The sequence below is a fragment of the Arvicanthis niloticus genome, chromosome 4, assembly GCF_011762505.2.
Source record: "Arvicanthis niloticus isolate mArvNil1 chromosome 4, mArvNil1.pat.X, whole genome shotgun sequence".
NCBI classification, from domain to species: Eukaryota; Metazoa; Chordata; class Mammalia; order Rodentia; family Muridae; genus Arvicanthis; species Arvicanthis niloticus.
In genome coordinates, this window is record NC_047661.1 from 43,429,805 (window position 1) to 43,718,162 (window position 288,358).

General features: G+C 37.9%; 1 protein-coding gene and 1 long non-coding RNA gene across 2 annotated transcripts; one reads left to right on the forward strand and one right to left on the reverse strand.

Moving 5' to 3' along the window:
- Window positions 1–273: 273 nt before the first annotated feature.
- On the reverse strand, window positions 274–169,817 carry LOC143441998 (uncharacterized). Its single transcript, XR_013109848.1, has 4 exons — window positions 169,476–169,817; window positions 59,079–59,159; window positions 1,001–1,069; window positions 274–518 (listed from the first exon to the last, which is right to left on the reverse strand). It is a non-coding gene; the product is annotated as an uncharacterized LOC143441998 (long non-coding RNA).
- Window positions 169,818–169,960: 143 nt separating this feature from the next.
- P2ry1 (purinergic receptor P2Y1) lies at window positions 169,961–175,996 on the forward strand. Its single transcript, XM_034500517.2, has 2 exons — window positions 169,961–172,868; window positions 173,931–175,996. The coding sequence occupies exon 1, from the start codon at window positions 170,601–170,603 to the stop codon at window positions 171,720–171,722; it is 1,122 nt and encodes a 373-aa protein (XP_034356408.1). The 5' UTR covers window positions 169,961–170,600; the 3' UTR covers window positions 171,723–172,868; window positions 173,931–175,996.
- Window positions 175,997–288,358: the final 112,362 nt, after the last annotated feature.

Sequence of the window (288,358 nt, forward strand, 5' to 3'; positions counted from 1 at the left end):
AAGTTTGTTTGGCACAAAAAGAGGAAGGTCTCTGTGTCCATGATTCAGATGGTAAAGCAGTTGGTCAGTCATAATACAACCCAAGCCGGGGTTGGCAGCTGCTAAGCTTGCTTCCTAACAGGGACCAGGTTCATGTCAACTTGACACAGGCTAGTCATTTGAGAGATAGGAACTTCAATTGTGAATGCTTCTGACAGTTTGTAAGTGCCCATGATTTGCTAAAGAATGATACCCCAGACTCAGAAAGTTTGTAAACATAAAGAGTGTTTTATTCTGCAGAAGTCCCGCGTGCTGGGGACGCCCATTGCCAAGACAGAGAGACAACAAAGTGACCTTGTAGACCTGATTTAAAGCATAGTAGGGAATTCCAGGATAGGTGACCTGTATAATAATTTGTTGGTTTCATTACCAGAGTGTAGGGGCTGGAAACTTGCTGCAGAGGTAGCTAAGGATGTCTGGAAACTGCTGCTGACGGCCTCAGGTCGGGTGGTGGGGCAGCTTCTGTGGCCTGGGTTGTCCTGGAAACAGAGATTTAGGACTAGTCTCATTAACTGCCAATTTGAAGCTTGTCATGGAATCAGCCTAGCCTTTTCAGATTATCTTTCCACCAGTGAAGTGAGTCAATTCAAACCAGATTAGAATATATTAAAGGCAGGTTTATTGAGAAGCTGCTCTCGAGTGGGCAAGTTCACTGACCCCAAAGGAGGTCGAGGAAGTAGCCGTGGGATGGGGAATAAAAAGAGAGAAAGGACTCATACAGAGAGAAGGAGGAGGTGAGATACCAAATGTCTGTATTATATAGGGCAAAGCCTCTGGGGGAAAGGGCAGCCCAGCCCCTGGGCCGGAAGTTCCAGAGTGGGGGCGGGGCATGCCAAGTAGGGACTGAGGGATGCTGGGGAACCTGGAGGCCAGGTCTGCTTTGATAGTAAAATATGTGTCTCAGTCCAGGCGAGAAACCATAAGACCAAGCTGTAGACAAACATAAAGGCAATTTTCTTACCTAGTGATCAGCAAGGGAGGACCCAGACAATTGTGGGTGGCACCATTCTTGGGCTGGTTGTCCTAAATTCTATTAAAAAAAAAAATCAGTCAGAGCAAGCCCTGATGAGCAGCAAGGCAGTAAGCAGTATCACTTCATGCCCTCTGCTTCATCTCCTGCCTGCAAATTTCCACCCAGTTTGAGTTTCTAACTAGACTTCCTTTAGAAGACCATGATTTATGATCTGTAAGCCAAACAAACCCTTTCCTCTCCAAGTTGCTTTTGATTGTGGTATTTATTTTTCACAGAAATGATAGATAACAGCTTGTTAATCCAGAAAGTTCTGGTGTTTTCTTCAGCAGTATGCTTCAAGTAACAGCAGTGGAATACAGAAACTTCAAACACAGGGCAGGAAGTTACAGGAGTCTAGACCACTGTGTATGCGGTCCATCCAATTCACCTTTTAGGGCTGCTCCTAAGTTAATGAGACAATGAGAAGAAGGATGTGCAGTGTTTATCCATCCCCCTCAGGAGCTCCTGGTGTGCGGCACCTGCTTCTATAACACAGCAGCCCCTCTCCCGCACCATCTGGTCAGTGGAATAGTGGAATTCCTATTTGGTATAAATTTTCACAATTGCTATAGTAGTGCTCTTTATGATTTAAAATGCATTAAAAAAAACCTGTATAATTTCTGCATATGTATATTTATATGGGAATGAGTATGGGCATTGGAAAGGGGCCCATGAGAGGGGAAAAAAGGTTTTAAGTGGACACAGAAGATAATTGGACAGATGTGAGAAGGAATGGGAAACATTGGGAGTAGAAAGTGTCTTAGAGTTTTACTGCTGTGAAGAGACACTGTGACCAAGGCAACTCTTATAAGGACAACACTTAATTGGGGCTGGCTTACAGGTTCAGAGGTTCTGTCTATTATCATCAAGGCAGGAGCATGGCAACATCCAATCAGATATGGTACAGGGGAGCTGAGAGGTCTCCATCTTCATCTGAAGGTTGCTAGCAGAATACTGGCTCCCAGGCAGCTAGGACAAGGGTATTAAAGCCCACAACCACAAGGCCACACCTACTCGAACAAGACCAGTCCTCCCATCAGTGCCACTCCCTGGGCCAAGCAAATACAAACCATCACAGAAGGGTACAAATAATGTAGTAGGACAGAGAGCTAGGGAGACAGGGCTAGGAGATAGCTAAAGCAATCTGTGGAAAATGCCACGAGGAAACCTATATGCTATTTTTAAATATATAGATCTCTTTGAATAGGATTTGTTGTTGTTATGCAGTTCATAAGGCAGCCTAGACTTTGTGAGGTTAATACTAATTACATTTTTTTTCACATGTTTTCTACAACTTGAAGTGTTCAAGATACCAGAAATACAAGATTTCTGGGAGTTATGCCAGTTCTTATATTTCTAAATGCGCATTTTTTGCCAAGTAAAAATATTTCTTTATGCCATATATTTGTAAACGAACTTACACTGCTTCATCATAGGGTTTTTAAAGATCAAAAGTAGATTCATTAACCAGTTATCAGCTGTTATGGTTTGAAACTCAAGTATTGCCCACAGGCTTTTCATTTGAATGCTTGGGTCTTAGTTTGAGGAATGGGAGCCTAAAGGAGCAAAAGAGTCTTTAGGGTGTGGTGTCTAGTTGAAGTAATTCACCAATGGTGGACCTTTCATGATGATACTAAATTCCTGTGTGGACCTCCTCTGCCAGATGGTGGCATGTGCAGAGTCTCACTATTGACCTCTGGCATAAAAACAAAGTTGCTTCCTCTGCCATCCTTTCCCCCTAAGATGGACTGACTGAATCCTTTGAAACCACAGCACAGAGAAGCATATTTCCCATCTGTGTCTTCTGTGAATTATTGGTCACATGGACAAAAAAAAGAACCTAATATACCAGAAAATTGCAGCTTTTAATTTGAATGCTGTGGTTGAATCATCTTTAGAAACAATTTTTAAGAACCAGAGACATTACATTTAGCTGGAGGGCAGAACCAAGGCATCTAAGCATACAAAATCACTTCTGCACTGTGCATTTCAAATCCCAATTGTATCAAAAGTTACCTTCAAACTTGCTCAGGTTATTCAACTATTCGGTGGCTTAGTTTTCTTATTCACAAAGCAAACGGATCTGTTATAAATTTATAGACATGCAGGCTGCAAGCTGCAGGCTGCAGCTTGGACATGGCTGGATTATGTGCAGCATTCTTGAAAAATACAGGGCTATTAAGGGTTTTCTCCACTTCTTTAAGCTACAGAAACGAGGAGGCTAATCTTCCTTGTAGAGCTTGATATCCACATATAGAAACATCAGTTTATGCCTCAAAATTCAATAAGCAATCTTTTATTTCTTGGTTCTTACATTGTCCATTTTCACTTACTAGAGAGTATAGTTCTACATTCTTACAAAAGCAGGTTATTATTAATATTCAATCAAATGACATTGAGAAGAAACATATATAGAGAAACTGATTCTACACACTAAAGAGGACATCTAAAGTTGTCTCTGTATCAGGAAAACATTCATTCCCACTGGTCATGATCTACAACCTTGCTCTGGTTCATAATAAATGAGAATTTTTTATTTTTTTGTGAAAAACTATTTTTTAAAATTTTTCCCAATCTACTTTTATACCATTTTAATTACATACAAGTATTAAGGTAGTTGCCAGGTTGAGGAACTAACAATATAATAGATGCTAATAATCAAGAAACAAGCAAGAAAGTAAGCACAAATAGTCAAAGAACAAGCATGGCAATAAACAAAATCCCGTGGTCACTCCCACGATCACTGTTTCTAAGGGCTTATCAAGATGACCAAAATATCTGAGCCTACTTCCCTGTCCTAGCCCAAAGTCATTTTCATGCCTGAAGCCTACTTCTTTTGTTCTAGCCTAAGATTTATATTCCTGTCTGAAATTACTTCTTTGTTCTACCCTAAGATTTTGGTTCCTGCCTGAAATTATTTCTTTGTTCTAGTCCAATGTCAAATTCCTACCTGAAGCCCATTTCCTTGTCCTTGGCTAAAGTAAGATTTTTGCTAAGCAGCCCCAAAAGCTCTCTAGATCTTCCCCCTTTTATTTCATAAACAAGACTGAGCCTATCTTAGGTCATTCTGACAAGAATGCCTTCCTTACCTGTCATGGAATATGCATTATCAAAAGCAATGCACTTATATCTTAGGTTGGTAAGGCTTTTTGCAGAATGTTACCCTTCCTTGGCTTGCCAGCCTGTTAAATTAGTATCTCTGTCTGGAGATCCATTTTCAGTTTCAAGCTGTGTACTTTGGCCACTGTGTACTTTGGCAGGAATAAAAGTATTCCCAGGACAAAAAGGGCTAGCATGATCAAGCTATATATGCCATTCTTGAAGCTTGACCAAAGTAGAAATACTGACCTCAGGCAATGGATAATTTTATTAGCAGTATCTTCAGCATGAAAGCTCAGCAGAGCAACTTTCTTTAAATTCATAAGCTCACTATGTAAAGTTAAAACATCCAGAGATGTGTGAGAATTATGCCAAATACACGGCAAGTGTCTTTAAACTTTTCCTAATTATAATGACTATCATTGTAAATTTTAGAAGTCACACAACTCCATTGGTATTTGGCATGACACTTGAGATGGCTCCTTACTCTTAAACTCTCAACCTCCTTCCAATAATTTGAATAAGATAAAGAACATCAATTCTTTGTTTTAAATGCCTATCTAAATTCTCTTGAATACTCAACACATTAGTAACATTTTTTTTTTTTTTTTTGCTAAATGGTTAAGAAAAGTAGCTGTCTTAACTTCTTGTGTCAAAGCAATTGAAGAAACAGTGGTGCTAAGTATTAATGCAATTAAAGATGTTATACCAGCAATAATCAAGCCTACTACCCTCTTGCTTCTGCTTAATGCTTTTTTTCACTTTTTCCAGAACTTGCATTTTTTTTTTCAGAATATCTAGGTCCTGTAATACTAAGGAAAAAAAACAAACTGGTTGTTTTCCTACAGCTGGTTGATAGACCACTGTAACAGACATGCCAGCTTTCAACACACTAACACAATTAGAAAGTGTACAATCAATACAACTTACATTAAATACTGTAGAAGAAACAAAAGTAATTTTAACATGACAATTAAAAGAGCCTTAACACATGTACTAACACTTGCTTGAAATCCAGATCCTGTTCCAGCTTTATCTCTTGATAACATAACATCATAGAGAACTGCAGCTAACTTTCAAATACATTTCTGAAAATGTCCAGAACCAGCCTTCCCAATGAAAACTGTTATTTCCAATATTGGATTGATTTCTAGAGCAGTCCATGATTGAGTCTGAATAACTGGTCACATTTAAGGAAAATACAAGAGTCATTATAACTTCTCTTTTTGATTCTCTGTTCCACAAGGTCTAAAAGCTTGAGGCAAGGCAGCTTGTCCCATCTGGGATATAGGCAGGCAAAGGTGGTTGAGGAACATATGTCCAATATAGCTTTCCTCTCACCATTGTCAGGGCATCAAGCAAGCTCACAGGTCAGCATCATTCTTTGTCCCAGCATGAGCAAGTCTCACCAATCATTCTGGCAGCCACCATGCTTCTGCCTCCCTGTCCTCACATTCCCCCACACTGGGGCATTCAGCCTTCACAAGACCAAGGGCCTCCTCTTCTATGTTTGAATAGGCCATTCTTCCCTACATATATGGCTGGAGCCATGGATCTCTCCATGTGTGTTCATAGGCTGGCTGTTTAGACCCTGGGAGGTCTGGTTGGTTGGTATTGTTGCTCTCCCCATGGGGACACAAACCCCTTCAGTTCCTTCAGTCTTCTCTCTAACTCATCCATTGGGAACCCTATGATCAGTTCAACGGTTAGCTGCAAGCATTTGCCTCTGTATTTGTCAGACTCTAGCAGAGCCTCACCAGAGACAGCTATATCAGGCTCCTGTCAGCATGCACTTCCTGGCATTACCAACAGTGTCTTCATTTGAGGACTGTACATGGGCTGGACCCCCATATGCAGTAGGACAGTCCTTCCTTCATTCTCTGTTTCACACTGTCTCCATATTTCCTCCCATGAGTATTTTATTACGCCTTCTAAGAAGTACCAAAGCACCCAAACTTTGGTTTACCTTGTTATTGAGCTTCATGTGATCTGAGAGTTGTATCTTGGGTATTTCAAGCTTTGGAACTAATACCAATTATCAGTGAGTACATATCATGTGTTTTCTTTTGTGATTGGGTTATCTCACTCAGGATGATATTTTCTAGTTCCATCCATTTGCCTAAGAACTTCATGAATTTATTGTTTTTAATAGCTGAGTTCTACGCCATTGTGTAAATGTACCATATTTTCTCTATCCATTCCTCTGTTAAAGGAGATCTGGGTCCTTTCCAGCTTCTGAGTATTGTCAATAAGGCTGCTATTAACACAGTGGAGCATGTATCCTTGTTATATGTTGGAGCATCCTTTGGGTATATGCCCAGGAGTGTTATAGCTGGGTCCTCTGGTAATATTATGTCTAATTTTCTGAGGAACTGCCAGACTGCTTTCCAGAGTGGTTGTACTAGATTTCAATTCCACCAACAATGGAAGAGTGTTCCTCTTTCCCCAAATCTTTGACAGCATCTGCTATCACCTGAGTTTTTGATCTTAGCCATTCTGACTGGTGTGAGGTGGAATATTAGGGTTATTTTAATTTGCATTTTCCTGATGACTAAAAATGCTGAACATTTCTTTAGGTGCTTTTCAACCATTCGAGTTTCCTCAGTTGAAAATTCTTTATTTAGCTCTGTACCCCACTTTTTAATATTCTTATTTGATTGTCTGGAGTCTAATTTCTTAAATTCTTTCTATATATTGGATATTAACCCTCTGTCAGATGTAGGATTTGTAAAGATCTTGTCCCAATCAATTGGTTGCCATTTTGTCCTATTGACAATGTACTTTGCCTTACAGAAGCTTTCCAATTTTATGAGGTCCCATTTGTCAATTCTTGATCTTAGAGCATAAGCCATTTGTGTTCTGTTCAGGAACATTTCTCCAGTGCCTATGTGTTTGAGGTATTACATAATTTCTCTTCGGTTAGTTTCAGTGTATCTGGTTTTATGTGGAGGTCCTTGATCCACTTGGCCTTGAGCTTTGTACAAAGAGGTAAGAATGGATGATTTGCATTCTTCTACATTCTGACCTCCAGTTTAACCAGCACCATTTTTTGAAAATGCTGTCTTTTTGCCACTGAATGGTTTTGGCAGTTTTGTCAAAGACCAAGTGACCATAGGTGTGTGGATTTATTTCTGGGTCTTCAATTCTATTCCATTGATCTTCCTGCCTGTCTCTGTACCAATACCATGCAGTTTTTTGTTTGTTTGTTTGTTTGTTTGTTTGTTTTTGTTTCTACAGTACAGCTTGAGGAAAGAGATAATGATTCCCCTAGAAGTTCTTTTATTGCTGAAAATAGTTTTCACTATCTGGGGTTTTTGTTATTTCAAATGAATTTATAAATTCCTCTTTCTAACTCTATGAAGAATTGAGTTGGAATATTCATGAGGTTGCATTTCATTTGTAGATTGCTTTTGGCAAGATGACCATTTTTACTATATTAATCCTGCCAATATTTGAGCATGGAAGATCTTTCCATCTTCTGAGATCTTCTTTGATTTCTTTATTCAGAGACTTGAATTTCTTGTCATACAGATCTTTCACTTCCTTGCTTAGATTTACACCAAGGTATTTTTATCTTATTTGTGGCTATTGTGAAGGCTATCTTTCCCCTAATTTATTTTTCTGGTGGAAGGTTTTTTTTTGTTTGTTTGTTTGGTTTTTTTTTTTGGTTTTTTTTTTTTTTTTGATTTTTCAAGACAGGGGGGTTTCTCTGTGTAGCCCTGGCTGTCCTGGAACTCACTCTGTAGACTCAGAAATTGGCCTGCCTCTGCCTCCCAAGTGCTGGGATTAAAGGAGTGCACCACCACTGCCTGGCTCTGGTGGAAGTTTTGGGGTCACTTAAGTATACTATCATATCATCAGCAAATAGTGACTTTTGACTTTTTTCTTTCCAATTTGTATGTCCCTGACTTCCTTTTGTTGTCTAGTTGCCTGGGCTAGGATTTCACTTACTATACGTAATAGGTAGGGAGAGAGTGGGCAGCCTTGTCTAGTTCCTGATTTTAGTGGGATTGCTTCAAGTTTCTCTCCATTTAGTTTGATATTGGCTACTGATTTGCTATATATTGCTTTTACTAGGTTTTGGTATAAGCCTTGAGTTCCTGATCTTTTCAAGACTTTTACCTTGAAGGGGTGTTAAGTTTTGTCAATTGCTTTCTCAGCATCTAGTGAGATGATCATGTGTTTTTTACTTTGAGTTTGTTTTTATAGTGAATTACATTGATGGATTTCTGTATATTGAACCATCACTGCATTTCTTGGATGAAGCCTACTTGATCACGGTGGATGATTGTTTGATGTGTTCTTGGATTTGGTTTGTGAGAATTTTATTGAGTATTTTTGCATCGATATTCATAAGGGAGATTAGTCTGAAGTTCTCTTTCTTTGTTGGGTCTTTGTGAGGGTTAGGTATGAGCATAATTGTGGCTTCATATAATGAGTGGGTAGTGTTCCTTCTGTTTCTATTTTGTGGAATAGTTTATAGAGAGTTGGTATTAGGTCTTCTTGAAAGGTCTGACAGAACTCAGCACTAAAACCATCTGGTCCTGGGCTTTTTTTGGTAGAAAGACTTTTAATGCCTGTTGCTATTTCTTTAGGAGCTGTGGGATTATTTAGATGGCTTATCTGATGCTGACTTAATTTTGGTACTTGGTATCTGTCTAGAAAATTGTCCATTTCCTCCAGATTTTCCAGTTTTGTTGAGTATAGGCCTTTGTAGTAGGATCTGATGATTTTTTTTTTTTTTAATTTCCTTGGGTTCTGTTGTTTTGTTTCCCTTTTCAGTTCTGATTTTATTAATTTGAATACTGTCTCTGTGCCCTCTGGTTAGTCTGGCTAAGGGTTTATCTATCTTGATGATTTTCTCAAAGAACTAGCTCCTGATTTTGTTGATATTTTGTATAGTTCTTTTGTTTCTACTTGGTTGATTTCAGCCCCGAGTTTGATTATTTTCTGCTATCTACTACTCTTGGGTGTATTTGCTTGTTTTTGTTTTAGAGTTTTCAGGTGTGTTGTCAAGCTGCTAGTGTATGCTTTCTCCTCCTTTCATTGTGTTTTGGTATGATGTGCCTTCATTTTCACAAAATTCCAAAAATTCTTTAATTTCTTTCTCTTAATCTTTCTTGATCAAGTTATTATTGAGTAGAGCATTGTTCAATTTCCTCATGAATGTGGGCTTTCTATTTGTTGTTGTTGTTGTTATTGTGATTGAAGACTAGCTTTAGCCTGTGGTGATCTGATAGGATACATGGGATTATTTCAATCTTCTTGCATCATTTGAGGCCTGTTGTGTGATCAATTATACGGTCAGTTTTGGAGGAGGTACCATGAGTTGCTGAGAAAAAGGTTTTAGGATGAAATGTTTTTTAGATATCTGTTAAATCCATTTGGTTCATAACTTTTGTTAGTTTCACTGTGTCTCTGTTTAGTTTCTGTTTCCATGATCAATCTATTGCTCAGAATGGGAAGTTGAAGTCTCCTACTCTTATTATTGTGTGAGATGCAATGTGTGCTTGGAGCTTTAATAAAGTTTCTTTTATGAATGCAGGTGCCCTTGCATTTGGAGCATAGATTTTCAGAATTGAGAATTTATCTTGGTAGATTTTTCCTTTGAAGAGTTTGAAGTGTTCTTCCCTATCTTTTTTGATAAGTTTTGGTTGAAAGTCGATATTCTTAGATGTTAGAATGGCTACTCCAGCTTGTTTCTTGGGACCGTTTGCTTGGAAAATTATTCGCCAGCCTTTTACTCTGAGGTAGCATTTGTCTTTGTCACTGTTGTGCATTTTCTGTATGCAGCAAAATTCTGGATCCTGTTTATGTAGCCAGTCCTTTACTCTATGTCTTTTTATTGGGGACATGAGTCCATTCATGTTAAGAGATATTAATGAAAGGTGATTGTTGCTTCTTGTTATGTTTGTTAGTAGAGGTGGAATTATGTTTGTGTGGCTATCTTCTTTTGGGTTTGTTGGAAGATGATTACTTTCTTGCTTTTTCTAGGGTGTAATTTTCCTTCTTGTGATGGAGTTTTCTATCTATTATCCTTTGTAGGGCTGGATTTGTGGAAAGATATTGTGTAAACTTGCTTTTGTCACAGAATATCTTGATTTCTCCATCTATGGTAATTGAGAGTTTTGCTGGGTGTAGTAGTCTAGGCTGGCATTTGTGTTCTCTTAGGGTCTGTATGACATCTGACCAGGATCTTTTCGCTTTTATAGTATCTGGTGAGAAGTTTGGTGTAATTCTGGTAGGTCTGCCTTTATATGTTATTTGATCTTTCCTCCTTAAATTTAATTAAATATTAAAGAACATTTAATATTCTTTGTTTTTTTGCATTTACTGTTTTGATTATTATGTGATGGGAGAAATTTCTTTTCTGGTCTAATCAATTTGGTGCCCCGTAGGTTTGTTGTGTATTTGTAGGCATCTCTTTCTTTAGATTACGGAAGTTTTCTTCTATTATTTTGTTGAAGATATTTATTGGCCCTTTAAGTTGGGAATCCTCACTCTCTCTCATCTATACCTATTATCCTTATGTTTGGTCTTCTCTTTGTGTCCTGGATTTTCTGGATGTTTTGGGTTAAGGTCTTTTTGCATTTTCTTTGACAGTTGTGTCAATGTTTTCTATGCTATCTTCTGCACCTGAGATTCTCTCTTCTATCTCTTGTATTCTGTTGGTGATGCTTGCATCCATGCTCCTGATCTCTTTCCTAGGTTTTCTATCTCCAGGGAAGTCTCCCTTTGTAATTTCTTTATTGTTTCTACTTCCATTTTTATATCCTGGATGGTTTTGTTCAATTTCTTTACCTGTTTGGTTGTGTTTTCTTGTAATTCTTTAAGGGATTTTTGTGTTTCCTCTTTAAGGACTTCTACCTATTTACCTGTGTTCGCCTGTATTTCTTTAAGGGTGTTTTTTATGTCCTTCTTAAAGTCGTCTATCATCATCAGGAGAAGTGATTTTAAATCTGAATCTTGCTTTTCCAGTGTGATAGGGTATCCAGGACATGCTATGGTGGGAGAACTGGGTTCTGATACCAAGTAACCTTGGTTTCTGTTGCTTATGATCTTGCTTGCCTTTTGCCATCTGGTTATCTTTAGTGCTACCTGCACTCACTGTCTCTGACTGGAGCCTGTCTCTCCTGTTATCTTGATTGTGTCAGAACCACCCCCCCCCACCCAGAGTCCAGCTATATCTGTGATCCTGTGATCCTGTGATCCTGTGATCCTGTGATCCTGTGATCCTGTGATCCTGTGATCCTGTGATCCTGTGATCCTGTGATCCTGTGATCCTGGGCATAAGTGCTCCTGGGAGTCAGGCTGTTTCTGGGATTCTGAAATCCTGGTGTGACCAAACTCCTGAGATCCTGTGATCCTAAGATTCTATGATCCTAAGAGCCTATGTTTCTGGGTGTGTTTGAGCTCTTTGGAGTCCAGCTTCCACTGGGTGTTGTGGGATTGTGTGCAGAGCTGGGGCCCAAGGTCTGCTCAGGGAATTGATGCTGATGGGAAGGAACCTGTGCCACTGGCTGTGCTGGGGTTCCTGCATCCTTGGGTCCCTGGTGGTCCTAATTATTCCCTGTTTGGGGTGGGTGTTGTGGCTTCCTCACCTATGATCCTGGATGTGTTAGAGCTCTTGGGAGTTCAGCCTCTTCTGGGTGTGTGTGATTGGGTGCATAGCTGTCACTCAAGGTCTGCTCAGGGCACTGGCACAGACTGGAAGAAACCAGTGCAATTGGCCAGGCAGGGGTTCTTGCATCCCTTGTTCCCCTGGGGTTCCAATTATTCCCTATTGTCTTTTGAGTACAGTGTCCTTTACAAGTTCAACATTTACTTCCTCTTACTTCTCTACTTACCCTCTAGTATATAAGTCTGAGTAATGAGTGCATACATATGTCTTGGGTTTTTTAAATTTTTATTTTTTACATAATATTCCTCATTGATTAATTTTTATTAACACTCTTCAGTTCAGTCCGCCTGAACACTGAACCTGTGCCTATATATAATTTTTAAGCAGATATCTTGTAACCCATATTTTTAAAGTTTTATTTCTAAAAAATAGATGGTATGGGGATTACTGTATAATATTGAGTGTCTGTGTCTATATTCTTCCTAGAATTTATATACATTTACCACTATTCCATACAAAATTTTAACCATCTTTGTTTCTAAATTACTTATTAATAATTAAAACCTATGAAGTGAAAGGCAGATAAGAGTGAATTTTGATGATTTGGGGTCAAGTTACGATTTAGTAGATAGACCACCAAATGAATACACACAAAAAGATGGAAATCGAAAATTGTACATAAACAAAAACTAAAACTTTGGTCAATGCCTCTGGTTGCCTCCTACAACTGGGATATAAGACAAGTTGCTGAAGACCCCACACGCTTCAGACATAGGACTTGTTAGTACAGAGTTAGAGCTGGAACTGACTGGAAACCCTCTTTTCTAAGGACTAGCTCTTGTAGTATTGGGGGGTGCTATGCAAACTGCCAAGGTAGAAAAGTAATCAATATTCATTACCCTGCTTTAATGTCTACGAACAGTAATGGCATGTTTGGCAAGATATCCCCAATGGTGCAATAGTGGTTCTTATGTCTTATAGATAGCCAATAGCTCTATAATTGGAGTTAAGGCCTACCCAATAAGTGAGAACCCATGCTTTATACTGTAAGTCTAGCCAATTGCCCATAACCAAAGAGGTCATAGACCCTAGAAGAGAACTCACTACTACTATTTACCTAAATCAGTATAGCTTTTAATTATGTTCTAAATACTTATACCCATAGTTAAGTGTAGCTCTCATGCTTCATCAACATGCTTCTTTTTGCAAGATCCATCACTGGTCAATTGAATAGAGTAAGTGACAATGTGGTACAAAGTATGAACTGGTGACCCACAACTAAGGCTTGATGAATAACACAGAAGAAGGGGCAGAAAGATGTTTAGAATGAGAGAAGCAGTTTATCTGCTGCTTGGTAGTATCCTCAAGACCCAACAGCTTCACTCATGAAATCCCAACACAATAATTTCATGAATAAGACATATATAATGATCACATCAGTTAACATGCCAACTTGGATGGGGAATGTTCACAATGTCCCATCCCTACATGAAGAGTTACAAGCAGTCAATGGCTACTGAGGGAGAAGAATCATTTTTCTTCAGGGATGCAGCACCTGAGACAATATGAATTCCAAGGTGTATAACCAAAATACAGGTATAGTGGAAATTATGTAAATACAGTGTGTTCATTTGTGAAAACCAAAACTATTTAAAATGTATAATAAAAACAAAAACAAAAAAATTTAGTGCTTTAGTGATCATGGTCAAAAATGTGAGCAGCAATCAGCAGACAAAGATAAAGTATTATTAAAAATCATATAACCCACAAAATTATTTCTAACAATGTATTAAAATTACATACATAATGAAATATGAAATGAGTAAAAGATCAGAATAGATGTTTTCCAAAGAAGGTATCCAAATTAAAACAGGAACCTTATCTCAAGTACCTGTAGTAATTAGGAAATTATATTTTCTGGGGTGACAAAGAGCTTATTTGCCTCATATTTTCAAGTTACAGTCCATCATTGAGGGAAATCAGGAACTCAAAGCAAGATTCATAGAGGAATACTGTTGCTTGCTGTCTTGCTTTCTGGGTTGCATGACATGGAAATGAGAACCATAATGAGATACCATCTCACATCCACTAGACAACGTATAATTAAAGGATGCAAAACAGTACATATTGGCAAGGATATTGAGAGACTCAAGTGTTTAGGTTGCTTGTGTATTGTGTAGTCATTTCTAAAAATAATCTGCCTGTAATTTAGGATATTATCTCTTTTTGCTCCATATATGAAGATTAACATGAAATTATCTATTATTTTAATCCTGGTACCCTTGTTAGCTCCAACCTCAAGGAATATTTCATCAACTCTCTATATCAGCACACACACACACACACACACAGAGAGAGAGAGAGAGAGAGAGAGAGAGAGAGAGAGAGAGAGAGAGACTCTCTCATATACATACATGTATGTAAATGCCAACAATATATATTTTTTACATAACTTTGTTACAGAATGTGTGAGTGCCCTGGTTCAACAAGAGCCTCATAGATGTCACCTCACTCCCTTCAGGCCCTTGTTGAGCTTTCTGGTATAATCTAAAACTGTACAAGAGATGCCAATGGCTGGTTAGAGAGGATTCTGAGTGGATGTGATTATTGAGTTTACTTTTATAGGTTTACGATCTGGAAAGATTTACCAAAATGCTAGGCATAACGACTCATTATGGTGTCCTGCCTATTAATAAATTTAAATGTGCATCAGATCAGAGTATTATTCTCTGCCAAGCTAGAGTGGCAGAAATGGGCTGTGGCCCTCTGAATTACTCTTATCACCAACCCCCTGTAGTTCTCTGTTTTATCTAGATGCCAATCATGTTCTTCTATACACTGAAAGTCAATCTGTCGTTTTTGATAGCTGAGTAGTGTTCTGTTATGCTTATAATGCATTTTCACTATCAATTCATTCAGATGACAAACAGGATAATTTCAGATATTTGCTTTTGTGTAATGCTACACTAAACCCATTCACGTAGATGTTTTTTTGGTTTGCTGATATAACTTCCTTTTGATAGACACCCAATATACGGTGGTTGGGGCATATGGTATTCTTTATATAACTTCTCATACTTTCCATGATGACTTTACTAATATGCATTCCTACCAACAACACGCAAAGGTCCACTCTTCTTGGCATCACTTTTGGCATTCATTATCTTTTGTAATTTGGTAGCATCTACTCTAATTAGGGTGAGATAGCATCTTATGGTGGCATTAGTTGACATTTTCCTGAGAACTTGTATGACAGAACTTTTTTGCACATATCTGTTAGCTATTTACATGTCTCCTTATTGAGAAATATCTGTTTGGATCATTTACGCATTTTTTTAAATTTAGATTGGTTTTGCCATAGGGCTATGTGAGCTCCTTGTATATAATTGGCTTTACCACATTTGAACACCTCCACTTTCTGCCTGTTAATCTCTCATAAGATGACACCCTTGCAGTTATTTGCTTGTGTCCTAGATACATTCTTTTCATTTTTCTTTTGGTTTCAGATGTGCATCCTTATTTTAGTTTGATTAATTCTGTTTATTCATTTCTGACTTTTGTTGCTGATACTTTTGAGGATTTATTTATAAAACCCTTAACCATACCTGTGCCATTAAGCACTTCCACTTTCACTTCTAGAAGTTTTACAGCTCAGTGTTTCATGGTTGAGTCTTTAACCCATATCAGGTTGATGTTTGTAACTGCTGAGGAAAAGAAATCCAGTTTCATTTGTTAGCACATCAACAGCAAGTTTGTCTACCATCTGTTACCATGGCTACCCCTTCCCAATGTGTAGACTGTCTATTTTTAAAAGATCAATTGATTGCATGTTTTCTCTGTTCTGTATCAATGGTTCTATGCCTCTGGCAATTACAGCTTTGTTGTAAAATTTGTAAAGGGTATGTTCTTTTTACATATGATTACTTCAACTATTTATGGTCTTTGGTGGTTTCATATAAATTTTAGGGTTGATTTTCTATTTCTATGAAGAATCACATTGGTATTTTGAAAGGCATTGCTTCCAGTATGAATCCATGCAGTCCTTCATGGAAGTTGGGCATTCTAGGAATACTAATTCTTCAAACCCAGGAATGCAGATTACATTTCTATGGATTTATAAATTCTTCATTGATTTTAATGACAACATAGATGAGACTGCAGAAACTTATGGTAAATAAAATCAGCCAGTTCCAGTAAGACAAATACCACATGTATCTTCAATGTGCAGAATCTAAAAACTATTGGACTTGCTGAAGTAAACACTTATGAGAGCAATAGCTAAAGCCTCTAATGTAGTGTGGGAAGGTGAGGGAAAGACAGGTCAATAGGCATCAAGTTATAGCTGCATAAGATGACACTCTGGAGTGCTAAGGTAGAGAAAAGAAAACACAGTTTCTGTCCTTCAAAATAGAAGAGCAAAATTTGAGCAAAATTTATAAGCATTTGAAGTGATGAATATGCAAACCACATTATGATACATATATGAATCACTTTATACTTCATAAATATGTCTAATTTTTACTTGTAAATTTAAAATAAAACAACACACTTAAGTTCAATAAACACTTTAAGAGAATAACAACACTTTTAAGAAGAAAAGTGTTTTATTTACTGCTTAGGATAACTTACAAGAAGCTGGCTCTAGCTTTCTCCCCAAAGCTTGTGACAGCTGCTAGCACCTGTGTCCTCTTTCTTATTTTTTTAATTCAGTTTTTCCATTTATTTTTGACCAAATTTTGGGTTTAACGAGCTTCTCCTCAGCCCACATCTTCCTGATTAGATGTTTTTTTTCCAACATTTTATAGTGTACACATACAGTGACAAGTAGTAGTATCATTAAAATAAATTTATGATAAAATTAATTTTAAACTATTGTGTTAAAAAGTGAACTTACAGCTTATTGTAAGATTTATTCAGAATTTTGGGTTATTTTTTCTGTTACATTTCAAAAACTGTTAGCAGGATGGGAGATATATGGAACAAATGATATTGATTTGTTGTAAAAGGGAAGAATTCATGTCGTCTGAACAGTTTTCTCATCCATAAGATAATGCTTTACTTTAGACCCTCCATTCAGAAGCTGTCTTCAACACCCTAATCCTTTAAAGTTCACGTCCACCTGGAACATTCTCAGGCTTGTCAATGGCTTTGCTCAGCAGTTATCTACTTGCTGCAGTACCAATGATCACATTTTATATGCATCCAGTGCCTCCAGTTCCTGAAGTTTCTTTCAGTGCATATCACTCACCTCTTAACAACTCTGTGCATCACATTCCACATTCAAATTTCATATCATTCACGAAACACTTTCCTCATTAGCCATCTCTAGACTCCTTCTACTTAGCAGTTACAGCTCCCAAGCTGTTAGAGATTGTTCATACATGTCGCTACTCTACAGAGAAAGATTCAAGGAACTTTCTGATGGTGTCCCTTACCTGGAAGGAAGTCTCAGTTTAACTGTACTGGCAAGAGCTCACAACCTCAGCTGGGCAGAGTGAATTAGAAACTTCATCCTTGAAGAAATGAGTTCTGTCACTTGAGAACAAAGCTCTCTTTACTAAACATGAAAAGAATGGAGGTTTTTTTTTTTTTTTTTAAATTTTCTGGCTCTATGATGCTCAAGGACATTTAATAAACTCAAAAGAATTATATTAACATAAGAAAAGATAAGCTTAGGAAGATTCTTTTGTGAGAACTCACCTGAATATGCATAGTAGCTGTTGTTATGGCTAATTTTATTATTTTTAATTGAGTAGATCTGGATACTGTATTAATGTTATTATTTTTTCTTCATTTTTATGCTTGAAGTGTAGTTGTGCATTTACCATGTGAACATTTTAAGATCCTTGCTAATAAATGGGCTGTATAAAATATAGTAATTTTCAAATTTGGACAGTATGCAAAAAAGTAATTGTAGGTCATTTGTGATTGTGTAGTATATTTTTTTTATTTATTTTTCTTTGGCATGAAATGCACCCTCTTTAAACTCTTCCCTTTGCGGTTGCATTGGCAGCAATGCCATTTCATGAATAAAAATTTTTTCATAGCCCTCTATGTTTATGCTTGTGGAAGAGAGACCACTGCCTTGGTCCATTCATATAGAAATTAAAAGCTCCTGAAACAGTGATGAGAAGCAAAGGTTCTGTTCAGCTATGACTATGGGCTTAGCATTCTTAAAACAGATTTAATTCAGACAAGCTAAGTACCACACACTCATTTTGTCTGAACTCTAACCTGAATGTCCCCCTTTATGGTGATATGGTGATATATAATCTTCTCTCTGGCTCCCCACAAAGTAGACCCTATCTGCTTAAGTTTTCTTTTACTTGTTCAACATATGTTTATCTGTTTCTGAGAACTGGGTAAGAGCTGGCACACTGAGTAAACAAAATATACATTTCTCTGCCTTGTGAAGCTTAAGTATGAAAAGAAGGATGTCTCCACAGAATGCAGACTGCTTTTAAACATTAAGAAGAGGAGAATGATTGTAAGATCCAGAGGCCTGGGATATCTTCTCTAGATAATGTCTTCTAAATATAGTAGGAACGTAGCCTAAACAAGACCTGGACCTTGGCAATACCAGTTGACATGTCATCATCGGTGAGGAAAATTTCACAAATCTCTCAACTAGATAAAGATTTATGGGGATTTATTGTCTGCTGAGAGAGGGATCCCAATGGGTCAGACAGACAAACAGACACACACACACACAAATACGCACACAACTTTAAAGAGACTCAGTTGGCTATATTTATACATTTATATGTATGTATGTACATATGCATATGTATGTGTGTGCATATGTGTAACAATAATAATTAAGGAATAAAAGGACATTATTTTGAGGAGAGGGAAGGACACAAGAAGATTTAGAGAGAAGACGTGGAAATGACACAAACACAGGGCCCGTACACAAAATTCAAAAATAACAAAAAGAAAGAAAGAATAGAAAATAAAATATAATAAAAATTAAGACAGTCTCCATATGAAAAGTGACTGTTTGAAATTACGAGTCAGGAGTGAGTGAGAACATGTTTTTGATTTTTTTTTCTTTGCTCAAGGAACATAGACCATGGGAACATAATTCTTATAACAAACACATGACACCGGAAAACATTTGGTCCTTGTAACAGAGGCTGGCTGAAGGGTGTGGAATATCACTTCCACTGTCCTCTTGTTCAGTGTGACCTTTCATAACCTCAAAGTGTGGGATAAAGTTGAGCCCTAAAAAGTACCACAAATAAGCATTTTGAAAACAAACTTTAAGAGGAATATTGCTTAAATTACAAAATGAAACTGAGGTTATGAATATATAGGAAAATAATTGGTAAGAAATATCAACTTATGATCAAGAGATAAATAATATTAACAATTTCATATATTAAAATGTACACAGAAATTTACATGATTTAAAACTCAGGCTCAAAATTCATATACTAGTTTACAGCCTATGCTCTAAAATTATGCTGTGGAACTTTTTGCTGTCATTAAGTATTATCCCAGAATATGACCTGAATGGTTCAAGTGACCCTGGAAAGCACCTAACATAGGTGCTGCTGCTGGCTGTGTGTGGTCTTCATTTGTTTTTCTTTGTGCTGTCTCTGATCATGGCCTCAAGATCAATCCAAAGATGTAAATGAATAAACTTTTTTAACTTGAGCCCATATTATACTAATCGACAATACATAACAATGTATATAAACAGCACAGAGGTTACATTTAGAAATAGTTAAACCAAAGGTTAAGTAAATATAAGATGTGTTGGTAGGCAGTGGCTTTGCAAAGTCCCTCAGGCATGTATAGTGGAATTGCTGTCTCAAGGAGAGATGCCTCTTTTCAAGTTTCCATTGACCACTGCATGTTCTTGAAGCAACATTTACATGGTTGTATAACGGTTGTGGTATTGCAAAAACAAGATGTGGACATGCCTTCAGCTCTGTTATTCAGTAAGACTCAGTTCTTTGTAGCACAAAGATGTCAAAATTGGAAACTCTCCTTTGGAAATTTTATAGATCTTGGAAACCTACCTTTTTTTTTTCTGTAGCTTTTCTTTTCTAGGTCATGACAAGATGATGGTTTCCTTTTCTCTAATGGAGGCTCTAGAATCTTTTCCATCTCCCTCAAAAGAAAGGCCACTTCCCTACAACTCTCATCACTTCCTTTATTCTGCAATTTAAAGTACAAGGTATCATGATGGAAACCACTTATGCTGGCTTCTCTGACCTCATCCCCAATGCTCAGTATCCTTGAGTCTCATAGAACTGTTTCCTGTTTCTTGAACTTTTTACCTTCATTTTAATCCTGGAGACTTTTCAGAGCAAAAACTTCCAATTAGAGGTCCCGAGGCAGGGTGGTATTATCACAGAATAATAACACATGTACAAAACATAAAGTACTATTTGTGATCTATCACAGTGATAAGGATGATAGCATCAGAATTTAGGAATCTGGCACCTCTGAGCCTGCAGCTCTCAGTGGCAGCATCTGAGAAGTGATGAATCATGCTAGACCTGCCATCGCGAGTATATATTCTGCAGTTTCCATGCTACCTACCATTTGGGGTGTGTACTCTGCAGTTTCCACACTACTTTTTATTTTGTTTTGCTCATCTATGACATATCTGTGGTCCTCAATGTATTATTTCCTCAATGACACAATCTCTGTAGGGCCTTGTGCTTCTGACACAAATGGGAACCTCTAATATCTGCCCCAGGCTCTGCTTCTACTCCCACTCCCTACCCCACGGTACAAAGTAAAGACTAAACTATTTAATACCTTCTAGACTTGGGCCATCAACATAGGTAAAAATAGTGGTTTATCATTATCCTCAAACAAGAGAAGTATAAAAATGAGAAGGGAGATGGAGAAAGCAGACGTCTAACAAACAATAAACCCAAACACTAAGAAAAAATGATAAACACGTGAGCCAGATATTTGGTTCTTTTCTCATTTCTCTAAAACTTGACTTGGTGTACAATTAACTTGTGATGTAAGATTCATTCAGAAGTTTCAAAATGTTAGATTTTCACACAATTTTGGCACTATAAGGACTTGCAGAATGTGTAATAAATGGCTTTACTATTTATAAAAAGAAAACAGAGGCTGCAATTATACTGATACATTTTAGAGAAAAATCATTTTGTATGTGTTCTGAGGAACAAAACGTGGAGACATTTAGGAAGGATGGCTATCAATCAGAATGAGGAGAGCAATGACCTTAGAGACGGTTGGGATCAGGCAGGATTCTGAGGAGTGTGCAGGCAGCCTCGATCATCCACAGCAGGACTGCAAAAATGATGAGGGGGGCTGTAGCTGAGAGGAAATGAATGTCTGATCACAGACGCCAACATCATCAGCTATGACTGACTGACGGTGAGTGAGGCCATCTAACATGCTCCCCATGGAACAACTGGTGACCTTCTTCTTTGTCTAACCCCACAAAACAACGATATAATTTGCCCTAATTCTTAAAAGAACAGGAAAACACTAAACACTGATGTAATCTGTTTGTTTAATTCTAGAAAACCTCTCCCTGAAGCCTGATTTTTTTTTTTTCCCTTTCCACCATCAAACTAGGAAGCGATGTCTGGGAAAGTAATGAAAGGCTTTAAATGGGAAAGAGGCTCTTACTACAGTGTAGGGACCTCTCAATGAGACTAATGGGAAACAGGGGAAATTTAGACAGCCAAGCAAAAGATCAAGGAAGTCTGTGGATACTGTACAAGATATTTAAAGTTGGTGCCAACTCGAGCCAATCAGCTACAGTTCACCCCTGCAGTCTATCCTTAGCAAATTAGTGTTTGCAAGTACTCTGCCAGATGCAGAAGAATGTCTGGGAAAGAGAACAGACTGAGGGGCTGAGTTGCTTCCTGTTGACTATAAATTAGAACAGACACTGCGGTAATGACCTGGCCTAGGAACAAAGTTTGAGAATAATAGGTTAACACTGCTCTTATGACCTAGATAGAGGTGTGTTTTAAAGCTAGTATGTGATAATATTCACTTGAAAATCACACATATGAAAACCTCACAAGCAATACTAACTGGACATAATCATAACTGAAGTCAGCATTTGTTCTCCAACTTCGCGGGATGATTTGGTTTTCCATTTCTTTATCATTCTTTTGTGGTGTGTGCATGTGTGCATGCGTGTGTGTGTGTGTGTGTGTGTGTGTGTGTGTGTGTGTGCATGTGTGCATGTGCATGTACGTCCATATGGAGATTAGAGGTCATTGGTGGATACCTTTTTTTCTCAATTTCTTCCTACCCTATTTTTTGAGATAAGGTCTCTAATTAACCCTGGAGCTCACATTCTGTAACTCAGACTTCTTAGGCAGAGCTTTGGATCTGAACTTATTTGTAGGCTCTAAGTTCTTTACCAACTCAGCCATCCTCCTTAACTTTAAATAGTCATTCTTTACTCCTTAGAAACATGTGCCTGAATTCATAATTCTAAAGAATATGTTGTTATTTTTTCATTTGTGGGTTTGGGCTTAAACCCAGATCTCCATACAAGGAAGGCAAATCCTGTATCCCTAAGCTATGACCCTGGCACAGGTAAATGCTCTTAAGAGCAAATAAATTCTAATTTAAAGATACATATCTGCAACCCTTGGAGCTTCAAATATATATATTCATTCATTGGCCATTTGACCTTTCTTTATGTAGTCATGTTTATGCTTTATAGATCTTCAGAGAACCCCAGTGTGATTTTCGAAAAGGATTAGGTACATAGTAAAGAGCTAGTAATTCAATTAAGGAACTATTATCTTCCTTTCTCCATACCTACATTCCATTCTGTGTGTTTTGATTTTACTTAATTATACCGATGGATGTGACAACCTCTGATTCAGGCAGTAAATAACAATGGCCGTTTTGGCTCTTTCTAAAATTTATTTTCTGCATCTAAACAGCCATTAAACACTTTAAATTCTATGAAAGGAAAATTTTCCACAACACAATTCTTCCTTTTAAAAACTATTACTGGATAAGCTTGCTTTTCCTAATGAAAGTGTTATACTGTGTGAACTATGTTGTCCATAAAATGTCATATTTAAAACCCTAATCTTGTGGCTGGAGAGATGGCTCAGTGGTTAAGGGCTCTCACTGTTTTTCAGAAGGTCCTGAGTTCAGTTCCCTGCACCCACATGGCAGTACACAGCTATCTGATGCCTTCTTCTGATGTACAGGGAACATGCAGACAAGAGTACCCATATACATAAAAAAGTACATCTTTAAAAAAAAATAAAATAAAAACTCTAATCTCAGGTACCTTAGGATGTGACTGTGTTTGCAAATAGTTCCTTTAAAACAGAATGAGGACAGCCCAATTTGGCTGCTATTGTTAGAGGCAAAGTTAAAGACATAGAAAGGCACTATAGATGTGTTCTCAGGATGAAAATCATGTGGGGAGGTAACATGCAGGTGTCACCTGAACATCTAGAAAAGGGGCCTCATGAGAAATAAGACTTGTAACTCTTAAACATTCCAGAAATGTAGGAAAATTATTTTATTTAAGCCGCACAGTCTGTGGTATTTTGTCATGATTGTTCTGGAAAATTAATATGTCTTTGCTGAGATTACCCAATGTGCAGCAGGCCATCTGTCTATCTATCTATCTGTCTGTCTGTCTGTCTGTCTATCTATCTATCTATCTATCTATCTATCTATCATCTATCTACCTACCTACCTACCTATCCATATTCCATTCATATATCTATGATTGTCTGTCATATTTCTTTTTTCCATTCATTAAGATAGATTACAAAGAAAGAACAACACACATACACACATATTATATATATTAGATATTTAAGGTATAAACCAGTAAACCAGTCTCATTTATCATTCTTTTCAGTCTTACATGATTTTTCTTAACAGCATAAAATCTTCAAATGAGCATGGTACTTTGGTATTTGAAAATTGTTTTGCTCTTTCTATTCTAACAGTAAATTCAAACACCTTAGACTTCCAGACAAGGCATTTTGCACTTTGTTTCTCCTCTACTTCCATTTGCTTTCCCTGATTCATCTGATTTATGAGAAAAAGAGGCAAAGAATTAGATACTGAGAGAGAAGTAAAACTAAGAGATGAAAACAAATGATTGGGGCCATATTGGCTCCCCAGTCCTAGCTCTGATATTAGGACACACTTAATGTGTACCAGGCCCTTTTGTGAGCATTTTACACATGACTGTCCAGTTAAAACACAGGTGTATGTAAGTTCTCAATATTCCTTCAGTGGTTATTAGGACTACACGGGCTGAAAGTCAACCAGACAAGCAGTTACAGAGTTCTGTCCCCTACATCCCACTGCCCTTCATGACCCTCTCATTGTTATTGTTGTTTTTGATTTGCTTAATGAACCTTACTTTAAAAATTATAACTCCAATTGGTTTCTAACATTGACGGTAAAGTTCAATAAAAGTCCAGAGTAGCCTAACTTAAGTGGCTTACATTCTGCAACGGGGTGGGGATGAGCTAGACTTATACATAACTTCTTATGTCTGACTATCTTCATAACAGACCATTCTGGTTTAGACACAGTATATCTTCTAGTGCTTCCTGTGTTGGATTGTGGAAACTCACAGAGGTAGGCCTGGCAGCCTGTGTACACCTTTAAGCCCTAGTACAAAGCCAGTGCTTTCAATACGGTGTGATGTTGTCCTCATGGTTAGTTCTTACAAGAATGTATTGTTACAAAAAGAAAAAGACTGCATTTGCCTTCACTTTGGCTACCTGTCTTGTTATGTGATAAAACTACCTTTACAGCAACTCCAAGCTACCGTTAGTGCTATCACTATGGTGCATCACAGCCAACTGGGCCCTCATCAAGCTAGCAACACTTGTTTGGATTCAATGCAATTGAATGTAGGATTCAGAATTCAGCCCACATAACTGTACCCAACTAGTTATTGACAAAAGTGTTAGTTACATTTATGCAAAACTGTATTATACACTAAGAACCAAAATAATAAGAATTGTTTTTGATCTATCTATCTATCTATCTATCTATCTATCTATCTATCTATCTATCTATCTATCTTCTTATATCAGCAAGAAAGTCCTAGAGTATCTTGCTTTTAATGTACATTAATACATGGTATAGGGCTTATGTATGGGAGGGTCCCAAAAGTACACTGAGGAATGATGGGCCATGTTATATAATCAGAACATGTTTATGATTCTCTATCACCAATTTAAATGAAGAGTAACAAAAATTATAAAAGGAAATCATGGAGCCAAGTCCCAAGATACCTAGACTAGGAGAGGAAAGTTAGTCTGCCTAGAACAACAATGTCATAGCATCCTAGAGAGTCCACTGCATCTTAGAAGGTGGAGCATTGTGTCTCTGCTTTTCTTTTGATTCATTCTTCTTTTTTTCTGATTATACTTGTAGTATCCTCAGAGACAACTGGGGTGTTCTTTTCAAGGTTGACTAGAAATATAGACTCTTGGACTTGCAAATCAAATATAGAATTGTTAACATCCAGACATTCTGATTATCTTAATTTTGTCATCAGAATATAGGCTTACAAATATTGCCTGGCATTGAAAATTGAAACTCATTGTTTTCCATGTTAGAAAAAGTTACGGTAAGGTTTCTTTTCCAGCCTCCTTCCTTAATGGAGCAAACAAAAAATAAAAATAACTCTGAGTTTATTTAATTAAAAACAATTAACTTAGTGATATTTTGTATGCTGCTGCATATTAAGTCTGGGCATTATACGTGTAAGACAAGAACTCTACTTATGACCTGTGCCCTGGTCTCCCAGTTTTGGACTCACATAAATTTTGTAGTAACTGATAGAAGTTCTGAATAGAAATAATACAATTTTATGAACTTTATATAATTTACCCCCTATTTATCTCAGAAGATTCACAGTGTCTGTCCAATGTCCCCCAAAGAGAAATATTAGATAAAGCAGGCATGAATCATAAACATGTTTTGGAATAGAGAATCATGTTAAGAATGTCTGATATTCTTATTATTGCTTGATAAATATGTATTCTTGCCTATTATCATCAACTAGCAAGAGATAGCAATAACATGAGGTTTTTTTTAAGTAGCAAATTTCATATACCAATTAGAAAATACTTTCAGATTTCTAGTCACATGAATGATACTCCCAAGAAAACCATCGAGTATATCAATTTTCTAAATGTTAAAAATACTTATAAATATTTCTGTTATAAATAAATTTATAAATACTTATAAATTTTCTGTTAGGAAAGTACTCAGTATTCAGCAGAATGTTAAGCAAATAGGAAGAAATACACCCCTGCAACTATGCTTTGGTGCCCAGAACCCAAATGTGGGACAATATCTTACTGAATCCAGCTATACTTCCAGAAACCAGGACAGTAGAAGCAATTCTATTTGGGCTCAAAGTCTAAGAGGTTTGACCTGACAAACTATAGGATTATCAGGTCTGTAACTCTATGTGGGCAGTACTTTCTACAATTACAACCGACTGTAGTAATTACCAGCTCTGAGTAATAGTGATCAGCCAAAGATTTAAACAATGCCATGGTGTTACAATCATCATAGGTGTGTTACCCATAAGAGATGGTTATAAGCATCTCTTCTGAAGAAAACATCCTTGAATAAAGAACATAGGAGTAGACTGGAGTAGGAACAAATGTGATATGTTGGTGTCTTTACTGTGGAATTAGGTACACTGACATATAATAATGTACATGTCAGAATCTTTTGATGGGGCACAAACAGATGTGTTTCACCATTCCTAAATCAAAGTACACCTCATTACCAGTCACTGAAACAAAAGGCAGTTCTGGGCAGGTGAGTGGTTTTGGAAATAGAGTCCAGATGAAACTGGAAGAGTTCAAGAATGCTCTAGAAAAAAAAAAAAGAAAAAGAATGCTCTAGAAAGGTTCCTTTTTGAACCCTACATCTCTCTCACTCTTGCTCTTCCAGGCCTAGTGGTAGGCTTTGTCCAGTCCGCAGACTGACCTTGTCATCTAAGCCTGGCCTCTCATTGTCTCTCCACACTCTGCTCATCCTTACCTTCAATTTACAGTTTGTGGTCTGCTCCAGTTTTCCGTTTCACTGTCAGCATATTCATACAGAATGTGTTAAGACAAGTAATATGAATGAGAAAGCGGGCTCTGTAAAGTTAAGTCACTTTAACTCCCACAAGGATAGTAGGTGACAGAGCTGGAACCAAGGCCATAGCTACATTCCTTTCAAATCCAGGTTCTCACTGGGCTGCAATGCTTCACTGGCTCCTCTGTGTACAAGCAATATATGTGTGTATGTGCGTATGTGTATATGTGCATATGTGTATATTAACATAGCACAAATACATACACACACACACACACACACACATTAGAAAGAAAAGGAATGAGAGAAGGAAACCGAGGAAGAGGGTGAAGAGAGTAACGGAGATTGACTGGGGCATTTATAACAAGGTACATAAAAATCCATTAGTACTGGAAGAAATTAACCTCATTGCTTCCTCACTTGCTTTCCTGTTGTTCCTTATTTAAAAGCATTTTCTAAGAACATAAGAATGTCACAGTAGGGTACCTGTTCTAGGCAACAAGGTTAGTAAAAGCAGACTGGTGGATGGCTGAATGATTGAAATTGATTCACTGAGCAGGTGACTGAGGAAAGGACATAGACTGAGTACATAGTTTGCATCTGTGCACTCTGCACTCTTCACAGAACCCACTTTCTCATTCGTATATGCAGTTAGAATCCTCTTTTCTGTTGGATTATCTGAAATTATATTCTTGAATATTCTTAGTTTCTTTATATATCCCTTTCCTGATCCCAAGACAAAACTCATACTTGGAAAAATAACGGTGCAGTTAGAATCAGCAGGGAGTCAGAGACCTGTGGTCAATCCTCAGGCAGGTAGTTATAGGCCAGGATAAGACAGGCCAGGAAGAGAGAGACACCCCATCTGGTATGCTAAGGGGAATCATGGGTATGAAGCATGTGAGAGAAATGAAGAGGACAGCTTCCCATAGCATCACAGAACCACCCTGAGACAATTCAGACCTAATTTTTCTATGATGCTTAAAGAAGACAGGAGTTAAGGCCTGCAACCCTCTGTGCAGGGAATATAGTCTAGGGCGAAATAAGGACATGGATGTTGGCTATATAAAAATATGTCAAGACCAAGTAAGTGTAGGGACCACTTTAAGGAAGACCATAGGGAATGTACGGAACTGTTCAAATTACTTAGACTATGGATGGGTCACTACCACAACTCTCCACAAGCATGTGCTCTGAGGACCATAGCATGACCCACAGGCAGGGTAGCAGCAGGGCAGATTTTGATTGTCACTAACTCTTCTGTTTATCCAGCCTCACAAAATGCAGTGTTTCTTTTAACTCCGGAGTAACAAAAGACTTTTGTAAATGCTTAGAAAAATACAGAGAAAGTCAGGCCACATTATGTGAGTCTACAGTTTTAAAGTGCTGATCTTTGTGGTTTGTTTTAGATTTATTTTCTGTGTGCAGATATGCACAGCATGAATGCCTAGCCATTATGGTTAGTTGTGAGCCACCATGTGGGTTCTGGGAGCCAAACCCAGGTCCTCTGCAAGAGTAACAGGTGTTCTGAAGCACTGAGGCATCTGTCCAGTCCTACCCACCCCAATTTGATTTTTTTTTTAATTCCAAATTCTGTTTTCCAGGAGAGGATACACACCCGCCTGTACTTTCACAGATGACATTATAGTGTAGATGTCCTTTTAACTTCCTGCTTCTTACTCCAGCATGCTATAAGCATTCTAGCCATAATAATTCTTCATAAATTTTAAATTACTGTGTATCACAGAAAGTATGTATCCAATATTAATGAAAATGGTATTTGATGTGCTGCAGAGCTGAAGATTCCTGAGCAGGAGCTCGGAGTGGTGGTTGCTTCCAGAAGGAGAGCCGTGTTCCTTGATGGAAATGACCCAGGCTTTCTGCAGCAGCAGGGAAAGCTGGGAGAGATCGCCCGTCAGACTGATAAGATAAAGCGTGCACCTGCGGGCCTAGAGCTTAAAAGAAAATGAATAACTTATGAGAAAAAAGACTGACAGGGAAAGCCAGAAAATCAATACGGAATGTCCTATCAGCCAGTCGAAAGTATTTTTGGCTGTGAGAGTTTTGTCCATTATTAAGGAGCCGAAGTAATGATGAGTGTGCGCTGGCACCTCTCTGACTGCACATTTGAGCAGACTGGAGGAGACAGATTTCCTCATGATTCCGAAGTTCTGTAAGATGGACCATCTTTGTTGTGAGGATAGCTGAAGGTCACCCAGGGCTCTGGAGCACACAAGCAATTCTGTTTTCTCTGCAGTCAATGGCCCAGTGAATCCTCCAACACTCCCAGTAAATAACTTCCATTGTTATTCCAATAGTCCCATTGACACACAGGATGGAGGAAGCATAGAGCCTTAGTACTCATTGTCTCAAGACAAAAACCCAGCTTAACTTAATAGCCAGTAGAGTCTGCAGAGTGGCTTAGCAGGAGAAAGCACTGGTTCCCCTAGCCTGACAGTCCCATGTCCCAGCCTTAGAGCCCATGGTGGACTGAGAGAACTGAGAGAACTGACTCTGACCTCTGAACACAGTGACACAGTTGCGCACTTGCTCGCTCTCTCTCTCTCTCTCTCTCTCTCTCTCTCTCTCTCTCTCTCTCTCTCTCTCTCACACACACACACACACATACACACGTGTGTGTGTGTGTGTGTGTGTGTGTGTGCATGCATGCACATGTGCACACATGCAAGCAAACACGATAACAGTATATTTTTGGAAGATTAAAGACTAGCATCTGTTTCCAGAGCAGTATCTGTATTATATGTGTGTATTCACAAATACAGTCTGAATATACTTACATGCAGAAGGGTGACTATATCTAGGTAAATATAACTCATTCTGTATAGTATCATTTGTGTAGTTTCCCTTTTAAAATATTGTCATTGTGTGTGAATGTGGTGTGTGTGTGTGTGTGTGTGTGTTGGGAGCGCGGGTTACTATTGTGCACATATGGAGACCGGAGGTTATCTCTGTGAGATTTTTTTTTTTCTGACTCTTATGTGGGTTCTGGGAATCAAATTCAGGTTTCCAGGCTAGCATGACAAGCAGTGCTACCCACTGAGCAATCTTGCCTACTCCTACTTCTTCCATCACACATAGAACCTATTAATGTCTTGTTTGCATCTGTCTCAAACTGTGGTCTAATGTGTTCCCCCATATTCACAGAAGTTTACAAACTGCACTAATGGAAACTCAGTTTCCCATCTCACGAGGTTCTCCAGCTAACCTGCAGCTTTTCTTCATCTCTTCTGTAGATGTAGTTTCTCTGAGATCACAACTGTTGCTGTGATTTGCAGACTCTTCCAGATGGACCTTTTGGTAGGTTCTCTTTAAGTTAACAAGTCCTTCTAGGACATTCATCATCATTTAGGTTCCATGACAAAGGGCATCCTGGATTCCTTTATCTTTATGGCTCTCAGATTTGAGCCCTTTAACAATTGCTGTTCTCCAGATTTTCTTTTCTCTACTGCCGTTTTCTCCGTCTGCATATTTTGCCACTCAAACATTTTTAAAGGTCCCCTATCGTGTTCATGTGACTTTTCTGCAGCATGGTTATTTTCTGGAAGTAGATAGGAGTATGCTGAGGTGCAAGTAATCATCTGGGAGCTGACCTCCCTCTGAAGAGCAGACAGGCATTCTATGTTTGCTATGGGCAAGGCTCAACACTAATCTTCCCCCAAGACTCAATTACTTCTCATATAATTCATCTCTACTAACCAGACTGGCTTAGTTTGATTTATATCACTGTGATAAACACTGTGACCAAAGGCAAGTTGAGGAGGCCAGGTTTATTTCAAATTACAACTCTTAGGCCATCATTTATCACTGAGGGAAGTCAGGTCAGTAGTTAAGGCAGGAACCAGGAGGTAGGCACTGAATCAGAGACCATGGTGGGAGGTGATGCTTACTCCATGGCTCACTCAACTTACTTTAATGTACAACCTAGGACCACCTGCCCATTGGTGGTGGCAGAAGCAGTGGGCTGAACATTCCCATATCAACCACTAATCACATTCCACAGACTTCCATTGTGAACTAATGGACCTGTTTTCTCAATTGAGGTTTCCTACCAGATGATCTGAACTTGTGTCAAGTTGATAAAAATCTAACCAGGACAAAGTATCATGCTTTACTCATTATGAACTAGAATACTGATGGTTTTCTTTGAGCCTTTCCTCACCTCATCTCTTTGTGGTGTAGGATTTCAAGATAGTATTTGATTTTATAAATACCATGGAGTTTTGTATAATGATAGTACTTTGAAGTCCAATTTACTGAAAAGAAATTCAATTGTCCCATAGGCATAAGGGAAACTATATAGACTTCTGCCACATTGATTCGTGAAAATGGGATTGAGGAATTAGGGACCCAGTGCCATAGGTTGTCTCTGAATCTCTTGATCTCTGTACCATCCACACTGACTTCTTCCTTGTGTGTGTTAGCTGTTCTTGGCTTTGGATTTTATACTCACAGCTCTGTGGATTGAAGAGACTCTATCCTTTCCTCATCCCAGTCGCAAATTTTATATACATACATACATACATACATACACACGCATACATATATACATACACACATACATACACACCCATACACTATATATATATATATATATATATATATATATATATATATATATATATTTTTTTTTTTTTTTTCTTTTTCCTTTCCTTCATGGGCATTATATCTCTAACACTTGGTCCAGTGATTGTGGTTGAGGAGGAGGATATGAACTTAAAAGGAGATGATAGACTTGGTCTATCTGCATGTACAGCATCACACTGCTGTCACGGAGTGGTTGCGGATCTATTCACAAAGCAGAGATGGCTTTATCAGGTGAATCAGGGAAGAAATGCTATACAAAAATGATATCTACTATGATCTATGCCGCCTTCCCACCCTTCCTTCTACTTCTGCTGCTTTTCTTTTCTAAATCTCCTGAGTCTACTAACCTTTCTCTTCTGCCTCTAAGTCTCTTCTTTTCTGATTACGTTGTTCACCCAGAGAATTGATTTCACCCGAGGACCATGAAGAAACGTACTCAAGACTCATTTTTTTAGCTCCCTTTCTTGTTGTCATGAGAAAACACTTGGTGGACAGAAGAACCTAAAAAGTTAATCATTAACTCAAGCTTTCATTGGCCTCCATCCATATTCCTTGGATTTGTCAACTCTGAGCCCATAGTGAGGAAGAACCTTCCACGGCAAAGACTTCTTTTCTCAAAAGGGACAAGAAGCAAAAGATGGAGGAAAGACCCTTCAGTGAGCACAACCATCAAGGTACTTGAAATAACTGCTTCCTCCGTTTGGGACCTGGCTCTTCAGGGTTTTAGACTCTCCTAAAAGAATATCACCAGCGGACTATAGGCAGACAGCCTGTGGGCTGATGAGGCCATTTCACATTCAAGTCATAAAGCCATCTTCATAAAACTCCTCCTAAGTTCTCTTCATCTCCAAGTTAAAGTCTAGATTTCTCACCTTGGCTTTCTTGATGCTGAGGCCTATGTTTAAGAATCTGAAGCATTTTTATTTCCTGAATACTATCCTTTAAAACAGTAACAGATTTTTAAAACTAGAAATACAAATTAACTTTTACCATATGCTCCAGACCAATGTGTTTTCATGCAAATTCGTTAGTTAATTTCTGTCAACAGTATCAGCAGAAAGGCAGGCAGTTCCCATTGCCTAGGAGAGACACTGAAGTTCAGAAAAGGCAGTGGGCAGCGTTCTACACAGGGTCACAAGAGCCCAGAGGCTAGAGTTTCTCTGTCATATAGTGACAACAGTAGCAAGTGCAGAGGGTGCTGGACAGCTGTGCCAATCACCTCAGAGTGTTGATTTGTGCTTTATTGATTAAAGGGGTTGGTATAGATAATCTGTGATTAAAATAAGGATCCAAGTTTGCAGGGCAGACTACTGTCAGTGTTTTATTTTTTGTCTTAATGTTGTTTGCAGTTTTATTTTGTTGTCTTAGGGTTTTATTGCTGTGAAGAGATATCCTGGCCCTAACAACTCTTATAAAGAAAACATTTAATTGGGGCTCACTTACAGTTCAGAGGATTTGTCCCTTGTCATCATGGCAGAAAGCATGGCAGTGTGTCACAGAAAGAGCTGAGAGTTCCATATCTGGATTGGCAGGCAGCAGGAGGAATGAATGGGCCACTGAGTCTGGCTTGAGCTTCTGAAACCTCAAAGCACAATCCCAATGACACACTTCCTCCAACAAGACCATACCTCCTCATGGTGCCACTCCCTAAGGATCTATGGCGGCCAAACTCATTCACAATAGGACATTAGTGGACGTTTTTATTGGTAGAAGTGAATGAAGGTAAATGTTCTTAAGAGAGTGAAGGAAGCATGTTCTTAGGAGAGAACATGCTACAGAAGAAAGCATTTGCTAGTATGCTGGAAGATTAGTATTCTCCTTATTCAAACACTTTCCTGAAACCCCAGTTTACATATTGTTTTTATATCTGTAAACCATAGTTTTCATATATGTGAAGTGTGTTGAAAGCAGTCGTCCAACCTGCTGTTAAGTTAATGACAAGGTCTATTAGGTACTGTGAAACTACTCTGAAGAGTCCTAAGGGATGAAAAGCTATGGAGCTCGTGGTCCATTTGAAGCAGTCCTGCCTGAACAAGCAGAAGGACTTCTCACAGCCTAGCACAGAAGGGGAGTTCTCATAATATGGCCACTGGTGTTATCATCAGTGTAATGCTTCTGTCTAGGAATTTTAACTCAAGAGGAGTCTAAGATGTCAGAAAAAGTGGCTTCTGTCACATGCCCTTATGCAATCACACCATGTCAACTTGATCACATACTTTCCTTTGGTTTCTCCTCTAATTGGCTTTGTGACTGGTGATTTTATCTTACATCCGTTCAGACAGAGGAATTTCAAGCCAATCATTATGATATTGAGGCTGCATATTTCCAGCATACCTAAAGGCCCAACTCTTGCTGCAGAAAGACACGATTGGGTCTTAGTTTCTTGAGGAAATCTTCCTTCTTGATATGGTCCTTCTTTTTAAAGAAGCAGGGAACAGCCAGATAAGGTTCCAAAGGAAGTAAGATTAGTGTGTAATAAGCACTGTATTCTATGTTTCTTGTGAGGCCTACCTTCCTTGAAAGTGAACTATATACCCTTAACCACGGGTATTTCTCAATGTGAAAATGTCTCACAAAGTATCTTAGGCAGAAATGGCTGGGGTCCTCCTGCAACCTCTACTTTGCATTTCTTCTAGGCTCTGTTGGCCTTGGCTGCCTTCAGCAAATCATGGTATTTCTGGAATATAGTGGGTTGGCTGTGAAAAACCTGAAGCAACACATATGAGAGAATCTTCATATTCTCTCAAAGATTAGCCATCATTCAAGTATCAGTAACATCCCACAGTCAGGCACATAACTTGGCAGAAACAGCCACTCCTGATGATAGGTCCAGGTTCAACCAAAGGCTCAATTCTTGGTAGAAGATGGCATAGGACTGGGCTGTGTTGTCAGTTGTCTGATTCTCTGCAGGACATATTTGCAATACGTTCTTTTGCTAATTGCTCCTCTTCACATCTTCCAACATCAGTGTTGGCACTACTGAACACTGGGTCTTCAACCACACTGTTTTCTTTGCTGGGGTGGCTTGCACAAGCTGAATCCTTCTTGGATATGACTCTTGGTTTTTCTACTTAGTCACAGTTACTTTCCTATCAAGGTCCTTGTCAATTAGGTGTTCCCTAGATTAGGGATATTGCTTTTCCACCCCACCTGGTTAGCCCTGAAAGTCCAGAATGCTGCTCAGGCAGGACCCCCTAGATCATCCTTCCCTGTGGCTGCTGCTATCTCCCATCCCCTTCCGCTGAGTAAACTGGAAGTTGTACATCTATAATGGGGTTTTCTGTCCGACCCAGTACTCTGCTCCCTAGTTACTCTGTCTAACTCCTACTTGGCTCTTGTATGTTCTTTTCTTACACACATCTCGCAGGAACTCTCTCTAACAAGTATTTTACTTCTTCAGTAATTTTTATATTTTGTTTTTTTTGAGACATGGTTTCTCTGTGTAGCCCTTGCTGTCTTGGAACTCTCTCTGTAGACCAAGCTGGCCTTGAGTCTGACATCTCCCTGCCATTGCGTCCCAAGTGCTGGGATTAAAGGCGTGCACCACCACCTATATGAATCGGAAAATGATCATTTTATCACTGTACTTCCCCAACAAAATTGAAGTTCTGTGTGATGAGAGCTTCTGGGTTAAATAACCAGAGTGTCCAGGATACTAAATTGTTCTTTATTCAGTGTTAATCATTATAGAAATACTAAGAAAGTAAATCAAGAATGAAAATATCAGATCCAGTCAATCCTAGCTGTCATTATTTCTTAGATACATGTCAAGTTTTGACTCTAATGCATTTATAAGATACACATTTGACCTGCTGTAAACTAAATTACATTCATTATGTTGAAGTGCAATCAAAATCTCCTTTATTAAGTTACATGCTCTGAGTATTAGGCCAACAGCTATTTTTAAATTTTTAATAAATCTAAGATTGCTAGCATCAAGTGTGCCCACATTTTTCAATGACATTTTTGAGCTGAATGGGATGTTTCTTTGATTCTGTACTTTATAGTATGCTAGCAATATTATAATTAATATTGTCACTTTTATGATACAATATTTGAGAAAGCATTTGGGTATTTTTTTCTTTTTCCTATCTAAGACTTCTGTCACATTTGCTATTTTGCATGTCAGTATGAATATGTCAGAGAACAACCTGAAGGAACAATTTTCTCCTCTTATCTTGTGGGTAGTAAAGCTTGGCTTGGCAGAATGAATCTCTGCCCACAAGTTATTTCATTGACCCTCTATTTTATTGAGGAAGGGTATCATGTAGCCTTGGTTAGTCTGGAAGCTACTATATACTTTCCATTATTCTTCTTCTGGATCTCTCTGTGAATCAATTATAAAATTATCTTTCTCCTTTGCAAAGCAAGCTCAAAGCCTTTACACACATTTTAAACTACATCACTATTCCCATTACACAGAAATAAAGTATCTCACCCTAGAGAATGTGGGAATATAAACATACATAAAATAACCTTTAAAGGGTTCATCTCTCTTTCTCTCTCTCTTATGCTATTACTCTTCTCCAAAGTATCAAATGCTGTCTCTTGTATATTTTTCTAATGTGTGAGTTTGTGTGTTTGTAAGTATGTGTGTATATGCCTGTGCATGTGCCTGTGTGTGTACATGTATGTGTAATATGACTCGTTTAGTGGTAGGACTTCACGTCCACTTCTTCTTTCAGCTGGAATTTTGTCTGGCTTGAACTTGTGCAGGTCTTGTGTGTGCTGTTACAATCTCTGTGAGTTCATATGTGCATCAACCTTGTTGTATCTGGAAAATGTCGCTCCCTTGGATTCACCCATAAATTCTGACTCAGTCTTTCTGTCTACTCTTTCTCATAGATCCCCGAGCCTTGAGGGGAGGATGGTTTTAATAGACAATCTTTTAGGGATGAGTGGTCCAAAATCTCTTGCTCTGCAAATGTGTCCAAGTGTGCGTCTCTATGTTAATTACCATCCAGTGTAGGAAGAAGCCTCTCAAATGAGGGTTGAGTGTTGCACTGATCTTTAATTCTGAAATGTTTATGGTTTTATATTCTAATTGTATTTTCTATATTTTTGTCAAGGAAAACTATTCACAATTATATAATTTATTTACTGGTAAACATTTTCTCTTAAGATCTGTTACCTGAGACATTAGAGATCCAATTCTAGTTATACATGTATGTACAGTTACACAATGTTGACATTAAGGAAGAATTTGCTACCTGTGTCAAAGCATTATCTTCTGTAGGCAACTTTATAGACTGCTCTCTAATCAAAGCAAAAACAAGCTGTCTCACAGACTGGAGAGGATAGACTGCTTCTGCTGAGAAAATATTCTCAGGATGGGGGAAATCCTAGGATCCTTTAAGCCCATTATTTCTCAAAGAATGTCTAGGTTTTCCATTGGAGATTTAGTGACTCTGAATTTATGCTAGGTTATCTCATTGGATGATTTAATCATTTATTCTTTCCTTTGTACTTTCTGGGATAGTTATAGTCTCTAATGGTAGCTGGCTTTTAGAAGATATCCCCTAGGTTAATCTAATCCTAATATTCTCGTGTTATATGATGATCTTTACCTATACTTCCTAATAGCATTTTCTAAGTTAGCTAAACGCCTTCATCATATGTAACAAAGCTGCTCTTGAGTGTTAATCTAAATGTGGTTTTCCTCTTCTACTACTCTTCATATTAAGCCCACTCTTTCAAGTAGAGAATATGAAAATTTATATAAAATGTTGTCATTCAGTTTATCAATTTCTCTAATTCTTTTTCTCTAGCTATGCTTCCAAGTATGGCATTTTAACATCTGCACACAATAATTTCCTCATTCCATCTCGTGTTTATATCTCACTTCTTTCTAATGTGTATTTGTCTTTGCCAATAACTCCAGAACAATGTACATAATGGATGTACATAATGGAGGTATTTAATGGCTGTTATCATCTTGTTTGTGCTACTAATGGCAGTGTCTCTGTCAGTAGCTTACTATTAAGTTTATTGATGCTAAGTCGATTGAAAGAGTATATATATATATATATATATATATATATATATATATATATATAATTCTTTTAAAAGCATCCATTTTTATTCTTCCAAAGATGTTTCTGAAGTCCTGGTTTTGAATTGCGTCTGTTTAGTTTGTGGCACTCTGGTCTTCTGAGTGTCTCGGGTCATCTTTGGATTGCTAGGCCCTGCTCATGCCATCTAGCACTGGGCAGGTATCTGCTAATTGGGATAACAGTACAATGGGATGTGACAGTTCAGATAAAACACTTTCTTCTGGGAAAGGTTAGAATGAATACCATGTGGCTGAGTTTCAAAAGAACGAACCCATACACACACACACACACACACACACACACACACACACACACACACACACACCATATATATAAAACAAAAGGACATTCACACTAGAAACAATCAGTGAACATTTTAAAGCAATTCTTTAAATTCTTTAAACAAAATTTTAATCAATTCTTATTAAATTTCACAAAATTCTTTCAACCCAAATCAATACTTTCAATTTTTCCCAATTTTAAATTTTTGTTGCAGTCAAATTTAAAGTGTCATATAACAATCATTTGTCTACAGAATGTTATATCACCCAGCTAATTGGAAGCATAATGTCACCTGAAAATTTTAAGTCATCTTCAAGAAAATCGTAATATAAAATCCTAGTTAGATTGTAGCTTTATGAGATTTTGGAAATCAGTTTCTTTCTACTGTACAACAATATTGAGTACAATAAAGATTACAAAAAATCTGTTTCAGAGTGTATTATTCAGATAAATGGGTATATTTTTGAAAATTGGAAGATGAGGGACTTGAAAGACTTTTCTTCAGTATTATTTTTCAAGAAGAGTATGTGACACATGCCAATCACCAGCCTTGTGAGTTTACAGTCTTTCTAAAATGTGTGTTTCTAAGTCTTTTGAAGACTAAGTAGTGACTAATAGATGTTGGGAATAAATGGTAGTCTAGTCATGGAGAATGTATGGGCAGTTTTAAAAGTGGTTTTCAGGGACATATTTAAAAGTTTGAATACTGTCTAACTTATGGGCTCCAAGTAACAGTAGGAAACATTTTATTGTTTTAACTTTAAAATTTTTACCTGAAATGACTCTGTCATATCTCAGAAAAATCAAATATATTTTTAAGGTAGATTTTTTTTCATCTTCTTCTTTAAAAATACGTTTTTTTCACATTAGATTCCAGTCACAGCCCTCTTCCTCTTCCAGTCTCACCCTTACAAATCCCTTCTGCCATTATACCTTCTTCTTCTCATCAGAGAAGGGGAAGCCCCCTTGGAGCCCACCCTACCTTAGAACATCTAGTCTCAGGACTAAACACCTCCATTCCCACTGATGCCAAACTTGGCAGTTCAGGTATAGGAAAAGGAGCCAAAGGAAGGCAACAGAGTCAGAGACAGCCCCATTCCAATTGTTCAGGGACCCACATGAAGACCAAGCTGCACATCTACTACAGATGTTTAGGGGCCATAGGTATAGCCCCTGCATGTTATTTGGTTCCTGACTCAGTCTCTGTGATCCCTGTGGACCCAAGTTAGTTGACTTTGTAAATCTTCTTGTGGTGTCCTTGATCACTCCAGCTTGCTCTATCCCCACTCTTCCACAAGACTGCCAAGAATATTTGACACCTTGGAGGCCATGCATAAAAATGTTTTATGCATGTTTGAAGGTTACTTAAAATAGTGTGGCAATATTATTGGAATCAAATTTCCTTCATGATTATGGTGCACAGAAAAACACTTTACTGGATGGTCTGGTTAAAATATTAGTTATTTCTTATGTAGTATTTACATTGCATTGAATATTCCAACTCTATCCCTTTCAACTTTTAAGACTGCCTGTTTGGTACCTAACACTACCTCTCAAAAAAATCTACATATTTATTTGGTTACATATTAATCATCTAGATGAGTTAAAGCACATGGGAAGATATGTATAGGTTATGCTCAAGTATTTTGAATTTCAAAGGACTTGAGGATTTTAGTTTTTAGAAGAAGGTCCTGGAACTTAGCTCTTGAGAGGTTTGAGGAGTGACCATATTTTTAAGATAAAAGATACATTTGACAGTAGCTCTGCCAGTTAATATGGTCTTAATACAGGTCAAGTTTTACATTTTACTTATATTAGATTTCATGCTTTAGTTCTCAATCACTCCTGTTGAAGCACAGAAGTAGAGTTTGAAGCATTAAAAATCTTTGATGTTGAGAAAGTAATGCTGTAAGAGCAGAATAAAATCCAAGGTAGGGAGAAAGCTGGAATTCAGTCTCAGACAGGAATTATGTCTTCTTATTCACAACCTGGATATTGCTGATCAAGTCACCATTTTGCTCCTTAGTGAGAGAAAGTTGCCATGCTTAGAGTTAAGTGAGACTGTTTCTGTAAGAGAATTATATGACTCTAAATAATGATTGTTATATTTTCTGTTCTCTCAAGGACAAAGAAGCAGAACATTTTAGGAACTGAGAATCCCTGAAGGCTGTAAGAACCAAGAACTGAGAACCATGGCTCCTGTTAGGCAGTCTAAATGAGCATGTTTGCTTAGATTTATTTTCTCTGTTCATGTCAATCCTCCTTGTTCTTTATTAGCAGAGTGTCCTCTAGCTCTACGAACAGTTATGATTTAAATTTAAACTTGATAGAATAAACTCTCCTAAGTCTTTCATTCATATATATATATATATATATATATATATATATATATATATATATACACATATATATATGTATGTATGTATATATACATACATACATATACATACATATATATACATATATATGTGTATATATACATATATATAAAAATTTTGTTCTGTTTTCATATATATGTTTATATATATGAAAACAGAACAAAATTTCACAGTGATGCTAATACAAAATTTATGAGATAAATGAAATAAAGTTAGCTTTATTGGAGGTAGCTTTTAGAATTTAATACTAAAGAAAAATATTCTAGTAAGATTAGAAAAATATCTACACATGCAATTTAAATGAAAATTTAATCAGCAAACATATGAAGTTTTGTTAATGTTACTTATTAAATTTTTAAGCATTCTGTATTTTCTATTGTTAATGATGTCATAAAAATCTTAAGAAACACCTGTGTTTTGAAGGAAAGAATAAATATTCTTATAAATATAAGTGAGTGTAAAATTTGGAATTGATAAAAAGTTGCTAACATGTACAAAACATGAAAATGTACAAAGAATCAACAGGTCTTGCAAACACAGAGCAGTTGTTGTTGTTGTTGGTTTTTTTTGAATTGATAAAGGTGTATATACTTGGTAAATGTGGTGGTTTGAATATGCTTGGCCCAGGGAGTGGCACTTGTAGGAGGTGTGGCCTTGTTGGAGGAAGTGTGTCACTGTTGGGTTGGGCTTTGAGATACCCTTTCATAGATGCTTGGAAGCAAGTCTCCTCCTGTTTGTCTTCATTATAAGATAGAGAACTCTCAATTCCTCCAGCGCCATGCCTGCCTGTATGTTACCATGCTTTCAGTCATGATGATAATGAACTGAACCTCAGAACCAGTAAGCCAGGCCCAGTTAAATGCTGTCCTTTACAAAAGTTGCTTTGGTCATGGGGTCTCTTTATAGCAATTGAAACCCTAACTGAGATAGTAATCCATCACAAGATTTTCTAAAATCAAAAACTGTTGACACAGCTGAAAATTAATAACAAGAAACAACACAATTAATTGTAAGGTACTTGGCATGGGAGATTTCTTATAAATATTGTAAACATGAACATGCTAATATGCACAGCACATGGTCACTAAGTAAATATTTGGAAAAATAGGTTTTAAAAAAGAGGAATGTGGGAATGTGGCTCAGTGATATAGTGTTTGCTTTGCATGTATGTGGCCACTGGTTTTTTAAAAAGCAGCTAAACTGGACAAGGTGGAGATGTCCCCCACCTCACACCCTGACACTTATGACAGGTGGAAGAGTTGCCCCATAGGTCATGAGAGTGAGAGAGCTGGCCCTGCACCTCACTAACTATAAAACTCAGGAGAGTGGCCCTGAACTTTACCTACACAGCATAAGAGAGTTGGCCCATCCCTAGCATCTACCTCATCTATGATCTGCTGGAGTACACAAAGGGGCTAAAGGGCCATCCCTACATATTAAAATCTGCAGGATCTCCATGATACAAGGCAACAACGGGATATCTGAGAGGAGTCCCAGGGAGGATACATTATTGATAGAGCCAGAGGCCTTGAACCAGACCAATGACTCACTGCAGTGAACATTTGCAAGTAAAGAAGTGTCGACAAAAGTGTATACTCTGGGAACACTGATACACTGTAAGTTCTACAGTGAGATTTTGTTGTTGTTGTTGTTGTTTTTCTTCTTTTTCTTTTTAGGAGAGAGGTATCAAGGGCAGAAGACAGGTAAAAAGTGACTGGGAGATGAGTGGGGTTGGGGAATATGGTGTAAAAATCACAAAGAATGAATAAAAACGTTAAATAAAAAAAATAGCTAAACTTTCCCAATTACCTGCAATGAGTGTGTTCTATGTTATAATTATGAACAAACCCTATGAACATACCTTACTTGTTTAAGAATTTTAGAGCAGAGATGTTCAGAATAGAATTTATTCATTGGGGGTGATTAAAAAGTTTGAATTAAACACAATTTAATTCCTTGTGGTATTTTGTATCTTTGGGCTATGGTTTATTGATTAATTGATTTTTAATTTGTATTATTAAATGGTATCTTACTCAAAAGATATGAGAATTTCTTTCTTCCCAAGGGGACTCTCATACTCATTCTCAGTCCAGATTTTTCTGAGTGCAAATGGAAGATGATATAGCTAGTTTAAAAAGGTCTGCCTCTAGTTGGCCTGTGGACATACTGTCTTATTTCATTGGGCTCTGGGTGCTGTCATTTTTTTAAATTTAATTTTGATATTATAGTGTAATCACATGTCTCCCTAGCTCTTTGTGTATGGCTGAGACCTAATGGACTTAACTTTCTAATTTTGCATGCTCATTGATTGGTGTTGAATTTTTCAGCTTATTTTGAGCATGTTTTAAAATGTGGGCTTTATTGTTAATTAGATATAATAGATATAGTTTTAAGTGGACTACCTAGCTGTCATTGAATAAAAAACTTGTTACTTACAGTTCTTTAAAAGACAAAAATAATCTCTACTCCACAAAGCCACACAGAGAATTGCAAGGCTAGGGAGCAAAACGAAATGGCAAGAGCCCATATTTTGCTGCCTGAGAGGAACAGGATAGGCAATGTGAGGAAGCTCCTGACTGTTTTTTTAAATAAGCAAAAACCATAGGTATAGGCCTCACTCTATGTGTGTGACATTTGCTCAACAAATTCAAGCTATATATATTCAAGCACAAACAATTAGTCCCTTGAATATATAGCTCAGAAGAGTTTGGAGTTGCTTTGGAGTAGGCTGTGGATTGCTTGGTGTGGGATGGTGAGCTATGAGAGACAGCCGGACACCTGGTTGAATGAGCTTGGAACACCAGAGACCCTCAAGGGACTGAAGATGTTCAGCCTTTTGTTCCTGGGCCCCTGGCTGTCTCAGCTTCAGCCCTCCACAGCCCCTCCCACAGAGAGGTTTATGGCCATTGGTCAAGGTCACCTAAGAATAGTGCCCCAGGCTCTCCCACATGTACATGAGGCATCCCCTAGCTCTCAGACCAAGCCAATAAGGGTTCCCTGCTGCCAAACCTTAACCCACCCCAAACTGTATATATTAGCCCAACTCAGAAGTAAAGTGCGTACAAGAATCATCCAATTGTCTCAGAACTTCTGTTGTGGACTCTTCCCCTCTTTGCCAGCTGGCTGGAGCAGGGCACCTCACTGGCACACCTCACCAGCTCAGCAAGAGCTGTAACACTGGGAAAGAGATCTGCTCTTTTCCCTGCTAGCTAGCCGGCATCTCTGGCTCAGCAAAGAGCTGTAACACTAAAGCTTAACACTTCGGAAGATGTCAGCTCTCTCCAAATCCCTTCAGGATTCTCCCCTCTCTGTCGAAGCAGCAGCAGGGGACTCTTGCTGCTAGCACTTCATCCCAGACCACCCACGGACAGAGGTAGTGGCAGAGGCAGCAGCTGTTTGCACCCTGTCCTCAGCCAAGCCAGAGATCCTCATGGGACCCCCTCCAGAGCTGAGTCTCACATCTTGGTCTGTACACTGTTGGCAAGTGCCGTTCTTTGCTATTGACACATTTGCTGGCAAGTGGAGCCCTTTGTTTTCTCTAAAACATTGACTGGCCTTAGGAAAGTGTGATGTTTTAAGGACTCATATACTAAAACATCTATGAAAACTGTTAGTAAATTCAGCCTTGCTTCTTACACAAATTCCTAACATAACTAGGAGCTAGATATTAGCTGCACTCCTAGCAGCTAAAATCTCTAATGCCTATGATCTTCTGCTTTTACTTCAAACCCTAAAGCTCAACTTCTGCCAGTATCTTGTCTGGATATGCCTCCTTTGGTCCTAAGGCTATTTGTCATTTTCAATTCACCTTGCATGGAACTGTGGCAGCCATGGTGCCTCTGCAAACTCCAACATGCCTAGAATCAGAGTTAGACTCAAGTCATATCTCTGAACACTTACAACTTTTCTTATTTGCTATGATTCACCACACCTTGGAAGCCATACTCTCTTAAAGTACCAATGTCAAAACGATACAACCACCCCTGCTTGCAAATCCTGATCAGCTGCATTTCTATGGGGCTGACATTTGAGCCCCATTTCCTGGCTTTCTGTCTGTTCCTTTATTTCAGCCTGTCTAATTTGTCTCCTGCAAAAATCAGAACATCTCTCTTCCTTTCTGTCTTGGAAAAAGAGAACTTATATGAGACTCCTACCTCTTCCTTCTCTACAGCTCAGAAAACAACTATGAGATGGGAGTCAAGTAAGCCCAGCTTTAGTGATAGGCTCCCTAAGGAACCAGAGTTAGGTTTCACTGGTGCTGGACTTATGTTGGCTCAGTGACTGTTAGTGGCTAAGTATTTCACATTCCCCAAATTTATACCTTATAGCCTTAACCTTCAATGTGGTGGTGGTAGTTGGAGTTGCCTTTGCAACATGGTTAGATTTAGATGAGGTCTTGTGAGTGGTGCAAAGAAGCAGAATAGGTGACTGAGTCAGAAGAGACACCAGAGAACTGACTTACTCTTCCAAGGAGCATTATTTCAGGAGAGGCCATGTGAACACACAAGAAGAAACTAAGCCCTCTGTAATCCTGGAAGAGTAGTCTCTTCATGACCTTACTACGAAGGCATCCTGATGCCAGGCTTCTAACCCCAGAACTCAGAGAGAACAGATATCTGCTGTTCGAGTCCCTTTCATGATATGTTGTGATAGCAGCTCAACCTAAGTGAGTGTATCAACACTGTGCTTGCCACAATCTCATTATAGTAAACTTTTAGTTCCAACAGAAAACATTTAGCTCTTCTATATATCTCATTTTCTCCAAGAGGCACCTTTTCAAATTGTGGTTTTCCACACTTTAAGATTGCTTTGGCAAAACTGACTGTCCTGCGATACTCTTACCATACTCCAATAGAGATTAAAAACAATTCCCTGGAATTTAGAGCTTCCTTCCATTCTCAGAGTTATCCTTATTTCTATAGACCCCTGCATCGACTACTGGGTAGTCTGGCTAGAAGTGCAAGCACGGGTTCACTGTAAATGGTGTGCAACATGGGTCAGTCTTGCCACACTGGAAATGGGGAAACACACAGTTGCTGGTCAAAAGCCAGCTGGACCATACATCCCAAATCACTTTCCACACTCAATCATTGTGTAATCTCTAGTCTCTCATCCATGAAAAACCAAAGGTGATAGAGTGGCAAGTGCTCCGAGGGACCATTTAATCTGTACTGTGATTTTCACAGCAGGCTGTAGTTTCTATATCATTTGCTGCCTTTGCTCTTTCTGGCTCATCTACTTTATGCTTCTTCAAAATTGTCTCCAAATGTGCCAATGCCTTGAACTTGTGCTACTGAAATTGGATTCTTCTTGAAGTTATTTAAAAGTCCAAAGACCACATGAGAGGATGAGCAGCTTCCTTCACTCCTTCATGATCACACTGTATCCATCTCTGCATGGTTGCTTTCACAATATTTGGGCAGAAATACAAAATGACATGCTTCTAAATTTGGATCTGTTTTAGGTCAAAATAATCTATCTGACTTCTACATGTTTTAATACTTGAACATTAATATTCAGTGTTAAACAATAAAATAATAGCATTATTTCATTTTCTGTAGTTGAAGTTGTAATTATGGATATATCACAAATATAAACAAATAGACATATTATAACAAGACTATACAATATCAAGGTAATAAAAATAAAAGCAAATGACTAAACATATCTAAAGTAACAGTTAATATAAGTCTTGGAATCTCTTCCAAGAGGAAAGTACAGAAAGAAAGGCTGTATGCATTGACCATGGATAATATTTCAGATAATAACTAATGAATGTCTAAAGAAAAAAAAAGTCATGACTGAATATTTACAATGGATGATAAAACAAGAAAATAATTAAATCTTTTTGGCAGTAACAAGAATAAGCATCTTATAGTACACTTAAAAAATATATAACTGAATTAACCAAATCAATCATTTAGGAACTGTAAGCTATTCCTATGGACATATTTGGTCATTTGATCTTCAACTTTTAATTTGCCCCAGGACTCTTAGTTGTATTGAAGCATACATTTTAGAATTTAGAATTAAATCTAAAATAGAAATTTTAGAATTGTAAATCTGTCAATCATAGCTTTCATAAATCTATACATATACATTTAAATTTGTATTATATTTAGAAAGTTTCACTCATTTTTCAAATTCAGAAAATCTTTCTGTTAAGATATGGTCATCCTATCTTAGCACCTACACAGTCCAAAGTTGGTCCGGATTTCATAATCCTCCTTTGCCTTAATTTCCTGTCTTGGGACTGAAGCCATGCCCATAAAATTTCTTTATAATTTTGAACAAAAACCAAATTGCTTTTTATTTAGGAAACTATGTATAATACTCCCAGAAACCATGCCCATAAAACTTCTTTGTAATTTTTAGTAATAAACAAATTGCTTTTTATTTAGGAAACTATATACAACACTCCTATGTAGCTGCCCGCGGCCACAAGTAAACTGGGTACACCTGAAAGGGGGGCTGGGAATTGAAGGGGGAAGGAGGGCGAGAAGAGATGAGGCCAAGACAAAGTTCTCTGATCAAGGCCCCAAGCTTTAATGTTCAGCTCTCAATTTAAAGGGGAAGACCCAACCCACAACCCCTCCTGGTTTCAGATGGGTGGGATAATCCATAGTCCGTTCAGGTCAGAGATGTCTCAAGGCAAGCCCAGGGGCAGTTCTGCTTCTGGGCAGCCAAGGTGGGTAACTCCACCTAGATCCTATCACTTGACCTTGTTGTGGTAAACAAGGTCTCTCAGGCCTGCTCATGGTGGAGGGGAGAGTACACTCCTATACATATGTAGTCTTGTATTTAAGCAGGGAAATTTAGAACAAGAGACAGGATAACATATAAAACCACAGCTTTAAGAAATGTTAGACTATAAAGATATGTCATCCCTTGGAATATGAAAAACCTCCCTCTCCAGCGTTGACAGCAAGCAAGGATGCAATTACTTCTTGGGGTTTTACACCAAGGTGCTGAGCCTTAAGGGAGAGCAATGCATCAGTAGTCTAGCATGGAATCTTTAATTAGAGACTAGGAACATCAAACGTGACAAGACATCATACCTATCTCCTTTTCCTCAGATACTTTAGATTGCATTTTGAAATGCTGAAGAAGAATTTAAACACTTAATCAAATTACTGGTTTAGAAAAAATTCCGATTTGATGATGGTTTATTGAAGCAGGTTAATTTTATTAAAGGCTCATATAGCTGTCTGTTCCCCCCCCTTCAGAAAGTTCAAAGCAAAACCAAAAGACAAGAGAAGTATCTTCCTTTCTCATCATCAGGCATTTAATAGACTTTTTTCTAAATGTCATTTATGAGCTACTTTCTCACATAGGAAGCAACAAAAATAATTTAATTATCAGAGTTTGAGAAAAAAAAGTTTCTCTGAAATTTGGACCCTGTAAAAGAGAAAGAACAGAGACTGTGGGCTGTATGGCTCTGGATGAGGGCTGGTACACACACAGACACACACAGAGACACCAACATAGACACAGACACACTCACACACACAGACACAGACACACTGACATACACACACACACACACACACACACACACACGAGAGGAGTAGTTATGTTAAATTTCAAATAAACAATAGATAATTTTCAATGAGTAAGCCATGAAGATTAACATTTAGATTTAAATGTTTGCCCTTCTATGTAATTTTCTGGAATGATTACTTCCTCAGACCTCAATGTCCACTGAAGACAGTAGGTTGTTTTCAGGCTATTGGAAGTCTTTGAATAAATAGTGTATGCTGAAGACCTTGAATAGCATCTAAAATGTGTCAGCTACAGGAATTGTTAAATTCTGTCACCCCATCAAAAGCTCAGTATAGCTACATGGAAAAATCTGAACTTTACATTCAAATTACTTTATGTCAAGGTAAATCAGTAACAAATGTTTGCTAGGCCAATCTTTAATTAACTAGCATGTGCCTCCATTGTCTCACAAGCACTAACAATCTTCTGTTTCTGAAGCCTGGGTGGGAAGATAGGAGTTACTCCAGTATCCAAAGGACAAACATCGATTGTCTGCTCCCACCTAATTCTTTCTTATATTCTGTAATTATAGTAAGAGCTGTCATAATTTTACCCAGTGCGTTGAAACCTAAAGAAGGTTTGTATAAAGCCAATCTAAATGAAATAGACTATTCTATAAAAGCACAGATCTATTTATAATATCTTGAAAATAATTATTGATAAACAAATAAACCCCAAATCCTAGAAAGGCTAGCTAACATCAGCATCTTAACCTCTATCTTTCCTCCAGTGAAAATATATAGACTTCCTTGAAGAAATAGTAGTTTTGGCCAGGGAGGGCAACATACTATATGATCCTGAACGATTCTGTAGTATCAGAAAGTAAGAATCATTAGAAAAATCACCAATAACTACAAATAGATAGTTCTTCTAGCTTGTTTCCTATCCCATTATAAACACCATGACCAAAAGAAAACCTTACAAAATACAGTCTTCCATAAATGGAAGTCAAAGCGGAAACAGCAGGGACCTGAAGGTCAGCACTGAAGCAGAGGTGATGGATGACTGCTGCTTATTGGCTTCTTCCCTGTGGCTTTCTCATTCTACTTCTTATACATCTCAAAACTACCTGCCCCAGGGTGGCATCAGCCCAGTGGACAGTGCCCTCCCACATAAATCATTAAGCAATAAGATGCCCTACATAGTGGCCACCTCACAAATCTGATAAAGGCATTTTCTCAGTTATGGTTTCCTCTCCCTAGATGGCTCTAGCTAGTATCAAGACTGAAAAAAAAAAAAAAAAAAAGAAAAGAAAAGAAAAGAAAAAGAAAAAAAGAAAGAAAAAACTGGCACAACAGAGTTTGTTAACAGGACAAAGGATTCAAGGAAAACAGCTTGTAATGGTAGCATCTTGCACAACTGATCAAAAAATATATATATACCTGTGCATTCACACACAGACACACAGACACAGACACAGACACACACACAGACACACACACACACACACACACACACACAGAGAGAGAGAGAGAGAGAGAGAGAGAGAGAGAGAGAGACAGAGAGACAGAGAGACAGAGAGTCACAGAGAGAGAGATTCAAATAGTACAAAGCCCTGTTATTACTTGCTTTCTTGTTTTCTAAATGTTCTACTGAAAAGAGAAAAAATATTAGTTTGATGAAGTTCAACAATGTAATTTTCTATATAGCTGATGTCATTCTGTCTTAACAAGTCTTCTTACTTTAAGGTCACAAACATCACTGGTATTGTCTCTAGAAAATAGTTTTTGCTTTTACTTTGAATCTATTGAATAGATCTATTTTTACTTTAACTTGTGTATGATCAAAGGTGATGAATAAAATTATTTTTAATGGTGTCTAAATATTTCTGCACTGTACTTTTAAAGAATTCATTGTTACCTAACCTTGGCAATTAAAAAACATCAATTAGCTGGTCTCATCTGCAGTTTCCTGTTTATAGACTCAGGTATCTATGATTCTTACCACTATTCTACAGTGTCTCAGACTGTCTTTTGTTTATTATAATTGTGTAATAAACCTTGAAATGACACAATCCCAGTAATCCCAACTGTGTTCTTGATTTTAATTCTTAACATACTATATTTAAATAGGAATATTTTAGATTCATAGAATAACTGAGAAGGTAATTCAGAGATTCAGTATTTTCTAGTATTAATATCTGACATTGGTTCAGCATGGTTACTACAATTTGTAGGCTCATGCTGAAATACTCTTAACAAAGATATCTTCAGCTTTTACAGATTTTAGCTTTTTATCTGTTACCCCTCCTGTTTATCCCTCCTCCAGTTAAAACATATAGACTCTGCATGGCATTTATCTGTCATATATCTTTATACTTGAAAAGAGCACAGGTAAAATGCATAATTATTAATCCATAAAATACACTGAAATAAATAATTATATATAACTATACATATGCAGTCATTTCTAAGCTCATCTATGAATACACTGAAAGAAACACATCTTATTTCAGTGCAGTAATCCAAGATACATTTTAGCTTTATCATTGTCAGAATTTGTGACTTCATTTTTTAAGGCTGAGAAGTCAGGTTTTATTTGTCCTTTCTTATATGACACCTGAGTGTGACTTGTCCCATTCCTCTGTCTCTCCCCGCTGTAGGATCTCTCCTGAGTGGGTTTCAGTCACCCTCACTGCGAGGAAGACTTGCAACCTTGCCTCTCTGCATGGCATCTAACAGTTTTAGGATCAAAATGTCCTGAAGGAAAGAGAAGGTAAGATGTAGAGGGAGAGGAATTTTGTTACATCGTCTCTGTGGGAATCAATACAATGTAATTACCTTGTTGATTTCATACCTTTTTTGTTGTCTCAACTAGGACATGAACTATGTAAAGGTAAACACTTAAAATATTTAAAATGTTTGTAGTTGAGAAGTTGTTAGTGGATATATTTTCCTTTAATGATGCTTATCAGGAATGAAACTGTATGCCTGCAATCCCAGCACTAAAAACCCGAGGCAAACAGATCTGACACTCAAGGCTAGCTTGGGTTACAGAGAGAATTACATCTATCTCAAATATTAATGAAACAAGTGAAGCCTTAAAAATTGAAAGTATATATTATTATTGAAATTTGTAAGATTTGTCTCTGTAACACACAATAGTCCTGATACAATGTTTCCACTCTTATATACTGCTTTTTATCTGCAATACTATTATCCTAAATTATCACACTATCATGTAACTGTTTGTGTACTGAATCCAGGATAAAAAATACTGCCTCTTGTTTAATACTAATGATGTGTTATTTAAAAATTTAAGGCTAATTTGTGATTTATTTCAAATGATCTGGTCACCTCAGTTTTCAAACCAGACAATATATAATGATACATTTTTATTTACTTTATACACTTAGGATACATAGTTTACTTTTTTCCATTTGTGTAATATACATATTGCCATTTTGACAGAATAGCGGCAAAGAAACACCAAAGTAAATAAAAATTTTCTACCTACCATGGAGACAAGTAACATAATCCATTATGCAAAAGATGGTATTTACTTTCCTGTTTTGTGGTATGATTTCTTCCAAAGGGAAAAGCTTTTGACTTTGAGACATTATGCATGCAACAGCATGTCCCATGTGATAGACTAGTTGCTAAGGTAACTGAAATTTCCTGAAAATATCAAGCTAAACAGGAGGCTGAATCATCAGTGTGCAATTTGCTGCTATTACATTCATTGAAATCTTCGTGAGCATTCAAATAAACACGTAATGTTCTGACAACCTGGACCCTTTCTCTAATCCATCCCACTCTGCAAGGGCATAGTTTTTAAAATTCAGAAGCAATAAACAAGGCACAGTTGATTACATGAAGAAGCCAAACTATTTTTTTTACCAAATCTAGCATCAAAAATCTCTGGGCCCATTAATTAAAAGTGTTTGTTAATTTAATCTGTATTAAACCACTTCTGTATAATCATTTGCCAAGCAAAGAAATAGAAGTTGCTCGGCAGGGCACCAAAGGAATTAAACTGCTGTTTGGAATCTTAGAATATTCTGTAAGCAGCAGTAATATTTCTAGTAACCATTTCATCTATTTTTTTTAATCAGGGCTTTATAACATAAAATCTTTATTCCATAATATCTGATAAAGTACTGCTCTGATTTTGTTGTTTGCTCTTTCATTCACACAGGTCCTAACTTAGATTTCTAATTCTGTCAACTGGTAAGGGTTTGACATAGTTAATAATGAAAAACTAGTAGTCTATTACATATGACTATATTGGTTTGGTGACCTGTGACTCTCATAAAGCAGCACACTGTTGCATGATTTCTAGTAGCTAAAAGTGCACTCTGCATTTTTGGATCAATTTTTCTGTTCTAGGTTTATAAAATTTCCTATGTATTATTTGTCAAGGAATTCAACTTAACTTTGAAAATTCAGAATTATACTTTCTTAATCAACTTAATTAAAAAAGAAATACATGCATGTTTCTGAAAAACGAATGTATCTCAATGACTTCAAGGTTAGCCTGGTATGAGAAGTCTGTTTCAGACCAGTTCCAACCACATGAAACCCTGTGTCAGCAAAACTGGAGAGAGCAACACAGAGGGAAAGGAGGTGAGATAAACACTAAGGGTGTTTAAAAATGCTATAGGGAATCACTTTATGTTCACATATGTGTATACACAGTTTAAATGATTACTATGCCACTTGGGCTGATAATACCCTAAAGAGTCATACACTGTCTAACAAAACCCACCACAATACCAGTTATCAGAAGCCCTCTTTTCACCTTCCAGTCAAAGGAGTCCCAACCATGGCTAAATAAATGTAGGCTACTTCCACTGTTTTTTGGTCACCTCCCAGAAAGTAAAATCCCTATTGTTGAAGACCACGCATATTTATGATGGAGAACTTGGAGAAACTGAGCTGGAAATGCCTTAAAAAAGCTCCTCCCTGAGGACCAGCCCACATTGTACCCGAGTGAGCTATGTGAGCTGCCACTGGAGAATGCAATCAATAGCTCGAATATCTGTGAGCAACAATGACCAGAATGGCAAGATCTCCTAAAGAGGTCCAACAGTGACACTTATTTCCTTAGGAAACCAACAGTCAAGTAACTGGACTTAACGACTGCTCAACAGAAGGCATTTTATGTTTGGTACCATAAATCAAACCCTTTACTGACAGATCCTAGAAAAGAACTTGCTACTGTGACTTCAGTAACCCAGTATAATTTCTAAGTGCATTCTAAATACTTATCTTTCTACCCAAGCCCTGCACATAAGGCTCAGGGAACATCAGTTAAAATGGAGCAGAAAGATGGTAAGAACCAGACGACCAGGATAGAGTATCCACTGTTAGATAGAGTCTTCTATATAAGACTGGAAAGTTATACCCAGGAAATCACAAAAATATGATCATCTAACCAAGACATAAAATATGACAATGTAAATTGACATGTCGTGTGGATGAGGGAATTCTTATATGGCACCACCCCATAAAGGGTAAAGGAGGTTAATAGTTTCTAAGAGAGGCAGAATCAGTATTTTTTCAGTAGTAAGATTCTGATAAGTTATGCAATCCCAAAGTCCTAAGCATATGTGCATAACTCTAAGTGATTTCATGAGGTAGTATTTACACATTTTTTTATAATTCTTTACATGTATGTAACAATCATAATTAAAGAATAAGTGGCAATAAATTTGAGGAGTGAGAGGAATGCAGGCAGAACTGTAGGGAGGAGAGGAAAGGGGAATGATGTCAATACAATATACATGAAGTCCTTAAGAATCAAATAAAAATAGTAGTTTTATAAACATACTTATATTTTATACAACAACAAAGGAAACTACCTAAAGCAAACATTTACAGTCTCGCCAGAACCAGACATCCAGGACTCAACTTCAGCTTTGCCTGTTGTTTGCAGAGGGGTTCAACCAGCTGTTGAAAGCAACTGTGTTCCCTTCAGTCTTTTGAGGACTGAAACAGTGTCCATGTAGGGCTGCCAAGCGAGCCTGTTAGTTTCTACAAGGAAACTAACATTGTGCTCAACACATGAAATGTTACCTGCTATTACTTCAATTATCATTGTTATGTACACTGGAATACTAAACTCATGTTAAAATTTTCTTGTTAATTTCAGACCACTTGATGAATATTGTCTGGACTTGGGGACCGTGGAACTCATCCAAAGTTCTAGCTTCCCAGGCCTATAAAGTTTATCACTGAGCACCTGGTCAAGTGTCCATAGATTGAAGTACAATAGATGCATTATAAGGAAAGAAAAGTTTCTGGCAAGCTTAGTTTTGAGAGCAGAGCTTGATCCCTCATCACATGACACAGTTTTACTTTATGTTCCTTTATTGCATGGACTCCGGGCTATTTGAACATAGGTTGATATTTACTTTCCCCCCTTTTATTGAACATGAATTTTTTTTTCTCAGATAGTATATCCGGAATACAGTTTCTCCTTCCTCCACTCCTCCCAGTTTCTCCCCATCTTCACTCCCATACAGATCCACTCCCTTTCAGGGTTGATATTTTTTTGATGACTCAAGCTACATTTTGTAAGCTGTGGTGCTGTAGACTTTGTCCCTGGGGAATTTCTGAGATGAAATGGTACTATCCTTTGCCAGTGTGTCTCTTTGTCTCTGTCAGAAGTCACTTCTATAGTTTTGGCAGTTCTGGGTCTAATCTGGAAAGAAATCAGGTTATTAATTGAAACAATTGGTCACCTGGGAAGGGTGAGTGAGAAACCGTGGACCTTTAGAGCATTGGACAACCACTCTATGCTCCTGGGAATGTTGAATTTTGAGATGCAAAGCAGCTGTAGCTCAGTCAAGAAATTAAATGAGAGATGGTTTACAATGAAATCATCCTGAGTGAGCTGCATGATGCTGTTATATGGAAGAACTCTTCATGTCATGGGCACACTGAATGCCTGTCTACTCTGCTCTCCACAGCACAGGATGGCAGTGAGTCATGCAGATTGCATAATAAGTTTATCAGGACTTCTTCTGAAGCAGCCTTTCACTTGCTTGCCTTCAGACAGTAATTTAATTGACATTTTCATTGCATGAAAAATTTTTGTATTTTGTATTATACTATGTTGACTTAGGCAGGCAGTAAATAATGTGAAGTTCCTCTAAATGTCTCTCCTGATAAGAGAACTACAGTGATTTTACTGATTGGATGGGCTATTACACAAGAATATCACATATTGAAGTCTGCCATCTTTCAGTCCTGGAGTACTTTCCTCTTTATAGACATTCAATTTTATGCAAAGTTGGTCTTATATTCACTTCATTCTGCCAATTAAAATGTTAACTATAAACTATTATCAATTCAAATTTATTATTTTATGATGTCATGTACTAACATTATATCTATTTTACATGCTTTCATTTGGTTGGTTTAATATTTTATTTTATTTTTTCAGTGTCCTTGAAGACCAATTTCTTAATTGAACAAACATTTATCATGGCATTTTGTTAATTTTTGTGTTATTACTATGGTTAATGGAATGCCACACATTGGGGGTTCATTCTTCACCTGTTCTCCACTTCCAGTACTAGTAGGAATGAATATTGTTATATTGATATCAGGCCAGTGTTACTCTGAAACCTAATATTCTTTATTGATTGTATTTTGATTATCCATAAGTTTATTCACTTGTGCTTTATAATGGGTTCAAAGTTTATCAAGATGTGACTCTGTCAGTCCTGACAGTGCAGGGGTGAGCTAAGCCCTCTAGCACACCATTTCATGCCCAACAGTTCTCTAGGTACCACACTCAGATACATGGGCTGTGTATCTTAACTCAAGAGATAAAGGAGGATAAGTGAAGAAGTTGAATTCTGATTTATTTTCTTACCAAATGAGTGATGATTACTACACCTCACTAAGTATTAATGACTTTATCACAAGCTCATCATCTCTCTCTCTCTGAAGATTTCTGTTTGGGAGGGCAAACACAAACTACAGTTGCCTTCAGTATTGGGCATATCTAGGAAGTGCTCACAGCTTTGGACCCCCTAGTGATCTATTCCTTCCAACAAGACCCTGTAGTGAGAACTCTGAAACTTTGGTTTATTGAATAAAACACGGAAATGTTATAAGAATATATTTTCATTTTAATCCCAGGTGTGAGATATGGGGCTGCTTCAGATTGTCCACAGCAGCTAACTATGATTTGCTTTGTACTCTTGCAGTGGCATGATTTGGCCAGCTACAGTTAGTTTTTGTGATGTTGTGACATTTGCAATTCTGGGGACTTTTGAAAAGGTATAGAGATGCTAGAGCTCTGAGAGGCAGGGTTGGTTGCTGGTGGGTGATTGGTTACTTGTTGATTGCTGTTGGCTGCAGTTTGTTAAGTAGTTATATGAAAAGAAGAAACAAAAAGAAATTAGAGATCATGACAATGAAGATCAAACTTGTCCCAAGGAACTCAATACTTCTAATCAGCAGAAAGTGGTTTAAAGATAATGTCACCCCCTTCCCGACTCCTGTCTTTATTCAGGGATTTATTTCCTTTTCTTCTTTATCCCTTTTCCTCTCTTATCTATTGTTAGGGGGTTGAAAGGGTAAAATAAAAAAGAACCCACAAAGTAGCCAAAGTCCAGCTACAATATCCCGTCTAACAGCCTTTCAATATGAATCCAAGTGATATTAACTCAGTAATGAGGCTAGAACCCTCATGTTCTATTTGTTCATCAACACTATGATCAGCCATAAATCATGTGTTCTGCACATCACCCTTTGGGTGTGAGGAGGAGGTAAATGCCATATTCAAACCCTAACACACACACACACACACACACACACACACACACACACACACACAAACACACACACACACACACACACACACACACACACACACACACACACACACACACACACACGGTGGGGGAGAGCACAAGGTATGAACAGTACAGATAGATCTGAAGATGCTGGCCTTAAAAAGTAGAGCCATAAGGTAGAGACTATGAGAAGCCACCAAATACTAGAAGAGGAAAGATTCTTTTGTAAGTAGTCTGGAAGTATCAGAACTCTGCCATTAGCTAGATATTAGAATAGTGCTCCTGACCTGAGATGCTAGCCTCTTTAGAACTGAGAATATAATTATTTTCACTACCAAGCTTTGGTAGTACACTATATAAACTTCAGGAAATTAACGCAGTTATAAAGTTATGTCACAAAAATAGTGGAGTTATATATGACCACCTGTATGATTCTAAAATACAAGAATGAAATGTGTCCTTATTAATGACCTACTATAAATCAGCCATGTGGACACACTCCACAATCTCAATTTTCATAGCTCTGCTGCTTCAGCCTCCTGAGCAGACACGTTTCTGTGGGGAACATTGGCACCAATGTAGACTTTCACTGATGGTCATTGTTACTTGGATGCATTTCTGTGGTGCTGGGTATTGAGCCTACAGCCTCACACATACTGGGCAAGTGCTTTACCATTGAGCTACATCTACAGCCCCTTTTCTCACTGTTTTGTTTTGAGACAGGGTCTCACTAAGGTTCCAAGCTTTGCCTTGAACTCATTGTATAGCACAGACAGTCCTAAATTTGTGAGTTCTCAGTCTCCTAAGTAGTTGGGAGTAGAGGCATGGCTACTTAGACTTTTTGATATAGTTGGTTGAATTTGAATGAGAAGCTGTAGATTTGTAGTATCTAAAAGTAGTATATAATTAGCTAACAATAAAAGCATTTGTCTTGGTTGGCATATGCTTTCCTGGTTTTTGTTTTATTCAATGCAGAGAGACTTGTTTGTTGTTATTTTAAACTGTGAGTTTTGGCCAGCGTCTACTCTCTCTAAGATATTATGGGAAATCAGAAAGCAAGACCCAAGTCTGTGCTAGTCAATGAGCTGAAGGAGAAAATGAAGATATTTTCTAAGTTGAAATGATCTAGCTAATAGAATCCGTCATCAGACATTCTAGTTCTACATCATCTGTCCAGTTGATGCTTTCTCCCTCATGAATGGTCATGAAAGAGCATAATTGATAGTTGACAAGCTACTCCGGAGAGCTGTACACTTATATGGATTAGAGTAGGCATAGAAATAAGAAGAGTTCCATGACCAGAGAACTTTGCCTGCTTGTACCAAATACTCATTTCTGAGATGGATTTTTGAGGACACCAGATTCAGGGAAAGTTGTTGAGAGAATTAGTAATGTCTATCCCAGAGGGCAACCTCAATTTAACTTTACTATATTTCTCTGATGCTACCAGTTGTCTTCTACTTCATTTAAAGCCCTTTTGTGTACCTGTTGTACAACATAAGTTTATTCTAATTGTTTTAATTCAAAATGAGATTTTTTTTTCCCATTTGTCTCTTATCTCCTTAGAGTCTGTATTTCCTTTACATACTGACACCCACAGGAGAAGGGCCAATGATCATCTCCCTGGAGCTGAGATTGGATGTGCATTGTGGGAGGGCAGCTCTCCCATACTTTTTTAACTTCATAAACTCAGGCCAAAAATTGATTCACTGATACTAGGTCAGATACCTTAGGGATCTGTAGGCCATAGAAGTTACCAAATTACCTTTTTGGGTTCTCTGGATAGGCTAAGATTCCTCCTATTTTCTCTCTACTGTGTTTAGAATTCTATAGTGTAATATAGTGTATAGTAGTGGATAGTGAACTCTTGGAGTTTTACGTATGAAATGCTATATTGTTCATGTATATACAAAACAAGTAATAGAAACCTCCATAAGTAAGAAATAGTATTTGCCAGATGGAAATTTCTGGGAAGAATGGACACCTGATCCAAGTGAGGCCAATCAGACTCTCTCAAGAACCTGAACCATGGATGGATATAACAGTTGAAAAAAAACATGAAACTGTGTATCAGTACACAATTAATTACTCAAATTGATCCTAATGTTGGCATTGAGTTCCTTGCTGCCTGCCCCAATCTTCTGGGCTCCTGAATAAAAGACACATGCACACAACCTTTATATTCTGATAAGTCTAAAACAGCTCAAGGGCTGGGCCACTTCCTAACCTCCACATGGTTAATCCATCTCTCTCCAATATTCCTGAGTTATTACTAAATTCTATATCTCATCTTTGTTATCCTGCACCCAGTGGGGGGCCCTCCTGGGCTGTGATCCCTTGGCTCCTATATGGTGGCTATGCTCTCTGTCCCGCACCTTTTCAAGTATGGCATCTCCTAGTCCAGGCATGGTGGATCTCCTCTTTCTCTTTCCTTGGTCTATTGGCCAGGAATCCCAAAAGTCTCACCTCTTTCTGTTCTGCCCACCCATTGACTGACAATAACTTTATTTACCAATCAGAACCAACTGGTGAGCTGGCCCCCAATGTCTTACATGTGGACGTGTAGATTCTTGCACAATCTGGGGGGACCCAAATTAATATAATAAAAGCAGCATTAGGCCAAACCTACCACGGAATTGGTTGTTTTCCATGATGATGCTTTAAATTACCATACTTCCAGGTTGTTAGCCTCCCATTGCTGTGGCAGAATCTATAATAAAACAACATAGAACAAGAAAAGAATTATTTTGATGGTTGGTTCCAGAAGTTTTTGTTTATTGTCAGTGGACTCTTGTTTATGGGCTACAGTGAGACAGAACATTATGGGAAGAACATATGGTGACAAAAAGCTCCACACCTTCTTGTACACATAAGGTACAGAGACTAAGGAGAAGGAGTTGTGGACAAGATGGACCTTTCCAGGGCACAACCCTAATGACCTACTACATTCTTTGTTCCTGTATCCTATTTCTTTCTTTCTAACACCTCCCAATAATGACATCACATTTTAAATCCACTAGTGGATTAATCCACTGATAAGGTCACACAGCCTTTGAAAAACAATTGCTCCCTCAAACCTGTGAGCTGCAGTGTAGTTTTTGTGACCCATTTCACTTCCAAGCCACACCATTTCCACTCTGAAGTTTTAGCATATTCTTTATTGTGATGGTTGGTCAAGGTTCATCTGCCTTGGATTTATTCATTTAACTTATAAATGATTTAGAAAAACTAAATAGGATGATTTCAAGCATTAGTCATAGCATCTGTCACAAGGATAAAATGAAAAAGCTGTATCCTTAAGGAGAGTAGTAGACATAAAATTAGAATGTGTACAAGTTTTTGAGTGAATGACAAAGCACCAGTTACAGCAGATAATTCATGCTTACAATTCTAAGAATGCAATTCATGTTCAGATATTAAGGCACTGGTACTTGAATTCATGTTAAAGAGGTCAGTTTTCTGGTGTGCGCTGCACTGTGTCAGAACATATTGTACCTGTTCTCTTTAGATAAACAGTTGTGATGCATTCAAATTACCACTCCCCCAGAATTAATTACACTAACTTCTGGAAAAAACATATGTAGGGCCCATTTCCAAGGACTCCATATCAACATTAAGCATTTCCTTAAGAAATTAATAACATCAGGTGATGGTCTGTCTCCTCTGACCATCTGGGTTTCAGTCCTAATGGCAGCTGATGAGTTCTTTCTGTTGAATTTTTAAGTTCAGGTGGAAACAGCATTTTGGTTTTTATTATTATTCATGCTTCAGTTCACACTTACTCTCTAAGGAAAATTAAAGTAAATAGATTAGGAAAAATTAGCCAGGGGATAATTCCAGGCTGAGTCCTGATGCTTTAATTAGAAAATGTGTTTAGGCTTCAAAGTTAAATATTTTTAGAGAAGCTTAATTAAAAATAGATAAAACCATTAAAAGGCAGAAATAGAATTACAAGATTTAGCCTCATGAAAAAAATCAGCAGGTGGTTAATAAGAGACCAAAATCATTTCTTTGTCCAGATATAGCAGCTATGCACTATACAGTTAACCAATTACCAAACATTTGTGAAATATTTTGCATACGCAGTCACCCACCGATAGAGCAGGTAGAAGTCACTGTACCTAATGCACAAAAAAGAAACAAAAATCTTCAAAGTCATAGATTTCTTTGAAGAACCAACTTTATGATCTGTTCAATGTTTTATTTATTGTTCTTCAACTGAAAATTTTACCATTAGATCAATTTTGAAGGGATTCTTGAATGAAATAGTGCCTATCCTTGGTAAATATAGAGAAAGCATTCATCATAATTGTCTTGAGATGTGAAACTCCATAATGTTATTATCTTTATGCTCCTGTGAAAAATTTTAAGAGTATATTTGATCCAAAGTTTCAGAGGATTTGCTCCTGGTGCTCTACCACATTAGCGTGACCTGAGCAAGACTAATATGTCAGTGGGGAGCAAACTTGCTCCCTTCATGGTAAGAAAAGCATCTAGAGAGGAAGAAGGAAGCCAGGATTCTAATATCTCTTTCAATGGCATGATTCCAATGACCTAATCTCCTTCAAACAGACCCCACCCTTTAAGGATCCTTTAAAGGATTCACCCTGCCTAGTAACTCTATATTCTGAGGGCAAATCCCTAATGATACCAGTCTTCAGGGAACATTTATACTATACATTGATTCTATAACAATGAGTTTAGTAGTAACTATGAAGATGTCATCAAATAAAAGCAACACTCTATCATCAAGTACAACATTGGAAAAATGTAATTTTTTGAGTTTTTTCACAACTTAGAACAGGTACTGATTCCATTCATGAAACTATGCCTTTGTGATCCCACCACCACTTAGAGACCTCTAGAGACCTCACTTCTTACTTCAATCTCTTTAGGGGTTAGGTTGATGACACAGTGAGACAGCATGCAAATTCATTCTAAGGAACTAAGTAGAAAATAACAATAAAGAGGAAGATTACAAGTTAGGATGCATGACAAAAGAGAACTTCTGTTAATTAATCAATAATAATTAAAACAACACATTTTAACCTTCTTTGTGAACATTTTTATTGTGTTTATTTTTCCATGTAAATGTCATAAATGCCACACTTATAAGTGCCTAGTTCTTGGGGTTGTACAATGAATGGAGAAATCAGGCAGCAGAGAAACAAGTACCACAATAAAAACTGGATATGAAGTTCAAAGAAGAAATAGACATGTGTAGCTAAAAAATAGTTTGCTGGTCAAGATGTAGATGAAATCTCTGCAGTATGTATACTCACCTGTTTATTTAGAGATATTCTTAATAGTGCTTTCAGCATATTCATGTTTTTGTAAAAGCCTATTGCAAGAAGTTAATATTTGACACAGTTATGTACGTTTCTCTGTAGGGTTGAATATAATGAAACTATGTTCTCCTGAACTCCATAATATGGAATGGTAACAACATTCCTGCTTTAACAGGAGCATCAGTAAACTGGTTCAAGCTTTATCATCCTCACCCAGTATGAGAGAGAAGAGCTGACAGAGTAGGATTAAACAAGTCAGCAGCAGCAGCAGCAGCAGTAGTAGTAATTAATCATAATCATAACAACAACAGCAACATTATCATCATCATCCTTGACTCTCTGGTAAACTTCACTGGGTAGAAACTCAATAACCCATATACCATCAGGACCTTCCTGCAATACAGTAACATCAATAAAAACTGTTATAACATGAATAGTTCTCTTTTCCTAAAGACAGGAATGTAAATTTTTTATAACTGGATATAAATATCACAGTTTATAATATCTAGACTCTGAGCTTTAAAGCAAAACTATCTCATCACTGTAAATATTTATTCAGTAATTATTAAATAGATCAGTGCAGCATGCTTGCACCAGCTGGAAGTGAGCAGACATCTTGCTACTCCTCACGTTATTGTATAAATCATTCTGCAAATAAGGCTAAGAATGGTGGTTCTGACTGGTGTGTTCCAGTGGTTGACTATATTCTCACAGTGCACTCACCAGATGAAATCCTCAAAATGCAAAAGCTAAAAGGAAAGTTGCACTTTGAGGTTATGTCTCTCTTCTAAGTTTTCATAAACTGGACTCAAAGGAATGTTCTTCTTGCAAAACAACATAAAATAAGATAAAACAAAATGATATAAATAAAATGCAGTAAAAAACAGTGATAAAGGCTGGAGAGTTAGTTCACCATTTTGAATTCTTGTTGCTCATGAAAAGACTCCAGGTTCAGCTCACATCACCTACTTATGTAAGCTAACAACCACCTGCAACTCCAATGCCAGTATATATGATGCCCTTTTCTGATATCCATGGGTACCCACCCACATGCAAATCTATCTATCTATCTATCTATCTATCTATCTATCTATCCATCCAACTATCCATCTATTTCCCTTGATAAAGGTGTTCTGTAGTTTCTGTAGTGACAGTTTTGATTCTTTAAAAAAATATTAGAAAAGTATATTTTGTTTTAATCCCAGGAGTGAGATATGGTGGTACTTGAGATAGTCCACAAAGCTGACTATGATCTGCCTTGTGTTCTAGCAGGAGTGTTATGTTGCCAGCTCCAGATAGTTTCTGTGATTGAGGGACATTTGGGATTTTAGGGACCCTTCAGAGGGTATAGAAATGCTAGGGCCCCAAGATGCAAATTGAGTTGTTAGCTGTTTGTTGTGGTTTGTTAAGTAGATGTGCAAAGAAGAAACACCAAAAAGAAGAAATTAGATATTCTGCCAATGAAGATCAAAGTTGCCCCAAGGAACCTGACACCCATAATTAGCAGGAAGTAGACTAAGGATAAACATCACCCCCCCCCCCCCCGTTTCCTCTATCCTTTTTTTCTTCTGTCTAGTGTTAAAGAGTTTGAAGGGTGGGGGGAAGGTGGAAGAAAGATAACTCCATAAGTAGCTAACTTCAGTTACATATTCCTGCCTTTATGCGAAATTCTCTTCATCTGCTTGGAATCTGCTCCATGTACAAAACAGTTATCTCTTCCTTGCCTTTATTCTCAAACAGTCTACACTTCAGCTTTCAAATCTGATATTTAGTTTCAATGATGATTCCCCTAAATACTTTCATCCCTACTGTGTCCATAAACCATAGAAGCATAAACTTATAGCCTCGAGTTATAAAGGCTTGGAAATCCATAATTGTGGTCTGGCAGCATATAGTTTTGGATGCAGTTACCATTTTGGGTTTCATATGATAGTCTCCTTTATGATTTGCATATGACTGCTTCCTCACATAATCAACAGAAAAGAAGTCTTGCAATGTATTATTAAATATACAACTCTATGTACAAGTTTCACTGAAACAAATATACTCAAAATAATATTATGTTTAAGATATTCCAAACAGGGCAAGCTCAGTAGTTAAAGGTGATTGCTCTCAAGCCTAATAGCCTGAGATCAATCCCCAGAGCCAATACAGTGAATGGAGAGAATGAACATTTATAAACTTTGCTCTAACACACACACACACACACACACACACACAGACACACACACACACACACACACACACACAATCACGAGCACCAGCAGCAGCAGGAACAACAACAGCAACACACTAATAAATTAAATAATTAAATCTAAATAGTTAAATTAGCTTTTAATGGTCCACAAAAAATGAAATCGCAAACAAATTATGCCTGTTGCTTCCACACTTACAGAATTCACAATTCTAAAGTAGGTATATGTGAGGGTCTTTCAAAAGTTTTATACTTTTTCTTTGTTAAGTAACAATTAACAATTAAAGAAATGTATCAGTTAAAGCATGTGTTACTTTTGTCCTTTGGGTGTTGATGTTTAATAATTATGTCTCCATTAATAATTATGCCTCCTTCATGATTCTTAACTATCAAAGCTTAGGAAATGAAATTTTAATTTGAACCATGCCACTCAAGAAGAAACTGCTTGTTCCACTCACATGGCATATGGCTACTCTAAAACATGTGAGTCAGATCTTCCAAACACTTGGTAATATTGTGGACACATTTTTAATTTACTGTTATTTAACTTGGTTAATTTTTTTTTTAAAAAATACTTGGTTAATTTAAAAATAAATGAAAACATATATTGTTGCCATTAAAAAATTGAAATCAGCATTTTGAAAAACAAGAACTTGAGTTCAATTTCCAGTTCCAGGTCAGTTGTTCTGAGATAGATGAACTTCATGTGTTAAGCAGAACACATTATTGCTTGCATCCAAGTGATTTCAAGTTACAGGAGTGAAAGAAAGTAATGGTCTTAGGGGCTAGAAAGATGGCTTTGCAGTTAACAGCATTTGGTACTCTTGCAGGAAGCTTGGGTTCAGTTCCCAGTACCCACATAGGGTGACTTTGACCTCCTCATAATGCTAGCTCCAAAGGAACAGCTCTTCTGGTACCCATAGACATCTGCACACAAATGGTACACATATAACACACACACACATAAACACAGCTGTACACTCATACCCACGAATAAAAATAAAATAAATGTTAAAATATAAAGGTTGCAGTGGATCTCAGTGTTTGAAACATTTAGACATTCATTACAATTTTATCCTAAAATGCACAGCCAACTTGGTCTATGGTTGATATTGTGTGAAGTGAGCGCTTGTCTGTAATGGTATCTCAGCAGAGAGGACAGTATGAAGAAATGAGGCATGGTCATAGCTCTTAAAGACTGATTATTCCATAAAATATCCGTAGTCTTATACCCAGTGACTGAAGAGGCTGGGAAATAATGAGGACTGTGTAGTGCACTCAACTTGGGGACTCTTCCCCTATTACAGATCAGTGCAAGTAAGCCTTGGGCTTCTCTCATGTACACAGCTTTTAGTGTTTGTTAAGAACTTCTTTGCACCCCTTCTCATAGATCCATGTTATTCAGTGTGTTCAACATTTCCTGTTGTCAAATGGAATGGAGCTCATTTTTCTGGGTAGAGCTTTCAGCCTTACTAGTAATGTTTAATTGTCTTGATGCCTGATCATAATGAGTATTTTTCTTTTAGAGAGGAGGGTACAACGTCTTATTGTTTAGCATAGGGCAATTCTACGCATCATTCATTTGGAATCATTCATTAGTCAATGAGATTTAAGGAATACCCAAAATAATATTAAAATAATTATGATATTACAAATAGACCATGAATAATACAAATGATATACAAGTTATTATTGATTGTGAGAGAACTCCCTCTTTCATTAAAGTAGTACTTGTCTTGCATTGCTTGCATAAAAAAGCTAATTTAAATATCCAAAATGTATTCAAGAAGAAAAAGAAAACTGTTGTTTCTTTTCCTATGTTAGGAAAAAGGTGGCTTCAGAAATGACATGGATACTAGATTCAGCAGGTAGATGCTTAGAACCCAACCCTGCTCTGGTTACACCATCTGTGACACTGAGTATGACCTATGCTCCTCGGTTGACAATGTTAAAAAGGGAGTTTTGACTGCGTGCCTCTAAGGGACATCTGTGGATGTTTAGTGGAACCTCACTCTTTCTGATTGTATTTGTTTGTGCCTATAGCATTCTTTTTGAGTAGTATCACTATATTCTTTTGATTTGTACAAAAGTACAATGTCTAGGAAAAATGTCTGTCATCAAGGGGTCATAACCCTTAAACATTGAGGATATTGCCAAGAAAACAATGTTCTAGCAATTAGCAGACTTATTATTAGCTACTTAGGAGTTTTCTTTGGAGAAATATTCAGTGATTTGGATTATTTTTAATTGGGTAGTTTTATTGTTTAGTTTTGAGTGTTCTTTATATATTTTGGAGATCAGAGCATGCTTGCATGTGTGACTCAGAACTATTTTCTGCCATTCTGAAGGTGGCGTTTTTTTACTGTCTCAAAACGATCATTTGAAGAAAAAATTATTTTGCCATTATTTGCCATTTTGTTGATTATATTTTAAGCTTAATATTATTTAAGTTTAGTCACATATTTTCTTCTGGAGATAAGATTTAGATTTTTAATATAACATACATTCTTTTCTGTATACGGTATTAATTCAGGCTCCATTGCTTTCACATGAAGATCTGATCATTCCATGATTATTTATTGAAATTAAATGTTTGTCCCATTGAACTCCTTTAACACCTCTATTAAAAAGACAATAGTAATTCTTAAGGGAGGAAAGATGGTAGAGGATATGCAGGCATGGTCTGCTAGCATGTCTTGGGAATAAGTATCTAAAGAGGTGGACGATGCTCAAGTATCTCTCTTTTACTAGCAAAGTAAACTATGGAAATTGTCAAACAGGAGACCAAGTCAGAAGTTTTTCCCTGAGAGACAGACTAATTGTCTTAAGAAGACCACCAAGAGCCACACCTTACAACAGAGAATGTCAGAAAGTCTATTCTGCACTTTGACAACCACTTCTTTAAGGTTTAAAGAATAAGAGACTACAGAATACTCACATCTAAATGGGATCTTTACTACTCTTTCTTCCAAGGCTCATGGAACATCACAGAAGAAATGGAATGCTTATAAGTCACAGAGGCAGTGGATGACTACACCAAGATGCTGTTTACTGTGCATAACAGGGTAGTTATATTACGTGAATTCATAGAAGTTGTACTACCATGCACAAGGTAGATGTAAGCACAAACAAGACAAAATCTAATTTGGAGGGGGAAAAGTACACATGATGTCCAAATTTTAGATGAGAAGCTGTTGGCATTTGATAGCTAGGAAAGCAACAGTCTTCTTTAAAGATGTGAACCCTAGAAAGTTGACTTTAATATAGTGGATGACCACACAATGAAGAACATGGGAGCAGCACAAATTTGACTTGGTGTATTTAAGAAAAAATGTGACACCAAACAATGGGAGGTAGGATTTGAGGAGTTGGGTGCTGAATGTGATCAAAACACATCAAATGAAATACTTAAAACTTAATTTACAACATTATTTAAATTATAAAAAGGAGGGAGTTATACCAGAAAGCATGTGACAGCACTGATACAGGGGATATATGCTAAAGAAAATCCTTTCTCTGGGCAATTATTAGCAATCTATTAGAAGAGCCACAGGGTACCTTTTTAAAAAACCATTCTTGCAGTGGCCTGAGACTTGTGAACAACTGTACAAAGAAGTTCAGAGTAGGTGCCAAGGGAATAATGCTGGAACCAAGCTAACATAATATTTCTAGAATGAGAGGAAGAAATTTGAATGGGAATGGCATATTTGGTACAAATGTGGCTGGACCAGATTCTGTATGAGATTCATACAACAATATCAAAAAGTTCCTTAAATATTAGGAGTGATTTGAGAACAGTGGAGCTTGAGTTCTATCTAAACTAATAAAGAATTGGCTGAAGGTAAAATTACCTTAGAAAACCAGGTCTGTGAAGCAAGATTTAGAAACTGGATGCATATGCAGCCATATTTATCAAAGGAAAGCCCAACAGTGAGCTGCACTTGCAACAAAATCCCCAAAGGACAGGAGTGGCAGACATCTGGATCTGACCTTAGATAGGGTCATCCATTGTTGTGATCAAGAAGGAATGCCAAGGAACTCTAGGTCAGACTAAATTGATATACTCCCTGGGAGCTGTCTCCCATTCAGTTATTACTCCTTTATTATTAATATCCAATAACCATGTGACAGAACATCTTGCCCAGTCCTGTTCTTGGCCCCTTCTATGTTTTTTTTTTTCTTCTTTCCTTGATTCTTTCCCATTTAGAGTTTCTTTCCTATAGAACATGAGCTGCTGGGCCTGTGTGGTTTGTCAGTCTCAACCTGTTGAGAGTTGGAACACTATATGAATTGATTGGAAATCTTAACTTCTCTCTTTTTACTCTTTTTCTAGACAAAATTGCTTAATCCACATCTCCTTGTCTCTATCCTCCCTCTCCTGCTTGTATTTTCCTTCTCTACTATTTCTCCATCAACCAATACTAATCACTAGCCTTATTCTGATTTTTTACTTTCCATGATTACAGTAAATAATTTATGAATATATACATCCAACCCCTCTATTTCTTGATATAATTGGCACTACTTTTTAAAATCATACTATTACTCTATTTTCAGTACCCTTCCCTTTGTTGGTGATTTAACTTGCAAATTGTTTTCTAGTCTCATAGAAGTGCTGTCTGTGTACCTAGACAGAGTCTAATGCTCTGAATATTAGTATAGCACATGAAAATGACACTTATTGAAGTCCTATTAAATCCTACTAAAATTCTTATGTAACATTGTGAATATGACCACAGAAAAACTAAGATGATAAAAATAAATCTTCATGTCAAGTTTGAATGTAAAAGTCAAGATCTATACACACACAAAAAGCAAAATGACTCTTCTAAAAATTACTAATTTCATAGTAGTGGCCTTTAATAAGATTGAATTAGATGAAACCTCATGAAAAAAGTTAAATGAATGGCTATAGATATGATTGATAATAAAGACAAGCAAATAAATGACACCTAAATGAATTTTAGGAGAACACAAATAATCAGTTGTAGATTTAATTTAATTTAGGTTTCTACACCATCTTAGACCATTTAGTTCCCAGATAAAACACACACACAATTTATATTTACAATAAGCCTTAAATAGCACAAGAGCTGGGCAGATATTTACACTCTATGCTATTAGAATCTACTTTCCTGCCAGGCGGTGGTGGCGCACACCTTTAATCCCAGCACTTGGGAGGCAGAGACAGGCGGATTTCTGAGTGCGAGGCCAGCCTGGTCTACAAAGTGAGTTCCAGGACAACCAGGACTACACAGAGAAACCCTGTCTCGATAAACAAACAAACAAAAAAAAAAATAGAATCTACTTTTCTGAGTGTTTTTCCTTATTATATTTTATCTGGGCTGCTCTTTTCTTCAACTGACCATTTCTCAGGGCTATGTTCTCTTGAACTCACCTAACCCATGATGGCTTTTCTCTCTTCAATTCCTTCTTCTTTCATCCTCTTGGTTCCTCTCCAACCCCAAGCCTAAGAAATCTAAACCTCACCTATGTCTCTTCTGACCAGCTATTCACTGTTGGCACCTTTATTTACCAATCTGAAATAGTGGAGGGGGGAGGTAGTGTCACATAAGCCACTTAGGCCTATGTGTAGACACCAGGGGGTCTGCACTTAGAATTACAATAAACAGCAAGACCAAACCTCAACAAGTTAAGAGAAATAAGAAAGTCTAGATAGCATACAAAATAGAAATAAAAAGGCATAAATATTAAAGAAAAACTAACTGAAATATTGAAAATAACAATTTTAGTAAGGTAAATGAAAGCTCTATAAATCAGCCTCAAAAAACTAGAGTGGATAATGACGACATAGAGGTGAGGCATTAAGGAGATAGTAGAGAAACGGGAATATCATTCAGTGTAAATGATAAATCAATAAAAATGTACACACCAAATATTCAGGATCTATGAGATACCATGAAAATATTAAATCTACAGATTGCAGATAAAGAGAATTTTATGCAAAAAGCATAGGAAACATTTTCAATTAAATAATAATGGAAAATTTCTCAAGGCCGGAAATGGGTAGAATTTAGATAAAAATATATAAGACCAGAAACAAGATTCCCATCAATATGTTATAGTTTAAACTTTAAATATACAGGGAAAAAAGTAATTATATTGCAAGATACAAGAGAGCAACACCAAGTCACAAACAGAGGCATGTCCTTAAGAGTAAGATCATATTTCTGAATAGATATTTTAAAATCTGTGCAGATTTGGGTTGTCCTTTAATTTCAAAATGACAACTGTAAATCCAGGCTACAATAACTATCAACTTTATCTGTCAAACCTAAAGGAGAAAGAAAAACATCTCCAATGAAAACAGGTTACATAAATCTGTAACTTCTATTCTTGTTCTATAGAAAACACTAAAGAAATCTTTAGATTGAAGAGAGAATATATCCACATTCATACACTTATAAGTATAACTAAAACATACAAGAATATCAGTTAATCAAATAAGAAGTTGAAAAATACCAAATACAATAAAATCAGCAAAATGACAGGAATCAACATATGTCCTACAATGATAATTCTAAATATTAATTGCCTCAATTCTCCAACCAAAAAGGTTTGAAAATTACACTTAAAATAAAACTGTAGCTCTACAGATGTTTCAGCAGTTAAGAGTATGCACTGCTAGTCCCATGTCAGGCAGGTGACAACCATCTGTTGATTACAGCTCCAGATGATCCAACACCTTTTTCTGAATTCTGCAGGCACCTTCACTCAATGATGTATGTGTATACACACACACACACACACACACACACACACACACACACTTAAAAATAAAATAAAAACACAGGATTAATCTATATAAATAAACCAATATGCAAATATCTAAATAAATATATAAATGGAACCAGAAAACAGAGTGACTTATATAGTACTAATTATAAAGCAGACTACCAGACAAAACTAATTAGAAGAGGTAAAGAAGTTCATGTCACACTGACTACAGGAAGGAACAATCACCCAAGATGACATGATTCTAACCATATACATAAACATGACAACAAGGATGTACCTTGCTTTATAAGATAAATAATACTGGATGTAAAGTTGCAGATTTATCCCAATGCAATAATAATGTAACTTCTGTAACATACATTCAACAGTTGACAACACACTGAGACAAAAGTGAATAAATACATAAACCAAGAAACATCTGAGCTAAATGTCACCATAGATAAAATAAACAATAACAACAACAACAAAAATAAAACAAAAACAAACCCCTCCCCCCAGACAGTGTTATTAAATTAACAGGCTGGCAAGCCAATGATGGGTAAGATTCTGCAGAGCCTTACCAACCTAAAACATAAGTTCATTGCATTTGATAATGCATATTCCATGATGGGTAAGGAAGGCATTCTTGTCAGAATGACCTAAGACAGGGTCAGTCTTGTTTATGAAATAAAAATGAGGGAGAGCCTTTGGGGCTGCTTGACAAGAATCTGACATTGGCCAAGGACAAAGAAGTGGGCTTCAGGCAAGAATCTGACATTATACTAGAACAAAGAAATAATTTCATACAGGAATCTAAATCTTAGGCTAGAACAAGGAAGTAGGATTTAGACACAAAATGACTTTGGGCTAGGAGAAGGAAGTTGGCTCAGATATTTTGGTCATCCTGATAAGCCCTTAGAAACAATGATCACAGGAGTGTTCACAGAATTTTGTTTATTTCCTTGCTTGTTCTTTGACTATTTGTGTTTATTGTCGTGCTTATTCCTTGACTATTTGCATCTATTGTATTGCTAGTTCCTCAAGCTATAACTGACCTGAATACATGCATATAATTAAAATGGTATAAAAGCAAAAAAGGAGGTGGGGGATGGGATAGGGGGTTTCTAAGGAAGGGAAAGAGGATGACATCTGAAATGTAAATAAATAAAATATCCAATAAAAAGTAAAAAAAAAAAAAAAAAAAAAAAAAAAAAAAAAAAAAAAAAAAAAAAAAAACAACAACAACAACAAAAAAAAACCAAAACAAAACCTTACAGAATATTCCACTCTAATACCACAGAATGGGCATTTTTCTCACCAATCCTGGGATTTTCTCTAAAATACATCATATAGCAGGACACAGACCAAGGGTTAAGAAATACAAGTTGAAATAACAACTTGTGTTGTATCTGAACAGAAGAGAAACAGCAGTACATATAGGCTCACTGGGATTGAACAATGTGCTATTGAGTGATAAATAGGTCATTGAAGAAGTCAGAAGAGAATTCAAAAATATTCCCAGAGTGAAATGAAAAGGAAAATATGAGAAACAAAAACTTATCAAATGTGACTAAAGCAGTTTGAGAAGTACAGTCATATGTACCCAATATAAAAGTCAAAGATCTCAAACAGTAACTTTTGTACCTTACAGCCTTGAAAAGCAAAACCACGCCAAATTCAAAATCAGTCAAGATAAAGAAAATAATTAAGATTGGGGTAAAAGTTCATATATTCAGAGCAGAGCCCGTCAGTCCAATTCCCACTAGAAAATGAATTTTATGACCAAAAGACAGTCCCTTCTTTTATTCTCATCATCTGGAATGCTACTTCCTTCTCATTGCAAGTCATTAAGCACTGTTAATAATTCATGATTTCATCTAATTTCTAGTCAATGAACCAATGAGAGGTTATAAAGAAGACAGGTGTTGCTTTTTTCTTTATTCTTGACATAGTCTTATATAGGAAAATGATGTCTGCTGAGGCTTGCACAAGCTAGCCTTTATTTCATGACTTATGCTATAGAGAAATATTTTGTCTATGTAAGCACTTCTGGGGTATAAATATGGGGCAGTGAAAAATAAACTTGTTTCAGTGCTTGCTGGAGTCTTGCTATAATGTAGTCTGTCTTTCTTTTTCTTTTTTATTTATTAGATATTTTATTTATTTATGTTTCAAATGTTATCTTCTTTCCTGCTTTCCCTTCCAGAATCTGCCTATTCCATCTTCCCTCACCCAGCTTCTATGAGGGTGCTCCCTCACCCACTGACATACTCCTCCTTCCCCACCCTGGCATTCCCCTACACTGGAGCATCAAGTCTTCCTCCATTGATGTCCAACAAAGCCATCCTCTTCTACATATGCAGCTGGAGCCACTATATGTCTTTCTTTTTCAATCCTCATTCCCTCCCGCTGAGAACCTGTTGACTGACCAAGCTGGCTTGGTCTAATTACCCAACCTCTTCATGGAAGAGGTAAGTACTGAAGCAACCAGTTACTTTTAAATTTGAAAGGAAGCAAGGAGGATTATATGGGAGAGTTTGGAGAGAGAAATGGGGATGGAGAAGTGTTGTAATTATATTATAACCTCACACATATAAAAAGAAAGTAAAGTAAACGAAATTTATTCTTAAAAGATGAACAAAAATTGATGGTCTTACCAAGAACTTGGAGTTTAAAGGGGACATCAACTGGAAATTACTAATAAGGAATTATAATCAGGAAAAAAGAATTTATGCTCTGATAAACTTTGAGAATTTAATTTAAAGCAGACACAATAGTAAGTTATGATCTCCATGAGAAAAAAATGAAACAAAACATAGAGTTAGAAAGAAGGGCCTGGCCTGGCAGTGGTGGCACAGGCCTTTAATCCCAGCACTTGGGAGGCAGAGGCAGGCGGATTTCTGAGTGTGAGGCCAGCCTGGTCTACAGAGTGAGTTCCAGGACTGCCAGGACTACACAGAGAAACCCTGTCTTGAAAAAACAAACAAACAAACAAACAAACAAACAAAAAAGAAAGAAAGAAAAGAAAAGAAAGAAGGGCCTGAAGCTTCTGGTGCCTGAGTGCATGATATCATTGACTATGGAATGTCAATTCATTTACTACTAACTGTCTATGGGAATCTGTGAATGCTAAGATAAGGTGTATTATAAGTACTAATCAAAGCAGCATAAAAAACAAAGGACAGCAGTGGTTAGAATAGGAACAACCTAGGAGGAGACAGTTCTCTTTATATAAAACACTTAGTAAAATAATTTAGAAATACATTGAACTACAGGCAACTGGGGAATGATGAGAGTGGAAGAATTCCAGGGAAAATACATCAATTTGTTATCAATATTAAATGGTCACCACTGCAAAGATTCATACAAGTAATTTTGTACAGACTAAGCAGGTTATATTTAGAAATATATACATGTATTTACATATCTTTGTGCATGTAATAACAATTAATTTAAAAAGAGGCCATGCATTTAAAAGACAGTAAGAAATGGTCTAAAGCAGGTTTTGAAGGGAGGAAGAGGAAGGGCAAAATTCTGCAATTAAAAGAATAAAAAAGGAGATTTAATTTTTTAAATTCATAATAAAAATATCAAGCTTCTGGTTTCAGGCTCTCCAGGCAGTGTCAAACATGGGCTTCCATTACTTGCAAGCTATTTTTAGAACACCAAGGTTCTGTCATACCCCTGAAGGGACCAGCTGCCTTGCCTCAAGTTTTTAGACCTTGTAGAACAGAGAATCAAAAAGAGAAGTTATGACACTTTTATTGTTCTTAAATGTGACCAATTATTCGAACTCACTCATTTACTGGTCTAGAAATCAATCCAATATTGGAAACAACAGTCTTCATTTGGAAGTCTGGTTCTGGACATTTTCAGAGACCTATGGAAGTTAGCTGCAGTTCTCTATGATGTTATGTTAGTAAGAGATAAAGTCGGGGCAGAATCTGGATTTCAAACATGTGTTAGCACATGTGCTAAGGCTCTTTTAATTGTTAAGTTAAAATTACTTTTGTTTCTTCTTCAGTATTTAATGTAAATTGCATTGATTCTATACCTTTTAATTGTGTTTGTGTTTTGAAATCCAGCATGTCAGTTATGGAGGTCTATCAACTAACTTTTGTTTTCATGCCCTGAGTATCATAGAACCGTGGCATTCTAAAAATAGCTTGCAAGTACTGGAAGAAATGGGTCAGGCAAAAGGGTAGTGGGCTTGATTATCGCTGGTATAACAGCTTTAATTACATTAATTGCTAGCACCACTGCTCTTGCAATTGCTTTGACATAAAAAGTTAAGACAGCTACTTTTGTTAATCATTTAGCAGAAAATGTTACTAATGTGTTGAATATACAAGAGTATTTTTATAGGCATTTGGAAGAACCAATTGATGCTCTTTATCCTATTCAAATTATTGGAAGGAGGTTCAGAATTTAAGGGAAAAGAGCCATCTTGAGTGTTATGCCAAATACTATTGGATTCATGTTAGGTCTAAAATTGACAGTGGTAGTCATTATAATTAGGAAAAAGTTAAAGACACTTGCAGTTTATTTGGCATAATTCTAACATCCCTCTGTCCTGTTCAGCAGGGCAGTGAACATGGTCTGGGGAACCACCTGAAAGAGAGAATGGGGAAAACAGGTGGATGCAAAGAACCACAGCTTTTCTATAGTCTGATTAAACCATAATTTTTACTTTTTCACACAGGGGTTATATACACAAAGAGGCAAGAAGTGGAGAAGGGGATGACGCAGGAGCGTAGGTGTTCTCAGGGGGAGTACAGATATCTTCTAGAATAGAGTTTTGGCTGGGTGAAGAAGTAGGAAACAGGTCACCAGGACTCTGTCTACGATTCACTTGTTTCTTATCTAAGCTTGTACTATCCACCAAGGCTACCTATCCACAAGGTTTATGACTATCCAGACTGATAGTTTTCCATTAAGGCTGCCTGTTTACAAGATCTTATAGCTATCTGTTAGGAGCCGCGTGAGCGTGACAACATTCGCCATTACAAGATGGTGCGGGCATCCTGTGCTCCCACAAGTAAACAACTAACTGTGCAGGTGCAAAAGGCAAGAGCGCGCCAAAGTCACTGCCCATCTCGGGGAGTATTATGGGTAATGAGTGAACAGCCAATCAGGAGTGAACACGCCACTCTAGGATACATATAGCAGTGCCTTTTCCAGGCTTGGGGTCTTTCCGCTTCTGCTGATACAAGAATAAAGCCTCGCTGTGGTAACCACCTGAACACTCCCTCATGTGTCTCTTTCGCGGGCGAAGGGGACACGGAGGGGCTCGGAACATCTGGCGTCGAAACCTGGGATCTTCAAGACGCCGCAGAAGACCCCCTGAGACTCGGGGCTGGTTAAAAGACTACAGGATCGAGGTACATCTCTGAGAGATATGTTTGGGGTGGAAGCTTTCGTTGCCGGCGGATTCTCACCCATTGCCACCGGAGCAATAGTTGGCCTCTTGCTTGCGTTGCTTTCGTTTTTAGCTTATTTGTGTTGTAAAGATCCAGCTCACAACACAACTATTAGTGCAAGTCAAGAGTTGCTATTAGTCAAGTCAAGGAGAATGTTGTCATGCTCACGCGGCTCCTAACAGATAGCTATAAGATCTTGTAAACAGGCAGCCTTAAACCTCTCCTGAGTGCAAGTCAAGAGGTTTCAGGAGAGGTCCACTCCAGAGTATCAGAAACAGGGCAGGTTAGCCGGCATCAGGCCAAAGAGCCTGGAAAGGAGAAGCAGGCAAAAAAGCCTGGGCAACAGAAGCAGGCCAAGGAGCCTGGTCATAGGAAAGAGTACTCAAAAGGAACAGGGGCCACTGCAGGGCCTGTTAAGGTTAAGGACCCTTCACCGGCTGGTGAAGAGAGAGTGGAGTTCGGGGGGACCCCCCTGTACCCCATTAAGGAGCCTGCTTCCATAGACCTTAGCAGCTCCGAGGAAGACCTAACGCAAGGAGAGGAAGAGAGCCTAGAGCAGGAAGCAGCCGCCTATGCAAAAAATAGCCGTTTTGGGATAAGACTAAGAAAGACCTTGAATCCCTCGGCCCCGCCCTTGCCTCCGGCCTATGCCTCGGGCAGCGCCTCTAATTCATTTTTCAACCCAGGAGATCGGAGACAACTACAGCTTGCATTTCCGGTCTTTGAAGCGGCAGAAGGCACTCGTGTCCATGCCCCAGTAGAATATAAACAGGTCAAAGAATTAGCTGAGGCAGTACGTGCATATGGAATTGGGGCTAATTTTACTATATCCCAAGTGGAGAGATTAAGTACAGCTGCTATGATGTCAGGAGACTGGCAGGACACAGTGAAGGCGGTACTTAACAATATGGGCCAATACCTAGAGTGGAAGGCCTTGTGGCACGAGGCACTACAAGCACAAGCCAGGATTAATGCAAACACTGAGGGACAACAATTATGGACTTTTGACATGCTGGCTGGAGTTGGCGTACACGCAAACGACCAGACCACTCATCCCTGCCAGGTCTACGTACAGATAGCATCAGCTGCAATAAAGGCATGGAAGTCCCTCCCTAGTAAGGAAGGCAGTAACCTTCATTTGTCCAAGATAATTCAGACATCTAATGAGTCTTTCTCTGACTTTGTGGCCTGCATGACTGAGGCATCTGGCAGAATCTTTGGGGAACCAGAGCAGGCAATGCCATTGATAGAACAGATGATCTTTGAAAATGCCACAGCTGAATGCTGTGCAGCCATTGCTCCTCGGAGAGCCAAGGGGCTACAAGACTGGTTATGAGTCTGTCGAGGCTTGGGAGGTCCCCTTACTAATTCCGGACTTGCAGCAGCAAACTTAGAAATGGCTGCAGTCCTCCTTAAAGGTCAGAATCATGGAAAGTTCCCTTCAAAACATATGGCCTGATGCTTTGCCTGTGGGAAGGTGGGACATATGAAGAAAGAGTGCCCAAATAATCAAATACCATCAAAACTGTGCACCAGGTGTGGAAAGGGTTATCATCTGGCTCAAGATTGCCGCTCTGTTAGAGATATAAGAGGTCAGATCCTCCCTCCAAATCCCTCAGCCATTAAGGAAGAAAATTTTTCAAAAAACGGATATACGGGCCCAAGATCCCAGGGCCCCAAAAGATATGGGACACTGCTGAACACTCAGGGGACTCTTTTTGCTGCAGAGCCACAAGGGGTTCCGCAGGAGTGGACCTCCGTTCCACCTCCCGAGTCCTACTAATGCTACACATGGGGGTGCAGCCAATCCCGGTTGATTATAGAGGCCCCCTGCCAGGGGGAAGTGTCGGTCTTATTTTAGGCCGCTCCTCTCTTACCTTAAAAGGGCTCGTGGTACACCCGGTGTAATAGATCAGGATTATACCGGAGAACTTCAAGTTCTCTGTTCTAGCCCACAAGGTGTATTCTCCATCTCCCCTGGGGACAGGATTGCTCAATTGGTTGTCCTTCCAAGCTTGCATGATTGTTTTCCATCCACCGAGAAGCTTAGAGGTGCTCACGGGCTTGGTTCCTCAGGAACTGACTTCGCTTATCTGGTGGCTGACCTTAAAACTAGACCCACCTTACAGTTAGCAATAGAGGGGAAGAACTTTTCTGGAATTCTGGATTCGGGAGTGGATAAAAGTATTATTTCTTCTAATTGGTGGCCTAAGGCATGGACTGTAAAGAGATCGTCCCACTCCCTACAAGGATTGGGATACAAGGCCAGTCCCGCAGTCAGTTCTCGCTCGTTGACTTGGCAGGCACCAGAGGGTCAAACAGGAAGTTTTATACTTTATGTGCTTCCTCTCCCTGTCAATCTCTGGGGAAGAGACATTTTACAAGACCTAGGGCTAGTTCTGACTAGTGAATACTCCCCACAAGCTATAAACATTATGAAGAGCATGGGATTTAAAGAAGGGAAGGGTCTTGGCAGGAACAAACAAGGAAGGTTAGATCCTGTCTCACAAGAATCAAACACAGGAAGACAAGGCCTCGGTTTTCCCTAGTTGCCATTGAGGGTTCTATGCCCATACCCTGGCTCACAGAGGAGGCCGTATGGGTTCCTCAGTGGTCCATATCCTCTGAAAAATTGGAAGCTGCTACAAAACTAACTAAAGAACAAGTGCAGCTCAGTCATCTAGAACCTTCTACCTCTCCCTGGAATACACCCATATTTGTCATTAAAAAGAAATCCGGAAAGTAGAGACTTTTACATGATTTAAGAGCCGTCAATGCACAGATGCGACTATTTGGCTCTGTGCAACGAGGCTTACCTTTACTCTCTGCCTTGCCTAAGCAGTGGAAAATCATAATTATAGATATTAAAGATTGTTTTTTCTCTATTCCTTTGTGTCCACAAGATAGACCAAGATTTGCATTTACACTACCTACTATTAATCATTTTGAACCTGATAAAAGATATCAGTGGAAAGTTCTGCCTCAGGGCATGGCCAACAGCCCCACTATATGTCAGCTGTATGTACAAATGGCCCTAGAGCCAATTAAGAAACAATTCCCCTCTCTGCTGCTGGCCCATTACACAGATGACATTATTATGTGTCATAAGGATTTAATTACTTTACAGACCTCATACCCCTTATTATTAAATACCTTGGAACAGTGGGGTCTACATGTTGCTACTGAGAAAGTTCAATTTTCAGAAATTGGATCCTTTTTAGGGACGGTTATCTATCCAGAAAAGATAATTCCTCAGAAATTAGAGATTCGTAGAGACCATTTACATACTTTGAATGATTTTCAGAAATTATTAGGTGATATAAATTGGTTAAAGACCATTTTTAAAAATTCCCTCGTCCGAGCTGAAACCTTTATTTGATATTTTGGAAGGAGATGCTCATATTTCCTCACCAAGGGCCTTAACACTGGCTGCGAGCCGTGCTCTGCAAGTAGTAGAAAATGCTTTACAAGATGCCCAGTTGAAACGCATAGATGAAACCAAAACCTTTGATTTATGTGTTTTTAAAACTAGACACTTAACAACTGCTGTATTATGGCAGGAGGGGCCTTTGTTATGAATTCATCCCAATGTTTCTCCCGCAAAGATTATTGAAAGGTATCCAGATTCAGTCGTTCAGCTTGCCCTTCGTGGACTAAAAGCAGCCACTACTCATTTTGGAAGGGAGCCTAAAGTTTTGATAGTGCCTTATACTGCCCATCAAGTCCAAATATTAACGGCGACCTCTGATGTTTGGGCAGTGCTGGTTACTTCCTTCAATGGTCAAATTGATAATCATTATCCTAAGCATCCCATCTTACAATTTGCCTTAACTCAAGCTATATTTCCACATATTGTGTCTCAGGAGCCACTCCCAGATGGAATGGTAGTTTATACAGATGGGTCAAAAACAGGAGTAGGTGCCTATGTGGTTAATGATAAGGTTACATCCAAACAATACCATGAACCTCACCTCAAATTGTGGAATGCTTAGTAGTGTCAGAGGTTCTGGAAATCTTTCCAAGTCCCTTAAATATTGTTTCAGATTCCTTCTGTGTGGTTAATACAGTGAAAGCATTAAAAGTTGCTGGGTTAATTAAGACATCTAGCAGACTTGTAGAAGTTTTTCAAAAGATTCAGCTTACCCTGGCTAAGGGAGGATTCCCTGTCTTTATAACTCATATTAGGGCTCACTCAGGCTTACCGGGACCTATGTCCCGTGGAAATGACCTGGCAGATCGAGCCACAAAGTTGATTGCAATTGCCCTTTCGCCAAAATTAGATTTGGCTAAAGCCTTTCATAAAAGGTTTCATGTGACAGCTGAGACACTACGATGTCGGTTTAACATCTCTAGAAAGGAGGCCAGAGATATCGTGACTCAATGCCAAAACTGCTGTCAATTCCTACCTGTTCCCCATACAGGAATTAACCCTCGGGGAATTAGGCCATTACAGATCTGGCAAATGGATGTTACTCACATCCCATCCTTTGGCAAATTACAATATTTGCATGTCTCCATTGATACCTGTTCTGGAGTTATGTTCACCTCTCCATTGACAGGAGAAAAGGCGTCCCATGTTATTCAACATTGTCTCGAGGCTTGGAGTGCCTGGGGAAAGCCTAAAATTCTTAAAACTGACAATGGACCAGCCTACACTTCTCAAAAATTTCAACAATTTTGTCACCATATGGAGGTGACACACCTGACGGGTCTTCCTTACAACCCTCAGGGACAGGGCATCATTGAGCGTGCTCATCATACCCTTAAAACTTATTTGATAAAACAAAAAGGAAAAGTTGAGGAAGCTCTGCCCATGGTGCCACAAGCTGCTGTTTCTCTGGCACTTTTTACCCTCAACTTTTTGGATAGTCAGGGCAACACTGTGGCTGATCGCCATTGCCTAGAACCAACTAGGCCAAAAGAAATGATAAAATGGAAAAATGTTTTGACTGGTCAATGGAAAGGCCCAGATCCTATTTTAATAAGATCCCAGGGAGCGGTTTGTGTTTTTCCACAGGAAGAAGACAACCCATTTTGGCTGCCAGAGCAACTGACGTGGTGACTCGCTGTTCCTGAAAATGACCTTCCGAAGGATTCATCTGCAGATGCTCTCAGTTCTCATTTGGACTCTCCTAAATCAGGTTCCTAGTATATATAGTGAATTTAGATGGCTATCCTATCTGCTTTTCCAAAACCTATGCCCTTGCCTTCTTAAAAGGCTCTGCTTCTGCTAACTTGTACCAATGTAACTTGCTTTATGTCCCAGTGCTGGTCTGCTCTTGCCTATAAGCAGGCCCTAATAGCCAGTATACCACTATGGATCCCTATCCCCGTTCAGACGTCTGCGACCTTGACTTTATTTCGACAGAAGAGAGATTTTGATATAACTGCAGCCATTATCACTGCTATTACCATCTCTGCAGCTGCAGCTGTGACAGCCAGCACAGCCTTGGCTAATCAAGTTACAGCAGCTACTGTTGTTAATCAAATTTCAGAAAGGACTTCTGAGGCTTTGACCACTCCACAGAAAGTGGATGCACACCTGGCATCAGACATTCTGTTGGTCAATCAGAGAGTTGATTTGCTCCAAGCCCATGTAGAACAACATACAGATGTGGTTCAAATGAGCTGCATGTCAGCAACCCCACATCTATGTATTACACCTCTGAGATTTATGAATGATACATTTATTCAAAGCCATAATCTTTCTGCTTATTTACAAGGGAAGTGGACTAGGGAGCTGGACCAGATACAGCAGCAATTGCAGATCCGGATTTCAAGCCTTACTGGAACATGAGTGGACCCCATTACCCCTGGTGATTTTACTTCTTGGCTTACCTCTGCCTTTTCTTTCTTTCTTAAAGGGTGGGGATAGGCCTGTTTGGTGCAGCCCTATGTTGTGGATTAGTGTTCATGTTATGATTGGTCTGCAAGCTCAGAGCCCAACAAAAACGTGACAAGGTCGCTATTGCCCAAGCACTCGTAGCCTTGAGCAAGCATCTTCCCCTGAAATTTGGCTATTTAGGCTAAGAAAGTAGCTGATGACTGAGACCCTCAGTCGATGCACCCCAAGGGTTCAGCCCATTGCACTGGGTCAATGAGAGGTCTAAGTCTAGCCAGCCCTTGCCTGAATAACTGTGTTACCTGAATATTTAGAGGTGTTGAGAGTGGGTACTCGACAGGGAATGTTCCACGAGTGTGGATAGATTTCCCAAAAGTATGCCTGATTGCACGAAGGTTTGATGCCAAGAAACCTCCTCCCTTGGTGGCGCCCCAGGGCGGAGGCTCCCTTTCCCTGTCAAAAGGCATCGAGATGGGTATGGGAAGTATTACTCATTGCATGACGACAAGAGAAGAAACCCATTACAATATCTCATTTTGTACAGGGGATCAGGCCTCTGCTTTCCCTCACTGAGTTGGTGCCGCGCTTGATAGGCAAAAGGCTGTTCCATCTTAATAAAATTGATAGGGGGAGATGTTAGGAGCTGCGTGAGCATGACAGCATTCACCATTACAAGATGGCACAGGCATCCTGTGCTCCCACAAGTAAACAACTAACTGCGCAGGTTCAAAAGGCAAAAGCTCGCCAAAGTCACTGCCCATCCCGGGGCGTATTATGGGTAATGAGTGAACAGCCAATCAGAAGTGAACACTCCACTCTAGGGTACATATAGCAGTGCCTTTTCCGGGCTTGGGGTCTTTTCCGCTTCTGCTGATACAAGAATAAATCCTCGCTGTGGTAACCACCTGAACACTGCCTCATGTGTCTCTTTCACGGGCGAAGGGGACACGGAGGGGCTCGGAACAGCTATCCATTCTAGGGTCAGGGTTTTTTCACAGAGACCAAGACTTTGTGTTAGCAGGCATGTATGATTGACTCAGGCTTATTGCTGATTTTAAGCCTTCAGTCTAAGCAAGGCTTCTCCCAACACCCCTCTGGATGATTTAACTTTACATAGTGAGCTTATGAATTTCCAGAATGCTTCTCTACTGAGTGTTGATGCAGCAGATACTGCTAATAAAATTACCCATGGCCTGAGGTCAGTATTTCTATTTTGGTCAAATTTCAAGAATGGCATATATAGCTTAATCATGCTAGCCCTTTTTGTCCTGGGAATAATTTTATTCTTGCTCATCATGTTAAAGCTTGTCTTTAACAATATCAATATGTTGGCAACCAAAGTACATGGCTTGAATCTGAAAATGGACCCCCAGAAAGAGTTATTAAATTAACAGGCTGGCAAGCCAAGGACGGGTGAAATTCTGTACAAAGCCTTACCAACCTAAGTCAGAAGTGCATTGCTTTTGATAATGCATATTTCATGAGAGGTAAGGAAGGCATTCTTGTCAGAACGACCTAAGACGGTCTCTGTCTTGTTAATGAAATAAAAAAAGAGGGAGAGGAGGAGAGCTTTTGGGGCTGCTTGGCAGGAATATGACAATGGCCAAGGACAAGGAAGTAGGCTTCAGGCAGAAATCTGACATTAAGCTAGAACAAGGAAGTAATTTTGGGCAGGAATCTAAATATTAGGCTAGAACAGAGCAGTAATTTCAGACAGGAAATCTAAATTTTAGGCTAGGAATCTTAGGCTGAAGGAAGTAGGCTTCAGACATGAAAATGACTTCGGGTTAGGACAGGGAAGCTGGTTCAGATATTTTGTTCATCCTGTTAAGCCCTTAGAAATAGTGATCTCTGAAGTGTTCACATAATTGGGTTTAATGTCTTGCTTGTTCTTTGACTATTTGTGTTCATTGTCATGTTTGTTCCTTGACTATTTGCATCTATTGTATTGCTAGGTCTTCAAGCTAGAACTGACCTGAATACATGCATATAATTAAAATGGTATAAAAGCAAAAAGGAGGTGGGGGTGGGATAGGGCATTCTAGGGAGGGGAAATGAGGATGATATCTGAAATGTAAATAAATAAAATATCCAATAAATAGAGAATTATGCAAAAACAAACAAAAAAGAGCTATTTGAAAATGAGGCTCACAAGATGGGTCATCAAGTAAAGGTACTTATAAATAGACATAACAACAAATAAAATATTTAAAATTAATAGTTAAAATTAAATAAAAATAAATAAATGGATGAAAGCAAAAAATGAAAGAAAGAAGACAGAAAAAAGAAAGAAAGAAAGAAAGAAAGAGAGAGAACAAAAGAAAGAGAGAAAGAAAGAAAGAGAGAAAGAAAAAAGGGAATTTTTCTTTTCTTGGAATATACAAATATTTAAGACTAAGTCCGCAATCTTTTTAGTTTGTTTTGTTATTTGTGGCCACATTACTATATTTAAATAATAATTAAGTCTTTTAAACATACATTTTAATATTAAAATATTAGAATGTATGGCAGTTTTCTAAAAATTTTGTATTTATACTATTGTTTCAAAAAGCATTCTGGCAGTTTAAAGATAGAGTTAGTATGCACATAGGGATTCTTTCTTATTCTTTCTATGAAACAACTTCTGACACAACAGTACTCTAGTCCCATGAGGAATATCTGATTGGATCTCAGGTACACTAAGTACTACAGTCCCTTGAGAAAAGACCTTTGAGGGAATCTCAGATACAGTATTACAGGCCCCTGAGGAACACCCTCTGACAGGATTACAGGCATGGCAGATGTTAATCTGATGTTTTAAATCTGTCTTTTTCACTAAAAGAAGACTCACTTCAAATTTATTTTCTTTTAGTATTGCTTAAGTAATAATTCCATGGGTATTTATGAAGGAGAACCTGTCTCAGAAATGCTTGCTCTTCTTCAAGAGGCTTTAAATAGACTGATAATGACCACATTTGGAGGTAACTTAAATAAATAAAAACATCCTCTCCTGCTGTTGGAGTTATTTCACCCCACTTCTTCTTTCATAGCTGAGCTTCTGCTAAACTATGTATGCAGTCCCTTCTTTCGCCACTTCTAGAGGGCATGGACGCTTCTTGACGGGTATGCTGTGCACCAATCTTTCCTTTTCTTGTTTCCAGTTACCTCTTAGATAACTCTGAAGCATTTTCTGCCTTTTTTCTATGGTCTAAGCCTCATACAGCAAAAATAACTCTTCAAAATCGTCTGCCAAATCATGTCCACCCTCTGCCCCAAGCCTCCTATACTTTTCCATTTCTTATCCCGTCTTCTACCACATTCTCCTTCATATGTTGATGATATCAAATGGCCACAGGCATTGGTCTCCATTTTGTCTTACTGTACCGTTTACCTGAAGTCACTGATGTGAAGCTTGCAGCTCATAAGTCTATTCTGATTATGTACATCCATGTAAGTGAGCACTTAGTTAGAGGAGCATCAGAGCATGGCAGCGTTGCATCATAGAAAAGCTCACCAGTGTGTCTGACAATTCTGGAAAGCTACATCCATGGAGCTCTCTAAGACATGCCACACAGGTGACTCGGCAGGTCTGCCTCCCTTCCCAGAAGTTGTTATGTTTCTATGACTTTAGGCAAGGGTGCTGTGAATCTTCTAATTTTCAGGAACTTCCTGACAGTACTGAATTCTTGAACCCAGCAAGTCTGTTGATTCTGAGTTTTAACAAGCCTTCCCAAAAGTTGGCACATGTCAAGATGAAGTAGTTAAATAATAAATACAATAAAATATGAAGATGACATTCAAAGCATCTCATTAGTTGGATGAAAAAGTATATTAGGACAAGTAAAAAGTACCAGTGGTTTAATATTGTACATTTTGATTCATAACTAAGTGACTAGCTCTCAGTTATTATCCTTATTATTCTCTTTTGGATACACAAGGTTTGATGCACAGGCTGAAATTCTAGAAGGCAAGTACAAGGCTAAAATACATAGAAGTTTAATAATATTTATAGCAAGCAGGTAAAATGATTCGTTACCTTCATGGTTTTTCTTTAAACAGTAGTACCAGGAGTTAAAGGTGAACCTGGGCACTTTGTAGCAAGGAAAGCCAAGCTGGGAAGGGAGTGGGGGACGGATAGGAAGCAGAGCCTTGTTTATTTTCCTATGCCAATTCTACCCAGATTCCCAATGTATTCCTCCTATAACCCCATAGTGAGAAAAATAAAAGCTCTTTGTTTACTTTTTTGCCAAGCTTCTCAGCAGCACACTTCAGCTTGAAGCCATGCTATCTGAAGTAGCTTAACAAAGTGATCTCTTCAGCCTCATATTATATTCCCACACAGAGGAGTTCTATAAATACACTGTTCTACAGCAGGGTGCAGCCATTATTCTGTGCCCTCAGAGAGTGGTACCTGAGCAAGGGCCCTGCAGGCTAACACCTTAATCCTGTTCTGGTAGAGCTCTCCTTTGTGTGTTCTTTAGCAATATGGAGTGCTGTTGTTCTTCACCAAAATATTCTTTAGCTGAAATCAATTGAATCCAATCTTTCAACTTCATTTAATTAAATAAGCCCTTCACAATAACAGCCAGTTTTCTTATTATCAAAGACAGAATTCAAACTTCAACAACAAAAACACAGAGGCCATGTTTTTAGAATAAGAATTAACATCTAAATGGAAGAAAATAGTTCAACTGAAATTGTTAAAATAATAAATGAATTATCCAGATTCTGTTGTTTAGCTTGCTTGCTTTGTTTTGCTTTTTTTTTTTTCTTTCTTGGGCAGTTCAGCAGAAGAGTTTTCTTCAGGCATGTGGGATTTGTAAGGGGCATCTTCAGTTCTGTCCTGCAGAGAGTGTAGGGAGGGGAGGACAAAGGTGAAGGCAAAAATGACAGCTCTTGGAGAGTTGGTGCTCTGTTATATACAGATAGAAAAAGCAAGGGCAGAGTGCAGGCAAGGTCAAAGCCATGCAAAACCTCCTGGATCTGTGACTCCCCCCTTTTTCTAGTTTGGGATCCATTTGCAACAAGTATGTTTCAAAGAAATAGATTTATTACTAGTCTTGCCTTTTATGCACGGAGCAGAAACTATATTAGTTAAAATAAACTGTAGTGTTTTAATTGTTAAGTGAAGGTGTAGAATAAGACAGAAATGAAAGGGAGTTACTTCTATGTCTGAATTGTTAGGACAATGTCCTAGTGTCCTGGTATTGGTAGACTTCAGAGGAAGTCCTCTGGATGTTTCATATAATTCAAAGTCTGCCTTTTCTAAGAATGTCTCAGTACAGAAACAGTGCAATTTTTCTAGCTAGACTTAGTTCATTATTAGACTAAGTCTAGTATTACTAGTCTATTACTATTGCTAGACTATTAGCTAGACTAAGAGCTTTTACTAGTAACCCCCTAAAGTTAGCTATGAGAATACTGAGATTTCCAAGCCTCCAGAGCTACTATATTTTAACAAAAAAATCTTTCAGACCTTTTAATCAGGTCCTGGAGAGATGGTTCATCAGTTAAGAGAGTTTATAGAGGGTCAGGATTGGTTTCCGGTACCCACGTAACATCTTATAACTCTCTGTAACTCCAGCTTCAGAGAATCTGATATGCCATCTGATCTTTGCAAGCCCCTGAATACATATGGTGCATATATCTATACTGAGAAACAGGAACATCCATGTACAATAAATAAATAAATAGGAGAGATTTTGTGCCTATATGTTCCTTCTCATTTTATGACTGAAAACCCAGCATACTCCTAGATATTTGGAGATATTAGATATACTCCTAAGTATTTTGGGAGAACTCGTCAACAGTTCTAGGTGTTTGCTTCTATGGAATCGTATGCTTTCATGTTACACTTGACCAGGGCTCCTGTTGACTCTTTGGAATCGCCCTGCAAAAAGTCTTGACTAAATGCCTCAGAACAGCACAAAGACAACTCAGTAAGAATAATTCTTCCTGCCATTTAGGGCAGCTGCCGTGGTTCATTTTCTTCCTTAAAAGTTGTATTTTCATGCTTCTCTGAATGCCTTACAGTTCTGTTGAGAGATATGGTAAATCACATAATTTGTATCAAGCTAGCTTTATATTCCTATAAATTTCCTTGACCTTTCGTTCTGCATATCGTTGTTTGGAAACAATGTGATCCACTGGGAATTTGTTCTTATCTTGTTAGATAGAACAAGATCTAAAGTTAATATTCCTCAATAGCGAGCCAGGATATTTTAGAAACTGAGTCACAGTCTCATTGTGTTAGGTTATCTGCTTGTCTGTTTCCTAAGACTGTCTTGTCTTTGGACCTCTTTCTCTACAGTCTGTGCAGTTCTTTCCTGAACTCACATTGATGTGCAGTTAATTGCTAGGCTTTTGAAAAGGATCCTTTGTATAGTTTTGGAATTTTTTTCAAAAACTGTCATTTTTCTTGAGGATAGCCTGACAAACTCTGTCTGGATACACTATAGCATGTCTATTCCAATGAGAAAATATGTTTGTAGTGGAAATTAAATACTTATAGATTGCTCATTGGAATGTACAGAAGCAGAGTTCCTTTGTAAAATAGTTTGGCACTTTCTATGAAAACTAAAACTGGATTTAGAACATGAACCAGCAAGTGTTCCCTTGGGTATATATCACTGAGAACTTAAATCTTATTTTCACACAATAAGTATATATACAACTATGTAAGAAATTATATAATTCAGAAAGTAAAACTGCCAAATAAAGTATTCTATAGATAGATGCATGCTTGAACTGACCATGCTATAACTATCCCATGGAATACTATTCATCAATTAAAAAAAATGAACTATTGATGCATATAATAAGTTGCAGGAAGGTCAAGGAATTTATATTGAGTGAAAAATCAGCCAACCTCAAAAGAATAAATATCATGACTCTTGATAACATTCAGGAAATCATCCAATGGTAAAGATGTTCATAAATCCCTGTCAAAGTCAGGGAAGGAGTGGAGAAGGCTTGTGTTTGTCTAGGCTGAGTAACAAAAGAATGTCTTGTGAAGGTATAGTTATAATGTTGATACAGAAGTATAGAGGCACACATTAATAAGAATACACATAACTCATAAAACCTAATAAGAACTATAGACTGTGAAGGTGTCAGTAAAACTGCTGGTTTTGCTATTACATTGAAACATGGAAGAAGATTAGGAATTAGTGTAGGAGAGTTTCTTTGCACATTTCTCTATAACTTCCTGTTGATTTAGTCTTGTTTTGTAAAAGAAAGCATTGGCATATAAGAATGAAGCAGAACTAACACAGATGACAGTTACAAGACTTGGGTAAATTGAAAAAGAAACAATTTTAAAATATGACTTAGTAATCATAGGGAAGCTAAACCCTAAAGTCATGGGTTGTCAACCCAACTTTTACTCAAACCTCCTCTTCCTGTCTCAGAAAGTGATCAGATCAAATAACTTCAAAACATACTACAAAGCTATAGATTAATCAAATACCATTAGTATATAAAGATTTTTTTTGACCAAGAAAAAAAAGAGAAAGCACATAGAAACTCTTATAATTGCACATCATGTTCAATTGATCTGGGATGGCAAGATGACTTGATAAGCTCTGGGCCTCAACCTGAGTTCACTCCTTAGATCCCATGTAAAGTGAGAGGAGAAAATGTACTTCAGGAAGTTGTCCCCTGACCTCTGCCTGGTGCCATGACCTGTGACTGCCCCATACCTCTCTCATTCTCTCTTTCCTTCTCATGCACACATACTATTATTAAATATGAAAATAAATAAATAAATAAACTAAAACTGGATAAAAATGTAATAACAAGACCTTCAACTGTAAAATTTCTTTTAAAAAGTGTACAGGTAATTCCTGAGAAACTATCCTTTTAATAGGGTCTTTGAGGCATATGAAAAAAACAAAATAAAAAGCCATCCATAGTAATGAAGAATATCTATCATTGTAGTGTTAGAAATACTATCATTGTAGTGTTGGGGGGGTAGAAATTAACTAGCTCTGATCTCTCTATGTCTCTGTAGCCCAGATTGGCCTTGAAATGCACAAATCTACCCCCTAACACTACAACAAACTCAGAGCTCGTAAAAGTAGTGCAGTATGGTGTGATCAGGGTTGGCAAGGTAATGTTTTAAGGAGAAAATACAAGTTAAGGGGACTTATTGAAAAGTTCTGTTACAGAGAGTCAACAGCAATGTACAGTTTCCTTGGAAAACGAAATATTAAGGCTTTCTCCATAGAAAATAAGTGAATTAATGCATATATCACCTATATCTATTAATCTATTTTATAGTATATATTTATTTTGAAACATGCTGTACACAATGAACATGTACAATATTATCTGTCTACTTAAAATAATGGATTAATAAAAACTAGATAGATCTCTCCAAATCCTGTATCTCTGGTGTCATAGTGAAAATTCCCAACCTAATTCTGCATACTTTTATGGCTTCTAAACCAAGTAAACAAAGTCATATATAAAGAGGCATTATGGTAACAGGAAGTATTTTCAGATATTGAAGGTAGGTGACATTTTGGTTTTGTTAATTAACCACTCAGAAAGAATACAGATGTAAATGTAAAACTTAAGACTCCTGGGAGAAAGTATAAAGTCAAGTTCTGAAAGATGATATTTTTGTAGAATCTCAAATGCACATGAAACAAGCAAAAATAGCCCATCCACATGACCTAGCACAGCATGGTGAAAGGCTAAGGGGTCGATAGTTTGCAAGTTATTATATACATGTGTTCTCTGAAACAATAGTGTACATCTATTAGATTTCCATTATTTTATGACTTTTCAAAGTAAAGCTAATAATTACATTATCTTAGGCCTTCTGACCTGTTTATCTCTTTTATACATATGCTCTCACAGATTTGTCAAACACCAGACAATGGTATTCCAAAAGTTCAAAACTTCAAATTATCAGCCAGTACTATCATAGTTCATTAGTCATAAGACAAGTGTGTGTGTGTGTTGCTACATGCATGTAGGGTGTGCTGGCCATATCAGGTCAGTAGGCTCTTTTCTATACTTCAGTCATATGGGTTCTGATCACTGAACTCACATCATTAGGCTTAGTGGAAAGGGCCTTTATCTATTGAACCTTCTCACGGAGCCGAGTTTGCTTGTTTAATTTAAGATTTGATGTTTCTTTGCTACAAAAATATGAATAGGTTTATAAAATTAGATTGCTTTAATTATGCTGATTTTCTCTCTTCTAAAGAAGACAGGTTTTTTTTATGCCACCTTCCTTGTCTTTCTTGCATCATTTTATTTATTTATTTATTTATTTATTTTTATAAATAATATGTCACAGCAGTTTCTAAGAAAGGGCAAATGAGAGGTCCAGTCTTTTATTTAATTATCTCACAATTAAACTATTATTTTTAATCAATTCTTAAAGTTGAATGATGCCTTCTCTGTGTATCAGTTTAGATAGTGAAAGTGATTTTTTTATTCGAAATTTTAGTAATATTGTTCCAACTCTTGGGTTCTAATCTTCCTAATCATATTGACAATAATTTTTGGAAAATAGCTGCCCTTTAATATTTACCAGTAGAAGTTGTTTAATAATATGCCTTCAAGTGGCCATTTGATTTTTATTAATTTTCTGAGTATTCAGTGAGTTCTTTGTACTTAAAAAAGGTGAGCCATTCTGTTCAAAGTCATTTGTTCAACTTTGGTAATTTATTCATGTCTTTTCTTTTTTTCTGTAAATTTTCTTCTAAGCAAATGTCAGACCAAACAAAGACATAGGATTCACAGCGCTTCCAGCATTGCTTCTCTCAGTGATGCTCTGGTTACTTTATAGGATTATAGGCTTTTTATTTTCTTTTAAAAAAGATAGTTTCTTGTTATTATTGTGTTGTAAGAAGGCGGCAGAGGAGTCGCCTGGGTGACAAGGGAAACTATTTAGTTCACTGCACTTAGAGAAAACATGCACATGTGTAAGACTTGCATCTTGTATATAGAGACTCTCAACTTCTTTTCACAGATTATTCTTTAATTTTTTAATGAAATGAGATAAACATGGCGATTCCTGCTCTGAAAGCAGGGCAGAGCAATGTTAGGGGATGCATATTAACAATTTTCTCACCCAGTTTCACCCTGACTCTGGTGGTTGATGTTTATCATGAACCAACTTCTACAGAGACTAAGCATTTCTTCTCCTATATGTACAGAGTGAGAAAGGGAGTTTCAGTCAACTGCACAATCTTCCATGTTCCCTCCTTCTAGCTGGAAGCTCTTGGGGACTTAGCAGGTGAATGAGATCATGACCCTGCAGAATGCAGTTCTATTATAGTAGATAGCTGATGGCCAAGTTCTCATGCTGAGAAGTTAAAAACTATCCAACCATGAGGGGTTCTGAGCAGGTCATAATTAGTGAAAAGGGTACCCAGAAGTCTTTGCTGTGGTACAGAGCATAAAAGGGCCTCATGTCTCATTACTGTTCTATTGCTAGGCCACTTACCTGATATCTACATCATGCTATAGGAACAATCTGGCCCTTCTACTGCTAATTTTGTAATTGCCCTCAACTACTGAGAAAGATGTCATTTTATTGTTCATAGTTCAGGAAACCCTGTTTTCAGAGCAAACAGTAGCAAGTGAAACTGCACGAACTTAAAGTCAGTTCTTTGTAACAGAAAATCAATCACTGTTTCTCCCACTTAGGGCAAAAAGAGCAAATATCAAGATAAATTGCCTGTAGCATAAGTAAAGAAAACATTTTAAGCAGGCAGGAATTTATTTAGATTCCTTTATTTAATGTAGCATGAAAAGGGAAAGCCAATGAGAACTGGGAAATCATCATCAAGGAATCTGCCAGCATTGTGTCTTTTCCCTTACCTGAATAATAAACACAGGCACTGGGCAGTTTGCTTAGAAAGCAAGTAAGTTACAGATGCCCAATATTCAATGTTCTACCTGGTGCATTGTCACTTGCCCTAAGACAAGAAATAATGTAAGCAACTCATTATTCACCTGCTGACGAATGAGGCAGCAAGAATTACATTTGTGATCCAGCAGAAAAGCCTGTTGAATCTATAGTGTAAAACTTCTTAGAAACAGTTTTTGTTCTGTTGCATTTTATTAAGTGACATTGCATGCAAGCTTGCAAAACAATGAAAGAATTAAGTTAATACATATTTCACCCACAAAACTTAAAAAAAAAAAAGATTGTAGGAAAAAGTAAGAAGACCCAAGGCTTCCTATAAAGGATTCCATCCATATTTTAAATACACAAATAAGGACATTGATGGAAATCACACCAGTGTAAGCTAGTGTTCCTACCAGGGACACATGCCCACAAGACAATCCTATGCCTTGCAGAGGAAACCTGAAGATCTCTATGTAATAAAACCTGTTCTGACAGACATCATGTCTACAGCTGTGATATGAAAACCAAATCTCAGATTGCTTGCTTATATAGCTATGTTACCCAGGTTGAAGAGGGAGTCCTCTGGAAAGCTTCTGGGAATGAGTCCTCCCTGCTGAGAAAGAAGTACCCTTGGGAAAAGGGTATTTGCTAGACCACTGAACACCTAGTTTTCTTTGTGAATAGGGATAGAAAACCTAATTGTGCTGTTGCTGTCCCGTTTATCACATGAGGGAAAGACCTAAGCATTCACTGTTATCTTTAACTAATCAAGCTATTATCTCAAAGCTTCTTTTTAGAAAACTGCATTACTGATTATTTTTGTTTCTGTTTGTGTTCTTGCTATTATCAAACCTACTGTATTTACCTGCCTCCTGTTATCTTTCTTTAATAGTCTTGACTCCATGCTGTATTCTAACTATATAAGTAAACTTGAAGTTCCCAAAATATACCCTCTTTGGTTATGCCTGTCTACATAGATCCATTAACAATTTTGGTCTGAATATCTTTTTCCTTCTATTTGCCTTTGAAATTTCATTTATTTTTCATTTAATGAAAATTTAACAATCTGTTTAATGAGGTTTTAGTAATATTTTTACTTGCAAGCCTAATCTTTAATGGCTGAGCCATTTCTCTAGCTCAATAAGATTTTACGTATTGAAACATCTTCAATAAAATGGTTCCTATCACAATATTCTCTTTATCGCCAATTCAATGAAAACATGAACACACATTTTTCTTGACTAATGCCATGCTTACCTTTTTATAATGAGTTAGAGGACATATGGAGAGCACTGCTATTTTAGATGTGAGCTTCGGCTCTTCCTAGATCAGAAATGTCATGTCTAAAAATCTAAATCTCTAAAAGAAAGTTCAGATGTAGAGAGGGCAAGATTGGGTTTCTAATCTATAGAAATGAATCTTTAATTTATCTGGAATAACGTTAAATAGAACAGTCACAAAATGCTTGAAAAAATGAGTTCCATCAATGAGACGTTCTTTAACATCAGAAGTTTCATAGTATTTAATCGTATAGATTATTAATAGATTTAAGTATACTCCATCTTTTAGGCTGAAACCAATAGAATCTTCTACAACTGGTAGACAAATGATAGCCAAATGATTGTCCCTGCCAGCATATTTACCAACCTTCCATCCTCATTTCCAGAAAGATCTTGTTTGTGGTTATAGGGTTGGTAATATTTGTGAGTTCAGTTCTTTGTAATGTATATTGCGGTCTCTGTAAATCTTGAGCTTAACTTTAAACAACCTTAACAATATGCATTAAATGTAAGCAATCTTAGGAAGACATATTCCCAGAATACATAAAGGGGAAACCTGAGAAGTCAGCCCATCGATTGCTCAGCATTTTAATGGGGGCTCTGTGAAAACATTGATCTTGAAATTGTTTTATTCCATAATAGAGATAGATGAGTACATCATTAAGAATTTATAGCCAGTTTTCAATCAGGTAGATGCTAGAGCAAAATCTAAAAAATAAGAATTTAAAATTTTGTTTCAAATCTCACTATGCAAATTTATTAAAATAAATAATGTTCAGAACAATTGTAAGTTAAACAGCAAAGATGAAAATTCTATTCAGATTAAGTATGAGTAGCAAAAAGGAAAAAAAAAAAAACCCTTCTAAACATTATCAGAAACTGAAAACCTACCAATTGAGAGGGTTCTTTAGTTTTTCTCTGTGAGCACCTGCCTTTAACTAGAGTGAAACTCCAGCCTGCCCATTAGCTGGTGTTTGCCTGTTGTCAATACAAACAAATATGCAGGAGTAGCATTCACATAAACAATATCTCTTCATCTTTCCTCTTTAAAGACTTACTGAAAGGATAGTATTGCAATTGTTAAAGCAATCAGCTTCATGACAGAAACTCAAATCAAACGCAATCCCTATTAGTTGCAAAGAAAAAGATTGACCCTGGTCAAGTATTTAAGTGGAATTTACAATATTTACAAAATAATTTTTACAATAGATACTTCAGAAGATCAAGCAATTGAACACTGCTTCTAAGCAGAGTGGTCTCATGCACTCAGGTAGAGGTAAGATGGATTTTCACATATCAAAAGGATAGAGAAACTAGAAAACAGAGAAAAACAAAACAAAAGTAAAAGAACAACAACAACAAAAAAAAAAAAACCAAAAAAACCCAAAACAAAACAACAAAAAATAAAACACTCCAAGGTGAGCACTGTGTGCCATATGAGGGACAGGATGAACAAAAATCTCCACATGACTGCATGAGGCACACTGTGCACCAAAGACATCAATGTAGCTGACAAGGGCACAGTTTTCATCACCAGTGTTAAGATGTAAAAATGTTGTTCTGGTTCAATGTCATCTTTGCTGACAGTGGTGAATCAGGTCATTAGAGGAGTGTGTTCATTGCCTGTCTGTTGAAGCTATTGGGGTCGGGCTAGTGAGATGAGAATTTTTTGACATGAAACATTCACACATATGAAGAATCTTTAGACTTGTTTTGAGGAGAAAATGCTTGGGTTCCATCTGATAATTATCCTTGGTGGTCATGCAAAAGGATAGTGTGCTGACCCACTTAAGCCTTACCTTTCCCAGTACACATTCTCTGTCAACGGAAAAGATGAAGCATCTCATCCTAAACATGCAGTGGTTCCTCTGGAGCAAAGATGGGCAAGAAGTCAACATATATTTCTTTAGAGCATATCAACTAAGTTAAAATGTTAGAGTGTAGTTAGTCTGCACTGTATTTAGTCCATAAATTCCTTTAGCTGTCATTGAGTGTTATACTGTATGGAAATGTGGGTGGGAGGACCTAAAATACAATCTGAGAAAAAATATTAAAAACAAACTGGAAACATATGTAACCATCTGCAGAGGGTTATCACTAGCCATGAAAATTTGGATGCATTTATTGGCAGAGCTGCATTGTGTTAATTCACGGTCTAAATATCAGAGCTTAGACAACACAGCATGGGACACCAGAAACTTGAAATTATAAAACAAGAGATGTAGGAATCACATTTCTATTCGTGCTCTAGATTAATTTGTTTCTCTTATATATACACTTGAATTACTATCGCATACTTGCTGTATTAGATGCTGGGCAAACTATCTTCCACATATTTATAAATAGGTGATTAACAATCCATGGAGTTTATTCTTTAAAATAGCTTGTTTTCTTAAGATGTTTTGTTAACTGAGCATCTTTATATTTTTACTTATGAGGTAAGATAAGTATGAATTGCTAAAAATATTTTTATACCCAAACTTGGGCAGATTGATTTATATGATTTATGTGACTTATGTCTTTGACTTCCTTTGATCCACTTCCCCATCTTTTTCTCACTCCTGTTATTAAGATAAAGAAGCGTGAGTCAAAACAAAGCAATTAAACAAAAGCATATTGAGACTGGCAAGCATAGGCAAAAATCTGGATGAGTAGTGGGGGTGACATGGTTCCCTGTACCAAGCTTATATTTCATGTCCTGCAAATATAAGAAGGTAAGAAAAATAACCTTCAAATGGTGAACTGCAGTATCAACCCAACTTTCCATAGCTTTCTCCTCACTTTTCCCAAAGACAGCTTACAAGTAATAGTCTAAGTCCTGTGTAAAAGAATAAAACTAACTCCAAATCAAATACTACTAGAAAACCAGAGTGTTTTAGAGAAATAGAACCAACTGTCTCTAGTTTGCTAATTCTTTTGCCTCTGTCCTGTTCTTCGGTGCCTCAGTTAAATCCTGGAAAGACAACTTATAGTTTCCAGAAGAGCAGTGATGTCTATCAGATGTATCTTCCTCTGCTTTAGTTTTCCAACCACCCCCACGTCCCAGAACCTATTTATAGAACATGTCTTAATGGTTATGTCAGGACTCCAGAAATAAATAAGTTACTACTTATTAGCCTCTTACTATGCGGAATCTTTGTGGAACTGTGTTAAACAAAACATTGGCTAAGTGGTTGTGTTACAGAGGTATTGAAGAATGAAGTTGACCAAATGTAAAGAAAAGTTTGGCTTAGGGAGCTTCTTAGATGCCAGAGGACTAAAGCCCCCTCTTCCCCCCCTCTTCCCCCAGCTCTCTTCACACAGGATTAGCAAGCACTGAGGCAGCAGGAGCTTTTGTCCTCTATAGCAGGGGACAGCATGCTACTCTTCATGAGCTAGCCCGCCAGCTGCTTAGTTTCCTAGATGACATTTTGCAGAAACACACTCAAGTGAAGTCCTGGGTACAATGACTGTTTTTCTACTGCCATAGCAGAGCCGAGCAACTGCAGTAGACAACATGTGGTTCTTGGAGCCAGTAATATTTATTGGCTAGCACTTTCTGGAAACATTTGTTAACTTCTGCTTCATAGTAATAAGGACACTAAAAATTGTGGCGACTCTTTCATTGTTTCTGTTCCTTTTCTCTCCCCTTCCTTCCTCATCTTCTTTAAACTTCAGTTGCGCAACCTATTCAAACTTTCTTTTTGGCTACTTAAAAAAATCTCACTTCAAATACTAAAAGCAATACATCACGGTCATCTCCAGAGAGCTTTCATTTCTGCTGCCTTTACACTACAGATAAAATTGAATGAAATTGAAAGTGATTATCTTGCTTTGGTTATATAATTCTAAATCAATTCCTATTCAATTCCCGTGTGTTTACCTCTAATGTCTGCTGACTTATGATGCTGGGAACTGAAGTCCAATGCAGGCCTGTTATGTACACATTCTGTTTAAACTTACAACCCCAATACATCATACGTACAAGACAAGAGCATGAAATGTTAGAGATTTCAAATATTTTCATGATGGCATAGAACATAACATTGGGGAAGCACTATGTATATTGAACATTAAAATTACTAAGAGCCACTCTTTCCAGAGTATAATTTTCCTTGTGTGTTGGTAGGCTGTCTCTGTTCTTTATAACATAAAGCATGTGTCATAGAAGCTGTTTTTTGTAAGTGAACTAAAAGAAAAGAATAGGGAAGTGAGATGAAGGCAAAGTCCCTTCCATTGGATTTATCAGAGCATTTAACACAAAAAGTTTCAATGATAATCACAAGGGAAAAATGTTATAAATATACACATATACTTGTAAATATAACCTGCTCAGTCTATGTACTGTTACTCGTATTTGTGTTTTTATTGCTGCCCTCAACCCCCACTCTGTCCCCTCTGTACCTTGCTCTGTCTGATCTGGGCCTTTGGAGTTCCTTGCAAAGTCTCTTTCTGCTGAGAGCACTTTTATCTAGTCATAGTCCTGGTAACCACGCTTTCAGATGTTCATTTAAACATTTTCTGATGGAAACATTGACTGACATCCCCTTTGAAATAATCCCAAGGGTTGAGAATTGGGATTGAAAGGAATTAAGAAGTTTTTGCATAGAAAAAGAAATAATTTAAATAAACAGATTACAGAATAGAATCTTTGTCAACTATACTACAGGAAAGTGATTAGCATCAGGAAAACAGATGGTAATGACTACTGACAAGCATTTGGGGAGAACTGTTATGCAGTGCTGGTTGGGGTTATAAGTTTGTGGAGCCACTGTGGAAATCACTGTGTAGGTTTCTCAAAAACTATCACATACTCCAGCTATAACATTCATGGGCATAAGTCCAAAGGACTCTAAGTCATATATTATAGAGATACTTACACATTGATGATTCATTCTCATACTACTTACAATAATCCAAACTGTCCAAATGTCCACTGATCGATCAAGAGGAAAAGAACACGTAGCACTTATACACAATGAAATTTATTCAACTATAAAGAAAACTGAAGTTATGACATTTTAAAGAACACAGATGTAACTGGAACTCATTATGTCAAGCATGATAAAACTGACTCAAAAGGGAAACACTTCATGTTTTCTCTTAGACACAGAACTTGGATTTAAAATTATATATGTGGGTGGATGTATGTGTGTGTCATGAAACTATTAGAGGGTCATGAGGAGAAGAAAATGTATGAGAGGGGAGAAAGAGAATGTAATGAAATATATGGGACATGAAAACTCAAGTGGAGACATCAGCAGAATGGGAAACAGTCAGAGGAAGCAGGACACAGAAGACAGAGGGAGAGTTTACATATGTAAATTTACATATGTATGAAATGTTAAAATAAAATGTTAAGTGCTAAGTTGATAAAAGAGAAAAGCAAGAAAGAAATGAGCCTTGCTATCCTGCATGCTTCCCATGTTCTTCCTTCCTTGTCTTCATAACTCCTTACAGCTGTCTAATTTTGTAGGTTATCCCCACTTCCTCTGTTTTAAGGTTGATGTGAACGTTTCTGCTTATTGTACAGTGTTTGATGCTGTACACCCAGAAACCAGAGACGTACTTGAATACTCAGCACTAAATGGCCATGAATTAGAAGTTCTGCCTTTTACCATTTGAATTTGACTTTGAGATTTTTAGTAGCCATAAGATGACTTTAGAAATACCATTTATGTCACTCAGGACATACATAATCTGAACCAGTTTCTTACCATGTAAGGAGATTACTGAATTATTCTAAAAAATACATTTCTGACATTAAGGTTCAGTAGACACAGGTACTTGTTACAGACCTATGAAGGTATGATGAACTAGGTGGAGCCTACACAAAGGAGGAAGTGAACAACAAATTTCATAAAGTTGTCATCGAACATCAATGTACAAGCAGTGGTACAGGTACCCACACATAAAATCTCCCCCTCTCTCTCTTTTTCTCTCTCAGTAGAGAACTTAAAAAATTAGTGTACTTGAAGTATGACAGCTTTAAATAACAATAATAATTTGTAAATTCTATGCTTATGAAATATAGCTTATATTATAGCTTGTTTTAAAGTTTTCTGACATAGGCTGTAAGAAATTATGTAAGATTTTCTGACAGGCATTAGGAAACTACATAGCTAGCTCCAAAACCAGACATATCTGACAACAAAAACATTTTCATACATATATAAACTTTACTGTGATTCATCCACCTCTCCCTCTGTCCTCTGTGTCTCCTGCTTCCTCTGACTGGTTCCCATTCTACTGATGTCACCACTTGAGTTTTCATGTCATGTGTATTTCATTACACTCTCCTTCTCCCCTCTCATACATTTTTTCTTGTCATTCTCCCTTCTATGAGAAAAAAGTCAATGTGAAGATTACTTACAGTAAGTCTATCACTTTGCTAGGTGCAGTATACACAAATGCTAATTATTTGAATGCCATAATATCTTACAAAATGGATTCCTCTGCATCACAGTGGTCACCAGTTTGGACACAAATACACCTAGTAAAACTAAGTCTCAGGACTTCCTGATCAAAAGCCCTGATGCTGGACAAGTAGTCAGCATCTCATGGCCTCACATATTTTTAGAAATACTCTGGATTTGGGAGAAATAAATCTGTTTTCAGTCTTTTAAAGTTATAGTAAAAATATGATCTTGCTACAATTTGAGTATAGCTACATGTAGTCTTATTTCACTTCTCTTATTTATTTTGTGATATGATGGAGAATTCATATCTTGGTAAGAAATGTTTGCTGGTGAAGAAAATACGATGGAAAGAAGAAGAGAAGTTAAGAATGGAGAGAAAATTGAAATCTCTGTTTGTCCAGATGCTCACAGACCTTATAATGTACAATGGAGTCATTACTTAAACTTTTCACATACTTCCTTTTTTTCAATTGCCCTACATTTCAACTTTTATTTGCTTTTAAGTGGAAAAGCCTGTATAGGGGTACATTTTCTTCCCTGTTCTCAGTCTTCACTCTCAGACGAAAACCATGACCTATGTCTCCACACATACTATGCCAAGAGATCTCTGTTGTCGTGTCCAGTGTCTTACTGAGATCATTGAAGAAAATGCCAGAAATTGGGTCAGTAGTATCTTTAAAACAAAAGGAAACTAAAGATTTATTTATATTTACTTCAACTTAAGACTGTCAACATTTTAATATGGAAAAGTACTAAAACCCTCAAGAGGCCTTTCTCTTTTTGTTGGGTTAGAGATTGAACCCAGGGCACTGTACATGCTACCCAGTTGCTTTGACACTGCATACCCTCAGCCACAAGGTTTTTCTGTTTAAATGTAACAAATGGGCATGCAAGACATGCTGAGGGAAGACAGACATGACATCATAAGAGTTTGGAACTGTTCTTTTTTGCTTATACTAATGAATTATAGGTATTGTGCTATATTTGATAATATGAGTTTTCAATTTGCACCATATGGGCTGCTTAAGCTAAGCTAATGTCTACCAAACTACACTTGCCAGGAGCTTCTTGCAACGGCACTGCAGGAGGAAGATAACTTGATAAATAAAAGTGAAAGAAAATAGCAGGACATGGTAGGCTGAATAATTCTTCTATCTTAGCCATTGTTAAAGAACCTTCTTAGCCATATTCTAAAACTAACTGTGATAACCCAGTGATGTGTGTCAAAGTGTCAGCAAAACATTTAAATTTGTTAAGAAGCCTACCAGAATGAACTTTTAATTCTCCATTATTAACAAAAGTGTCTCTCATCCTAAGTGCATACACACACACACACACACACACACACACACACACACACACTATCTTGTGCATCACTTACAGAAACCCAACAAACAGCTCAGTGATTGCCAAATATTTTAAAACTGAGCACACAGAAGCTGTTTTTCATGACAAGTGAAAGCTCGGAGAATAGGGCTTTCTTTCTGGCTGAATTAAAGCTCAAATAAACACTCTTTTGTCATAGACCCAACTCACTTGGGTCCATCATAAAAAAAATTCTATGTTGTGTATATTTTAAAATGTATAGTATATATTTTACAAAGTCAGAAAGATTTATAATTTACATGGCAGAGGTCTGTATCAAGAGTAAAAGCTTGTTAACAAAGTGTTAAGAGTGGCATGAGCAGTTGGCAGCCTGGCAGACATTTTTTTGATACTCGTGGACTTCAGGTAGGTAATACATACCATATATATATATATATATATATATATATATATATATATATATGTAATCATTTTACTCACCCTAGCCTCAGCTGAGAATCTGATGCTGTGATTGATGGGGCTATTTCTGAGTTTATCCTGATGCCTTGTGTTACTTATTTTAATAAGCTCAGAAAACCATAGTCAGAAGACTAGAAAATTTTCAACCATTTAATGTATTTTTTAAAAAAAAATATTTTTATTGATTCTTTGAGAATTTCACATCATGCATTCCAACCCAACTCACCTTCCTTTCCATCCATATCTGCCCTCTGCCCTTTCGATGTCCCCTCCAAAAGAACAAGAACACACAAGCAACAACAACAAACAAGGCAGACTCTCACCATAAAAGCTACAGTGTGTCATGTGTGTCACATGGTATACCTTTTTGCCCAAATAGCATTTTTTTTTTAGGCAAAGGTTTATGGCAGTGAGTCATTTGTCTTGTCCAAGGCTTCCAGCTTCTAGTACACACTCAACATGAGATCCTCACCAGGACTTCTTGGATATCCTGTTGTTCCCCTGAGTCATGGACCAGTGCAGCAGCTGTGGTTCTGGAGGACTGGTCCTTTCATACATTCCAGCAGTTCACAGATGGAGTAGATACTGGGGTGGATCATCTCAAAGCCATGGACCTGGACCTGGGTGGCAAGTGAGTTGGTCAGCCTGACAGCTTTCCCATGCTCATGAGCCATTCTGGCAAGCTCTCTTACAATGTCCAGGTGAGGGGTGGAGCCAGCTCTACACAGTCTTCAGAGATCATGAGGGCCCCAAGAGGCAACCCAGGGCATCAATGCAGACCCTACAGGCTACAGGGCCACAGACTTATACATGGCCCTGAGTGGTTACTCACATCTCTCTAATCTCCAGTTCTGCCTCTCTTCATTGTGACCACATCTGTTTGGTTCTCCTTCTGTTCCATCTCTCCACCACTTCCTTGCTCATCTAAGTAATGGCCAGGGCCTCTAAATGTCTTCAGAGTGGCACCTAGTAGGGGTCATCTCAGGGGTGCCCATTTAATGCTTTTCAAAGAACAGGACAACCTCACAATTTTTTATAATGTATTTTTCTTCTGAAAAGAATGATGTAGTTCAGTAAAGGTATTCAGGTTTTTATCCAGCTGAATTTTCCACTAATTTCTTTCAAATTCTTTCATTCCTACAGAAAACCCCAAGTATCATTATGCTGAGAATGATTTCCCACTAACCAGCAGTCTCAATGACAACTATGACATGCTTCAGACTCTAGAAGTAAATTAATCAGAAAAGAATGCACTCCATACTGCCCAAGCCAATGAGAGTAACTTCAAGCATGTGTTAAGAGACCAGGATTTCTCTACTGAAAAAAATTATTTTTTCCTTTTATTAAAAATACATTCTTTTCTCAAAAAATATAACCTGATTATAGTTTCTTTTCCCTCTATTCAGTCCAGTTCTTCCCCACATTCCCTCACCTTCAAATCCACTCCCTTTCTGTCTCTCCATAAGAAAGAATACATTTCTAAGAGGTAATAAGCAAATATGTCAAAATCAACTATATGAAGATACAGCAAAAAAATATCATATACAACTTGGACAAACCAATGGAAGGAAAAGTGCCCCAAGAGCAGGCACAAGAATCAGAGGCCAGCTCATTCTCACACTCAGGCATCCCTTAAAAACACTAATCTAAAAATGATAATACACAGGCAGAGAGCCTGTTGCAGACCCTGTAGGCCCTGTGCTTGCTTATTCAGTCTCTGTGAGTTCATATGAGTGCTCTCTCATATGAATCTGAATCTGAAGGCCTTATTTTCCTGCTATCATCCTGTTTGCAGTTTGAGTATCAGGGTAATTGTGAACTCATAGAATGAATTAACCAATGTTCCTTGCCTTTCTGTTTTGTAAACTGTAAGAGGAATGAGTCAGCATGTTCTGATGAGTGGCCTGCAATAGCCCCCCCCCCCCCCCCCCCCCGCACAGGAGGCACTTCTGCATTTACTAACCTTGGAACCTGCCTGACACCCAGAAATGAACAAAGACAGAGTGTGTGTGACCAGGGCAACCAACCAGTTAGTCCCAGCTGTGCAGGATGAGCAGTTATTGACCTACAGAACTTGGGAGGAGGGTATAAAGGCACTCTCCATTATGATAAAAAATGAGTCTGCTTCTGTACTTGGCTCTCAGAATCTTAGTCATTGATTACAGGCCTTCCTTCTTACCTCCTTTCCCAAAGGACTGTCTTTGGAGACTAAGGTCTAGGGCAATTGGAAAATAATTTGAGTAGTATTGGCATTAACTCATTTTTGCTTTTGCTGTTTTTGATACATGCTGACCATAGTTTTCTCTCTCTCCTGTCGCTGGGCTCTCCAGCCTTTGGTTGAGTAAGAGACTTTAATGATTGCTTCTATTTCACTAGGTGTTGTAAGTTTATTTAAATAGTTGTCTGTTCTTGATTTAACTTTGATAAGTGATACCTACCTATCAAGAAAATTATCCATTTCTTTTAGAATTTCAAATTTGGCAGAGTACAGGTTTTTAAAGTATATCCTTATATTTCTTGCAATAACCTGAATGTCTGTTATCACATACCATTTTTGTTTCTGATTTTGTTAATATGAATATTCCCTTTCTGTCTTTTAGCTAGTTTAAATAAAAGCTTATTGATGTTATTGATTTTCACAAAGAACCAACTCTTTGTTTATCGATTCTCTGAATTTTCTCTTTGTTTGTATTTTATTGTTTTCAGAGCTAAGTTTAACTATTTCTTGGTGTTTCCTCCTCTTGGGTGTGATCACAGCTTTTAGTTCTAGAGCTTTCAAGTGTGCTATAAATTATCAACATGAGAATTCCAGGTTTTGTTTGTTTGCTTTTGGTTGTTTGGTTTTTGTTTGTAGACATTTAGTGCTACAAACTTTCCTTTCAGAACACTTTCCATTTTGTCCAATAAGTTTAGGTATGCTATATATTAATTGTTGTTGAATTCCACAAAATATTTAATTTCCTTATTTCTGCTTAACCCATTTTTTTTTGCAGTAGAGAGTTTAGTTTACATAAGTTTGTAAGCTTTATGTTGTTTCTGTTGTTGCTGGTAACCAGCTGGAGACCATGGTCGTCTGATAGGATGAAAGGAATTATTGCAATTTTCTTCTATTGCTGAGATTAGCTTTGTGCTTGAGTATGTAGCCAATTTTTAAATAATGCTTCATGAAACATAGAGATGTCAGTGTGTGTGTGTGTGTGTGTGTGTGTGTGTGTGTGTGTGTGTGTGTTTGGGTCAAGTGTTCTGTAAATATCTGTTAGGTTCATTTGGCTTTTAATGTCTGTTAGCTCCAATTATGTATCAATTTCGTGTTTGTGAGAATGACCTATATATTGTTGAAAGTAGGGCACTGAAGTTTCCCACCATCAGTGTGAGGGGAGCAATATGTGAGTTAATCTGTAGTAGTTTTTCCTTTTCAAACATGGGTGTCTTTGAGTCTGGGGCCTAGATACTAAGAATTGAAATGTCATATTGGTTAATTTTTCTTTTGATAAATATGTAGTTTCCTTCCCTATCTTTTCTGATTAGTTTTGATTTGAAGTCTATTTTGTCAGATAATAAATAATAAAAATAAGAAAGGAATGAAGGAAGAAAAGAAGAGAGAATAAAAATAAGTATAAATAGGATCAGAATATAGATAATTGGGTAATAATTCTTACAATACAAATATGTAATGACACAGGCTTTCTCACCAAGCATGCTAGATTGGCTGGCCAGTGAATGCCAGGAATTGGCCTGTCTCTATCTCCCCATCTCTAGGATTATAAAGGCAAACCTCTCCTACACTCTCATTTTTAATGTGGGATTTGAGACCCAAATCCATGACCTCATGCTTGCAAGGGAAGCACTTTATAGACTGAACTGTCTTCTCACACCCTTCAGTTATTATTTCATTATGCCTTTTATTTTATTTTCTAAAAAGAACTAGTGCTTCTCAGATCTAAGTTTATTGTATGAGCCATACATAGTTATCAGAAGAGAGAAAACACTCACTCTGAAGTACTCTATCAAGATGGAACAAAAGGAACTATATTAAACTGATACCTGTTTTTCTAGGCTTTTATTTCCAGGTCAACCATTTTTACTGGCATGTGATGAGGTAGCTGAAATTGAAGAACTAAGTACTTTCCAAGGAAAGTATAAAAATGTTTCTATAAGTGTTCAACTTATATTCTCTTGGGTTTTCTTTTAGTCAGAGTTGGGTAGTGTGAACTCACTAGTATCATAACCAGGTAAAACTACGATCTTGCCTAAGTATATCCACTGCTCTTTCTCAAATGCCTGTTAACTTCTGCCTATTGATGGATTTTAGTTGAGCTAAGCCACTAATTCCTATTCTTTTCAGGGAACCTTAGGTTTCAACAATACAGAATGATACTTACCACTCCCGTAAAGGACACAGTGACATTTGAATTCTTCTTTTTTTTACTCTTCTTTTAAAAAATTTATTTTTTATGCATATTAATGTTTTTTATATATGTATGTAAGTGCACCACATATATGAGTCACATTCACTGAATCTGGAGTTACAGGTGCTACCAGTAAGTACTGGGAGTCAAACCCAGGGCCTCTGCAAGAGCACAAATGTTTCTCTCTCTCTCTCTCTCTCTCTCTCTCTCTCTCTCTCTCTCTCTCTCTCTCTCTCTCTTTTTCTTTCTTGGATATTGCATATTCCACGACAGGTAAAGAAGGCATTCTTGTCAGAACTACCTAAGGCAGGCTCAATCTTGTTTATGGAATAAAAATGGGGAGGAGGTGGAGCGCTTTTGGGGCTGCCTGGCAAGAATCTGATATTGGCCAAGGACAAGAAGATGGGCTTCAGGTAGGAATCTGACATTAGGTTAGAACAAAGAAGTAATTTCAGGCAGGAATCTAAATTTTAGGCTAGAACAATGAAGTAGGCTTCAGACATAAAAATGACTTTGGGCTAGGACAGAGAAGTAGGCTCAGGTATTTTAGTCATTTTGATAAGCTCTTAGAAACAGTGATCACTCACTCACTCAGGAACTTTGTTTATTGCCTTGCTTGTTCTTTGACTATGTTTATTGTCTTGCTTGTTCCTTGAATATTTGCATCTATTGTGTTGCTAATTACTCAACCTAAAACTGACTTTAATACTTGCATGTAATTAAAATGGTATAAAAGCAAAAAGGAGGAGGGGGGATAGGATAGGAGTTTTGTATGGAGGGGAAATGGGGAAAGGGGATGGCATCTGAAATGTAAAGAAATAAAATATCCAATGAATTCTTCTTGTAGTGCTTAAGTCTTATATTACCTGAGTCAAAGAGGGGTTTGGATGTATCTTCTTAGATAATTCATGTATTTTGGGATGACATATATGAAAGAGGTATATAATCTGCTATCCAGATTTTTGAGTTTACTACTTTTAATATTGAAGAAATCATATAAAAAATCAGAGGCTATTTAGAAATTGTACATTCAGGAATTATATTTTAAAGTGAGCACTGAGTAGCATGAAGAAGCTATTACTTAGTGCCTGAATCTTCCTAATGGCATTGCTTGATTTAATGATGTTTCGGTTCATGCATTTTTTTTAGTTCATGACATCCTTCCAGTAATTTTTATGCTGCTTAAACCTGAATCATTAGAATTTGGTCTTTATGAAGCAAGGAGCATCTTACAGTCACTGCTTGCTATGATTCTACAACATTCTGGGTCAGATAATTTGTACTCGTTTTATTTGGCTAAGCTTCTCCTGACCTGTCTTCCACTTTTTAGGTTGCTATATGAATCCTACCATGTCTGTTCATGGTCCTTTTTCCTTCAGTTATAGAAAGACTAGAGAGAATAATGGAAGACAGCCATTGACTTGAGCCCATTCACTATATTAATGCTTCTCTCTTGTCCTAGATTTTGATACTAGAGTTCATCTTTATTTCAGAAGAACATTCCAATTTGTTTCATGTGGAATAATTAAGAAGCTATAAAAATACTGCATTATACAAATTGATATCATTCTCTGATCTTCTAGGGTTAATATGAGGAAATAACTTCTTTTGTTGTGACACTAGTGAAAGAATTCAGGGTCTTTTATATAGTAGGTAAATACAATATCATTGTGTTATAGCTCCACCTAAGAAAGAATTTATGAAATAATAGTATTATAGGTACTATGATTTTAATACAGTCAAATATAGACCAGAGTAAGTAGCTAATATTAGTTGAGAACTAAAGTAAAGGAGACGATATTTTAACTAGAGCTAGTTTATACTGTTTTCAATAAGAAACCCTTGCCTGGGGTTTGGCTTCAGGTCCTTACTAAGAACCCACCATAGTTGTTTTGTTTTCAAAATTAGTACAAATCCCTAAAAAATCATTTAAGCACTAACAAAGGTACTAGAGGTCTATATTTTTTCTAAGAAATAGGATTGTTAGTCTTTTTCTTTTATTATGATTCCTAAATTTGAGGGAAGATGATATTCATGAGCAGAGGATATAAAAGTAGTAGTGATAGAATACTAATCTTTATACTCAAATATTAGTACAACTCTGAGTTCTATCAAAGAAGATTTGTGTAGTAGATAACATTTAAGGCATAAAGTCACAACTGGTCCAAGTACAAAAACCTGGAAAGTGTGACGTAAATACTGAGAGCAGGTTATTGTTTTAGAACCTTGCACTCATCTAAGATTCCAATGCCCAAACTATTAGAAAGATTTCTTGCTATTAAAATTTGTTTCATTGAATGATAGAGTTACAAATTTATGTTGAGTGTAAGCTATACATGGCAGCAACTGAGCCCCACATGAGTGTGGTATTAATTTGTGCCATTCAGAGGTGAAGTTGAATTGGATTTCTTCACAGAATTTGCCATAAGATAACCCTGGTGTGGGGCTTCACTTTGCAGATTAAAGGAGAAATTCTTACCCCAAAGTCCCGTATGTTATTTTCTGTATTCTATATATTTTCCAAAGTCTCTTCCAGGAGTTAAGAAATGAGCATTGTGAATGCACAGGCTAATGAAGAATGATTAACATATTACCCAGATAATTTGATCAAATATTAGAATTTTAGTATTTATTTTACTTACCTAGAAATTTTCTAATTAAGTTTACTAATGTGGAAAGTTTGGTTATATCTCTCATGTTTGTTATTATAAGGAAAGTGATTTGATTTTGATTTTCATTGAACTAATGACCAATTTTTTTTCTGTATGTGAGTGATCTAGCTGGAATACAATGGCCACTGGTTTTAGCTATACAACTCCATTTACATGGCATTTCATGTTAAAGAATTATGTCTAAAACATTTAAAATTTGGGGCAGATTTGGGTTCCAGTGGCCTCCAGTTTGCTTCTTTCTAGCTTGTGTCCTTTAAACCCTACCCTTCTTCCAACGTGACAACCTCTAAGAAACTCTAATGGGATCTAAGGGCAGATGAGAGCTTCATATTTCTACATTTAATGGAAAGGTCCTATATCTTAGTTACTTCTCTACTGCTGTGATAAAATATATTGACCAAGGTGACTTATAAAAGAAAATGTTTGAGATTGTGATTCAAAGAATAGGGTTTACAATGGTGAAACAAAGGCCTGGCATTGTCTGAAAACACACATCTTGATCTAAAAGGTAGAGAGGGGAGCACAGTGAGAATGGTGTGAGTCATTTGAAACTGCAAACTGTTCCCGGTAATAGACTTCACCCAACAACATCACATTTCCTCCAACAAGGCCACACCTTCTCTAACAAGGCCACACATCTTAATCCTTTCCAAACTATTTCCCTAACTGGGTACTAAGTATTTAAACACATAAGCTGCCCCTCTCCCAGATCTGAGGCCTGGTGCAGACCCCTGCCCGGTTTGCTCCTGTGGATACCAGATTCCCCCGAGACATCCTAGAGTGTCCACTGAACCCAGAGCAGTAGGTAAGAAGACCCACACACTGCCCTACACCCATAGCTGGGTGCAGGGAGCGCTCAAGATTCCAGCAGACCCCCAAACCTCGCCCCTGCGGAATAGCACTCCCCTTCTGCCCTTCTCCTGGATCTGAGGCCTGGTGCAGACCCCTGCCCGGTCTGCTCCTGTGGATACCGGATTCTTCCCAAGACATCCTAGAGGGTCCACTGAACTCAGAGCAGTAGCATTTCCCTTCTGCCCCTCTCCTGGATCTGAGGCCTGGAGCAGACCCCCGCCCGGTCTGCTCCTGTGTGGACACCGGATTCTTCCCGAGACATCCTAGAGGGTCCACTGAACCCAGAACTGCAGAGGTACCACTGAACCCAGAGCTGCAGAGGAACAACTGAACTCAGAGCAACAGACACCATATCCTGAGACATCCTAGAGGAGACACTGCACCCAGAACAGCGGACACCTAGCTGGTCTGCTACCTAGGAGATACCATATCCTGAGTCATCCTAGAGGTACCACTGCACTCAGAGTAGCTGGAGAAGATCACAAAGACATCTATACCCCAAGGAGATCAGATATAAGCAAGATAACTGGAAAGAAAGGCTTCAGTCAGAGACAGCGAGTACAGGTAGCACTAGAGTTAACCAGATGGCAAAAAACAAGCGCAAGAACATAAGCAACGGAATCCAAAGTTACGTGGCATCATCAGAAACTAGTTCCCCCAACATAGCAAGCCATGAACACCCCATCACACCTGAAAAGCAGGATTCAGAATTAAAATCACTTCTCATGATGATGATAGAGGACTTTAAGAAGGACATAAATAACACTCTCAAAGAATTTAAGAACACAGGTAGACAGATAGAAGCCCTTAAAGAGGAAACACAAAAATCCTTTAATGAATTGCAAGAAAACACAACCAAACAGGTGAAGGAATTAAACAAAACCATCCAAGATCTAAAAATGGAAGTAGAAACAGTAAAGAAATCACAAAGGGAGACTACCCTGGAGATAGAAAACCTAGGAAAAAGATCAGGAGTCATAGACATAGTATCAAAAAAATACAAGAGATAGAAGAGGGAATCTCATGTGCAGAAGATACCATGGAAAACATTGACACAATTGTCAAAGAAAATGCAAAATGCAAAAAGCTACTAACCCAAAACATACAGAAAATCCAAGACACAATGAGAAGGCCAAACTTAAGGATAATAGGTATAGATGAGGGGGAAGACTCCCAACTTAAAGGACCAGTAAATATCTTCAACAAAATTACAGAGGAAAACTTTCCTAACCTACAGAAAGAAATTTCCATAAATATACAAGAAGCCTACAGAACTCCAAATACTTTAGACCAGAAAAGAAATACCTCCCTCTACATAATAATCAAAACATCAAATGTACAAAACAAAGAAAAAATACTAAAAGCAGTAAGGGAAAAAGGCAAAGTAACATATAAAGGCAGACCTATACGAATTATACCAGACTTCTCACTAGAGACTATAAAAGCCAGAAGATCCTGGACTGATATCATACAGACCCTAAGAGAACACAAATGCCAGCCCAGACTACTATACGCAGCAAAACACTCAATCACTATTGATGGAAAAACCAAAAAAAAAAAAAAAAAAAAAAGCAAGAAAGTAATCTTCCTACAACCCTAAAAGAAGATAGGTACAAAAACATAACTCCACCGCCAATTACAAAAATAACAGGAAATTACATTCGTTTTTCTTTAATATCTCTTAATATCAATTTTCTCAATTCTCCAATAAAAAGACATAGACTATCAGACTGGATACATAAACATGACCCAGCATTTTGCTGAATACAGGAAACGCACCTCTGCAAAAAAGACAGACACTATTTCAGAGCAAAAGGATGGAAAACAATCTTACAAGCAACCTAAGAAACAAACTGGAGTAGCAATTCTAATATCAAATAAAATCAATTTTCAACCAAAAGTAATCAAAAAAGATAAAGAAGGACACTTCATATTCATCAAAGGAAAAATGTACCAAGAGGAAATCGTAATTCTGAACATCTATGCCCCAATTGCAAGGGCACCCACATACATAAAAGAAACTTTACTAAAGCTTAAAGCATACATTGTACCTGACACAATAATAGTGGGAGATTTCAACACCCCACTCTCAGCTATGGACAGATCATGGAAACAGAAACTAAACTGAGACACAATAAAACTAATAGAAGTTACGAACCAATTGGACTTAATTGACATCTATAGAACATTTCATCCTAAAACAAAAGAATATACCTTTCTCTCAGCACCTCATGGTACCTTCTCCAAAATAGACCATATAATTGGTCACAAAACAGGCCTCAACAGATACAAAAAGATTGAAATAAACCATTGTACCCTATCAGACCACCATGGACCAAGACTCGTCTTTGACATGGACAAAAACAATGGAAACCCCACATACACGTGGAAACTGAACAATGCTCTACTCAATGATGACTTGGTCAAGGAAGGAAAAAAGAAAGAAATTAAAGACTTTTTAGAATTAAATAAAAATGAGGATACATCATATCAAAACTTGTGGGACTCCATGAAAGCAGTACTAAGAGGAAAACTCATAGCTCTAAGTGCCCACAAAAAGAAACTGGAAAGAGCATACACTTACAACTTGACAGCACACTGGAAAGTGTTAGAACAAAAAGAAGTTAATATACCCAAGAGGAGTAGACGGCAGGAAATAATCAAACTCAGGGCTGAAATCAACCAAGTTGAAACAGAAAGAACTATACAAAATATCAACAAAACCAGGAGCTGGTTCTTTGAGAAATTCAACAAGATAGACAAACACTTAGCCAGACTAACCAAAGGGCACAGAGACAGTACTCAAATTAATAAAATCAGAACTGAAAAGGGAGACAAAACAACAAAAACTGAGGAAATTAAAAAAAATTGTCATATCCTACTACAAAGGCCTATACTCAACAAAATCAGAAAATCTGGATGAAATGGACAATTTTCTAGACAGATACCAAGTATCAAAATAAAAAAAGAAGCAGATAAACCATCTAAATAGTCCCATAACCCCTAAAAAAAATAGAAGGAGTCATTAAAAGCCTCCCCACCAATAAAAGTCCAGGGCCAGATGGTTTTAGTGCAGAATTCTATAAGACCTTCCAGGAAGACCTAATACCAATTCGCTTCAAACTATTCCACAGAATAGAAACAGAAGGCACAATACCCAATTTGTTCTATGAAGCTACAATTACGCACATACCTAAACCTCACAAGGACCCAACAAAGAAAGAGAACTACAGACCAATCTCCCTTATGAATATTGATGCAAAAATACTCAATAAAATTATGGTAAACCGAATCCAACAACACATCAAAGCAATCATCCATCACGATCAAGTAGGCTTTATCCCAGGAATGCAGGGATGGTTCAATATTTGGAAATCCATCAATGTCATCCACTACATAAATAAACTCAAAGAAAAAAAAAACACATGATTATCTCACTAGATGCTGAGAAAGCATTTGACAAAATTCAACATCCCTTCATGTTAAAAGTCTTGGAAAGATCAGGAATTCAAGGACCATACTTAAACACAGTAAAAACAATATACAGCAAGCCAGTAGCCAATATCAAACTAAATGGAGAGAAACTGGAAGCAATCCCACTAAGATTAGGGACTAGACAAGGTTGCCCACTCTCACCCTACCTCTTCAATATTGTACTGGAAGTCCTAGCTAGAGCAATTAGACAACAAAAGTAAGTCAAAGGGCTACAAATAGGAAAGGAAGAAGTTAAAATTTCACTATTTGCAGATGATCTGATATTATACTTGAGTGACCCTAAAATTTCCAGCAGAGAACTCCTAAACCTGGTAAACAACTTCAGCAAAGTGGCTGGATATAAAATCTACTCAAATAAATCAATAGCCTTCGTCTATTAAAAGGATAAACAGGCTGAGATAGAAATTAGGAAAATGACACCCCTTACAATAGTTACAAACAACATAAAATACCTTGGAGTGAATCTAACTAAGCAAGTAAAAGAACTTCAAGTCTCTGAAGAAAGAAATAGAAGAAGATCTCAGAAGATGGAAAGATCTCCCATGCTCGTGGATCGGCAGGATTAATATAGTAAAAATGGCCATCTTGCCAAAAGCAATCTACAGATTCAATGCAATCCCCATCAAAATTCCAAATCAATTCTTCATAGAGATAGAAAGAGCAATTTGGAAATTCATTTGGAATAACAAAAAACTATTCTCAAAAATAAAAGAACTTCTGGGGGAATCACTGTCCCTGACCTAAAACTGTACTACAGGGCAATAGTAATAAAAACTGCATGGTATTGGTATAGTGACAGGCAGGAAGATCAATGGAAAAGAATTTAAGATCCAGAAATGAACCCACACACCTATGATCACTTGATCTTTCACAAAGGAGCTAAAACCATCCAGTAGAAAAAGGACAGCATTTTCAGCAAATGGTGCTGGTTCAACTGGATGTCAACATGTAGAAAAATGCAAATCAATCCATTCTTATCTCCTTGTACAAAGCTCAAATCCAAGTGGATAAAAGACCGTCACATAAAACCAGAAACACTGAAACTAATAGAAGAGAAGTTGGGGAAGACCATCGAATACCTAGGCACAGGGGAAAAGTTCCTGAACAGAACACCAATGGCTTATGCTCTAAGATCAAGAACTGACAAATGGGACCTCCTAAAATTGCAAAGCTTCTGTAAGGCAAAGGACATTGTCAATAAGACAAAATGGCAACCAACAGATTGGGAAAAGATCTTAACCAATCCTACATCTGATAGAGGGCTAATATCCAAGATATACAAAGAACTCAAGAAATTATACTCCAGACAACCAAATAACCCTATTAAAAATGGGGTACAGAGGTAAACAAAGAATTCTCAACAGAGGAAACTCGAATGGCAGAGAAGCACCTTAAGAAGTGCTCAACATCCTTAGTCATCAGGGAAATGCAAATCAAAACAATCCTGAGATACCACCTCACACCAGTCAGAATGGCTAAGATCAAAAACTCAGGTGATATTAGATGCTGACGAGGATGCGGAGAAAGAGGAATACTCCTCCATTGTTGGTGGGATTACAAGCTGGTACAACCACTCTGGAAATCAGTCTGAAAGTTCCTCAGAAAACTGGACATAGCATTACCTGAGGATCCAGCTATACCACTCCTGAGCATATACCCAGAAGATGCTCCAACATATAACAAGGACATATGCTCCAATATGTTCATAGCAGCCTTATTTATAATAGCCAGAAGCTGGAAAGAACCAAGATGTCCCTCAAAATAGAAATGGATACCAAAAATGTGGTACATTTACACAATGGAGTATTACTCAGCTATTTAAAATAATGAATTCAAGAAATTCTTAGGTAAATGGATGGAACTAGAAATTATCATACTGACTGAGTTAACCCAATCACAAAAGAACACACATGGTATTTACTCACTGTTAAGCGGATGTTAACCCAAAAGCTTGGAATAGCGAAGACTCAACCCACAGACCACATGAAGCTCATGAAGAAGGAAGACCAAGTGGGGATGCCTCAGTCCTACTTAGAACGAGTAACAAAAATACTCAAGGGAGCAAATATGGAAACAAAACGCGGGACAGAAACTGAAGGAGGGGCCACCTGGAGACCATTCCACCTGGGTATTCATCCCATGTACAATCACCTAAGCTAGACACTGATGTGGATGGCTGGAAGTGCATGCTGACAAGAACAGGATATAGCTGTCTCCTTAGAGGTCTGCCAGAAACTGACACATTCAGAGGACGATGCTCACAGCTAACCACTGATATGATCAATGGTTTCCCAATGGAGAACTTAGAGAGAAGACTGAAGGAGCAGAAAGGGTTTGTGATCCCATGAGGAGATCAACAATACTAATCAACCAGAGCTCCCCAGCATCTAACCACCAGCCTGGGAGCACATAGGGAGGGACCAGTGACTCCAGCAGTATATGTAGGGGAGGATGGCCTTTTCAGGCATAGGTGGCAGAGGAGATTCTTGGTCCCATGAAGGACAAACACAGAGTGGGGGGTGGGGGGGAATGTAAGGGTGGGGAGAAGGGATTGGGGCAGGGGGTAGATGGGGGCACAGCCTCATAGAGGCATGAGGAGGGGGTGGGTTAGGAGGCTTCTGGGTGGTAGGGGGAAGTGGGGTAAGGGGTAAATCTGAAATGTAAATATAATATCCCCCAAAAAAGAAAAAAAACACATAAGCCTATAGAGAGCACTATCATTCAACCCCCCACCTGGTATTCTAATATGTAATGTCTATATTATAATTAAGAAATTTTGTATTATGATATAACACCATTTGTGCAGAACATTACAGTATAAGACACATTTTAATACATATTGTTACCAATGAAAATTTTATAGATTTTTCTATGACTGGTTATGTATATTTCCATCAAATTTGTCTGTCAGGTGAATTCTTCTAGACTTCTACAGAAATATAAAAGCAAAATAAAATTAGGGTCAAGAGAGAAGTCACAGTACACAGTAGTGGAAGTCTCATATCCAGACTTACTCTCTGGACCTGGAACTTTTGGCTACATCTTCTCCTGTCTAAAGAAGTAGAGCTGGACTTAGTGTTTCCGTATTTCTCAACATTTCTTAATGAAGAAGGACACCTGTGGTGCTTGTGTTTTCTAAAAGCAAATGTTCTCAGACTCAGTTGACTTCTGGTAAATCAGGATGTCAAGAGGAGTGCTGGCAGCAAAATGTGACAGGCCCTCCAGGTGATTTTCATCCTCTCAAAGTCTGGGAATCAATGACCTCAACATCGCTGCTATTCTGAGTCAGAATGCCTGTGATCCCCTAAATCTATCATTTATAATTGCTTTTACACCAACACTGTAAAGCTTGGAAAAGAGAAGGTGGAAAGCAGAGAAAATGTTAGTTTTTAAACAAAAATTACATTGAGGAAGCTGAGGAGATAGCTTGATGAGTAAAATCAGTAACCCCTTTTAAAAGTAACTTTAAACAAAAACTTCTTCTTTCTTCTTCTTCTTCTTCTTCTTCTTCTTCTTCTTCTTCTTCTTCTTCTTCTTCTTCTTCTTCTTCTTCTTCTTCCTCTTCCTCTTCCTCTTCCTCTTCCTCTTCCTTCTTCTTCTTCTTCTTCTTCTTCTTCTTCTTCTTCTTCTTCTTCTTCTTCTTCTTCTTCTTCTTCTTCTTCTTCTTCTTCTTGTAAAGTAAAACTCTGGGAGCAGTAACACTTCTCTGTAATTCCAGCATCCTTGTAATGAGATAGGACTGGTCAGATGCTGGCAATCTTGGGTGCTCACTACACCCAAGCACTACAAGCACAGTAGCAGAAACACCAAGAAAACCATGTCTGGAAAACCAGGTGGGAGGTAAGAACCAATGCCTGGAAGATGTCATCTGACCTAAACTCCCTCAGATATACACATACGTGCACACACACACACACACACAAACACACACACACACCAATGCACACAGAATAATTTAAAAATAATTCAACTTAGCTTTTTATATGAAATATTAAAATAATTTTATAGCAAAGGTTTTAGAAGCTAGAATTTACATGGGAACATTTTCAGAATTAAAATAGAATTATTTTCATCAAATCCTATGGTATTATTTGGTTGTGACTTTTCTCCCAGGGACTAATGATTTGGGTGCTTGTTGGTAGCTAGTGGTACTGGTCTGTAAGAGTCTAGCAACTTTAATAGGTATGACCTTGTCAAAGAAAATGATCTAGTAGATTCTTGGGAGCAAGCTATCTACTTCAGCTTTCTGTTCCTTTTCTTTCTGCTTCCTGTGTACCGACAGATAGAGGCCCAAGTTTTTCACATAGTCTTACAAGAAACTTGGGGACATGTATAACATAATGACAAAATGCTATAGACAGGGCTTTCTGAAACAATGGGCACAATAAGCCTTCCCTGTTAGTGATTTTGTCACAACAATACAATTATACTTTTAACAAAATAGTACTACTACTGCTACTGCTTCTGATACTACTACGATTATAACTATTACTACTACCACTAAAGCTACTACTGATAAAACTAGGAACTCCGGTGAAACAAAAACTGCAATATCACAACTGTGCAAGACACTTCAGCCTTATTTGAAAAATGTTATGTATGTATGTATGTATGTATGTATGTATGTATGTATGTATGTCTGATCAACACCAGTCTGCATCAGCTTGGACTGGTGGCACCTGATACTGAGTCTTGACTTGAAATCACTTACATAGTCTTCATTATCCCTAACAACTCCCTAATGCCCAACTTTTTCCAGTGAACAAGTAATTCATGCATGTTACTTTTTAATGTCTATTACCAAATAAATCAACCTTTAAAAAGACTCTAATCTTCTGCAGTCTCCTCCTTTCTCTGTTTCATTGTGGTATACCTGGGTTCTCCTTTGTTCTTCTCTCTTTCATTATGTTTTTCACATTGTTAAGACAGAAGATTCCTTTGTTTCTTTCCCATTTGTTTAGTTTTTATTCACTTACTCATTCCTAGTTGTTTTTAAAGATGGGGTCTCGTATCATCTGGGCTGATCTCAAATTCACTATAAAGTTAAGGATTGAGTTGTTTAGTCTTCTACCTCCACAACCCAAGTATAGGAATTACAGAAATTACACTATACTGAGGTGTTGTGTATACTGTACTTTGTTGTGCACAGAGTGAAATCCAGACAAGCACTCTATCAAGTGAACTACATGCACAGCCCTTTCCCATTCTGAACTCTGTCTCAGATCTCTTATGGTTGAGGTATAGATGTAACATGTTACACAAATACTTATTTGCCATATACAGTGAACATATTTTACCTCAATCTTAACTGCAACAAATATATTTTCAAACGTTTCTCTCTAAAAAAGATGATAAAATACATATTCCCATGTCAATTTTAATTTTTAATTTCTTAAATAGATACACTAAAACTTCACTAAAATACATTTTAAATCTTACCATGTTCTGAGTGTGACAAACTGTAACAGTTGCTGGCAATGAGAAATAGTCAGTTGGTTTATCTCAACACACATTTTCAAATGACTTGAGGATAAAGAGATTAATTTTAAGTCTAAGTGGGATGTGTTAGGGTCTGTTTAGATATCATGGAAACAGTGTCATTGTTACCTATAAAAATGTCAGCTGCCTTCTGAGAAATTCAAACTGTTGCCTCATTAGTTTCGTGTCTTGATTCTTGTCTTTATATTTGTGGCTTCAATGCTGTTATCTTTCTTCCTATGGAGACTTTGTAAACCATGACATTGATGACGCTGTGTTATTTCTTAGGGAAATTCTGTGTTTTTTAATCTAAACTCTTAACATTTTACTTGTGACTCCAAAGACTTCACACTTGAACTGATTTGAGCAAGGGAATAAGAGCAGCAAAACACCACACAGTATCAATCAATCTCTAAATTTCTGCTTTTCCTTCAGCTCTTCTCACATACTTAAACTAACATACTTATAAGAGGAAAATTCATTCACTTTTTCCAGTATTGTATACCATGAATGAACAATTCTTCACAATGATATTTTCACACCCATGTGATACGTTGGCAATATAGTAAAATCTTTAACATATATTTTTGTTATACAAAGCTACAGGGTGTAAGGTATTTCTAGAATTTCAGCCATTTATAAATGGCTTTACAATTAAAACACCAATTCTGAAGTACAATAGTCTTTTTTAAAGAAAACTAAAATTTTTACATTTTTTATAGACATGAGATGATATTTCCTTGATTTAATTCCCATTTGCTTCATCACCACTGATTGAAAGATACCAATAGTATCAACTACCATGCAAATTAATTCTGATTTTTTTTAATACTTGGCTGAAATCTACTATAAAAATATTGATATAACAAGCAAATTAGTAAGTTAAATAACATTACATTAAAACACCATAAGTGAGTTGTTAGTACTATAAACATACTTTTAAATTTTGTTTGAAAGTCACCTTTGTGTTTTAAAAGTTTCTGTGTAACTTTTAGTTAAAAACGTAAAAGCTAGGAAGCTTTATATGCGCTTATTTTATTTGAAAATTACCCCTAGGTAAGCTTCTATTGCAGTCCATTTTCCCAGTATGAAAATGATATGAAAATTTGCATAATTACATGGTAATTGCAAGGCTCTCAGGATATAACAGCACCATATCATTGCCCATCACCTTTAAAGTTAACATCTTAGTGTGGCTTTGTGTTTATTTTAATAAATGTCTTACTTCACAAATTGCCTCTCAATCAGAGATATAAGCTGTCACATGCCAAAATTAGATTGGCGTGACTGCCTAATTTAATAAAGTTTCATCTGGAAAAAATCTTTCCTGCTTTTCCATTCCAATCTAGTATCAAATTTGGAATGACCCCTACATGCTCTAAACTCACCAAGGACAAAGATAATGTACCAGCTCTCTTCTGTGCTGCTGGGGAAGCAATAGGAACTTAATATAAATAGAAGAAAAATTGTGGGGAAGTATACCCTAAGCAGACATGCCTACACCAATATAACCCAAGAACAAAGTCTGAATGTACCCATCTATCAAGGAACCCCATTTTCCCCAGAATTATCACAATGTCCTAGGAAAATGAAGTCATGACTTCCACTTGAGACAATTTACCATTGTGACATCATTAAAAGAGCTGACACCTATAGGAAAGGATATGCTGTCTCAGGGAATGTGAACCCCAGCTCCAATCTATTCCTCAATGAGCATAGTCCAGAAGGGCCTTACAGGGTCCCTGGATTCAATTTATCTTCTTGAGAAGTAAAGGAGTTAGTCCAAGATTCTACCATTTCCCAGAAGATAGTTGATTTCTTGAATGTCTAGCTTAGCTTTAAGGGACTAGAAAACCAGAGTTTTTGATCTTAGCCATTCTGACTGGGGAGAGGTAGAATCTCAGTGTCATTTTGATTTGCATTTTCCTGATGACAAAGGATGTTGAACATTTCTTTAGGTGCTTCTCAACCATTCATATTTCCTCAGTTGACAATTCTTTGTTTAGCTCAGTACCCTATTATGTTTTAATTAATTAATTAATTAATTAATTTTAAACTCCAAATTTTATTCCCCTCCCAGGCCACCCTCTTACCGTTCCACATCCCATACCTCTTTCCTGCCTCCCCATCTCTACCAGGATGCCCCCACACCCCCACACCTCACCCCCTAGACATCTAAACTCTCTGAGGTCTCCAGTCTCTTGAGGGTTAGGTGCATCTTCTCTGACTAAACCCAGACCAGCAGTCTTCTTCTGTATATGTGTTGGGAACCTCTGATCAGCTGGTATATGCTGCCTTTTTGGTGGTCCAGTGTTTGAGAGATCTCAGAGGTGCAGGTTAATTGAGACTGCTGGTCCTCCTACAGGATTGCCCTCCTCCTCAACTTCTTCCAGCTTTTCACATCAGTCAGAATGGCTAAGATCAAAAACTCAGGTGACAGCAAATGCTGGTGAGGATGTGGAAGAAAGAGGAACATTCCTCCATTGCTGGTGGGATTGCAAGCTGGTACAACCACTCTGGAAATCAGTCTGACAGTTCCTCAGAAAATTGGACATAGTACTACTTGAGGACCCAGCTATACCACTCCAAGTCATATACCCAAAAGATTCTATAATATATAACAAGGACATATGCACCACTATGTTCATAGAAGCCTTATTTATAATAGCCAGAAGCTGGAAACAACCCAGATGTCCCTCAACAGAGAAACGGATACAAAAATGTGGTTCATTTACACAATGGAGTGCTACTCAGCTATTAAAAACAATGACTTCATGAAACTTTCAGACAAATGTATAGAAGTAGAAAATACCTTCCTGAGTGAGGTAACCCAGTCACAAAAGAACACACATGGTATGCAATCACTGATAAGTGGTTATTAGGCAAAAAGCTCAGAATACCCACACTACAACTCACAAACCATATGAAGCTCAAGAAGAAGGAAGACCAAAGTGTGGATGCTTCAGTCCTACTTAGAAGGGGGAACAAAATAATCACAGGAGGTAGAGGGAGGGAAGAATTTGCGAAGGAGAAAGGGGGAGGGAAAGATCAGGTGTAGGAGGAGATGGAGGAGATGTACAGAGGGGAAGGAAATTGAACAAAGGTGTATAGCAGTGGGGGATGGGGAACTCGGGATAGCCACCAGAAAGTCTCAGATGCCAGGAAAGCAAGAGGCTCCCAGGACACAAAGGGAATGACATTAGCTAAAATGCCCAACAAATTGGAGAGAAAACCTGTAGAGACCATATCCAGAGGTTAGGCATGTCCCCTGGTTGCGGGATGGGGCCACCCACCCATCTCTAAAATATTATTCCAGAATTGCTCCTGTCTAAAGGAAATACAAAGACAAAGAGTGGAGGGAGCAGAGCCTAAAGGAAAGGCCATCCAGAGACTGCTCCATTTAGGGATCCATCCCAAATACAGTCACCTAACCCAGACACTATTGTGAAAGCCAAGAAGTGCTTGCTGACAGGAACCTGATACAGTTGTCTCCTGAGAGGCTGCCAGAGCTTGACCAATACAGATGCGGATGCTTGCAGCCAACCACCAGACTGAGCTTGGAGACCCCAATGGAGGAGTTAGGGGATGGACTGTTGGGAGCCACAGTGCCAAGATGGCACGGACATCCTGTCCTCCCACTTGTAAACAACTGACTGCGCAGGTGCAAAAGGCAAAAGGCGTGCCAAAGTCACTGCCCATCCCGGGGCGTAATATGGGGTGATGAGTGAACAGCCAATCATAAGTGAACACGCCACTCTAGGGTATATATAGCAGTGCCTTTCCCGGTCTTGGGGTCTTTTCCACTTTTGCTGTTACAAGAAGTAAAGCCTCGTCTGTAGTGATACCCGATTACTGCCTCCGTGTCCTTATTCGCGGGCGAAGGGGACACAGAAGAGGTGCGCGCAACAACTGGAGCCGAAACCCTGGAATTTCAAGGCACCGCGGAAGACCCCCCAAGTTTTGGGGCGGATTAAAAAACTACAGGATACGAGGTACACCTTTGGAAGGTATGCTTGGGGTAGAAACCTTCGTTGCGGGTGGATATTCACCCATTGCCACCACAGCAATAGCTAGCTTCTTGATTGCGTTGCTTTCAGCTATTAGGGCAAGTCAAGAGGTTTCAAGAGAGGTCAGCTCCAGGCTATCAGAACCAGAGTGTGTTAGTGTTAGCCGGCATCAGGCCAAGGAGCCTGGAGGTCAGGCCAAGGAGCCTGGAGGTCAGGCCAAAGAGCCTGGAGAGATAGAGTACTCAAAAGGAACAAGGGCTACTGCAGAGTCCATTAAGCTTGAGGACCCTCCACCGGATGGTGGAGAGAGAACGGAGGTCAAAAGGACCCCCCCTGTACTTCATTAAGGAGCCTGACTCCACAGAACTGGGCAGCTCTGAGGAGGAGAGCATAGAGGAGGAAGTAGCGGCTTGTGCAAAGGATAGCCATTCTGAGATAAGACTAAGAAAGATCTTAAGTCACTCAGCCCAGCCCCACCGACCTCGGCAGGCGCCAGCGGCTCGCTAGGGCTCGAGGGTCCCCTGCCGTGCTTCTTGCCTTGGGCTGTGGGAACAGAGTCCCTGCGATGGGGCCTGGGTCAGACCGGTTGCAGTGGCGTCTGCGCTCTGCTACATGTGGCGGCTTGCAACAAGGCAGAGCAAGAGAGCGTGGCGGGAAAGGCAGACAGAGGAGGGAGATAGTCTGCCCTGGGAAGCGCAGCGGGCACACAGGGAGTGTCCCGCGAGCTCAGAGCAAGCAATGCCAGTGATGGAACAGATGATCTTTGAGGATGTCATGGCTGGGTGCCGTGCAGCCATTGTCCTTCTTAAGAACAAGAGGCTACAAGATTGGCTAAGGGCCTGCTGTGGCCCAGGGAGGGGGGCTGTTTGTGCTTATTCCACAGGTGAAAACAATTCAATTTGGGTCCCTACTCGGCTGGTGCAGATTGTGAAGAATGAAGCTAGGTTGCAAGATTAAGGTTCTGAGTTGGTGATAAGTATACCACTATGGGCCATAGTCAGATCTTAAACTGTTCTCTTGCCAGTATATTCAAATGCTGAAGTACTGCCTAGTTCAAAGCTATTGAGAGTTACTTGGTTGCCCTGGCCTCAGGCGCATCCGCCAAAAGCCTGGGTCATAAATGCTACAAGTTTTCCATTAGACTTTACACTTTGTTTTGTGGCAGCAAACTTTATAACATAAAGGTAATCCACTTGGTGTTGATTTGAGAGAAAATAATTGCTTACATCGTTAAAGATTGGTTTTTTGATTTGCCTATGTTTATAGAGAAAAGATACAACATGTGTCTTTTAAGGTTTACAGTTTAAATTTAAGGTTCAAAGCTAAAGCCAAAATGCACAATTCAGGCTTAGCCAAGCCTCAGAGAACAGGCCTGAGGGAGGTTACATTTACATTTGAATTAAGACTGAGCTGCAGAAGCTCAGGTGTTAAAAGCTCCTTTTGTTCTGGGTCTTTAGACCAGGCCCTAGAAATGTGCTTAAGGGAATTTGTCTTTTGTTCTCATTGTTTCTTGTGAGAGGAGGGGTAAACCTAAGACCCAAAGATTTTACAACAGTCTGTGGGCTAAAGGTTATGATTGTACTGCAGAAATTAAAATTATGCCTGTTTCCCTCCATGAGTATAGCTGTGTCTGCTGATAGAATATGGTTCAGGTTGTTTTAATTCCCCTGTATTTGGAATTGTTGAGGATGAGATGCTTTGGATTCCTTTAATGTGTATAACCATTATTAAAGAATAAGATTGGCTTTTATCCGATATTCTCATGGGACAAAAAAGATTGGTTATTAAATTAATCCAAAATAAAGTTCAAATTTAAGATTTATACAGCCTAACTTGTCTATTCCAGCTGCCACTTTAATAAATGCTTATAGAATTTTATAGATATAAAAGATGTTTTTTACCATCCCTTTACATTTCTGGTAAAGGAGAAAGGTTTACAGATAGTAAATTTATTCATAATTTTTAAGAGCCCATGAAGCGATATTTGTTAAAATAATTGCTTCAGAAAATGGTTAATCGTTTTACATTTTATATATATAAATATTGTTATTGCTTTAATACAAAAAAGTAAGAGGTTAAATCTTTTGGTGTGTATTATTCATTGTGTGATACTTTATTGGTGGATTTCGCTAAAGAAAATTTTTCTGCAAGCCATTGCTTCAATATAACGAGCTTTAAAAATATTTTTAGGGTACTTGTTACTTCAAAAAAATTCAAAGACAGTGTCTTTCAATATTTGAGTCAATTTGGCGTTAGAAAAATGGCTCAGCTATTAAAGGCTGGACTTAATTTAAAAAATAAAGGCTGAACTCCCAGCAACCACATGGTAGCTCACAACCATTTGTGGTGGGGATCTATCGCCATCTTCTGGTTTGTGAGTGTACATGCAAAAGAAAATGGTTTACGTTTAATCTTGATTTGCTCTTAGTGATTTTTAAAAGTTAAGAGATATTATTTGGCTAAAACCTCATCTTAAGCTTACCATAGGAGGATTTAAACCTCTGTTTAATGTTTTCAAAGGGATGTAAGTCCTAAATTAAATCATATATATTCTTGAGTTTAACCTGCTTCAACACAATTAAATTATGTGTTGCAGCCACTGTTTAGAATGTTAAAAAAAGGGTGTATCTGCCTTTGTCTTGTTAAATGGTATATTTCATGAAGTGCAGAATGTTTCGGCTACATGATTTAATATCTCTAGCCATTTGAATGACGTTAAAATTAATAAGGTGTTTAAAAATGCATCTGCACAACCGGTGTTGGTGTGTGTCGACCCTTCATTTTTCTTTATGTTATCCAACTTTCAGAATAATTCTGATACCTTGGATTGTAAAAATGTTACATGCTTTTTAGCACAAGGCTAGAATGGATCACTAGACCTAGCCTTGGTTGTGCATGTGCCTACCTTTGTGCCCATCCCAGTACATCATTATGGAGACTTAAAAGAGACTTTGGTCAATCAGAGAGTTGATTTGCTCCAGGCCCATGTGGAGCAGCTCACGGATGTGGTTCAAATAAGCTGTGTGTCAACAGCCCCACATTCAGGTGTTACACCTCTGAGATTTGTGAATGATACATTTATTTAAAGCCATGATCTTTCTGCTTATTTAAAAGGAAAGTGGAATGGGAAGTTGGACCAGGTACAGCAGCAATTGCAAATCCGGATTTCCAGTCTTGATGGAGTGCGGATGGAACCTGTTTCCCGTGGAGATTTTACTTCTTAAATTTCTTCTGCCTTTTCTTTCTCTCTTTCTTAAAGGGTGGGAATAGGCCTGCTTGGTGCAGCCCTATGTTGTGGATTAGTGTTCATGATGGTTGGTCTGTAAGCTCAGAGCCCAACAAAAACGTGACAAGGTCGCTATCGCCCAAGCACTAGTAGTCTTGGAGCAAGCATCTCCCCCTGAAATTTGGCTACTGAGACCCTCAGTCGATACACCCCAAGGGTTCAGCCCATTGCACTGGGTCGATGAGAGGTCTAAGTCCAGCCAGCCCTTGCCTGAATAACTGGTACCTGAATATTTAGAGGTGTTTGCGAGTGGGTACTCGACAGGGAATGTTCCACAAGTGTGGATAGATTTCCCGAAAGTATGCCTGATTGCACAAAGGTTTGATGCCAAGAAACCTCCCCTGGTGGCGCCCCAGGGTGGAGGCTCCCTTTCCCCAACAAAAGGCATCGAGATGGGTATGGGAAGTAAACCCATTACAATATCTCATTTTGCACAGGGGATCAGGCCTCTGCTTTCCCTCACTGAGTTGGTGCCGCGCTTGATAGGCAATAGGCTGTTCCATCTTAAATATATAGATAGGGGGAGAAAAGTTGTTGCGCGCACCTCTTCTGTGTCCCCTTCGCCCGAGAATAAGGACATGGAGGCAGTAATTGGGTATCACTACAGACGAGGCTTTACTTCTTGTAACAGCAAAAGCGGAAAAGACCCCAAGACCGGGAAAGGCACTGCTATATATACCCTAGAGTGGTGTGTTCACTTATGATTGGCTGTTCACTCATTACCCCATATTACGCCCCGGGATGGGCAGTGACTTTGGCACGCCTTTTGCCTTTTGCACCTGCGCAGTCAGTTGTTTACAAGTGGGAGGACAGGATGTCCGTGCCATCTTGGCACTGCGGCTCCCAACAATGGACTGAAGGAGCTGAAGAAGTTTTCAACTCCATAGGAAGAACAACAATATCAACCAACCATATTGCCCACAGTTCCCAGGGACTAAACCACCAACCATAGAGTATACATGGAGGGACCCTTGGGTCCAGTTGCATATGTAGCAGAGGATGACCTTATCTGGCATCAATGGAAGGGGAGGCCCTAGGTCCTGTAAAGGCTCCATGCCCCATTGTAGTGGAATGCTAGGGCAGTAAGGCAGGAGTCGGTGGGTGAGTGGGGATGAACCCTCATAAAAGCAGGGGGGAAGAGGGATAGGATAGGAGGCTTGCAGAGAGGAAACCAGGAAAGGGGATAATATTTGAAATGTAAATAAATAAAATAACCAATAAAAATAAAAAATTAATAAATAAAATAATATCAATGAAAAAAGACATGAAAACGCAGAGGTTTCAACTGAATATTGAGATGCTAACAACAATCACAAGAACAGAATGTGACTTGTCTGTTTCATGCTAGAAGATAGTGGAAGACAAGATATACATTGTTAATATGGAGAAAGGACCAGCTTTTATATAATGGATGTACAAAAATAGGAGTAGAGATAAGCGTGAGAATGAAAAATTGGGTTCGTTGTAGCAAAGATAAAAATTGCCCTGTAGATAAGATGTTCACTTGTTTATTTTCTCTATTGGGCACTGGGTTAATCTTTGCTTCTCAAAGACTAGCTAATTATTTCACTTTAATTTTTCAAAATATTTTGTATTGCAAGTAAAACGTAGCAAAATGTCAATGTGTAAGTTACAACATCTAAATATGATACTTCATTGAAAAAAAAAAAAAAAAACCAAAGTAGAGGCCATCCAAGCATTTATTTTTCTCCTTTGTGAATGGAGGTGGAGGGAGAACAGACCCGAATTGCAAAGCCTATATGGTTCTCGAAAATAATCATTTCATTTTTATAGATGTATTGAGCTTCCTGGAAGTACAAAAGTTAATTGTATATATTTTTATGTTTTAAAATGAACAAATAATCCACACTTGCAATACCTAAGTTGAAAACATGCAGATTACCGCGTGGTGGGTGAATTCTGTTCTATATTTGTCATGACCTACTTTAATAATTGACCTCTGCTTCTCCCTTTCTCTCTGTTAGCATCTATTCAGCAAACTGTAGACTTTAACAGCATTTTGTAAAGTGATACAGCATAAAATGCAAAGAAATATTTAGTTAATTCCTGTTGAATAAGGGTTAATATTTACTTCATTAGTAAAAATAAATAGTAAAAATAGTAAAGATGATTATACCATAAACCAATAAATGCTACTGTTCTAGAATCATCTTAGACGTTATACACAGACACACACACACACATCACACTAAATTTTAATCAAGTTAATCTTTTCATACTTTATTGATCTTAGGCAAAATATTTGCTCTTTGTTGTTTAGTTTGCACCACTTTAGAGCAAAGAGATGATAGCATACGATTTTGAAATTAAATATTGTATATTTATGCATGTGTTTGTACATTAAGAGGTGTTGAAGATTTCAGAAATAAGTAATTGCAAATTAATTGCCTTCCTTGATCATTAAAAAGTAAGAAAAATTTTTTTGAAATCTTTATTATCTTATTATTTTTTAATCATGATAATATAATTCACTTGATCATTTTTCAGTTATCACAATATTCAAATTAACTTAAATTGTAATTATAAACATATATTCACAACAGAAATAAGCATATACATTATCACTGATCTAAGACAGTTTGAACCAACAGTGGTGTCATTACTAAAATGGCAAATTAATAATGAGGTTTTCTTTTTTCCACCAAGGGAGAACAGATTCTGGGACTCATAGTTCAACATAAATATTTTACATTTTAACAAGGCATGTACTTGTTTATTATTTACAGGTAATGTTTAAAAAGTTTTGAAATTCACTCATTTGCTATTTCAAAATTTATTTTCTGGAAACAGTGCTATGAAAATGGGTATTATAGTTTTGCATCGATTAACAAGTGTAGTGACTATGAAAAAGTGGCCTGACTAAGCAGGTCATCAGCCTTGGTCTTTTAGCTTTTGAAGACATTGGATGACATTCACCTTGCCTGCACTTCAGAACCCACCCTCTGCTCTAATTCCTTATTTATTTATTTATTTATTTATTTATTTGGATATTATATTTACATTTCAGATTTTATCCCCTTACCCTATTCCCCCCCAACCCAGGAACCCCCATCTGATTCCCCATCCTCCTGCTTCTATAAGGATGTACCCCCACCTACCCCTCCACTCCCACCTTCCCACCCTTTAATTCCCCCCCACTCGGTGTCCAGCCTTTATGGGACCAAGAATCTCCTCTCCCACCTATGCCCAAAAAGGCCATCCTCCCCTACATATACAGCTGGGGTCATGGGTCCCTCCCTATGTGCTCCTAGGCTGGTGGTTTAGACCCTGGGGACCTCTGGTTGGTTGGTAGTGTTGCTCTCCTCATGGGGCCACAAACACTTTCAGCTCCTTCAGTCTTCTCTCTCTCAATTTGCAAATTTATTTGGAATAACAAAAAAACCCTGATAGCTAGAACTGTCCTCAACAATAAAAGAATTTCTGGGGGAATCACCATCCCTGACCTCAAACTATACTACAGAGCAATAGTGATTAAAACTGCATGGTATTGGTATAGTGACAGGCAGGAAGATCAATGGAAAAGAACTGAAGATCCAGAAATGAACCCACACACCTATGATCACTTGATCTTTGACAAAGGAGCTAAAACCATCCAGTAGAAAAAGGACAGCATTTTCAACAAATGGTGCTGCTTCAACTGGAGGTTAGCATGTAGAAAAATGCAAATCAATCCATTCTTATCTCCTTGTACAAAGCTCAAGTCCAAATGGATAAAGGACCTTCACAAAAAACCAGATACACTGAAACTAATAGAAGAGAAAGTGGGGAAGATCCTCGAATACCTAGGCACAGGGGGAAAGTTCCTGAACAGAACACCAATGGCTTATGCTCTAAGATCAAGAATTGACAAATGGGACCTCATAAAATTGCAAAGCTTCTGTAAGGCAAAGGACACTGTCAATAGGACAAAACGGATTGAGAAAACGGATTTCTCATCAGATTGAGAAAAGATCATTACCAATCCTACATCCAATAGAGGGCTAATATCCAATATATACAAAGAACTCAAGAAATTAGACTATAGACAACCAAATAACCACATTAAAAAATGGAGTACAGAGCTGAACAAAGAATTCTCAACTGAGAAAACTCGAATGGCTGAGAAGCACCTTAAGAAATGCTCAACATCCTTAGTCATCAGGGAAATGCAAATCAAAACAACCCTGAGATACCACCTCACACCAGTCAGAATGGCTAAGATCAAAAACTCAGGTGATAGTAGATGCTAATTCCTCTTTCAGGGATTTGCTTCCCATTACTTATTGAAAGCTGAATGTTTTTCTTGTTGTTGTTGTATTGGTTTTTTGTTAGTTTCTTTGTTTTGTTTTTTTGTTTTTCAGGTCCTTTTTTATGTGATGTTGAGAAATTCTAAGCTCTAATTTACTAACATTTTCAAACAACAAATTCAATTCAATTTAAGTAGTATGCTTTGAAATTGCTAGAACAGTTGTTTATAAAGACTTATCCATAAATTTAATTCTGTGTCTGTGTACATTGGGCCAATAGCCTTCAGATCCTGAGGAAGGTGTCAGAAATCTTGTATCTGCCAGAACCAAAACTTAGGTCCTCTGAAATAGCAGTGTGTGTTCTTAACCACTCGATCAACTCTTCAGTCCTCTAGAAAAATTTTGAGTTTGTTTGCTTTTTGATACAAGGTCTTATGATATAGCCCTGATTGGTCTAGAACTCACTCTGTACAGTAGGCTGGCCTCAGTCTCACATATACCCATGTGCCTTTCCCTCCCAACTGCTAGGATTAAAAGCATGTGCCACCATGCTTGGCTAGAAAAGTACTTTAAATCTCACAGGTTAAACAAACTCTAAAGAAGTTTCTTGTTGGTTTGTTTCTTTGCTGGTGAGTCTTAGTATTTTGGGGACCTGGTGAAACTGAGGAACTGGCATAAAGGTCACAGAAACTGACAGCAGAAAGAAGCCTTATTGTGCTTCCCTTTAACACGAGAGATTTATAGAAGCAGCTGCCATAGACTCCCTTCCTTTTTGTGGGAGTTTTTTTGACTGCAGTAGAAGCAACAGTGAATCAATGATCCACAGCTGCATGAATAAGCATCATCACATTGTTGTAGACCTTCCTGTCTCCTGATGGCTACGCAGCCATTGTTCCTCCCATAGAAAGGTCTTCTCCCCCACATCCCCACTGCATTGTCAGGGTTGTGTGTGCTCAGTGGTGAACACCTAGGAAGCTATTCCTTTTCTACTTTTCGTATGTACAGAAATTTTATTTCTTAATCTTATACATGTATGTATTGTCAGTTACACTCTCAGACCCCCAATAAGAGAACCTAGAGAGATAGACAAAATTATTCCTTCCCAGAAAACATTCTATACTGATTAAAAGTATATGTATTGAACCTAGGAGAAATATCATAAGAAAATAATTTATAAAATTTAACCCCACGGACAAAATTAATATTAGGTCTGGCAAGTTAAAAATGCTGTATATTTTAAGTTTACTGTTACTTTGAACTTAGTAGATTCCTTGTTAAAATATGTTTTGGTATATGGTCAGCTTTTCCAAAATAAGTCTTTATTACAGACATTTCCAATATCTCTGTTTTTAAGTTAACAAGCAAATGCTTGGAGAACTGCTCTAGAGATGTGTTTTCCCACATCTTTGAGATATATTCACATAGTATAAAATTCACCATTTTAAAAAGTGTAAAATTTGTGGTTATAGTATATTCACAGAGCTGTGAAATTGTCTTAATATAATTCCTGAGCATTTTCATTGCTGTAAAGTTTTCTGTACCTATTAGGAGTGACTGCCTGTTCTTAACCCCAGACCCTGACAACTACTCATCTTCATACGCCTATGAATTTGCTTATTTTGGACATTTCATGTTAATGGAATCATACAATATGTGGCCTTTTTGTCTGTTTTGCCACCTTCCCCAAAGTATTGAGTTCAAACTGCATCCATGTTGTAGCATGTGCTGGTACTTTGTGTGTGTGTGTGTCTGAATATTGTCATTGTATTGATAAACTGTATTTTTTTTTTTTTGCTTGTTCATTTGGTTGTAGATATGTGTGTTCTTTCTGCTTTTTACATATTATGAATACTACAACTATGAACACTTTGTGTACATGTTTTCATTTCTCTTATGTCTTTTAAGCATCTTATAGTTTTAGTTCTTAAATTTAGATCTTTGATCCATTTTTGCATGTGGTGCATTGTAGGGATCCAGTTAATTGGTACAAAGACTAATAATAATTTGTGAGTGGGTTTGGTATCCTTGTCAAAAACACATACAAATGACCATAAATATGGCTAATGATGGACTCTTCAACTTTATTCTTTATTCCAGTGTCCTATGTGTCTCTCTTCATAAGCCAGTACCATACTGTCTTAATTACTGCAGCTCTATAGTAAGTTTTGAATTTAGAATGTGTTAGTTCTCTAGCTTTGTGATACATCAAGATCATTTTACCTATTCTGGGTCCCTCTCATTCCACATGGATTTTAGAATCTATTTGTTAATTTCTACATAAAAAGCATCTGTGATTTTGATAGTTTTTGTGTTGAATTGATACATCAGATTGACGTATGTGGTATTTTAACAGTATTAAATTGTTTCATCTGTAAACATGGAGTGCCTTTCCATTTATTTAGGTCTGTAATTTCTTTCAATGCTGTTTTTATAGATTTCAGTGTATACATCTTGGCTTTTGAGGGTTGTTTTTCACTTGATGCTATTACAAACAACTGTTTTAAAATATTTGTTTGAATTACTCATTGCTGCATCTAGAAAGAGTTGTTTTTTGTGTATTAACCTTATATACTATAGCTATTCTGAGCTGATTCTGTTTTTACTTTTTTTTATACAAGATTGTGCATTTGTGAATATAAATACTTTTGTTTCCTCTCCAATCTGGCTTCTTTTTATTTGATTTCCCTGCCTAAGTGTCCTGGCTAGCACGCCCAGTATAATATTAAATAGAAGTGGCAAGAGTGTACATCTTTTTCTTGTTACTGATTGTAGTGGGAAAGCATTAGGTCTTTCACCATTAAATATGATGTTAGCTGTGGGATTTTCATAGATGTTGCAAGTTGAAAAATATTCCATCTATTCTTACCTTACTGAATTTTTTTTTGATAAAAAAAAAAAAACAATGAGGGTATTGAAATTTGTCAAATTCTTCTTCTGTATCCAATAAGGTGGTCATGTAGTTTTTGTCCTTTATTCTATTGATACGTTGTATTACATTGATGGAATTTTTTATTGAACGAACCTTGCATTCCTGGAATAACCCCACTTGTCTATGCTACATAAACCATTTTCTATGCTGCTGGAAAAAAAAGAATATGTTTTGGATAAGAATATACAGATGAGATGAAAGAAATGACAGAATGAAATAAAATAATTGCTAAGAAAGGTATAAAGAAATAAGGTAAATCGTACCATGTTTATTTTTGTCTGAGCCTGTAATTAATTATCCTGACTGCTCAATGGGAGAAAAGCATAGAAATTTAGTTAATATAAGTTTCTCAGGGCAAAATAACTTTCATAAAAATGATAAACAACAAGAAGAAAGCATTTGGCATCAGTTGCATACATAGTAAAGTAGACAAGTATACTGAGTCACAAGACAGCAGCTAAGTTTCATGGGGAAGCTGAGAAGATAAGCTATTTTTAACTGAGTCTGTATAGAATTCTACTAGCTTGAACTTCCTGTCCTTGGTGATAAGATTATTGCTTCCTTTAATGTAGGGATGATGCTGTTCATATTTCCTGCCTTTACAAAACAGAAAGGAAGCCAGAGTTCTCTTCTTGTGCTGCCTGGTTTTCAAACGCCTTTAACTCAAAATAGCCAACATGGCAGAGTCATTTTTCAAAGTTCTTTTATTGTTGAGTTTTAAAAAAAACTCAAGCTAAAAACCAATTATGCCAGATATCTGCATTATTTAATATGATGTAGGCAAGAGGCTTCATGGTTTGTAACAAAAAAAAATCACATAAAATGGGTGTGCTTAGGTACAATTATCACCAAAGCACAAGGACCACAGTTCGTCTCTTCAAGCTACATGCAGCATCCTCTGAAAAGGGAAGGCATTGTGCGTGTTCCACCATGTAAGGAGATAAGTGAAGCTGAATCACCCTTATCTGGGTAAAGTGGAAGCAAAAACAGCTTGAAAGCATTCTACAGATGCTGAGTCACAGATACACTTGAAAAGAATAGCGTTGTTCTGGGTGTTTAATGTTTATTATATTATCAAGAATGACTAATAGACATTGTAACATTCGTGTCTCTACAAATTTCTCCACCCCTTATTGTTATATACACACATTTTATGATAGAACAAACCAATCACATAAATAAATTCTCTCCAAATAAATGGATTCTCTCCACATTTATATTCCTAAGAAGTTAGTAATTTTGACAGTAAAACAAACCTTAATGCTTCAATCTTAATGTGTAATATAACATTAGATACGTTCAAGATCTGAAGACCTTGGCTTTTGATGATACTGTCTATGGCTTTAAGAAATCATATTGCTAACATAATGTTAAATTTTTATAGCAGAGAACTTTGATCAACTTATTTTTTCCTAGAACATGCAGATATACATTGAATTTTATTTGAATCATTCAATGTTTAGTAAACATAATATGTATTCTAAAATATACTGATGTATACAGTAATATGTATTTTTTATATTATGCATATAATGATCATTAACATTATGTACAAATAAAATATTTAAAACACTAAACAACAAGATGAAATATGACAATAGTTTATTTAGTGAAAGTTGTCTTTTTCCCATTAATTTTTCTTATCTCTCAAGGGTAAGAATTGATTAATTCATCTATGTAATACTAAGATAAAACAAATGCTTGTCCATATTTGAATCTTATTGTCAATACGTATGTGTGTATATTTATATGGATATTATATATATATAAACATATATCTACAAATATACATGTACATACACACATATATGAAACTACCTTGGAAATCTAATTTATGGCTACTCCTTAAAAGTATACATGTATAATATATGTAATAACATAAGTAAATACCTGTATAATGTGATATAAGTGTGCACTTTCAGAATGATGTAATACATCTTAATTTCCATTGTGGCAACAATTAGCTGGGAGAATCTGTTCATTTGGTCCTGTACTTATCTCTCTCCCTATTTCTCTTTGACAATGAGAAAAAAAATTGAGGGTAACCTATTTCATTCATACACATGTCCTGCCTGGTCTTGAGGAACCTTGAGTTTTAAATCCCTCTAAAGTGTACATATGGCTAATCATCATAACCATGCTATTGAGAGAAACATTCATTTCTTTTTAGAAAAAATCCTTAAATTGCTTATTTATTACCTCTTTAAAAGAATTACAACTGTCTCTGGACACTTGAGTCATTCACCAAAGCTGCCAATTGTTCATTGTCCATGGATTCTACCTTGAGAAAGGTGAGGGGGTATCTATAGGGTAGAGTACTTACTAAGCTGATAAAGGCCAAATATCATCTGATCCCTCCTTCATTTGCAGTCTTTACTTAAACAAAACCCAATTCTTGTCACAGTTCTTGCCCCAAACAGTAAGGCGGAGCTTGCAAGTGAGTTTGCACACTTCCTAATGAATGCACTTACTGTCTACCTAGCACAGTGCATTTGGCTCGTACGTCCACTTTCCTGATTTATCTGGCAACAGTAAGATTTTTATTTGTGTCTTTATGGACATTTTTATAGTTGCTGAAATAATTTCAGATATCAAGTAATTCAAAAAGTTCTTACTTGGATGAATGAAAAGCTGGTTTATGTTTTGATGACTCTTTGATCCTTTTGAATATAAACCTAAATTAATAGTTCAAAGCACCTGGTGATTATAGAAAAGACAACTTGAGTTCTGAGTGGTTATTCCAAGATGGTAACCTGAGAGCAAACAGATCGCTTAAGGTATACTAGTTGGGAATCACTCACTGTAATAAAATGCAGGCTACAACTTTAGGAAGGCTTTCTTTTGGTGCCTGATTTCATAGTGACCAGTCTGTTTTAGCTGGTTCAGTTGCTATCAGGCTTACAAACATCATGAAGGCTTACAAACATGTGGAGAAAAGCTGTTCAATTGCAGCCAGAAAGCAGAGAGGAAGACATCCACCATATAAAAAATTCCCGTGAACAAGCCTCTAGTATACCTACCTCCTTTAACTTAAGCCCACCTCTGAAAGCTCCTGCCTCCCAACAGTGTCACAAAACTGAGCCCAGCATTGGGTTAACGCATTGATTAAGGCAAAGATCTTGTGATCCAATAATTCTGCCAAATCCTCACCTCTGAAACTGTTTACCTTGGGGACCAAACCATTAATACATGAGCCCTTTTAAGAAAATGCCGTATATCCAAGCCATAGCAGAAGACATGCATAGGTCAGAACCATTCCATTCAAGTTAACTGCCATATGAAAGGACTCTTTCCTTCATATATCTTTAAGATTAGATTATCACATCAGTACAAGTATTATTTCTTCTGTAGTATTGGAGTGACTATAGTTAATTGAAAAGTTAGTTAGTGACCAAGTTACTGTGAATATATAAATAGTTCGGATCTTTTTACAATACAAACCTTCAGTAAACTTATCATGAACTTGGTTTTGGTGTCACTTCACAATAAAACCTCAACAGATACATCACTTTGGCATTCCATTCCTCAATGTTAAAGCTCTTTTGTTAAAGATGAAAGATCCAGGCTAGAGAGATGGCTTTGCAGTTAAGAGCACATATTGCTCTTGCAGAGACTCCAAGATTGTTTTCTACCTCACCCAGGTCAGGTGGATGGATCGCAACTATTTGTATCTCTAGTTCCAGAGGAGCTGATGCCTTCTTCTGGACTCTGTAGGCATCTGTAATCACATGTGCATATACCCACCGCCCACCAACCCACATACACATAATTAAAAATAAATGATTTTTAAAAGAAGATTAAATCTCCAAGCAGAGTGTATGTATGTATGCATGCATGCATGCATGCATGTATATTTGTATATGAACATATATATGTAAACCTTTGTGAAATAGCATTTCTGTTAGTCTAAACTTGATAATGAGGTTCAGACTATTTTTCAAAGCATGTCTGTGACTTTCCCCAGTAGGTGCTAACCCACTAACAACCAACTCTACCACAATGATGGTGGGAAAGAACCATAGTGAGTAGATGAACACTGTCACACATTGGACTCTACTCTGAAAGTAGTCAAATATACATCACCTTTTAATTTTTCTGATCTTAAAATGGAAGTCAAATAAAAACTAAACAAGATTTTTATTGCATATTTATTAGGTGCTTTTCTATTTTTCTTTCCCAGAAGAGCTAGAAGGTAACACTAACATTAGAAGGCAGAAGGATTTTGAATGTAAAGAATCACAAGCATTCTTTCCATTATCCCCTGACTGGTTCCCAGTGCTAGAGGCATGCACACCCTCTCTGGCCCTGTAACTTCTTGTTCTTTACACTTGAAACTTAATCTTGGGTTTACTTTCTCCAGATATTTGTATGTAGGAAGACAGATGAAATGAGGACTCTGAAATGAGAACTTTTGGTGCCAGGGCAGTATTTACAAATACAAGCAAGAACATGTGCTGTGTGGTGCCACCTTCTGTATATTCAATAACTAAAAACAGCATTCATTTAGAAAATAGTTTGAGTTTACTTATTAAGAAGAATACTCATTGGAGGAAGACGTACTCAACAGATATTGAAGATTAGACATCAGGTTCTGTGTAAAAATACCTGTCAGTGAACATAGTTGCATTTTAGCCTGCCAAGGGGCTGTGGAAATTATATCAAGTGACATGTAAATAGATGAATTTAGGAAACAAGCAGTTGCAACATGGATATTATTCAAGTTTTACATGGAAGTTCAGAAAAACAAGCTTATTTTAATTTGGACCAGAGTGAAAAATACTCAACTTGCATTAGTCGGAAGATGCCTCTGTTGCCCAATTCTCTCCAAGACTGGATGTGCTTTGAGAAAAACAGTGTTTTGAGAAATGATGCTTCATGTGAGGCTCCAGCTGGTCTGGGATAGCACAATTTGAAAGCCATAAAAAGCAGTCTCGCACTGTGACATTCTGTCATCCAGTCAGTAGATATGTTTTACTAACAAAAGCAAATATATGTCAATAGAATTTGTCTGGACTGTCATTGAAACATGGATTCATCTCACTGATTTGAGCACATTATGCTAAAATCAAATAAACTCTGTGCAATATTATTGAATATGCACTAAATCATGGCATAGCAAATAAAATTGTATTTTCCCCAAAATGCAATCAATCACTGGATTACTTAATATAACTCACTAATGCAAAATAAATTCCTAAAGATGAATTCACAAAATTTATCTCTACTTAATGACAACTGACATGTACCAATGTGAATAGCAGTAAAGGACGTCTCTAGCTAAATAGTTTCCCAAGGTTCTTATATAAGTTAAATTTGTTTGAAAACAGAAATTTGTACAAGCAGTTACACTGTACTATTATCTTTGTAGCTATATATTTCTTCTGTATTCAAAAACACTTTGTAACTAAATATGGATATAGCAGGGGAAAACATAAAACCTAGACTTGATGTTGTTCTTAATTTGAAATATAAAACAAATTATTATTTTCACTAAACTATCTAGAGCTGAGTATTTACAGTTAAGATGCATACCTATGCATTTTTCTGGAATCCTAGAGGTGTGAAAAATAATTTATTGTTTGTTTTTAAGATTTTAATATAATTATCACATTCCTCACTTGAAAGAAAATATAATAGTGAAACAATACTTTATGATGATAAAATCTTACAACTCTTAAAATATGAAATGAACTTTAAAAATAATTTTGTTTAGTGCAGAAATTTTTATTGTGACAAGAAGGAAATGACTGCCTTGTTTTAGTCTTCCAAAAGAAAATGGAGAAGAAGAAAGAGAAGGAGGAGGGGAAGGAAGAGAAGGGGGATAAGGAGGAAGAAGAAGAAGAAGGAGAAGGAGGAGGAGGAGGAGGAGGAGGAGGAGGAGGAGGAGGAGGAGGAGGAGGAGGAGGAGGAGAAGGAGAAGGAGAAGGAGAAGGAGAAGGAGAAGGAGAAGGAGAAGGAGAAGGAGAAGGAGAAGGAGAAGGAGAAGGAGAAGGAGAAGGAGGAGAAGGAGAAGGAGAAGGAGAAGGAGAAGGAGAAGGAGAAGGAGAAGGAGAAGGAGAAGGAGAAGGAGAAGGAGAAGGAGAAGGAGAAGGAGAAGGAGAAGGAGAAGGAGAAGGAGAAGGAGAAGGAGAAGGAGAAGGAAGGAGAAAAGAAGCATGTGATGCTTTGTGGATCTATAAAGTGCAGTACAACTGTAGATTGTTAAGGAGCCAGCAAATCCACAGAGTGAGTTCAGCTTTCCTGTGATTCTAGTTTCTATGATTCTCTTGACAGGCTTTCACTCCTCTCTCCTTCCTTGATTCTAAATGGATTTTGCAAAGCTGTCTGATACCAAAGAATTGAAATTTCTTAACTTGCTAGCATGTGGAAGGAGTACTAATTCACTCCAGTATGACAGCATAAATCTAACTTTGTTCTAGTCTTCCTTATTGAGTCATTATAAAACAATATTGCATTCATTCAACAAAATCCTTTTTTATAACCTGCTTTGTGCAAGAGTGGCAGTTATCAGTAGAGCACTGTAGCTGCCTGCAGCTATAGCTTACCGGGTTCTCCTGAGAGGAAGCCTAGGAATGAACGGGAATGGAGGGCGAGAGAAACGTGGGGCCAAGACAAAGTATTCTGATCAAGGCCCAAAGTTTAATACTTTACTTTCACATATAAAGGGGAAGCCCTACCCCCCCCCCCCCAGAGTCTCTTCTCAATTCAGCCCAGGGGCTGGGCAAGGAGATAGCAGTCTGGAAGGTGTCAAGGCTAGCTCAGCAGGCAGTTCATTCTTCTTAGCTCAGGTAGCAGGCGCCAAGGCTGGTAATGCAATGCATCTCCCAGGTCCTTCTGTTGCTTGGTCTATTGTGGTAAATTACTTTGCAGGCCTGCTCAGGCCTGGGGGAAGGGCACAGAGCACAAAAACAGTAACTGGATGTTATGATGTTATGATGTTATGATGTTTGTATTGTTATTCAGGTATTTGTTGTTTTAAGAAAGAGAATTTCCTCATATGGAAATATTTAGAATTTTAAGAGACACACCCATAACTGCTTGCTTTCCTGCTATAAGCAAATAATATATACATACATATCTCTATGGCAAAGGTGAAGATCCAGTGATTTTCTGCACTGGTACTGTTAGTATTCCGTCTAAACTCCACCTCCACAGTTACCTGGTAACAGCCAGGTATGCTCCTCCCCACAGTTACCTGGCAACTGCCAGGTATGCTCCTCCCCACAGTTACCTGGCAACTGCCAGGTAGGCCGATCCACTATAAAAGGGGCTGCTTGCCCCCTCCTTGCTCTCTTGCTCTCTTACTCTCTTACTCTCTCACTCCCGCTTTTACACCCTCTCTCTCTCTGTCCCCTCCCCCCTTCCTCTCTCTCCACGTGGTCATGGCCGGCCTCTACTCCTCTTCTCTCTTCTCTTTCCACCGTCCTCTCCCCACCTTTGCCCCATCTCCTGAATAAACCTCCCCCCTCCCCCAACCACGTGGTCTGGAGTGGTCTATTCTGAGCTGCGGTCGGCCTTCTTCTTAAAACAACTAACAGGTACCTTGTAGGAAGATTGTTTACTACTTAGGAAGACTTTACCTTTTAGTAGCAAAACCTCAAGAATTCTGTCCAAACAGCCTATGATCTGAGTACTCCTGCCCTGAGTAGCGTGTATCATGTGCGCACAGTTGCTGAGCCATGAGAATGTCAGAAAATATGTGATGTGAATCACAGTTAGACATTAGAAACCTATCGGGTGAGATCTAAAGAATGGGCAGAAGCAAGCCAGAACAAGGTGAAAGACAGACCACAAGAAAATAAAATGCACTTATCTTTTGTAAGCAAAATCTGAAATATAGTGATAGCAACTGACATGCCAACATAAATGGGAGAAATTGTGCACAAGACCTCACCCCTAGATGAAGAGATAAATACAATACAGGACTGTTGAGAAAGGAAAAATCAGTCTTCTTCATAGAATAGTCCTCTGCTAGGTTAATCAATCCGAAGCTCTCAGCCCTAAACATATGTGCATATGAGCAATATTAAATAAACTCAGAATATTGTACTTATATATTTAATGAACAATGAATACGTATGTGTGTGTGTGTGTATGACATGAATTTGGAAGGGGGCAAGAAGACAAAGGACAAATACAATACACATATGTGAAGTTTTAAAAATATTGATTATATATGCATTATTAGTAATATAGAATTTCTAAGGAAATAATTCTTAAAAGTTTTTGATATCTTACTCATTTACTTTAACTGAGAATTTTTTTGCACACTGTAAAAAGGAAAATAAAAATATTGCTGATTGTTATTTAAATAACAAAGAATAATCGGCCTGTCCTATACAAGAACAAAATTTTCATTTTTGCTTGAGCACTGAGAAGAGACCAATCAGAAGTAGGAAGAAAAAGGCAAGCATTCTATTACAGAGGCCCTGGCTTGTGACGTTTCAGAAGCAAGCAAGACTCTACTGGTCATTTGTGAGATATTTTGTTTGCGGTTCTGTTCAGGTGGAGCTGAAGAATCAGCTGTGATTAACAAGAGAAAATAACCACAAAAGCAAAATCTTTGCCTTGCTGGGAAAGTCAATGCTGTTTAAGCGGACCTGAGCTATTAGTGGTGATTCAGAAAGGGCAAGCATCATTTATGTGAGATCTTCTGGCACTATTTCCTCAGTCGGTATACATAAGCTGTGATCCAGAGAGTGCCAAGGCTGTACCTTGTACTGGCAGCAGAAATCTGTAATGTGTAAGAGTTTACCAGGTGGTTACTGGTTTTGAAGGCCATGGAGAGCAGCCAAGGATTAGCACTGTGTGAGAGCAGGAGAGGGTACTGGGGAAGATATAACCTTGGAAGCTGTAGAAGCCCTGGAATTAGAGAGGAGTATGGAGAGATGGTGAGGCTTAGTGCCATGTGGCAGGGTAAGAGTCCCCAAAGAGAGCACAGGAGAGGATGTTGGTAAGATACAGGCTATTTGCTGTAAAGACTCCAGCACATTAGAAATGCCAGTATCATGGGATGTCCAACAAGAACAGTAGCAGGTGGGGGCAGAGCCATCCTGATCCTACAAGACAAATTGTATGCATTATAAGTGGCAAAGGAAGTGTGGCCCTTCTAAATCCATAGGATCATGAGTGGGTACCAGATATCCAGCAATGAACTTTTTATGCTGTTAAATTTTGGTTTAGCTTTGGTCCTATTTTGATTGTGCCCTGGTTTTTCCCTCTTAGGAAAAAAAATACTGTTTAACTATTTAACTTACATCTTCATCTGAAGGAACTCACATTTGAGAGACTTTGGAAGTTTAGAGAAACTTTAGATGTTTTAGAGAGATGGGATATTTGGAGTGACTGGATAAATTAAAAGAGACTGAATGTTTTAAAGGGACTGAATTTTTAAAGTGTTTGCATTTTTAAAGACTGGAACTTTCAAAAGTTTGCACTGTGATATTGGTATTAGTATGGGATCTTAGGGGTGAGCAAGAAAGACAGGCAATGTGATGTGTTTGTGTATCAAGCTGACAAGGGCTCAGTTGTGCTGGTTTGTATCTGTCCAGTTGACACAAGCCTAAGTACATCTGGGATGAGGGGATCATTTGAGAAAATGCCTCCATCATATTGGCCTGTATGTGAGTCTATGGGGTATTGTATGGATGAATGATTGACAGGGGTCACCCCATGGTGGGCAGTATCTCTTTTGGGCAGATGATCTTTAGTTGAATAAGAAAGCAGGCTAAGAAAGCCTTGGAGATAGCAACACTCCTCTTCCATGGTCTCTTCTCTAGTTCCTACATCCAGGTTCTCTCCCCAACTTCCTCTCAGTTATGAACTATTACACTGAAGTATAAGATGACAAAACCTCTTTCCTCCTCGGGTTGTTTTTGGTCATGATGTTTACCACAACAACAGAAACCTAGCTAAGATACCCCCTAAAGTAATGCTCCCTCAAACACATCAACATTCTAATTCATTTCATTAAATGATCACAACCTGATTTAGTTGATTGTTAATAAGTTTTATTTTCAAGTGGAAAGGAATCTCACCTGTCTTCTTGGGCCCGGCATCCTCTGTATCATAGCATTTGGCCAAATAGGACTCAAAACTGTTAATGTATGACTAGACTTACAATGTAATTATTAGAACAACCTTATAGAATATAATATAATGGTGTGTGAGCAATACATATTAATTTGTATTAAATCGATATGGAATTGTTAAAGCACTTGTCAATATGTTTTGTTTTATTTAAGTCCCGAGTTTTTTGGTATGGCAATATTCATTTATTCACATGCACCATTCATTCATCTCTGTAGTTGGAAAAGCAGCTGTGTAGTGGATGATGTAATCAGTATGACTAAGACAGATTTTTCTGACCCAGCAATTAAACAAGAAGCTATTTGTTGGATGTAAGATTTTCACTGGCAAAGTGCATATCTCTCTTACCATTTTGCAGTTTGTTCCAGCATCTTTTTTTTTTCCTTAGTTCTAAGAGATATTTGACCACAGAGGGATTTAGGGGAAGAATACTGGTGTCTTCAGGAAGAACTTTGGCCCCACATACGCTTACTTCTAGTCGGGGTCAAGAAAAATCAATACCTAATTGTGTGGTCTTGCTGTTCCTGAGTCTTTAAAAAAAAAAAAAAAAAAAAAAAGAAAGTAATGGGCCAAGATTAACCAAACAAGATTCTTAATTTCCTTTTCTTAGGCCACAAAGATGAAGAAACTAATGACGAAATAGAGGCTGATGGTCCAACCCCCTATGGCTGTAATAACTACTTGAGGAAGATGAAGGGCTTAGTAGATAGACCTATGTTCCTTTGTGATCAGAAAGTAAAAATCTCACTCCTACCAATGAAAAGAATTCATCTATGTCTAAGTCTCTGGTTTATTTCCCCATAGAAATGGCTTTTTTAAAAATAAAATCATCCAAATAATTACAGACCTTAAGAATAACAAATTATTAAGTAGAAAATTATACTTCTAAAATAAGTATTACCTTATGTGGGCTTCATCCAACTTCAGTCAGGGACTAATAACTTAATTCGCGCTTCCTTTTCTTTACATCACTTGAACACTGTATTTATGGGAAAATGCCAGCAACTTTCCATTTTTAGGTTTAAATTAGAAGTAGCTGTTATTTTAGAGTCCCATTTTTAGTTATGAAAGGTTCAACGCATGTTATGCAGCTATAGAAGAGATGTTATTGGGGACTACAACCCAGAGTTCCCTGAATGCCCTCTTACGTCGTTGTAAGCCTCAGCTTCAGAAACTCAAGTAACGTTAGAATATTTTAAGATTATTAACCAAAATTGGCCTCTCCTCAAGTTTTTCATGAAAGGGTAAAAAAATTATGGCTGAAATATTAATCCCAGCCTTCTCTGATTGTCCTCTTGAAGCTTTGTTCTGACATGTTAGTCTCACTAAGGGTAAGCATCACCATATTTACTTGATGATATGAAATTACTTTGATTAGTCAGTCATATTTTTGCCATCTTTTTCCTTTGTAGCACAAAAATTTGAAAAGAGAAGCACAGGATCATCACAAATGTAACTGAAAGAAAACTTTTAAAACATGATGCATTTATTTTAAATTTAATTTAATAATATTAAAATTAATTATGCAGTGCTTAATATCTGTGCCAAGCCAGGGTATGTGGTTCTGAGTTCCTCCTCTCTTTCCGAGGTGTCCAGGTACTACCGATATACCAGCTTGGAGAGGACAGGGAAAGGTTTGGAATAGGTCAGGTCTACAGTCTGCCTCTTCTCTCCAGGATGTCAGACTCAACTGTCAGCCAGGCCTGAAGCAGGTAAAGTAGAATCAGGGACACACAAAATCCTGGTCTTGGGAGCAAGTGTGTGTGTGTGCTTGTGTGTGTGCATGTGTGTTTTGTGTGTGCGCATGTATGCGCTCGTGCACTTGTGTGTGTTGGGGAGGAGGCCTTCTCCAACAACCTAAGTGTTATGGCCCTGTTAGAGGAAGGTCTTCTCTTTCTTCATTTTTAATGAAGCAACTCTCTGAGATGATCTTAGCTTGTTCATATTTCTTTATTGGTAGAGGGTTTGAATGCATATGCTTAATTCAGGGAGAACCAAAGTTTATATAGTTTTGGGGCTGAGAATAATTAGGGTGGGAAAAATCTTTTAGATCAATCACTATGATAGGCCATTCCTTAGGCAACAATAAAGGTAATAAATTAAAAAAAACCACATAACCCAATTATTACATTTATAACCTATATGTTTAGAGTGGGTACATTTACCACTACACTAATATCTATTTCCCAGCTATGAGACCCCTTGCTACTTGTAGCTTCTCTAGGCCATCTCTTCCTTCTACCTCTTCTTCCTCTGTTCCCTTTCTCCATCTTTCCTCTACCCTTCCTCCACTCTCCAGCCCCATCTTTTCCTTCCACTGCTCAATCACTGGCTCTAGCCTTTATATGACCAGTTAGAATGTGGAGGAGGTTTACATGGAATCACCTGAGTATATAATCCACTCCTTGTGGGGCAGCCCCTCTTGAGGAAATGGAATTAACTTCAGAATACAAACAGCACCAGGGAAACCCATAACAGTCATTGGCTGAAAGCTAAGGTACTGAGATGTCTCATTAGCATGGAGAGGCAGTCCTGGTGCTGGGTGTGTGACTGACTGACTGTGACCACTTGTTTGGGGTGAACTGGTTAACTGTTGAGGCAGGCACAAAAACAGGAAGGAGTTAGTCCTACTCCTACTGGTCTCGTAGTGAAATTCTAATCTTAATATTTGAAATTTCTGGGGTTTAGGCGTGGTCACTTCTTCTGTTCCATGCTAGCTCCTCTGGTGGCATATTACACATGCCCTACAAGGGTACACAGATTGAACTTGTTTCTCAAAGGTCACAAAGCCATCAGTCATTGTGTGGCCTCATTGTGTTGCAGTTTTCACATAATTGGATGCATTCTGGACCAATCGATACTTACAAATATAAGAATTAAAACAAATCGGACAGATGGCTTAATGGATAAAGTGTTTGCCTTCCTATAATACCAGCACAGAGAGGGTAGGACAAGGTGATCCCTCCAGCAGGCTGATTGCTAGAGTAGCCTAAATGGGGAGCTGGTTCAGCAAGGGACTCTGCTTCATATATACAGTAGTGAGTGATCAAGGAAGATGATCATGTCAATCTTAGGCCTTGATACTCCTAATCTACACTACCCCTCTACATATGTATTCTACACATGCAAACATACAGAACACACCCATACATACAAAAAATTCATATGGATGTGGAAGTCTTCAAAGTGGTACCCATACAAGCATCTTTCCTAATATGATAAATTCACTAGCCACATAGTAAGGTAGAGTTTATCATCTTTTTTTATTCTCAGAAACTTCATATCCAACAATATGATTTTCATATTTACAGGAAATTATCTAATTTGATCTTAAGTGTCCAAGTCCATTCAGTTATTAAAAGTAGAACCTATATTTATCTCATCACCTTTACATATTATATTAGAGGATATGTTAGCTTTTAGTGTAATATATTTTACTACAGGAAACTTTACAAAGCAGGTCACAGGCTTTCTTGGAAAGGCACACAGTTGAAATGTCAGCTTCTTCAAGGCACCTGACACTCATGAAATTAGACATTTATTAAATCTCTAAAGGATGGGATGAATACAGTGATAAAAAACAATATCATTTGGGACTTTGTACACTGGCTTTACACTTTACACAGGAGAGTAGCCCCAGACAGGAAATATTACCTCCTCTTTTCTGAGTAAGGAAATTGAGGATCAGAGAGGTAGGAAAACTGTGTTAAAACTCAGAGCTGATTCAGTTCCAGTTGAGACCTAACCCCAATTTATTTATTTATTTATTTATTTATTTATTTATTTATTTATTTGCCTCCGTACAATTCTGTCTCCCTCATGGTTTGGTACATTTGGTCCACCAGAGCAAACGAGAACACGGAGACATAAAGGGAGACAATGACAATTCCAAGCCAGATACCCCTGTGTCATCTTTCTGTGAGACTCTAGAAAGCATGGGAGAATGTTACAATATGACTCCATTTTCGTAATGACATTCAAAAAATTAATCCAGTCCCACACACACACAGAAAAGAGGTAATCAGAGGAACTCGACAGAACATAGTTTTTTTTTTGTTGTTGTTCATATGAACTTAAAAGCATAGCAGTGAGGCAAGCAGAGTAATTGTACACGATATCTGCTATTTAGTATCAGGTTGCCACTGAGGGTCATTTAGTCTCTTAGGAACTAAATGTTTTCTATTACGTAAAATAGAAGACAAGCTCAACTTCAATTCATCTGTTTCTTAGCCATTTTATTGTACATGGATAAAACTCTGATCTGACTTGCTTTTGTAAGAGACAAACTATGCCAAATTCTACCTTGAAGACACACAACACTATTACTATAATTTGAAGATATGTGTAACATCCACACTCTCCTTAGAATTGATGGCTTTATGCCAGGCCAAGTTTAAGTCAAAGTTGAGTCTCCATCGTATAATTAGGTACTGCTAACATTCTGTAAAATATAATAATTTTCCCATCAAATCTAAAACCAAATTATAGTTGAGGCTTCACAGAGAAGCATTGTCCTGTTTATACAACTACAGATAACAAACACATCCATAGTTTATCCTCATTATTTACACCTCCTTTCACTCAGTTTTACAATTGAATAAAGTTTGGTAAACAAAACAGTAATCCTCTCAAGATGTCCAGATCACAATATCCAGTATAAGCGAGTGGCAGTTTTATGTAGAAGTAGTGATTTATTTTTTCAAATATGGATGGAGATCTTGGTATGGTAGATTATCCTGCCATATCCTCTTAGACTTTTCATGTAGAATGAGGCTCCTTATATGAAAGAAGTTTGTAACATCAGGAAGCAGTTCCACTACTAAATAAACCAAGAAGTTACACAGCTGGCTTTGCAGATAAACAAGGGTGAAAGGCAGCCATAGAAACCATAAGGACCATCCAATGGGCTCCCCACTAAACCTCTACTGAATGTGGACACCCGGATTGCAGACACAGAAAACCAGAATCATACTTCAGACCTCCAAAACTTTTACTAAATTAAATTAGTGAATATTGTTTCAACCACCAAGTTTTTGTTAAGTCTTTTAAAGAAGCCACAGTAAAACTAAAAGCAAATAAACAAAACAAAACTAACAGACGTGAGAGCCATGGGTAGGACAAGAGACCAGTTCCCAGGATACCCCATAGTTTCATCTACACAAGTGGTTTACACTGTCTTGTCCAAGCAGACGTGAGAGGAAGCATTTTTCAAAAGTTCTGGCAATACACAAACATTCCCCCAATGGTCTAAACCTAGAAGGAGGTGAACAGTCTGGGAGGCTGACAGAAAAACTGGTATATAGAAGAAGCCAAATGGAAACCTGTAAGTTTTATGAAAAAAATGAAAAACAGAAAAAACATGGAAGCAGGAAAACCAACCAGAGGTGCTCAGCTTGCAGCCCTGATATCCCAAGTGCTTCAAGATACTCTCCGGCCACTCCTTGCTCAGTTCTTCCTAGAAAATCTGATGAAGCCAGGCTGAGCTGGAAGTTTTCCAGTGTGCAAGTGAAAGGATTTCATATGGATGCAACTTCTGGGTTTCAGTTTATGGCTTTTTTGCCTGTTTTTCATTCAATAAGTGCTGTTCTAGACCTGCTATGAACACTTCCCCAAACAAACACAGAGACAGTGTGCACAAGCACTTTCCTACACTGAAGGGATAAGATTACAAACAGTAACTATTACTGAGTGCTGACTAATCATTACTGGAAATCTGGGAAGAGAGTATCAATGTATAGGGGCAGGATTCCAGCCCTGTTTATTTAGGAGTCCAACTGTCAAATTCTGTTAGAGAGATTTCCCCTCACTATGCATCTAGATATCTAGATGCCTGTAGATTTATTATTCCTCCTCCATTGGTTTGTTTGTTTGTTTGTTTGTTTGTTTTTATAAATAAGCTATTGCTTTAGCTGGTCTTTGGCTGGTGTTAAACAATATTATGGAAGTTTCTTTAAAATCTCCCTCTCTTTCTTTGTGTGTATAATTGTTTTGCTATGGTTTGAATATAAAATATCTCTCACAGCTTTATTATTTAAATACTTAGTTCTTAGCTGGTAGCACTATTTTGGAAAATTATAGAATTCAGGAAGTGACACTTAGCTGGAGAAAAGAAGTAGGTCACAGAAGGCAGATCCTCTGGGGTCAGGTTTCCCCATATCTTGTCTTTCTCTTGATTTTATGGCCCATGGTGATGTGTATAGTCTCTGTCAGAAGGCATTGAGCCTCTTCACCATTCTCTCTCCATTTTGATAGATGAAACTATGAACCAAACTAACTCCTTTGTCTCCTAAGTTGTCTCTGTCAGGTATTGTCATGATGATACAACAGAACAGTCATCACCATCTTTAAATACCAAAGTGATAAGCCTAGCCACCCCCTTCACCAGTTCCATTGTCAGTTAGCACCAGCACATATTAACTGCCTTCTGTGTAATCCATTGATATTGCATTGAAAATTAACTCCACAGTTTGATGTTGGCTTTGGTGTCTGTGAAGTTATTATAGTGAAGTAAATGCAAAGGTATTGGATATATTATACTTTACCCTAGAGACAGAAAAGACAGTTCATAGATTGCACCTGCTTCATTTTGTAGGATAGTATCCTTGGGAATTATTTCCATATTATTTTCAAGAGATGAGTGTTCTAATTGGAAACAGTAAGAATGGAATGGCATACATGTCTAAGATACAAATATGTTTGTCTTAAGTTTGTTTGAAATTGAGTATTATATAAACCAGTGACTCACACGCAATTCTAAATTTCCCCAGATAATTTGATTTTTCTGATATAGTAACTGCTTTGCAGAATTGATCTGGTAGCTGGTATTAGCAAAGGGCAATATCCATTTCTCCCTCCAAATTATAGCTCAGTTTTCTTTTGGAAGAAAATTTTCCTATTAGTCAAAGGTTACCAATGGGACACTTTTTCCCCTGTAAAATGTGACTATAGGCACACTGTCACATGCTGCAGCCCCAAAAGTTTTGGGAGTCTAAGAGGAGGACAATAGAGGAGGTTGCAGCTAGGCTAGGCTATACAGCAATACCGGGTCAAGCATGATACCTAGCAAGATTATTTCTCAAAACTGACACTGTATATCAATCTCAGGTAATTACTAGGGTCTGGTAATTGCATGGAATCGTCATCTAAAGAAGGGAAAAAGCTGATGAGCACAGACCTAATACAGACAAGAGCTCTTGGGGCTGGAGTATTGGCTCAGTAGTCACTTTTCCAGAGGACTCAAATGTGTTTCCCAGCACACACATGGTGACTCACAACCATCTGTATGTAACTCCAGTTCCAAGGGATCCAGCACTTTCTTCTGACCACTGAAGGAATCAGGCATGCACATATCATATACATTCAGGCAAACCAATAATACCCATAAAGTATAGAAACATAAAAATAATGTATTTTTTATATAGGTGCTTGCCCTTGACAATGATAGAAATTTTTTTTAACTGATGTACAAACAGTCTGCTCTTCTGGTGGGGACTGAAAAGAGTTAGGAATCACCTCTCAACTCAGAACTATTTTCTGTCCTTCAGAACGACAACAACACACTGGTAAATCTACTTGGCTTTTGCCTCCACATGCATAAACAACCTCTTTCTCTGACCTTACTATCAGGATACAGTGGATTGTTTTCATTTTAAAAAATGAGAACACACCAGAAGGTATCACCCACATTTGGGATTGCCTTAAGAATGTATGAGGCTGGAGCAGACTAGAGTGATAGCTTAGCAGGTAAGTGCAAACCATCTGTATACATAAAGATAAATGGAAAACTTTTTTAATTTAATTATGTAATCTGTACTTGTTGAAGGCACCATTCACTCAGGCAAGCAGTTATAAAAATCACAAAGATATAAGAACCAGCACTACTTTGGTTGATTGATTCAACCAATGTAAGTAAGTTAAAACACATCTTTATGTTTTAAACTCTTTGGTTAAGTACTTTATCAATATCTGATGAATTGACTAGGCTCATTTCTATAATTGCAGGACCTGTCCTTGGCTCATTTTAGAATTGATGACTTGCCTCTTTTAATATTGATCCATCTGTTACTACCTTGTCATCAAAAACTATCAAGAACACATCAAAACCATCATTCGCCAGGAGTAATTAGGCTTCATCCCTGGGATGCAGGAATGGTTCAGTACACAAAAAGCCATCAATGTAATACAATAAACAAACTCAAGGAAAAAAAAATCACATGATCATCTCATTCATGCTGATTACTCTGTACTCTCTTTGGTGCTAGGGAGTCACCATTCCTATTTTTCTCCCCTCCTTTGTTCTACTGTTTCCAACTTCAACACTTGACGCATGCATGCTGGTCCTGCACTGACATCATTAATTTTTTTCTCCTTTCTTTTACCTCCCATAACTTTGCCTTTTTTTCCTTGCCTAGACAATATTCTCTGAATAATACTAGTGAAGAATTATAGAAGATATTAATGAGTGCACATATGCAGAATATCCGAGAGATCTTTATTCTTTTCATGCTGTTATTTTATTTTAATTTACGTATGTTTATAATTGTAAAGCATTCATGTCCTTGAGTATATGCAAGTATATATAAAGGTCAAAGGTCAAAAAAGTTAAGCACCTTCATCTATTGCCCTGTTCCAGTGTTTCCTCTACCTAGTTTCTTAATAAAGTCCTTCACAGAAACCAGAGATCACAGATTGGTTAGGCTGCATAGACTGGGCTTTAAAATCTATTTTTGCCTGCTCCAGCACTAGGATAATAGAAATATCACAATATCCTCCATTTACATCAGTCCTAGGGATCCAAATTTAAGTCTTCATGTCGCACAACAAGGCTTTCCCTGTGTTTCTTTTGGTAGGCTTTCTAGCTCCTTTTCTCACTCTTATTACAACTTGATTTTTGCCTTTACATTGTTACTTTTCCTCCATCGTCTTTGTCCTTATTCTTTCATTTTCATCAACCACTTGTATTCAGTGGTGCTCATCCTACCCATCCTTTATTTAACAACAAAGCTTTCTTTGAGCAATGGAGAGCACTGTCTACATATTCACAGCTGAAACTAAGGAACATTAGAATGCAGAAGTGTTTGCTGGTTGTAAGAATAGAATTAAGCCAGATCAGTCGGCTTGATATCCTCTCACACTTTACAGTTTGCCTGTCTCACAGAAGGTCTGCAGTCACCAAGGACACAGCCTGCCTGACTCCCAGGAGGTCTGCAGTAGCCAGGGACACAGGAGGTTTGCCTTAACCAGGGGCATAGTCCTTCTGGCTTTCACTTCCACCTGCAACTGGGGCAGATCCTGCTCCTCGACCCCAAAGCCTGCCTGTCTCCCAGAAGGTTCCCCCTAACCAGGAACACAGGAGGCCTGCTCTAACTAGAGACATAGAAAAGATTAGCAAGAACCTTTCACAAGTGTCTTAGTTAGGGCTTTACTGCTGTGAACAGACACCATGGCCAAAGCAACTCTTATAAGGACAACATTTAATTGGGGATTGCTTACAGGTTCAGAGGTTCAGAGGTTCAGTCCATTATTATTATCAAGGGAGGAACATGATAGCATTGAGGCAAGCATGGTGGAAAAAAGTTTCTCAAGCAAATGGTCCCAAGAAAAAAGTTGGAGTAGCCATTCTAATATCCAATAAAATAGACTTTCAACCAAAAATTATCAAGTGAGATGGGGAAAGACACTTCATATTCATTAAAGGAAAAATTCACCAAGATGAATTCTCAATTCTGAATATATCCATGCCCCAAATGCAAAGTAAAATTGGTAAAAGAAAGTTTTACTAAAGTTCAAACACACACTGAACATCACACATAAATAGTGGAAGACTTCAACACCCCAATCTCATCAATGAACAGGTTATTAAAAAAGAAAATAAACAGAGACACAGTGAAACTAACAGAAGTTATGAATCAAATGTATTTAGCAGATATCCACAGAACATTTCAACCCGAAACAAGAGAGTATACTTTCTTCTCAGCACCTCATGGAACCATCTCCAAAACTGACCATGAAATTGGACACAAAAGAAGCCTCAACACATAGAAGAAGATTGAAATAATCCTATGCATTCTATCAGATCACCACAGACTAAGGCTGGTTGGTCTTCAATAACAACAAAAAACAACAGAAAGCTCACATACTTGTCAGAACTAAACAACTCTCTGCTCAATGATAACTTGGTCAGAGAAGAAATAAAGAAATACATTAAAGATTTTAAAGAATTCAGTGAAAATGAAGACACAGCATACTCAAACTTATGGAACACAGTGAAAGCTGTGTTGAGATGAAAATTCATAGCACTAAGTGTCTTCATAAAGAAAGTGGAGAGATTCCATAGTAACAACTTAGCAGTTCTCCTGAAAGCAATAGAGCAGAAAGAAGCAAACACATCCAAGAGAAGTAGACAGCAGAAAATAGTCAAAGTCAGGCTTGAAATCAACTAATTAGAAACAAACAGAACAATAAGAATCAGCAAAACCACTAGCTGGGTTTTTGTGAAAATCAACAAGATAGGTAAACCCTTAGCCAAATTAATTAAAGGGCACAGAGACAGTATACAAATTAACAAAATCAGAAATGAAAAGCAAGACATAACAATAAAAACTGAGGAACTTCAAAAAATCATCAGAACTTACAATAAAAGCCTATGTTCAACAAAACTGTAAAATCTAGATGAAATGGATGATTTTCTAGACAAATATCATGTACCAAAGTTAAATCAAGATCGGGTAAACTATCTAAAGCATACCATAACCCCTGAGGAAATAGAAAGAGTGATTAAATCCCACCAACAAAAAAGCTCAGGGCCAGATGATTTTAGTGCAGAATTCTACTAGTCCTTCAAAGAAGAGCTAATACCAATACTCTTCAAACTATTCCATGAAATAGAAACAGAAGAAGCACTACCTAATAAATTCTATGAAAGCACAGTTACTCTGATACCTAAACCACCAGAGCCCAAAGAAAAAGGACTTCAAGACAATTTCCCTTATGAATACTGATGCAAAAATACTCAATAAAATTCTCACAAACTGAATCCAAGAACACATCAAAACCATCATTCGCCAGGAGTAATTAGGCTTCATCCCTGGGATGCAGGAATGGTTCAGTACACAAAAAGCCATCAATGTAATACAATAAACAAACTCAAGGAAAAAAAAATCACATGATCATCTCATTCATGCTAAGAAGCCTTCAACAAACTACAACATCCCTTCATGTTACAAAACCTAGAGAGATCAGAAATTCATGGCACATACCTAAACATAATAAAACCAACATATAGCAAACCAACATCAAATGAAATGCCAAAATCAAATGAAATGGAGAGAAACTAGAAGCAATCCTGTAAAAGGAGCTTCAGTCACTAAAGTCTTGTTCCCCAATTGGTTCTTGACTTGTCAATAAAGGTCAGGGCCAATTGCTGGACAGAAGGTACAGTGGGACTTCTGGGTCCCAGGAGGAAAATGAGATGCAGGGAAAGAGAGAAGACTTTTCACCTATGCTTTGGAATGAGTAGAAAGCAGCAATCAGGTAAGGTCTCAGGGCAGCTAGGGCCTGCAGCCTCAGCTAGGGGGTGCGGTGGGGGAGATGGGGAATGGAGGTTAGTGGCGGCTAGCTGATGCAAGCCACTAAGTTTAGGGCAGGAGGAGAAATGAAGATAATAATTGATGAGGGCATGCCTCTCCAGGCAGGAGATTCTGAGTCCAGCAATTGTGCCTAGCCACCAAGTTCTAAAATAATAAAGCTGTGTGAAAAGCTTCTGTAAGGCAAAAGACACTGTCAATAGGAAAACTCAGAAACCTACATATTGGGGAATAATCCTCACTAACCATACATCCAAGAGAGCACTAATATTCAAAATATGTAAAGAACTCGTTCATCTCCAAAACATCAAGTAACCCAGCTAAAAATGGGGTACAGCGCTAAACAGAGAATTCACAACAGAAGAATCTGAAATGGCAGAGAAGCACTTAAAGAAATGTTCAAAGTTCTTAGTCATTAGGGAAATGGAAATCAAAATGATCTTGAGATTCTACCTCACACCTATCAGACAGGGCCTCAAGTGCGGGAACAGGATTACCAACCCACAGTCAAAAGTTCTGACTCAGAATTGTTCCTCTCTAAAAGAACTGCAGGGACAAAAATGGAGAAGAGCCTGAAGGAAAGATGGTTCCATGACTGGCTCAACTTGGGATCCATCTCATTGGGGAGGCACCAAGGCTTGACACTATTACTGATGCTATGTTGTGCTAATAGACAGGAGCCTAGCATGACTGTCCTCTGAGAGGCTCTACCAGCAGATGACTGAAACAGATGCAGATACTTTTCCCCCACCATTGGACAGAAGTCAGGAATCCCTATGGTTGAACTGGGGAAAGGAATGAAGAAGCTGAAGGAGATGGTGACCCAATAGGAAGACCTGCAGTCTCAACTAACCCAGACCCCTGGAAACTCCCAGAAACCAAGCCACCAACCAGGCAGCACACAGGGGCTGGTCTGAGGCCCCTGGCACATACTTAGCCATGGACTGCCTGATCTGGCCTCAGTGGAAGAAGATGCACCTAACCCTTGAGAGACTTGAAGGCCCAGGGAAGGGGGATGTCTGATGGTGGTGGTGGTGGTAGTGAGCATCTTCTCAGAGGCAAAGGAGAGGAGGAATGGGCTGAGTAACTGTGTGAGGAAGAACTGGAGTGGGGCAACAACTGAAATGTAAATAAATAAGATAATTTTTTAAAAGAATAAATAAAGGATAAAAAACTGTAGAGTTGAAGGTGGGGTCTTTTGGACAAGTAAAGAAGCACCACTGAGGCACCCACTTACAATCGGCGCTGAGGTATGAGAAGCAATGACATGTTTGTATGGCCTTTCAGTATGCTGTCAGGAGGCGCCATGGGTTGATTCCTAACCAGTCTTCACCATGTGAGATCTGACACCACCAGTCTCCATTTCACGCAGAAAGAACTCCGAGGTCAGAGTTTGAGTGGTGTGTTAGTACACAGTGGAGGAGAATGTTTTCTAGCTGAATAAGTGAAGGGGTAGATACGAAGTTTCAAACATGGGATTCCTCTCTTTTGCCATAACTTTCAATCAACCATCCCTTCTCTCCTGTCTTTTCACTTCTAGTTTCCAAAACTGATAACTCTTACTTTTCTTAAACTCAGTCACTTCATGTATAAAAACATAGCTTTCTTTTTCGGTTAAGGTAGCTAACTCCTCTCTTACAAACTCAACTCCCTCGCCTGTTAATGTTCCACACCTTGTTTTACTTTGCCTTTAATGAGTTTTTGTGAGTTTACAGCTGTATCATTTCAGAAATGTGTTGAAAACAGGAGGAGGTCAGGTGGTTAGAATTAGAAATTTCCCTGACAGGTGTGGATTTGAACTCTTAGTTCACAGATGGGGGAGCTTTTTGGGAAAGTTAAGCAGTGCAATATCACTGAGAAAAGTATATCAGCAGGGGACAGCTTTGAGATGTCAAGTCCTTGCCCATTTCCTGCTTGGCTTTTCTCTGTCCTGCTTGTGATTGAAGATATGATTGATTTCTCTGACATCTGTTTCTGACCCACACCTGCCTCACACTGCCCTGCTTCCCTGCTGTCATGGATTCTTATCTCCCTGGAATCAAAAGCCAAAACAAAACTTTTCTGTAAATTGCTTTGGCCATTCTGTTTTATCACAGCAACAGAGTAACTAATACAAGAGATACTAATAATACTGAAAGAATCTACAGAAATAATTTTAAAGTTAACTATGGCTGAATTTTTAAAGCAGAGTCTTAGAGTAATTTGAGGTTCATGATACCAAGCCTGAAGCACTGAGTTTCCATATGTCTTCTCGGCCCACAGACAATGTCATCCACAATCAACATCTCGCCCCAAAATAGGAAGCTTGTTATGTTTGATGAGCCTGCAATGGTTGAAGTGTCATTATCACTCCAAGTCTCTAGTGTACATTAGAGTTCACTTTCTGTTAGTGTAGTGCATTGGAAAATATCTGCAATGACATATGTCTACCAGTACAGGATTGTATGAAATAGATTCACTGCTACAAAAATCTGCTGTGCTTTTAGTTTTCATCTCCCCCTTATTCGTAAATCCTGATAAACACTGATGCTTTTCTGGTTTGGGAATGTCACACAATTGGGGTCTCATAGCATTTTTGACTGGCATCTTTCACTTACTAATTTTATCTGCAGAGACTCTATATCTTCCCATGGCGCAGCATCTGATTTGTTTTGAATTATGAAACAGTACTGGTATTGTGTGTTTCGTAATCCATACATTCTGGTAGGTTTGAAGGGATGCTTGGAGTCAAAGTTCTTGAAGACCCTGGACATGATCTCATGTGCTTATCTGGCACCTGCACATTTATGTTGGTAAGCTATCTATTCACAAATTTTAAATATTTTAATTAGGCTTGTTGGCTTTCTTATTGCTGAGGGCTAGTTCTTGGCATGTTTTATAGCACAATCTTATTAGATGTACTTTCTAATCCAAGTATCTTTTTACAGCCTTATCTGATTTTGAGTTATTCTCATGATAGTATCTTTCACAATATCTTTGACATGGACTCATTATGTTGACTAGAACAGGCTTTAGTGGCTATTCATAGACTCCATTCACCAATGATTTTTAATACAGGAACCATTCCACCATAGTGCATTATAGCCTGGAACTCCTGGGCTCAATTCATGTGATCTTTCCATGTCACTCTCCCTAGTCCCTGAGAAGCCATGTGCACCACTCCTTCCCAGTTTAAGTTTAACAGCAATTATAAGATTACCTATTTCTTTCATGAGCTGTGTTTAAAATATTGAAACTTAAGAGGTCACTCAGACCAAGTACATTTTTTTTTCTAAAATATATTTTCTTCTAAAAATATTTTGTGTTTTACATTCTGGAATTACATTAGGTTCATAACCTACTAGGGTCACATAGGTAGGATCTATGTTTAAGTGGGTTTGTTTTTATTATTTTACTCATGTGTATGTATAAATCAGTGCAGCAGTATTGTTTGAGTATTTATGGAGAAACTCTTTTTTCGAGAAAAAGAAGCATCTTAAAACATAATTGAGGAATATACAAAACTAATATACAAACTATATATAACTGAGGGATATACAGAAAATATAGATAGGACATTAAAATGTAAAATTAAAGTAAAAATAATACTTTTGGAGCGAAATTTTTTGCACAGCTACACTAGACTGAAAGAAGACTCCTCAGAATTTTGTGGCACCAGCAGGATCCACTTAGTGCTATGTGGAGAAAGGTTAAGTAGCAGTTGTGGGTCTCTGTAGCCTCAGAATTCCTCCTGATTCTGTTGAGGAGTGATGCTGTTGGTCCTATTCTGGCGGTTCCTCAGACCCCTACACTCTACCTTGTCCTCTCCTGACCCTTCAGATCTGATGTTTGTGAGTAACAGCACATCGCTCTCCCCTATGCAGCTAGATATAGCTCACATTTTATCTGCTCTACAAGATTTTAAGTTAGCTCTCCTGCCCGCTTCCCTGTGGAGAGCTCCCATGGCTTAATAAGGCCATTTATAGACCTTGTCTCTTATGAAAGAATAGCTTGTTATATATTGGCTTGACTGTTTTCTCCTACCAAGCTTTAATGGTAGAACTTCTAATATGCTATCTTACCTCGAAGCTCTGACATTTCTATTTTAGTTAAAATGTAATTATCATATGCTAGAGTTCAATGTTGTCATTGCAGTCATTATCAGGCTGTCTCTCAAGAAGAGCACAATGTAAAGAAAGGCACTGAGAAGTCCCACTCCAGATACTGTTTAAGAGAACAGTGTCTTCTTTATTGCATGTAAACAATACTCATATAGTGGGAGCCTATGGGCTGTGCTTGCTTGGCATGTTATGTCAGATGGGTCAGTGAGCCCTCATCCCACCTGGGGGTCTATGCAGAAGAATCACATAAAAGGGGACCTGGAAAATACAGACAGGCCAGTAGGCCAACTGCCACCTAGCTACTCACACTACTTCAGAATTCAGTGTTCTGACTTCCAGAAACACTCAGAAGCATGGTGTGCCATGCCTCTCATTTAGAAGCACAGTGTGCCACATAGGCTGGCTGCCAGGTCACACCTTCATTTTCTCCTACAAACATATAAACTATGCCATTTCTTACACATTACTGTATTCACCAAATATTCATTGAACAAATTGCTATACTTTTCATAACAAAAGTTGATCGTGTAACAATAAGGATCTTATTTTTAATTTTCTTGCACAAACACTCTTTTTTATTGATATCCACAAGAGATCATTTTTTAAAACCCATGGATAAAAGAAGTAAGATGAATTCATCTAAAAAACTTATTTGAAAAAAAATTGCAAGAAAGTTGTTTAGCACATAAAGCAATAAAACCTTGCAGATGATTAAATATGTCTCCTTCCCCTTTCTGTTCATCACTCTTGAAGCTACAGGGTTAGTGAATGTAATGGGTTTCATGTCCTATAAACTGCACAGAGACAGTCTCAGTGCTTAGAGACTGTCCTCGGACTGAAGGCTTTCGATATAAGTGGATCTAAATGAATGAGTTATTCTCCACTGCAAGACAAGATAACCTACAGTATTGCATGTGCTTATTTCACTGCATCAAATTTTCTGTTTGAAAGATGAATAAAATGAAAAAGACAGGACAGAGAACACAGTAAATGTCATAACGATCACGAGGCCAAAACCTTACAAAATATACAGAGAGTGTTTATGGTACCCATACAGCGGGTTAACGTATAGAAAGGATGATCTGGGATCCTTATGAAGAGCTTTGGAAAAAATATTAATGAAAGAGTTAGAAAATGTGAAATACCTCAGTGTCAGAGAGCAATGGAAAAGCATCGTGAGAAAAAGGAAGAATAAAACATACTTGTGTTCTGTATGGACTCCTACAATCTACTTCCCTGTTATATTATTTCAAAAGGAATAGACTGAGGTTGACTAATGGAGATTCTATGTTATTAAGAATTTATATAGTAAATAATAAAATCCAGTGCTGAGGAACACTTTCCCGAGAAGCTATATAAAGACTGTGTAAAATTGATTTGGTAAAGATGAACCTCAAATACTTAGACAGCTTTGTTGAAAAGCACAATGTTTCAAAACACTTCTTTAAATTTGCACAGCTTTGACTTTACTAAACAGCTCCAAGTGGAAGTCCATTACATAATTCTTAAAATATACTCAGATGAGTGGCTATAGAAAGGAATACTCCTCATTGACAGACATGAGGAGGCTGAGTACTCGTGAGTGCCCTTGAAGTGATCTCTGGATCTGTGGTACCTTCAACCCAGGAATCCTAGATCCTCATAGTCTTAATAACTTTTCCTGTTGCTGTGATTTTTAAAAAAAAAAAAAAAAAAAAAAACATGAGACTAGTACCTGAAATATAATCTGCTCTTACAATCTTGGGATATTTATATGCAAAAGGCTTGAGTTCTACATGATATTTATTCTATCCTTATTGAAAAATAATCTAACTATGTTAGCTATAACTTACCTTGAGCCATTGAGTAATAGAGAATTACTAGTCCAATGTTGGCATAGTCTGTCCTCTAAGCATAAAAAGAAGATTTCTGCCATTTTATAGTTTTACACTATGAAGTTTTCTACTATGAAGTGTTGATATCTTTAAACACAGAAGACATGTCATACTGTTATTCTATTACCTCATGACACAGCACTAAGCTGCTCAGACAGCGGGAGTAAGAAACACCATCCCACCTCAGGTGGCTAACTGTTTCTAGGAGGAAGAAAGAAAAACAAATTTTCCTCTACTTACTTTCTTAATTCAATTCCCTTGGAGTGATCTCTGGATCTGTGATACCTTCAACCCAGGGAATCCTAGATCCTCATTGTCTTAATTATTTTTCCTGTTGCTGTGATTACAAAAAGGAAGTCCCAAGGAATGGAACTTCCAAGAAAAGAGCTTACTAAGCTGACAATTCCAGGTTACAGGGAATTCACAGCAGTAATGCCTTAAGAGAACTGGTTACATTTGGTCTACATTCAAACGAGAAAAGCCATGGGTTAATGTGCTCGTCTCAGGGCTCAGCTCAGTCTCTCTTTTTCATTCACTCTTAGGCCTGGGTCAGGGAAAGGTGCCACCCACATTCAGAATGGCTTTTTCTGAGATCATTAGCCTAATTCCAACAATGCCACCTAGGGGTGCTTAAAAATCCATCTCCCAGGTAACTCTAGAGTTTGTCCAGTTGGCAATTAACAATGACCATCAAACTCATAATCTGAAATTCAGCAAAACAATTTATCCCCTGTGTTTTAATATTTATGCCACACACAGACCACCTGTCTCCATGTAGTTATTGTCATTAATAACAGCCTAAAGTCTTTTTTGTGCCTAAATGCATTGCTTTGTTCCTAACAACATACATGGCTATGAAAATCGATTGCTTATATCCTTCCCTTCTCTTTTCTATCTCTTCTACAGTGTAGAGTTCCCTCACTTGGCACATCCTCTTTTCTATCTCACTTATGTGTAGGCTTTTAAACTTCTTTCTCTGGAGATTTCAGACTTGTGATTAGGACTTTGGTGTCTTTCTCTCCATTTCAACAGCAACCAGTGAAATTGTATTTAAGTCTTCCGGTATCTGCTGCCTAAATTTCCCTTCCTTGTAACTTTTCCAGTTTATTTCCAATATCTCTGTTCAGATCTTGTCGTGCAATGCATCCCAGTATGAAGTCAGCACTAGCTTTACATGATTTTCTTGGTCAGTTGCAGTGATTCCTGGTATTGGTCTTAGTGATGAGTTTAAGCTGGTTCCTTCCTTTGCTATTGTGAATAGTATAGCACTGAACATGGATGTACAATCATCTCTACAGTGTGCTATCTTGAAGTCCTTTGAGTGTATACTTTAGAATAGAATTGCTTAGCCATATGGCACAATTCTAAGTGTCTCTGAGCCGGTAATAATATCAATTTGTCTCTAAATACTAATAATTTGGCAAGTGGCTAGGCTCAGCTTCTCCTTCCCATAGCTGACTTTCAAACTGGTTTTCAGATGTAAAATCTGACAGTTGGCTATATTCATCAGTGCTGCTGACCTCTAAAGGTACCTTGTTAAAGGAAACTGCAGCCTGTCTTACAGTCATGTTTTCATACTTGCACAGAATTCATAGAGCATTAACTATGCCTGGCTAATGCAATCAGCCCAAAGTTTTTCCATCCTAGTGCCTTTATCCCGAGGCACTAGTTCTCTTAACTAAATAAAATTTCTCTGATGCTCTAAAGCTCATGTCAAACTCCTTATTTCCAGGGATTTAGACTACTATAAATATATCCCTGGGGTTATTTCCAATTGAATTAATAATTAGGGTCCCACAGGCACATGCCTGCCTCCAGGCTAGTTTCTGTGATGGGAGCAGAACTCTATACTTTGATGAAAGAAACCTGCCCATTCTCCAAGCATGCATTGAAACTTCCCTCCCTCCCTCCCTTCCTCTCTCCCTCCCTCTCTCCCTCCCTCCCCACCTCCCTCCCTCTCTTCCTTCCTTCCTTCCTTCCTTCCTTCCTTCCTTCCTTCCTTCCTTCCTCCCTCCCTTCCTCCCTTTGTCCCTTCCTCCCTTCTTCCCTCCCTCCTTCCCTCTTTTCCTCCTCCTTTCTCCTTCTTCTTCCTCCCTCTCTTTCCTCTTTCTTTCTTTTTCTTTCTTCTGTTACACTTTTCAACCTTAGCAAAGACAAAACAAGCAAAAATGACAGTCTATTGTACTTTCTGTCTTTAGTGAATCCAGGAAGCCAGAAATCCAGATATCCTTGAGGATATCTACCTGCCTGTCTTTCCTGGTAACAAGTGTTCACTCACCCCTCTACTAAAGCCAGGCAACAGACTTCCAGGGCCTGCTGTCATCTCTCTAGGAACACTGTTTTCTCCCCGGGCACACTGTTTTCTCTCATTGAGGGAGATTTTGAACTGAATTTCATGAGATTCTTTTAGTCCCCATATTCTTTCTTCCCCTCCAATCACATGCATGGCCACAGTATCTTCTTTTCAGTGGGAGCAATTTCAAACCCATTTGGCACAGTCATTCCCTGCCGCAATATCTCCTTCCAGTATAAGTAGCTTATGCTTCCAATTTTTTGAAATCTGTTCCTTGATTGTGCACCAAGGCTCAAAGAGAGTAGAAACAAAAGCCTCTCTTTTCAGGTTCTAACGCTAACTTTATTGTACTATTTCTATACCATTTGAAGAAAGTCTGGTTTTGTTTGTTATATGAAAGTACCTTGTTGACAAGATCCATCCATTAAGATAAAAAACAAAGAAAACATTACAAATAATAATGACACCCACAATAAAATATCTGTTATTTATTTTATATATACTGTGTGCTAGGCATAGTCCAACTACTTTTTATTCTTATAGCTGTCTTGTGACTGAGGAATTATTTTTAAAATGTCAACATAGAATTGATTTGACAAGGTAGCTTTTACTTAGCTTTTACGTGACCTTAACTGACTTCTGAACCCAGACTTGTTCTTTGGACTCTTATAGTCAATAACAAGCCAACACGTAATCCTCATTCTGTACAGTGAATGGCACATATATATCTCACAATTCAAGAATCTTAAGCCCTTAAGATGTATTAATTTCAGCCAGAGAAGCTTCAGCAAATCAGTGTCAAACAACATCACAGACAATGTGATACACACTGGCAGTGGTTGAAGGGACAGCTTGGACATCAAAGGGAGCTTGTTACAGAAGCAAAGTCCCTTGGTTCACACTGTGTAACATTACATACCAAGGAGACTCTACCAATTAATCTGGGTTTGCACTTGTGTCCAAAGAGCAATGCAGGGTCTCAAGGTGAGACAGTACTTCCCTTGTCACAGTGATGTAGTCCCCAGGAGAGAGAAATACCCAGCTGATCTGTAATCAATCTAGAAATGAAGAAGACTGTAAAACCAAAAGAACAAAAGACCAAAAAAAAAAAAAAAAAAAAAAAAACCCAAAAAAATAAACACACACACACACACACACACCCACACAAACCAAACCAAAAACAAAAGACAAACGAGCCCACTGCTCTGAGATTGAGCTCCTCTTATCATTGAAATCATAAGAAGCAGACGATTATCTTTCTACCTGAAGCATTACCTCACTTCTATCTTGGTTCTTTCCCAACAAAACTATTAATTTCTATGTTGATCTTTTTTTTAAGTTTTGTTTCATTTTACTGTTATAAACAGGCAATTGGAGCTATTTGTCTTTAACAGGTTGACTCATGGTTTCCTCAGTTGCCATGATTGCTTCTAGAAGAGTGTCTAAAGCTTTGCTTGTTGTATGAAGACTATCTGGGGCTAGCTTATTACACATAAAAGTCGACACTAAGCCAGGCACAGTAGCACACACTTGCCGTCTCAGTACTTGGAAAGCAGAGGCAGGAGGATTGCTAAAAACAGCAACAACAAATATGCCAGCCCAGACAAGGCTACACAGAGGAACTTTGTCACAAATGGAATAAACAACCTCAAGTGAGTACTGGAGGCATTTAGAGAACTAATGTAATACCTACCTTCTGTGCAAGGGTTAAGATTGGTTTTGGGAGTCACTGCTAAAAGCTCCCTCTAACTCTTCAGTGAGGCAGCCTTCCTCTCTGCTCTCCTCCCCTGCTCTCCTGCTCTCCCCACCCCAACCTTGGACTGTCTTTCTGTCTCCTCTGTTTCTCCCCCTGCTGTGATCCCTAATGAAATACATTTCAGGAAGCCTACTGATTGAATCCATGACAAGTGTATAATTGGCAGGAGCAGCTGAGTCCTCTTGGCACAGGACAAGCCTCTCATTCTCTCCTTTGGCTTCTCTTATTCCTCACTACTTTTGACTTCTCTATGATTTCTCTACATCTCTGAGAATCCCTTAGACTTCTTACTTCAAATTTTCCTCCTCGATTTTTTTTTTTAAAAGAATGAACATTTTTCCTCATTTTCTAAAGTATTCCTCAGAAATCATCCCGTTTTATTCCTTAGTCTTGGGAGCTTCTACAGGGTTTCCTTGTCTGATTATAAAGGTCTCTTTCCTGAAAACACAGAACAAAGGTAGCAGCCACGGACACTCTTATTAATCAGATTTTCTTTTGCTTCCTTGCTTGCTGACATAAACTAGAATTATTTTCAATGATCTTTTCTTCCTTATTTTACAAAATAAAAGTTAATTTTTCTAAAGATGATAATGAGAATTTGAGCACAGGGAATTTTTGCTTGAGTTAAAACAGATCGGACTTTCACATAGCTATCTTTCTCAGTTTGTCTATGGATTGGTGGCTGTGTTTATGAGTGCTATGTAAAACACAGGAAGTACATTCAAGAAGAGTCTAAGAGTGTCTGTGGCCATTACTCCCTTCAGGGATTAGGCTAATGTTTTCTGTCTTGAGAGCAGTCTTCTTGGGATGGCTGTTTTATGTACTCAGCCTGTACTGGCCACTGAGACTTAAGCTTTCCTATCAGGGATCTTAACAGCTTTTTCTGCTTCACCTCTTCCAACTTCATCACTGGCCTGTACTTTAAAGCTTGTGACCCAAGTTTAACTCGGTTTCTAGTGTTGGACAGTGGGTGAATTCCCTAACATTTCTGTTTAGATCATTTTTCCACTTGTATTACCTATAACTGTAACACTGTTGCCACTTGTAGCAATAGGGTATTGTCTAAGGTAGAAAAACAGGAAACGCATTTTACTTTTTTTGTTTTTTTTAATTTTTCTACTTTAAAATTATTTTATTAACGTATATGTATGGATGTTTGAACTACATGTGTGTCTGGAAATCATGTGTGTGTGTGGTGCCCATGAAAGTCAGAAGAAGGGTTTCACTCTCCTAGAACTGGAGTTACTGACAGCTGTGGGTCATCGGGTAAGTGCTGGGTAACGATCCCAGTTCCTTCGGAACAGCCAGTGTTCTGTACCTTCTAACATTATTCCTGCTTCATTGTTCAGCTCTATGCAGTAATCCTGCCTACCTTCTTCAATTTGAATATAATAAACATGATATGCTTCTGGGGTTCTACCCAGACCACCTGATCCCGGCTACTCTCTGTGTGACTGTGTATGTGTCTTGTCATGTCTTCATTCCCTTGTCATTCCAAGTCAGGGTTCTGGAAGCCATGCATAAGCCTTTTGTTGCTATGTTACATTGTATTGTGATAAGTTTTGTATGTTCCTAGCACTTTGTTTCAACTACATTTGTATCTCTTACAAGTCACCTTAAGGATGGAATGGTATGATTACCCATCCCAAAGATAGTGGTGAACATACTTATGACACATAACAGGTTAATCAGAGGAAAATGCCAATTTTCTGTAACCAAAGTTTATGTGGCATGGGAACTTGAAAGAATAAAGTCAGGAAGCCACAAGGAAAGCCATCTGTTTTTACTCCTAGGTTTGATAAAAATGCCAGCAAATAGAAGAGGAAGTCTTCTAGCCCTATCTGCTTAGGTTCTTCTTGGTATTTCTCGGTAGCATTTCTTTCTTTAAGGCAGTGTCAGTGACTAGTTTAGGTCTCATGGTTGGCTAAGGGGCAAAGAACTCTGAGCACAAGATATTCTACCTTCTGTACCTCACTGCAAGAGACAAAGTGAAGACTACACACAAGAGAGGAGACCAGAGACATCTGGCCTGTGAGCCTCCTCCCCCCAGTCTCTAGTTCAGACTACTAGGCATTAAGTACCTGAGCCACAACACACTGTAATTCAAATTCAATACCAATTAGTATCCAAGTAATTGCAGCACATTTCAAAAGCATTATGGGGCATATGTTTCTCTTATACTTTTAAGTCATGTATAATTGTATTCTCATATGAATATAGACATAGTCGGTCTGGAGTGATTTTTAAAGTTTTTCTTTCATTGAATCTTCATTTAAAATATTGAATAGCTCAATATTTTACTAATGGAAAATTACTAACAAATGATTGAATCTTATTCATATAATGTACATCTTTATTTTAAATATGACTTAAGTATAGAATGAATACATAGTTAAATATGATGAAAGACATGTTTACTACTATAATCACTCTTTTTTAAAACCCAAATTTAAAATGTGTATGATACAGTTTGGTTAAGTATATCAGTTCCCCAAATTTCTAGTAGGTTGTCTCAAAGTACTTAGCATTTGGACCAAAGGGAGATTTCAAAACACTCACATGATGAGCTAATGGGTTTGCTACAGACTTCTGAGGGAGGTTGTATATTGTTTAGATTGCATGAAATGAAAAATGCAAAGGAGTGAGTAGTCAAGACCTCCTGAATACCCTTGAAATGCTTAGTGGTTTTTCTAGTTTCCTTTTCCTTCATAGTAGACCATGCAGCCCAGTTAGTAACCTGTCAATCAAGCAATAGAAGAATTCCATTAAGGTTAGTATTATGGAATCATCAGATATGAAGACTGGAACAGAAAGGTAACAGAGCTGTTTTGTAACTGCAGCACCTTTGCACTTGGGCTTGGTCTAGTTTATTGTCATTGTGCTCTGGGGTTCAACCTCCACTCACAGCACCAGTGTGCCCACTGTCTCTGGAGTTACAGCTTTCTGTTCCCTGTAAGGATCTGCTGCGTGGTGTGGAGTAATTTCCTTCCTAGTGTCTGACCAAGGAGCTCATGATCTTCCTCTAAGGTTTTTTTTCCCTTTGTTTCTTTGTTTTCCTGTACATTTAGTCTCTCTGTGTGTCTCTGTCTCTGTGTCAATCTCTATCCCTGCTCTCTCTCTCTCTCTCTCTCTCTCTCTCTGTGTGTACATGCACATATGCTTATGTACCACAGACCACATGCCACAATATGGGTGTACAGGTAACAGAAAAGTGGGTAACAGAAAAGTTCTTCCTTCAACCATGTGAGTTAGGGGATCAAACTCAGGTCCTCAGGCTTAGTGGTAAGTGCCCAATGCCTATAGCAGCTGAACCAGCTCACCAACTCCTTGAGTATTTTTAAGGGAATAAGGTCATTTAATATATGAAACTAAAAAAAAAATGGTTATAGTATATAGTTGAAGACATTTTATTTTTGTGGGTATTTTTCTACAAAAAAAATGTATTTGTTAATATGGCCCATAAAATACATTAATCAGAAAATTGTCAAGAAGTGCTTGGTTCCATTCTTCAGGTAAGAAACAATCTGTTTAGTTTACAATTAAATATAAACTTATTTTTGGACTATATTGCCCACATATTTATATATTTGGAACCCCAGACTGGTCTCTGTCTATATTTTAAAGGTATCTACTAGAGAAGCATGTATCTAGGCTTTTTAAGAAATAAGATTTGTAATAAAGCCAAATTGTAAATTTATCACTCAACAAACGAACCCTCTTTCTTTATAAAGCTGTGTTTAATATTCAGCTTGATTTCAAATCACTTTTACTGTAGTCTTTAGTATTTAAATGTATGTAAATAGTAACTGGAGGTTTGAGGGTGCTTGTTCTTTCCAGCAAGTGTTAGCAGTCAAGTTGTACTGAGGATATGTGTTACATTAAGTAAGTAGTTAGACCAGGCTCTTATGTACATTCTCACAATAAGGTTACCAGTGATGTTGGTGTAGTAGCATTTTTTCTAAGTAGTGCAAAAAATAGTATTTAGACTAATAACAAAGCAAACAACAATAAAAACAAACAGACACGAAGGGCAGAAAGCGACTTGCCCATGCCGCTTACCACCCTCACTCATTCAGAGCTGGCACCCTCTGGGATCAGCAGGTTCCTACACGCGCTGAGCAAAAGCAAGGCGCTGTGCAGGGCCAGGGCGTGCCCACCTGCAAACCGCTGGTTGTCTGGAGCCTGCAAACACCTTGCGAGTTCCCGGGAGGCTCTTGGAGATGTCTGTCTCAGACTGTTCAGCTCAGAGCTTTAGATAGCTGCCAGCGTCCAGAGGGTTTTCAATGTGTCAGCAACTTCACTTTGTAGAGCTCTCTAGCCGGTGGAGGACCTAGGAAACCCCTCCAGCCATTCGCTGGCCAGAAGCCACTGCTGCCCTAGAGCACCTTTTGTTCTGACCACTGATTCGAGTGGTGGAGGCCGTGCCAGGCGTGCAGGGGCACCGCGATCCCTGCTTCCAGAAGCCACCTCCCGCCCTGGGCGCCCAGCCCTGAGCCCGCGGCCCCAAGCTTGCACGGCGGAGACACGCCCCTCGCCTCCCCGCGGTGCACGGACTCGCCCGGGCTGCCAGGCTCCGCCCACCCCGCTGGGAGCCTAGCTCTCTCTCCTGCCCCCTGCACTCGAGACCCAGTGGAGCGCCGAGAAGAGCTGCAGGCTTCATGGACTGCGAGCGGGGTGCAGGGTAGCACGCCAGAGTCCGCGACCACGCGCTCTCCAAAAGATCCCCCCCCACCCTACCCCAGGCTGAGCGCGGTCTGGGAATGCGGCCGGAAGAAGAGTCCCACCGTCCCCGGTGAAGGTCCGGGGTTACAAGGTAGGGAGTAGGCAGATGGCCAGGCAAAGTTGATCGGAGCTAGGAGGTGGTTGGCCTGCGCCCTCCGGCCGCTAGGAACCCCCGAGCTACTTGGACTTGACCCCTCAGTGCCCCAGGCACTCTGAGCAGCGCCTATCTGTCGCTCTGCGCGGGAGCGCACTTGCAAACTTGGTGGAGGTGCCCTGCGCGTCCTGTTGTGTAACCTCCGCGCCGCCAGCTGGACCGGGAAGTTGCCCGCACGTCCTTCAGCTCGGATCGGTCGCAGCCCCGGGCGAATTTCATGGCCCGCGACAAACGCGCGGCCAGAGCCGGCGTGGGCGAACTCCCGCGCGCTCCGACCCGTGGGGAACTCCCGCGCGCGGTCCCTACCCCTGGCCCGCGACTCCGATGCGCGCTGAGCTTCTCGCTGCTGCTGCCCGCTCGCCGCGGTCTGCTCTTCCGAGTAGCTGCCTGAGTTGGAAAGAAGAGGATGACCGAGGTGTCTTGGTCTGCTGTCCCCAACGGGACGGATGCTGCCTTCCTGGCTGGCCTAGGCTCGCTTTGGGGAAACAGTACAGTCGCCTCGACTGCTGCAGTTTCCTCTTCATTCCGATGTGCTCTGACCAAGACCGGCTTCCAGTTTTACTACCTGCCGGCAGTCTACATCTTAGTGTTCATCATAGGCTTCCTTGGCAACAGTGTGGCTATCTGGATGTTCGTTTTCCACATGAAGCCTTGGAGCGGCATCTCCGTGTACATGTTCAATTTGGCTCTGGCTGACTTTTTGTACGTGCTCACCCTACCAGCCCTCATCTTCTATTACTTCAACAAGACTGACTGGATCTTCGGGGATGCTATGTGCAAGCTGCAGAGATTCATCTTTCACGTAAACCTCTATGGCAGCATCTTGTTCCTCACCTGCATCAGCGCGCACAGGTACAGTGGCGTGGTGTACCCTCTCAAGTCTCTGGGCAGGCTCAAGAAGAAGAACGCTATTTATGTCAGCGTGCTGGTGTGGTTCATTGTGGTGGTGGCCATCTCCCCCATTCTCTTCTACTCTGGCACTGGGATTCGGAAAAACAAAACTATCACCTGCTATGACACCACGTCTGATGAGTACCTGCGAAGTTATTTCATCTACAGTATGTGCACGACTGTGGCCATGTTCTGTGTCCCCTTGGTGCTGATATTAGGCTGTTATGGATTAATTGTTAGAGCATTGATTTACAAAGACCTGGACAACTCTCCTCTCCGGAGGAAATCCATTTACCTGGTGATAATTGTCCTAACAGTGTTTGCTGTGTCTTACATCCCTTTCCATGTGATGAAAACAATGAATTTGCGGGCACGGCTGGATTTCCAGACCCCAGAAATGTGTGATTTCAACGACAGGGTTTATGCTACTTACCAGGTAACAAGAGGTCTAGCAAGTCTCAACAGCTGTGTGGACCCCATTCTTTATTTCCTGGCTGGAGACACATTCAGAAGGAGACTGTCCCGAGCCACCAGGAAAGCTTCCAGGAGGAGTGAGGCCAACTTACAATCTAAAAGTGAAGAAATGACTCTCAATATTTTATCTGAGTTCAAGCAGAATGGAGACACAAGTTTGTGAAGGCACGAGATCCAAATTCCTCAGTTCCTAGTAATGTTAGAGAATATGCCAAGCAAGGAAGTCGTGAGTCTTAAAAAAAAAGGGGGGGGGGCATCAATTCGATGCACACGTCCACATTTATCTTTCTTTCTTGTAAGCTCCTTTCTTACTGACTAGAAGTATGTGTAATAAAACAGTACTACTAGATAAACACTTCCCCTTCCTCCTTCTCAATTCATAGGCTTTTTTTGTTTGTTTAAAGTGTGTGTGTGTGTGTAGCAGAGCAATTTTGATATTAAAAATGTCTCCAAGAAAACTGGCCACCTGGAACTTTGGATCTGTGATTTGTTCAGCCTGTGTTGCCGTGAATAATTCTTGGCATAAACAAACTAAAATCTATACTTTGAAAAACAATTTGGCATAGTATAATGAGATACTGGCCAGTCCATTGAGTAATGAGCAGATGCCTGAGGTACATGTCTTTCAGTTCCTCAGAAGCATACATGATGGCTGATATCTTTGGGGAATTGAATAGAAAAATAAAATCAATGGATTTTTGTGTGAGAAAAAGGAACATTTTCAGTTATTTCTGGAAAACTGATTAGTAAACATCACTTCTTTAATGTTTGGTGGTGGGAGGTTATGGATATTATATTATTGGCAAGATCCACTCAAAATAATTGAAGTGCATGTGTTTTTCTTATAAATACTGTGGACTGTTAGGCTTCCTGGGAGAAAAAGTTCTCACTTGCACCTCTGCTGTGCAGTGTCTTAGGACTTTGTGTTCCAAGACAAGTGCTCACCAACATCTGTGAAAACAATTTTGAGAAATCCCAGTTAAATTTCAGACTAAAAGGTAAAGGCAGCAGCAGAAGCCTTAGCAGATTGTGGGGTAGTGGGCGGGACTGTCGATGTTTCAGAGGGCCATGGGTGACATCTGCTCTCTGCAGCTGGAGATGTGGAGATTAGTTCAAAAAGAAGGATGTATAACCACAAGAATAATGAGAAGGTTCTGTCTGTCTCTTCAGAGTTCTTGAAAGAGGATGCAAAGAAATCACTTAGGTATGCCAAGATGGTGAAAAGCTGTTATCTGATAACAAGCTGTAACCTTTTGATGACTTTTTAAATGAAAATCATTTGCAAGGAGAAAATAAAGGAAATTAAAATGTAAGTGCTTGAGGCATAATAAATCTGAAGAGAAGTCCATTACACGAGTTGTTTATCAGACCATTCATAGTAAAGAGACAGCAGTGTTTTCTACTCTAGACAGTAATGAAATATTTATAAAGTTTATTGAAATTTAAAAACAATTCCCAATGAATAACAATTGCTACATTTATAGCCCTTGAAATGATCAAATTTAATTTAATTAAATTAATGAGGAATTAACTAGTCTAAATAAACAAATATGATGTCCAAGGAATTTTAGCTGCTAAAGTTCGTTCACACATAGCCCCCTCCTGAGTATGTAAGTGATGGTAGACACTGCATTGAAAGTATTCTCTGAGAAAACAGTCTCTGTGCCCAGTAGGATAAATGACATAAGATTAAGGATTTAATATCATTTCTTAAACACTCAAATGACTGGGGATCTGGGCTATCTTTGGAGTGCTTCCATTTGTCCAATGTCTTATTACTCAGGTCCATTAAGAAAAACTGCATTTAGCATTCCTATATAGTGGTTCTTCTATACATTCAGTTGTAACATACAGAGGTAAAGAAGCGAACTAAAGAAGACATTTACTGTGTCTCCAACTTTGGAGCTTTTCAGAGTGCTCAAGTGGTAAGAAAATCAACATTTTCTGTTTCAGAATCCTTCAGACAAATTCTAAAATACATCATTATTGTTGACACTTCAAATATGTTTAGTGGCTCAAAAGTAATTTTGTTAAACTGACCCAAATGGAAATTTCAGAAACCCACTGCTCAGTGCTCCAAACATCTGTATCATTTCCTCATTATTTAATACAGTTTTAAATGCACTGTTTCGACTTCCAGCAAATGTTCTTTGGGTTTGTATTTGGTTAGAGGAGCAAAGTATCCTTCTGCTCCTTGTCATGTTTCTCATTCTGGGGATTGGCCCCCAAGGCCTTGTGGATACTAGGCAAGAGTTCAACCACTGAGCTATTGCTGCAGCCACTAAAGTGTTCTTCTGTAGCTTACTACATCATTAAATAAACAATGACATGTCAACATAGTAACAAGACTGACTGTGCCAACTTCTTCCAGGTCACAAGACATCCCTGAGATGACCTATGCATACACAGGTCAAGAAGAAGCAACACTCTATTGGCCAAAACACCAGTTTGTGCCACCCGAGTAGGTGTGTTCATATAAAGACAGTTATGCTGACATTTTGTTGAAAGACAACTAAAATTGTAAAATTTAGCAAGTGACTAAACTTCACACTACAAAGATGTCTTCATTCCAAGCTCAAGAGTTTGTTTTTCTCGTTGCTATCTGATCTTATTCCTTACAAAGTGCTGCCTCTTTGAAAGTTGCTTTGAACCTGTATTGAACTAAAATGATAAATTAAGAAGAAACTTAGCGCACAAGACAGAATTCAAAAATTAAATGCATAATGTGGCTTCTGAGAAGACACTTGGAAACCTATTCTTCATGACCAGGAAAGGTGACAGGACACCATTTGTTGATGCCCTAGGTGCTGTGGTAACAGTGAGAACTATTCAGAATCTGCTCCCATCCTTCCTAGGACTATCCAGTCTAGTCCTTGGATAAAGTTCTCATTTTCCACCAACTGTGGTATGGACAGATTGAAACCTGTAAATCTCTGCTCACCCAGCCAGTACACTAACCCATCTTGATATGATATATATCAGTACTTAGTAGCAGCTAGAATTCAACTATTGACAGGACTTAGAAGGTGTGATACTGGTAAATGTGTGTTGAAGCTTTTCTTCTATTGGCCAAATGTAATTATTGTAATAGTATTTATTGAAGACGTTTATGGGCCTTCAGTTGTACAGATTGTTAAACTTCCTTGAAGATACAACTGGTATAAATTCTATTTATTGCAGTGTATAATGTTCCAATGTCACACATGCATTTTACAGTAATATATAATGCTAGATAAAATGAGAATTATATTTATGATGTTTTTCAGATATTAGTATCTTTGAACCTTCAAGACCAGTTTGTATTTGTATCTGGAAAGATGAAAATGTGTTTTATAACGAGTGTTTAATCTCCTCTAGATTTGAATTTGCATGCTTTCTTTTTGTGTCGTGTTCTTGCTATACAGACATGGTTTGGTATTAGATTGTTGTAAGATTTATAACAAGTATAGGCTATTTTAGACAGGTTATGTATTATGTACATTATATATATATATATTTATATTATAGAAAGTTTGTGTTGTCTTTTCAGAAAGTTTAGAATATTGCCCTAACTATGGTTGCAGCTTCCACTGCCAAAGGCTAAAGGCTTGTCTCCTATTCAAAACAGTGATGACATAGAGGTCAAGTAGCAGGTTGGACCATATGGGTATATTGTGAGAATTTAAAGACAAACTTTAGTGATACAGGGAGAGAAAAGTGCAGCTGATAGTTTTCTGCTAGATCTCGAAGCTTTACAATGTTTTTTTTTTTTTTTCAGTAACACTACCAACAAATTGGGCATTGCTATTGCTTTTAATCAGATTTCTTCAGGCAGTTGATAACTTGAATGCCAACATTTTAAGTGATAACTATGTCATTTGGCTGCTAAATTCTGTCATGTTATTTTTTTTTAATGAAGGTAAATTTATGTTACATATCAAAATTTGTACATTTGAGTTATGTTGCTTTTGTGCTTTTGCAAGAAAAAGTTTATTTTTATAATATCTGTGATTCCCATGTAGATGACTGAAGCAGATTTCTTTGTGGTTAACAGTGCTATTGAGCGGTATGGGACAGTGTTACTTGGCATTTTGAGCCTTCTCAGGTTTATCTCATCAGTGGTAGCTTATCAAATTCTGGATTGATTGTGTATAATTGTCTTTGTATTAAAAAAAAGGTTCATGCCTCTTAAAAGCACAATATTGTTTGACTGTAGAGAGCTGCAGAACTGCCCATGTTTCTGTGACTTTGCTCTCGTGTGTGTGTGTTTATTTGTGTGTGTGTATGTGTGTGTTGTGTGTGTTGTGTGTGTGTTGTGTGTGTATGTCCTAGGCATGGCAGCCAACCTTGTATCTGCTATTTATAATAACAGCAGAGCTTCATAATTGTGGTCATTAGAATTGTACTTATCATAGAAAATTAAAACTGAGAGAGACTCAATAAAACTATGAAACATGGTGATGGTGTCTGTATTACTAGACTGTTCTTGCTCAAACGTTTCTTCACATTTTAACATACACTGCAAGACACTTTGTTTTAATTTGGGTAATTTCTTAAAATGACAATTGGGCTATAACATTTTATGATAAAGGGAGAATCCTGATGTAAGATAATCTCTAACACTGTTCTTATTTGATTGTTAGTCACAAATGAAGATATACTCTCTTCTCTCTTTTGTTTTGTTCTTGTTTTGAAATAGCGTTTCTCTGTGTAACAGCCTTGGTGGTCTTAGAACTCACTTTGTAGATCAGGCTAGGTTCGAACTTACAGAGATCTGTGTGCCTCTACCTTTCCATGGAAGTAATTATATTAACAGTCTTTTGTAGTTACTGATTCTTAGTTTACATTGCCTTTGATTCCCAAGTGTGAGATATTCTCCTTTCCCCTTCCTCGAGCTCTTTCTCTTTCTCTCTCAGAACAAAATATGTTTAAAGGATCACTTGTAATAAAAGTTACCTTAGTAGAGAAGGTGAGCCTGCAACGTTCCTGTCCTGGGATTTCTGGCATCGACAGAAGTGCCTTGTAACAAATTCTTGTGGACAGCACATCAGGATCTCTGCCGGCTCTTAAGATACCAGTAAGTCCTGAGGAACACCTTCAGTAGACACATTAGTCAGACTGCACTGTTTCTGATATCAACTTTGGTAAAGGTGTGTGTGTGTGTGTGTGTGTGTGTGTGTGTGTGCATGTGCGTGTGTATGTGCATTAGAATATATTGGAATGTACGTTTGCTAGAGTGTGTGCTAGACTTTATGTTGGAATCCATGTTAGTGTGTGTGCTAGAGTCTGTATGTTGAAGTGTGTATATGTATGTGTGCTAGAATGTATTTGAGAGTGTATGTGATGTACTAAAGTATGTATGTTGGAGTGTGTGTACTTCATACTTGGGAATAATGCATATAACTATCTTGATATTTAAGGGTTTCTCCTAAAGTCTTAACAACTTTGACTTTATAAGTCATCTTAAGTTTAGAGTTACAGGACATTTTTTTTTCTGGAAGTAAAAGTGAATTTTATTTCTCTTCCATTTGTTAATGGATTAGAAATTTAAAAGCTCTTTTCGGGAATTTTAGAATTCCAACCCCAAATATAGTCAGAGCTTCCATTTTCAACTGTAAAAACTGTCCGTATATACAGAGTCCATCTGTTACGGTTTGAGAGCTGACAGCACAAGCATCGTAGGCACAGCAGATGTCACTTGAAATCTATGTTAATGCTTTTCCTGTGCTTGCTTGTTAACCCCACAGAGTTGTAGCACTCTGGGCTGGTCCTGGGGTCTGCCCTGGGCAGTCAGTATGGCTGCTGGCATTGACAGACAGTGGTTGTGTTTGTGTCTGGCCCATGAGCTGAGCAACTGATTGAACCACAGTTACCCAACAATTGGTCGGGGAACAGGGTAGAGGTATGGAGGTAAGTGGGCTGCTTTTCATACAGAATTAGAAAAAAAGTCCTCACTACTTTTTTAAAAATTGCTTGTCGGATAGAAATCACCAGTGTGGAGATGGCAAATCCCCCGTAAAGTCTTGGAGATGATCCAGTAAATTTTGTCAGGTGATATTAAAACTTCCATTCAAAAGCCAAGAGAACGAACACACATTAGTATAATGGGTTATGAGAGAAGAGCTTCAACAAAGAAAATAGAATAGGGTTGATCAGGAGATATCTCTCTCTCTCTCTCTCTCTCTCTCTCTCTCTCTCTCTCTCTGGTGAAAGATGACATGAATCTGAAGAAACAGGATAAGACATGGTTTCCTAAAACTTTTTAAGTAAATGCAAATGCATTCACATAGTAATAAATAACACATGCAAAACAAAAAATAAATTTGTTTAACTTTGTTACATGCAATTCGTTTTTTAAAAAACTGTTTGATATTTTCTTCCATTCAGAATTTCCAAAAATGTGTAAAATTGTTTCACTCGATTTGTACAAACGTTGACAGCATAGCATCATCGTTTCTATAGGTTTGGACAGTGACCTTCCACTTCAGTGTAAGAGGAAGACTTTGCTATCAAAAAACCCTCAGTTCTGAACTCAAGGCTGCTACTTACAATTTGTGTTCCCTGGTCAGGATATTTAAACCTTTCAGCTGTGTATTCCATAACTACAAGAAGAGCATCATAATAAATGTAAATAACGCCAGAAGAGTAATACAAAATGTACATAGTATTCCCCATAGTGCACACCTGACCAGCAGGGAAGCATGCTAGTGTCGGTTTCTGCTCTTTTGTTTAGAATCAAGGAAATCACTGTTGCTCTTCCTTGGGAATCTGCAAGCAAGTGCTGCTTTTTCTTCCTTTGTTTCAGATTTCTGATGCCTCCGATCACACTTGGAGGCTTTGTGGGTCTCTCCTTGTGAGACCTTGTAGACATATAACACTGTTCTTTTTACTCAGTTCATTAACGATCAAATTCATAGTCAGAAAGAAGCTAACATTGTTATGCTTTGTACTGGGTTCAGTATTTTATTCTGTGAGACAAAGATACAGAAGACAAAGAATATCCAGCTAAAAGCATATTAATAGGAAGTGCCTACTGGCCTCCCTCACCAGGCCTTACCTCTTAAGTTCATGGTTTATTTTCAATCATCACAGTCCAGAGTCTGGTCTTTATTTGTGCAGATACAGAAACTTGATCTCAACAGTTCATCTAGAGTTCACCAACACTGAGGGACTGACTCACACCGAGCAAACTGACAAGAGAATCATTTACGAGCTAGATTGCTGATTCTTACGTACAATGGTCATATCCCAGTCACAATAACAGGCATCTGCCTTTTTGTTCTGGGGGATCTAATTATATATCAGAAAGATGCCTGCAGAGCTTGAAATAGGAACAAAGATTGAGACATTCTTGAAAAGCCCATCTAAAAAGGAAAGGCAAGCTGAAAGAATGACATGTCCCCAGAGATACTGGCCTTGCTAAGCAGTATCTGTCTTTTATTTGAGAATCTTGAGCTGCTTTGCTGTCATTTTAGAACAACTTAACAGTGTGTGGAAGGAAATAATCACATTCATTTATTTATTTTAAAATTAGTCATCACCATTATTATTCTTTGAATGCAAAAAAATATGGTTTAGTGATGTCTCTTACCTGGGAAATGTAGAAAGAAAGTGGTGGTCAGAGAGACCACCATGTTTGCTGGGTGGGAAACACACAGTATCAACACACAACAATGTCATGTTATTGCAAACAGTATCCCACAGCTCAGGACCTATTTCTTCCAAGAGATAGAAGTTCAGGAATTGTGCCAGTGCAAGTTTTAGCTACAGTCAAGAAAGTAGCAGCAGCCTCCCAGAGAGTGTCTTTAAAGAAAAAAAGATCAATGGAGAAGGAGGGGTGGTTAGTGGGCTATAGTTACTCTAACAACAAGAATGGAACAGATAAGATAAACAGAAAGAACCAAGTCATTGAAGACCCAAGGCAGTCCCCCCCACTCCTGAGGAATTCAGCCACAAAAGAGAATCGAGTGGAAGATGTAATTTTCTGTCATGAGTCATGAAAACAACTATAAAGAGTCCATTGGATGTATAGGTTGCAAAGGATTGCTGTTATTGAGGGCACATTTAAACTATAAAACAATATTTCTGACTGCTCAAGAAGTATGTCTATGGAGAGAAAAGGCATTATAGGTCATTGGTTTGAAGTAACAAGATAAGAAACGGAAAACCAGGCAAGGAGATTTCCTGAGGAAGGAAGCTACTTGTAGAAATTGACGGTGGGGTGGGGGTTGGAGGGTGGATTCAACATAGCAATGGCAAAGGAAGGATCCAGCTGTATTACTGAGTCTGACAGTAAAGGCCATTGGAACGCAGAAGATCTATCATGTGAGTCTGGGACAGTAGCCATATCCCCGAGTAGTAGCAGGACAAAATTTCTGTGGGAAGATGAATTTGAAGTTCGGTACAGCACATCATCAGTAAGGGAGCAGTTCGCAAGAATTACCTGTCATTATTCCAGAAATCGAGTTTATGTGGCAGTTGATTAATGTTAAGCAGCTAGGAGCTGGGAAGCTCTTGTCTGGCGTGCAAGGTAATAAGATAGGAGATATGGTGTTGGCAAAGAAAAGAACTATGGCTATATTCTAGAATGCATGTCAGAAAAAGCTATACAGATGGGTAAGTTACTAAATACGGTTCTTAAAAGGAGACGGAAAGACAGAGAGTCTGGGTCCAGCCATTCAACCATTCTGCTTATACTAGCCAGGCATCAGATATACTGGTGGAAGAGAATGACCAAGTCTTCAGCTGTTTCAGCTACCCACAGTCATACAGGTTTCTTTCCTTCCTCCTTTCCTTTCCTTTCCTTTCCTTCCTTCCTTCCTTCCTTCCTTCCTTCCTTCCTTCCTTCCTTCCTTCCTTCCTTCCTTCCTCCCTCCCTCCCTCCCTCCCTCCCTCCCTCCCTCCCTTCCTCCCTTCCTTCCTCCCTTCCTTCCTTCTTTTTAGTTTTTAAAATTTTATTAATAAATTTTTACTTATTCACCTTACACCTTGCTCACTGCTCCTCTCCCCGTCACCCCCTTCCACAGTCCTTTCCCCATCCCTCTCACCTTCTCCTCTGAGCAGGTGGGGCTCCCTGAATATCCCCCACCCTGGCACTTCAAGTCTGTGAGGCTCTGTGCTTCCTCTCCCACTGAGGTTACAGAAGGCAGCCCAGCTACAAGAACATATCCCACAGCTTTTGGGATGGCCCCCACTCCAGTTGTTCAGTACCCACATGAAGACCAAGGTACACATCTGCTACATATGTGTGGGGACTCCTAGGTTCAGACTGTGTATGTTATTTGGTTGTTGGTTCAGTCTCTGAAAGACCCAAGGGTCCAGACCAAGAGAATCATACAGACATTCTTAGAGTAGGCCTTAGAAATTATGTTATTGAAAAAGACCCTCCCTGCTGAGAATTATTATTTTTTTTATATTCCTAAACCATGTAAAGGTATGATGAGAGCAGTATTTTGACTGAGTCATACCTCTGGCATTAGGATGCATCTTTACACAGAAATAGACAGCTGGAACAAACTGAGACTGTAGTTAGAGCTGAAGATATGGTGAGTTCTCAGTGTTCTTGTGTTGTTCTTGAATTGGTGCTACAGGGGTGGAAGCAAAGGAAAAGGCTGAGTAGACAGGTTACTTAGGAGTCATTGTAGTTTCATTTCCTGTTGCTTCTGTAAAACACACTGATAAAAGCAACTCTGAGTACAAATCTTATGCCCAAGTTGCAGGTACCCCAAAGATCACAGAGGAGATAATTCCAATGTTAGTGTATAAGGGTCTTTAATACAAGTTCTCAAACAGGGTCTCTCTCACCATACCCAAAGCAGCGGGTCAGAGTGAGAGTCCCAGGTCTAGGGGTGAAGGGTATTTATTGTAGTTACAGCAAGTAATTTCCATATGGGTCAGCAAGTTAATATTTTATAAACTACATTTTTGGCATACTCTGTAGGAACTGAACATAGGAACAAAAGCACCTGACAAAGAGGATGGCTAAGTTATCCTACAGGATTTCTTAAGTTATCTCTAAGTACCTTGACCCTGCTGTTGTAGCTTGACTGGCAGTTGATAAGGAGGGTGGGTTGACATAGGATGCTTGCTCAGGAAGACTCTATGATTTTCTTCCTGGAATTGGAGTTTAGACGCTGGTCTTGTACAAAATGGAGTTTCTTCAAAAATAGAATTGATTGGGCTTTATCATAAGAGCTTATTTTAGTGCATAATTCCACCTTAGAGTCCCTCAGATTGGGGAAGTCATAGCAAAATCAGCAGCAGAAGAGAGCAGTGAATGTGTGCATATACATGCTCACTCCACTTTCTCCATGTTCTCACAGTCAGGATGCCTCTGCCTATGAAATGGTGCAACCCACCATAGTCAGGTCTCCCATCTTAAGCAACATAAGGTAGCCCACATAAGAGCATTAAGATAATACCCACAGCCACAGACATGTCCATAGGCCAACTGGATCACTAAGATTTTCCCGGGTGATAATAGATGGTGTCAAATTGACAGAGCTGACCATCATAACATAACCCCAGCCATTTTGACACATAATGCATCACTTGAAGGCATAACCTTTCAACTCTTGTACCCAAAGTCTCATTTTTTAAAATCTCATAATGTAAATATTGTCCAATTTTAAACATTCTTGTAGTCCAGCATGAGAAGTCTCCAAAGGCATCAATAGTTCCAATAGTCTAAAAAGTCAGTCCTGTAAAATCAAAAGCAAATTCATACTTCCAACATATAGTAGCACAGAATAAGTATTTCTGTTAGGAGAGGGAAGGACCAGAGCACTACAAAGAATAGCCACATCTAAACAATACTATAAATACTCTGAAGTAAATATGAAAGCCTTCATGTCTGTGTCTGGTGTCTGGAACTTGTGATCTTATGGGCTCCAATAACTTGGGTAGACCCCCTGTCTTAGTTACTTTTCAGATGCTGTGATAAAGCACCATAACCAAAAGTGACTTAGAGAAGAAAGTTTATTTTGTATCTTTGGCTTATGGTTCCAGAGAGATAAGAGTCCATTATCATGGTCAGGTATGGCAGAAAGCTGCAGGAAGGTCTGCAGGAGTCGAAAGCTGGGAAAGCACATTTCAACCACAAGCATGGAAGCGAGGGAGCAAACTGGAGGGAGGATAAAGTTCTATAGTCTCAACGCTGCTCCTAGTGATGTACTTTCTTCATCAAGGCTGTAACAAGCCTCCTCAAACAGCACCACCAACTACAGATCAAATGTTTAAATACCCAAACACACAGAGGTCATTTTTTATTCCATGCCTGTCCACAGTATGAATAGTTGGTGTTCTATTGCTGTGAAAAGCCACCATGACCACACCAACTTTTATTAGAGAAACCATTTAACTGGGGCTGGCTTACAGTGTCAAAGGTTTAGTGCCAGGAAGCATGATGGAATGCAGGCAGATTTGGTGCTGGAGATGTACCTCACAGTTCTACATCTAGATCTGCAGACAGCAGGAAGAGAAAGACTCTGGGCTTGGCACAGGCTTTTCAAACCTTAAAGCCCACCCCCAGTGACACACTTCCCTCAACAAGGCCACATTTTCTATTTATTGTTTCAAATAATGCCACCTCCTGGTGACCAAGCATTCAAATCTATGAGCCTATTGGGGCTTTTCTCATTCAAACCACCACACCCGCCCATTTCCAGTTCTGCCAGATAGAGCACAGTTTTTCTCTTAGGCTTAAAACAGTTTCCACTCTGTAGCTGCAGCCCCCCTTGGCAGATTCCCCACAGTCCTGGCCTTTCCAGTATGATGGGGTCTCAATTACAACTGACACTTTACCTTCATAGCTCATCAGACCCTGATGCAGGGACTTTGACTCTCCTATATGGTTCCTGGTCTTGACTATATTCCTTCTCCTCAATCTTGTATTTTTTTCTTACTTCTGAGGCTACCATGTATTTGGTACTCACTGACTTTTGTAGAGCAAAGGCGCCAACTCTTCCACATCCCTCTCACAAAAGATGCTAAAGGCATAACAACCCACCACGTTGCCAGGTTTACCACAGCACTGCCCTGCTTCTTAGTGCCAATTTCTCTCTTAATTTTGCTGTGACAACATAGTCTGACAAAAGCGTCTCAGAGAAAGATGAGTTTATTGTATCTCATAGTTCCATCTTACAGTTCATTATGGGAGGGTCACAGGAGCAGGAAATTGATAGAATCAGTCATATCAAATCTATAATCAACAATAGAGAGCAGTGAATGCATGCATCCTTATACTCAGCTCAGTTCCTGAACTCTTTCATACCTTCACTGTCCAAGACTACCTGCCTAAGGGATGATGCACCCATGGTGTGAAGTTTTATCACCTCAAAAAATATAATAAAAAATTCCCCACAGATTATCTACTACAGGCAACCTTCATGGATACTTTCTTTCAGATGATTCTAGATCATGTCATGTTGGCAATTAAAACTTACTATCATAAGCATGTGTGCTATTACCACAAGCAATAATAATGTCTGGCTGTTTATATGGGTACAGAATATTATTTAAGAATAATGTCCACTTATTTTTCTTAGTTGTCAAGGTAATTGTTTAGATGACTAGTCATATGTGTAATAGTTCATGCTCAGCCATGGATAAAAGTTGCTATTATGACATCTGCTTTCAAAACAAAGTCAGGGGTCTAATAGTTACTTAAATTAAGGCAGAACAACTCACAAATAGAAAGCAGGTAAGAGTAAGTGTAGATGATACTCTATAACCATTACAGACCAACAGAGGGGAGAGTCTTGACTGAACTTTCATGGGTTGAGAAATTTGGTTTGCAAAAGAAGAAAAATGAGCAATTACATGTGGGAAGAGAATGGGTTTGGGTGGAATAAAGGGAAATTTCGTTTCAGAATGACCTAGTGGATTAAAAAAATAAATTTAGACAAAATAAAACCATAACCTTATTTTCTAAGAACAAGTAGAGAAGACTGTATTCATTGCAGTAGGCAAATGAAAGCCATGGTCACATTTTAAATCAGAGGAATGATATTGTAAGACTTTAACTATGGACTTGAAGGACACACCTGATAAGACATTGGTACTATAAGCAGGGTGCTCTAAGAACTATAGTGGTAAAAGAAAAAGATACCAACTTATCTTCAAAGGCAAAGTGTTAAAATTTCTAAGTACATCAAAATCAAAGGTACAAGACAAATATATAAATACAAGTTGCATTCTAGCTACTAGTTATAAACCTGGATCCTGAAATTTAAAATGTGGGATCATTTGTACAAACTCTAAAATTCCTTGGCATGTACCCAAAAGATACTCTACCATATTGCAAGGACACATGTTCCACTATGTTCATATCAGCCTTATTTATAATATCCATAAGCTAGAAACAACCCAGATGTCCCTCAATAGAAAAATGGATATAGAAAATGTGGTACATTTACACAATGAAATACTACTCAGTTATTAAAAATGAGGACTTCATGAATTTTGCAGGTAAATAGCTGGAACTAGAAAATATCATCCTGAGTGAAGTAACTCAGACCCAAAAGGACATATATGGTATGTACTCACTGATAGGTGTATATTAGCCCAAAAGCTCAGAATACTCAAGGTATAACTCACAGAGCATATGAAGCTAAACAAGAAGTGTTGGGAGCTGACTTTTAGCAGAAAGCGGCTATCAGCTTTGCAGCCATCTTGAGCCATATACCCTGACATGAGACTTGGATTACAATAGTTTACAACAGCTGAGCACACTCTGATAACATCTTGCTTTAGATACCCAGGACTTTCCTTGGGTGTGTGAGATTAAAAGTGTGTGAGATTAAAGGTGTGTGATTTAAGAGTGTGACTTAGAGATCAGATTTAGAGACCAGACCTAAGGGCATGACTTAAAGGCGTGACCAAAAGGCATGGTTTAGAAGTGAGACATATAAAAGGCGAGAGGCAGACAGGAGAGTTCAGAACAATTTGGAGTAACAGAGATTCAGACACTAGGAGTAGGAGTAGACATTAGACACTCAGAAGAGTACAACTGGGAGTACAACTAGGAACTAGGAACTAGGAACTCAAGACTTGGGACTTCGACTAGGAAGAGAGATTGAAGAATAAACGGGATTGAATCACACTCTGTCTCGTCTCCATTCTTCGAGTCCATCCTCACTCTCTCTCTTGCTGAACCCCGACCCGCCGATTGGAGCAGCAGCTTGGGCCGGGATACAGTGGCTGCCAAGCATGGAGTGGAGAGGGCTGCAACATTTCTGGCCACCCAAAGTGGGGCAGCTCAGGCCTCAACAAAGAAGGAAGGCTAAAGTATGAATGTTTCAATCCCACTTAAATGAGGAACAAAATAATCACAGGAGTTAGTAGGAGATAAGGACCTGGGTGGGAGAGGGGAGAGGGAGGAGAAAGGGTGGGCAAGATCAGTATGGGAAGAGACAACAGAAAAGTCCAGAGGGCCAGCCGAATGAATAGAAATATGTAGCAGGGGTGGAGGTGTGGGGAATGGAGGTAACTACTAGAAAGTCTCAGATGCCAGAGGCTCCCAGGACCCAATGGGATGACATTAGCCAAAATACCCAACAGTGAGGAGATAGAACCTGAAGAGACCACCTCCAGTAGATAGGCATGGTCCCCAGTTGAGAGATGGGGCCATCCACCCATTTCAAAATCTTTAATCCACAAGTATCCCTGAAGAAACTAAATTCAGGGACAAAAATGGAGCAGACACTGAAGAAAAGACCATCCAGAGAGTGCCTTACCATGGGATCTATCCCATCTGCAGACACCAAACCTGACACTACTGTGATGCCAAGAAATGCTTGCAGACAGGAGCCTGGTTATAGCTGTTTCTGAGAGGCTTTGCCAACACCTGACTAAAATACGCAGATATTTACAGCCAGTCATTGGACTGAACCCAGGGACTCCACTGGAAGAGTCAGGGGAAGGACTGAAGGAACTAAAGGAGATTGCAACCCCATAGGAAGAACTAACCAGACCGCTCAGACCTCTCAGGGACTATATCACCAAGCAAAGCATATATGTGTGTGGGTCCATGACTCCTGCTACATATGTAGTAGAGAACTGCCTTATCTGGCATCAACGGGAGGGGAGGTGCTTGGTCCTGTGGAGGCTTGTTGCCCCAGTGAAGGGGATGCTAGAGAGGTGAGGTGGGGTGGGTGGAGGAACAACCTCTTAGAGGCAAATGGGAGGGCCAATGGGGAGGAGGGTTTGCAGAGGAGAGATCAGAAAGGGGAACAACATTTGAAACATAAATAAATAAAATGATTTTTAAAAACAAAGAAAATAGATTTCAGTAAATATGATGGATAAAACTCAAAATAATACCTTAGAAGAAAAATCTGACTCCCGAGACAAGAAAAAAAAATCCTAGGTAAGTCAGGGAGAAGTGGTTTGAAATAAAATCCATAGTGCTATGTGTGCCCTATGCTTAGTGGTGGCATTTACTTTGAACTGGCTTCTTTTGAGACATAGAAGACCTAACTTTCCATATTTAGCTGAATTAATAATAGTCACATACTATGGAAAGGTTTGTTGTAATCCTCATTGTAAGTATCATTACTGTTTTTTTTTTTTCTTTCCAACAAAGAAAGATATTCAGAGTAAGCTGGTTAGACCATTTGACACCTGAGAGACCTCTCCCATGGATGGCTTAGAAAAAAATGTCATTAGAACAACCCGGCTGCTTTGAACACTTCATGAATACACCAAAGAAATGCCAAACTAGAAGAGATCACTGCAGCCCATACTGCAGCCCAGGCTGCCCTCTGCTTCAGAAGGCCCTGTGCTAGTCACAGCTGCTCCAGATAGCTTGTATCATCTCTAGGAAAATTAACTACATACTAAACAATCCCGCTGTGTATGGCCCCCCTCTGGCTGACCATTATGCATATTTATGTGGGAATGGGTGGGTGGGAGGAATTAATGAGGTGGAGTGCACTCCAATGATTCTGCCAAGAATTTGTGATAGGCTACAGATATTTGATGCATTTGATTGGTAGACATGTTGACTCATGTGATGGACTGAAAGGTGTGCACACTTTTTCAGACTGCATAGGCATCATGGGTCTCAGACTCCTGAGATAAATTTGGGAGACTTTCATCTATTAGACTCCCCCTGCCCCAATGATACAAAACTAGTTTTCGCTTGAATTATAGATTTTTAATTGCTTACTTGTGATAGCTTTCTCATGGGTGGAAATATCAGAATTGGTTGTCCAAAGACAAGGAGCCCTCCCAAGACTTTGAGTCCAGATCATCTGAGCAGCCAAAAGACAGCTAATGAGTCTCTGGAAGCAGCTGCGAAGCTGCAGAGCATAGAAGATTAAATGTCAGGCATTGAGAACTAAGGCGAAAGCCAGGCATGACTGTGTATAACTGTCATCTCAATACTCGGGTGGCAGAAGCAAAATGATGAACACAAGTTTTAGAACAGGCTGGCTACATAGTGAGTTCTAGGACAACCTGCAACACAGAATAAGTCTCTGCAACCTCTTGTTCCTAGAAGAATTCCAGAGAGCATCCAAAAGTTAAGCACTGAGATCCCCTGACACATGCAACTCAGGAGTTTTAACACTAGCTGCTGGGAGCTAGTCCATTGGCAATCAAAGCCCAGAACAATAGAGCCTCTCACCAAAGAACCAACAACTCTCTGGCTTTTTGAGCCTTAAACCTCTAGTTCTTAGGGCCTAACAATGTAAGACTCTATCCCTAAAAATTCACACTAATGGCACCCATGGGCTCAGGCTGCTAACAGACTGCTAACAGAAAATTGTTCCTTGTCTACTTAAGGCTTCCAGCTGTGTAGGGTAAAAGGTTCTATCAGCCAAACATTAATGACACTATCTAACATCCAGTATAAAATATTCTTCATCTGGAAAAGTTGTTCTTGATAGCAGGCAGTCTGTTTAGACACTGACAGGTTTGTAAGCTATCTGTCACCACCTTATTACTGGATGACAAGATGGCACTTTCATCATTGGACAGGACTCTAAGTACCAAATGCCTGGGATATCAGTTAGTTAGGCTTTGCTGTTCTTCTCAACACTGGATTCCCCCTAGCCTCTTGTTTTTGAACTGACAAAAAACAAATAATGAGATTACAGTGCAAAAACTCAGGCTAAAGGGAAGCCATCCACCACATGGGCAGTACAAAATAGGAACATAACCTATGAATTAAGCTGAAACAGGAAATCATATGATAAAGGCAGAATAAGTCTTATGATACAAATATTGGGTAGACAATAGTCTATAGTGTTTAAAACTCAAATCAATAGACAGAAAATATAAACACAAATTTTAGCCATGAGAGACTGGATATTACCATGTCATCTATGGCTTGGTTCTGGAATCCTGACTGACTATGGGAGGCAAAGGAATTTAGAAAGAATAGACACACATCGAAAAGCTGTGCCATTCTGATAGAGTGGTACCTACTGCCACTGCAATTCCTAGCCTCACAATGTTTATGAGGTAAAGCAGGAAGGGAGAAATTATCCTTGGAAGAGGTATCTGTAGGTCAGCAGTCTGAGACTATGCATCCAAGGAGAAGTTGAATTTGATGTATATTGGTTACTGGTTCAAATTTGGACCCCTCAAGAAAGTTTTGGTTTCTCTCTGAGTATCACCTGAGAAAGACTTTGCCGCTTGCATGGGGCTGACGTATTGGAGTCCTTGACATGGCTGTGGCCATGTCAACAATATAAATTTATTCAGACTGTACTCAGGGCTTCCTCTGCTCCCTACAGGGTAAGATACTGAGCTGTCTTGAACCACAGTTTGCTCATACAATGAAGTGGAAAAGACATTATATTATTGAGTTCTTGCAAAATAAGAGGTTGTTTGTGTGAAGAGCTTTGTAAAACTGCCTGGCACTTACCAAATGCTCAGTGAAAGGTTGCTGCTGCTGGTGAACACTAGAATAAGAGATGGGCAACCTAAAGAAATGGAGTTGGGAATCTATTTAAAGAACTCCATGGACTCAGATATAGAAAAGCCCGAGAGTCTTCGAGCCAAATGAAAGTCTTACCTAAGGAATCCAGGAAAATGGAGATGGACACTGGAATCGCACCAGCAGCCCTGAGGTGGATAGCATCAGAGCTAGATGAGAAACAATGAACAAGGAGGGAGGAAGTTGAAGACTGAAAGAAAATCAGAGAGGACGTGAAGGGAACAGGAAGAAGAAGGAAATTCTAAGAAACATCATATTCTGAGGGACAGATTGGATGTAGAGTTTCTCCTAATGGCCAGGTGATAAAATATGAAGCATGGTGACACTGAGCATGTGTCTCTCGTGCTGTGGTGATTACTCAGGTCTGTGTACTCTCAACTTTGAAAGAACATGCAGGCCCTAGTTGCCAGGATATTATCTCTCCTGCTATGTCCAAATCTGATGTTGGCATGCTCAGCTCTTCCCCCATTGTGTTCCTGTTAGCATCACACAGTACTCATTAGGACTTGAAATCTTCCAAGCCTTATCAAATTCCATTACATGATAAAGCAAACCATAACTTGTAGATGGTAGTGTTTCTTTTTCTATCAACTTAGTCTGAAATTAACTTAAAAAATAGTAACTATTTTTACCCTTACACTATTTTCTATATTATTAAATATTGGATGCTTATCAATTTAAAAGCAATCTTCCTGGTGTATGTCAGAACTAGTTAAAATACTAGTGAATTTTCAATTCAGTTCATACAAATTTGTAAAGTATCTGACTTGTCTCATCTTTCTAGCCCATCTGAAATGTCCAACCACCTCTTTCTAATCATTCAAAAGAATAAGTAAATTAAAGAAATGATAGTTTTAACATAAACCATATCTAGAAGTCATTAAATTATATTCTTTTGCCTCAAAACAAATAATTTTTGGTAAGAGCAAAGTTAGTCACAATTATATGCAAAAAATTGAGCCAGGAAAAGGCCCAATTACATTAGAATAATGTCAGTTTCCAAGGATGCACTTGACTATGCTGCTTCTGTGTCTTACAACATTAAAATTTAGTCTGCCCTTGTCATAAAAAGTATCTTCAACAAGTGTCCTCTTTTCATCTCTTTCTTGAGGAGAATTTGAAAATGATGCTTAAGCAATTACATTACAACCTCACAGCAAGAGAACATTGTCTTCTGTACAGAATGTATTACTCAATTACACAATTTTAGGTTCAAAAATCAACAAATATGAAAAACTTAAATTGTATTGTTTTGTTACTTGTTTGTTGTTTTGTCTTCTTGATTTTTTTTTTTTTGTTTTTGGGTTTTTTTGTTTTGTTTTGTTTTGTTTTTTCCCCTCAAGACAAAGTTTCTCTGTGTAACAGCCCTGGCTCTCCTGAGACTGGCTCTGTTGATCATGCTGGCTTCGAACTCATAAAACTCTGCCTGTTTCTGCCTCCCAAGTCCTGGGATTGAGGGTGTGTACCAGCATGTGTGCCCCTGTACTGTTACTATTTGTTACTATTAAGGCAGCATACAAAGCATTGAGTCTCAGGATACCATTTATAGATGTGTCACCACATGGGTTTTATTTACCCACTTTTCCTATCCCCCTTTCTTTTGTTGGTTTCCCTCTTACACAAAATCCCTCCTATAGACACACAAACATACCATCTAAAATCCAGCATTTGTCCTTCTGTGTCTGGCCCATTTTTTTTCCATAACATGATAATTTCCAGATCCATTAATTTCTCTGCAGATGTCATTATTTCGATTTTCTTCATGGCTGAATAATTTCATTTAGTATGTCTGATGTTTTTATTAGTCATCCATTCATGCAACGCTAAACATGGATGCACAAGTATCTCTCTTAAGAATTGATTTAGACTGCTGTGGTATATGTTTGAGGGGTATACATGGATCATGTGGTAATTCTGTTCTTAGTTTTCTGAGTAGCTTCAAAAATCTTAGACCTGAGAAACACATCCAGCAAAGAAGCAAAATGTAAAATCAACATAAACCCAACACTTTCCTGTCTATGTGTAAATAATGGACTTTCTGTCAAGAAAGTAACCAGAAAAAAGCACATTTACAAGAGAATCAAAAATAAAAGAAAATACTTAGGGATAAACACAACCAAGGAGGTGAAAGACCTAAACATAGAAGAAAAAAAACAACATGAAAGAAATTGAAGACACTGGGAGGATAAGCCCCACATGCCTGTTGATTGGCAGACTTCAACAAAAATGGCTATATTGCTGAAAGCAATCCACGTATGCAATGGAATCCCCATCAAAACTTCAAGAACATTTTTTTCACTGAACTAGAGAAAACAATCACAAAATGTATATAGAAACACATAAAACCTCAAGTAGCTAAAAAGCAGTAGATCACTTATAACTATACTTCTATTCACATTACAGAGCCAATAGTACGAAAACCATAGGATATGGACACAAAAGTGGACAAGAAGACAAATGGGACAGCATATAGGATGCAGAGATACCCATCAAACTCCATCCATGTAATTTTGGTGACAGAAGAACATAGTAGAAAAGGAATACAGCATCTTCAAAAACTTATGCTGTGAGAACTACAAATCTACCCACTAGAAAATGAAACTAAATCCACAAGTCTCATCCTGTACACAAATGCAAGAGAAAATATAATTAAAGCACTTCAAGATACGAGCACAAAGACTTTCTTGTATTTTAATTGTATTACATTCATGATTGATGTGATTCATACAATTCGATCTGATGTTGAAAGAATCAACTTACCTCAGGAATGTCACCTTGGTGGTGATGATGGGGCATAAAATAAATTCTCTCAAAAATTGAAAATTATGAGATATGTATTTAATTGCGTACATGTTTTTATATTAATTTTATTTATGTGTATGGGTATATCTATTTATCTATCCATATATCTAACCCTCTGTGTGTGTGTGTGAGAGAGAGAGAGAGAGAGAGAGAGAGAGAGAGAGAGAGAGACAGAGAGACAGAGAGACAGAGAGACAGAGAGACAGAGAGACAGAGAGACAGAGACAGAGACAGAGACAGAGTCTGTGTGACACATGTGTGCAGCAGCCCAAGGAGACCAGAAGTTGAGGTTGGATGTCTTGGAAGTGGACTTCAGCAGTTGTGAGCTTCTGGACTTTCAGAGCTGGGAATCAAATGGTATCTACTTACTTAATACAACAATCACAGAACTAACATATTCTGTGGACTTTCAGTTCATATTGATTTGAGGTGCAAAAACATTAGATAAAAAAAAATAACTGTTTTCTAAGTTTAACATTTTCACATCCACCAAGCCACATCTCAGATCACTAGTCCTAGACTGGACAGAATCAAGAGTAAAGACATAAAGGCAACAGCCATCTTAATTTTCATATCATCAGATCAAAGGACTGCAAAACTTGGAATGGAAGAAACAGAGGCACTACCAAGGATGAGCCCAGGGAGCAGGGTACAAGTCACACTGAGGCTACACATTGGGCAACAGCAATGCCCTAGAGAGGCTTTAATAGAACCAGAAGTAAAACCTCTATTCTATGCATTGCACCTTCAAATACCATGCAGTTACGGTTGTTATATACATTGATAGAGAACTGTACATTAAATGAGAAAGAGTTTATTATACTTTCAGTATTTTGTATTAATACTGGTTTTCAGGACTCGATATCATAAACATTTTCAAAATACGTTTTTAAAGCTAACTTTGTTAATAAACCTTTAGCATCTCTCAGAATGGCACTTGCTGACCCCAGATACTGGGATTAATTTATGTTCTGAAAATATATTCTGCTTTTCACTTACTTAACAATACTAGAAAGATTTTTCATACTCCTTATTTATGATAACTAATGGAGCTAGACCAGAGCAATACAACCCTTTTCTCTTATAAGTGCAACTTCGATTTGCCTCAAGATACCCATAACATTTTAATAATGGGACGAAATTTCTAATGATGCTGAAACATTTTCTTTGGGACAGGATAGGAATATTAGATTTCAAACTTTTTATTTGACTTTTACAACAGTGGAATAATCTTTAAAGTGCTTTAGCAATTTTCAGAATGTATAAATAGAGGTATAAATTGCCTAAGACTGCCAGAATCCTTCTCTTATATGAAATCATAAATCTGAAAGGAAATTGCTTTGAAATCACAGAAACAACTATAAACATGATCATTAATTTCAAGGTATATTCTTCTCTCTTGGAAACCTTGTCCCAAGAACATTCAAGGTTGGAAAAAAATGTTTTGTGTATACTAATGCCAAATCCTTGAGTTAATTGGTTAATTGATTGTCTCACTCAGTCACCTTACAGTTACACACCCATTGCTATATTGAATCATATTTTGACAAAAACAGAAGTAGTCAGTAGTGAATGGTCTACATATCTAATTTATTTTGTATTGCCATAAGTGAAACAATTCAGAACCACCAAATGTTTTCCAAGATGTATGCTGGTATAGAGAGTAGAGCAGCTGTGCGAAGAAGTGCAAGCATTTGGAGGCCACTCCGCCCTGCTAATCATGCAGTGTCACAAGCCCCTAGGAGTGGGGGGTCACGTGGCTGAGTCCCCTTCTGTTGGGATATTTTCAAAAACTGTGTAGACAGGCTTCTTCAGTAGTATGTTTCTCACTGAAGTTCCATGAGATTTGAAGTTTACATTCCAAGGGCATAGTGGGCCCAAGTCAGTATTCTCATGGGAGTTCTCAGCCTTAAAAGGAAATGTTTTCTTTCCCCATAATAAAAAGTACTTTGATTTATTCCATACTCTATTATTTTATCTTTAGCAAGCAGACAGTTTAAATTGCATGCTTGTAAAGCTTCTGAAAGAGTCCTTTCAGGAATCCATCATTTGTTCTCTCTCGTTAGTTAGTGTGACTAGATCCTCCCCCAATTCTCTCTTCTTTTTTTTTTTTTTTTTTTTTTTTTTGCCAGACTTCAGTACACACTCTAGACACGCATTAAGACATTTATAAATAAAAAAAGGGCCTGCAAGCATTTTCTGACCACTATAGAGGTATGAGCTATTTAAGAATGTATAGTTGTTTTTCTTGTTCAAAATCGAGAAAATGAAAGATTTTTTTTTTTAACATTGCAACCTTTCAAGTTTTAAATTACCTGTATTGTGACATTGTGATTTCGCTTGTTTTTTCTTTCAATTTCTCTCTTCCCTTCCTCCTCCTCTCTTCTCCTCTTCTTTCTTGAACAGTAGACTTAAAGCTGTTGGGCGGAGCATGTCCACACAGTCAATCCTGCCAGCCTTGCCATCTGCAGCTGTCTAAGCTCTGTGAGTCCTGAGGACGAGTTCTGAGGGTAGCCTGGCATGGTAGTCAGAATCTACTGAGGGTGAAGGTAGAAATTATGGGTTGATGAGAGCAGAGCTCAGCTGAGGACAAAATAAACATTAACATAAGCAATAATGGCAGCTGAACAACTATGGCCCATTTAATAACAAAGGAAAAACACAGTCAATTCATATACAAATAGTTACATGAGTAAGTCAAAAGCTTGTTGTGGAATGAGGTGATAAAAGCAATAGCCCACAAAATACTTATTGATTTAAAATGGAAAACTTACTTTACAGTAAAAAAGTATTTATTGATAACTGCTAGAGTCATTCATATTTACATATATTATTCTTTAGGGCTCAAATTAACACCTTAGATGCTGTTATTTAAATTTAACCCATTTTATAAACACATAGACTAATAAATTCACATCGCATGCTGCAGAGTGAAAGCATATTTGGACTATATTCATTCCTGATACATCTCTGATTAGAATCCTTCTGAAACAGTGTGGCTGTCTATAGGATGCAGGGGTCCAGGAAACGGCTCCACCAAGATGAGTACCCTACACCTCCTAAATGTGAATGTTTTAAGAAATCTGATAAAGACAATGTGTAGATAGGTTCAAAGTTTATGAAGACAAAACAAGGGCAGTTCCAAAGGGTTTTTTTTTTTTAAAAAAAAAAAACATTTTTATTAAATGTTTTCTTTATTTACATTTCTAATGTTATTCCCTTTCCTGGTCCCCCTCAAATCCCCCTACCCTACCCCCCCCCCCCGCTTCTATGAGGGTGCTCCCCCACCCACCCACACACTCCTGCCTCCCCACTCTGGTATTCCCTACACTGGAACATTGAGCCTTCACTGTCCTCACAGCCCTGAAGTTACATCAAGAAGTTGTGCAGCTTTCCAGAAGGATGGTCTGAGAGCCTACGGAGCATGCGTTACATCTGACCTGAGAATCAAAACTAATGAAGTTAAAGACAGGATGAAATAGGATAACTTACAGCTCAGGAAAGAGTTGGCTAACTTCCAATAGAACCATTTGTATTATGATTCTTATATGTTCAGAATTTGAGAATTGGGTCATCTAGAAGTTCAAGTTAGTTTCCCAACTGGCTAATTATTATTCAAATATAATGGGGGTGGGAGGAGAAATGAAAGATTCACATGATTATGGTCTCTACGAGAGATTGCTGAGTCTTTCTGGATAGTAATAGTTTAGACTTAGGATTTGGGTGTGAATTCAGAGTAATTGCTCAAAGATAGATGCCTGAGTTTAGTTCTGTCTTTATTATTATTATTAATTTGAGGCACCTTTCTTAACTTCAGTTCCATTGCCTGTAAGACAGAGAGAATCAGTACTTATGACTGAACTTTATCAGAATAACTCCATACAAGGACTTGGCAAAAAGTGCCTGGAAAGTAGTACTGAATGAACGTCAGCTGGGAAAAAGGAAAACAATTGCACAAGTGTGTGACTATGGACTTGGAATACACATGGCACAGTATGCATTCTTGATGATGCCTTGTCGGACCTTTTAGTTTGTGTGAGAGCACAAAGCAAGCCCTTTCTCCTTATGAAGAACTAATTCCTTCAATAGCTACTACAGGATCTTTGAAGAGGGATATGGACAGGTGCTGGGCTAATAGTCTTTATTTGTCTCTCCAGAGCCACCCCCAAGGCTCCCTTTCTTTGAAGTGCTGCCTTAGGAGGGGGTCTTGTCCTTTTCCCAGCTCCCAGTCTCCCTGCTGCTCTTGTTAGACACAGCTGGAGAGACTGGAGAAATGAACAGCTCTCCTATTTCTCTCTGACCTTCAGCCTCCTAGCAGCCAGTATTCATATCTTTGCCCAAGTTGTCACTTCTGTGGAAGAGTGCTTCTCTTCTCACATGAGCTGTGGATGTGCACCCTAACTGCCAAGAAGCTCCTTCTATGGCTGTGGTCCTTACCTAGTTCTATAAACCCTCATCCTTTCCTCCTTGTGGCTTAGCAGTGCTAATCCCTGCTAGTTCTCTTTTTGGAGCACCTGAGCATCATTATTCTTTATTACCTGCCTTGACATGTCAATAAACATGACTCAATAATTTTTTGTTGTTGTGAGTGTCTAATTAGATGTCTTTTGATTATTTAAAAACTCTTCTAATATGTTAATACTATGTTTCAAGAATCTAAGGTGACATGTTTCTAAATTCCATATTTTGAATTATATTATGGGTACATAGAAACATAAAATAAACCAACTAGAAATTATTATAACATCCAGACTCATTAAAATCTGTTCCAATGTAAGAATTCTTTCTGTGTATTGTAAGAATTTTTTAAAAAAATCACAGTTACATAAATCATTAGTACTGCTATGAATAAGGCTGGATACCAACTGAATGTCAGTCCTAAATCAGGACTTAAGATAATATTGAAAATACTTTAAATGAAAATATAACAAACTTTTTTCCTTCCACAGAAATTATTTTTTTCATGATTAATTAATCAGTAATTGTTGGCCTCTCACCAATATCATATAACACATAGATTACTAGTGTTTTTAGAGTATAAAAAATTATCACATGCTTGCAGCCATGGCTAACAATCCAAAGTTGACCCTGGATTCCAAACAGTGGAAGAGACCATTCTTCAAGCTGTCCTCTGATTTCTACATATGCACTCTGGCATGCATGTGGAAACTAACCCTCACCCAAATAATAAATAATTAAATGTATTAAAGCAAACAGAGGAAACATGTGAAGTTACAGATTTAAGAAAACTGAGGTTTTTAAAATAACCACAGAAATAAATTTGAAATGAAATAGTATAAAATTAAAAGTTTACACACATGACTGTGCTCACCTAAGGAGAGAATGATGCATGACATATGGCAAGAATTTTAAATGCTATGACATTTTTGCTTTTCTGATTCATTTAATCATTTGTAAGTAACACATGCCTTAATTTTATAAGAGAAACATTGATTTTCCTAGAGTCACTCAGGCAGACAGTGACACCATCATTCACAGCTCTCCTACCTCTCTGTGACCTTTAACCTCCTAGCAGCCAGTATTCATGTCTTTGCCCAAAGATGTCACCTCTGACTGTGGAAGAGTGCCATATTTTTTAAGCCAGGAGTTCTCAACTCATTGGTCATGATCTTTGTTGGTATCAAAGTGCCCTTTCACAGGCATCATTTAAGAACATTGCAAACTAAATACTTACATTATGCTTCATGACTGTAATAAAGTTATAGTTATGAAGTAGCAATAAGAATATTCTTATGGTTGGGGATCATCATTAGATGAGGGACTGTATTAAATGGCCACAGTGTTAGAAAGGTTGAGAATCACTGCTCTAAGCACTGGCAGTAGACCAGAAGTTGGGAGGTTAGTGCTCACGTTCAGAACGCTAAAGCCAGTCATCTTGGTGATCCAGTGGACTCATTCTGATAGCTTTTCCAACTATTTACCAGAGTTAATCTCATGCATTGGTGTATTCAGAGTGGGCCACAAACACACTCTTCTTAGCTGAGTGTTCTTCCCAGGCATCTAATTCTACCATCAGCAGGATTAGCCTGCTCATCTCAAACAAGCACTGCATTAAAACCTTAGAATGCACTTTTGAAGAACACAAGTTGATTCATACTCTATTTGCACGTAATAGAAATACGAAAGTGAACACTGTAATGTCTAGAGTGTAATAAATTGATTCTGAATGGTTAATAATAATAACTGTTTACCTGAAGGTTTCAAAATGCATAAAACACATAAAAATTGCCAGCACATTATGCCCTTTCAACCATTTCATTAGTACAATATCAACTTTACATGATGAATTTGAGGGTCAGGTTGCCTATCATTATACATAGTTTTATATTTTCTTCTTCCCTATTAATTGTTTTTGTTCTCATAGAATTTTACTGGCATATTACTATACTATCATACCAATTTCTGTACTTGCTGTATTACACACACATATTTAAAAAGTTCATTTTAAGTACCCATACAGCTTCTTCCAATCAAATTTAATAACGTTACAGCTTAGACCTAGATTCTTTCCATTTACATACTTTTTATTCAAGGTCAACAAACTGGCTCAAACAATCAAGACTAGAACCAAGCCAGTTGTCTTGAATTCTAGCCACATTGTTTTCTAAATAAATTCTTCACTCAATGTGGTTGTTTGAACATACTTTGTTGACTAGGGGCTGGGAGGCTGATAGCAAACTGGCAGGGGACAAGAACATGGTTGTCACAACCATGCAGTTGAGGAGTTAAAAAGGTAAGATTAAGACAGTTTGCACAGAACCTGATATGATTCACTGATTTCTAATGAAGGAAATGGGTGGGTCGTGTGGGCACAAAGAGAAGTCTTTCGCAATAGCAACAAGCCAGGACACAGCTTCTGCCAAGGACCCACCGTGTCTGCCCAGTTTCTCTTCTAGGATAAGTTTAGTCACAGTTCTTGACATAATTCCTCTTCCTCTTTTGTTCTAGGGAACCAAGTTGCTACAGTTGAGAACAAAAATACACCACTAAGTCATTCACACACTTTTAAATAAGGCATTTCTACCACAATCTTGAAGCCATTTCACTGCTAGATTTGTTAGAAGTAATCGCTTAGAAATTTAGGATTGAGCAACAAGCTTATTAGCATTTTTAAGCACAAAGAAAGCTAAAAATGGTCCTCAGCCAATGAACTATGGTTTGAAAGGTATACTTTTCTCTTTTAATTAGAAGACAGATACATAAAAATAAAAATGAAGTCATTCTTTATTATCTGATATTTAGAGTCAAACAAATTCACACATGCTCGTAGATAGAATGATACCATATGGCACCGGTGTACAGGGATTTTTATATTTTGTCTGTCACAGACTTCAAGGCTAAACTTTGAAATTAATGAGACCATGTCATGAATTCTCACACAGATTGTTCGAGTGTGTTGTAATATATCAGGTAGAGGTAGTCATCATAGTCAACTTAGAAATGAATAAATTACTATCCCTTTGGATAAAGACCTGACTCCCAGATAAGGAATGTAGCAGTCATAAAGCCATCAAAGTGAGTACAGTCTTTTCTTGGTGCCACCAAGCATCATGGAGGTAAAGCACAGAAGAACCCCAGGGCTTTTATGTAATGCTGTATGCATGTTATACCTTTACCCACATCTCTGAAATGTACAGAAATGACAGAGTGTTAAAAATGGACAGAGTCCTAGTGAAGCTTCACCAGTTGTCTAGGGTCACACGGTTGATATAGTACATAGACCTATGGAGCTTAAGTTGCTCTAAAAATATAATCTCCTAGAAGGAGAGATATAAATTCATGCAGCTGTGTTTGATATCAATATCTAGAAGTATAGTGTGCACTCTTTTCCTTTATGAATCTTATGCTATGCAGATTTCATAAAAATTAAATCAATTTTAAATTCCAATATGGTTAGCTTTGGTTCTAAACTCAAACTCCATGCTGCAAGGACTGTACCTTCTTATATCACACAATGTTCTTCTTGTTTTGATTCAGTCTATATGAATGCTTTGTTCTAAAACTCTAAGTTTTTACTTAACTGTGTTGCAAGTATTAGTAGAAAATTAAAAAAAAATCCTTTCCCAGCACATAATAATAGAGAGGATCTCTTTGAGGTCTTCATAGTACTGGGTGTAATGAGTAACTCATGAGAAAAGCAAAAAATTGCAAGTCAGATTTCATATCTATCAAGCTAATATTCCTTGCCTAAGTGGAATTTCCCTCTTGTTCCACCTTGAGAAAGCTGGGTTTGATTCTAATGAAGCAACTAAGATGCTTCTATTTATAGATAAATGCCTAGTGCAAGTACAGAGGTGAAAACTTCTAACTGGAGAGCAGAGTGAAGAGAGCTCATCAAGGCCCTTTATATGGAAACCCAATTTGGTAGATTGCACAGTGGGAATCTAGGAGAAATGGCCTCTCTTGGCTGGGAGCAGTACTAGCTGAGGCATGGTAGGAGGAGAAAGACTAAGCTAAGAATTCCTCAGCTGAAGTTGACTGTTATAGTTGTAGCCCAGATAAGTTGGGGAGTAAAATGTTATTAAGTAAAACTGCAACAAAAATAACAAATATTTGTTGGGGCAGTATGAGAGAGAGTGATTCAATGGTGTATCGAATTCCATATGTCTATCTCCTCCCAATTCTGTATTCAGTGAAGTTAGTGGTACCTTGAAAAAGACCACAATGAGAAAATTTATGCTATCAAAATTGATAAGTGCTATAAATTATTTGACAGCCAGATTTCTAGTAGAGCTCTGGTGGGATGAGATGGTAGAATACTTCTGTGAAGTTTGTTATTTAGGTCAAGACTTAAAAGACATGTCAAGGTTAGAGATATGCTCTTAGAACTACTTATTTTAGTTTTAAATTTATGTATTTATTTATTTACTTATTTACTTATTTGTGTGTGTGTGTGTGTGTGTGTGTGTGTGTGTGTTTCATGTGTGCACATGCATTCGTTCAAACTCTTGAACTGAATAATTCTGAAGGACATTTTAATAATTACTGACATGGCAAATGTTTGGATTGGAATTTTTCTAACAACCAAATAACTGAAAAAAAAAATAGTATTTGTAAATTCAGTAATGAAGGATAAGGTAGCAAAATTTTTCCCATTCTGGAATTAACTGTATCAGAACTCCAACTTAACAATGACACCTTCAAATTGAAGTTTATTTTATTTTAAAGCTTGGTTATCAAAAGTGGTTTCATTTTTCACAAAGGCCAGTACATCCACTAAAAGATAGAATCTTAGCTCTTCCTGTCTCGGTTCACAAAGTTGGAGTAATACAGAGAACACCATCTTGTGATCTGGGTTCTGTTTTACCATTTATATAGATAGCATTGCTACATCTTTCCTTATCTACCAATTACACTGAAAGCAGGCAGAGAGGCTCCTGTGAGACATATCAATTCAGGAATTTTCATAGTTGCCACAGTAAAAAGAACTCCAAAATCCTATGTAATATTTGAAACCATGGTTGTGGCAATCAAAACAATAGTTTATATTATGTATAAAATTTCAAAGTAGGACTTAAGAGAGTCTTTGCTATTTAAATATCTGCATGCATTGTATCATATCATACTAGAAATAAAATAGAAATAAATATCAAGAAAAGCACCAAAAACATACAAATGCATGGGAATCTAGAACAAAGAGATAACGTTTTAGGAACAAGTAACCTAACTCAAATTGCACCTAGCAGATATGAAGCACATGAATAACAAATATGGAGATTGATGCAATAATAAAACTTCATATGAGGAAGAAAATTTCAGAACTGCACACATGTGCTGCTTTATTTTATCAGACCTTTAAACAAAAACTGATACTTACACTCCTCAAGCTATTCCCTGATAAAGAAAGACAATGTTTCTAAAGTTGTTTTACAGAGTCACTATTACCCAGAGTCAAACCGAAACACACACATACACACACACACACACACACACACACACAGAGAGAGAGAGAGAGAGAGAGAGAGAGAGAGAGAGAGAGAGAGAGAGAGAGGAATGGAGGGAGGGAGGGAAGGAAGGAGTGAGGAAAAGAGAGAGAGGAGACAGAGACAGAGAGACAGAGACAGACAGAGACAGAGGTAGACAGAGAGACAAAGAGACTGAGAAAGAGAAAACTATATGACAGCATCCTTGATGTATATAGACACAGGAATGTTCCACAATTGTGTATAAAGTGAATTCATCAGCATATTAGAAAGACCACACTGCATTATCAACATATTAGGCTGTTTATATTTGGGGGATTCAAGGATAAATGGATTTATACAGATCAATGCATGTAGTACAGCACACCAATAGAATTAAAAACACACTACATAATCATTTCAATAGATCAGAAAGTCCTCTGACAAAATTCAATACCTCATCATAACAGAGGTCTTAAAGAAACTAGAAGTAGAAAGAACCTGCATGAACATGCTACTAGCATGGACCACACATCCATATCCAACATCATATAGCTTACAGAAAAACTGAAAGCATTTTAGTCAGTAGCAAGTAATGGCTGTCAACTCCTTCCCCCCATTGCTCAGTACAGTGTTTGAAACCTTAGTTATAGCAGTAAGGCGAGGGAGATGGGAAAGAAACAGGAAGGAAGAAGTCAAAGTATTCTCAGTTATAGAATATGATATTACCATGCCATAAAGATCCACTAAGACTTTCAGACTTAATAAACACTTCCAGAAATCTATAAGAATTTGTAATCAATACAAATAAATCCCAAACTTTTCTATATACTCAAAATGAACCTAATGAGAAATGAAAACCAAGAAAAATAGTCCTAGTTGCTATAGCTTAAAACAAACAAACAAACAAGCAAAATAACTAAAAGCTTCAGAAATAAATCTAGCTAAAGAAATTAAATAAAGACATCTGCAAGGCAGACAATCTAACATCGAAGAAACTGAAAAAGACGCTAGAAGACTGTGAGAACTTCCTTGTTTTTGGACTGGCAGAATTAACATTGTCAAAATGCTTATATTACCCGAAGTGACATATTAATGGAATTCTTCATCAAATTAGGGAGAAAATCCTAAAATTCATGTGGAGCCATGAATGACTCCAAAGGCGCAAATTTCTGAGTAAAAGGAGGAATGCTAATTTGTCTTTGCCGTAATAGCGAATGCAGCACGGTACTGGCATGACAACAAAAATGCAGACTGATGAACTAAATCAGAGGACTGGGGCGAAATGACACACAGTAGAGCTGGCTTTCAGCAATGGTGACAAAAACGCACGTTGAGAGAAAAAAGCCTCTTTAACAAAACATGCTAGGAAAACAAAATATGCAAACACACTGAAACTAGAGCCCATTTTCACCCTGTAAAATAACCACTCAAAATACACCAAAGATATTCAAGGCTGACCTTATACTCTGAAAGGCCTAGGGGGAAAGGGAGAGAACCAAAACCATGGCTTTGTGAGCAGGACTCCAGTAGCTCAGGAAATAATAGGAAGAATTGACGAATGTGGTCACACACACACAAAAAATCCACACAGCAAAGGAAACAATCAATGTTGTAAATATGCCTACATAATGGGAAAAAAATCTTTGTCAGCTATTCACACACACAACAGGAAATTAATATCTATCCTACACAAAGAGGTAAAATTTCCAAACATCAAAAGAACAAGTAATACAAACAATAAATAGACATATGAACTGAACAGACAGTTGCCAAAAGAAGAAATATGAGTGACTAATAATTTCATGAAAATATGTTCACCATGCATAACTATCAAGAAAGGTGAATCAAAACTACATCCAAAAATTATCTTGATAAGTCAGAATAGTCATTGCCCAGAAAATGTGGTATGTATGTGGGTATATGTATGTATGCATGTGTGTGTGTGTGTGTGTGTGAAGCTCTTATATATTGTTGGTGAAAGTGGAAACTAATCTTTACACTATGGGAAGACATGTAGAATATCTTCAAACAATTAAAAATAGAATTATCACATGGTTCTGCTATACCAATCTTGGTTTATGCTTGAAAAATAAAACAATCAGCCAGTTATAAAGATATGTGCATAACCATTTTAATCAAAACTTGTTTTACAATAGCCACTTTATGAAAATCATGGTGCAAATAGCTAAAGAAAATGTGGTGTGGATACATATAAGAGTATCACTTGGCCACAAAGAACAAACTCATGCCATTTTCAGGAAAGTGGATGGAACTAGAGGTCATCGTGTTAATTGAAATAATGGAGGCATAGACAAACATCAAGTGCTTCATTTCCTAAATAGAGTTTCGGGTGATAAAGAGGACATTGAAGTAGACAAATCCCTACTAGAAAAGAGGATACTGATGGGAAGGGTTAAGGCACCTCAGGGTAATTGTAGTGAATAGGATTACAGTAATATATATGGCTGAATAAAAATGTTACAGTAAAATCTAGTATCCTTTCTTATATGCTAAAAATCTTAACTCACTCTAAATAAAAAAAAGTGTATTATGAACCTCTAGTATTTCTTTCTACAAACCGCCAAGGGACACTGCTTGTAATGATAAGCATGGTTTAATTATAAAACAAACTAAATGTGATGCTATTGCTGAAAGCCCAATAGTAGTCATCTTTGGAGATGATACATCAACAAGTCTGTTTTAAAACTGCACTGAGTCTCAAAGATCTAAGGGAAAAATAATATTCTCAGCTTTTGCTTTTGTTTTTATTTTGCTATGTGAATTTTTCCCCATGGTGGTGGTGGTGGTGGTGGTGGTGGTGGTGGTCTGTGTGTGTGTATTAGTGTGTGTGTGTGTGTGTGTGTGTGTGTGTGTGTGTGTGTGCATGTATATGTGTTAAGACAGAGTTTCATTTAATCCAGTATTGCTTTAATCGAGGCATATATGTCATGCATGACATATTATGTGGTGCTAGGTTCTCAAACCAGGACTTTGTACATGAGGGGTAGATATGCTACCAACTGAGGGATGTTCCCAACACTTATGTTAACATTTCCCCTTGCTCCTATGGCTTGAATTTTGTATCAGACTGTACTCCTACTATTTTGTACCTCAGTTCCTCAGCCAAAATGACTCCCTAAATCTAGATGTCTTCCAGTCTCACCAGCCAGCAATTGACATTTTTGTGAAAACAAGAGAGGATTTAGAAATTTTCCCTCAGCCTCCATGGATGTCTTCTGATAACTATTTCACAAGAAACTTCAGTGTATTCAAATTGAACTTTATTCTTCCTTGCAAGCCATACCCTTCTCTGATTTCAGTATTTCTGACCAGGACTTCACCATTACCACAATTATTTATACCTCTGGTTTCCTTTCTCCTCATAATGCCAAGTCATCTGGCTTCTTGCTAAAGACTTTCAGTACCCTTTAAAGTTTTTAATTACTAGCTCATAATCAACTTCTCAATCACTGTTGCCCAGCCAGTTCTGTAATCTACTTCTCCAACTATTGTTCCAAAAAAACAAGTCCAATAATAACACTCCTAGAGAAGGAATCACTAATGCTTCTTACTAACCAATTTAGCGTGATTTCCCTTTGGCATTCAAAGTTACCCATCTAGTGTGTATGTCTTATACTGCAATCAGGAAATTAAAATACTCAACAGCCATCCCAGCCCCCAGCCCAGGCCTGACTTTTGTTCCCTAGCTATCTTTTATTTTCTCATGAAGATCAATTTTTGTTTGAAATAGCAGAACAACAATCTCAAATAAAACTTTCAATGAGAATGGAAATGAATAACCATCCTGTATGACTATGGTGCAGCCAGAGGCCACCACATTTTGCTTTTGAATCATTGGCAAGTGTCTCTCTAATTGAGAAACTATCTTCCTAATTTTATTGACCTCAGTTACCATGATTTTCCACATGGATGTTGGTAACTGCTAGGAGGTGCGGGATTATGTCCTGTTTCTGTCTGTCAAAATTCTCTCCATTCTTGAGTGCCCACCTGAACTGATTTCCGGTGTGGGTTTATGTCCTGTTTCTGTCTGTCAAAATTCTCTCCATTCTTGAGTGCCCACCTGAACTGATTTCCATGGTTAGAATAATTCTTTCTTCACATTGACAAGAATTTTGCATATTTTTACAGCTTTTATTACTCAAAGGGATATGGGAAGTAACAATGACTATAAGCTTGGTCTTAGGGGCCATATCGTCATCTAGTGAGCTATGCAACTCACAGTAGTTATCTTAGTTTACTTAAGCACCAGTTGAATAGTAAGATAGTTAACTCAGAAAATCATGTGATTTAAATAAGAAATGAAAAAAGGTGGTATAGTTTGCTCTTATTTATTATAAAGTGTTTGTGTGCTAATCAAGTACATGTTTAAATTTATAAACTCACCATTTTCAAACATCATTTCACTTAACATCCTGAATAAGACGGAATATGTTATTCTTGATTTTAAAGACATATGGGAAGATGAGTTGGTTTCCCAAGGCACCTATCTTGGTTGCCATCTGAGATTTTTGTCCCAAAGAAAATTAATTGTATTTCTTTAAAAAAATTTTTTTTCTTTTTAAAAATTTGGGCATTTCATAAATGTATATTGTGTTTTGGTCAAAATTATGCCCTTTCCTCTCCCTCTAATTCCTATTATCTCTTCCACATCTCTTCATTTTTCCTTTCCAAATTTGTGTACTTTATTTTAGGCCCACTTCCGCACTTAGTACTGCTTATAGGCATGCATGTGTCCTAGCTGATCTGGTAAAGCATCTGTAACCTCTAAGCAGCTGCATCATTAGCTGAAAACTGACTTTCCATCCTCAACAAGACATCAGTTGGCATCAGCTACTCAGGTGTGGAGTTTCATGAGCTCCTACCCTACTCATGATGGAAATTGTGTTGACTTGATTTTGTGCAAATAGTGTTAAAACAGTCTATATACACTTCTGGGGTGAAAAGTAGTTAACAGCCCTACCCTGCTGTGAACCTTTCTAGCTGTGATAACAATGAGTTTGCCAAAACATGCAGTAGTTGTACGAATATTATAAAGGTAACCAATTACTTTCTGATTATATTGGAAACTTACTCCACAAAGTGGAATTCGTGCCTGGTACTGTTAATGGGAGAGAAACCTATGGTTGCTTATAGACCTTGGAGAAGAACTTAATACTATTTTTTTTCTAAATGTACTACTAGTAATAAACTACCCCTTGAGTTTTTTCTCATTAAATCCATAAATAAGTATATACGTCAACTCTGATCAAAGAAGCTTTTATTTTTCAGTAGATGCAACTAACACAAAGACTCACAACTGGTCAATCTTCAAAGAATAAGAAAATGCATAATGCTTTGCTCTGAAGGGGACAGCTGCATCACACCCTACCTCTTAAGGCATAGGAATCACCTCAGAAGAAGGGGTGGAAGACTACAAGCACCACAGGTAGTGCACATCTGCCATAACATGGTATTTGCTAGAGATGGCAGAACTGTTATACACAGATTGTTTTTCCTTTTTAAGGAGGGGTTTATTTTGGATCTCAGTTTCTAAGTATAGAAAATCATGATGGAGAAGTCACAGAAATCAGGTGCTTAATGCGTTTAGAAATCAGAGAGCAGGGAGACTCGTGCACAACTTGTTTATTATTGTTGTTGGTTTTTAGTCCAGGACCCCAGCCCATTTTTTGTCGTGGTGGTCTGTTGATAGCCTTGCACAATACTGGCCACGTAGCTGTATTATCTCTCTGCTTTTAAATATAGGTGGACTTTGCACTTCATTGCGGTTTACTCAATTCCAAGGTTACCTATACACGAAATTTATCTGTACCTTCTTAATATCCCCCCCAAACTGAGTAATTGGAAATTGGAGACTAAGTCTGTCTTACTGCTTTTTTGATATTTATATCATGTAACCTTTGAACTCCCAGGGAAATTGGTAAATGCCTTTTCCATTTTAAAGAAATAATTTAATAGAAAATAGAAGCTCAGTCAGATGAAGTGAAATTGGAAACATCTCCTCTGTTCTGTACCATGGTGGAGTTTAAAGGGTATGCCCAGTCCACCTGTTTCTCGCCCATGGTGACTTTGGAATAATTCTTCAGAGAATTGACAACACTATGAACATCACTAAGCAACATAATTTAGGTTACTATAAGCAACAATGTTCCCATCTTGCAGCTACAACTTTAAATTCAATTTTGGCTATGAAATGGGAACCAATAAATCCAGTTCACATGCTCTTTATATAGGTTTTCAGCTCAGCTAACAGCTGACTAGTGTCTACCCACCATAAAACTCAGTCAAAGCATTGATGAAATGGAGTACTTATTTTCCTTTCTAAAATAATAATTTTCTTTGAATGTGTATGTATTATTTCTATTATTTCCCATAGGGAAGCCAACCAACTTTAAAATTCATATCATTCTGAATCATGACATTCTTTTAACACTCATATAATTTAGAAAGATGTTTTCTAAATTTACTATTTTAAATTACCCCTGATTTTCCCTAATAGTGCTATAATTTTTGATATTCCATGTGGCTTTTACAATTCCTCTCATCTTTATATACTCTAACACATATCAAGAGACATACCTATCGGGAACTAGGGATACTCTCACAATCTGTTAGGATTTTTTTTTTTTTAACAACCCTTAGTTGTTTAGTAGTATAAAATTGACACACATAAAAAAAAACCCACCAAGTATCCATTGTGATAAAAACAGACATTAATTTCTGTTTCTCAGCTCATTTTGTCATTTTTATTTTCAGTAAAGATGCCTGTACTGACACAGCATATTTTCATTACTTTTTGGCATGAGAAACTAGGAGAAATACATAAATAATATACTGAAGTATGACACTGATATTAGCAGGGAAAGCAGTTAGAGAGCAAGTGGTTAGAAGATCATCAAATACACTTCACTCAAAACAACATTTGATCTGCACAAATCAAATTAGCTTCTGTAGTTTTAACTAGAATATTCTCCATTTATTGAGTTTCTCAGTTACGTTGTTTCCTGATTTAAGTAACAATAAAGGATAAATAGTAGAAGCTTGGGTTGCAAGGTAGTCCTGACTTGATTTTCTTGAAGTCACTAATACTGTTGACTTGGGGGCATCATTAATTTCTATATACTTATCTAAATTCATTTTCCTAAATTAATTTGAATTTACATAAAGGACTTATATGACTTCAAAATGAAGATCTGCATTTGTCTTTGCTTTTTACACAACAGGCTGTTGAAAATATAGAAATGGTATGGAGATTTTTCCTTTCTCCTGCTCTGTACCTATAATTATTTTAAGCTTTTTCAATTTTGATAGGTCTAGAAACCTTATAGATTTCTTATTTGATTATATCCCTTTTAGATCTCATTATCATATTCTCTGATAACACAAATGCTCTTGAATTTATTTTCTCTTGTATAATTGCATTTTTCCATTTAACTTCAACAAAGTTGGCTTTGTCAGATATTTTCTATATTTTAAAGATCAGTTTCATTGCCTGCAAGTTTGCAGCCAAACTTGTATCACTTTTGACTCTCATGGTATGCCATTAAAAATCATCCTCAAACTCGGTGACTTACTGAAATAAACATTTTATTTATGCTTTATGTAGACTTGCCATATGAAAGTTTGCTGGACCTGGGTTTGCTGGTTAGAGTAGCAAATTGTAAACAATGTCCAAGCTTAATCTACAGAACACTGGTTCTTGGTTGTTGTCACAGCCAAAAGTAAACAGACAAACAGACAAGAAATGCTTTCATTCAAGCCTTTGCTAGCTTCATGTCTTCATATCCCAATGGCTCATATAACCCATACAACTAATAGGTCAGGGAATATATTCTTCTGGAAGAAATGAGGCTTCACCATTGAGTGAACATATTATGGGAAGTAATTTAATCCCTGGACTGCTCCAAACTATACAGACATAGCATGCTATTCCTCAGGTATGTTCGATGCCCATGGTCACCGTCTACATGCCAGCAGGATTTAGTCTCTTGCTTCTAAACTGTCCTGTCACCCTTATGTTGTTCTGGTTAAATATCTTCTCAAAGGCTGTAATTTGTTTTCTCTACTACCAGTCACGTACTTCAAAAATTGCAAATTTTTAAAATTCTCTTAGCTTCTTTCCTCTTGTTTTGGGGTTTATATTTTACTCTCTTTGTTATCACATCGTCATTAAAAGTTCACACTGCTTTGTCCTTTATTTTTCCATCATTCTGAAATGAAAATGAATATTGGGTGAGCTTGCTTTCACTTAATATCAACTACTGTCCAGCCAGGCCTTGTATGGTTCTAAATTAATTCAGCAAGATAAAACCATAGAGGACAGTCTGCAGAGAGGTGCAGCCAGGACCAAGTCTGTTTCAAGTGCTGTTTCACCTGTTGAGCCAATTGTATAAGCAAGCTGTACTTCTGGCTTCCGGTTGTTGTTCTCCTTGGCTGTGTTTGCTTTGTGCTGGTGTATGAGTGTCTAAGACAATATAGCTCAAACTAACCTTTGCACTTCTGCCTCAGCCAACCAAGCATTTAGGCCAAAGGTATTCACAGCAGTGCCTGGCTGGATTTCTTGTGCAGCCCTCTCTAAATATGTTGATGAAGATGATCAATTACTTTACATCATCTCTGAATAGAGTCAATCAAATTTAGTGTTGTTAGCACTGGAGGTAGTGGAGACAACTTGCAAACTTGCAAGCTTTTGGTTTCTAAGGATATTATCTTTATATGGAACAGCAACTGAAATCAATTATCAACGACAGGTTTACTTAGGCTCACACTTCAGATTGTATGTCATCCTATATTTATAGTGATATTGTAAGATAGGTTGTGTAACTTCTTAATTAAAGAGATATCTGAGCCAAAAAAAGTTAATTTAACTTTCTCAGGATGAGACAACTGATTTGTGATAAAATTAGGATGTAATCCAAGGTTTTTATATCCATTTTTTTAAACTCTGTGGCATTTCTATAATTTTTATTATTGTTTGTAGGAAAATGGTACATAGTTTTCATACTTTCAGAAAAAAAAGAATAGATAGAATAAGTTTGTCTGTAGAATATATTAACACATTTTACCAAGAAATGTAAAATTTATTGAATTTAACATTAAAAACATAATATTTTCTCTTCTTTGAAGCACATTCATTATTAAACAAATTTATAGTAAATGAAAAAAATAACAGTTATCTACACACTCTAATAGACTCTTGTAGTGTGCACATTGTAAAAGGTGTGAACAAGAGACTACATTTATTTGCTTGAGATACAACATTAGAAGTACACATATTCCTTATTGTTTTCTCAACATTAATTACATCCCTGAAATTTTGACATTTTATTAATAATAAAATATCTTATAGTGGCATAAGTACAATATTCCAATATTCATTTCTGCTTTGCTTCCAAATATTTAAAGATTGAAAATAAACTTTTCTCTCCATATTTTAAGAATAAAATAAAGCAAGCAATTATGGTTTGTTCATCTTTGCCAGTTTTCCATCAGGCCCCAATCAGGACTTGATAGGTAGGTAGAAAACTTATCTATCCAGGGTTGTGTCTTCAAAAAAGAAGATCAAAGTTACTGTCCCAAATGTTAAAAAATACAGTGTGTGTTCCATGAGACCATGCATTAAAAGTTCTGGCTGTAGAGTCCACGTAAAGGTACACATAGGAAAATCTTCATTTCTTCACACACAATATCATATCAGGCTTAGATCAAGACACTGAACATCTCAGATTTCATAAACAAGAGCAAAGGAGCAAGGGTTCTAGGTTCTAATTCCCTGTATTACTATTCAAATATGAAGTAAACAGAGTAAGAATAAACAACATTTAATTGCTCCTTCCTTCATGAGATATCAAGGTCAAGTCTAGCATTGTTTTAGAAGTAATAATAAACAATCAGATTTTTATTATACCTAACCAATCAATGTAAGGCAATTTTATACCAGACTGCCCACAGTATATTCATACATATAAAAAGTACCTTCAGATGCTGTACACACAGAAGTTCTAAACTCTTGCCAGGTGTTTGACTCATGGGAAAGAACTCACAGGCTGTGTTCTCAGTTTTGAGGTAGCTTCTCAGTATGCTTGCACTAAGAAATTTTATAGTCTCAATAGCTATCCATGTTGTAAACTAATTAAACTAGAATATTTGGGCATGGATCCAAGCACAGTGCTGCACCGTGTGAAAGTCTCTAATTCCTACACAGTCAAAAAGACCCATTGACTTAAGGTAATATATTAGCTACTGACTGGGTGGCAGTTACTGACTGGGTATCAGTTAATAATTATGCTATAGAACAGAGAGAGACAATTACAGTGGAGACACTACAAGCAGATAGAAGTCAGTTCACAAAGAATGAGATATGCAGTTATTTGTGTCTGACTTAAATTCAGTGAGCAGAATTCCATAGAAGTGGGGAAGCATTGAAAGTTACAAGGCAGACTCAGAAGAATAATTTTGGCAGGTCTCTGTTGCCATGCTAAGAAGCTTGGCTTTTGCTCCTAATTGTCCAGTGAAAAATTGGAATCTGGTTGCTGGGGAGCTCCCAAATTGGATTTGCATGTAAAAAAGGAGCATATTTGGCAGCAACTTGGGTAATGAACTGGTGAGGACAAAGAGAACAATTAGTATTCCAGAATAAGAAGAAGATGAGGTTATGCCTAAGGGAATAGATGAGAAAGAAGTGGCTAGATAGACTGAAGGAAGTTACATGATAAAGTTTGGAAAGTAGTAGTCACGGGTTACATTAATTAGATCTTCTACAAAATGAAATATAATTCACATATATCACAGTTTCTAATTGTCTAATTCTATCTCTGCATCTACAACAAGGCCATGCTTCCTGTGCACTGTTAGAGCCAAAGTATAAAGATGCCTGTTGGAATTAATAGAGCCAATTTTTATAGCAGACAAGACCCTATCCTCCATGTAATATATCATTCCTATAACCAGAGATTGCTACTTGGAACTTCTCATTGGCCTTCTTGAAACTTTCTATTCTTCTTCCCATTAATTTTTTCTTCTTTTCTGTAATATATCTGGGTCTCTAAGAAGTTACTACATTGAATTCCTATCCCCAGTGCAGTTAGAAATTTGGGAACTGATTAGTTCATTAGGAAGGAATTATCATTGATAGCATTTATGTTACCTGTCTTAGTTATATTACCTTTCTTTTGCTGTGATAAGATACCATGACTAAGGTAACTTATCAAAGAAGGAGTTTTATTTGGGGCTTGCAGTTCAGTCGATTAATGTATGAACATCATTTCAGTTTGCATGGCAGCAGGAATGGAGGCATGGCCCTGGAGCTGTAATGTCAGAGTAAAGGGCTGAAAAAAATATTTTCCTACAAAATATACCTAAGAAGCAAGCTGTATTAGCCATTGTAATATCTAATAAAATAACATTCAACTAAAAGTTATGAAAAGAGATGGAGAAGGATACTTCATACTCATCAAAGAAAAAAAAACATCAAGATAATGTCTTAATTCTGAACATCTGTGCCTCAAATGAAAGGGCACCACTTTTATCACAGAAACTTTACTAAAGTTCAAATCACACATTGAACCCTATACAATAATAGTGGGGAACTTCAACACTCTAATTTCATCAATAGACAGGTCATTAAAACAAAAAATAAGCAGAGAAACAATGAAAGTAACAGATATTATGAACAAAATGAATGTAACATATATCTACAGAACCTTTCACCCAAAACCAAAAGAATATACTTTCTCAGCACCTCACAAAACCTTCTGCAATGTTGAACATATAATTGGGCACAAAGCAAGCCTCAACAGACAGGAGAAGATTGAAATAACTTCTTGCATCCCATCAGATCATCGCAAAATAAGGCTGGATATTAACAGAAACATAAACAAAAGAAAGCCTATATACTCATGGAAACTGAACAACTCTCTACTTAATGATAACTTGGTCAGGGAAAAATAAAGAAAAAATAAAAGACATTCTAGAATTAAATAAAAATGGAGGCACAACATACTCAAACATATAGGACACAATAAAAACAGTACTAAGAGGAAAATTCATAGCATTAAGTGCCTTCATAAAGAAATTGGAGAGATCTCATAATAATAACAGAACACCTGAAATTTTTAGAATGGAAAGAAGCAAACGCACCCAAGATAAGTAGATAGCAAGAAGCAGTCGAACTCAGAGCTGAAATCAATAAACTAGGAACAAAGAGATTAATATGCAGAATCAACAAACCAAGATCTGGTTCTTTGAGAAAAACAACAAAGTAGACAAACTCTTAGCTAAACTAATGAAAAGGCAGAGAGACAGTATCAAAATTAATAAAATGAGAAATGAAAAGGGAGAGATAATAATAGAAACAGAAAAAATCCAAAGAAATCATTAGCTCTTATTTCAAAAGCCTGTACTCCACAAAACTTGAAAATCTAAACAAAATGGGTGAATTTCTAGACAAATGCCAATTACCAAAGTAAAATCAAGGTCAGGTAAACTATCTAAATAGTCCCATAACCCCTAAGAAACTCTGCCAAAAAAAAAAAAAAAAAAAAAAAAAAAAACCAACCCCCAGGACAAGATGGTTTTAGAGCTGAAGTCTACCACACTTTCAAGGAAGAGCTAATACCAATACTCCTCAAACTATTCCACAAAATAGAAACAGAAGAAACACTATGTAATTAATCCTATGAACAGTTACCCCATTCCTAAATGACACAAAGACTCAACAAAGACAAAGAACTTCAGACCAAGTTCCCTTATGAACACTGATGCAAAAATACTTAATAAAGTACTTACCAATGGAATCCAAGAACACATCAAAGACATCATCGACCATGATCGACCATGATCAAGTAGGCTGCATCCCAGGGATGCAGGAATGGTTCAATATACAAAAATTTATCAACGTAATCTACTATATAAACAAAGTGAAAGATAAAAACCACATGAACACTGCATTAGACGCTGAAAAACCCTTTGACTTAAACAAGAAGAAAGGCTCAAGCAAAGATGCTTGAATCACACTTAGAAGGGGAAACAAAATATTCATAGAAGGCAGAGAAATGGAGGAAACTGGAGGTGTGGAGGGTGAGTGGGAGAAAAGGGAGGACAAGGGGAATGGAGAGGTGGGATCTGGTGCCAGGAGAGACAGGAGAGAGGCCCACAGGGCCAGAAGATGAATGGAGGTAGGGAATCTCAAGGAAGTCCCAGAGACCTAGGATAGGGGAGTCCCCAGGGGTCTATGCTGGTGACTTTAGCTGAGATACCTAACAGTGGGGACATGGAACCTGAAGAGGCCACTTCCTGTAGCTAGGTAGGACCTCTAGTGGAGGTACAGGGACACCAACTCACCTACAAAACTTTCAACCCAAATTTATCCTGTCTAAAAGAAATGCAGGGATGAAGCACATATGTAGCAGACAGGCAGCTCAGTCTTCATGGCTGATCTGTCTGGCCTCAGTGGGAGAGGGTATACTTAATGTGACAGTGACTTAATATGCCAAGGTGGGGAGGATACCTGAGGGTCACCTTCTCAAAGGAGAAGGGGAGGATGGATGTAGAAAAGGGAATGTGGGAGGGAGGAACCAGGATGGAGAGCTATGAAAAATAGATTTGTTTCATGGATACCTGGTATATAATATTCTAATCAGATGAGTGAGACATTTTCCCTTTACTTCTACACACATTGTCTTTCTATTTGCTTCTGCCCCTTTCCCTTTTCTTCGCCACTTTTATATCTCCCCCAGCAATCTCTTGCAACTTTCTTCTGCTCTTATTTTCACTGCATGCTTCTAAAAGAATTCAACACTAAAAGTGCTAATTATATGTAAGAAATAATAACAGAAAATATTCTAAGAAGATTCCCAGATTGCTGTGGGAGAAATACTTAAATTTACATAACAATTACACAAATAAGAGGCTTGAAAAGACAAGTTTAACTGTGTACATATCTTTTTAGAATTCTAGGACATTCTGGTAAAAATTATCATGAAGTAGTACATATCTTGAATACAAATCTTAGATGAGAAGCCAGAGATCTGGGTATAGATTTGATTCATCTTATATTAGTGATGGTTTGTCCTGTGACCATCTGTGCAGGATCAAGGATGATCTTTTTTTTTTTTTTTTTTTTGGAATGATTCGTGAATTAAACAAGGAAAATGATTACTGACATAATGTTTAAAAGTTTGTGATAGGCCTGGCCTGCATAGCAGAAAGCTGTCTCAAAATGATGATGATGATGATGATATCATTCAAATACTCCTGAGAGCAAACATTCTAGGAAATAAAATGATCCACTGGTCAATGAGTATGTTAAGTAAGTGAACAAGAGTTGCTTAAGTAAACCAACTGTGAAAATAGCCTGCTATAAAATGTGTATGAAGGTAGCTTAGTCTGTTTTCTATTACTGTAATAAAACATGCTGACCAAAAGCAACTTAGGGAAGAAAAGGTTTGCTAGGCTTACTACTTACAGTCCATCACTGAAGGAAGCTGGGACAGGAAACTAGAGGCAGGAACTGAAACAGATATCATGGAAGGACATGGCTTACTGGTTTTCTTTCTATGGCTTTCTCGGCTTGTGTTTATATACAACTCAGGAATATCTGCCAAGGATTGGCACCTCTCACAATGGGCTGGACCCCCATATCAACCATTAATCGAGAAAACGAGAAAACGCCCCTCACAGACTTGCTTACAGGTCAACCTGATTGAGTCATTTTTTTTCCCAATTGAGGTTCCCTTTTTCTGGATGAGTATTTTATGTCCAGTTGTAAAGAAACAGGAAAACAAAAAGTGTCCTTCCCTATCCCTGGGTTCCATATTCTCATCCACAACTTTAGCAGAAGATTTCTGGCGTAAACTAGAGGCCATGCCATAATATGGAATCCCAGAGAAAAAGCTAGTACCCAGAACTTCAGAAACCACATAGGTACTTGGGATTCCAGAGGCGAGTTGGCATTCGAAACATCAGAGGTCACTAAGGCTGCAAAATCCTCAGTGGGGACACCCTACTGGTCATGAAGATTTGCTGGTTAACAAAACTCAGGCCACTCATGCTAAAAGACCTTAAAGGAAACAGAAATCAAGGGAGAAGAGTCCAAAAAAGTGTCATCTAACAAAGTTACACTCCAAAAATCAGCACCTAAACCTGTAATAACCCAAAACACAGATGACTAGAAGCCACTGTAAGAACACAATCAACAACAATCAGGGCAATATGGCAACACCAGAGCCCACCTATCCTACTACAGCAAACCATGGATATTCTAACACAGCTGAAGAATAAAAGAAGTGACCTTAAATCCAATCCTATGAAGATGATAGCAATGTATAAAGAGGAAAAGACTGAATCCCTTGATGAAATCCGGGAAAATACCAACAACAGTGGAAGAAAGCTATTGAAGATGTGAAGATGGAAATAGAAGCAATAAAGAAAACACAAACTGAGGGAGTCCTGGAGAATAGAATCCAGGTATGTGAACAGGAATTACTGATACAAACATCATCAACAGAATAAGAGAGAATCTCAAGGGATAAAGCAATGATAATAGAAATTGATGTATCAATCAAATAAAATGTTAAATCTATAATATTTTTTACATGAGACATCAAGGAAATCTGTGATACTATGAAAAATATGAAACCTAAGAATAATAGGAGTAGAAAAAAAAAGATTCCCAGCTCAAAGGCCCAGAAAATATTTTCAACAAAATCATAGAAGAAAATCTCCCTAACCTTAAGAAAAAGATGCCTATAAACATCCAAGAAGCTACAGAACACCAAATACATTAGACCAGAAAAGAAAATCCCCTCACCACATAGTAACCAAAACACAAACTGTACAGAACAAAGAAAGAATATTAAGAGGTGTGTTGTGGATAGCCTTGGCCTTGTATTTTGATACTAATTCCCCTTTCCTGTGATGGGCTGAAGAGGAGGCATGACTCATTACAAAGGTGAATTCTAGTGAACCTTCTGCCCATCTTAATTTGTAAAAGAAAAGCTGGAGCCAGTGATTGGGTAGAGGAAGGGGAGGTGGAAAAATAAAAGTGGGTGGAAGAGAGCAGAAACAATGACTGGAGAGAGAAGAAAGAGGACGACTGGGAAGAAGAGAGAGAAGATGACAGAAGATGACGGAGGAGGACGACTGGGAAGCAGGAGGTAGAAGGACAAATGTAGGGTCTGGAAAACCCTCAAGTTATAAGGGTCTCATAGCTGGGGAACAGAGTAGTGTAGGGGTATCTCTCAAACTAGGCTTACAGAATATATTCATAATTACTGAGTTGTGTTTTCATTGACTGGTCATATTTGGGTTGGAGATTTAAATATCGACCACTACAGCGCTGCAAGTGAAATAATGCCCAGTAACATATAAAGGCAGAGCTACTAGAATTACACAAAAGATCTCAACAGAGACTCTAAAAGCCAGCATAGCCTGGACAGATATTTTTCAGACTCTAAGAGACCAAAGATGCTAACACAGACTACTATACACAGCAAAACTTTCAATTACTACAGGCAGAAAAAATGAGATATTTCATGACAAATCCAAATTTAAACATTATTTATTCATGAATCTACCCATACGAAAGACACACAAAAAGGAAAAATCTAACACAGGGAAGTTAACTACACCCAAGAAAACACAGGAAACAAATAAGTTCACATCACCAAAACCAAAAGAAAGGAAACAGGAAACACACACACACACACACACACGCACACACACATACACACACACACACACACACGCACACACATGCTATTGTTACCACCATGAAAATAATAGGAATTAACAATCATTGGTTGTTAATACTTTTCAACAGCAATAGACTATATTCCTCAATAAAAACACATAGGCTAATAGACTAGATGCAAAAATAGAATCCATCCTTCTGCTGAATAGAAAAAATACATGTCAACATCAAAGATAAACATTACATCAGAGTAAATGGTTTGAAAAAATATTTTCCAAACAAATGGACCCAAAAAGCAAGCTGGTATAACAGTTCTAACATCTATCAAAATAAACTTCCAACCAAAATTAATCAGAAAAAATGGGAAAGGACACTTCATAGTTTCCAAAAAATCCACCAAGATTATGTTTCATTTCTGAACATCTATGCCTCAAATGCAGGGACACCAACATTTGTAAAGGAAACATAATTAAAGTTTAAATCATATTCTGAAACCCCACATTAATAGTGGGGCACTTCAATATACCACTCTCATGAATAAATTGGTCATCTTGACAGAATCTAAACAGAAACAATGGAACAAGACAGGTTTATCAGTGGAATAAAATTAATAACCCAGGAGTAAATCCACACCTATGGACACTTAATTTTTGACAAAGAAGGCAAAATTATACAATAGATAAAGAAAGAATCTTCAACAAATGGAGCTGGTCTAACCAGAAGTCAGAATATAGAAGAAAGCAGATGGATTTATATCTATCACCCTCCACAAATCTCAAGTCCATGTAGATCAAAGAACTTGACATAAAACCAAATATACACAAACAATCTGATAGAAGAGAAATTGGTAAATAGCCTTGAATGCATTGGCACAGGAGACAACTTTCTGAACAGAACACATACCACACAGGCACTAAGATCAACAATTAATAAATGGGACCTAATAAAACTGTAAAGCTTCTGTAAGACAAAGGACACCATCAATAGGACAAAATGGCAGCTTACAGAATGAGAAAATATCTTCACCAACATTAAATCTGACAGAGGGCTAATTTCCAAAATATATAAAGAACTCAAGAAACTAGGAATCAACAAACCAATTAATACAATTAAAAAATACAGTACAGATCTAAAAAGAGAATTCTCAACAGGAATCTCTAATGGCTGAGAAGTACTTTAAGAAATGTTTAGCACCCTTATGCATTAGGGAAATGCAAATAAAAACAATTACATCTTACATTTGTCTGAATGGCTAAGATCAAAAGCTCAAGAAACAGCTCATGCTGACAAGGATATGGAGCAAGGAAAGCATTCCTCCATTGCTGGTGTGAGTGCAAACTTGTACAGCCATTTTGAAAGTCAATATGGCAGTTTCTCAAAAAATTGAAAATCAGTTTATCCCAAGACGCAGCTATACCATTCCTGGCATATACCCAAGGGATGTTCCATCATACTACAAGGATTCTTATTTAACTATGCTCAGAGCATCTTTCTGATAGCATGTGTGTGTATGTGTGTATGTTCTGGTAGCATGTGTGTGTGTGTGTGTGTGTGTGTGTGTTTGTGTGTGTGTTTTCTGTTTCCTTTCTTTTGGTTTACACTGATCAGCTATTAAAAATAACAATATCCTGAAATTGGCTATCAAATAGTGGGACTAGAAAGGATCTTTTTGAGTGAGGTAACCTAGACCCAGAAAAACAAACCTGGTATGCATTCACTTGCTTATAAGTGGATATTAGCCATAAAGTAAAAATTAACCATGCTACAATACATAGACCCAGTAAAGCTAAGTAACAAGGGGGCTCAGGAGGGGAATACATGAATCTCACTGTGAAGGAGAAAGAGAAAAGACACTGGTGGGTGTGGCATAGGGATGGGAACATGTGGGATAAGGTCAGGAAGATGGAGGGAGAGAGTACTGGGAGAGACAAATGGAAAGGGCTGGGTATCTCTGGGACAAGCTAGAAACCTAGTACAATAGGAACTCCTAAAAATCTATGAGAGCAATTTTCGCTAACACTTCTAGCGATGAGAGATATGGAGTCTGACCCAGCTATCTTCTGTAACCAGGCAAGACCTCCAGTAGAGTGACTGGCACACAAACTGAGCCACAAAACCTTTGACCTACAATTTGACTTGCCTTCAGGATGTTCTGTGATAAGGGGGCCAAGGAATTGTAGAAGTGGTCAAGCAATGACTGGTCCCACTTGAGACACATGCCATGAGAGGGAGCCCACCCCTGACACTTCCTGGAGCGTCAGGACCCAGAGATCTGGGATAGATCCAAACACATTTGGAAAAACAATGAAATGATTCCTAATTATTTTCTGCTATACTCATAGATTGGTGCCTAGCCCAACTGTTATCAGAGAGGCTTCACCTGGCAACAAATGGAAACAGATGCAGAGACTCACAGCCAAACATTAGGTAGAGCTTAGGGATCCTGTGAAACAGGGGGAGGAATGATTATAGGAGCCAGACAGATACATGACACCATAAGAAAATCCACAGAATCAACTAACCTGAGATCATAGATACTTACAGAGACCGAAAAATCATTCAGGGAGCCTGCATCTAGACACTCTGTAGCTTGGTCTTCTTGTGGGACTCCTAACAGCATGAGCAAGGGCTGTGTCTGACTCTGTTGCCTGATTTGGCAACTCTTTCCTCCTTTATTGCCACATCCATTTTTAATAGGAGAGAAGGTGGCCATTTTTATTGCAACTTGATGTGCCATGGCTGGTTGATATCCATGGGAGACCTGTGCTCTTCTGAAGAGAAGAGGAGGAGTAGATGGAGGGAAGGGGAAGGAAGGTGGGCAACTCTGGGAGAGGATAAACTGGAAACTGTGGTTGGGATGTAAGTATAAGTAAACAAACAAACACAAAATTGAAACAAAACCAAAAAGCTAACGAGCACAGAGGGAATGGAGAATAAGGAGCCAGACTTCAGGTGACGGTCACTGGTAGTAGCTGTGGTATGGAAGAAAGGGGGGAACTAGAATACCAGTTGGAGATGTAGAGATTGTTTCTGTTTCTTTTTGACATCGAGATGTGAGTAAGTTCACAGGCAGACAGCTGGACCTCAGACTTAAGACAGAATGAATGATGAACTTAAGTGAGTTGGATCTAACCTGAAGATGCCAGCGAAAGTATATCAAGAATAAAAATGCATAAGTGAGCCTTCAGTAAGTGAGACCACAACATCCCTCAGCTGGATGGTATTGGACAAGATCTGTTTCACAGTGTAAAGCTGAGATGGTAAGTCATATCCAACATTTCCACACATGCTTTCAGTTTCTTCTTTGAGGGAGAGTACTGGGAAAAAATGGGATACTTAAGTGGACAACATTAACCGCCTTTTGAAAGGGAGGTGCTCTTTTAAAGATGCTGTGGTCTGAGAGCAGGATATAGAAGCCTAGGGCTTCAGAGTTCCCTCAAGATGGTAATTAAAAAAAAAGTGGACAGCAAAGCACTGGCAAAGAAGCAGGAGGCTCCAGGGGATGAGTTGTGATAATCAGGGCAGAACAGAATAGAGCAGCTCCAAAGTCCACAGGTAGCACTGAGGAAATACTGATAGGGCAGAGTGAAGCAGGGCTTATCCTCAGGCCATTAAGTCTCTGAATAGGAAGAAACACTCTGAACTAGACATATAGGCATCTACCACCTGCAGAGAGCAGTTGGATGAACTAGGGAGATCCAATGCATGCCTTGGAAGACAGAAATCTTAGGGAAAAGCAGGACATCTCTAGGGAGGATTGCAAAGATATCCATGGCACTCAGGTAGAGCCATGTTTCAGTCAACAGGTGTGATGATTCAAATGATGATTGCTAACATATTGTGATCTGTCTCTGCCCCAACTACTTTTTATATTCCTCATGTTATTTATAGGAAGGAGACAGAGAGAGTAATGTGTTGAAGAAGGTGAGGCTGTAACAATGTTAATTTTCTTTAAGTAAGCTAATACCAAAACATAAATGGAAAGAATGGTAAAGTCAGCCATGGAATAACAAAAGAGCATATGGAACATTTTAGGAGTTAGAATGTTAGTCGTGTTTAGTTTCTGGTCATGCATAGGGTTTCTTAAACCTGTTTCTCACAAACATTACTGGTGTATTCACAAGATCCAAGAAAACATCAGAGAAGAATTAACTTACACATCATTCCAAATCTTACAAACAACCATGGGTACCTGTGAGCTATTATATGTAAGCAACCCATGGTGTTTCATTTTAACTGTGATTTATTGTGATCCAGGCTGAGAAGAAAGGTGAGGCCATGTATTTGGAACATTCCCCTTAAGTCTACAATCTCATGACTTATAAATGTTACAGAGTTGCAGAGTGGAGGTCAAATTCTTATTCTATAAACTAATGTTAACTAGAATTAATTTCCACCAATTAAAATTTCAGTCTCTCATCTGAAAGGAATGAGAGGAGTGGGTTAGTTAATTGGGCTTCCTTTGGTCTGAAGAATCCGCATGAGGACAGAGAACACTAGCAATCCGGAACATGTCCAGGGATGGAAGCAGCCAGAATCTAAGCTCAATACGTTACTCCTTTGGATAATGCTTGACTGCACACTCTTGACACTTTGCAAGAAAGGTGGTAGCTTTGATTTATGAACCAAAAGGAATCACCATGTGAAGTATTTCTGGTTTCTTTAACAACTCGGTTGTGTCAAGTGATATTTTTCTGGAAGCTGTCTTGTGAGAAGGAATATGTTTTGATGAAAACAGACACTTTTGAGGGTCACGATGGTTAGAGAGAATATAAATAGAACCCCACAAACAGTGAGAGAACACTGTTGCATTTCTATGCTGAGCAATACTTCACTTTTTCGCTGGTCTCCCCTGGTCTTCACTTTGTAGAGAAAAACACGTCAAAGAACTTCCCGTGGTATTCCAGTTGACTGAGCCACCAATACTGATTCGTGTTTGGCTTTTACTATTGAACTAGACTGCTGGTGTCCTGACAACGAGGAGTAGAATCACCTCAAAGTACTACTACTAAACAGGTCCACAACTCTTTTTTCTTATTTACCTTCTTTTCCCCATACCACTGGTCAGTGGGTTAGAAGACAGGGTGAAGCACTTAAGAACCCTAAGTAAAGTAGGCTGTGAAAAGTCAAAGCCTGTGAAGATGACTAGTATACTAGTGTTCCAAAAATGATTAGCCTTAAACATTCCAAAAAAAATCTATAGAATCTGCAAACTCTGTGCCCTACATGGTCAGTAATACTTTCTCATTAAGAACTATACAGTGACCTAATTTGTCACAGCTATATTAAAATAGCAAAATTTGAGTAGCTATGAAATACTGAACATAACAGTGTTCAGCTGATCAGGAGTCTCCTAATGTTAACAAATGTGTGGATGGGCCTGGAGAGATGGCTCAGAGGTTAAGAGCACTGAGTGCACTCCCAGAGATCCTAACTTCAATTCCCAGCAACAACATGGTGGCTCACAACCATCTGTAATGGGATCCAATGCCTTCTTCTGGCGTGTCTGAAGACAGGTATGGCTTACTCACATATATAAAATAAATAAATCTCTTTTTAAAAAAGAAAAAGAAACGTGTCTATGAAAGTTATACCAATAACCTTCTTTGAAGTATAAACTATGAGCACTGCTTCTCCAAATAGAACATTATCAGTTTTATAAATAAGTAGAGTCTACAACAGTTGCTTTAGGTAAAGTTCAATGTTCAAGAGGTGTGGGTATGAAATGGCAGTATATAAATGCTGATGTGGCTGGTAATTACTACAGTAGCCCCTCCTGCTTTCTTAATTCTGGTAACTGAGAGAAGGTTTGCCTGTTTTTATTACCCACAGCCTTCCAGCTGCCAGTGTGGCTCCTATGGCATTTCTAGGACACCTGTCACTGTAGTATAATGCTGGAGCACCAGACATTGATTTTCTGTGAGGAAAAAAAAGGTATTACAGTTTACATAAAATCTAGCAAGGCTGTTTATTCTATCACAGGAGTTAATAAAAGATGATTCAGGAAAGCAGTGTGGACAATAAAACTGGCTCCACAAAAAAAACAAAAGCCATTCCACTTTCTTTAGAGAAGATTAACACCCAGCAGGTAGTTGGCAATCTACCAATATTTGCTGAATTAATATTTACTGAATAAGTTACTTGATCTTTTTTACAACTCTCACTTTCTAGAGCCAATAATGTTTTTAATAATTATGCAAGTATGAAGGATAAACAAATGAAGTTGCTAGAAATCTCTTGTAACTTTTATGTTTTTGGCATAACAAATTCACTCTAGTGTTTGTGTAAGAAATTTAAGGTGAATGATGTTCTTTTAATATCAGTCTGCCACCGATTGTATGATTTTCCCCATTTTCAATACTAACATTTTCAATAGGAAATAAAATTTAAAAATTAGCATCAACATCAACTAGTAGAAGACAATAAGCAATGGAGCTTATTGTCAGTTCTAGGTTGAGGAAATCGCAATACAATAGATGCAAATAGTCAAGGAACAAGAAAGACAATAAACACAAATAGTCAAAGAACAAGAAAGGCAATAAACAAAATTCTATGAACTCTCCCATGATCACTGTTTCTAAGAGCTTATCAGGATGGCCAAAATATCTGAGCCAACTTCCCTTCCTAGCCCAAAGTCATTTTCAATCTGGAGCCTACTTCCTTGTTATAGACTAAAATTTAGATTCCTGTCTGAAATGAATTCTTTGTTTTAGCCTAATATTTAAATTCCTGCCTGAAATTACTTCTTTGTTCTAGCCTAATGTCAGCTGCCTGCCTGAAGCCTACTTCCTTGTCCTTGGCTAATATCATATTCTTGCCAAGCAGCCCATTTCCTTGTCCTTGGCCCATGTCAGATTCTTGCCAAGCAGACCCAAAAGCTTTCTGCCTCTCGCCCATTTTATTTCATAAACAAGAAAGCATGTCTTAGGTAATTTTGTCAAGAATGCCTTCCTTACCTGTCATAGAATATGCATTATCAAAAGCAATTCACTTCTTACTTAGGTTGGTAAGGCTCTGTGCAGAATCTTACCCATCCTTGGCTTGCCAGATAGTTAATTTAATAACTCTGGAGGTGCATTTTCAGGCTCAAGTCATATAATTTGGCTGCCAACACACTGATGTTAAAGATAAGCTTTAACATGATGGGCAGGAATAAAAGTATTCCCAGGACAAAAAGGGCTAGTATGATCAAGCTGTATATGCCTTTCTTGACTTGACCAAAATAGAAATATAGACCTCAGGCCATGGATAATTTTTTCAGCAGCATCTGCCCCATCAATACTCAGCAGAGCAACATTCTTTAAATTCGTAAGGTCACTATGCAATGTTAAAACATCCAGAGAGGTGTTAGGATTATTTCAAATATGCTGCTAGTGTCTTTAAATTTTTTCTTAATTATAATGACTACCACTGTAAATTTTAGAACTAACATGAATCCAATGGTATTGGGCATGACACTTGAGATGGCTCCTTACTCTTAAACTCTGAACCTCCTTCCAATAATTTGAGTAAGATAAAGAACATCAATCCTTTCTTCCAAATGCCTATCTAAATCCTCTTGTATATTCAATACATTAGTAATATTTTATTTTGCTAAATGATTAACAAAGTAGCTGTCTTAAATTGTGTTAAACCAATTGCATAAGCAGTTTGTTTGAGTTCATTTCATATCCAGCAGCTTTGCTGAAGTTGTTTATCAGGTTAGGGATTCTCTGGTGGATGTTTGGTGTCACTTATGTATACTATCATATTATCTGCAAATAGTGATATTTTGACTTCTTCCTTTCCAATTTATATCCCTCTGATCTCCTTACTTCATGGTAAAAATGTTGGAAAGATCAGGAATTCAAGGTCCTTTTGTTGTCTAATTGCTCTGGCTAGAACTTTGAATATTATACTAAATAGGTAGGGAGAGAGTGAGCAGCTTTTTCTAGTCCCTGATCTAAGTGGGATTGCTTCAAGTTTCTCTCCATTTAGTTTGATGTTGGCTACTGGTTTGCTGTATATTGCTTTTACTATGTTTAGGTCTGGGCCTTGAATTGTTGATCTTTCCATGCATTTTACCATGAAGAGATGTTGAACTTTGTCAAATGCTTTCTCAGCATCCAGTGAGATGATCATGTGTTTTTTCCTTTGCATTTATTTATATAATGGTTTACATTGATGAATTTCCAAATATTGAACCATCCTTGCATTCCTGAGATAAAGCCTACTTGATCATGGTGGACGATCATTTTCATGTGTTCTTGGATTTGGTTTGCAAGAATTTTATTGAGTATTTTTGCATTGATATTCATAAGGGAGATTGTTCTGAAGTTCTCTTTCATTATTGGGTCTTTGTGTGGTTTAGGTATGAGCATAATAGAACCAATTGTGTAGTGTTCCTTCAGTTTCTATTTTGTGGAATAGTTTATAGAAAATCGGTATTAGGTCTTCTTGGAAGGTCTGATAGAATTCTGCACTAAAACCATCTGGTCATGGGATTTTTTTTTTTTTTTTGTGGGGAGACTTTTAATGACTGCTGCTATTTCTTTAGGAGTTATAGGACTATTTAGATGGTTTATCTGCTCCTGATTTAACTTTAGTATCTTGTATCTGTCTAGGAAATTGTCCATTTCATCTAGAATTTCCAGTTTTGTTGAGTATAGGCTTTTGTAGTAGAATCTAATGATTTTTTGAATTTCCTCAGTTTCTGTTGTTATGTTTCCCTTTTCAGTTCTGATTTTATTAATTTGAATACTGTCTCTGTGCCCTCTAGTTAGTCTGGCTAAGAGTTTATCTACCTTCTTGAGTTTCTCAAAGAACCAGCTCCTGTTTTTGTTGATATTTTGTATAGTTCTTTTTGTTTCTACTTGATTGATTTCAGCCCTGAGTTTGATTATTTCCTGATGTCTAATCCTCTTGGGTGTATTTGATTCTTTTTGTTCTAGAGTTTTCAGGTGTGCTATCAAGCTGCTCATGTATGCTCTCCCCAGTTTCTTTTGGTTGGCACTTAGAGCTATGAGTTTTCCTCTTAGCACTGCTTTCATGAAGTTTTGGTATGATGTGTCTTCATTTTCATTAAGTTCTAAAAAGTCTTTAATTTCTTTCTTTATTTCTTACTTGACCAAGTAATCATTGAGTAGAGCATTGTTCAGTTTCCACATGAACGTTTGCTTTCCATTTTTTTTTTTGTCATTATTGAAGACCAGCCTTAGTCCATGGTGATCTGGTAGGATACAAGGAATTATTTCAATCTTTTTGTATCTGTTGAGGCCTGTTTTGTGACCAATTATATGGTCTATTTTGAAGAAGGTACCATGAGGTCCTGAGAAAAAGGCATATTGTTTTGTTTTAGGATGAAATGTTCTATAGACATCTGTTGAATCCATTTGGTTCATAACTTCTGTTAATTCTACTGTGTCTCTGTTTAGTTTCTATTTCCATGATCTGTCCATTGCTGACAGTGGGGTGTTGAAATCCCCCACTATTATTTTGTGAGGCGCAATGTGTGCTTTGAGCTTTAATAAAGTTTCTTTTATGTATGTGGGTGCCCTTGCATTTGGAGCATAGATGTTCAGAATTGAAAGTTCATCTGGTAGATTTTTTCTTTGATAAGTATGAAGTGTCCTTCCTTATCTTTTTTGATTACTTTTGGTTGAAAGTCAATTTTCTTTGATATTAGAATGGCTACTCCAGCTTGTTTCTTGGGACCATTTGCTTGGAAAATTGTTTTCCAGCCTTTTACTTTGAAGTAATGTCTGTCTTTGTCACTGAGAAACATTTCCTGTATGCAGCAAAATGTTGGGTCCTGTTTACATATCCAGTCAGTTAGTCTATGTCTTTTTATTGGAGAATTGAGTCCATTGATGTTAAGAGATATTAAGGAAAAGTGATTGTTGCTTTCTGTTATTTTTGTTATTAGAGGTGGATCTATGTTTGTGTGGCTATCTTCTATTGGGTTTGTTGGAAGAAGATTACTTTCTTGCTTTTTGTAGGGTATAATTTCTCTGCTTGTGTTGGAGGTTTCCCTCTATTATCCTTTGTAGGGCTGGATTTGTGGATATTGTGTAAATTTGGTTTTGTCATGGAATATCTTTGTTTCTCCATTTATGGTGATTGAGAGGTTAGATGGATATAGTAGCCTGAGCTGGAATTTGTGGTCTCTTAGGGTCTATATTAAATCTGTTTAGGATCTTCTGGCTTTTATAGTCTCTGGTGAGAAGTCTGGTGTAATTCTTATAGGTCTGCCTTTATAAGTTACTGGACCTTTTTCCCTTACTGCTTTTAATATTCTTTCTCTGTCTTGTGCATTTGATGTTTTGATTTTTATGTGATGGGGGAATTTCTTTTCTGATCTACTCTATTTGAAGTTCTGTAGGTTTCTTGTATGTTCATAGGCTTCTTTCTTTAGCTTAGGGACTTTTTCTTTTATAATTTTGTTGAAGATATTTACTAGCCCTTTAAGTTGGGACTCTTCAATTTCTTCTATACCTATTATCCTTAGGTTGGTCTTCCCATTGTGTTCTGGATTTCCTGAATTTCTTGGGTTAGGAGTTTTTTTTTTTTTTTTGCATTTTGTATTTTCCTTTACAGTTGTGTCAAGGATTTCTATGGTATCTTCTGCACCTGAGATTCTCTCTTCTACCTCTTGTATTATGTTGGTGATGCTTGCATCTATGACTCCTGATTTCTTTCTTAGGTTTTCTGTCTCCTGGGTTGTCTCCCTTTGTGATTTCCTTATTGTTTCTACTTCCATTTTTATGTCCTGGATGGTTTTGTTCAACTCTTTCACCTGTTTGGTTGTGTTTTCTTATAATTCTTTAAGGGATTTTTGTGTTCCCTCTATAAGAGCTCCTACCTGTTTACATGTATTCTTCTGTATTTCTTTGAGGGCGTTCTTTATGTCCTTCTTAAAGTCCTTTATCATCATCATCATGAGAAGTGATTTTAAATCTGAATCTTGCTTTTCCAGTGTCATGGGCTATTCAGGACTTGTTATTGTGGGAGAACTAGCTTCTGATGATGCCAAGTAATCTTGATTTCTGTTGCTTATGTGCTTGCCTTTTGCCATCTTGTTGTCACTAGTGCTACCTTCACTCACTGTCTCTTACTATCTGTCCTTTTATCTTGGTTGTGTCAGAACTCCTCTGAGTCCAGCTGTCTCTTTGATCCTCTGTTCCTGAGATCTTGGTTGTGATAGCTCCTAGGAGTCAGGCTGTTTCTGGGATCCTGAAATCCTGGTGTGCCCAACCTCCTGGGATCTTGTGATACTATTATCCTATGTTCCTGGGCATGTTAGGGCTCCCAGGAGTCCAGCCTCTTCTGAGTTTGGGGGAATTCATTGCAGAGCTGTCACCCTATGACTGCTTTGATCACTGGTGCAGACTGGAAGGGTCCTGTGCCACTGGCTATGAGGGAGTTCCTGGGCCCCTGCTGGTTTCAATTACTCCCTGTTTGGGGTAGAAATAGTGCAGCCTATTCACCTACAAATGTGGGTATGTTAGAGCTCCTGGGAGTCTAGCCTCCTCTGGGTTTGGGGGGATTGGTTGCAGAGCTGGCACCCTAGGACTGCTCTGACTGAGCACAGGCACAGTGATAACCCCCATTCTCAATCCTCTCATCTACTCTCTGAGAAATGCAGAAGTTAAGAAAGCCATGAAGAGTTCAGGTCAATGAAAGTCAAAATGGCACATTTGTTAACAGAAAGTTATGCCAGGAAGAAAAGCATTGAAAAAAAACAAGTCTAAGATGAGACTGAAGATCTACTGAAGTAGCTCAGGAAGTGACTTTAAAATACACCTTTGCAAACCTGTTTCACATGCTAAAGAACAACAACAGGCCCTTCCCCAGTACTGGAGACAAATCTTAAAACTTGTATCTACTCATTTTCTGCCTAGAGACAGACAGCAAACCACAGACAGGATCCTTAGATGTACAACCCAATACAGTGAGTAAACAATCTGGACCCAGGGACTCCAGAACTCCATGCAACAGATGATGCAGAAAACAAGCCTCTTACTCTACTACCTATGAGTAGAAGACAGTCCAACTATATTTCTCCTTGCCTCTTGTGCTAAAATGAGAGTACGAGTATTCCACCCACTATATAAGGTAATATGGAGCCTGTAATATTGGGAATTCCTGGCTCTGTACTTGGATGTAAAAGACATTTCTGGCAGGTGTTTCTCACTTCTAGCAGCATTGCCCAACAGCAGTAATGGAAGATGGGCCACTTCTCGAGCCAATAATAAAAAGAAACAGATGTTGTCAATATATGAGAAATATTTCAAAGCAGCCATTATAGAATTGCTTCAGTGAGAAATTACAAGTTCATGGAAACAAATGAAACACAAAACATCAGCAAAGAAACAGCATTTGTAAAAGGAGAACCACGGGGAACTGAAAAACACAACAGCATCGATAGCGCTTAAGGAATAGACTCAGCAGAGGAATAGAAATGGCAGGGATCTTCAGATCAAATTGACAATCATCCTTCAATTCACTCAAGGACACATCAGACTCTACTGAAAATCATGACAAAAGCAAAAGCTTAAAAAAAAAAAAAAAAAACAGCAAAGCAATGCACTGATTACAGGCAATCCCTGTTTGAAGAGATGAAACTTTCTAATCAGAAATCATAGGAGAGTTGGTAGCCCTCACTTCTGTAACTAGTAAAACTGGATTCCCAGAAATAATGTTTTTGTTGTTGTTGATGGTGGTGGCTTTGTTTGTTTGTTTTAGGTAAAGGATAAATAAAAAAAAAATTCTTTAAGATCTACATAGCTTTAATTAAAAGCTAAAAGAATCCCATCAAGCAGAAAATAAATTCAAATAGAAGCAAAACTGGCATTTCAGAAAGGAAATAGCAAGGTGCTGGGGAAAAGAAAGAGCAAATACAATGAAGCACTATTGTGCTCATGAATTCCATAAATCAATTTTGCTGCTTGAAGAAATCGTTATAATACCACCTATTGTGGAGCTGGTTGCAAACAATTATATTTTAAAATTAAAGTAGGCAAAGAGGTTAAGCAAAAGAAACCTTCTACAAGTCAGTAGAGGTGGTAAAATTTGGCTACCAATACATTGTGATAAGAAAAATGAATAATTTGATAGCTCTGTATAGGCTGCCAAGAAACTATTCCCAGTGATGTTTTCAAAATTGTTATAAGTAAAAAAAGATGGAAACATATTTTTTCAAGTAGCCAAACAATGGCTTTGGACCCAGAAGCACAAGCTAGAGGAAAGAACAAACAATAAATTTGCAAGTCCTGGCTGCAAGGATGAACCTACTCCCATCATACTGCTAGGTGGGCACAGCATCCAGCTGCCCTCTCAGTTCTCATCTCTTTACTCATAGATTAGTGCAGCTCTTAGTCTTCATACAAAACTGTGGTTCGTGCAGTAGACTATGGTTAATGCAAAATGTCACAGCTGGTCAGAATATAGAGAGTAACTGTAGAGAAACACTGCGCCCCTTACCCAACTGCCACACCCCACATGTGCTCATGCCCCAGCAAGAATCAAGGAATTTTGAGGAAGAAGGGATAGAGAGATTATTAAGAATTGGGAATCAAGTTGAACTGAGTGAAACATTGTCTCCAGGACATGATGAAACTTCTGTCCTCCGGACCTCAGAGCAGCAATCGATGTCTGCATGAAATTGTATATCAAGCCAGCCAACATCCTAGCATGAAGAAGAAAGAGTTTCATGAGCACCTGCCTCATAATTGAGGAGCTATGGGACACTTAATGTCTCCTGGAGAAAAAAAGTCAGTTTTCTTTAAAGGTATGGGCCTTGATAGGTTATCCATGCTCCAGTGGCTGGCCCCATACACAGGAATATAGGTTCAGCACAAATTGGCCTCATTGGGTTACTTATGAAAAGAAAACATGGTGAAGAGATAAGAAAGAAAAATGTACCTGAGTAGAGTTAGGAAAAGGAATGGGAGATAAATATGATCAAAGTACATTTTATGAAGTTATCAAAAATATTAATAAGATATACACAATAAAATGTCATAAATATTAAAAATGTTAAGTCTTAAGTTAATAATAATTTTAAAAAGAGATTTATTAAATAAACTAGTTGGGAAAGAGTTAGTGGTTTATTGGATTTAAATATGACTCAACTAAGAATGCCTAATACCTATTAAAACTCACTTTAAACACATTTTTCTTCATCCCTTTCTTTGTTTTGAAGTCTACTTTGTCTAATATTAACTTAGGACCTCATTCTTTTGTGTTTGCTTTTGTTTTGTTCATCAAGCCAGAGATTAAATCTAGAAATGATTTACCAGAAATATTACAAATTGGAGTTTGCCAAATCTGGTGTCATAAGTCCAAAAACAACAAACTTGCAATAGATAATCAGTGCATTTTGAAAAGAAAATGGAATCCAATAAGAACTGATAGAAAAAAAGACAAACAAAAATTTTAATCATTGGAAATTAAGCACTGTGTTTTGAAACAATTCATAATTCAAAAAGAAAGTATTGAAGTAAAATTAAAACTATGAAGAGATGAATGAAAATGGCTATGTACCTTAAAACACAAGCATGAGGAAAGTCTTCATTATAAAAAATTGACATTATTCTTGGGAAATGATTTAGTACACCTCAGTAATTCAACCTTTAGCTTTCTGATTGATGATTAGTTGTTCACCTTATCATGCATCATGTACCACTTAGATTTTTATTCCATGACTTATTGAAGTCCCCACAATATACCCAATTTGTACAATCTATTGTATCTATAAATACACCCAGCCCCTCTGACATTATTATTACACATTCACAGATGGACACACACACACACAGAGAGAGAGAGAGAGAGAGAGAGAAAGAGAGAGAGAGAGAGAGAGAGAGAGAGAGAGAGAGAGAGAGAGAGAGAGAGAATTGTGCTCACACCTAGCTATTTAGAGTATAGGTCAGATTGTCTCTTATTTTTCAATTATCTAGAAATAGCAGAAAGACCTTGGACGACACTCTGACAGTTCTTAAAGAGGTATGCCTAATAGACTCTTATTTGGCTGCCACGTATACGGACTCAGCAGTCTATTCACAGAGAGTGTGAGGGGAGAAGAGGGCTTTTCCATGTTGGGTTTGGTTAAACCACACTATTCTTTGTATACAAATGGCAAAAATAGATGGCTGTCAATTTTGTCTTTTATTCTGAAGCACTACTAATATGTACAACTGTCTGACTTCAGAGAAAGAAATCTTATTTGCCTAATTGAACATCTAATTAGTATAAATGAATCTGTAAGCTCATACCCAAAATTAGAATAAAATATAAATGATGGTTTCCCATGATGAGGTATGTTGTATTTAGTATAAATACAACAAATTTGGGGAAGCAGACTGCTTAGCTAACCTGACTTTACAGAAGAAGAAATGTGGTTGAATGGCAAAGGAACATTCATTAATCTGCGAAGAATTCAAAATCACAGAAGCATTGCTCTCTGGCATCAGTGGATGCTTGCTCAGATTTTTGCTACTATAACAGACATTACAAACTGGACAAGTGACAAATAATAGAGATGTATTTTTCATAGTTCTGGGGGCTAAATCCAAGATCTAGGCTCTGGTAGGTTTAATGCTAGGGAAGGGGAAGACTGTGGTCATTTTTCCAAGACAGCACATTGTTTCCACCTCTATGCAGACAAGGCGAAAACACTGTGATCTTGCATGGCAGAAGGGAGAAAGGACAGTTGCTTAAGACCATTCACAGGTTCCTGTTCCCATATATGGGGACAGACTTTACATGAGTACTCACCCTAGCAAGACCCCCTCTTTTCATTGTGTTTCCAAGAATACTGAATTCCAACATGATTTAGAGAAGCTACAAGAATTCAAATCATATCATTCCTCTATAGTAGTTCCCATTTTATTAAAATATAGTCCCAACTCCTCCTAAACTTGTCAGGTTGAAAAGCTTACCTTCCTGTGAACTGGATTCACCTTTGTGTAAGATGATTCAGGATAGTGTGAATGGTTCTATGAAGAAATGACAGGAGTTGTTCCAAAAGATAAAGTTGTTAGTGGGTACCTGAGTATCTGAGATATGTGACTTCTTTGAGGAAGGTAAAAGGTATGTTACCTCAAGACAAAACATGAAGTTCATAGTAGTAGGAGAATAGAAGATAAACAGAGAGGGAAAGAGCAAGAATGAGCAAGAAAGAGGGGGATTCAAATCCTTATTCAGAATTCCTTTCTGATGCTCTCATGGGCACTTTGGGTTTAGAAGAGCTGGGGGCTTGCTCCACTCTTGTTTTACAGAGTGTCTTCCAAGTGGAGGCCACTTAGGCCATGTTCTGACTTGGCTCTGAGCTTCACCAAAGCTTTTTTTTTTTTTTCTTTCAGCCTCATTTCTGAAACTCACCTGCTGCTTTCATGGCCCATAGCCAGTTCCTCCCCAAATCCACACTATGCTGTATTCCAGCCTTACTACTGCTTCAAGCTTTGGCATGGCACATTAACAGGGCACCAGTAACAGAGAATGTGAAAACATATCAATGAAATAATAATTCTGGGAAATATCAATGACATGTGGTTTCAGATTTACACTCTGTATTGTCACCAAACTGTCAGGTGATGCAGTCCCTCCAGGGTGGGAGGCAGAACTCACTTCATTTTTTTGTTTGTTTATTTCTGTTTCTTAGAAAAACAAATTTCTAGACTTAGCCCACACCTACTGAATCTGAAGGTGTGTTCTAATAATCCATATTAGATTAATGCAGATAATAATCCATATCAAGGCTCCAAGCCACTATTTAGGCTTATCATTTGTAAGACATGATATAGATGAAAACGTTTTGTGAAAGTTGTGGACTAGATTCTGTCCTACATAAAGCCCTATTCCTGAGACTAGTGAATGTAGCAGGAAGTGTTAGAAAAAGCAGGTGGTCTGGCTAGCTCCTGGCTAAATTCCCGCTCTATGTTCCAGCTCTAACCGAGGCACCTGCTGGCCAGGAGCACTGGCTCGAGCCCCACAAGACATTGGTGTGGCTGTTGCCTCTGCCAGTCAGCTCTGTGGAGTCCATGGCTCTAAGCATGGCCCTTGGGCCAACTCTGACACCCTCATAGTGCTCGGCTCAACCCTAGACAATAACCGCTATCCTCACAGTACCCGGTAGAAATTAGACTCTTAAGTGTCAATATAATCATAAGGTTTATGAGTACTTCTATAAATAAGATTACCGTGACAGCATTTCTCAGCATTTGGTTAGGGAAATTCTGGAACTAAATAGTCTAATAAAGCAGATTGCTGGGCTCCATCTCAGCCTAATCGCAGGGGACCTGAACAGTGCTCCTTACCAAGATCCACTGAGAAATCCTTGTCATTAAAGCTTAGAACCAACTACATTTCCTGTTGCCATGATTATATACTGGACACCAACCACTTAAGAGAGAAAGCATTTTATTATGACTCACAGTTCTATGGTATAACCACCATGACAAGTAAGTCATGTGACTGCAGCTTGAGATGACTGGTTACATATTGCATCCAAAGCCAGGAGATAAAGAAAGATGAATCCTGGTACTCACTTTTTCCTTTTTTACATTATCACCTGAGCCCAAGCCCATGAGATGGTGCTGCCAATAATTAAGGTGGAGCTTCTTACCCCGATTTTCCTAGTCTCTGAGTTCTCCCAGGCTGGCCAGATGCTAACCTAACCTAGAAAATTCTACACAAGCATGTCAAAGTTTGTTTTCCAGGCAAGTCTAGATCCCGTCAAGCTCTCAATCAGCACTAACCATCTCACTAACTGTGGGTGAAGAGATGGTTCAGGGCTTAAGAGCACTGGCTGCTCTTGCAGAGGATAACACCTCTGCAAACATTCTCCGGTCGCAGGGACTCTAGTGTCCTTTTCTGACCTCTTGGATACCAGGCATACATGTAGGGTACAGATATTCATGTAGGCAAAACACTCATAGAATACTTTCTTGAAGCTCAGGAACACTTCTTGGTGGCAGTAAGAAATCTGTGCAAAGTTTCTGAGGAAGAAATTGATCTGACAGAGTTCTTTGTGGAAAGACTTCATTTAGTGAGGAGATTTAGAGCAGAGTGCAATGCTTGCAGAATTCTCCAACACAAGAACTCCTTAATGGTGGAAAATTCAGCAATTGGACTATACAATGTGTGGCTTCAGAGCTCCCACCATATGGCCAGAGTGAAAGGGAAAATAAAATCATATTTTTATTCAACATAAATAGTATTTAAATAGACATTATGTGGTCCTGTTTACTGATTGGATGAAGACTGGTTGGAGACACCTGTGGTGGCCAGTGCTCAGGCTGTTTTGATGGTAGTGTAATGCTACATGCTGTGAACATGCACTGTGTGTTTCTGTTAAATGAATAAATTAATTAATGATTAGCTCCTTACTTATATTACCACCAACTTTTAGTTATAAATGGCCAGATTGCCCTGTATAGTGGCTATGCACATCTCTAGTTTCTCCTTCATTTGGCAATTTCCCCATGAGGCTTATCAATAGCTCCTGCCAACGTATCAATAAAGACAAATGGCAAAGTACTTAGCTAAGATCGTCTATTATTTTTATAAAACTTTTGTTTGGTTCTCTTTCAGTCAGCACCAATTTTCTATTTTCTCCCAACTTCACCACCTTTTTATCCGCACAAGTATGAGTGACAAGTGGCAAGCAAAACTTGGGTGGCATACATTTGACTATTATTAGCAGTGGAATGCTACATCCCCATGACAGAGTGAGGATGGAAGGACTCACAGCTATGGAGTGTGCATTCGGCCATGTTTTCATCAGTTCATCTCACTCCACTCCCTAGGCCATATACTCTGTGTCAGGAAAACTGGGATGGAACTGAAATATCAAAATACACAAAGGAAAGAAGTTCATTTGTAGAAGAAGACTGGAATTACCTGGGCTATATCTAACAAATGGAACACACACGGAAAACAGGAGTGGTGGGGACTACTACAAAGGACATATAAAGGATTACATGCCATGTTGCTAGTTGCTTAGGGTATTTGACTCTTCATTAGAGCTATATGTTTACATTCACAATGTTTTAGTTAAGGTTTTACTGCATTATGTTTTGCCATACAACCTAATATGACAATCCTCCTGAGCTCAGATCCACAGCTCAGCACTCCTAAGCATGCTTTCCCCACCCTCGATTTTCTTGACTACCCCCCGCATCTTTCCTTCTTTTCATAACTGCCAGAATTTTCAGCTTATCTATATTATTATTTTTCTCTCGAAGTTCAATAAAATATTTTATGAACTTCCTTCTGAGTTAATTTTTAAATTTTCATACTAATTAAACTACTCCCACAAATGAATTTCAATTTCCTTGGTAATACTCCCATCCACGTTTGTTATCTTTTTGATACAGGGTCTGAAAAGTATATGGTTGATACTGGCCTCAAAACTCATAATCCCCCTGCCTCAGTTCTCTGACTGCTGGTATTATAGGGATGCACCATATTCTCCAGCTTAGATTTTTTCTTAGTCTAGGAAATCAAGTTTCCATTTCATCACATATCTGTGATTTAGATGCTATCCCTTGCAACTCTGGATCACCAAATTTTATTCTCTGGATGTGGTTTGTTTTTGCTCTGTACTCATTATTTTTCCTTTTTCATTTTTTTCTTGTCGGCTTTCAATTGAGACTATGAATTCTGAGGGCAGTAACCTCTTCTCTTATCCAACCATGTTTTCTGCCAAGGGTCCATGCAACAAACAGTAGTAAACAGAATAATGATGAATTATATAGTGACTAAGAGTCTTTACCTTCGTCCAGCCCAACTCAAACTCCTGTTAGCCCCATCTACAGGGTTACTGTGAAGATGCAAGGAGGCCATGTCTGCTAGAACACACAATTAGAATCAGCAGGCACTGTGGAAATGTTAAAGCTATTATAAAAACCAGTGTGATTTGGAGACATTTGTAAACTATTAAAACTTGGCTCCTTGAATATTGTTAATAAAACAAAGCCTGGAATAATAGAAATTAAATCCAGGACAAATGAGCCATTCTGAAATAAAGTGTTTTCTAAAGGCAGCATTCTGGAAAGCTGTGTGAATGGGGCAATTTCTGCCTCAATCAGCTCTGCTCAAAGTCATGAAGTGATATTTGAAGAAGTTGTGCTTGTAAGTCAATTTTACAAGGCCAACATTTATTTTGTTAGTAAATTTATGGACTACAGGCCCTCTCAGTAAGGTCATCCATCTCTGTAAAAGGGACTTTATCTTAAATTTCTGTGATGTTCATAAGGAAGATGCTTCCTTTTAGTCAGTGACTCCCACACTTTGCAAGCTCCCTCCCATAATTTAATAGTTGAATAGAAACTCATGTCCTTGTCAAGTTCTGACCAGTTAACATGATTCTATGAATACAGGCAAGTTGAAATGTTTCTTTTTTGATATTGTTTTTATTGGATATTCTATTTACATTTCAGATGTGATCTCCTTTTCCTATTTCCCCCCACCCAACTCCCCTATCCCATCCCCCCTTCTCCTACTTCTATGAGGATGTGCCCCCACTCCCGACTCCCACCTCCCACCCTTGAATTCTCCCACAATGGGGCATCCAGCCTTCAGGGTACCAAGGACCTCCTCTCCCTCCTATGTCCAACAAGGCCCTCTTCCTTTACATATACAGCTGTAGCCATGGGTCTCTCCCTATGTGTTCCCAGGCTGTTTGTTTAGACCCTGGGATCTCTGGTTGGTTGGTATTGTTGCTCTCCTCATGGGGCCACAAACCCTTTCAGCTCCTTTAGTCTTCCCTCTCACTCCTCCATTGGGAAACCCATGATCAGTTCAATGGTTAGCTGTGAGCATCTGCCTCTGTATATGTCAGGCTCTGGCAGACCTCTAAAAAGACAGCTATATCAGGCTCCTGTCAGCATGCACTTCCTGGAATCCATATCAGCATCTACCTTTGGTGACTGCACATGGGATGGATACCCAGGTAGAACGGTCTCCAGATGACTCCTCCCTTATCCAATACCCACCCCCTCACCCTGCTTCTATGAGGATGCTCACCCACTCACCCACTCCCACATTATCACATTAGCCTTCCCCTACACTGGGGCATTGAACCTTCACAGGACCAAGGGCCTCCCCTCCCACTGATGCCAAATAAGGCAGTCCACTGCTACATATGTAGCTGGAGCAATAAGTCTCTCCACATGTACTCTTTGGTTGGTGTTTTAGTCCCTGGAAGCTCTGGGGTTCTGGTTAGTTGATATTGTTGTTCTTCCTATGGGGTTGCAAACCACTTCAGCTCCTTCAGTCCTTTCTCTAACTCCTTCATTGGGATTCCCTTGCTCAGTCCTATGGTTGGCTGCAACCACCCACATCTGTATTGATCAGGCTCTGGCAAATTCTCTCAGGGGATAGCTATACCAGGCTCCTGTCAGCAAGCATTTCTAGACATCAAGAATAGTGTCTGGGTTTGGAGTCTGTAGATGGGATGGATCCTTAGTAGACATCGAAGTTGGTACTTTCTAAGAGATTTATTGAAGGCTGGGGTTATAGCTCAGTTTTATAGAGTTCTTGTCTCATATGCAAAAAACCCTAGGTTCAATCCTCTCTCCTGTCAAAAAACAATTCTTTGAAAGCAAAAGAACCAAACAAAGCAAAACACAACAAAACAAAGTAAAACTAAACTAAGCAAAAAGGTTTTAATAGACCTGTTTATTTAAAAAATTCTTGACCACTTAGACATGGTTCCTTTTTACAAAGATCTTAAAAATGTTAAGTGATAGAATGCAAAAATAACCTTACTATTATATATATATGTATATATATAATATATTATATATATATGATAGATAGATAGATAGATAGATAGATAGATAGATAGATAATAAGAATAGAGATGAAGATGTGGCTCAACAGTTAAACAAGCACACTGATCACAAAGAGGAGCACTTCCTAGAACTTAATTTATGCCTACCTTCAATCTCTTGTAACTCTAGCTCCAGGAAATCAACCCTGCATTCTCTTCTGAACTCCACAGGCATCTGTAATCATGTGTGCACCCTCAGCATACATACACATACACATACACATACATATATAACTGAAAATAAAATAAACCTTAAAATTTATTTTGGCAAACTAGCATTCTGAGGTAAGGAGGGCTTAGTTGAATGGGACATTTTGACCAGGATCTCAAAGAAAAGCAAATTTTCTCCAGCTAGATGTGAATGAGTTCCAGAGAAAGGAGCCTTAGAGGCATAGGGAAATGTGTTATCAGAAGCATTCAGATAGCTCTGCATGCCTTTCATGGTGCACATGCTGATTCATCCTTAGCTGCTGTTTATCAGTAGAAGCATGACTGTGGATGTTTAACCATGATGTTCAGAAATTGAGACTTTACCCCCACTTATGAAGGGAACAGGAGATGATTCCAAGTGGGATTAGTATATGTCTGAAATATTACAATGGTGAACACCAATTGGTTATCCAATACCAAATGATCAGCTAGGCATTTAAATAACATACATATCCACATACATATAAATAACAGTCTATAGATAGAGCAGGTTATATTTATATACACATACATATACATAAATATATATAAATGTATCAAAAATTAGTAAAAAAGCTGAACATGAATTTGAAAGAGGGCAAGGATAGATATATGGGAGATTTTTTTTGGGGGGGGGAGAAAAGGGAAGGGAGAAATGATAGAATTATACTATAAACTCTGAAATAAAATAATAATAATAACGATAAAGGAAGCTGCCACAAAGGTGCAAGTTTTACCTTCAGAAACAGGGAGAGGAGAAGTATGACCGAAGAATGTGAATTGTTTCATTCTGTGTGAAATATAGATTAAACAATGGCTTAGAAGGAAAACTAACTAAAGAAAAAGACATGCAAGCCTTCTGACTGGTTAACAGTACTGAGCGGTCATGGATTCAGCAGCCTATTTTATGTGTTGATTTTCTCCTTTGTAGCCATAATAACAATGATCAATTAAGAAGGTCAGAAATTTGGGAGGTGGATGTGAGACACTGAAGGGGTAGGAGGGAGAAAAGTGGGAGATGAAGTGATTATATATTACTTTCAATCTAGGCAGCTCATTGGACAGTCAAGGAGGCAATTCTGACCTTGCAACACTGTGGTGAGGCTAAATAAGTGTGAGGATCTAGGTACATATGGACAAGCAATTAGCCATCATCCCTTTTATAGCTTCCATTCTAGCTCTAAAATCCATGTAAAAATTCATTCACATAGGGAAACTGGCTCATTTTGAACTTGTATAATGTGTTTTTTTAGTAATTAATTTTTTCCTTGGGAGTGTTAGACCCATGGCCCTCTATAGTAACAAAATCTCCAGTGGCAGTTATGTTCAATGGGACATAGTAGGAGGATGCCTAGAGCTGACATCATCCACCAATAGACTTGTTTAACATGGTGTCAGAGTCAATAAAGCACTCTGGTGTGATTGCCATTGCCAATTGTATTCTTGATAATAACTGAAAATCTCCAAAGTCGAAATAGTAATTTCCAGCCGAAAGTTGTTAGGAGCATGGTTCATTATCCTCTGAGAAGCCTTTTAAAAACAATGTAAATTCAAACCTTTCCTTGTACACCATTATCAAATACATCGATGAGAAAACGGTAGGAAAAGGATAGATCTAGTTAGGCTGATATTAGCCTAAAAGCTTGAAATAGCCAAGATTCAACTAACTGACCACATGAAGCTCATGAAGAAGGAAGACCAAGTGTAGATGCCTCGGTCCTTCTTGGAAAGAGTGACAGAATGCTCAAGGGAGCAAATAAGGCGACAAAATGTGGGACAGAAAGTCAAGGAGGGGCCATCGGGAGATGACTCTACCTTGATATCCATCCCATGTGCAGTCACCAAAGACAGACACCGATATGGACGTCAGGAAGTGCATGCTGAAAGGAGCCTGATGTAGCTGTCTCCTCAGAGGTCTGCCAGAGTCTGACATATCCAGAGGCAGATGTTCGGATACCCATTGATCTGATCAAGAGTTCCCAATGGAGAAGTCAGAGGACTGAAGGAGCTGAAAGGGTTGGTGGCCCCAAGAGGAGAGCAACAGTGCCAACCAAACAGAGCTCCCCAGGGTCATGACTTCAGCTGTATACTTAGGGGAGGATGGCCTTGTCAGGCATGGGTGGGAGAGGAGATCCTTGGTCTAATGAAGGCTGAACACCAATCGGGGAGGAATTCAAGGGTGGGGAGGGGGAATGGGGGTAGGTGGGTGCACACCCTTGTGGAGGCAGGAGGAGGGGATGGGATAGGGTGTTCCTGGGTGGTGGGGGAAATGGGGTAAGGGGATAAAAATGTGAAATGTATTTTAAAAAAAGAGTAGATCTAGTATTGATAACTGCTGCAATTGTCACAAAAGTCAATTTGAAAATGATTTTTGTTATGGTTAGTCAAATAGCAAGCAAGAACAATAACAACTGTTTCCATTGGAATGCCAAGTGCCTTGTTTTATTGTTTAAGTAAAATTTTCATTAAGAAAAATAATACAGGTAAAATCATTGGGGAGGTGGGAGTGGGGGACAGGTGGGGGCACACCCTCATAGAAGCTGGAGGAGGGGGCATGGGATAAAGGGATAAAATCTGAAATGTAAATATAATATAAATAAATAAAATTTTTTTAAAAAAAGGAAATACACTAAAAAAATCATGTATCTAAAGCTAAATTGACAAAATTGAAGAATAACTGAAAAGGACAGTTCAGCAGACAAATGTCTGAAAGTAGTACATTCAGAATTGCTGAGTATGCCGCATAATAACAAAATGAGACAGAAACTTTACACAAACTTATGAAAAACCTTAATTATAGGAAGCTTTGGTACAACACTGTGTGTGGTTCCCTGGTGGTTCCTTTAAAGACAACCCCATAATAAAAGCTAGAGTTATATTGGGAGAGGTGGCCCTAAGCCTTTGGAGTCATATTAACTTATTTAAACTCTCATGTTCACAAAATTTCTCATATAACTCATGTAAGTAACATATAGAATATTTGAATCCATGTCCGTCTAAAATGCCTAATTTTATTATTTCAGGTAGATTCTGTCAAAACTTAAAAGTTATTAGCTGAAAATTGGAAAGACACATTTTTATATGTATAGATGTGTACAAAATGGATGTACAACTGGACTAGTTAATCTAGTAAAGGGGCCATTGACGAGAGACCATATGAAGGGGGAGTGTCTTTGACTACTAGTAAAGATGACTATTTTGGATTTCCTTTGGCATTCAAGTACGAAAACAGTAAGGATTATGGGCAAAAGAGATTAGTAGCTAAAGCCTTTTCAGAGGAACAACCTTATTAACCAGATGTCAAGTGGGGATGCTAAAGTGACTGCTTTTACTATTACTCAGCCTAACCTTATGAAATTATCTCCTGTCTGGATGCCTTCCAATGCAGGACATGTAGGTTGAGTATCCAGGATACAAACCACATTGAAGGTGGGTCTGGAGGAAAATCCAGAATGTCCAAGACACTCTGGATAAAAAGTAAAGTGATAAGAATGTTTTGAGACTACGAAATACCTTAGAGAAAATATAAAACTACCCTTTTATTGGAACCCATTCCTGGGTTCACTGCTAAAATGTTCAAGAAGCTGAGATCAGGTGGGTCATAGGCCCAAATGAAAGTGAAAAGCTATTGTTCTTGTAAAAATCACAGAGATAAAATGATTCCTAATGATATTCTGCTATGACCATTGATCAGTGCCTCATTCAAGCAAGATCATAAAAATTCTTGGAGTCAATGGGAGTTAATAGAGACCCACAGCTAGACAGTATGCAGAGACTTAGAGACTTTGGAGCACTCAGTCTTAAATAGGATGCCTCCAAGAAACCTCTCCCCTCCAGGCTCAGGTATCCATGGAGAAGAGGAGGAGGAAAGATTGGTGATGGATGACTCCAAGGAATCAGCTTGTTTGAAACACAACAGGACTGCTGCACAGATCACCTCACCAGGACTGTGAAAGCACGCAAAAGACCTGCATGGATTCAAACCACACAGAGGCCTAGCACTGAGAGAGGGGAGGGGACTCAAGTTTTGCCTTTAACCAAGAAGCTATCTACAATTGATGCCAGTTGGCAAAAGAAAAATCAGTTTCCTTTAATAGAATTCCACTGTCCTTCTAAACCACACTCGATGGCAGGCCCCATACCCAGGATTAATTGGCTAACACAAATGAACTCTTTGCTTTTTGTTTTGTTTGGTGTGTGTGTGTGTGTGTGTGTGTGTGTGTGTGTGTGTGTGTGTGTGAAACAGAGAGAGAGGAAGAAAAAGAGAGAGATGTTTTCGGCATTTTTTTGTTTTGTTTTGTTTTGTTTTGTTTTGTTTTGTTTTTCGAGACAGGGTTTCTCTGTGTAGCCCTGGCTGTCCTGGAGCTCACTCTATAGACCAGGCTGGCCTCAAACTCAGAAATCCGCCTGCCTCTGCCTCCCAAATGCTGGGATTAAAGGCATGCGCTACCACTGCCCAGCGCATTTTTTTGTCTTACAGTTTGTTTTATGTTTGTATGTATTGATTTCACTTTTGTGGGATTTTCTTTTCTTTTTTAAAGTTACAGTTAAAACAACTTTTAAATTTAAATATATTTTGATCATATTATTCTCCTCCCACAAGTCCTATCCAGACTCTCTATCCCCCCCTAACACATGAACTTTAAGTTCTGTCTCAAAAAACTGAAACATAATACAACAAAACCTGTAAAAAACTAAGAAAGAAAAAAGAACCACCACTCCAAAAACAAAATGCACAAAACTGTACCCAAATAAAAGCACATAAAATAGCTGTGGAGGCCATTCTATATTGGTCAAGTATTTATGAACGTGAAATCTGTCATGGAGTGGTTGATATGCCCAGTATCACTTCACTGGAGAAAATTGATTTTCCCTCTCCCAGCAGATAGAAGTGACAGATCAGTTGTTAACATTTTTCTAGTAGCTGTTCTCATCCATCTATTCCTTCCTTCTTTCCTTCCTTCCTTCCTTCCTTCCTTCCTTCCTCCCTTCCTTCCTCCCTTCCTTCCTTCCTTCCTTCCTTCCTTCCTTCCTTCCTTCCTTCACTCACTCATTCATTTAACAATATAAGAAAATAAAATGAAATAAAATAAAAGATATCACTTTGGACAAGACATACTAATAGGAGGAAAAGAGCATATCTTGCAGGCAGTATACCATTATTACAAAATGGTTTGTTACTGGCTTGGGCGTTTACATTATTCTTTTGATAGTGTGCTGAATACCTTCCTGTACCAAAAATGCAGGAGTATGGGGATGAAGGTTCTATGTAGGAACCAGATATCGCCATGGCTCAATGTAGTTATTGTACTCAGCAACCTTCCTTCAGGTTTTAGAGAGCAACCTATAGACCTAGCAGCAACCTGGGTTGTTTGGTGATTCCCATGGGTTCCCTTGGGCTAACAACTCAATTAGATGTAACCCAATTCCATTATTGGAAGTTACATTGGATGACAAAGAATGGCCAGTTGGCTTTTGTATCTATAATTGTTAGGTGATTTCATTTAGTTAGATTTCATATATATATATATTTTTTCTACTGTATTAGGTTTTCATAGTACCCTTTAAATGCCCTATAATTTTAGCTGTCTGAAGAATGTACATAAAATTGGATGTGTAGGAAGATGGGGAAGATCTGGAAGGAGTTGGGGTAGGGGAAATGTGATCAAAATATATTTTATGAAAAAAATTTAAATAAAGTAAAAAGTATATTTTAAAATTAAAATATATAAAAAAACATATTTTAAGGAAAAACAAAAAAAAGCAAAAGCCCAAATGTCTCATCTCATAAGTGTCTCCAGGCCTGCCCTTCTACAGCAACAATTACTTTTTCAGAACCAATTTATTCTCTGCTTACCTTATCTTGTTTGGCTATGTTTTATGGCAACTAAGAATGCCTAGTACTGCATGTCTTTAGTGTTTTTGTTTTATCCCCATTGAAAGCTAGTTCTATGATAATTGAAACTTTGGTTTGTTCATTGTTTATTCAGACTGTGATTCAACAAACTATATTTCTAATTAACTATTTTCTTCCTTCATGGATAAGTTCTACATACAATAGTAATTGTCATAAAAACTTATAAAATATTTGGCTGGGTCAATCAACCACCAATTGATGGATAAATTTACAAGTGAACAATTATAATGCAGGTGTTCCAAAAAGGATTTTGATGGATAATTAGGACATACTGGCGTCAGTTTTGGAAGATCCATGAAAGGATGTGCTTGTGAGGCACTGTGTGAAGGTCAGAAGATTGTGTCTCAATTAAACAGAAATGAGATTAGAAGCTCAGTAACAGGGGACATCCATACAAAGACCACAGCAGGCATGCTGGAGGAAAGACCAAGAAGAACCTGCATGCTATACTGAGAATGTGAAGTTTATTTGGAATGCAATGACATTCACACATGCCCAGATACAGAGATCAGAAAATAACTTCTGGGAATCCTTTCTCTATCTCATTGTGTAGATGCCAGGGACTGACCTCATCTTGTTAGAGTTGGCGGTGAAGGCTTTAACTTGCTGAACCATTTTGATGGCCTCCTTAATAAAACAATTTCTTTCATATAAGATATTTTAATCATTCTTTTCCTTATCCTAACACCTTCCAAATCCTCCCCACCTCCATGTCCATAACCACACAATTTAATGTGTTCCCTCTCATTCCCCAAAACAAAACATAAAAAGCAAAAAAAAAAAAAAAATTACAAATACAAAGCAAAATCCAACAGAAAGCAGAAAACCAACCAACCAACCAACCAACCAACCAACCAACCAACCAACCAAAACACTGAAGTTCATTTTGAGTTGGCCAACAACTCCTGTGCATGAGGCCTGCCCTGGAGTCTGGATGATATATGATATATGTTCAATAACAGAATATTACAGAAAACTGACTTTTCCTTTCCCCACAGGTATCAATTTAAGGTAGCTAAAGTAAAATCATCTGGCTTATTCTTTGTCTCTTCTCCACATACTGACTGATTTTTTATATATGTTAGAGATTACAGCTAAATCTTTATAGAAATAAAGACATTTCAATAGATATAAAACCTTAATATCACAATTCATACCTTCAGACTATGGTTTGATCACATATGAAATGTCTATACATTAAACTTTATTTGTAATTTTACTCACTCTTTTCTTCCTTCATGGCTAAGTTCTATATAGGATAAACTTATACTGGGTGTTGCCAATATGATCAAAAAAGATGACATCAAAACTTTCTTGAATCATGGAAGCTGAGAGGACTTTTGGACTCAATAGTTGACACAAATCTTCTAAGCCTAATGTATAGTAAATTCAAATTGTCCCTCAGAAAATTAATAAAACACAACCATGCAGGCTCTACTGTGCTCTCTTGACACTGCGGATAATCGTGGCTATTAAAACCAAAATACTGAGTGTAATGCGTGTCTACACAATCTTCTTTATCATGCAAGGATAAACAGAGCTTGTTTCTAATCTTCATCTCCATGCAAGTGAAGGATTACTATATGTCATCACTACTCTTCCCATCTCAAAATGCAGTATGTGTGGTAAAATGACTGGTATTGTGGTAACCAACCAATTTCTGGTTGTGTTGCTCCATGGGAGGGAAATTCACATTTGGTGCTGTTACCTTGTCAAAAACCTATAGCTGGGAGGTCACAAGCCCTACTGGAGAATTATTACCATTTTTTTTTTTTGCTAAATATATTATATTCATCCTATTGCTTTCTCAGATCCATTTTTGAACCTGTAGGTTAATGCCATTAATTAGGTTTGACAGTTACTTGTTTTCACAGTAAGTAGTGGATACTGCAGACTTATAGGTGGTTCAATTCAAAGCTGTCAAGTAGAACATCTATAGCATCCCCACCAAGGCTCAGAAATCATCATGAAATAGAGGATAAGAAGAATCTAAGAGCCAGAAGACTGAGTAGAGTGTTTTGTAAACATTGTTCTTTAGGCATGCCACACCTGGTGCACTCATAAATTCATAAAGAGATTATTATCTGTTTATGAATCTATGAGAAAGCCCAATCCTCTCCCAAGGTTCTATATGCAATCAATGTATTAGTTTGGTAAGTGAGAAAGAAACATCTCCCGCAGTGGTATAGCCCCATATAAATTTCCCATTCTATTAATAATCCCTCACCTATGATCTTGCAGACAATCTTAGTTAAACTCATGGGCTCCACATACACAAAAAGAGAAAAGTAGAAGGAACAGGAGTTAGGAAGGGGAAGAAGATCAGCAAGAATGGAAGGGTGACCAAAAATAGGGTAATTGCGAATGACTTTTACAAGAAAAATTCTATATGAAAATGTGATAATAAAATTTACAATATACATCAAGGAGAAGTTACAACAAAGAAGGAGGTATGTTTTACAGCAGACGTAGAAGGTCTCCACAATCCTGATCTTGTCTCTACTCATTCAGAGCACTTGGAATATGACTCCTGGACCATGCACATCTACCCTGTCTCATCTTCTGGATATATTTAAAGAGTGGTAGAGCAACTATCTACTTTTAGTAGATTGAGACAGAATAAGATCTATTACAGAAATCTTCAACACAATAATAACTAAAATAAGTGTTTCTCCCCAAAGGATCTAGAACTCGGGTTTCATACACTATAAGGAAAAGATGGCTCCCCATCCAGGTTTCTCCTCTGAGGAGTCATTTTCTCCTCAACTGTCTGTGCCTCTTCTGGATTTTCCTCTTCTTAACTCTAGAGACAAGGGAGATTTATCCAAGATGCTTTCCCCAAAATAACAATGTCATACTGTTGTCTCAGTGTTCAGAATTTTAATCTTTACTTGATCATTTTGTAATGAGATCATGATTGTGAATATTGCTTAATCCAGGAGGCAGAATGTTCATTTCTGCTCCTAGCCAGTCATTTCCAGAGTAAATATTGTCACAAGAATAAATCTCCACCCAATCATCACCAATGCTCTCAAATTGTTACAAAAAGAACACATTGTTCCCACATGGATTTTTTAAATAATTACTTCATTCTATGGAACACTCAAAAATTCAAAGTGAAGTAAAATATTTATAAAAATTCTATTGGTAATTATTAAAAGTCTTCTATTCATATTTATTTTCTTAACAGAATTTTTCTGCAGTGCTATCAGTCATCAATTGCATTGTCTTCTTTCAAAATCATGCTTTTTTTAGCAACTACTTGATAACCCAGTGGCACTGGTCTCTCCTTTCTCAGCGCTGACCAATGAAAATAGCTTCTAAGTTAGGAGTGGGACTTTGTGGAAAGAGGCCATTCTTATACTTCCAAGGCTTTGATTTGGTGCAATGCATATTATGCTGTGAACGCTGTTTATGGCTTCAGCTTTTCTTCAACTTTTAAGAGGGAACCATACAGAATTATAAATTTTTTCAGTAAAAACTCTTTTCAAAGGACAGCATAATATCTGAGTAATTATAAATCACTTGAAACAATGAAGGGAGAGATGCCTGGCAATGTGAAATAAAAACTGTGATCCAAGAAGAGTCTGAGGAAGACCCGAAGACCTGTGTGTCAAAGAGGCCCATGGACCGCATGGGTTTAGAAGAAAATGACTACCAGTGTCATAATCTAAGAAGATGAGAGACAAGAGGAGAGGACTGGAGGAAGGCTTCAAAGGACTTCAAAGCATGGCTATTGGTTAACTTACCCTGAGATCACTTATGGTAAGGCAGACTTGACCAGAAAGGCCTAGTCACAGTGTGTCAGACTTACCCAGAGATACCTGGTCACATTGTAAAATAGTTACCCAGAAAGACCAGGTCACAGTGCAGCAGACTTTCCTAGAGAAAACTGTGACAGCATGGCAGACTTACTCAGAGAGGTGTGGTCACAGTGTGGCAGACTTATCCAGAGAGACCTGATCACAGCATAGCTGACTAGATGGACTGGTAGAATCATACTCAGAGAGATGTAGGTCATCACAGGCTTGGCAAGAAGTACTTTTATTCATTGAGCCATCTCTTTGCTCCACCTAATTTATATTCTTAAATAATAGTTCATAATAGTTAAGAAGCTGGAGAGATTGCTCAGTGGCTAAGAGCAATGGCCACTCATCGAGATCAGCCCTGTTCAATTCCTAGCACACACCTGGTAGTTCAGAACTGCCTGTAACCCCTGTCCTATACAATGCAGTCTTCTGACTTTGTAGGCACCAGGTGTGTATGTGGTGTGCAAACATACATTCAGGCAAAATGCTCATGTACATAAAATAAAATAATTGAAAATGAAAGTGTGGCACATATAAACTAGTCAAATCCCTTAATTGAAAAGAACTTAAAATTTGAATAGAAACTTTAATTGTAATTAAATACTTCAGGTTTAATGAAAAAGTTCATTTAAAACATGTTTAAGAATGATAAGTGTTCAATCATGTTTCCTCTAGTTGTTTTTTTTGTTTTGTTTTGTTTTCTTTTGTTTGTGTTTTGTTCTTGTAATTGTTGCTTGTTTTGAGGGGGTTGTTTTGGGGTTGTTGTTTGTTTGTTTGTTTGGGTTTTTTGCCTGATGTCTGATTTTTAAGACAAGAATAATGTTAAAGTAGTTATAGATATGTCATTGCTTTGGGCTTTTATTTTTTATTTCATTGGCTTCATCTATGGTAACATGTCTACTGGGTACCTTTGCAAAGCATAAAAATATTAATGATGTGTAATGTTTCCTCCTGTGGACACGGATGTACATCAGTAACAGGAGATGAGAAGACAGAAAACGATGTTCTTTTATGCTTTAGTCCCTCCTGGCTACTATTTTGTCCTCAGATACTTTAAAAAGATTAATGAAAGTTATGAAAATCTTTTTGAATATTCTCTCATGGAAATCTTTCCAAGGTATCTGTTCTTGAAGAAAAGACTATGCATTTGAGAAAAGTGTGTGATTAGAATTGACATTATACCAACAAAATAAAGGAGAATAAAAATGAAAGAGATGAATGGGCAGTACACATGGGACTGGAAAGAAGTTGGAAGAGATGAATGGGCAATGCACACGAGACTGGGAAGAAGTGGGAAGGGAAGAAACAGGCAGTGTACACAGGACTTGGAAGAAGTAAGAAGGTATGAATGGGCAGTGCACATAGAAGAGATGAAATGGCAATGCACACAGAACTGAGAAGAAATGTTTTTTATGAGGACATCAACTGAAGTCATGAAATTGTGGTGTCTTCTGCTGGTGTATGGTACTCCAAGCATACTCAACAGCTGTTCTGGTATCTAGAGGACTGAGTTAAATCTGTTTTGCCCACATAGTTAACCCTTCTCCAAGCAGAGATGTTTCTCTATGAAGGCAACATGGAGGCTCAAATGTTGGGATTCTCAGTGCTGTTTCTTTTCTCCATGTATTTTTTGAAAGAACAGACCTCAGAGTAAAAACAAACAAAAATAAAATAGTGAAAGGAATTAAGATTCAATAACTATTTAGAAAGGTGAATTATAAAATTGGAGTCTTGCTTTCTTTTCTTATATTTAGTGTTTGGTCTGTTTAGATTCTTGTAAGATCTTAGAATTCATCCAGCCAAGTACAATAAATGTATGAAGGAACAACAATTGTATATGGAGAAAGGTGAGTGAAGTATTAACTCCTATGCCCATCCTGAAAATAAGTAATTATGATTTTTGTAGGTAGAATAGTTTAACCCATTATCTTACATGAATTCTCCATGTTTTTAATTCTCAGTCTTTAATTTGTATGTGCTGACCTCACTATTGGCTTGTTTTATTTTTACCAATTATACACTGTAAAATGTTGTATTCCTTTGTGGTTAGTTTAGGTGTGTGATATCACAAATGTTCCTTCATCTAACAATAGAACAGTAAATGCTACTGAGTGTTAAATGGTCATGTGAAATAAAGCCTCCGTAAGAACAAGAAGAGAAGTGGCTTTTGAAAAGGAAAATTGCAGATTAGATGTCAATGAGCTGGAATCACTAACCAGAGAAGAGAAATGAGTGTCTGAAGAACAAACATAACAACTTTGAACTGTTTGACACAACTACAGAAGCAGAGCATGCTGGCGAAGGAGAGGGTTTTCAGAGTGCTATGTCTCAGTAGAGCCTCTGGTCATTAGAGAGGACAATGCCTCTGGATAGTCATGAGCCATCCTCTAAGTGAAGAAGGAGGATTTGTGGTTCTTCTTCTCTCCTAGCAAAACAGCACCACGTGTCATGTATTCCATACAACTGTCCAGATGGCATGCTTCACTTATCTGTAAAAACATCTAGGTGAAACAGTTTCCCACAGTGCATGTCAATTGCATGCATAATAAATTGCATGTCAATTCTTGCATATAAGGCTCACATGCCAGGCTTGGTAAACCATTCATGTTATCTACTTCAACTAAATGGTTCATAAGTAGAATCTCATCTCATATCCTCAGAATTTTACTATTTTTTAATTGGGTGTGTGTGTGTTCTTGAGTTAAACTTTAATGGAATCCCCCCCCACACACACACACAAAATATTTTTTCAGGATTAAAAAATATTACTGACTTTGCTCAGAGCAAGAATACATTTTAATGTATGCTATTGTCTCCTCAGACGGATCAGTAACTTTTGAAAGGCAGTGTCTGGTGAACTGGCAAGTTCAGCAGCCCAAATAAATTTATTCATTATGCAATTTCACATGTTTATTATGGCTTATTGCAGTTTAATAACATTGTGATCATGTACTAGTCCTCCCAGAGTTTGAGGAAGCATACATTATGTCCTGGTAGGATATGACTGCATGATCCTTTGTTTTCGTATGATACAAGACCTCCTTGCTAGAGGTCAGAAAAGGCATGGAGCAAAGGGGTACTTAAATCTAGACTCCTACACTTAAATACTTTGTGGGTCATTATTTGACTGTTCTTGCTATTTGCTTCTGAATATTTATGGTCCTGGGAGAATTAACCAATTTATTCACCCTGTGACTGAGAGTCCATCTCTCATTCCAATCTTCTATTCTTCTACCCTTGGTTCTTATACTGACCCATTTATTAGTCTGTTCTGCATGAACTTACACAGTACATCTTATATCTTAGTAAAACTTATCTCATTAAGGATATCTTCTGATGTTGATGTTATGGAAGTTAAACTATTTTCAGTGGATCTGTTGATATTTTAAGTAGAACTTATGTAAGGAGTCATTAGCCTCTAATTTCAAGTCAAACTCCTGACTTAAGTGAGAACATCTCAGATTACGTTAGGTGACATTTCTATTGCTCATTATAATTTTTAATGTAGACAGCCATGCTACTCTCAATGTCATTTCAGATAACACCTCTCTAACTTTCCATACAAAGTACTCAGTCTTGACTCTGGGTATGTGCATTTGTCTCAGTCAGAAGTTGGATTGATCCCCACACAGGGCACCTAAGCTAGGCTCCTGTCTGCAAGCACAGCATAGCATCACTAATAGTGTCAGGGTTTAGTGTCTACTGATGGTATGGGTCTCAAGTTGGGCCAGTCTGCCATTCCTTCAGTCTCTACCCCATCCTTGTCCCTGCATTTCTTTTAAATAGGACCAATTTGGGGTCAAAAGCTTTGTACGTGGGTTGGTGTCCCCATCCCTCCACTGGGGATCCTGTCTGGCTACTGACGGTGATCTTTTCAGGTTCCATATTGCCACTTTTGGGCATTTCAGCTAAGGTCACCTGCATTGACTCTGGGAGCCTCCCTTATCCCAGGTCCTGACACTTTCTTAAAGATTCTTCACACCCCCACTCCTGGCAGCTGCATATTTCCATTCATTATCCTGGCCCTCTGGGCCTTTCTCCTGTCTTTCCCTATAACTGATCCCACCCCCATACTCTTTACCTTTCCCTCTCCCATCCAGGTCCCTCCATCCCTCTGCCTCCCATGGCTATTTTGTTCCCCCTTCTAAGTGGAATGAATGCAAGTGTCCTCACATTGGCCTTTCTTCTTGTTTAACTGTTTTAAGTCTGTGTGGGGTATATTGTAGTATTTTCTACTTTATAGCTAATATCCATTTATTAGCAGTGAGCACATACCATGCATGCCCTTTTGGGTCTGGGTTACCTTGCTTAAGATAATATTTTCTAGTTCCATATATTTGCCTGCAGAATTCATGATGTTCTTGCTTTTAAGAGCTGAATAGAATTTCATTGTATAAATTTACCATATTTTCTGCATCCATTCTTTGGTTGAGGGACATCTGGATTGCTTGTAGTTTCTGGGTGTTATGAATAAAGCTGCTATGAACATACCGGAGCATGTGTCCTTGGAGTAGTTTATATTATTTGTGGCTATTGTGAAGGCTGTTGTTTCTCTAATTTCTTTTTCAGTCTGTTTATTATTTATATAGATAGAGCAGGGATATTGATTTCTTTGAGTTAATTTTATATCCTTTCACTTTGCTGAAGTTGCTTATCAGCTGTAGGAGCTCTCTGGTCAAATTTTGGGGGTTGTATATATATACACTAGCATATCATTAGTGAATATTCATACCTTGGCTTCTTCTTTCCAATTTGTATTTCCTCAAGCTCCTTTTGTTGACTTATTTTGTTGCTGTAGCTAGAACAACAAGCAGGACATTGAACAGATAGAGAAACAGTACACAGCTGCAAAGACCAGGGACCCCTATGGAAGAGTTAGGGCAAGGATTGAAGACACTGAAGGAGATGGAAACCTCACAGAAAGACCAACAGTGTCACTAACCTGAGACCCCTGAGAGCTCTCAGAGACTGAGGCATCAACCAAATAGCATACATGGCCTGGTCCAAGGCCCCAACACATATGTAGCAGAAGGCTGCCTTATATGGCCTTGATGGAAGAGGGTGTTCCTAGTCCTGCAGCAACTTGATGCACCAGGGTGAGGGCATTGGGGTAGGCTGCTTTCTCAGAGGTCAAGGATGGGTATGGGGAGAGGAAATCTCCTGGAGGGAGACTGGGAGGGATGGCAGCATCTGGGATAGAAAAAGATGGAGAGAGGGAGAGAGAGAGAGAGAGAGAGAGAGAGAGAGAGAGAGAGAGAGAGAGAGAGAATTATTAGTCTTTATCTTTTATTGTGTCATATCCCAGTGATATTGTTTTTGGTTTGTTTGTACGTTTGTTTGTTTAGCTCTAGCTTGGTTTATAAATGTTTCTTAACTTTTAAATAATAAAGCCTACATCAACTAAAATGCAAGTTTTATCTTATGATTTAACCATGTAATTTGGCTGGTCTATATTTTTGCAATCTATTTATTTTCTTCTCTACTAACAATTTCTACATTCCTTACATTCCTTCCAAACATATATTTTTTTTTTCTTCTTGCTACAACATGCATTATTCTTTCCACTATTTCTGAAGTTGAACTTAGAATTACTTTTTTTTTCCCTGGGGAACACTTTTTTTTTTCTGGCTTTGGTGTTTTGCTCATGTGTCGTATTCATTTTCCTGACCATTACCATTAACACGACCCATAACCAATAAAGATATGAAAGTCCTCTGTGCTTCAGAGACTATGTTGAATGCCAGACATGCCTCGGTAAAATTTACAGACCCACCTCTCCTTTCTGAATGAAGTGAGATATATGAAAATAAGAAAAAATTAGAAAATATGATCAGTGATCAATTCTATAAAAGGAATACTGAAGTAAAGTGTAGGAGAGGACAAATGGAAATTGTATAAGATAGTCAAAATGCTTACTACATAGGAAAAATGTAGGTATGTAAAAAAATACACAAAGAAAATCACATGTGCAAACTGTCCATGATATAAGGTCACTTGGAATAAACTTGTAACTGAAATCAGCCTAGTGCGTATGACTCATTATAACTGTCTAAGCCTTATACTCTGTGCTAGAAAACAGGTTTGGGTATCTCCATTTCCTTGCCTACTAATGTTCCTGAACTTAAAACAATCTTAGTAATCTTCTGGAGGAGGTAATGGATCTAAGCAATTTCTAGGAAAAACACTTTTAATTGTTCAGTTTTCTTCAATAGCAAGAACAAAATGTAAGTACCTCAATAAATTGACCTGCTTGGCATAATTCCTCTGGCAATGCAAGTAACCTTGTGAGAAGCAGTAGAACCAACTGTTTTCAGACATGGGAGAGACTCTGAAGGATATTTTCCCCCAACATATCTACTTTCTACTGTGTATGAGCTTTTAAAGCATTTTAAATTTTTAATTCAATGTCATTCTCATTATAAGTTCTAATCCTGTTTCAAGACCATAGTTTTTACTGTTTTTATAGAATATATGTCTGCACATAGTTTAGTGTAACATCTAAAAAGCCACGAATATTTGTTTCTATACAAGTGGGTAAAAGAAACCTGAGCAGAGGTACACCCAAAAAGGAATGATGACAACTAAGGACAGGATAGAATTTCTACTAAATGGGAGCATGAAGAAGGATAAGTCTTTAGTGCAGAAGCCAAGAAGAAGGCATGAACTAGAAGAACTCTTCCTAGGCTTATCTGTTGGCTCAGGCCATTGAAGCAGATTTAGTATGGCAGGAGGAGTACAGACTCCCACTTGGTGTAGTGTTCTTTCTTCCAAATACTAATTATCCCTGAAGTATAGTTAAATGGTTATCAAAGATCAAAGAGAAGCTTCTGAAAGGCTAGAAGTGGGTACAAACTCATAAATGAAAGACATGCTAGGTTTGCAAAGTTAAAGGAAGAACACTAACCAGAGAACTAGGAAGCACTCAGCAGCAAGGAAATCTACCAGCAATGCTCCTGATAATCACATAGAATTATTCCTAACAACACATTTTACTAAGTCTTTCTGCTTGCTCTGTATTTATGGATGATTGTATTAGGGATATGTACTCATTTTTCTGTGTGCATACATCACAATAAGTATACGCATACATATAGACAATCTGGCTCCTCTTACTTGCCAAATACTCTTTTAAGTTTATATGTTGTAATAAAGGAAATGATAGCAGTGCTGGGCCAGGTTTCTGATGCTTACATATTCTTGTAGAAGCAGACAGAAACTTAATAACAAGCCAAAAAAACCTAAAGATAATATGTAATGTAGCCAAGAGACAAGGTATTTCCATAAAGTAAAAACCAGATGTGTTGGGTTCAATCCATCTGCAACCCCAGGACCATATACTTGCAGCAGCTGTGCCACAGGGCGTGAAGGAAGATAGGCCCACTCAAGAAGAGAAGGACCATAATATAGTCATCATGCCTGCATCTGAGAGGGTAAGGTACCCACATAGGACAGCAGTTGAACCACTGGGGAGAGGTTTACCCAGTGAGTGCAAGAGCCAATTGCAGATTGACTGTGTCTCTGAAAAAACTGACCTACTAGGGTTCTCCTGCAAAACAGACCTGCACACTGAAGAAAATAGCTTCCAAATGAAGAAAGTTACAAAGTGTTTGAGACAGTGGAAAAGAGGACCCAATCAAAGCAGACCAGAGGACCAGAAAGCCTTACACACTTACACAACAATAGCCATCTTCTCTACAGAGAACTGTTGTTGCTGGCTTATCTCCTGTGTCACTAACAACCTAGGACTATGTCAGAAGCATACTTTCCAGGCTGTGTACTGTTGTCAACCCTTAGCTCACAGAAGCCCATGCCTTCAAGCAGGGCCATCTGTAACAACCATCACCTTGGTGATGGTAGCAAGTTAATTTGCCTTAATACAGTCTCTGAAAGCAATTATTTAAATTTCTGCTTCACCAACATAATTTTGATCTAACTAGTGCACTTTTAAGCCTTGAAGCTTTGCTTCTAACCCAAGATCAGTTATACCCTAGGCCCTGAGCCATCAGAAAATAACAGGTGGCGTTAGATTGAAAAACAAACAAACAAACAAACAAAACCAAATTCAACAACTGGCTTACTTCCCTCCCATTCTTTGTTCTACATTTTCTTGTATCTGTTAGAAGAATCCAGGCTTATTTTTCCAAGTTTATTACTATTTTGTCTAGCATCTTAGGTATTCTTTGCCAGGAGGCATTTCTCTGAATATTTACTCTGCCACATTGCTTAACATGCAAATTGTGTTTATTTGCCATTATGTATCCAGGAACATGGCTTTAAATAGATTCTCCTAAATCAGCATCACAGTCAAGATCTCTCTGAACTCCAGACTCATCTAATTACTCTCAAACCTGCTGCACATAGCCTTAGAATATCAGTAAATGGCAACTCTGAACATCTATTGTTTAGGCCAAAACCTTGTTATCATTCTAGCCTCTGCTCTGTCTCCTATCCTGTTATCTCATGCATTGCAACAGAAGCCCAGCCAGCTCTACCTTCTGGACATATCTAAAACTACATCTTTCATCGTCGCTTGAACTATTGGCACCATGGTCTTCATAGAATCATGTGAACTACTGCAATGAGCAATGCCTTGTTCTATTATTCCTACCTGAAACCATCTTCTCAATATAGCCAGAGTGACAGTTGATGTACTCAGGTTATGTTACTATACTATATACATAAGAAATATAATATGTGGTTAGCACATAAAGAACCACTGTGGTATTTTTATGAATATGTAGTTTTATATTTTGCTCTTTTTTCCTCTCTACTACTTTACCTGTGCCCCCTCTTTCTTCTTATTCTTTTTTCACTTTTATTTTATTATTTTTTATATTTTATTTACATTTCAGATGCCATCCCCTTTCCCCATTTCCCTGCCCTAGAAAACCCCTATCCCATGCCCCCTTTTCCTTTGTCCTGTTATACATTTTTTTTTACCATTTAAGAAATTATAACTTCATCTTGATAATAATTATACAGATGTCTACCAATAGGTTATGGCTATGCAATAAGTCCTAGCTAATCCTCCCTGTTCCAACAAAACCACTACTTTTCCCTAGAAATACAGACCATTATTAACCACATTAGTCCTCAAGCCCAGGGAATAGGGGCGCTGACTCTTCTTTAACTTCTTCAAGCTGATTACGGGCGTTGAGATATTAGAAGAGGGGTTGGGGAAAGTGTAAGTTGATAAGCCTCTGATGCTGTGTCTTCACTGAATCCAGATGGAATTCCAGGACATCGGAGGTTTGGGCAGGTCTGCTCAGTATGCTTGATGAGTAGATACACCAAGGCTGTGTATTCTGCAATATACAATTCTTAGAACAAGTTTTAGTATCAAGAAAAAAAAATTTTTCCCCCTAGGGGGCTGACATTTTTTTAAAGATGTTGGTTTTAACAACTTTTTTCTTTTCCAGCCTTTTTAAAATTGGTTGTAATATTTACATTTCAGATTTTATCCCCTTACCCCACTTCCTCCCACCACCCAGAAACCTCCTATCCCATCCCCCTCCTCATGCTTCTATGAGGCAGTGACCACACCTATCGCACCCCCACTATCCCCTCCCCACCCTCACACTCCCCCGCCCAACTCTGTGTTTATTTTTTTATGGGACCAAGAGATTCCTCTCCCAGCTATGCCCGACAAGGCCATCCTCCCCTACATATACCGGTGGACCCTTGGGTCCCTCCCTATGTGTTCCCAGGCTGGTGGTTTAGATCCTGGGGGGCTCTGGTTGTTTGGTATTGTTGCTTTCCTCCTGGGGTCACAAACACTTTCTGCTCCTTCAGTCCTCTCTCTCTAAGTTCTCCATTGGGAAACCCCTGATCATATCAGTGGTTAACTGTGAGCATCGTCCTCTGAGTGTGTTAGTCTTTGGCAGACCTCTAAGGAGACAGCTATATCATGTTCCTTATGATATACATTATGCACTTCCAGCCATCCACAACAGTGTTTAGCTTAGGTGGCTGTACATGGGATGAATACCCAGGTGGAATGGTCTCCTGATGGCCCCTCCTTCAGTTTCTGTCCCATGTTTTGTTTCCATATTTGCTCCCTTGAGCATTTTTTTACTTGTTCTAAGTGGAACTGAGGCATCCCCTCTTGGTCTTCCTTCTTCATGAGCTTCATGTGGTCTGCAGGTTGAGTCTTCACTAATTCAAGCTTTTGGGCTAACATCCGCTTAACAGTGAGTAAATACCCTGTGTGTTCTTTTGTGATTGGGTAAACTCACTCAAGATGATAATTTCTAGATCCATCCATTTACCAAAAAATTTCTCGAATTCATTATTTTTAATAGCTGAGTAATACTCCATTGTGTAGATGTACCACATTTTTTGTATCCATTCCTCTGTTGAGGGACATCTTGGTTCTTTCCAGCTTCTGGCTATTATAAATGAGGCTGCTATGAACATAGTGGAGCATATGTCTTTATTATGTGTTGGAGCATCTTCTAGGTATATGCACAGGAGTGTTATAGCTGGATCCTCAGGTAATGCTATGTCCAGTTTTCGGAGGAACCACCAGACTGATTTCCAGAGTGGTTGTAATAGCTTGCAATCCCACCAACAATGGAGGAGTGTTCCTCTTTCTCCGCATCTTCACCAGCATCTACTACCACCTGTGTTTTTGATCTTAGCCATTCTGACTGGTGTGAGGTGGTATCTCAGGGTTGTTTGGATTTGTATTTCCCAGATGACAAAGGATGTGGAGCATTTTTAAGGTGCTTCTCAGCCATTCGAGTTTCCTCTGTTGAGAATTCTTTGGTTAGCTCTGTACCACATTTTAATAGGGTTATTTGGTTGTCTGGAGTATAATTTCTTGAGTTCTTTGTATATCTTGGATATTAGCCCTCTATCAGATGTAGGATTGGTTAGGATCTTTTGCCTTTCTGTTGGTTGCCGTTTTGTCTTATTGACAATGTCCTTTGCCTTACAGAAGCTTTGCAATTTGATGAGGTCCCATTTATCAATTCTTGATCTTAGAGCTTAAGCCATTGGTGTTCTGTTCAGGAACTTTTCCCATGTGCCTTGGTATTTGAGAGTCTTTCCCACCTTCTCTTCTATTAGTTTCAGTGTATCTGGTTTTAAGTTAAGGTCTTTTATCCACTTGGATTTGAGCTTTGTACAAGGAGATATGAATGGATTGATTTGCATCCTTCTACATGTTGACCTCCAGTTGAACCAGCACCATTTGCTGAAAATGCTGTCCGTTTTCCACTGGATGGTTTTAGCTCCTTTGTCCAAGATCAAGTGACCATAGGTATGTGGGCTCATTTCTGGATCTTCAATTCTATTCCATTGATCTTCATGCCTGTCTCTGTACCAATACCATGCAGTTTTTATTACTATTGCCCTGTAGTATAGGTTGAGGTCAGGGATGGTGATTTCCCCCAGAAGTTCTTTTGTTGTTGAGAATAGTTTTCGCAATCCTGGGTTTTTTGTTGTTCCAAATAAATTTGCAAATTGCTCTTTCTATCTCTATGAAGAATTGATTTGGAATTTTGATGGGTATTGCATTGAATCTATAGATTGCTTTTGGCAAGATGGCCATTTTTACTAAATTAATCCTGCCAATCCAGGAGCATGGGAGATCTTTCCATCTTCTGAGATCTTCTTCGATTCCTTTCTTCAGAGACTTGAAGTTCTTGTCATACAGATCTTTCACTTGCTTAGTTAGATTCACTCCAAGATATTTTATATTATTTGTAACTATTGTGAAAGGTGTCATTTTCATAATTTCTTTCTCAGCCTGTTTATCTTTTGAGTATAGGAAGGCTACTGATTTGTTTGAGTTGATTTTATATGCAGCGACTTTACTGAAGTTGTTTATCAGGCTTAGGAGTTCTCTGGTAGAGGTTTTTGGGTCACTTAAGTATACTACCATACATCTGCAAATAGTGAAATTTTTGACTTCTTCCTTTCCTATTTGTATCCCTTTGACTTCATTTTGTTGTCTAATCGCTCTAGCTAGGACTTCCAGTACTATATTGAATAGGTAGGGTGAGAGTGGGCAGCCTTGTCTAGTCCCTGATCTTAGTGGGATTGCTTCATGTTTCTCTCCATTTAGTTTGATGTTGGCTACTGGCTTGCTGTATATTGCTTTTACTATATTTGGGTATGGACCTTGAATTCCTATTCTTTCCAAGACTTTTAACATGAAGGGATGTTGAATTCTGTCAAATTCTTTCTCAGCATCTAGTGAGATGATCATGTGTTTATTTATGTAGTGGATGACATTGATGGATTTCCGAATATTGAACCATCCCTGCATTCCTGGGATACTTGATCATGATGGATGATCAAAGCCTACTTGATCATGATGGATGATTGCTTTGATGTGTTGTTGGATTCAGTTTTCGAGAGTTTTATTGAGTATTTTTGCATCAATATTCGTAAGAGAGATTGGTCTGTAGTTCTTCTTTGTTGGGTCTTTGTGAGGCTTAGGTATGAGCGTAATTGTAGCTTCATAGAACGAATTGGGTATTGTTCCTTCTGTTTCTATTCTGTGGAACAGTTTGAAGAGAATTGGTATTAGGTTTTCCTGGAAGGTCTGATAGAATTCTGCCCTAAAACCTTCTGGCCTCGGACATTTTTTGGTGGGGAGAATTTTAATGACTGATTCTATTTCTTTAGGGGTTATGTGACTGTTTAGATGGTTTAACTTTGGTACCTGGTATCTATCTAGAAAATTGTCCATTTCATCCAGATTTTCCAATTTTGTTGAGTATAGGCCTTTGTAGTAGGATCTGACAATTTTTTAAATTTCCTCTGTTTCTGTTGTTATGTCTCCCTTTTCAGTTCTGATGTTATCAATTTGAGTACTGTCTCTGCACCCTTTGGTTAGTCTGGCTAAGGGTTTGTCTATCTTGTTGATTTTCTCAAAGAACCAGATCCTGGTTTTGTTGTTATTTTGTATAGTTCTTTCTGTTTCAACTTGGTTGATTTCAGCCCTAAGTTTGATTATTTCCTGCCATCTACTCCTCTTGGGTATATTAGCTTCTTTTTGTTCTAATGCTTTCAGGTGTGCTGTCAATTTATTAATGTACATTCTTTCCATTTTCTTTTTGTGGGCACTTAGAGCTATGATTTTTCCTCTTAGTACTGCTTTCATGGAGTCCCACAAATTTTGATATGATGTGTCCTCATTTTTATTTAAATCTAAAAAGTCTTTAATTTCTTTCTTTATTTCTTCCTTGACCAAGTTATCATTGAGTAGAACATTGCTCAGTTTGCACGTGTATGTGGACTTTCCTTTGGTTTTGTCCAAGTCAAAGACAATTCTTAGTCCATAGTGTTCTGATAGGGTACAAGGGGTTATTTCAATCTTTTTGTATCTGTTGAGGCCTGTTTTGTCACCAATTATATGGTCTATTTTAGAGAAGGTACCATGAGGTGCTGAGAAAAAGGTATATTCTTTTGTTTTTGGATGGAATGTTCTATAGATGTCAGTTAAGTCCAATTGGTTCGTAACTTCTGTTAGTTTCATTGTGTCTCGGTTTAGTTTCTGTTTCCACGATCTTTCCATAGGTGAGAGTAGGGTGTTGAAATCTCCCACTATTATTGTGTGAGGTGCAATATATGCGTTAAGCTTTAGTAAAGTTTCTTTTATGTATGAGGGTGCCCTTGCATTTGGAGCATAGATGTTCAGAATTGCAAGTTATTCTTGGTACATTTTTTCTTTGATGAATATGAAGTGTCCTTCTTTATTTTTTTGATTACTTTTGGTTGAAAAATGATTTTATTTGATATTAGAATCGCTACTCCAGCTTGTTTCTTGGGGCCATTTTCTTGGAAGATTGTTTTCCATCCTTTTACTCTGAGGTAGTGTCTGTCTTTTTCACAAAGGTGTGTTTTCTGTATGCAGCAAAATGTTGCGTCCTGTTTATGTATCCAATCTGATAGTCTATGTCTTTTTATTGGAGAATTGAGTCCATTGACATTAACAAATATTAAGGAAAAATGAATGTTGTTTCCTGTTATTTTTGTTATTGGCGGCGGTATTATGCTTGTGTAGCTACCTTCTTTTACGGTTGTTGGAAGATTACTTTCTTGCTTTTTCTAGGTTGTAGTTTCCCTCCTTGTGATGGAGTTTTCCACCAATTATCCTTTGAAGTGCTGGGTTTGTGGTAAGATATTGTGTAAATTTGGATTTGTTATGGAATACTTTGGTTTCTCCATCAATATTGATTGAGAGTTTTACTGGGTATAGTAGTCTGGGCTGTCATTTGTGTTCTCTTAGGGCCTGTATGATATCAGTCCAGGATCTTCTGGCTTTTATAGTCTCTGGTGAGAAATCTGGTGTAATTCTTATAGGTCTGCCTTTATATGTTACTTTGTCTTTTTCCCTTACTGCTTTTAGTATCTTCTCTTTGTTCTGTATATTTGATGTTTTGATTATTATGTGACGGGAGGTGTTTCTTTTTTGGTCTAGTCTATTTGGGGTTCTGTAAGCTTCTTTTATATTTAAGCTCTTTCTTTAGGTTAGGGAAGTTTTCCTCTATAATTTTGTTGAAGATATTTCCTGGCCCTTTAAGTTGGCCCTTCATCTATATCCTTAGGTTTGGTCTTCTCATTGTGTCCTGGATTTCCTGGATGTTTTGTGTTAGGAGCCTTTTACATTTCACGTTTTCTTTGACCGTTGTGTCTGTTTTCCATGGTATCTTCTGCACATGAAATTCTCTCTTCTATCTCTTGTATTCTGTTGGTGATGCTTGGGTCTATGACTCCTGATCTTTTTCCTAGGTTTTCTATCTCCAGGGTAGTCTGCCTTTAAGATTTCTTTATTGTTTCTACTTCCGTTTTTAGATCCTGGACGGTTTTGTGTAATTCCTTCACCTGTTTGGTTATGGTTTTTTTGCATTTCTTTAAGGGCTTCTACCTGTTTACCTGTGTTCTTTTCAAATTCTTTGAGAGTGTTGTTTAAGTCCTTTTTAATGTCCTCCATCATCATCATCATGAGAAGTGATTTTAATTCTGAGTCCTGCTTTTCTGGTGTGATGTGGTGTTCAGGACTTGCTATGGTGTGAGAACTGGGTTCTGATGATGCCAAGTAACTTTGGTTTCTATAGTTTACATTCTTATGCTTGCCTTTTGCCATTTGGTTAGCTGTTGTGCTACTTGCACTCACTGGTTCTGACTGGAGTCTGCCTTTCCAGATTATCTTTATCTTTTGTAAGCATAAATTGTTTTACAACTTACTTTAATAAGTGTCCAACCACACTCTAGCATCACCCATCAGGGGTAGTGTAAAAGAAAGGTTGTTAGAATATGGGGGAAGTGGTCTGTTTAGAAATAGTTCTTCAGAACAATTCCAATCATTCTTGTTCTCAGCCCAGTCCACTAGCAAACACCAAACATGAATCAGCACTGTAGTCCAGTCTATTTGCCAGACACCACACATGAATCACCAAGCAGTACAATCCAAAAGAAACGGTGAGGCTCACCAATTGGCCCAAGTGCTCAGAAGCAACAAGAGGCCATAGTAACCTCACAAGAACTTTTTTGTCGAGTTTCTCTCTATGAAGTCACAATATGTGAAGCTCAACAGTGCAATGTAAGGTGAACTATCAATGGGTGTTGTCGGCAAAGACTAGTGAGATGGAGCGAAGGGAACAAATGCTCAAACTCCTACAGTGGGAGTTTATATCCTTTCTAAATATCATGGATCCTATCACATGCCTGCAATAGCAAAACATCCTTTCACCTGTGTCTCATTTAACAAAACATCATTTCACTTGTGTGCCCCAGCAAAACATCATTTGACATAACTGAGTTTCCAAAGAATCCAGAGGTTTCCACTTTAATCTTTTATGCATTCAGCAAGGTGTTCAAATTACTGAATCTCCTGGCTTTTTATCAGAAATGCACTAAAACCATCTTGAAAGAGGCAAGACTCTGGAATGTTCTTTCCCAGTGTGGAAAAACATTACATTAGGCTTATCTTGAGTAAATTTAAACATGCTTTGTTTTTTACCAGTTAATATCTATTGCTATATTTTCAGAAATTCAATATCATTCTGAAAATAAATAAATGTAGAGTAGCACTCTCTTTTTATTTGTTTTCAGTATACCTCAATTAACTATAAAAGATTCAAATTATTGCAATTAATTATTTTCACGTTTTAGGGGACCCATTACTAGTAGATGACTTCATGCATTGTATCTTATATTACAAATTGCATACTATGAAAAATATTAAAATACAACGTGTTGTATTGTTTTTACTGTTGCTTTTCATGGTCTGAGTTTAGTGGCAATACTTTCATAGTGTTTGCACATACAAAAATTAGAATACCATTGAGCAGCTTGCATGACACTCTCAATATTAATTAAAATTGAGAGACTTTGAAATGAACTTCATACAGTAACATGTTGCATAATTGACTCTCTTCTCACTTCTGCTGCTTAGACTCAACAAAGTGTCAAATTCCTTTTGGCCAACTTTTCCTAATGCCATTGAATATTGTGCACTGGACAGCTGATCTCATCCCTTTTTTTTTTTTGGTATATTAAGAGCCACTTGGAGCCTGTTAGCTAATAAACTATAATCCTTGTTTAAGGCTCTTTTTGCCTATGGGCTGAGATTTCTCATCATCAATGTTACAATGATATTTAAAATTATTTTGACACAGTAAGACAACTTGAGCTGTAGGGGACAGAGAGAAGCAAAATATTTAAGCTGTTCAGATGAGAAAATATGGTTTTTATTTTTTTAGTGTGCCTGTGGCCACTAGAGGAGCCTCTGTTAGTCAGCAACATCTTCTTGTCCTAATATCTATAGTCTTTCTACATGAGATCCAGAGAACTCTATGTTTACCTTCTCCTAGTCAAGGCACATGAGTACATTTTTATGCTGTCTGAATTTCAGTGAACAAAATTAATAACCACAACTTCCTGTTATATAAACAAATTTATCTTTGATCTTTAGTCCACTTAAAAAGAAACACACACACACACACACACACACACACACACACACACGCTATTCTGAAACTCATTCTGTAGACCTTGATAGCCTCAAACTCAGACAATCTGCCTGCCTCTGACTCCTGAATACTGGGATTAAGAGCATGTGCCACAACTAATGCTTCCCTTTAATCTTCTTTGGTGTTGAAAATTTTTTTCATTTTAATAATAAATTATATTGAAATCAAATGTTTTTAAAATACCAAGATAGTCATGAATTTTACATATTGGAAAGACTAATTTTGTCTACTGTGGTAAATTAGTAACTAAATGTTTCTAGAGAAAAATCTATTAACTGGAAATGTGTATTTGTCTACAAAACAATGGCTTGTATATCATGCTCTATTAAAGACCTTTCCTCCCATCTTTGTGTGTATCTATGTGTACATCTGCAAGAAGGGGTGTGTGTGTGTGTGTGTGTGTGTGTGTGCATGTGTACATGTGCACATGTGTCTAGAATAGGAGGCAAGCATGATAGTGGTATTTTAAGAAATATTTAAAAGAAAATGGAAATTACAAAGGTAGATTAGAAGAAACTTCTCTGTGACCTTGCCTCTCTGAATGTACTCAATCTTGTTTGATCTCAGAAGCTAAGCAGGATCAGTTCTGCTTAACACTTGGAGAGGAGAAATATCTTGCTCTTCACATCATTTATAATTTGGATATGAATAAGAATTTATTACAAAGGAGGATTTGGAGTATAAATAAAGTTAGTTTAGTTTATTAAAAAAAACTATCACTTAAAAAAACTTGAGCTAAACATGTTAGAAGAAAGAATAGACCACATTTTCTCAGGTGTAGAGGTGACATCTGAATAAGAGAATGAGAGCATTCTACAGTAGCCAAGGTGTACACTTCTGGTGAGGAGCGCCTTAGTCTATCTTAGAATGAGCTTAGCAGACTTGCTCATGTCTGTACCTGCTACGACCAAGCCTATTTGGCATTTTGTAAAGCTGGGACATTGTGTCAGACCTGTTGGTCAGAATTTTATTTCTTGAATATAGCTGTGCTTCCCACAAACCACTCCCTTTTCTTGTGCATGTGGCTCAGCATCTCTCAATTTTCAGAAAACTCCTGTGGCATTCTCACCCTGAGAGCCACAAAACACTATTATATGCATTTTATTGAACACTTTATGAAAGAAGAAAAAAATTCCCCAAGAAATATCTCTTTATCAACTTTTGACACCCAAGAAACCAAGAAAATGAGACTGTTTGTTGAAAGAGTTGAAGTCTAGAATTATTTCATCTCTACTCACAGCTGGGAAGCTGAGTCACTGAAAGTATTGTTTTGAAATCCCTTTGCTATTTGTGGTAGAAACAGACCCCAATGGTCCTCTCTGCCATCCCAGTTTCATCTCAACCAAGCCCTCCTTCTGGCACTGGCCTCCAGCAACAGTGAACTACTGGTTATCACAACATGATTTTATCTCTGCTGTCACTTCTGGCAGAAATGTCCACTCCCCACAGCTTCAGTTCGGTCCTTCTCATGGGAAACTCCTGCTGGTAACATAATAGGTGACTGGAAGGAACTCTTTCTCCTATGAGAGGGGGCTCTTTTTCATCAACTCTGGGCCTTTTTTAGTGACTTCCACCACTCCTATACAAAGACAGGCACTATCTGCGAACAGCTTCTTCTACCCAAGCATGATGTGAAAATTCCTATCACTTTAGTACCATTTACTCTCTTATGTACTTAATTATTTACAGGATTCCGCTGCTGATACCACATGTGTTACATTTTCTTCTTACTGAATCTGTTTCTCACAAAGAGAATCAGCTAATCTGAACTTTTTTTCCCCAAGAATTTCAAATTCCTCATTTTCCCTATTCCCTAACAAATTCTACACCTGAGTAGTTCTAATTATGGAGATGAAAATTATATTCATTCCCCAATATTAAATTATATCACTTCTTAATCCATAGAAATTCATGATCTATCAATGAAAGGCAGATTTTGGAGCTACATTAAATCTAATCTATGGTTTTTTTGGTTTTTTTTTTTTGAGGCAGGTGTACCTGTGCCTCATATTTACAGTAATTCCTCACAGTTGGGTGTCTGAATCTAAATTTAAAAAATAAACATCTGGTAATCAACAAACTATGTAGCTATTTGAATGTCTAATCCTTCAATAATGTGTTTAAAAATAAAACAAACACAGCATTTAGCTTGGAAAATAAAAGGAAATAAGAGAAGTTATCATTTTGCCAAGTTCAATATACTTACTTTTGATATGCCTAAGGTACCTTAATCATTCATCAGTAAACAAAGAACAAGTATCTACAAAGGAGACAAAGTCTACTTCCTCCCTCTTTGCCAACCATTCCCCCACAAACTGACAGGAAGCATGCCATTTGCCTATGAAGGCTTTAGACTTTGGAGCCTTCAGATGGAATCATGTTTTATAAATATGTTATAATATTCAACTATTCATACTTCTACTTGATTGCTGCTATATTTTAAGTACTCAACTATAAAGACATGAAACAAAGTATGTACTAACCAGCAAAAGAGTAAAATATACACTACCCAGGAAGTACCATGTTTATTTTGTATAAACAGCATGTCAAGAACCATAGATAGGCAGGTGTAAGCATTACAGAAATTCAGAGAGGCAAAACTTAATTCTGCTCTACTATTAAGAACAGAGATTTTCAGAAAGCTACTTATGACAGGACCGACAGTCCAAGTAGGCTTTAAGAGTTGAATCACAACTCACCAGAAGCAAAGTGGGTAGAAGTAATTTCAGGCATAGAACATAGCCAAACAACTGCATGGAGAGAAAGTATTGGAAATAAAAAGAATCTGATAAGGGGTGGAATTTGGGCACTTATAGGGATATGGATAGAAATGTTAAAGGTGGTATAGAAGAACTGTGAAGGGTTGGTTACCAGACTCTAGAGTATGCGGTTCTGGAAATCATCAAGATATAGAATCAATGACCTTTTGGGTCTAGGTTATCTCACTCAGGATGGTATTTTCTAGTTCCATCCATTTGGCTGCAAAGTTCATGGCATACTTGTTTTTCATGGGACATGCATGGTATGTACTCACTGATAAGTGAATATTAGCTTTAAATTACAGAACACCCACGATATATCCCACAGACCCAAAAAGTTAAACAAGGAAGACCCAAACAAGAATCCTTGAATAACACTTAGAAGGAGGACCAAAACAGTCATAGGAGGCAGAGGAAGGAAGGGATGTGGGTGGGAGAGGGAAGGAGGAAGGGAATAAGTGGGCAGGTGTGTGGAAGAAGTCCCAGAGACCTGAGATGCAAGAGGCTCCCAGAAGTCAATACAGGTAGGGACAGGGAACCTGAAGAAGCCACTTTCTTTAGCCATGCAGAACCCCCAGTGGGACACAAACCCACTTACAAAAATTCTGACCCAAAATTTGTTCTGTCTAAAAGAAATGCAGGGACAAAGAGGGGCAGAGACTATAGGGATAGCCAACCAATAACCAGCCCAACCAGAAACCCATCCCATGAGGAAGCACTAATCCCCGGGCATTATTAATGATACTCTTGTTATGCTTGCAGACAGGAGCCTAGAATAACTGTTCTCTGAGAGGCTCAATCCAACAGCTGACTAAAACAGACACAGTTACCCACATCCAAACATTAAGTGGGGTTGGCAACTCTTATGGAAGAGTTGGGTAAGGATTGACGGCCCTGAAGGTGATGGGAATCCCAAGAGAGTCAACTAACTGGGACCTCTGGAAGCTCTCAGAGACTGAATCACCAACCAAAAAACACAAAGGTATGGGAATGAGGCCTGCAACAGATATATATCAGACATAAAGCTCAGTCTCCATGTGGACGCCCAACGACTGAAGCAGATCTCTCTAAAAGTGTAGCCTCACTGTGATATCCACTCCCCAAAAGGACTGCCTTGTCTTGCCTCAATCGGGAGAGGATAAGTCTAATCTGGCAGAGACTTGATGCTCCAGGGTCAGGGGAAACCTGAGGGGATCACACCCTCTCAGAGGAGATGGGATGGGGGAGGGTCTCTGTGAAAAGGGAACTGGGACGGGGGCAGCATTTGAGATATAAATGATTAAATAAATATAAATAATAAAAAAGATGGAAGAAAGACTTCTAGTTTTAGATATTGCTACAACAAACCTCACTTAATAAGAATGACATTTGTCAATAATTTATCCTTACATCATGATGTCGCTGCATCTAGTTTGTAATAGTAATCCCCTGGGAACTTATAGGTTGTCTGTAGTTTGTTCTGTTTGTCCATGTTGCTCATAGAAAAGGACCAAGAGCAGTTCATTGCTATAGCTCCAGTTAGATGCAACCTATTTCCAACAGCGTGATATGGCTACATTACTTAAAGAGAGTCCCTTGAAAAGAGGTTATTGTGCTTGTGTCTAAGAGGAATAACTGTCTTTATGCAAGTTTTTTGAAATCTCATTTTTATAAAAGTGAGAGATAGTCTAGAGGTGCAGGTAACTTAAATAATGGACAAATTCTTGGGTTTTTTTTTTTTTTTTTTTTTTTTTTTGACACTTTAAGTGAATCTATTTTGCAGTGGGTGTTCTAAGGCTCTCAGTACTTTGAATCTTCCAGAAGAAGTGGGGAATTTCTAAAGGACAGAGTCCCACTTGTCCAGTAATTCCTCTTCTTTTTAAAATGAATTTACTAGTGCCATTAATTGCTAAGTTTCTCAAACAGGTCCTGAACTCATTTTGTAGTGCAGGCCAGGCTTTGAACTTCCCATCTTCCAACATCTAACTCCTGATTAGTAGGGATTACCAGGATTACCACTGAAGCCTGGCCATTTTTTCCCTCTCTATGAGTAGAGCAAGGAAGGAAAATTTTGATTTTGCCCACATACCATTTACTGCTAACACCAGGAAAAAAAAATAAAATGTCATGTCTGTATTGGTCACAGACATTATGTCTACGCCTTGTCAACAGCCATTCCAAAACCAATCTGTCACTTTGCCTTTGTGAGAATTGAAACAACTTCTTAATTCTATTTCAGCTCTGGGTTTATTTCACTGTCACTAATAGATAAATGATTCAGACACTGCGATTGTTTTCATCTTATCACAGTGGGAAAGGAATGACACTACATGCTAATTCTAACACAATGAACATTTAAATGAGCAGGAAATTACAGGATGCCAGCACTTTGTAAAGACTTCATTCCTACCAAGCTTTTAAAAACCTCAGAGCATTGCTCTTTCATTTTATTACAGATTCATCAATACAAAGCAGTTTTATCAGTTTTGGCCACCAGACAGGGTACATATTGATTTATCCTAGTTGGTTTGGAAAGCTTGGAATTCTCCTGAAATTATTTTTGTTGCTTTAAAACAGGACATGCTTGCTTATAGTACACCATGGCGATAGTAAGATGTTGCTATATTTGGTGGTTATATTATAGAGGAAATAATGTGACCTCCATGCACTAAAAATAGCCTGCTTTAACAGAGTTCCTTGTAATTTCCTGAAATGAAGATACTGCAACCACAGAATGTTAGACGGACCTGCCAGGCAGAAAAGTACGGAAGTCAATGTGTCTACTTAGCAGAAGCTAACCAAGTGTGTTCTCTGATGCTGGGCATTTTACATATTTAATATCATTTCATTTGGGGCAAATCGTAAGACTGACAGCATCCCTACTTTGTAGTCAAGAATATGAAGCTTAGAGAGGTTGAAAAATGTTCTTAATCAAGTAGGCAATATGCCTGCTACTGTGGAACGCATAATCTTCAAAGAAACTGTGTTAAGATACATACATGCATACATCTACACAAATACACACACACACACATATGCATGCATACATACATGCATAGATTCTCAATGAAGGCCTGACTTCTCAGGGTAAACAGGGTAAAGTACAGGAAGGATATGGATAAAATGACAGTGTCTTCCTAAATATTTTATGAGTTGAACAAAAGCTCAGAATTCTCCCTTTCCTTTTTTTTTTAACCTTTATTTATCTCAATACAGAGTCTCACTATATATCCCTGAGTGGCATACAGCTTGCTATGTGGATCAGAATGGCCTGAAATCTGTAGCCGTCTTCCTACCTCTGCCTTACAAAGGCATGAATCTATATCACCATGTCATCAGAAAAAAAGTTAAGAGATTTTTTTAGAAGCCAGAATTCTGAGAAGTAGAGACAGAAGCAAGGCTGAGGGCCTAGTGTTGGTTCCCAGGCTCTGCTTAGACACGTGGTGCATGCAGGGTGCTAGGCCCATTGGTATGTGGAACACATGCCAGAGATCCAGCACAATGCTATCCATGAGTCTCTGTGCTGCTGGTGCAGTAGAGCTATATACCTGAAGAGACCTGGGCTCTGCAGGTCTTCACACAGCTGGCTTTATTGAAGGAAAGTTTCATTGCATTTAATCACTACTACATCTAAATATTTACAAGCTTCAAAGTTTCACTGGTCTCTAATGCTTAGGGCATTTGCCCTTAATTTGTGACTAACCTATCCATGATTTTGTTTTTATTTCAACCGTCTACAAAGGTTTTATTTCAGAAAACCACATTGACTTTTGTTTACAATATGTACTAGTGTCGTTTAGTGGGTAGACTTGTGGACCAGATAATAAGAAAATAATCATCTTCCCGTAATGAATATCCTAACAAAAAAACACATAATAATATAATTTAGAAGCTCAGGTGAATCTTAGAAAGCATGGTAATGCCACTGTTATTGTCATTGCCTCCTTAGGAACTTCTGAGTGCATCTAAGTATTATTTTAATCTGTCAGTGTCTTCTCTGGAAACTGACTTAGGTACGGGCAGGAAGGGAGATGCTTCTATAGGCAGAGATGTAATCACAGTCTCAGTTGTTATTCTAAGTCAGAAACCACTTAACAAAGTGTGTGTGTGTTTCTTCTATTAATATCCCTGTGCACCTTTAAATGTTAAACTAGGCTGTAAATTTTAGTCTACAAAGAACAGGATCTTGGGCTTTGATGTGGCCTTTAAACTACTTAATTCTCGGCAGGTGTTTTTCAGTCTAATTCAACTCAGGACATTCAGCTTGGAACATTAATTTGCAAGTTGGATAGCATGTTGAAATTCTCCACCAAATTCTGCCAAACAAAAATCAGTACTTTAATCTTTTAATTGCCTTTTGTTCATTGTATGGATTATAAGTATATGGTCCCACCAGGCACATAAAGCTTAGTGATATTTTTGTGGACTTTTGGTTTCTCTATGCTTTTTGTTTGTTGTATTTTGGCATTTTTGTCTTATTGCTTTGATATTCGTTTTGATTTTTGTGGGTTTCTTAGAGTTTTTGTTTGCTTTGGCTTGTTTTGGTTGGTTCTTTGATAGAGAGACAATAAAAATGAACACAAGTTTAGGAGGGTAGGAAGGTTACGAAGATCTGGGAAGGATTGGCGGATACAATGTGATCAAAATACACTGAAAGCTTTATTTTTTTTTAAATAAAAAGGTGAGTTAAATTTATTCTACAAATTAATAATGTCCCATTTTAACATTGTCAATTATACAATGACAGATATATAATATATACTGTTAAGAATGTGCATGCCTAAGTTTAAAGTGCCTAATACTAGTCAATATTTTTTTTTAATATGCAATTCTTGGAGCTTTTTGAAATTGAACAGAAATATTTTTGCTAGTATCACAACATAGAAAGATGCCTAAATAATAAACTTTCTTCATCAATTAATCTCAGCATCCCCAAGCCTTGTTCGAAGATTCAAGAGCAATCGTAATGAGCTTGTTTCTGAGGATAAAACCAAGGCCACGCTCCTAATCCAGGTGAACATCTGCTATTTATGGAGAACTGACCACTCACCCAGATTTGTCCAAGTGTTCCAGCTAGTTATCATTCATGGTAGCCCATCAGTGTCAGAACTGTCTCGATTTGAATGATATATTTATTAGTCACTCTAATATTTTATAATGAGCCTAATGTCTACTTATACCATATAAATGCTAGAAGATAATGTCACAGAAAATGAATTCGAGCCATTTTTTTTGTTTTTTTTTTTTTGTTTTTTTGAGACAGGATTTCTCTGTATAGTCTTGGCTGTCCTGGAACTCACTCGGTAGACCAGGCTGGCCTCAAACTCAGAAATCTGCCTGCCTCTGCCTCTCAACTGCTAGGATTAAAGGCATGCGCCACCACTGTTCAGCAATACGAGCCATTTTCACATCCAAATGACATTGTTGGAAAAAACTTACTTTTCTTTTCACTTTGTAAGCAAATCAATCCTGTCATTTTTTTTAAGTTCAGTGAAATTGGAAACTTCAGTTTTTATTTTATTTTTTTGATTAATTTATTTATTTATTCAGTAAATAAATAAATTAGTCACCCAATTGTAGTCACCTCCCTCCTCTCCTCCCAGTCCCATCCTCCCACCCCTCTTCTACCATTTCTCTTTCCCCTTATATAAGGTAAAGTGAAGGCACACCCCTGAGTAGCAACCTGCCCTGCAGTTGGGACTAAGTGTATCCTCTCCCACTGAGGCTGAACAAGGCAGCCCAGCTGGGGGAAAGGGATCCAAAGGGGGGCAACAGAGTCACAGACAGCCTCTATTCCTGTTGTTAGGGAACAAGCTGCCCATCTGCTATATATGTATAGGTGGCGTCTTTGACAAACTTTTAGTCTAAAATTTACTAATTATAGATTAATGAAAAATTAATACTACTTATAATCATACCTTATATTGAAGATGGCTGGGTATTTTTGTTCATAAAACAACTATGAAACAGTGTTGGCATTGCTTCTATGAGCCTGCCTTCTGCTGTTCTAACCCTCCATCATTATTGATAAACTATTTTCAAAGTGGAAACTTCAGCGGCTGCCTACTCCTAATGTTCCAAAGGAAATATCTGCAGCTGTTTATGTAACCACTGTCTTAATACTGCACATTTAGGCTTCTCCTAGCACTTTTCTTATTATATAATTAAACTTCTCTTCTCTGGCTCATGGAGAATATTAATTACATTAAATGTTTTGCCTAATTTTTCTTTATTGCAAAGTAAGACATGATACAGGATACACTTTCAAAAAACCATTCAGTTTAAAATAAAATTATTTCTGTTTCTTACACTCTTCTTGCTTAAAATTTAAGAGTTATTCACATTGCCTTGAAATTTTGCCTGATGCTTGCTAATACACAGAGAATTACTGAGCAGGCTTCTTTACCTTGCTGAAACACAGAATTTCAGTCTCAAAAGCCCTGAGCTGAACTGGCTTTCCGGCAGATTTCTGGCTGTCTCCTGTGTGATAGGAAGTATGTGTTCATGTCTTACTTCCCCAATTGGACCAGTATACTAACCTAGTACATCCATATTCTCTTACCAAGCATCCACCCTCCCCTGTTCTCCTTTCTCCAGACACTGGCATTACCTGCCGGGATCTCTGAAATAGCTTACTAATTTCTTATCACCAATGTGAAATGTTTCTTGTTCATGGTTCTCAGAACTGACAAAATGTTCTTACTGGAACAATTTTCATTATCAAATTATTATGTTTAGAAATGTCAGTGTTCCTTCTTTTAAAAAAGTATATATATTTCAATAATTAAATTTCTTTCTTCCCTCTCTTCCTTCTAAGCCATGTCATATACCCCTCTCCTGCAAATTTATAGCCTGTTCTTGTAGTTGTTATTGCATGCACACAACCTATTCAGGTTATATAATGCTCCCTGTGTATATGTTTTCAGCACTGGGCAAGTAAATGCTGTGCTCTCGCTGGGAGAGGCCACCTTTCCCATTCCCAGCCCTCCTCACTTGCTTATAGTTCTTTGTATAGGCTAAGGTCTCTTGGTCTTCTCCATTGACTTTTGCATGTTAATTGGTGTCATTGTTGTTAGGGCCACTTTTGGGCAGTCATATTGGTGAGACTCTTTGGGGAGTAGCTTTTGATATTACTAGGAAACACACCCTCACAGCAAACACCTCTGGCTCTTAAAATATTTCTACTCTTTCTCTTACAAGGTTTCCTGTGCTTTAGATGCAGAAGTGTTTTGTAGATATGTCTGTTGGAACTGGGCTACGCAACTCTGAAATTTGGTTAGTTGTGGTTTTTTTGTAATTCTTCATTGCTTCCAAAGTAAAACACAAAATCCTTTAAAGATGTGTAAATGGGCTGACCAGATGGCTCAGTGTCTAGATAGGTAAGGATGCTTGCTGCCAAGCCTGCCAACCTGAGTTCAATCTCTACCCCAGGACTTACACACTGCAATGAAAAAACCCATGCCCATAAGTTATCCTCTGGTATCCATATATGTACTGTGGCATGCACATGCATGTATGCATATACATTAACACACAAAATAAAATTCATAGAAACATTTAAACAGGTGCATAAGATAACTCATGGTACGTTTCTTTCTCTGGCTTCATTTTTGCCTTCAGCATTGTAAATAACAACACTTAGTGTGCAGCACAGACATTCTAGGCTTCTGCCATTTCATCTTTTCTTTTCTCTGTAGAATTTTCTTCTCCTATCCTGTGAAACTTCTACTGAGTCTATAAGTATGAATGAAATAACACCTTCTCAGGAAAAATGTTGGTCTTGAATAAAATATATGTAAACATACTCACTATAGTATTTGTTATGTTAAATTAATCTGTATTTCCATTTTGTTGTTAGGCACTTATACCTAACAAAGTGCATGACACATAGAGTAGATAATCAATACATAGCAGAAGGAAGAAACTTGCAGAAAACAGTTGAAACTGTAAAGTATTAGGAGTAACTGAAATGATCCAATCTTAAAATGGTGAGCAGTGCATATTCTTTCTCATATACACAGCTTAGATTCTAATTACTACATATATGTATATACCACAAGAGTATGTGTAGAGGTCTGTAAAGTAGAAAGGGGTCCATGAGAAAAGGAAAAAAAGAGGTTTTAATGGAGGCCATTGGTAAAGACAATAGGATAGATGCAAAGCAAACAAGAAAGGGAAACCATAAGGTGGATGAGTATGAATGGGAATCAGAGTAAGACAGACATCTAGAGATGAGGGAGTGGGAAAGGAGAATTGACCAGGACTAACTATGTTTGAAAACGCCACAAACAAGCATGGTACGTTGTAAGCTAATTAAAACTTCAAATAAAATTTAAATTTAAAAAAGGAAGAAAGATGAATTCATATTTTACATTATTTTGTGTTACACTCGGTAAATTGTAGTATGTGGTTTTAACTCCTACTTGATTTAAATTGGGAGAACTAGGGTTTTTTTTAATGTATTTATATTGAATCCATGTGATAAAGAAAAATTAAAAATGCATCCATAACTTAATTTTATAAAATTTTCATTTAAAGAAAGTATTTTGCTCTACTGCTTTTCAAATAGACATAGTTTCTAATATTTAGTTGAATATTCACTCAGGTATAAATTAATTAGAATTTGATAACACTGGATAACAAGATGACTCAGTGGTGACAAACATTTTGTCTTCACTTACATGGGACACAGGTTCAGTTCCCAGTAACTACATAATGACTCAAAACCATATGTAACTCTAGTTCCAGGGAATCTGTTGTCCTCCCTCTCAAGCTTTACAGGCATCACAGACATTGAGTACACAGATACACATGATAGTCAACCACTCAGACACATAAAATAAAAATAAATCTTAAAAAATGTTTGATAATATTAAAATGTTAGTTTCTGAGTGCTATCAGCTACATTCAGAGAACAGTCATAGCAGGTGACTGTAGCTTCCAGTTTAAACAGAAGTTCGTCTCGTTGGACAGTACCTTCTTCCCATTTGTTTCTCCTCCCACAACCCTCCTCTCTACAAATATATATAAAAAAATTGAAATACTAAAATAAAACAGCATCTCCAATTTACAAGCAATTTCCAAGAATGAATAAGTAGTAATTTTTAATAGTCTTGCTATCAGTTTTATAAGACTTTTTTGCATGTTACTTATTTTGTCATGCTAACTATCCAACAAGTTTAATAGAAGAATGCTTCATTTGATTGACAGCTTACAAAGGAACACAATCTTTCAGAGTGGAGAAGGCATGGTGACAGGAGAATGAGGCAATTGTCACATGGCATCCTGTCAGGGAGCACAGAGATGAAGGCTGGTCTTCAAAATGCTTTCTCCTTTGTGCTCAGTGTGAAAGCCCAGCACTTGAGATGCCCACATTCACAGTGAGTCTTCCTTCTTTAGTTAACCTTTTCTGGATACTCATAGACACACAGAGGAGGGTTTCTATGGTGATTTTATAAGCAATTATTGAGATGTTTGGAATGCAGTGAGGAACCCAGATAATTAAAATGCAATTACAAGCTCCTTTACAGGTCATTGTTCTTATATTTACAGACACTTACTAAAAGGCAACCAATTAGGAAATTAATCGTGTGTATCTCCACTGACAGAGTGGCCTCATAGACATCAGGCTGAAAGCAAGAAACAGATAACTTCCAATGGGGATGCAAGCATATGTACACCTAGCTATCACTGAAATATGAGAGGTCTCTTGGAAAGTTTGGGATTCATTGCTTGCCTGTTTAGCAAGTCTTCTGAAATTTGAGCAAACTGTTTTGTGTGGCTCTTTTTTGAGTCAAAACCAAAACCCTGAGAGATTGAACAAGTGTCCGTAACTGTGCTTGGACACAAGAACAATGATAGCAGCCACCACTCCTTTCCTGCCTACTTCGTTTATTTTTATGTGTACTTAAATTTTGCTTTGTGAAGACTTGCTAGGTTTTGAAAGTCTCCAAATCTGGCTCCTTAGGTAATAATAATGAAGAAGAGAATCATTCTGCAGGCTTCACCCAGACACACCTATGTGCATAATAATTAATGGTTCCATGGCCAGTTCCTATAGTGATTAAAAGAAATGCATAGTTTGAGCCATAGATGAAGTCTATTGTCAAGTGAGATAATGCTTCTCAGAAGTTGACAAGGGCTCTTTAAAGAGATGAGTGTTGGGACTTTCACGTGTAAAGAAACAAAATTTATAACTCTTCCAAGTTTAAAAAAAAAGTCAAACAGTAAACAGTCGCTTCTTTTTTATTAGATATTTGTGGGGCGCTGAGCTATGAGAGACAACCAGGCATCTGGTCGAACGAGCTTCTGAACCCCAGAGACCCTTTAGGACCTCTGTTCCTGGTCCCCTGGCCCTCTCAGCTTCTGCCCTTCACAGCCCCTCCCACAGAGACAGGTTGAGAGGTCTATGACCAGACCATAGGGTCACATAGGAATAATGCCCCAGGCTCTCCTCACATGCATATGAGGCATCCCCAAAACCTCAGACTAAGCCAATGGGATTACCTGCTGCTAAAACCTTCACCCACCCCAAACTGTGTACACTGAGCTTAATTGAGAAGTAAAGCACATGCAAGAATCATCCTGTTGTCGGAGAGCTTCTGTCATGGGCCCTCCCCTCTTCTCCAGCTAGCTGGCTCCAGAGCTATTAACACTGGGCAAGGGATCTACCCTCTTTCCCTAATACCTAGCCAGCACTTCCCGGCTTAACAAAGAGCTGTAACACTACAGAACCTGCCTGCTCTCCCAGAGCGCCCTCGGGGCTCTCCTCTCTCCACTACAGAGAGGGTGACAGGCAGAAACAGACCTTCCTCCCAAGCCTGAGACTTTGTGGGACCCAGCTGGAGACAGGTCCGACATTTTCTTTATTTTCACTTATTTACATTTTCTTTATTTACATTTCAAATGTTATCCCATTTCCCAGTTCCCCACCCTGAAACCCCTTATACCATCCCCCATCCTCTGCTTCTATGAGGGTGTTCCCCCACCCATCCACCCACCCACTCCTGCCCTCCTGCCCTCAAATTCCCCTACACTGGGGCATCAATTCTTCACAGGACCAAGGGCCTCTCCTTCCATTGATGCCCAAATAGGCCATCCTCTGCTACATACTCAGCTGGAGCCATGAGTCCCTCCATGTGTACTTTTTGGTTGGTGGTTTAGTCCCTGGGAGCTCTGAGGGGTCTGGTTGGTTGATATTATTGTTCTTTCTATGTGGTTGCAACTTCTTCAACTCCTTCAGTCCTTTTTCTAACTCCTCCATTAGGGACCCATTGGGGACCCCATGCTTAGTCCAATGGTTGGCTGCAAGCATTTGCCTCTGTATTTGTCAGGCTCTGGCAGAGCCTCTCGGGAGACAGCTATATCAGGCTCCTGTCAGCATGCACTTCCTGACATCCACAATAGTGTCTGAGTTTGATGACTGTATATGGGATGGATCCCCAGGTGGGGCATGGCCTTTCCTTCAGTCTCCGCACAACACTTTGTCTACGTATTTGATTCTGTGAATATGTATCTCCTTGCTTTTAGGAAAAACCTAATAAATGTGTATGGATTGAAAAGAAAAAAGTGAAAAAACAAACAAATAAAAATGTCATACAGAATGTACATTTTTTTAAGATTTTTAAAAATTTTTTTATATATGTGAGTATGCTGTCGCTGTCTTCAGAAGAGGGCATCAGATCCCGTTACAGATGGTAGTGAGCCACCATGTGGTTCCTGGGAATTGAATTCAGGACCTCTGGTAGAGCAGTCAGTGCTCTTAACCACTGAGCCATCTTTCCAGTCCCCAGAATGTACATTCTTAAACCATGTGTTATTTTTTTTAATTAAGTGAGTTTAAATATACTTTAAGAATAAGATTAGATGACTATGCTATGTAATCTAGGGAGTGAAAACTGTTTCTTCAAAGGGCAAGTAATCAATTTTATCAGATTGTCTATTATAATCAATCTTTGGTGCCTGATTTTTGATATTTTGTTTGCTTCATCATCAATTAAAATCCTGAAGGCCAGTTCCAGGCTGTGTAGCTCAGGTTTTTAATCCCAGCACCAGGGATACAAAGACTGTGACAGAATAGGCAGTTCTCTGAGTTCAAGGCTAACCTGGTCTACAAAGCTAGTTTTTGGACAACCAGGTCTACACAGAAACTCTGTCTTAAATAAAATAAAGTAAAACAAAATAAAAAAAATAGTAAAAAACATAATTAAAATGCCTACCAGCCAGTCTTAGCTTCACAGCCCATAATAACAAGCTGCATTTGCTCACGGGCTATTGTTTACCAGGGTTCAGTCTTGAAAAACATGTCTTATCTGTTTACAAGAACCAAATCTTTGAGCTTATCCACATTCTGTCTCAATTCAGCATCTATGATTAAAGTTACATAAATATTCCAAACTTACTAGTATTACAAGCACCGCTGGTTCTGTTCCTCTGAAGCATACTGATTAATACAAATTCCAGGTGGTTTTTCAACCCAGTGTTTCAGTGGGACCTCTTTCATCATAAGGTCATAGCACATTCTTATAAGGAGCTTATAATTGTATGCAAGGTAAAAATAATAATAGATACTAGACAGGTGTTTTGCATCTGCATAAATACTTGGCTTACATTATTTATCCTTATAGCATGTTAGAACGTAAGCACCCCGATAGCCCTCCTCGTAGTGATGAAACTAAAAAGCCAAACAGTTATTTAACAAAAGCAGAAAGTTTTTTGAAACATGATACACCTCTAATATTTCTTAAATGAATAGTTTTTAATAAAACTCACAGCAGAGTATTTTCTATTCTCTCTGTGAGGAGAAAACATCCACCTATTTGTTCTTGTTATTGCTTCACAAGCTCTTGGAGTCATATATTATGCACAGAGGACAAGAGTATATGAGTTGCAGTAAATATCTCATTTGCCACACATAAAACTCTAGAATATTGCATACCATCATCATTTCCACTTTGTAAGTGATGAGTAAGAGATGAGGGTTGTATAATCAGGGTGAGGTGCGCTATCAGTGAAAGCGTACCTTGAATATGAGCATTGTGTCCTATATGTGCCATGTTAATTTCTGTATAATGCTATATCATCACACCAGTGGATGAGTCTTTATTAATAGATCTCTCAAAAGTTAATCCATCATTATTTACACATTATTTATATGTCCTGTAGAAACTTCTATTTCTATGTAAAGTATCAACTATGTGCTATATTTATTCTTGCATATTGGCTTGTCAAGATTTAAATGTTCTCTAGTAATTTGATATGCTCATTGTACATGTCCCATGAAACCAAGTGTCTTGAGAGTATCCTATACTGGACTCAGAGTGTGCTCACAGATATCACATGCTGTTGGAGTTCATATTTGATTTTCATTGTCATTGTGGGTTGTTTGCATGCTTACATGCCTCATTAGTCCTTTATTCTAACCTTCATTTTTTAAGAAAAGCTCATCATTACTGTGTAATATTTCCATTGTTAACAAGAAAAAACATCTCTATATGTGTGTGTCTGTGTGTGTCTGTGTGTGTGTAGTATCTTACAATGTAAACACACATGTTAAACCTAATGAAATTAAAGCCTTTACTTGAGCAGTGAGAATTCTAGTAGTTCTTTAATACCTGGCTGTTTTAAAAACTCTGCTTTTAACAGAGCAATTGGTGCTTAGAGAGACATTAAAAAAAGAGTAAAGCTATTTAAGATTTTGTGGCTTTGTGTTTTGGCTTGGCTTTTTCCTGTATAGAAATGAATGAGACTCTTGGGTCAGAAACCCTACAAAGAAGAAAGTAGACTGCCTGAATTTCATCAGGCTGAAACTGTTCCATGAGAATTCATGTGGCTAAGTTAACACTCAAGACTCCCCCGGGGTAAGAGACAGTTCAGTGCAGTGCTATCAACTGTCCTACTTAAGCTTAATGGGACAAAAGCAAGAGGGACCAATGATCACCATTCATGTAAGGTGAAAAGTAGCTAGTGAAACAGAATGATTTCTCTTCCTGTATCTTGTATTATTGAACTGTCCTCTTCGAAAAGTTCCTACACCCACTGTGGTTTCCTTGTGCAAAGGCAGTAGAAACGGCTACTTTTGACCATGGTGGCCATGTTTTATTCTTAGACTTGAACCTAAGAATAATCACTGCTTGAAAGCTACTCAGTTCCTGAATTAGAATTAGAGCCAAAAGTTAACTCAAAGTTTTAGCATTAATTGGAAATAGAAGCTCGTCGGGGAGTATAGATAAACCTGTCCATGTTGACTATCAAACATAGTGAGCAGACAACTCTGCAAAGGATGAAACAAATGAGTGCTTTTCTACAATGTAATTAGAGAGTCACCAGTTTGGATGTTCAATGCACTTTTCAGTATCTCTGAAGCTTTATCCACTTTCCTCATTTCTCCTCATAGTACTTGTCCACACAGATTCTGTGTGCTTTCCATGTCTTCTGTACGTCATTGGTCTGTATCTTAATCGACTGTCACAAGCAGCCTTTAGCAAAGCAAAAGAGTTAGCCTCATTGTATACAGTTAGAACTAAATATATCTTGGCTATAATATGAATGTTCTTCCTTATCTAGAACATGAGCATTTTCCTAGTGTCCTAAGAGATTGTAGACTTGCTAAAGGTAAAGCAAGAGGTATACATCTGTACAATAATGTGTTTCAACTTAATTACACAAAAAATAGAACCACAAACTGGGAATGACATAGTAAATGGGAAGTTAGCACTGTCACTTGTATGTGTCCCTTACTACTGGCTCAGCTGTTGTCATCAGAGCATGAAATAGCAGGATGCATTCATCATTGTTTTGGGTCCTGTAAACATTCTACCCATAATTCCCACCAAAGCTACACTACACAAACAAAATGTATTGTTAAAACAATGTTAAATTCTCAATACAAGTAGTATATAAAACACATTAAGTCAGGTGTGTGTGTGTGTGTGTGTGTGTGTGTGTGTGTGTGTGTGTGTGACAGAGACAACGATCACATGAAATACAGCCTTTGTACAGCATAAAAATCCTTACTTCCTGAATGTTCCTATTTGTTGTATCTTTACACAAAACAGTAGCTTCCATATTAATTGTGGAAGCCAAATCTTTGTAATAAATCCTCTAATGAAAGTTAGTAAAACTATAATTTTTCTGGTATCCAGCAAGAGATGTTAAATTGCACTACAGACACATCGGATCTGTTCCCCAGCTCACTGTCTCCATCACTGTCTGCAGTCTCAGTGAGATACTAGTCTCTTCAATGTGTTTGCTTCTGCTCCTGGTCTATTGTGTGTATAGAAATTAATATAGCAGTTCTAAAATATATGTAGAGATATAAAATTCTAAATATCTAGGCAATCTTGGAGAAAATATAAAACTTTGGTATTAAAACTATCAGAAATCAAGGGTTATTGTATGGCTATATTTACACATTGTAATATTTTAGTGCAAAAATATGTGATGGGTCACCAAGATGAATTGAAAGCTCCAGATTCCAAAATTATATTCTTTTATGAAAAAAGACTTAAAATGGAAGCATTCACTTATCTCACTGGTGGGATATTAATGCTACTTTTATATAATCTATTTTAAGCCCATTCCATTTCTCGTTTCTTTTTGCAATTCACTCTGATACTCAAAGACCAGTTCAAAACAATGTAATCGGCAGTCTCCACCTATGCACAGTTGCCCTTGGTGTAACCTGCTTGACTATGGCCTGCCCTTCACAGAGTAGTTCATAATAGAGGAAGAAGAGGACTTCGTGTAGATTCTTAGCAATTGTTTATTTATTATTGGATATTCTACTTATTAACATTTCAGATGTTATCCCCCTTCCCCATCACCCCCCCACACCCAAACTCCCTATTCGTTCCCCCTCCCGCTGTTTCTATGAGAGTGTGCCCCCACCCATCTACACACTCCCCACTCACCAGCCTCGAATTCCCCCACACTGGGGCATCCAGTCTTCACAGGACCAAGGACCTCTTCTCCCACCAATGCCTGACAAGGCCATGTTCCACTACATATACAGCTGGGGCCGTGGGTCCCTCCATGCAAGTTCCCAGGCTGGCAGTTTAGATTCAGGGAGCTCTGGTTGGTTGGTATTATTGCTCTTCCCATGGAGCCACAAGCCCTTCAGCTCCTTCAGTCTTCTCTCTAACTCCTCCACTGGGGACCCCATGGTCAGTGCAATGGTCAGCTGTGAACATCTGCCTCTATATATATCAAATTCTGGCAGAGCCTCTCAGGAGACAGGTATATCAGGATCTTATCAGCAAGCTCTTCCTGGCATCCACAACAGTGTCTACCTTTGTTGACTGCACGTGGGATGGATCTCCAGGTAGGGCAGTTTCTGGACGGCACCTCCTCCAATCTCTGCTCCACACTTTGTCTCTCTGTATTTGCTCCCTTGAGTATTTTGTTACTCCTAAGAAGGACTGAAGCATCCAAACTTTTGTCTTCCTTCTTCTTGAGCTTCATGTGGTCTGTGAATTTTATTTTGGGTAATTGTGAGCTTTTGGGTTAATATCCACATATCAGTGAGTGCATTCCATGTGTATTCTTTTGTGATTGGGTTACATCATCCATTTGCCTAAAAATTTCATGAATTCATTGTTTTTAATAGCTGAGTAGTACTCCACTGTGTAAATGTACATTTTCTGTATCCATTTCTCTGTTGAGGACATCTGGGGTATTTCCAGTTTCTGACTATTATAAATAAGGCTGCTAAGAACATAATGGAGACATGTGTCCTTATTATGTATTGGAGCATCTTATGGGTATATGCCCAGGAGTGGCATAACTGGGTCCTCAGGTAATACTATGTCCAATTTTCCCAGGAACCACCAGACTGATTTCCAGAGTGGTTGCACCAGCTTGCAATCCCACCAATAATGGAGGAGTGTTCCTCTTTCTCCACATCTTCGCCAGAATCTGTTATTTCCTGAGTTTTTGATCTTAGCCATTCTGACTGGTGTGAGGTGGAATCTCAGGGTTGTTTTGATTTGCATTTCCCTGATGACTGAGAATGTTGAACATTTATTTCTTTAAGTATTTTTTCAATCATTCGAGTTTCCTTGGTTTACAATTTTTGTTCAGCTCTGTATTCCATTTTAATAGGGTTACTTGATTGTCTAGAATCTAATTTATTGAGATTTTGTATATATTAGATATGAGCTCTTTATCAGATGTAGGATTGGTAAGTATATTTACACAATCTGTTGGTTGCCGTTTTGTACTGTTGACAGTGTCCTTTGGCTTACAGAAGCTTTGCAATTTTATGAGGTCCCATTTGTCAATTCTTGATCTTAGGGCATAAGTCATTGCTGTCCTGTTCAGGAACTTTCCCCCTGTGCCCATGTGTTCAAGGCTCTTCCCCACTTCCTCTTCTATTAGTTTCAGTGTGTCTGGTTTTATGTAGAGGTCCTTGATCCACTTGGACTTGAGCTTTGTACAAGGAGATAAAAATGGATCGATTTGCATTCTTCTACATGCTGAACCAGTACCATTTACTGAAAATTCTGTCTTTTTTTTTCACTAAATGGTTTTAGTTCCTTTGTCAAAGATCAAGTAACCATAGGTGTGTGAATTCATTTCTGGGTCTTCAATTCTAGTTCACTAATCTTCCTGCCTATCTCTGTACCAATATTATGCAGTTTTTATCACTACTCTGTAGTACAGCATGAGGTATGAGATGATGATTTCCCACAGAAGATCTTTTATTTTTGAAAATAGTTTTGGTATCCAGGGTTTTTTGTTATTCCAAATGAATTTGATAATTGCTCTTTTTAACTCTGTGAAGAATTAAGTTGGAATTTGGATGGAGATTGCATTGAATTTGTAGATTTCTTTTGGCAAGATGGCCATTTTTACTATATTAATCCTGCCAATCCAGGAGCATGGGAGATCTTTTCATCTTTTGAGATCTTCTTTGATTTCTTTCTCCATAGACTTGAAGTTCTTGTCATACAGCTCTTCCACTTGCTTGGTTAGATTCATACC

Excerpts from the sequence above, each read along its gene's own strand:
- P2ry1 (XM_034500517.2), top strand. The coding sequence starts at position 170,601 with ATGACCGAGGTGTCTTGGTCTGCTGTCCCCAACGGGACGGATGCTGCC.